Here is a 288,358-nt window from a genome sequence, read left to right on the forward strand (position 1 = left end):
ACGCCGCCAGCCCTGGCTGTTTCAGCGCCCCTCCTCTCTCACACACCCACTCCCGTCGGGAGCCTGGTGAAGGGCGGCGAATACGGGACGGGGTGGTGATGATAGAAAGGGGGGAGGCAGCCGACTCGTCACAATATATATAATCTCAGAGCCAGCAGTTTTTGGACAGAGTTTTTCAAAGTTTTTGATACTGAGGAATCCCAGAAGTGAATATACTTTTGGGAGTGACCCCTACTTACAATATGAAGGCAGCTATTTATTTTCATTTCAAGACTCATTTATACACTGTGAGAAGTATAGCACAACTTGTTTACAAAATTAAATAATTCACCTTCTGTAACATATTGTCAGTGCACTTAAGTCAAAACAAATATTACAAATATTTTTTTAATTTACTATACAATATTTAATTTATATTAAGATTTTTTTCTACACACAATTAGGTGTGATGAAAACCATTTTCACTGTTACATTATTGTTGTCTTATAAAAATATTATAAATATAACATTTTAAATGTTTTTTTTTCCATAAAGGTTTATTTTACATAACATTATATATACATATACATTTTACATAACATTATACATTTTTTTATAATTTAGTATTATAATAATATAGTAATCGGTAAAAAAAGTGTTATGTCACAAAATGTTACGTTTAAAAATAAATCATCTTAATTTAATGCGTTGACTTCTACAGTCAACCCATTTATTTTGCTTCTCAAATTTTTCGCAGATCCTTTAGCATCTTCTTGTGGTCCCTGGACCCAATTTGAAATACCTATATGGTTCTCTATGGTAAAACTCAATCATTTTCACTAATGTTTAGAATTAATTTCTAGAGCAAACTTACACTTCTAAAGAAGAACCATACAGTATATGCTGGGATTTACTTGCGGAAAATTAATCAAATCGAAATAAATGGTTGGCTTGACATTTCAGTGAAAAAGTGACATAAAAACAGAGTCATTACACCATTGAGGAAAATCTGACACTGAATATCTGAAAATCTGCTAAATGACAAAAGTAAAAAGTAAAGAGTGTAAAGACCATCAACTCTACCGTGCGACTCCACCGGGCAGGGACACCAGCAAGGGATAGAAGCTTTTTATTTTAGTTTTTTCATTTATATGTTTATTATTGAAATGTTGTTATATGCATGTGTCAATTTTAATTTCTTTATTTTCTTAAATATGTGGGTATATAGTATTTATAGAGTTGTAACTTTTAGTTTTAGTTACTTTTTCTTATTTGTAAGTCGCTTTGGACAAAAGCATCTGCTAAATGACAAAAGTAAGTAAGTAAGTAAGAATATCCTTCACTGAAAAAACAACATAAAATGTATAGTTGAATATGGGTTCCTTGAGCACAAAGCAAATGGTGTCATTATGTGTCATTACCAGTTATAGTCAGTGATTTGTTACTTTTTCATACCTGGCCTTAGGTCAGCTCTCAAACACTGTGCTGCGGATGCACTTTTGTGAGTGCGCTCCTTTTAAAAGTCATTACATTTGTGAGAAACCAAGATGGGTATGACACCGTGGCAAAAAATAGCTTTTGGAAATTGCCCCATCCATCATAATTACACCTATTGGGCAGCGCTAAGGAAGACATGGGGAAGTTAGCCCTTTTCCTGATCTGGTACGGATCTGGAGAATGGGAAGACTGAAATTGAACTGAAATCCTTTGGGGGTAATGGAGGGATTAGGAATGTTTGAAGTAGTCCCTGTTAAGGCGAGAACTGGATTTTACAATGGTTTTGGGATTTTTTATGATGTTTAATTTTTTAATCATCTGATGTTCTTGATTGATACCCTACCAACAATTTACGAGTTAATTGTCTCCCTCTCAAGCTTCTTTCAAGACAGTCTAACCATTATGTATTAAAGGCAGAAGCTATTTTGAAAAGTGTTAGTCAATTTAAAATGTTTTTATCTGAAATAGCTGAAACAGTGCCAGTGAATTGACTTAGCTTTGATACATTTATTTTACTTTATTTTATTTATTTATAAAGCACATTTTAAAAAAACCAAAAGGTTGACCAAAGTGCTGTACAGGAAATTGACAACACAACAACAATCAAAATATAAACAATATACAAAAACCACAGCACAATAAAACATGTTTTTTAACCCATCATACATTTTTCAAATAAACAAGATTTAAGCATAGATTTAAAATCATATAAAGAAGCTGCTGTTCGGATAGCTACAGGGAGATTGTTCCAAAGAGTTGGCACGACAACAGCAAAAGCTCGATCACCACAATGTTTCAGTCTGGACCTAGGAATGGATAGCATTTTTTGATGCTTCGACCTCAGTAACCTCACTGGTTTGTATGAAAGCAACAATTCAGTGAGATAAACTGGTCCAAGACTATTTAGTGATTTAAAAAACAAAATTTGTATTTTAAATTCAACTCTCAATTTTATCGGCAACCACTGCAATGAGATCAAAATAGGAGAAATATGGTCATATTTACTAGTTCCAGTCAGGAGCCTGCCTGCTGCATTTTGGACCAGTTGCAACCGCTCCATAGATGAACAATTTATCCCATAATAAAGAGAATTGCAATAGTCCAAACGAGTAATAACAAATGCATGAATTACTTTTTCAAAATTCTTTGTTGATAAGAACGATTTAAATTTAGCCAGACGAAAAAAACCTACGTTTTTTGCACAAGGAGTAACCCACCGATGCAAATAACCAAGGTTATGATTACTAGCATTAAAAGCATCACTGGGTCCAAACAGAATTACTTCGGTACCAGTGCTCAGACTCAAACGAAGGAACAATGAAGGAATTATGAAGGAACAAATATCAATACCAACACTATGTATAACTTGCTTTTAAAAACGAGCAGGCATAACCTCATGAGAGCTCCCTGTGGGTCTTACATGTTCAATTATATTTTTACAGTTAGAAAGAGTAACAGGGTCAAAAGAAGGCCAAATACCAGGGCTCCATGATGTCTCATCAGTATCAGGATTTAATTGAATCTGTGGTCTCATCCTATCTACTTTCTCAAGAAATGTTTTAAAAAATCGTTCACATAAAGCTCCAGACACATCAGAAAATACATTAACCACGGGGTTTAAAACAGAATCAATAGTAGAGAACAATATTTTGGGACAGTGGGAATTGTTAGTAATAATCTCAGATAAATATTTAGATTTAGCAGACTTGGCAGCTTTTTGAAATGCTGAGAGAGAGTCCCTCAAAAGTTCATAGGAAACCTGTAAGCGGTCCTTGCGCCATTTGCGTTCATATCTCCTACAAGTTTGAGTGAACGAACCGAATCATTCAGCCATGGTGCAGATCTTTTCTTTAGGCACTTTGCCTTAAGTGGAGCAATAGCATTTACAATATTAAGACAGGTGTCATTAAAACAACAGAGGAACTCGTCAGCATTTTGAGACTCAGAAGATGGATCCATCACATCCGAAAACTGAGTTTGCAAAGACGTGCTAGCAGGTCGGCCAGGAATCGCAGGACTGAATAAAACAGGTTTGTGATCAGAAAAACAATTGTCCCCAATCTCATTGTCAGAGATAGAGAGGCTGTGTGTGAGGACGAGGTCAAAAGTGTGTCCATGAATATGTGTAGGACCTTGTACCCACTGTATAAAATTTAATGAGTCAATAAGGTTGCAGAAGTCCCTGGGAAATGGCATATTAGGGCAGCAAATATGAATATTAAAATCACCCAGTAATAAAAAAATTCAAATTTAGTGACTACACTGCCCAAAAAGTCAGCAAATTCATTTAAAAACATGCCATTTGATTTCGGAGGTCTGTAAATTAACACAGAGTACAGAACCATTCAGTACTTCAAACTGAACTGAGAAAACACAGTGAATCACAACAGACATACATTTTTGAAAGCAGTTGCTCCACACCGGCATGCCAAATGAAGCAATTATTTAAGGCGCTGAGGGTAATCAATCAATTAACATGTAACAATTCACATTACCATTCAAAAACACTGTGGTGCCACACAAAAAGCGTAATTAGTGAGAAACATATGGTTGCATCCTGTATAACTTTGCTTGGCTGAGCTTACTGTATTCAATGCCTCCACAGAAAAAAGTATATGAAATGTTCATGCACACTTTTTTGGGGAGCCAAACACATTCAACTAAAACAAGACAGCATTTTCTTTTTAAGGAAATGTGAATATTTCATAATTGAATTTCACTTTTGCATTTGCCTTAATAATAGACTTCAAAATTCACTCCATTTTGAATTTAACATCTTGCTTTATCAATACAAACATGGAAGTGCACTACTGTGCAATTTAAAAGGAAGAAACACACTAAAACAATTACTTTACTGTCAAAACGTTATCGGAACAGATTTCCAGAAATGTAGCATTACATCACAGTGAATGGGTGGCATTAGAATGGTTGTGAATTGCTTGTGGATTATTGTGATGTTTTTATCAACTATTTGAACTCTCAATGTGACGGCACCCATTCACTGCAGAGGATCCATCGGTGAGCAAATGATGACATTTATTTACATTTACACATTTATGCATTTAGCAGACGCTTTTATCCAAAGCGACTTACATTGCATTCAAGTTACAGTTTCTACATTTTATCAGCTCTTGCTTTCCCTGGGAAAGATGAAATGCTAAATTTCTCCAAATCTGTTCAGATGAATACAAAAAAACCTCATCTATAGCTTGAGGGTGAGTATTTGCAACAAATTGTAATTTATTGGTGAACTATTACTTAAATTTTCTTTTCAGTTTATATAACTACATCTTATAGTTATATCTTTTTTAAAAAAAACATTTTTTAAACTTAATATTTGTTAAACAACAAATGACAATGCCATGCACTTTGTTCACTTGTCCTGCTTTGTAGTTTCAGTTTACTCCAGAACATACACTTAACATACACACTGCGTAAGAAAAACCAATGCATTCATGCTCCGACACCTGAATGTTTTCCAAGGCGGTCTATCCTATTAGGCAAAGTTAAGACAGTGTTCCTCTAGTTCAAACAGTAGGGCAATGTACTAGTAACAGCACATTCCCAGGGAATGCATGAACTGATACACTGTACAGTATACCTTGAATGCAACATCATGTTGCTTTGGATAAAAGTTGAGTGCTGCTAAATGTAAATGTAAATGTAACAGCAAGATATTGGGACTTAGGAAGTGCATGAACTTACATGCAAGGCAAAATATGTGGCCCTGGAGCACAAAACCAGTCTTAAGTCGCTGGGGTATATTTGTAGCAATAGCCAAAAATACATTGTATGGGTCAAAATTATTGATTTTCCTTTTATGCTAAAAATCATTAGGATATTAATTTGATTTTTTTGCACTCTCAGATTCCAGTTTTTCAAATAGTTGTATCTCGGCCAAATATTGTGCTATCCTAACAAAACATACATCAATGGAAATCTTATTTATTCAGCTTGAATGATAAAATTTTTAAAAAATTTACCCTTATGACTAGTTTTGTGGTCCAGGGTCACATATGTTTGGATGTAATTCCACATAAATACATAAATGCAGTGAGAACTCAAGCATAGCACCATAAAAATGACCCAAAAGAACCAAAACTTTTGCTAACATATTAAAATAATCATCTTGATACACATTCCACAAAGAGTGGCAAGTAAAAACAACTGAGGTTGACAACAAACAAAAATAGTAAACACAGCGAAAAATAGAACAAACAATATTCAACAATATATTCAGTGCACGCTGGGAAATCAAGTAGTACAATTTACAGTGATCAATTCATTATACGTAATACAATGACTTTAAATGTATCTGTGATTGAACTCAAGTTGAAACTCACTAAACGAATAAAGTTTACTAAAAATTCCAGAAATGTTGTGGTGAGTAAAACTATTACATTTTATTCACACTGGCATGCCTTCAACACATAACCAACATTTCCTAAAAATACTAATACATACACTCCTAATTATTAATGCATGAAAAAGAGTAAAAACTTGATGGCTTTAATTTGCAATACGGTTACCCGTAAAAAAAAGAAGCTATTTTTATGTCCTCCCACACACTCATAAGATTTCCAAATAAGCACATTTGTAAAGATAATCACACATTTCCCTTGTAAATGAGGCTAAATAAAAGAGATATAGAGATGGAGAGTGGTTGTTTTCCTATGTTGTTTGTGTTGGTTCACTAAGACTTAAATCAACCTTCAGATAAAAGTATAGCTGCCAAAAGAAAAAATCTTCTTACCTCGGGTGTGTCTGGATTGTGGACTGTTTTGTGTGTGTTTTGCTCCCCATGTGTTCTGTGACCCAGTTTCTCCCTCATGTTAATTGCTTAATTTGATCCCAGGTGTGTCTGCTTAGTCCCCTCGTTATCCTGTCTTTAAAAACCCCAGTCCTTTCAGTCAGTGTTTTGTCGGTCCTTGAATGCCTTCCTTGCCTGTACTCCTAGTAACCTTGTTGGAAATTAAAGATTCAAGATTCAAGAGTTTTATTCGTCACATACACAATTATACAGAGTATAACCAGCAGTGAAATGTAGGTCAGGTCCGCTCCAAGGACAGTGCAATTATAAAGTATACAAATATTAAGAGAAGAAAAGTAGAAAAAAATAAAATAAAATAAAAAGAATAAAATAAAAAGATAGATAAAAAATATAAATATAAATGTGCAGGTCAGTATGTTGTTGACTTAAATAGTACTAAGAGGAATGTGCAAAATAATGTGCAAAAAAGTTGTACAGGGTATATAATAGCAGCAATATGAGGTAGAGAAAAATTATGAATAGCTTATTGATATGGTGATATTTACATGGAGTCAAGTGATGTTATGACACAGAGTTAGAGTTTAGGAGCCTGATGGCCTGGGGGAAGAAGCTCCTCCTAAGTCTCTCAGTTTTTGCCATCAGGCTACGGAAGCGCTTACCAGAAGGAAGCAAAGTGAATAGCTGGTTACCAGGGTGATTTGAGTCCTTGATTATTTTGACAGCTCTATTTTTGCAGCGTTTGAGGTAGATGTCCTGCAGAGAGGGGAGAGCAGACCCTGAGATGCGCTCAGCTAAGCGCACAACTCTCTGTAGTGCTTTGCAGTCCTGATTGGAGCTGTTTCCATACCACACTGAGATGCACTGAGTCAATACACTTTCTATGGTCCCTGAATAGAAAGTTTTCAGGATTGCTGGTGAGACCCTGAATTTCCTCAGCTGTCGCAGATGGTACAGTCTTTGCCTGGCTTTCTTTACCTGAGTTTGGATGTGTGTAGTCCAAGTCAGGTTCTCGGAGATGTTTACACCGAGGTACTTGAAGCTACTCACCCTCTCCACAGGGGTCCCACTGATCATAAGAGGTGTGTAGGGCTGCTGCTGTCTCTTCCTGAAGTCCATGATCAGCTCTTTAGTTTTGCTCACATTCAGAGAGAGACAGTTGTCCTGGCACCATGATGTGAGTCTCTCTACCTCGTCCAAGTATGCGGTCTCATCGTTGTTGGAGATGAGGCCCAGAACCACAGTATCATCAGCGAATTTGACAATAGATGTGGAGCTGTGAGAGGACACGCAGTCATGCGTGTAGAGAGAGTAGAGCAGGGGACTCAGGACACAGCCCTGTGGGGCTCCTATGTTCAGAGTGATGGAGTTTGAGGTGAACTGGCCAACTTTCACCACTTGAGGTCTGCCGGTGAGGAAGTCTTGAATCCAGTCACAGAGTGAGGAGTTTAGGCCGAGGTCTGTGAGTTTAGATGCCAGTTTGATGGGGACTATAGTGTTGAAAGCTGAGCTATAGTCAATGAATAGCAGCCTTACATAATTTCCATTGTTGCTATCCAAGTGTGTGAGGGAAGAGTGGAGAACGTGAGAAATGGCATCGTCCGTGGATCTGTTTGGGCGATAGGCAAACTGAAGAGGGTCCAGAGTATCAGGGATGGAGGAGCAAATGTGGCTCTTTACAAGTCTCTCAAAAACCTTCATGACTATAGATGTGAGGGCAACTGGGCGATAGTCATTCAGGCAAGAGGGTTTATTGTTCTTTGGCACAGGGATAATGATGGATTTTTTGAATGAGGTGGGAACCACGGCGGTAGCAAGGGACTCATTAAAGATAGAAGTGAACAAACCAGCGAGCTGATCGGCGCAGGACCTCAGAACACGGCCGGTTATCCCATCAGGTCCGGCTGTTTTCCTGACGTTCACTCTCTTTAGCGCCCTCCGAACCTCATCCTCCGACACGGTGATTACAGGATCATCGCTGCTCTGCCTGCTGCTTCCAGACGCGCTGGTCGGCAGAAACGCGCCACCGCCGTTGCCATCGAAGCGGCCGTAGAAGATGTTTAACTCGTCGGCCAGCAACGGATCTGCTCTCACCTCCGCGGAGGATTTGTTTCCGAAGTCACAGATGGTCCTCAGTCCCTGCCACATCCGTCGAGAGTCGTTGAGCTGGAAATGAGACTCAATTCTCTCTCTGTATCTGTGTTTGGCGGCTCTTACTGCGCGTCGGAGAGCATAGCACGATGCTTTGTACTCGCTCGTATTCCCAGACAGAAGAGCCTCATTGTAAGCGGCGGTGCGTGTGTTAACCGCGGCACGGATTGTTCTGTCCACCCACGGTTTCTGATTGGAGAATGTCCTTATCGTTATTGTTTCTGTAGCTTGCTCGGTTAGCGTGTTTACGAAGCTTAATGCTACATCCGTGAACTCGCTGACGTCAGAAGAACTCGCCCGGAACATGTCCCAGTCGACGTCATCAAGCGCCGCCTGCAGCATAGTCTCTGAGTGGGAGGACCAGCGCGTCACTACTCTCTGCACCGGAGGTTCCTGAACGAGCCTTTGTTTGTATCTCGGTGTTAGAAAGATGGCGGCATGGTCCGATTTGCCAAAAGCCGGTAGTGAGCGGGCTTTGTAGGCATCCTTGAACTGAGTGTAGCAATGATCCAGTGTGTTTGGTCCTCTAGTTGGACAGGATACATGTTGGTAAAAGTTCGGCATGACCTGCTTGAGGTTGGCTTTGTTAAAGTCCCCCGCGATGATGAAGGCAGCGTCAGGATGTTTGTTAATGTGGCCGCTGAGCACATCGTGAAGTTTAGACAAAGCCAAGCCAGTGTCCGCCTGTGGTGGAATGTACACAGCAGTAACAATGATCGATGAAAACTCCCGGGGCAGATAAAATGGGCGGCAGATAATGGAAAGATGTTCCAGATGAGGCGAGCAGGAACGCGACAGAATGGAGATATTCCTGGGGTCACACCATTTCTTGTTGATCATGAAACATACTCCTCCACCCCTGGATTTACCGGCCTCTGCTGTTCTGTCCGTCCGAAAGACAGAGAAGTTATCACTCGGCATTACAGCAGTGTCCGGGACCGAGGACGAAAGCCACGTTTCTGACAAACAAAGGATGTTACAGTCCCTAATGTCCCGTTGGAAACTAATCCTGGCTCTAAGATTGTCCATCTTATTCTCCAAGGATTGGACATTAGCGAGGAGAATGCTTGGGAGAGGAGGACTGTGAGCCCTTTTCCTGAGTCTGACTCGAATTCCAGCGCGCTTCCCGCGGTGTTTCTTGATCCGTCGCCTCGGGGGGGTGTTGTTTATCTCCGCGTTCCGAAGAATCTCCAGAGGCCACGCAGGATTCGTGGATAAAGTGTCCTGAAACAGGTTGGTGTAGCGGTTTCCAATGTCCAAAAGTGTTTCTATGTTGTAGGTGATCAGTGCCGACGTGAGATGTGTAAAAAGAGAAAGTAAAACTAAGTAAAAAGGAAGGTAGAAGCAAATTCTCAGTGGAGCGAACCTCACGGCGTCCGAACACAGCGGCGCCATCTTGATTGTGACGTTAATTGTGACCTCTCCGTGTTTCCTCAGCTCCTTGTTCCGTGCTCTGTGTTCCCAGAGCAGCGTGACAGAAGGACCGACCAAAACAGATACCTCTACGTCTACTCTCCGTTTTGTTTTCCATTTTTTTCCCTCAGTGTTCTTTCCATTGTGTTTCCTAGATGCACCCCTTCCTACGCCCCGTATTCCTCCTCCTGCTGGAGCAGGGGGAGCGTTCGCGCGAGGACCATACCAGACTGTTTCTGGCCCTCGCGGACCCCCCCCCTGCTACCCGGACGATGCGTCCGAGGAAGGTCCTCGAGCGGAATTCGCCGCCTTCGTGGAGTAGACTCTGGTGAGAAACGGATTGCCCCTCACAGTCTCCCAAGAGGTTGATCTCGCCAGATCCACTCCAGACCCAGAGCCCAGCCCACCATCTCTCCGTGGTGCGGAGCATCAGCCCGAGCCCACCGATGCCGAGCAACTGAGCAGATGATCGCCCCGGAAGTTGAGCCCAACCCGTCAGACCAGGTGCGAGAGCCGGCATCAGTGTCCATTATGGGGGAGCAAGCCGTGGACGGTGTGGAGCTCTGCCCCCTGCACCGCGGCTGAGGGTGAGCTGAAGACAAATCTGGGACTGCTGGACAGAGAGGGGGTGTCCGATCCTCCAGTGCCTGCTCCTCTAAAATGCCCTCTAGTGCCTGCTCCTCTAAAATGCCCTCCTGTGCACGCTCCTCGAAAATGCCCACCCTCCCACCCTCTCCTGCCTCCTCCACCGCTGTCGTCGGGCAGCCCCCCGCTCGCCTTCAGCCCCCTATCAGTACGGTGAAAGCCCCGTGGGTCTGCCATCCTCCAGCGTCGCCGGGGCTGGAGTATCCCTCACCTCCGCCTCCAGCCTCCGAGGCCCGGACTCTGCCTCGGCCCGTAGACCCAGTGGCTCCACCTCGGCTCCTAGCTCCCTCCACCAACACCCCTTGATCCACCAGCTCCACCGGGCTCCCTCGTCCCTCCGGCTCCACCTTGGTCGGGCGTCGACCTGTCGTCGACTCAGGACTCCTCTCCTCTGGCTGCGCCTCGTCGCTCCGTCCCACTGGCTCCGTTGGGCTCCTTCCTCCCTTCAGCTCCACCTGGGTCCTCAGTCACTCCGGCTCCGCCGCGGATCTCCGGGTCTCCGCCTCTGCCTTGGTAGCCAGAGCCCTCGGCTCCACCCTGGCCCCCCGGATACTCGGCATCCCCCTGATTCGTTGGCTCTCCGGCTTCGTCTTGGGCTCCTCCACCACCTGCTCCACTGCCGTTGGTCACCCCCCTGGAGTAGGCGGCCATCGCTCCTCCCTCCGTCGGCTCCACCGTGGGCCATCTTCACGGCTGTGGCCTGGGTCCAGCTGAGAGCCTCCTGCTCTGGGTCCCTCCTGTCTCTTCCCTGGCTACTCCCTCCTTCGTCGCCTCCTTGTTCTGTCTGCCGGCCCCCTCCCGGGTGTCCGTCCTTCTTCTGAGCCTCCTCCTGAGTTCCCGCCTGTCCCTCCCCTTTGGATGTTACTACAGTGCGAGGACGCACCTTCCGGAAGGGGGGCGAAATGTCAGGATTGTGGACTGTTTTGTGTGTTTTGCTCCCCATGTGTTCTTTGACCCAGTTTCTCCCTCATGTTAATTGCTTAATTTGATCCCAGGTGTGTCTCCTTCCTCTTCTTCAAAATGGCGCCGCTGTGTTCGGACGCCGTTCGGGCCGCTCCGCTGTGATTTTGCTTTAACTTACTTTTTTACTTTCTCTTTTTACACATTTCACGTCGGCACTGATCACCTACAACATAGAAACACTTTTGGACATTGGAAACCGCTACACTAACCTGTTCCAGGACACTTTATCCAGGAATCCTTCATGACCTCTGGAGATTCTTCGGAACGCGGAAACGAACAATAACCCCCCGAGGCGATGGACCAAGAAACACCGCGGGAAACGCGCTGGAATTCGAGAGAGACTCAGGAAAAGGGCTCACTGTCCTCCTCTCCCGAGCATTCTACTCGCAAATGTCCAATCCTTGGAGAATAAGATGGACGATCTTAGAGCCAGGATTAGTTTCCAACGGGACATAAGGGACTGCAACATCCTTTTTTTGTCCGAAACGTGGCTTTCGTCCATGGTCCCGGACACTGCTGTAATGCCCAGTGAGAACTTCTCTGTTTTTCGGATGGACAGAACAGCAGAGGCCGGTAAATCTAGGGGTGGAGGTGTGTGTTTCATGATTAACAAGAAATGGTGTGATCCCAGGAATATCTCCATTCTGTCGCGTTCCTGCTCGCCTCATCTGGAACATCTTTCCATTATTTGCCGCCCATTTTATCTGCCCCGGGAGTTTTCATCGATCATAGTTACTGCTGTGTACATTCCACCACAGGCGGACACCGGCTTGGCTTTGTCTAAACTTCATGATGTGCTCAGCGGCTACATCAACAAACATCCTGACGCTGCCTTCATCATCGCGGGGGACTTTAACAAAGCCAACCTCAAGCAGGTCATGCCGAACTTTCATCAACATGTATCCTGTCCAACTAGAGGTCCAAACACACTGGATCACTGCTACACTCAGTTCAAGAATGCCTACAAAGCCCGCTCACTACCGGCTTTTGGCAAATCGGACCATGCCACCATTTTTTAACACCGGGATACAAACAAAGGCTCGTTCAGGAACCTCCGGTGCAGAGAGTAGTGACGCGCTGGTCCTCCCACTCAGAGGCTATGCTGCAGGCGGCTCTTGATGACGTCGACTGGGACATGTTCCGGGCGAGTTCTTCTGACGTCAGCGAGTTCACAGATGTAGCATTGAGCTTTGTAAACACGCTAACCGAGCAAGCTACAGAAACAATAACGATAAGGACATTCTCCAACCAGAAACCGTGGGTGGACAGAACAATCAGTGCTGCGGTTAACACACGCACTGCCGCTTACAATGAGGCTCTTCTGACCGGGAATATGAGCGAGTACAAAGCATCGTGCTATGCTCTCCGACGCACAGTAAGAGACGCTAAACACAGATACAGAGAGAGAATTGAGTCTCATTTCCAGCTCAATGACTCTCAACGGATGTGGCAGGGACTGAGGACCATCTGTGCCTTTGGAAACAAATCCTCCGCGGAGGTGAGAGCAGATCCGTTGCTGGCCGACGAGTTAAACACCTTCTTCGGCCGCTTCGATGGCAGCGGCGAGTCTCTGCCGCCCAGCACGTCAGGAAGCAGCAAGCAGAGCAGCGTTGATCCTGTAATCACCGTGTCAGAGGATGCGGTTCGGAGGGCGCTAAAGAAAGTGAACGTCAGGAAAGCAGCCGGACCTAATGGGATAACCGGCCATGTTCTGAGGTCCTGCGCCGATCAGCTCGCTGGTTTGTTCACTTACATCTTTAATGAGTCCCTTGCTACCTCCGTGGTTCCCACCGCATTTAAAAAATCTGTCATTATCCCTGTGCCAAAGAACAATAAACCCTCTTGCCTGAATGACTATCGCACAGTTGCCCTCACATCAATAGTCATGAAGGTTTTTGAGAGACTTGTAAAGAGCCACATCTGCTCCTCCATACCTGATACTTTGGACCCTCTCCAGTTTGCCCAAACAGATCTACGGACGATGCCATCTCTCACGTCCTCCACTCTTCCCTCACACACGTGGACAGCAACAATGGGAATTAAGTAAGGCTGCTATTCATTGACTATAGCTCAGCTTTCAACACTATAGTCCCCATCAAGCTGGCTTCTAAACTCACAGACCTCGGCCTAAACTCCTCACTCTGTGACTGGATTCAAGACTTCCTCACCGGCAGACCTCAAGTGGTGAAAGTTGGCCAGTTCACCTCAAACTCCATCACCCTCAACGTAGGAGCCCCACAGGGCTGTGTCCTGAGTCCCCTGCTCTACTCTCTCTACACGCATGACTGCGTGTCCTCTCACAGCTCCACATCTATTATCAAATTCGCTGATGATACTGTGGTTCTGGGCCTCATCTCCAACAACGATGAGACCGCATACTTGGATGAGGTAGAGAGACTCACATCTTGGTGCCAGGACAACTGTCTCTCTCTGAATGTGAGCAAAACTAAAGAGCTGATCATGGACCTCAGGAAGAGACAGCAGCAGCCCTACACTCCTCTTACGATCAGTGGGACCCCTATGGAGAGGGTGAGTAACTTCAAGTACCTCGGTGTAAACATCTCAGAGAACCTGACTTGGACTACACACATCCAAACACAGGTTAAGAAAGCCAGGCAAAGACTGTACCATCTGCGACAGCTGAGGAAATTCAGGGTCTCACCAGCAATCCTGAAAACTTTCTATTCAGGGACCATAGAAAGTGTATTGACTCAGTGCATCTCAGTGTGGTATGGAAACAGCTCCAATCAGGACTGCAAAGCACTACAGAGAGCTGTGCGCTTAGCTGAACGCATCTCAGGGTCTGCTCTCCCCTCTCTGCAGGACATCTACCTCAAACGCTGCAAGAATAGAGCTGTCAAAATAATTAAGGACTCAAATCACCCCGGTAACCGACTATTCACTTTGCTTCCATCTGGTAAGCGCTTCCGTAGTCTGATGGCAAAAACTGAGAGACTTAGGAGGAGCTTCTTCCCCCAGGCCATCAGGCTCCTTAACTCTAACTCCGTGTCATAACATCACTTGACTCCATGTAAATATCACCATATCAATAGCTATTCATAATTTTTCTCTACCTCATATTGCTGCTATTTAAATACCCTGGACAACTTTTTGCACATTCCTCTTAGTACTATTTAAGTCAACAACATACTGACCTGCACATTTATATTTATATTTTTTATCTTTTATTTTATTTTATTCTCTTATTTTTTCTACTTTTCTTTTTCTTAATATTTGTATACTTTATAATTGCACTGTCCTTGGAATGGACCTGACCTACATTTCACTGCTGGTTATACCCTGTATAATTGTGTATGTGACAAATAAAAATCTTGAATCTCCTTAGTTCCCTTGTTATTAAAGCCCCAGTCCTTTCAGTCAGTGTTTTGTCGGTCCTTGAATGTCTTCCCTGCCTGTACTCCTAGTAACCTTGTTGGAAATTAAAGACGTTAATTGTGACCTCTCCGTGTTTCCTCAGCTCCTCGTTCTGTGCTCCATGTTCCCAGAGCAGCGTGACAAGGTGCATACGATATATATTACACCATGCCTTACCTCAAATAACTGAGCCATTAACAAAGGTATCATGTATGGACTGTAATCCATAATTTGACAGCCCCGGTGGATTAATGAAAGCAATTGGCCTTGCTGTTTAAACCCTCATATGCTTTTACGCACTTATGCATTTTGCTGGTCAGGATGATATAATGAGTACTCAGTATGAACCATTAGACATCAAAGCACACAAGGTTTGCAACCTATGCTAAATTTCCAGTTGTGAGAAATGATTTGTTACAATAGTGCACCACTGAAATGAACCACTGATTACCCAACTACTACCGTTGGATTTGTTGTCATAGGTCAGTAAATATTGGAACATGAAACAGCCAAAGCAATTGCACAGGTTAATTGAAAGTTTACCGACATTGCCCTTTCTGCAATTTTATGACCACTTCTAGTTTTTAATCACCTCCAAAATCTGTTTTGGAGATGATATTGTTTTCACTCCAATATCATCTTCTCCCTAAGGATTATCAGAGTCCTTGAGAAATCCACTCTCACTAGAAGGGGATAACATAATTAGATCTGTCTGTCTAATGCATTCATGATATAGATGACGTGAGGCGTTACAACCATGTGCACATAATCACCGATCGTGCTCCTTGGGGCCTTTTTAAATGGTTTATTTTCTTTTGTGGTCTTGTTTTCTGCATTTTCCCATATGGCGGTATCTATTAGATGGCATTTGTGAGTCAATAGATCACTATAGATTTGAATGATTGCTGTGTGGCTCTCTTAGCCGCTGCTCCATCAAGTCACTTGAAACCGCTGGGCCTTGTTTCTAGGTTACATGGAATCAATATGCACTTCACACTACAGCTTTCCAGAACAGTTTGTTTGTCATCAGTTAGTTCGGTTGGTGTGAAAGCGGTATTTCAAACTATATTGTGGAATATGAAATGTTGGAACAGGCATGAACAGCAGTTCACCCTAAATTTTTAAAAAGTGAACTGCTACTGATTTTGTATAATTTGCATCTTTGCACACTCCTGGTTACACTTATGTATTATATTTCTCACAGCTCCTTGAGCCTGAATAAATTTGCATTCACTCTTTAATTTTATGCACTACCTCATATCACTGCAGATAGATTAATAATATAGTCCCAATATAATATAGACAATCTCTTTCTTTGCAGATTTGGCAACACTGGATTGGCACCCCTCCTGTTTTGTGTCAGCTTTTTCCTGAGGCATATATATTGACAAGCTAATGATCCAATTATGTGTCTGTCTCAAAAATTTGTGTCTGTCTTTTAAAAAAAAAACTCCAGGTTCTGTCAATCACTGAATTATCTTTTTATGGCTTTAAAGCAACAGTTCACCCAAAAATGAACATTTGCTGACATTATACTCACCGTTAGGCCATCTAAGATGTAGATGAGTTTGTTTCTTCATCAAAACAGATTTGGAGAAATTTAGCATTACATCACTTGTTCATCAATGCATCCTCTGCAGTGAATGGGTGCAATCAGAATGAGAGTAAAACATCACAATAATCCACAAGTAATCCACACTACTCCAGTCCAATCATTTCCAGTCCAATTACCCATAATCCAAATCTCCAATGAAAAAAATCCATCCCGTATTGTCCTCTCACATCAAAATCCACAGATAAATTATTCGGATTACTTGTGGATTATTGTGTTGCTTTAATCAGATGATTGAACTGTTTGAACGTTCATTTTGACGGCACCCATTCACTGCAGAGGATCAATTGGTGAGCAAATGATGTAATACTAAATTTCTCCAAATATATTGTGGTGGGAGGAGCAAACGACAGACACAGTGGGCGTGGCGTCAAGCATCGGAGAGGTTTTTATTAAACTAAATATTAAAATAAAGTGTCCAAAGGGGAAAAAGTGTCCAAAATAAACAGGGATCTGGTGTCCTCGTCGTGCTGCGGGGCTAGTGAAGGAGGGCAGTGTTCAGAAGGGAAGGGTCCAGGGAAGGGGCGGAGTCCGGTGGCCGCACGCGCTCCCCTCCTGGTCGGGGTGCGAGGGGCGGCGGCTTCTGCTCGCGGCTTCGTCCTCAGCTGGCCTCGGCACTTCTGGGGGACTCTACGGCCCGGCATCCTGGCCCGTCGGCCGTATCACGAATGCGGCGTCATCTGGACTGCGGGTCCGGCGGCTCGCATCTCTGGCGGCGGCCGGAAGTCCCTCAACGCTCCCTTCCTGGACCCACGAGGACACCAGCGTGCATGCACGGGGGAAGAGACAGGTGTCCCCGAGGAGAGGCGCGCTCGGCGCTTAAACAGCGGCGGTGATGAGGCTCTATTCACGTCAGGTGCGCCTCATCACACGCCGCCAGCCCTGCGTGTTCAGCACCCCTCCTCTCTCACACACCCACTCCCGTCGGGAGCCTGGTGAAGGGCGGCGAATACGGGACGGGGTGGTGATGATAGAAAGGGGGGAGGCAGCCGACTGGTCACAATATGAAGAAACAAACTCATCAACATCTTGGGTGGCCTAAGGACTTTTTAGCACATTTTCACTATTAGTTCATCTGTTCCTTTAATGTACTGACTAACATAATGATACTTTTAATTAGCTGTGCTAAATCAAAAACCACCTTAAGTGAACCTGAAGCCCAAATTTGAAATATTAAACTTCATCTTACACCAATTTTGGATATGAATTGTACCTCAAATCATGTGATTTTTAATGAAAGGTGTGCAATTAATTTTCTGTGTGATTGTACTCACAATTTTGATTTGAGTCAGTAAGAAACACCTTGCATCACCAGAAACCTGCCAGAACAGTATAGTAACAACTTAGCAACTACTTTGGCACTCAGAGTAATTCCCAGAAACATTTTGCTTAAGTAAGCAAGCACCATTCAAATTTTCTTCAGAGAATATACCAATCCAGTTGCTTCCTGAGCAGATAGCCTAACTGATAAAGTTTCATAATGTGATACTTTATTCTGAATATATAGCTAATGTGGATGAGTGTTTTATTTCAGCTAGATAACCTAATGGATTTAAAACTAACCAAGACTTTCACTTTTCAAAGATCCTGCAAATCGTCCATAGGTAGCAAACTGACCCAGCATCAACAGACTCAAACATTACAAAGGTCTGGATGAGTGGCAGCTTGGCATCACCCTCTCTCCATTTAAGATGACAGAGGCAACTCTACAGCCAGGGGAAATTATGCAAATGTTAACTTGTCATATCTGAATGTCAGTGCTGATACCTACTGTAGAATTTGAACATGATCATGCTATGAATCCAGATGGTACATTTTATTGCTGTTTAATGAATGTTCATGGCTTTATTTGGATTATTGATTATTTAAATCTCAATGTCTGGCATCCTAAATCCTGCAGTGATATTTTTTATGATTCACTCTCACTTTAGCAGAGAGGCAATATGATCGGCATACATTAGAATGACAGTTGCTTTATTTTACATTCAAGGTCTAGTAGCTATATAAAACCATCCAATCTGTTCCTTTAGTGAGCAGAATCAACATCCAATAATCAGCGTCCTAGCTAGTAATCTATATTTTTGCAATGTGCATTCAATTACATTCTTTTAGATTTTTCTGGGTCACTTTCATGGTAATGAATAAATGATCTGTCTCAAAGCAAACTCTTGTAAATGGAAACTGTGCTGTGTATTGCTAATAATAAGTCAGGCTCTGTTAAAATGCTACTGTTAGGCTTACATATATTACACAAATGCAGAGAACAGAACTGCAGTTATGCTGGCGGTGTATGAATCTAATTTCTAGTAATACAATGCACTAATGGAATTTACTTGTGTTCATTTAGTACAGCTTTTATCCAGAGTGATTTGTAAACAAGTGTGCTATTTAATACGATTCATTTAATACGTTTGATAACCACAGTTTATCAACTGCACACTCTTTTCATAAATCACTTACCGTGTAACAGGACATCTTTTCGGGTTGCGCTGCTGCATATAACTTTATAAACCTGCAGTCTTCTGATCTGAAGTCAGACGCCTTATCCATTAGGCCACGAGGTCTCTGTCAATCACAGGGAAAAGCGGCTTGGCCTTAATCTCAAGACTGCTTCAGAAGCTTTCAGAAGCAGAAGACTTCTTGTAGCCTAATTCTTTTACAATTATACACTGGAATAATTTTTATTGAAATATCAGATGACAGACATATGTAAAAGATTTTATTTTTTATTGCAATTTAAGGGGTTCCATTTCAGTTTGTTGCAAGATTCAGCTCAAAAACAAAGTATTATAACTTAAATATAATCTAATCATTAAATGAGGGAAATTTATTTCAAATTGTATTATTTTTAAGCACGTTTGCGCGTTTAGTAAAAAATATTCATCTTTACCTCGTGAATAAAATACACACCGTACAAATGCTCAGTTGTCGAACAAATGGCCAAAAACAGTCGGATCTTGATTCAACGATGAGTCGGTGACTTAAAAACTGCAAGTTACGTCGCTTTTGGGAAGCTCATCCCTAATCGATTTCTGAACGAATCATTCAAATCGCTTTATCGTTTAAAAAGATTCAACTCTACTACGATTTGATGATACTATCAATGGATGTTCCTAGATATAAATGGCAATTATGTGGTTCGAGTCCTGCCGGGTCGTCGTTTTAAGAGGATCTATCACCCACCGAATCTCGTTAGGAGAGTTTCACTCTGACGTAAGTAATCATACTCTGCTCACTATTCGTACTATGCCTTTCCGTACATCCAATTTCCCCCTGTCAGTATCTATTTCTCCTACTCATGCTGTAATTCTAAAGGTAGCACTCGAGAAAGAAACACCTTTCATCTTGACAACTAACAGCTTATTGTCTTGAGTATTTTAACTGTCAAGTGAGTATTAACCCACCAATGTAACTTGCAAGTATGCTACAAGTATGCTACAATTTTGTGGACATGAATACTGATAAATATAATTTTTTATAACAAATATTATTGATTATAACAAATATTGCATTTTAGTACATTAATTTTCCAATTAGTTGATTTGTTAACAAACTGTGGGATTTCTTGGTTTGCTTAGTAACTCTGTATAGCACATACCAGTAATCCATCTGAGTACAGTTGTTAGTTTTGGAGGTGTATTTGTGATGGTCTACACTGTAAAAAAAAAATAAAAAATTGAGCCAACTTAAAATTTCAAGGCAACCAGCTTCAGCAGAGGAGATTCTCAACTTTGTTGTATAAACTTAAAAGAACGCAAAGTTTTGTGAGGGAATGCAAACATCTTTGCGAGAGAACGCAAAGTTTTGCGAGGGAATGCAAACATCTTTGCGAGAGAACGCAAAGTTTTGCGAGAGAATTTGAAAAATATTTTTTTCCTCCCACCCCAAATTTTTTTCACCCACCCTGAAATCTTTCCACCACCATGAGCTCTTAGGGGCTCCGTAGGACTCCACCATAAATCTAAACAGCAGCATATATATCCTTGTCTCCTCAAATAAATAACCACTAATTGATGTCGTGGCTACGCAGTGTATTTGTAATCAATTTAATGCCTCTCTTTAAAGTAGAAAAACACCAACACAGCATTTTAGTGAACATTAGACTCACCAAAACACATTAGAGAGGGGAAGATTAACTTACTACAAATATATTTCACCTAACGTAACCTAATAGACCTACAGACTTACTGATGCAGTCAATAGCATGCAAAACACTCACATTAATGGGTTTGATCAGATTGAAAAATGCTGATAAGGGCTGTTTTGGTTACTGGAAACCATTTGTCTCTAGAATAATTTGAGAGCTATGATCATTGTGAAAATGTGTCTCATAATTGTGTTAAACAAGACGCCCTTACGGTGGCCGAGAGAGCTCAACGCACTGCAATTTCAGAAAACACATGCAAATAGAAAAAAACACCAGCAAATCAAGAAAACATCTTCATTTTGACAGCACATGCGCTGCAAATCCTCAAAACACATGCAAATTAAGAAACGCAGCGCTGCAAATCCTCACAACACATGCAAATTAAGAAACGCAGCGCTGCAAATCCTCACAACACATGCAAATTAAGAAACTCGGTGCTGCAAATCCTCACAACACATGCAAATTAAGAAACGCCGGCTGCAAATCCTCACAACACATGCAAATTAAGAAATGAGCTGCAAATCCTCACAACACATGCAAATTAAGAAACACGCGCTGCAAATCCCCACAACACATGCAAATTAAGAAATGAGCTGCATATCCTCACAACACATGCAAATTAAGAAACGCGGTGCTGCAAATCCTCACAACACATGCAAATTAAGAAACGAGATGCAAATCCTCACAACACATGCAAATTAAGAAACGAGCTGCAAATCCTCACAACAAATGCAAATTAAGAAACGCGCTGCAAATCCTCACAACACATGCAAATTAAGAAATGAGCTGCAAATCCTCACAACATATGCAAATTAAGAAATGATCTGAAAATCCTTACAACACATGGAAATTAAGAAACGCGGCGCTGCAAATCCTCACAACACATGCAAATTAAGAAATGAGCTGCAAATCCTCACAACACATGCAAATTAAGAAACGCGGCCCTGCAAATCCTCACAACACATGCAAATTATGAAATGAGCTGCAAATCCTCACAACACATGCAAATTAAGAAACGTGGCACTGCAAATCCTCACAACATATGCAAATTAAGAAACGTGGCGCTGCAAATCCTCACAACACATGCAAATTAAGAAACGTGCTGCAAATCCTCACAACACACGCAAATTAAGAAACGCGGCTCTGCAAATCCTCACAACACATGCAAATTAATAAACGCGCTGCAAATCCTCACAACACATGCAAATTAAGAAACGCGCTGCAAATCCTCACAACACATGCAAATTAAGAAACGCGCTGCAAATCCTCACAACACATGCAAATGTCCTTTCTTTAATTAGCCTACTAAAAGGGGCTGAATACATTTTAAAATATTATTCTTACTGTCATTTTTATTTTGACCTGGTTTTAACAATTAATGAAACATTGCAAATTTATTTTCATTAACCTTGAAATTATATTTAGTTGAGGATATTAAATTAAGTTAGCCATCTTATATAATAACGTTAATCGTGTAATTTGTCATTATTAAGCTAATAATATCCAAAAGACAAAGAAATCATGCAATCAGGGTGTTAAAATAAACAACAACAACAAAAAAACACTCACCTTTCAGTTCACCAACAACTCAACCAATAGCCACTGCACAATAAGCAAATCCCAGCTGGTCCGTTTGGGTCCCCTTGAAACATTTCCGTTGTGGTCCATGCAGCGCGTTTCTTAATTTGCACGTGTTGTGAGAATTTGCAGCGCGTTTCTTAATTTGCATGTGTTGTGAGGATTTGCAGCGCAGCGTTTCTTAATTTGCATGTGATGTGAGAATTTGCAGGCGTTTCTTAATTTGCATGTGTTGTGAGAATTTGCAGCGCGTTTCTTAATTTGCATGTGTTGTGAGGATTTGCAGCCCATGTGCTGTCAAAATGATGAAGATGTTTTCTTGATTTGCTGGTGTTTTTTTCTATTTGCATGTGTTTTCTAAAGTTGCAGCGCGTTGAGCTCTCTCGGCCACCGTACGCCCTCCATATAAAGGCTTCCAATTTTGTGAACGACAAAGGGCTTAAGTGAGATCCTCAGATTTGTCTCTGTACCTGACCTGGAGGGATTTATTAATGGATTTATATGTGTTTTTATGGCCTCTGGTGGTAAACTGGACCCCAGCAAAGAGATGTTCTGAAAAGAAAAATTCAGCAATACTGCACTTTCCTTATTTTTTATTTATTTTTTTTTATTTAAGATTTTATGAGACGGTTGGGGTTAGTAGAACAATTAAGCAGACTAAGGTTTACAATGCAGATTTCCTACATCATAAAAGACTGTAAAAAAGTTGCTGCACATTGCAGTTTTGGTTGTATTACTGTTATTTGTCTTCAGTAGCTTATTTTTTGTCCATTACAATATAGTTTAGAAAAGTTTGGTAGCCTTGGAAAAACTGTTATTACTAAGGGTGTTCAGGGAAAATGCCTACAACACAGTTTTGTACTTAATCTATCACTGTTACTATTGGCCAGTTAAGGATTTGTGTTATGGACGTGAGTGATACATAAATGGACATGGTGATTAATTGTGTGGCTTGTTGAGAAGAGGTGTGATATTACTTTCAAGTGGCCTGAATTTCACCTCGTTTGAAAAAAAAAAAGACTTGAATTGAAGAAAGAGACATATCTAGCCCACATTATGACCCTCAGAGGATTTTCTTTTTCCTGAAAATGTTATCACATTGGACAAAACCTACTGCTCACAACAACTAGTTTTGTTCAATCTTTTTATCAGCTTGTTTTTCTTTAATTAATAGGTTTTGCTTTTCTTTTTGGAAGTGATTGATCATAGGGATCTCTGATCTGAGCTTATGCATCTCAGTTTTTGAGTGAACATTGCTAAAAAAAAAAATATTATTTGAAAACTGTTTATATAATCTCAAATAAATGAGGCCTACAATCAGTAAGTTCCAAAATGAAAACAAGACCTGTTCTAACTGAAAATAAAAGTTGACTGAATCCAAAATTTGGTGATAGCAGCATAATGAGAGTTTCCCACTATCAACTTGCATAAAACATACCTGTCTGAGTGCCAAAAATACTATTTTTGCAAAGTTTGCATGGCTGTAATTCAAGATATATCAGTATCCTTTTAGATTTGGGTTCTTAACACGTTTCCTTTTGTATCATCATTTTAACACCCTGTATGGTTCAATCCCAGAAATACGGTGATCTAAATGTGGTTCAATTTGCAAGTTGTTGAATTCTACCCATTTTCAATGGACAAAATATTTTTCCCTTCCTCATTATTTATGTTTGTCTTTCTTCTGAAAAAAATATTAACAGAATACAACATTTTTAGCTGAGTAAGTTTCTGTAATTTGGTTGATTTGACACAGAATGACCCTTTTGTTATTTAGGTAAATGACATTTAGCTAAATGTGTGTCAGACTTTTTTCCCAGTGTCTTGTGTTTCCATGTGCTCCTAGTGTTTCCATGTCCTTATTTGGTTTTTCCTGTTTCCTGTTTTCATCATTAGTTTATTAGCCGTGTGTCTTTTATCATCTAGTTTACTCCACCTGTTTCTACTCTCCTTGATTATCTTCCCAGTGTTCTTATGCTACCTTCACGTGCTGTCGGAATTATGGTAAATACGAGTTTCCTAATCGGAAATTGGACGTGAACGGCCTCTCAAGTCCTATTTACTACTGGAAAATTCGGAAATAATTTTGATACCTGAGTTTCCGAGTTGGGCGGGTCATAAACTTTAAACATGCTGGAAGGGACAACCATTGCTGCTGTCAATGCTGTTCTCACAACAACTACATCCCTTTGTCTTGTCGCTAAAGTAGTGTATTTATAGGCTAGATGTGAATGATCATTCAAAGCATATTGTATGTTTTATAAGCAGTGAAATAAACATGTATTTAACCAAAATTCCAGAATTGTCAGCAAACTGCATGTAAAGCACGGTGAATGTTATGATTGTCAACCTATGGGATGCTACATTTTATTCTTTCCGACATTAAAGCACTTGAATACGACAAGCTTGTAATACTTCATAAGTGGGAAATAGGAAATTTATGATAGCACGTGAAGGCAGCATTAAACCCGGTGTTTCTCAGTCTTTAGTATTGTTTGTCTTTCCCCTGTGCTCCATGTTTCCTGATGTTCTCTTCATTAAAATTATTTTTTTTTTCAACACTGTCTTTATTGATTTTAGAAACTTTAACATGTAGTAAGAAAAATAATTCGAAAAAAATAAAAATAAAAAAATAAACAAAAAAGAAAGGGAGGGGGAGGGGATTAAAAATTACAAATGAATATAAATACATGCATATACAATATAAAGGTGTCAAAACAGTGGTACATTGATATCAGGTGATGCATGATATGCCAGATTACACAGAAAATAGATTCTTCCTTCAAGAATCCTATAAAGGGATTCCATACTTCCAAACTTTTCAGGTTTTCCCTTAACAATATATGTGAGTTTTTCCAAAACCAAGCAATGAGATAATTCTTATAACCATTGATTAAAATGAGGGCTTTCTGTGTTTTTCCAATGACGAGCTACTATACATTTTGCTTGTTATAGACAGAATATCAACAATTTCTTATCAGAGCTAGTAAAAGTGCACGTTACAGGGAAAATATTTAGTATACATAGTTTAGGACATTTGGGAAAATTTTGTTTCAATACCATGGATAACAAGTTTAAAACTTTTCCCCAAAAGCGTTCAACTTGGGGACACTTTCATAAACAATTATATAAAGTTCCTATCTATTGATTGCATTTTAAACTTTGATCTGGAATGTTGGGATTAAATTTGCGTAGTAATTCCGGAGTTATGTATACTCTCATAATCCATTTATATTGCAGAAGTTTGAACCTCGTATTAATTGTCTGGGTTTGGGTCTTTAGACCGACACTCTGTCATTCATCTTCTGTTATATTCTCACTTATATCTTGACACCATGCCAAACGTTTATTTCCTGTATTTTCCTTGCAATTAGCAGAGATTAGTCTATATATAAAAAAATAAATTTGCCAACCCGCATTGAAGTGGTTTAAAGTAATTTTTTTCTAAAGGGGACAGATCTGGCAAGAGAGGAGAATGATGCTGTGTCTTATTAATAAAATTCCTAATTTGAAGATATTTTTTAAAAATGTGTTGTAGGTAAATCAAACTTTTGTCTTAATTCCTGAAAACTGAGCATGGTTTCATTATTAAATAAATCTCTCACCTTACTCAAACCTTTTGATGCCCAAATTTTAAATCCAGCATCATGTGTCCCAGGTGTAAAGTTAGCGTTACCCCAAATAGGGGTAAATTGTGATAACTGTGGAACCTCTCCAAGGTGTTTCAAGACTTCATACCTTACCAAAATATTATTTTTAACATAGGGATTGGAAGTGGCTTTTTTCAATTTGGGCAGGGGTGCTGAGTACAAATACAGATACAAGGGCAATTGTCCGGATTTACAGGCCTCAATCCGTACCCAAGGGATAACATTTTCATTCGTGAACCAAAACATCGCTGCTCTTAGTTGAGCTGCCCAGTAGTACCATTTAAGATTAGGCAACTGCAACCCTCCCCGTTCATATGGTAAATATAAAAGAGAGAGCCTCAATCTGGGACATCGATTTGCCCAAATTAAATTAGAGAAAAAATTCCTCATATTACTGAAAACATTCTGTGGTGGAGGCAGGGGAATTGATTGAAATAAATACAAGAACTTGGGGAGTACATTCATTTTTAATATATTGATACGTCCAATTTGAGATATTGGTAAAAGTGACCATTTATTAATTGACTCAATGATTAACTTCGTTATGTAGTTATAAGTTCTGGAGGCTATATTATATAGATCTGGGGAGATATTAATGCTAAGATAATTAAAACATTCATGAGCATATTTAAATGGGGTTTGGATGGGGGGTGTTAGACGTTCCGATGCTTAAAAAATATAATCATAGATTTGGACTCATTTATGAATCTCATTTATGAATCTATAAAACATTTGGATCTCTGAAAAAGATCCAAATGTTTTAATTAGGCTCAATAATGTACTTAAATTGGATAGGAATAATATAATGTCATCTGCATATAAAGCTAATTTATTTTTAAGACCATCAATTGTAATCCCTGATATATCTTTATTTCTTCGTACTGCACTAGCCAAAGGTTAAATGGCTAATGTAAAAAGGAGCGGTAGCAGGGGGCATCCCTGGCACTTGCCTCGTGAAAACAGAAATAATTTAGAGATTATATTATTAGTCAATATTTCTGCTATGGGATTTGAATATAAAATTTTGATCCATTTTCTAAAACAAGGACCGAAACCAAAGTGGAAAAGGATATCAAAAAGATAACCCCACTCCACCCTATCAAAAGCCTTTTCGGCATCTAGGGAGAGTAAAGCAGTATCAGGGGCTTCTTTTTAAAAGTGTATGACATTTAACACGGTGCGTATATTATGAAAAGCTTGTCTACATTTTACAAAGCCGTTTTGATCAGGATCAATCAATGATGGTAAATATTTATCAAGTCTACTAGCTAAAACTTAAGCAATAATCTTAGTGTCTGAATTTAAACGACTAATGGGTCTGTAAGAACCATATTTTGTAGGATCTTTTCCCAGTTTAAGAATTAAGGTTATGAGAGCAGAATGCATGGAGAAAGGGATTTCTTCATTGTTAAATGATTCATTAAATTGACGATTTCATTAAAAGGAATGTTGATTGTTCTTCTCATCTCCTGCTTTCTCCTTGCGTAACATGACAATGTGTTAGTGATGCCAAATTATAATTTTCATTGCACAAAACGAACCCGGACAGATTGAGTATAATGACATTTACATGTATATTTAGTCATTTACTGTTCATCCTCACAACACATGCACAATAATAAACGCGCTGCAAATCCTCACAACACATGCAAATTAAGAAACGTGCTGCAAATCCTCACAACACACGCAAATTAAGAAACGCGGCTCTGCAAATCCTCACAACACATGCAAATTAATAAACGCGCTGCAAATCCTCACAACACATGCAAATTAAGAAACGCGCTGCAAATCCTCACAACACATGCAAATGTCCTTTCTTTAATTAGCCTACTAAAAGGGGCTGAATACATTTTAAAATATTATTCTTACTGTCATTTTTATTTTGACCTGGTTTTAACAATTAATGAAACATTACGAATTTATTTTCATTAACCTTGAAATTATATTTAGTAGGGATGGCTGACGTGAAACTGACGTTTCGACACTGTGTCGAGATCCCGAAGCGCAGATGTTTCGAAACACTGCTCCGAAGCGTGATTCGAAACACCCATGTCACGTGACTAAAGCGATTCGAAGCATCGGGGCGTGTCACAAGTGTTTCGATACATGGCATACCTGCCGATTCTGCATTTGATTGACAGGGTCGGGAACAAATCACATCTGTCTCAACCTAACTCCCACAAAGTATAAAAGTGGAGTTAACGCATCTTCACTTCTTGGGTTTTTGTGAGAGGATTTTTTCAAAGGCTGGAGAAATTCTATGTAGAAAAAGAAGTAGGCTAAGTCCATCAACAGCAGAACAATGAATATTTTTAAATAAAAATCTTTATATATATATAAAAAAAAAAAGTAAGACATTGTGGCTTGATGTATTTTATTGTCTATTTTTCATTACCAAAATAACACTTATTTATTCACAAAGAGTTCATTCAGATGTCAGACCGATGTTTCAACGCTTTACAAGAACAGAACAATAAAAACACATATTTTAATTGTTTATTATAATTTTGTGAAGATGACTTCCCCCAGGATTCGAACCCAAGGAGACAGCATTCCAGTCGAGCACACTAACCACTCCCCCAAATCACTTGATAGACCAACTAACACAACATACGTTATAATTCGTCAATTCGCTTAACTGTTTCTTTGTCGACACTGTTTCAGAGCAATACTTGAAAATGCCCACTAGGTATCACTGTAGAGACGGGTGTCGAAACGTTTCGAAGCCTCGACACATTTGCTTCAACTGCTTCAGTGTTTCACGAAGCCTCGCTCTCTGCCCACCACTAATATTTAGTTGAGGATATTCAATTAAGTTAGCCATCTCATATAATAACGTTAATTGTGTAATTTGTCATTATTAATCTAATAATATCCAAAAGACAAAGAAATCATGCAATCAGGGTGTTAAAATAAACAACAACAACAAAAAAAAAACACTCACCTTTCAGTTCACCAACAACTCAACCAATAGCCACTGGACAATAAGCAAATCCCAGCTGGTCCCTTTGGGTCCCCTTGAAACATTTCCGTTGTGGTCCATGCAGCGCGTTTCTTAATTTGCATGTGTTGTGAGGATTTGCAGCGCAGCGTTTCTTAATTTGCATGTGTTGTGAGGATTTGCAGCGCGTTTCTTAATTTGCATGTGTTGTGAGAATTTGCAGCGCGTTTCTTAATTTGCATGTGTTGTGAGGATTTGCAGCGCATGTGCTGTCAAAATGATGAAGATGTTTTCTTGATTTGCTGGTGTTTTTTTCTATTTGCATGTGTTTTCTAAAGTTGCAGCGCGTTAAGCTCTCTCGGCCACCGTACGCCCTCCATATAAAGGCTTCCAATTTTGTGAACGACAAAGGGCTTATGTGAGATCATCAGATTTGTCTCTGTACCTGACCAGGATGGATTTATTAATGGATTTATAGGTGTTTTTATGGCCTCTGGTGGTAAACTGGACCCCAGCAAAGAGATGTTCTGAAAAGAAAAATTCAGCAATACTGCACTTTCCTTATTTTTATTTATTTTTATTTTTTAAGATTTTATGAGACGGTTGGGGTTAGTAGAACAATTAAGCAGAATAAGGTTTACAATGCAGATTTCCTACACCATAAAATAAATACAATATAGTTTAGAAAAGTTTGGTAGCCTTGGAAAAACTGTTATTACTAAGGGTGTTCAGGGAAAATGCCTACAACACAGTTTTGTACTTAATCTATCACTGTTACTATTGGCCAGTTAGGGATTCGTGTTATGGACATGAGTGATACATAAATGGACATGGTGATTAATTGTGTGGCTTGTTGAGAAGAGGTGTGATATTACTTTCAAGTGGCCTGAATTTCACCTCGTTTGAAACAAAAAAGACTTGAATTGAAGAAAGAGACATATCTAGCCCTCATTCTGACCCTCAGAGGATTTTCTTTTTCCTGAAAATGTTATCACATTGGACAAAACCTACTGCTCACAACAACTAGTTTTGTTCAATATTTTTATCAGCTTGTTGTCCTTTAATTAATAGGTTTTTCAGTAATTCCTCATATTACTGAAACAATTCTGTGGTGGAGGCAGGGGAATTGATTAAAATAAATACAAGAACTTGGGGAGTACATTCATTTTTAATATATTGTTACGTCCAATTTGAGATATTGGCAAAAGTGACCATTTATTAATTGGCTCAATGATTAACTTAGTTATGTAGTTATAATTGCTGGAGGTATATTATATAGGTCTGGGGAGATATTAATGCTAAGATAATTAAAATATTCATGAGCATTTTTAAATGGGGTTTGGATGGGGGGTGTAAGACGTTCCGATGCTTTAAAAAATAGAATCATAGATTTGGACTCATTTATGAATCTCATTTATGAATCTATAAAACATTTGGATCTCTGAAAAAGATCCAAATGTTTTAATTAGGCTCAATAATGTACTTAAATTGGATAGGAATAATATAATGTCATCTGCATATGAAGCAAATTTATTTTTAAGACCATCAATTGTAATCCCTGATACATCTTTATTTCTTCGTACTGCACTAGCCAAAGGTTAAATGGCTAATGTAAAAAAGGAGCGGTGACAGGGGGCATCCCTGGCACTTGCCTCGTGAAAACAGAAATAATTTAGAGATTATATTATTAATATTATTAATATTATATATTTATATTATTTTATTAATATTATATATTAATATTATTTTATTTAATTTAGATTATATTATTAATATTATATTATTAGGATTTGTTTCCAAAGGCACAGATGGTCCTCAGTCCCTGCCACATCCGTCGAGAGTCATTGATCTGGAAATGAGACTCAATTCTCTCTCTGTATCTGTGTTTAGCGGCTCTTACTGCGCGTCGGAGAGCATAGCACGATGCTTTGTGCTTGCTCATATTCCCGGTCAGAAGAGCCTCATTGTAAGCGGCAGTGCGTGTGTTAACCGCAGCACGGATTGTACTGTCCACCCACGGTTTCTGGTTGGAGAATGTCCTTATCGTTATTGTTTCTGTAGCTTGCTCGGTTAGCGTGTTTACAAAGCTTAATGCTACATCCGTGAACTCGCTGATGTCAGATGAACTCGCCCGGAACATGTCCCAGTCGACGTCATCAAGAGCCGCCTGCAGCATAGCCTCTGAGTGGGAGGACCAGCGCGTCACTACTCTCTGCACCGGAGGATCCTGAACAAGCCTTTGTTTGTATCCCGGTGTTAGAAAAATGGCGGCATGGTCCGATTTGCCAAAAGCCGGTAGTGAGCGGGCTTTGTAGGCATTCTTGAACTGAGTGTAGCAGTGATCCAGTGTGTTTGGTCCTCTAGTTGGACAGGATACGTGTTGATGAAAGTTCTGCATGACCTGCTTGAGGTTGGCTTTGTTAAAGTCCCCTGCGATGATAAAGGCAGCGTCAGGATGTTTGTTGATGTAGCCGCTGAGCACATCGTGAAGCTTAGACAAGGTCAAGCCGGTGTCCGCCTGTGGTGGAATGTACACAGCAGTAACAATGATCGATGAAAACTCCCGGGGCAGATAAAATGGGAGGCAAATAATGGAAAGATGTTCCAGATGAGGCGAGCAGGAACGCGACAGAATGGAGATATTCCTGGGATCACACCATTTCTTGTTAATCATGAAACACACTCCTCCACCCTTGGATTTACCGGCCTCTGCTGTTCTGTCCGTCCGAAAAACAGAGAAGTTCTCACTTGGCATTACAGCAGTGTCTGGGACCATGGACGAAAGCCACGTTTCTGACAAACAAAGGATGTTGCAGTGCCTTATGTCCCGTTGGAAACTAATCCTGGCTCTAAGATCGTCCATCTTATTTTCCAAGGATTGGACATTTGCGAGCAGAATGCTCGGGAGAGGAGGACTTTGAGCCCTTTTCCTGAGTCTATCTCGAATGCCAGTGCGTTTCCCGCGGTGTTTCTTGATCCGGCGCCTCGGGGGGATATTGTTCGTCTCCGCGTTCCGAAGAATCTCCAGAGGCCATGAAGGATTCCTGGATAAAGTGTCCTGGAACAAATTGGTGTAGCGGTTTCCAATGTCCAAAAGTGTTTCTATGTTATAGGTGATCAGTGCCGACGTGGAATGTGTAAAAAGAGAAAGTAAAAGTAAGTAAAAAAAGTAAGTTAAAGCAAAATCTCAGCGGAGCGGCCTGAACGGTGTCCGAACACAGCGGCGCCATTTTGTTTTTGCCGATGGTCGTCTCTGCCGACCAGCGCATCAGGAAGCAGCAGGCAGAGCAGCGATGATCCTGTAATCACCATGCCGGAGGATGAGGTTCGGAGGGCGCTAAAGAAAGTGAACGTCAGGAAAGCAGCTGGACCTGGTGGGATAACCGGCCGTATTCTAAGGTCCTGCGCCGATCAGCTCGATGGTTTGTTCACGTCTATCTTTAATGAGTCCCTTGCTACCTCCGTGGTTCCCACCACATTTAAAAAATCTGTCATTATCCCTGTGCCAAAGAACAATAAACCCTCTTGCCTGAATGACTATCGCCCAGTTGCCCTCACATCAATAGTCATGAAGGTTTTTGAGAGACTTGTAAAGAGCCACTTCTGCTCCTCCATACCTGATACCTTGGACCCTCTTCAGTTTGCCTATCGCCCAAATAGATCCACTGACGATGCCATCTCTCACGTCCTCCACTCTTCCCTCACACACTTGGACAGCAACAATGGGAATTATGTAAGATTATGTAATTATGTTGAGCTATTCATTGACTATAACTCAGCTTTCAACACTATAGTCCCCATCAAGCTGGCTTCTAAACTCACAGACCTCGGCCTAAACTCCTCACTCTGTGACTGGAGTCAAGATTTCCTCACCAGCAGACCTCAAGTGGTGAAAGTTGGCCAGTTCACCTCAAACTCCATCACCCTCAACGTAGGAGCCCCACAGGGCTGTGTCCTGAGTCCCCTGCTCTACTCTCTCTACACGCATGACTGCGTATCCTCTCACAGCTCCACATCTATTATCAAATTCGCTGATGATACTGTGGTTATGGGCCTCATCTCCAACAACGATGAGACCGCATACTTGGATGAGGTAGAGAGACTCACATCATGGTGCCAGGACAACTGTCTCTCTCTGAATGTGAGCAAAACTAAAGAGCTGATCATGGACTTTAGGAAGAGACAGCAGCAGCCCTATACTCCTCTTATGATCAGTGGGACCCCTGTGGAGAGGGTGAGCAACTTCAAGTACCTCGGTGTAAACATCTCCGAGAACCTGACTTGGACTACACACATCCAAACACAGGTTAAGAAAGCCAGGCAAAGACTGCACCATCTGCGACAGCTGAGGAAATTCAGGGTCTCACCAGCAATCCTGAAAACTTTCTATTCAGGGACCATAGAAAGTGTATTGACTCAGTGCATCTCAGTGTGGTATGGAAACAGCTCCAATCAGGACTCCAAAGCACTACAGAGAGTTGTGCGCTTAGCTGAGCGCATCTCAGGGTCTGCTCTCCCCTCTCTGCAGGACATCTACCTCAAACGCTACAAAAGTAGAGCTGTTAAAATCATCAAGGACTCTAATCACCCTGGTAACCATCTATTCACTTTGCTTCCATCTGGTAAGCGCTTCCGTAGCCTGATGGCAAAAACTGAGAGACTTAGAAGGAGCTTCTTACCCCAGGCCATCAGGCTCCTAAACTCTAACTCTGTGTCATAACATCACATGACTCTATGTAAATACACTATATCAATAAGCTTCAGAATTTTTTCTACCTCAAATTGCTGCTATTTACATACCCTGTACAACTTTTTGCACATTCCTCTTATTATTATCTAAGTCAACAACATACTGACCTGCACATTTATATTTATATTTATATTTTTTTATCTTTATTTTATTTTATTTTTTTCTACTTTTCTTTTTCTTAATATTTCTATACTTTATAATTGCACTGTCCTTGGAGCAGACCTGACTTACATTTCACTGCTGGTTATACTCTGTATAATTGTGTATGTGACAAATAAAAATCTTGAATCTTGAATTATTAGTCAATATTTCTGCTATGGGATTTGAATATAAAATTGTGATACATTTTCTAAAACAAGGACCGAAACCAAAGTGGAAAAGGATATCACAAAGATAACCCCACTCCACCCTATCAAAAGCCTTTTCGGCATCCAGGGAGAGTAAAGCAGTATCAGGGGCTTCTTTTTAAAAGTGTATGACATTTAACACGGTGCGTATATTATGAAAAGCTTGTCTACCTTTTACAAAGCCGTTTTGATCAGGATCAATCAATGACGGTAAATATTTATCAAGTCTACTAGCTAAAACTTTAGCAATAATCTTAGTGTCTGAATTTAAACGACTAATGGGTCTGTAAGAACCATATTTTGTAGGATCTTTTCCCAGCTTAAGAATTAAAGTTATGAGAGCAGAATGCATGGAGAAAGGGATTTCTTCATTGTTAAATGATTCATTTCATTAAAAGGAATGTTGATTGTTCTTCTCATCTCCTGCTTTCTCCTTGCGTAACATAACAATGTGTTAGTGATGCCAAATTATAATTTTCATTGCACAAGACGAACCTGAACAGATTGAGTATAATGACATTTACATGTATATTTAATCATTTACTGTTCACTGCACTGTGTTATTCTTATTATTTATTTTTAGTGGCTGATGACGTCTTGTACAATTATGGGAAATACCTTACTTCTGCATTTAAAAATGATGGTGGATAATTCACACACTCCCTGTGGCTCTTTTTGTCTTTGGCATTAAATCAGCACTCACAGCTTCAAAAAATAAAAAGAAAAAAAGAAATCTACATCTGATAAAGTTAAGTTTGTGTCATGCTGGGGTATCGAGCTGTGATTGACTCTGCAAAATGTTCGCTGTACTTTTGTAGTCTACCATCTATCTTCCTCAAGATTTGGGATGAGCAAACAGTTTATACTGTCATCTTACTGTACTGTCATCTATCATCTCATGTCTTAACGTTGCAGACCAGCACAACTCAACCTTCACTGTCTCTTACATAATGACATGGCCATGAGTTTTCTTGCTGGAAAGGCTTTTGACAAACGAAAGCCCCATTGAAAGCAAGTCTTTAAGTCTATTTTTAATAATTACTTCATCACAATGCACTCAAAGGACACTTTGTTGTTTTATGAATTAATTTAGCACAGTGCATGCATGTAATATCATAATAATTTCCTCATCTCTACTCTTTAATACTCATAATAATTTCCTCATCATTCTTCGGTTAACACACGCACTGACGCTTACAATGAGGCTCTTCTGACCGGGAATATGAGCGAGTACAAAGTATCGTGCTATGATATCCGACGCGCAGTAAGAGCCGCTAAACACAGATACAGAGAGAGAATTGAGTCTCATTCCTCAGCTGAGGAAATTCAGGGTCTCACCAGCAATCCTGAAAACTTTCTATTCTTTCAGCTTTGCTGTAGCTCAAATAGTAGAGCATGTCACTAGCAACGCCAAGGTCATGGGTTCGATTCCCATTGAACGCAAGAGCTGATAAAATGTAAAAACTGTAACTTGAATGCAATGTAAGTCGCTTTGGATAAAAGCGTCTGCTAAATGCATTAATGTAAATGTAAATGTATTCAGGGACCATAGAAAGTGTATTGACTCTCAGTATGGTATGGAAACAGCTAAAATCAGGACTGCAAAGCACTACAGAGAGTTGTGCGCTTAGTTGAGCGCATCTCAGGGTCTGCTCTCCCCTCTCTGCAGGACATCTACCTCAAACGCTGCAAAAATAGAGCTGTCAAAATAATTAAGGACTCAAATCACCCTGGTAACCGTCTATTCACTTTGCTTCCATCTGGTAAGCGCTTCCGTAGCCTGATGGAAAAAACTGAGAAGGAGCTTCTTCCCCCAGGCCATCAGGCTCCTAAACTCTAACTCTGTGTCATAACATCACTTGACTCCATGTAAATATCACCATATCAATAGCTATTCATAATTTTTCTATACCTCATATTGCTGCTATTTAAATACACTGGACAACTTTTTGCACATTCCTCTTATTACTATTTAAGTCAACAACATACTGACCTGCACATTTATATTTATATTTTTTATCTTTTATTTTATTTTATTCTCTTATTTTTTCTACTTTTCTTTTTCTTAATATCTGTATTATAATTGCACTGTCCTTGGAGCGGACCTAACCTACATTTCACTGCTGGTTATACCCTGTATAATTTTGTATGTGTATCTTGAATCTCTTGAATCTTGAATCTTTGTGGTTTAGTTGGCTAATAAAATGTCATATAAAATGAAAGGTCTTTGAACAACCATAATGCCCTCACTAATAGATATGCAGCGCTTTACAAGTATAATCCACAGAGATAACTTTTAGTGCAGCTAATAGCTTACTGTAATTAAACACTAGGTGTGCACAAAAAAATGGATTGCTTTGCCTATCTATTTGTTCCTTCATCTTCAATAATTTACATTTAATCACGTCTTTCATGTATGTGCATTGTAAATAATGGCTGCCTTGATGGATATTCACACAAACTTGAGCCTCGGAGAGAATTAGAGTCCGATCTGTGTAATCATGTTTAATGCTTAGTGACCACATATCTATGAAATGTCATGTCTGGTGTTTGTGTAAATAAAATTAGGTGGTGAAAAAAAAAAAAAATCTGGCTCAGTTTTAAATTTTGCTCTATAGACTAGCATATAACAGCAGAATGCACTGTTTGCTGTTGTATAACAAACGCTGATGCTGTCCATCATACCAGGATCAGTTCAGAAGACATTTGATATGAATCTTTATTAAATAATGACCTTACCTGAAATTCAAACAATCTTTCTCGCAGCAGCCATAAGCCTTGTCTTTTTTATGAAATAACTGAGAATTACTGATTCTAGGCATTGCCTGTGGATCAAAGCTAATGAGCGAATTGAATAGAGAGAATTTGATTTGATTCTTCTACCTTTGTTGAAGCTCTGAATTATAATTGGATCACAGCTCTGCAATGCTAGTTGTCCTTAAATCCCCTCTGCGCATCAGAAAAATATTTAAATATGAAACATCTAAAATGATCACAAAACAAATGTCTATTTGAAATGTTTATCTATTTTATCTCTGTCATGTTGCTTAAAAAAGCACTGAAAATGAATAAGTTCAATCTGTAGTTTTAACAAAAGCCTGAATCTTTCAAAAGTCTGCCAGATGATGCAAAACTTTAGTTAAACATCACATTTGTGACCCTGGACCACAACACCAGTCATAAGGGTCATTTTTTTGAAATTGAGATTTATACATAATCTGAAAGCTGAATAAATAAGCTTTCCATTGATGTATAGTTTTTTAGGATAGGATATATTGGCCGAGATACAACTATTTGAAAATCTGGAATCTGAGGGTGCAAAAAAACGCCTTTAAAGTTGTCCCAATGAAGTTCTTAGCAATGCATATTACAAATAAAATATTACGTTTTCATATATTTATGGTAGGAAATTTACTAAATATCTTCATGGAACATGATCTTTACTTAATATCCTAATGATTTCGGCATAAAAGAAAAATCTATTATTTTGACCCATACAATGTCTTGTTGGCTATTGCTACAAATATACCAGTACTACTTATGACTGGTTTTGTGGTCCAGGGTCACATTTGTGTTTCATTGCAGAAGTAAGATTGTTGAACTTTCCTCTCCTGCAACCTATTCTTCATGCAATCCATAACTGAATTGCATTAAATGTTTGTTTTAGCTGGTTTGTCCTTTACTCGTTTACTTTTTGTGTGAAGCTGCTTTTATATTTGCCAAAAATATTATTTTTTTTATATTAAAAACGAACATGCAAGCCCAGCCCAGATGAGTAAAGTAATGCAACAGTAATGCAATACATCACTTTCCATAAAACGTAACTAAGTAACGCAATTAGTTACTTTTTTAGGGAGTACTGTAATATTGTAATGCATTAATGGTTCAAAATGATCTGTTTCTTTATTATTGTTCTTTTGTATCGTAATCTGTTTGAAACATTTATTTTCTTTATGCATTTTTGTGAATTGTTTTAGTGTATTTAAATGTTAAAGGTCCTTTTTTTTGTAGTTTGAAAAAGTTACTAAACGTTTCTGCTAAATAAAGCATTTACGTTTATTTAACATGGCAGTTTTATATTAGGAGACTCATTTCCAATAAGCAGAACCTCGATCCAAAATGATGCTCTTATTTGAAGTACAGTGGGTTAATTTGTTTTGCACGCATTAATTGCTTCATACAGTCGCCTACACACTGATGTCTTGTATTAAATTCAATGTAATGATTTCATATATATATTTAATATTTTCAAGGTATTACTATTGCACTGGAACAGGCTACGCAAAGAGGGCATATGAGAATGAAGGAAGTTGTAAAAATATTACAGTTGTCCTCTGTATCCTCAGCCGGTCATTAGATATTTAGCCGAGTAAGGTGTACCTGTGAATACAGAGATATGGTAATCTTTTCATGGTCTGCATGGCACATAAAGTATTTCTCCCAGCACAAAATGTGCTGCTTCTTTGACTGTATAGTGACAGAGGTTGATTTCTGTCCGGTCAGCACTTCAATCACATTTCCATTCAGTGCTTTGACACTTAAGAACTGCAGTTTGCCTTCAATCAGGCGTTTCCACCACGGATGTGACCTTAACCTGCATAAAGTAATGCTTTATACTCTGCAGGCTCTGTCTTGCATACGATGTTACCTCTATATGTCTGTCTGAAACTAAAAAAAGCATAGTGATACCAAACATGGAGATGCACTTCTTACGAAATTATATTCTCTGTTAATAAAGTTTACCAGATAATCAGGGTTCAGAGCTGGTCAAATAGCCATGCTGCATTACACAGCTAATATTTGTTGTATTTCTCAGCAAGTGAATCAAATTTTAGAGATGATTCACTTCTGGAGGCATCAAAAATGGACTGGAGTGGCTGCTTCCGCTCTTTTATGTCAGTTGATTGTATCTTCATGGCAAATGCAGAACTGAATAGTGTCCATGGAGGTGTCTTGAAGACAGTTTGTGAGTGTCAGGGGAAAAATCGGTAGCGCTCTGTGACTATAATTGTTGACTGTCAAGGCTTCTGATACACCTGTGAAATTAAACACAAGCCTGGGCCTCTGACTTATCCGCATGTACAAGCCAGAGCATTCGTTCAGTTAATGAACGACTAAAAATGAGTTCAGAATACATTTGTCGTACAAAGCAGTAAGTCCTTGATAATGATTGTGTGTGTGTGTGTGTATATATATATATATATATATATATATATATATATACAGAGCTGGGTAGATTACTTACAAATTGTAATCCGTTACTGATTCCAGATTACATGACAAAAATTGTAGTCCGTAACGTAATCCGTTACATTACACATTTTAGGTAATATAATCAGATTACTTTTAGATTACTTTTGATTTAACTCATTAATCACATTGATTTAAATAGCATTATCTTGTACCATAATGATGTAAAAAATGCAAAGATAAAAAAACTTGTTCCATTCATTGTAATTTACAATATAAAGTGCATGAAACATTATATTACATCAAGGTTTCCCAAACTAGGGTTTGTAAAGGAACTGCAGGGGGGTTGTGTGTTTAATGAAAAGCTGACAATTAATTAAATCATAAAAAAATAAAAAATAATAATTTTAAAACATACTCCCTTTTGAGGAAAGTCCCTTCACTCGGCGGCCATATTTGCAACGCCTTCTTAATCTTAATGAATGGGGAATCCTGAAATCTCAAAAACTGCTTGCTGAACTCACTATTAAATTACATATGTCAAATCAGCAACAAAAATCTGAAATTAATGGCCCAATGAATGTTGTTTCTTATGCTAAAATAGCATTTAAAAAGCTTATTTTTCAGGCTAGATCAGCCAATGCGCATGCGGAATAATAACCTGCTTATACTGTGCATGTGCATTAGCTGGTCTAGTCAGGTTTCTATGGGAAATTTGGCCCTTTCATTTAGAAGGTGGGACTATTCCTACATATTGCGCATTGCAGTTTCTTCCATTCATAAGTAGGCCTATAGGAGTGAACCGTCTTTGTATTTCTATAGTCTTTGTTTTAAATAAAACAATTACTAAAAAAGATGAAATATTTTTATTTACCTGCATGCCATGCGATCATTAATCAACATCAAATAAACCGTGAAGATGCAAATGTGATACTTAATTATTGAAATATTTATTTTAAAACCTTAAAGCAAATATATTCGGTGAATAAGGTATAGATGACAAAAAGTTTTGGAATGCCTGCATTACATGTAACTAAGAAATAATGTGAATATGTGCATTTTAATTAATTAATAACACATGGTTAAAAAAAACCTATGTGTTCATCAGTAGTTGATGCAATGTTGAAACACTTCTTAAACCTGAAATTATTTTTATCCAGTGGTCAAATGCTGTCTCTGTGTGAATGTCCACAAAACTGGACTATATATACATATATAATATGTATATAATCGCTAGGCTATTTTAGAAAGGAAAATGCAAAAGATGAAAAAGAGAAATTAGGGAGAATTAATCATTTATGAATAATTTATTGCAATTGTGTGAATAATATGTAATCATGTAATCCATAAAAATGTAACTGTAGTCTGATTACGAGTACTTTAAAATGTAATGTACTCTGATTACAAGTACTTAATTTTTGGAATCTGATTACGTAATCCAGATTACATGTAATCAGTTACTACCCAGCTCTGTATATATATGCACTGTGGAGCTTCTGTCACTGTGGAGCTTCTGTCACTACAACAAATTCCTTGTATGTGTAAACTTACTTGGCCAATAAAGCTCATTCTCATTCTCAAAAAACAAAAAAAAAAACAAGCAAAATTCGGTGGATAGATAATAGAAAAAGGTTAATTTTAAAGCCGGTGATGCAAATCGATTGGACTGTCCGCATCTTTAAATATTACTGAGTAAAAATACTTCTTTGGACCAGCAATAATAATAAAACTTTATTATTTACATTATTCAATATATTATTAATTAGGTGTTGCATTCAAAATCCACGACTCAAAAAATAGCATCAGTTTTTACTTAATCTTAGTTTATCTCTGCAATGTTTGCCATTTGGGAAAAATCACTGTATTTTTGGATTTTCTGCCAAATACATTGATTTTCCCAATGTTCCGTCAAACTGAGTTTTTTTTTCTCTGTAAAACAGAACAATATAGAGTAACCAGTAAAGCAACATTCTTGTGCCTATTAAATATGCTTCAGTGACGAGTCAAATACTTTGCTGCTCCAATATTTGACAATGACAAACATTTCAAATGCTCATTTATTCAGGACCATGAGTTATTTTTTCACCAGAAGGAATGAGAGATATCTAGAAGCTTGACTGCCAATCCTCACTTTTCTTTCTTCTTTCTTAGATCTTCACTGGAGAATCACACTGAACTTGCTAACAGGACTAATTATTGTTATTATGTAAGAGTATAGATGACTCTTGCATAAACAACTGTTACAACTGTGAAGCACAGTGAGGAAAGATACTACATTCAGCCTAATTTCAACTGGAAAAGGACATAATTAGCATACATGATGGTGTTGCACATCAGTTCTGAAGATTGCGGCTTTGAGGCTGCCATAGATAATTAACAAGACTACTATATCAAATTATGATAATATAACATTTTAAATAGGTCCAAAAATAATAGATAGACAAATTAGATACATATGTACTGTGTAACATATACTGTGAGAGTGCAGTAATTATTAATTATAATTATTATAATTATTAATTATAACTCAAATGTAATGCTCTGCCATATTATATGAAACCCATTTTTGTGCTCCAATATTTCTCAGCATGCACATTTGCTCACCCACATAATGCAGAAGCAATTATGATAACATTTCCACTTATGATCAAACTATACATAATTTGAAAAGCTTTGTTAGATGCTGCTTCTATTCAATGATTCAGTTGGTATAATTTGAATAGAGGAGACCAGGGCAAGTGGTCAAAAGGCTCTCAGCAACTATGAAGTATATGTATATGAATGAATATTACCAAAAAATAAAATAATAATAATAAATAAAAATAGAACATATATTAAATATGTATATAAATTATATTGTGTATATATTCAGTGTCAGTTTCCTCTCGGGACATAGGAGCGCGGAGACAAGGGGATTCCAATAATCCTTTATTTAGAGCCACAGACAGACGAGGAGCTTGGGGAGAGACGAACATATACGACGTTCAGACCGGACACAGGGGCTGGGAAACACAGGGCTTATAAACACTAGGAAATCAACAGAAACAGGTGAGGACTAAATCACACAGGGCTCGGGACTAATTAATGACAGGAACGAGGAGGGCCAAATAGAGACACGAGAGGAGAGGAAAACATCATTCACACATGGTCTCCAAGCTAACACAGATCCTCTCACCTTTATTACCCCTCTCACACACACGTCTCTCCTCTCACATATCTCTCGTCTTTCTTTACTGCTGTTGATCAGCAGCATCTTCACCCGCGCACTACTCTCTCTGCCATTGTGTGACACACACAATAACTGAGACGGCACTTTCATCCCACATTACTTCCCCTTACTGACAAAAAACACCTGCGCTTGATGTTCTTCAGACAGTTTTTTATTTCAAAACGTGTCTCACGGAACATGAAATAGGGATTGTAAATAACTACATTTATTCAGCTCTCTTTCTAATTTTTTTCCACACCATCTTCACTGCCAACAGCATCTTGATATTAGATATTATTTTAATAGGCATCATTTGGAAGATAAATATTAATAAAGGTAGTAAGAAGAACTAGATTTTTGTTTGATTTTGTTTTGCTTGCTAATGTAGAACTTGCCAACACAATGCAAGTCTATGGGATTTTAAATCTATGGAATTTTGGTGGCAGTTGGGATTGGTAATTTTTTTTTATTATTATTCATTTTGAAATAACTCAATCATTCAAGTCAAGTCAGCAATTGAGAAATATTATTACAATTTAAAATAAATGTATTCTATTTTTAGATGGCCAGTCTTCAGTGCCACATGATCCTTCAGAAATCATTCTAATATGCTGATTTCTTATTATTATCAATGCTGAAAACAGCTTAATATTTTTGTGGCGTTTTATTTCAGAATTGTTTGAGGACTAATGTCCATTTCGGGATATTTTAGATGGCTGGACGAACTTTAAAAAGGAGTTAGCATATACATCAGTTTGACACGCCATGCAGTTCCACTGATAAAAGCACACATTAAGATTATGAATATGCAAAATGACATGACCAGAAAACTTTGATTAGTGCTAATGTACCGGCGTGCATCTCTCTGGAGCATTGCACTGCTCTCCTTTCGGTGAGCTTGACGCCTGCCCTTTTGGCGAACCGCCTAGATTGCCCAACTCAAAGTCTCAGGCCCAAAGTTCAAATCCACCTTGGAACTACCCCATTATTTGATCCACCCCATTAATTTTTCTAAATTAATTATGACATAATGATCACAAAATCGTGCTGGCTTATGACTGAAAACTAGTTTTAATTCTCAGGGGGATCTTAAAGGAATAGGCCATGCCATTTTTCTATCTGACAAATCCTCATTGCATTGCCTTTTCAAGCTACGCAGCCTCCGGCTTCACAGCTCACATTTATAATATAACTTATAGTTCCCTTCCAGGAACTCGAGCTGCGTCAAAGCGCTAGGGGAACGCCCACAGCGTGACCGCGCTCTGAACCAGAGTGTAACCTGTCCAATGGAAGGGCGAGAAGTCATAGGCGGGTGACGTCACTGACCGGAAAGCATATAAGCACGTGCGGTGGAGCCGGCGTTTGCTTTTCGTCATTCAGCAACCGCCTCTCTGTCTGTGTGTACTGTCTTTGCATGTTGTGAGTCTTATTTAGTGTTGTTTGTCCTGGCACTTGAATAGGCTCCAGCAATATGTGCAAGCACTGGGGCGACAGCAGATCGCATTATGGGCTGTGTGTTCCTCCCTGCACACATTATATCACTGCTTGGGATACACGCAGTCTGTGTGTGGTCTGCTTGAGAGCAGAGCATGCAGATTCAGCTCTCGAGGGAGCTGACTGCCCGTTTTGTGAGCTTTTTTCATTGCTTACGCCTGCTCTCTGAAGGCTCTCTTTGAAAAAGAAAAAGAGAGGAGTGAGTTTTCACTAGCGTTGTAGGAAGACGGGCGAGCCCCATCCTCTTCCCTTCCCTAGACCTGTCTTCCTCCGAGGAGGTGGACGCGTCAATGAAATAGTGTTTGCACAAGCATATTATGAATGAGAACGGCACGCAGTCAGCTCTAAAAAAGAAGAAAGGGGGCTGATTGTGTTTCTCTCCGCTGTACATCTCGCATTCCCGCCGCTGCTGAGGCACGGCGGTGAGTGTGATTGCGGGGATCGCAGCGCGCGTTGCCGAGGTGACGCGTGCGTTATGTATTCTCATTCATATCAGAGCGATGCCCTGGGTGGAACAGACGCTCGCGGGCTATCTGTCCCCTTGCGTGACGCTGTCTGTGGTTGACCCTATCTGACATGAAGGAGAAGATAGGGTTTTCCTCATGGACGCCCCGCTTGCGCCTTCTGGCCTGTTCGGCGACGCCGTCAATTACGTCGTCAACAGGTACCAGGAGGCTCGTAGACAAGTGGCGGCGTTTCAGCGGTTTCTCCCTCACCTATCTCTAGCTCAGGGCGCCAGCCCCTCTTTAGAGAGGCGCAAAACAGAGCGTGGCTACTCGCACCCCACCGAGGTGGGGCCGTGGCGGCAAACGCTCTGGGTCGGGGACCTCTAAGGCTAAGCCGGATCTGCGGACCGTTCTTAAGTCTAAGGGGGTTCTCGGCCAAGAAGCCTACGGGCGTGGGAGATCAGTCTGCCAACCCTGCCAGAGTTCCAGGGCGCAGCTGACTCCAGCGAGCAATGTTCTCAGTTCTTCCGCCCCGAAGTGTAGTGGAGCTGAGAAGCTCGCCACCCCTGCGGGGGTCTCTAGAGCTTCTGGTTCGGCCGTCTCCTGCCGATTCTCCGCTTCAGGGCACCGAGCCAGCAGCTCTAGGCACGCCAGAGGCCAGTCTCGAGAGACTGGTTCCCTTAGGAGACCATCTGGCAGCGTGGAAACTACTGCCAATGTGTCTCTTTGGGTCCTGCCTTGCAGGGTCTGGTTCTTCAGCTTGATCTTCCTAGGAATGACGTGGGTCTGAGGACCGTTGTTCATTAGGAGGCTGAGGCTGAGGCAGTCCTGGTGCTGTGCCCAGGACTTACGAGGGCAGACCCCTCTGGGGCAGATCGGGTGTCCGTCTCCCCCAGTGCCCTCGGGAGAGCAGTCTGTCAACCCTTCCAGAGTTCCAGGGCGCAGCTGGCTCCAGCAAGCGATGTTCTCAGTTTCTTCCGCCCCGAAGTGTAGCGGAGCTGAGAAGCTCGCCACCCCTGCGGGGGTCTCTAGAGCTCCTGGTTCGGCCATCTCCTGCCGGTCCTCCGCTTCAGGGCACCGAGCCAGCAGCTCTGGGTACATCAGAGGCCAGTCTCGAGAGACTGGTTCCCTTAGTAGACCATTTAGGCAGCAGTTTGGCGCTCCGCCACCGCCTTTAAACGGGGTGATTCCCACGTGAGTGGGCCCCCAGCAGGCTCTGATCATGGAACAGGAAGTAGACACACTTTTGAGGAAGGGGGCCATCGAGGTGGTCCCTCCTCATGGAAGAGTGTCCGGGTTCTACAGCCGGTACTTCATTGTTACGAAGAAGGATGGTAGATCTGTGTCAGTTGAACCGCTCAGTCAGATGACTGAAGTTCAGGGTGCTTGCACTTATCAGTCGTGTCTCAGGCCAAGTCCGAGGACTGGTTTGTCACGATGGATTTAAGGACGCATATTTCACGTCTCCATCCTTCCCTCTCACGGGAAGTCCCTGAGGTTTGCTTTTAGGGGCAAAGCTTACCGATATCGGGTTCTTCCCATTGGCCCTGCACTCTTACCCTGCATTTTTACATCAACGATTGGTTGATTCTAGCTCGATCAGAGCAGGTGGCGATTCGGCATCGAGATGTTGTTCTCGCGCACATGAAGGGGTTGAGACTGAACGCCAAGAAAGTGTGCTTTCTCCAGTATAGAGAACCACTTATCTTTGCGTGGTGTGGGATTTGACCACGATGCAGGCACGTATGTCTCCTGCTCGGATCGAGTCGATCCTCAGAGGGCCAGTCACTCACTGTCAGAAACTGCTGGGGCTCATGGCAGCTGCGTCCAACGTGATTACTTTTGGCCTCCTGCACATGAGACCCCTACAGTGGTGGCTCAAGACCAAGGGGTTCTCCCCGAGGTTGCTGAGACCATCTTCCAATCCAGAGCTCCCTCTATGAGGAAACTGTATGCCCTGAAGTGAAAATATTTCACTTCTTGGTGTGGAGACCGCCACCTTGACCCAGTTAACTGCCCGTTTGGTACAGTGCTGGAGGTCCTGCAGGCCCGTTTCTCCGCAGGGGTAACTCACTCCACCCTGAAGGTTTACGCGGCGGCTTTATCGGCCTACCACGCCCTTCTTACAGTGGGTCGACACCCCCTGGTTACATGTTTCCTCCACGGTGCGCTGAGGCCTCCTGTACGACGTGTCCCTACGGGGACCTGGCTGTGGTTTTAGAAGCTCTCTGTAACCTCCATTCGAGCCTTTGAAGAGATTTTTGATCGCATTCTCACTTTGAGACTTCCTTCCTTTGGCGATATAAGAGCTGTCTCTTAAGAGAGTGGGGATTTGTAGGTCCTTCATGGCCCCTTCTTATCTCGTCTTTGCCCCTGGTCTGGCCAAAGCGTTTTTCTACCCTCGAGCGGGTTATTTCCTAGATCCCCTCTTCTATACCATGGCCTGTCGTGCTGCAGGCCCTCAGTCCTCCTCCCCTTGGGGAGCCCGACCAGAAGCTTAATTGTATGTGCCAAAAGTGTATGTCTGCCTGCTTCTAAGCAGACCCTTAGTCGGTGGATTGTGGATACTATTTCTCTTATGAATCCTCAGGAGTATGGCGGCCTCCAAGGCCTTTCTGGCAGGGGTTTCGATGCAGGATATCTGCAATGCTGAGGGTTGGTCCACGCCCCTCACCTTTGTTCGGTTCTATCACCTTGATCTTACGGCCACTCCCGGCTCTTCTGTTTTCTCGCCCTCGCTGTGCTCCTAGTGATACACACAGGGCAGGTATTTTGGAAGTCTGGTGGCGTGGGCATCTCGTTCCCTTAGCGCTTCGACGCAGCTCGAGTTCCTGGAAGGGAACGTATCGGTTACGTATGTAACCCCGGATCCCTGAAGGGAACAAGATGCTGCGTCTCGAGGCCATACTTCCTGTATCCCTGCGGGCGGTTGCTTCATTCCTGGAAGCAAACGCCGGCTCCACCGCACGTGCTTATATGCTTTCCGGTCAGTGACGTCACCCGCCTATGACGTCTCGCCCTTCCATTGGACAGGTTACACTCTGGTTCAGAGCGCGTTCACGCTGTGGGCGTTCCCCTAGCGCTTCGATGCAGCGTCTCGTTCCCTTCAGGGAACCGGGGTTACATACGTAACTGAGACGTTTTCAACTGTCCAAAGAGAGGAGAAAGCACTTCTCAGATCTTCTGTTGTTGATGTCAGAGGGCAGTGCGTTCAATCTTTGGTATTTTGGAAAATATTAATTTGTCTCTTGGCTATTATTAATGATGCATTATTTGGCTCAGTGTTTGTTCTGTATTTTAGGCTAGTAAGTCATATTTCTGTTCTTTTAGCATTTTTATAATTGTGCTATTCATCCTTTGTCATGTTAATGTAATATTTAAAGTTTTGCTTCAAGGACATTTCTAGTACTTATGTGTCTGTAATTCTGGTTCTGCCATTAGGGATGCACAGTATACAGTACATTGGTCATTGTCATAAATATTTGATATCAACTGAATTAGGCATACCCATTTCCCCTATTTTTGTGTTTAAAATTACTTTTAACGTTTAATAACAGTGTTAAATTGATAGTTCACTCAAAAATTAAAAATCAATTTTTCATACTGTACATTATAACTGAACAGACTAAACATACTGTACATTATATATACCCCACATCCTAGTACATCCCTACATCTTATTCTATTCTATTCTATTCTATTCTATTCTATTCTATTCCATTCTATTCTATTCTATTCTATTCTATTCTAATCTGTCTATAGCACAACTGTACATAACATTTATTTTATTTTTTCAATTTATTATTCAATTTATTTTTACTTTTGTTTATTTATATTTACATATGTGTATTTTTATTGTCTCTGTGTACTGGAAGCTTGTGACACTAAAACAAATTCCTTGTTTACGGCAGCATACTTAGCAATAAAGCTCTTTCTGACTTCTCACTTCTGATAATGTTGCAAAGTTTTAATTCATTTAAACATTAAAAAAATGTTTCATTTTTTTTCTTCAGTTTTTATACTTTAAATGTTTAATTAAATGTGTTCATTTCCATTTATTTGTAATAGTTTGTAAAATTTACTAGCAATTTCTATGTTAAAATTGTTCCAACACCATATTTTTCAGTGTATAATCATAAAAAAAGATCAGCATAACCCTGCCGGCCAGATTTTTTTATTTTGTTTGCAAACCTCTCAATCAATCAAAAGGTTCCTTTTTTAACTTAAACTTCCTTTTCTGTAAGAGTTTTCAAAGATTAAACAAACTTATTCATAAGGATTAAGGGTATGACAGATATAATTTGCAAAGGTTTCTGTGTTATATTGTTGGTCGTGAACATATCATTAATTTCATATTCTGACATCTAAGCCATCCACTTGAAACAAAATCAAAATGCATCCCATCATACTGTTAATTATGAACATAGGAACTCAGATGATGCAATTAAATGTCTGAATTGCTGATGATGTATGAAATGTCTGAATTTTACGATGGTATAATAATGAATAATGTGCTGTTGTTGGACAGCTTTTGAAGCTTTGAGAGTTTTTCTACCTTTCAACTCACTCTTTCCAACTTGTCCTTGAACTGTATTTTCAGACAAGATCAAACAACCATCACGATCCAGGATAAAGGTTTGTCTTGAGTGTCTTTGATGTGAGAACATATAATTAAACGAATGGCACCTTTCCTTGTGTAAGCATTGAATTAAAAAGAATATTCCTTACCTGGATTGCAAATTTAACCTGCCTCGGGGTGTTTTGGTCCTGTATTAATTTTTTGGAGGAAAAAAATCTAATTAAATCATAACCACATAATGTATGAATATTTATAAGTGTTTTGTTTTTATTTGTGGCAAGCTTATGGTTAATTTGGGGCAAAATGTTTCAGAGAAGTTGCCTTAGGGGTTTGCCAGAATATTTTTGTAAAAGAAAAAAACTACATATAGGCATGAACACATGGTGTCATTTCTGGGTGAAGCTGTATTTGTAACTGTTCATGTTCAATTAACTTCAGATTATCTTAAATGACACGTATCTAAAATCATTTGAAAACTGACACAGATGCTGTTTTCAAATGCCATTTGCCTCCTCCTGGGGATGCTTTAAATTGTGTTTCTCTTTCGACATCCTCACTGTGAGAAGGGCAACAAATTAAGTCTAACTTTTTCACTGTGACAAAGCTTGTAGCTGACCTTTAGTTGACATGAATGTTGCCAGGTGCTGATCCGCTGCAGTTCTGAGAAGTACCACAGCTTTCTATTTATTACCCTTAACCAGGCCTCCTTCTAACTAACAGTTTAGCCACTGACAGAATTTATGGCCTATGTACAAGACTGTTCAAAAGTAGTGTACTGTAATCATATAAAATTTATAGTTCCTCTTCAGGAACTTGAGCTGCGTCCGAGCTGTTGGAGGTGATGACTCGTGCTGTGGCCAAGTTATAAATCGACTGGCTGGCCGAGGAGCAAGCTGAGCCGCAGACTAGATGAATGCTTTCTGCGAGCGAAGCAATCACCTCCAACACGGAGCCTGCCGGTCTTCCCCGATCTCCACACCGAGGTGTCGAGATCGTGGGCAAGACCTTTTTTGGCCCGCATCTTCATCCCCACCTCAGATTACTATGGTAATGTGGTGGGGTTGAATGATTGCAGTTATAGAGCGATGCCTTGGGTGAACAGACGCTCTCGAGCTATCTATCCCCCGACGCTGCGTCGTCTCTAAATGCTACATCCTTGCCCTCCAAGAGCGGATGAGCGCAAGGCGATTAGCTCCGATGACATCATGATTTGGCTCTCCGCGCCACCAAGGAGACCGCCTGTGCTATTGGGCGGTCTATGGCAGCCCTGGTGGCAGCAGAGAGGCATCTGTGGTTGACCCTGTCCTACATCAGAGAGGCATCTGTGGTTGACCCTGTCCTACATCAGAGAGGAGGACAGGGTCTTCCTCCTGGACGCCCTGCTTGCGCCTTCTGGCCTGTACGGCGACGCCGTCGGTACCGTCGTCGACAGGCACCAGGAGGCCCGTACACAAGTGGCGGGGTTTCAGCGGTTCCTGCCTCGCCGCTCTTCAACTCAGGTGGCTGCTGGACGGGAGCAGCCACGTGCTAGCTCCTCGTAAACGAAGGCGCAAAAACAGAGCGTTGCCACTCGTGCTCTCCTCTGGACCGGGGCCTTCGAAGACGGACCTGTGGATCGTATTTCAGGCTAAGAAGTCCTCGGCCAAAAAGCCCTGATGCTCATGGCCCAGGGCTTTTGAGGGCAGCCCCCTCTGGGGAAGAGCGGTGTTCACCACAGTGCACGGTGCCCGTCTCTCCTCGGTGCCCTCAGGAGATTGGTCTGCCAACCCTGCCACGTACAGTGTTCCAGGGCGCAGCGATCTCCAGCGAGCACACATCTCAGTTTCTTCCACCCGGAGACGTAGCGGAGCTGAGATGCTCGCTACCTCTTTGGGGGTCTCTAGAGCAGCTAGTTCGGCCGTTCCCTGCCGGTGTGCCATTCCAGGGCACTAGCCGTTCTGATTATACCAGAGGCCAGTCTCGAGAGACTGGTTTCCTTAGTAGACTATTTGGCAGCATGGAAACTTCTGCCATATGTCTCCATGGGTCCTGCACACTGTACAGTTCGGTTCTCCTCCGCCTCGATTCAAAGTGATGAATCCCACTCTGGTGGGTCCCGAGCAGGCTCTGGTAATGGAATGAGAAGTACATACTCTCTTAAGGAAGGAGGCCATCGATGTGGCCCTCCTCACGAGAGAGTCCAGGTTCTACAGTCGATACTTCATAGTTTCAGAGAAGGATGGAGGGTTGCGTCCCATTTTAGATCTGCGTTCCATCAGCAGACTGAAGTTCAAGATGCTCACAAACATGTTGTGTTGCAGATCAGGTCAGAGGACTGGTTTGTCACGATCGATCTAAAAGACGCATACTTCCATGTCTCCATTCTTCCCACTCACAGGAAGTTCCTGAGGTTTGTTCCTTATCGGGTTCTTCCCTTCGGCCTAGCACTCTCACCCCGCACTTTTACGAAGTGTGTGGATGCCGCATTAGCTCTGTTGTGGCTACAAGGCATCTGCATACTCAATTACATTGACGATTGGTTGATTCTCGCTCAGTCAGAGCACATGGCGGCTCAACATCGAGATGTTGTTCTCGCTCACATGAAAGTGTTGGGGTTAAGACTGAACGCCAAGAAGAGTGTGCTTTCTCATTACAGAGAACCACTTATCTTGGTGTGGTGTGGGATTCGACCACGATGCAGGCCCGTATGTCCCCTGCTTGGATCGAGTCGATCCTCACGGTAGTCAGGAGAGTGAAAGAAGGCCAGTCACTCACTGTCAAGCAGTTTCAGAGACTGCTGGGTCTGATGGCAGCTACGTCCAACGTGATATCTATTGGCCTGCTGTACTTGAGACCCCCACAGTGGTGGCTCAAGACCAAGGGGTTCTCCCCGAGGGGAAACCCGTTTCGCATGATCTAGGTCACACGGCGGTGCCTACGTGCCTTAGGCATGTGGAGACAACCTTGGTTCTTGTCTAAGGGCCCGGTGTTGGGAGCTCTGTGTTTTCACGTAACGCTAGCAATTGACGTGTCCTTCACCGGTTGGGGTGCGGTCATGAGTGGCCACCCTTCCCGCGGTCTGTGGAGTGGTCGCCATCTCACGTGGCACATCAATTGGCTGGAGATGCTGGCTATGTTTCAGGCTCTGAAACACTTTCTCCCAGACCTAAGAGATCACCATGTGTGATCTCTTACGGTGGTCTCTTACATCAACCACCAAGGAGGTCTGCGGTCGCGCCACCTGTACAGTCTGGCGCACCAGATCCTTGAGTGGTCCCAGGGCAAACTCCTTTCGTTGAGAGCAGACATCCTGTCGAGACAGGGGCCGAGGTCCGGGGAATGGATGTTTCACCCGAGGTGGTGAAGCAGATTTGGAGAGTGTTTGGCCAGGCACAGGTGGACCTCTTTGCTGCTTAGGAGACAGCGTAATGTCCCCTCTGGTACTCTCTAACTCATCCAGCTCCATGGGGGCTGGATGCCATGGTACAGACGTGGCCGAGGCTTCGTCTGTACGTTTTCCCCACGATCGCTCTGCTCCCGGGAGTTCCTGATGCCCACTTCCCGTAACGGGGCAAGGGCTCTCTCCGCAACCTTCGTGAAGACACGGGGGGACAGGGAGAGCCCGTAGGGGAGGACCCTGTACTGCCATGCCCGCCCCACAAACGCGAACTGTAGGAACGGTCTATGTCGAGGAAGGATCGAGACATGAAAATAAGTAAAACCCCTGCCTCATCTCGGCTGGAGGGACCGGCTCGATTGCATCCTTTGCCAGGAGGACAGCAATCTTCTCGCGCAAGACAGGTGCATCTCGGAATACCACCGAAGTCTCGAGAATGCCACTGAACTTGGGAGGTCGCCTGGCGAACTGAATCGCATAGCTGAGTCGAATTGTGCAAATGAGCCAGCGAGACGGGCTGGGCAGCACAAGCCACGCCCCCAGATACCATGCAAGTGGCACCAAAGGAACAACCAACGTACCCGCAGTAGTGCAGCGAAAGGGAGTAAGGCCGGATGGAACAGAAGGTGGTGTGCGAATAAAGAGGTGGAAAGGCTTTGTGGAGATCAGCACTCTTCTCATCCACTCGGCTCCAAAGCAAAAATCTGATGAGTGGATGCACCTGTCGCCCTTTTATACTCGTATGCACGGGGAGTGGCTCAGGTATGCAAAAGCCACTAGCCAATTTCATTGGCGTTTTCTCTTATCAGAGGTGATCGGGGCTCCCAGGTAAATCCCCTAATGTCGTCACGACATAACTCGTAGTGACCGAGAGATAGGGAACTAGGGTTACATACGTAACCTAGAGACGATTTTTAAGATCCTCTTTATTGTACATAAAACCTGTAATAAGCAAAGACCAAACTATATTGTCAACTCTCATAAATTACATTCCATCAAGAACATTGTTTTTATTTATTGGAGGTTCTCAGCAACAGACAAAAAAAAACTAAGAAACCTTGGTAATTCAGCTTTTGTAAATTATGCCCCAAAGTTATGGAATAATTTACCAATTGATATTGATACAATTGATACAGTTCGCTAAATCAAGTTTATTATTGAATGAATGAATGAATGAATGAATGAATGATGCATTTATATAGCGCTTTATTGTGTATTGCTGTACACCCAAAGCGCTTTACAATCATGTGGGGGGGTCTCTCCTCTACCACCACCAGTGTGCATCCACTTGGATGATGCGACGGCAGCCACAGTACAACGGCGCCAGTGCGCTCACCACACACCAGCTACAGGTGGAGAGGAGAGAGAGTCATAGAGCCAATCAAGTGGATGGGGATTATTAGGAGGCCATGATAGACAAGGGCCAGTAGAGGGAATTTGACCAGGACCACCGAGTAGGGGTTATACCCCTACTCTTTACGAGAAGTGCCATGGGATTTTTAATGACCTCAGAGAGTCAGGACCTCGGTTTAACGTCTCATCCGAAAGACGGTGCTTTTTGACAGTATAGTGTCCCCGTCACTATACTGGGGCGTTAAGACCCACACAGACCACAGGGTGAGCACCCCCTGCTGGCCTCACTAACACCTCTTCCAACAGCAACCTAGTTTTCCCAGGAGGTCTCCCATCCAGGTACTGACCAGGCTCAACCCTGCTTAGCTTCAGTGGGCAACCGGTCTTGGGCTGCAGGGTGATATGGCTGTGGCTGCTATTATTATTATTATTATTATTATTATTATTATTATTATTCCATTAAAAAATAATACAGTAAAATTGTGAAATACTGTTACCATTTAAAACAATTGTTTTCCATTTGAATGTAATTTAAAACATCATTAATTTCTATTATGACAAAGCTGAATTTTCAGCACCATTACTTCATTTTCAGTGTCACATAATCCTTCAGAAATCATTCTAATATGCTGATTTGCTGCTCAAGAAACATTTCTTATTATAAATGTTGAAATGATACTTAATATTTGTGTGGAAGCCATACACTTTTTTTTCAGCATTCTTTGATGAATAGAAAGTTAAAAAACATTTATTCAAAATAGAAATCTTTTGGAACATTATAAAGGTTTTTAATGTCACTTTTGGTCAATTTAATGCATCCTTGTGGAATAAAAATAATATATTCTTTAAATTCATTCTTAAAATTTTACTGACCCTAAACATTTGAAAGGTAGATTATGTATTCTACTTGAAAGAAAGAAAGAAAGAGCAGATGCACATGCTCAAAAATACAATCTGCTTTCTACATGAATGCGTTATTTGTAAAATGAGTGTCATAAACAATAATATTTTAGCAAACACGGCACTGTCTTTCTCTCTGTAACACTGCAGTTGCATTGTTTCATCACAATTCATCTTGTGCCAACTGTACTTCAGTGAGTGCCGTCTGACTGAACAAAAGGGGTGTTATATAATTTCTTATCACAGACACTGGTACGGTGACCTGAAAATCTCTGTCGCTTTGTCTCTCTCCTCACTTTTGATGAATCCATTTTTAATTAAGGTTGACAGAGTAAAGGTCCCCTGATATATCGTCTTTCCCTCACTCACTAACTCTTTTGCTTTCTCTCGCTTTGCCAACAGCAGCATGAGAGCATTAGTTTCGGTTGTTTTATTAAACTGCTGCCGTGATGACGGGGGGTGACTAGCCCCCTTTGGTATAGTCTCGCTTGGCCATCTGATAAATATGGAGGCACTGATTAAACACTGCAAGATACAGTTCATGATCTAAGCACACTATGACAGAGACTCGTCTCCCATGGGCAACCTGCTGGGAAAGTGAGCGTTTGATGGAGTTCCTGGCAGAGAACTTCATAACAGCATGCCAAAGTTGCCTGACTCATGGGGATTTTGAATTCTGTAGAACAGCACCTCCCTCCAAACCAACCCAATCCACGCTTTTGATGTAATACAAGGCAAAGCGCTACTCTAATGGATGTTTGATGAAAGTGGGTTTCGCTTCCATTAAGTTATGAAGTTTTTTTTTTTTTTTTTTCCAGAGAGCACGTCTCATCTAAAATAGCGCCCTGTATCTTTTTTTGGCACCTGTGAATGAGATAAGAACAAAAGCCGATCCAACTTCTTAGGGCAAACAAAAGCTCACCTTTGAAATGAGTTCAACAAACCGAATCAACACATTCTGTGCACGTCGAGTGCTTCAACAACTCTGCGTCCACAGTGATGTTGTAATAATCTACCTGCGGAGTCAGTTTGATTCCTATTAGCAAATCACATATTTGCCTTGTGCTATACATGACACTTTCCATGAAGAGCGTACAAAATCAGGCTTCTTTTTCAAAGAGCTTTAGCCTTTAAAATGTATTGTTTGTTCATGTGATTTTTCTTTTCTCTATACATGGTTGTTCTTTTTTTCGGTAACCTTGGTGACATGTTTAAATAGTTGTGCTGCTGTACAGAAAGGTTCCCGTTAATGTCATTTCCTGGGGGTAACAAATTTATGGAATATTCCATTATTTGCAATCAGGGACATTTGTGCTTGTGTGCAAAAAAACAAAACAAATATCAATCAATAATAACGGCATAGTTTATTATTAAGCATTTGTATTTATTTGATTTTAATCATATATATAAAATGCATTTTGCTCAAATGTAGAACAAATCTCACTGTGAAAACAATTCAATTTATTCAGTTAAAAGGCATGAACATGGTTAAAATGTTCTGTGGACAAATAATTATTCAGCTAAAATGTGTAAGATTGAAAGATATTTGATTTATTAATGAAAACTATATGAATATTTAAAACAAATTCAGTTTAGTTCTATTACAGACAGGGTTTACAGATATATTTCCTGTGTCTTATCTGATTTATTTATGATTAAACATGCACCACATTAACCCTTAAGAACCCAAACAAATTTCTCCTTATAGGAAAATTATGGGGCATATAAAACAGACCAAATGGACCACTTATAACATGTTTCTGCAGTTGTTTTTGAAACACAACCCCTCATTGTGAAAGATCTGTAATGTTACATATATGACACATTGGGCGTTTACGATAAATTTTTCATGTTACATATATGTTTGCTTTTCCACAACATACATCAAAATGATTATTTGTCTGGGAAGATAAAGCAAAAACCTTTTCCAGAACTAATATAGTTTTTGTATTTTATTTGCTTTGCCACAACATATTTCAAAACCACATAACTGTGACCATTAAATCTTACAACAACTCTTTTGTAACATATCAGAATTCTACCTTTTCAGGTATATGGTTTAACCAGAAATTGATTTTTTTTTCACAACTCGAAACTGAGTAAAAATAAATAACTACCTCACACTGGAGGTCAACATGTTAAATGTGCACGTAGATTTGTTAAAATATGCTTTGAAATGAGCAGCAGAAAATATATAACACTAAAATAATTGAAACAGCTAAATTAATTGAGCAGCTCATTACCATTTTTCTTAAAGGGATAGTTCACCCAAAAATGAAAATTTGATGTTTATCTGCTTACTCCAAGGGCATCCAAGATGTAGGTGACTTTGTTTCTTAAGTATAAAACAAACTAAGATATTTAACTCAAACCGTTGCAGTCTGTCAGTCATACAATTGCAATCAATGGGACCCACAGCTTTGAGAGAAAAAAAAAGCATACACAGACAAAACCAAATTAAACCCTGTGGCTCATGACGATATCCGTGTGGCGGATCAGAGGTAAAAAAAAACAATATAAATACTGTTCAGTTTCTTGCACAGACCGATCATTTTGTGTCTTTAGACCTCAATGTATCGTCATGAGGTGCAGAAATGCACACATTGTCACATGACTGAACCTGGGTGTTCATTATATGTCACTTAGGGACTTCCTGAGTTGAAAATGAGGGAAAATGCTTTAAAAAGACCTTTGTGTTTGTGAAGTAGCCTATAAAAGTAGCCTATATCTAAATGGATACATTTTATATTAAATGTAAATGTAAAACAAGTATGAATATTTTTTATGAATTCTTGAATTTTAATTTAACAAAATATAAATTATTATATAAATATTTAAAAATAATTTAAAAACAATGTTTTTATGTGTTCAATACAGCTGAGAAATTCAAAACATTTTGAGACGAAGGGGTAGTAGTACAGATGTAACGTGTAGCTATTTTTCATGTTATGTTAATTTTATACTAATAACTCATCTTACATTATCTCTCTGAAGAATATAGAATTCATGTCTTTTAAATAATTTATGGTACATCGATTTGAATCTAATTTGTGTAAAATGCCACATACCAAAGAATACTTAAAAAACACATTGTCTGCTTGTTCAATCAACATTCAAATTACAGTTCAACTAACATCAAATCAATAAATGTCTCCATTATTAAAAGGGAAAGTCTTTGTTAGCTTTATGCCATGCATCCAAATCCATTACATGTTTATAAAGGAACATATAGCTGCCTTTTTACCCGAGGCTTAAAATCTGGAGCCATTACGGATGGAGAAGATCCGAAAGATTGATTAGATAACCACTCAGTCCAGAGAGGATGGCAGTTTAAAATGACAGCCAGTCCTCAAACAGGTTATTAGGAGGATAATGTGTAAGCCGTAAGACTGCCACATTAAATACAGAGGAACTAATATATGGCAGCATTTATGTTCACAGAAAGACAAAGGCTGTATATGTGTCTTACGATCTGCTTGGGTCTGACAGGTAATTATAAACTAAAAGGCAGGAGGGGAATTATCTCTCTTTGAAGATGCTATCGTGGAGTTTAATCACCCGTACTATAAAATGTTGTAGGATTTGTTTGTTAAAGAAGAATTCAAATTTTTAATGGTATAAAAGGTTGGCCAAATAGCTGTACTGTACACATGTAGCAAAACACAACATTCATTTCTCATTTACACTCTAGCACACCATATTACTTTTCTGAGGGCTTTCTTTGAACAGGAATCTAATAAGCATCACTAAAATATTTACACAAATGAAGGCACTCACTGCTCTTGGCATCCAGTTAGGGGGGATGTTGTCCTGAAACAACTGTAAACAAACTGTAATTAAATGTCCTAAATTGGACTGAATTCTGGGCTGAAATGTGCTGTTAAGTCATTGCTGTATGGTTCATTAGATAAGCATAGCACTTATAAGCATGACACCTAAATGTGGGCTAGTTTTGGCTGTTAACACCTCAAGCTCCTAATTACATTTTTTTCCGTTTATTTGTTTGTGAGGTCATTCACAGGACATCTTAAATGTTATCATCATAAAACACCCTCCTCTGGTATGTTTATTATATCAACAAATTTAATGATGAGATTATATTTTTCCTTATTTGCATTGCCATTTATCAAAAATGAGTTTTATGAGCCAAAGACTTTTAATAAGCGTTGCTTATAATACCTGGCCATCAAAAGCACGCTTTTTAAAGCAGCCTTGCAAACATAAACAAACCACGACGATTCTGTTGACGGCGTTTAAGTGTATGAAAAAAAATCTGTTCAGATTGTAAAAGTCATGTAATGTATTCCAGCCTTTAGTTAAATTTGTCTTTGGACGTTCAGAAATAGCAGACACGAAATGTGTGATGGGTAGGCTACCATGGTGTCAACCATCGCAATTTCGAGAGTTAGGGATTTATGTTCTGTTCACACACAAAACGGTAATTTAGGGGGTTCACTCCCATATTTAAATACAGTTGTCACTCATGAAACTTTACAGTGTGTACCTGGCCTGTAAGTGGTGGGATGCTATGATATGCTGACAGACTTTAATGCTGAAGTGAAAGTGAGCCCTGCCCTTTTTTCAGTAGTTTGACAGCTCCTCATAATTACCCTGGGCACTCTGTCGCCTCAGGTGTGGCTCAAAAAAAACCTGAAGTACTTACACTCCTATTTATTTCTCATCAGCAATGATGCTGTACATGACATTTGAACCTCTGGCCTTGTAAAGGTGATCACAATATTGCATTAACCACTATGAACCACAATAATTACTTTCAGCTTATTTATTATTATTATTATTATTATTATTACTATTAAATCCTAAATATAGTCAGTTTAAATTACACTGTAACCTTGCATGAAACATTTTCACCCCTTTTGAATTATGATCTGGAATTGTGCTTGAATGGATCAAAATAATGTCAGTTGATTGTTGTCAGGCCATAATAACAAAGGCATCTTTATTATTAAGCTATACCATGTGAGAAAATTATATTAAATCTGATTAAAATACAGAATGCACAAAAATCATATGTATTCCAGTGAATGTCACAAAGACAATGTCACATCTCAACTCAAAATTAAAAGGAAAAAAAAAATGCTTGCGTAAAGAAAATAAGATTTATTGATTTAAGATTTATTGATTGGATTATTGATCGATTGCATGGCATTGCAACATTATTTCTATGGCATTGAAGCACATTTCCCCCCAAATTCTTGTTACTGCAGTGATTTTTTATCCTTTTTTTTTTTTTGTCAGTGGTTTTTCTCATTAGTTTCTCATTACTGTAATATGGTAACTTTTAATGTATTACAGAAAAAGTACTGAAATGCAATTATTTAATGAAAAATAAATGAAAGAATCAAGTTATATTTATTTATTTATAGTATAATGAGAACTGGGGCAACATATGTTTAATTGACATAAAATTGTTTTTTATGATACAGATTTTTCATATTTATTTTTAGTATTGTTTATTTGATTGTATTTAGTACTCATAAGTATTTATGCATTGTGATATAATATAATATAATATAATATAATATAATATAATATAATATAATATAATATAATATAATCCCCAAATCAACAATAAATCGAGTGCTGGTCGCCGCTGCAGAAGCCTGTTTTTCAGAACACAAAAACGTCTTTGTGTAGAGTGTACTTCAATTGCTTGTGAGGCTTATTTTTGTACCTGGATGTTTTTGAATTGATTGCTCTGAATTACTTCTTGGAAGGCAGTAATGATGTAATGATCAGTGTGAGAAGGTGGTTTTGCCTGTCCTTTTCCTGGGATTTTAACAATAAAAAGCAGGCCATAACCAGGGATTCTTCCTGCTGAACAGGTGATGAGCTTTAGTCAAGCTGTGGTTTTCAGACCAGCATCAGGGGTGTGGATGGATTCGGTGGTGTTAAAAACAAGCCATCAAGGCTTGTGGCACGTTTCAGCATATTATCAAACATTGAGTATATCGATGATGCTAAGGCCGTTTTGCTGGTGCCAATTTTATGTCGTGCTTCTGCATTCATTTATGATCAGAGCGAGCAAGTACTGTCTTGTTATGTCTTTTAAAAATTATTTAAAATACATAAATTCTATATTCTTCAGAGAGATAATGTAAGATGAGTTATTAGTATAAAATTAACATAACATGAAAAATAGCTACACTTTACTTAAACAGACAGTTCACCCAAAAATGAAAATTCTGCCATCATTTACTCGCTCTCAAATTCTTCCAAACCAGTATGTATGATCACAAAAGAAGATATTCTGAAGAATGTTAGTAACCAAACAGTTGCTGATCCCCATTGACTTCCTATAGTATTTTTCCATACTGTGGAATTCAATGGGGACCAGCAACTGGAAAACAAAAGAAGAAGAAGAAGAAGAAAAAAATCAATACAAAACAAATTCAGATTCTAGGATGTCAAGATGCTGTAACTTGAAATGCAAGACAGTACTGACCACACCATTCAGTGAATGACCTCTCAGCTGTGAAAGCAAATTTTAGTGGGTCAAGTACTGCAATACTCGGAGGGCAACCCAGAATACATTTCCATAATTATTTATATGAAAATGTGCAGCGAAGGGTATTTTTACACTTGTTGTATTTCACTGATGTCATCGTGAATTTAAAAAAATGAGCCTCTTTGGGGTTTAAAATTTATTAAAATTTATTATGCATTTTCCTTATCGACTTGTTTGTGTTGCTTGCTGTGTGTTTACATATAGTCTGGATAAACGAGGAAAAAACAAATAATGTTACAATTATCCCTGTTCTCCTCTCCTTGCTCATAGAAAACAATTAGCATTCATCTGGCATACATTGACACATGCTTAATAGGATGTGTTGAACATTATGTATTAAACAAATGCATTTTAATGAATTATTTTGATGTACCCTATGACTTCATTATAAATAATGAGCTTGCAGGCTGCATGGAATTTCAAGATATCACTATACAAATAATAGCAACTAGAATCTATTACAGTGACTTTTGTTGAAGTAACTCAATGAAATCAGATTGATACAGTCACATGTGAATAAAGACTTTTAATTTGTATGGAAGCACAGAACATTTTTAGGTTAAAGGACAACAATTTGGACAATAATTCAGACTCTTAATCTATAAAAATAATCAAAAAATATCTTCACAGTAATGCACTGCAATGAAAGCCTGGTATTGTTATTATTAATATGATTATTATTTTAAATACTATTTATTTCCATATGTGTAAAAATAATAATAATGATTTTATGAAAAACACCCTTTTCCTGAGAACACACTTGAATTTGCAGTGTGCATTTATGAATTTATGAGTTTTTAATTTGCAGTTTGGATCTCGTTTGAATATATGTCAGAGTTTTATGAATTATGATGGAATTTACATTTTACTTTGAAGGTGTCTGAAACCTTATATAGCCTATCTTATGGCAACTTCCTCATGTGACAACTAGCTCCGATATTTCCTATTTGACAAATCAATTCCCAGTACAGTATGCATACTAAAACCATGACACAAAGTCAAGGACAGAAATCGACGGCAAATCACTAATGAAACTGGAATAAACGACAGTCATTTTATAGCTACAACTATCTTTTTTTTTTTCTAATTCTGCGCAGTGGTCTTACATACAAGCCTCTGTTGGTCGGGAGTCTGATTCTTCCTCCTCCTCCTCTTGCAGGTGTCAGTCTTAATTCTGCCCATTAGGTGGGACTTTATACTCGTCATCCGCAGCATCGCCGCTTTCAGCAGTACTTTCCTCCGGCTTGGACACTGAGAGCATCTCTATGATGGACTGTGGAACGGAAAGTCGAGGCGAGCTGTGTCTTTTGCACTTGTTCTTTTGATAAGGCGACCAGATCAACCTCTTATGATGTTCCCAGGCGCGCGCACTCTTATGTAGCCGACGCGTTTAGACATTTTAACACTCATATCTTCATCAGCGATCTTCATCATCACCATCCTCATCAGCCCTGTCGAGTCGTTTTGGACCCAAAAGTCATGGATGTATGGTTCTGTTCAGCGGTTCCAGTGTTCACCTGGAGGCTTATCTTTCTTTCAAGCATCTTCCAGGGTTATTGGAGCTCCATGCTCGATTGTCCACTAACATGCAACTGTTCGCCCATTGAGATCTATTGCAATAAGTCAGACAGTGGAAATTTATTTCCTTTACTTGCTCTACAAGATCCGGCGAGCAATGGCAGTAACAATAATGACATTGAAGAGCTCTTCAGGAACATCACGTCCATGTAAGTGGGCTTCTGTGCGTCCCTCTCTTACTGCGCAAAATGTTGATATATATAAATATATATTTCGCCGCGACTTCCTATAGTCAAACTTGGGTTCTATATCAAATATGCAACGTTATATCAACTTTTATGTTGCATTATATGCATTTCAAAACTAATTCGATGATTTAGAGATTTGGAATCTCAGTATAGACACCAAAAAATGATTTGCGTTTCAGCATATTATCAAACATTGAGTATATCGATGATGCTAAGGCCGTTTTGCTGGTGCCAATTTTATGTCCTGCTTCTGCATTCATTTATGATCAGAGCGAGCAAGAACCTGTTTGCGTTCTCATTGATTTAATCAGTGCAACCAAGTCTGTTGTTTTTTTCATGTTATTGAGTGAAACCTCCTTAAGGAAATGCTCATTTTGAAATCACTGCAAGCTTAGGCATTGGAATTAGTAGTTTATTGTCATTAATATTTAGGTCAAAACATAAATCCCGTTTTCGTGACATTTATATTATAGAAGTGATTGCAGGGATAATGTTACGCAGGTAATGAATGATTTGAAGAGAGCAGCTGTGCACCAACAGGTTACAGAGATTTCTTTCATTCAGCACTCTGGACAGCTCCTAAAAACCGAGGGATTAAATTTACAGTCTTGATCTGTTATAAAACTTACATATTCATATAAAATATGAGAGTGATCTATCTGTTTTTCTTGCTGTCACTCTATGTTTCCATCTGTCTGTTTGTCCATTTCATGGCTGGCTGTATACAATGGTATGACAGTGTTTTTTTTTAGTGAACACATGATTTATTTAGTTGCTGGCTCAGAAAATGGAGGGGATCTGTGTAAGTTTCAGCTTTTCAGGCAAAGTGTCTGTTCTTCGTGTGTGAAATTCGGTATCAGAGCTGGATTGTCTTCCTCACTGAAGATTTTTGAACCAAAATCTTTTAATTTTGAGTTCAGTTAAGTTTTATCAAGTTACCGAATGTGTCTTTGAACCAAAATCTCCTAATTTTATTACTGACTTTGAGTTTAGACTTTGAGACTGAATGGATTTATTTAGTATAATTCACATTTGTAATGCATCTATTGCAAAGCTTCTCTAGATTTAGGTTACCTAATGCATCTTTGATTTTAGTCTGGATTTAGGTTTTGTCTGTATTTAGTATTATAATATTACATATATAGTGCAACTGAAGCAAGCATGCATATGAAATGCATTTAAGTTTTATTTCATAAGAGAACAAGTTTTTGCAATGGCATTATGACTTACTACAAGCACATCATCAAGTTTGTATGAGGCCGGTTTTGTGTTAAGTAGGTCAGGACTGCCATTTGAGAATTAAGAAGAACATAAGGGTTTGGCTCTTTACTGGGAAGAAGCATAACTATAATGGCACTGACCCTGTCTCTTCCCTGCAGCCCCTGATATCCATGCAGTGCTGGATCCAAGTTGTCCTTTAAAGGAAATTTGTGCTAAAATTTGTTTGTCTCTCTTGTAATTGCTATAATAGGGATTTTTGTTGGGGAAGCTGATTGTAGATCAGTGTAAGCGAGCTACTCTGAGCCATCTGCGGGGGCCCCTCTTTTACTGAGGAATATAAATGAAGCACCTTCCAAGGCAACAATCAAAAGACGCATTGATAACCTGTGGGAGCAAAGGAGGTTCAAAAAGGAAGTGCTTGAAATCTGGAAATGAGGTTCGGGTTGAGCCGTTCGAGCTTTTGAAGTTTGTTTCTGTTGTGAAGGACCAGACTGGGTTGGATCCATTTGCAGCTTTTATTAAGAATGGTCAAACAGGCGGAGTCAAATACCAGCAAACAGAGCAATAGAGGCAAGGCAGAGACAGAGTCGAGAGTCAGACAGAGAGTCGAGGCAGGCAGCAAGAATCAGAGTCCAATAAGCAATCCGGGTCGGGGCAGGTAGCGAACAATCAGCAAGGTAAACAGTCCAAGGTTGAGAGGTACAAAACAAAACACGGGTAATAACGCTCAGTAGTGACAGCCAGGGCAAATCAAGACTTCGCAATGAGGTGCTGTGTGTGAATAGCTTATATGTGTGTGTGTTAATGAGGTGCAGGTGTGGAGTGTAATCAGTCCCAGGTATGAGGCATGATGGGAATTGTAGTCTGAGGTGGCGTGCAACAGTTAGTGTAGTGCAAGAGTTCATGTGGTGAGCGAGTGACCTCTGGTGGTGAGTAATGGAAGTTCATGGCCAGGATTCATGACAGTTTCTAAAGTGATTGCATTTTAATTAGCTTATGATGAATCATGGAAACAAACAATAGTCGTGTTCGACATACTGTACTGCACAGAGAGAAACTGCTAGAGAAGAGAAGGTAGCCAGAGGCTGGATAGTAGTTGTCTTCTGTATTTCATATATAAATAAAAACTTAAATCAATTCGCTAAATGGTGGAATTTCCAAAGAAATTCATAGTGTATTGAATAATAGTGATTTAATGACAATTATACAGGGGAATCTCAATAGACTTGTCAAAAACAGGTCTGGCTCATATTTCAAATCAGATCAAAAATCAAGAAGTTTATTAAATAAGTTTATTTGTATTTATTTATAAAAAATAAATGAATAAAATTATCATAATAATAAAATACATACAAATAAAGAAATAAATCTAATTCTCATTATTGTAATGAGAATCACAGCTGAGAATAACAAAAAACCCTCAAAAGTAAAACATCCACACACATTATGGTAATGAGAATTTTGAGGGAAATGTGCTTAATTCCCATGCACTTAATGTCACAATGCAAAATAAACAATCTTATTGGTTCGAAAAACAGGCTTAATTTGCTTTATGCAAAATGTGATTTTCCCTTTTCCTTTAATATTACATTGAAATGTAACTGTGCGAGATTTGCATGTACCAATTTTCTCTTGAACACTAAAATGGTCATGGCTCCTTGTTTAAAAAGTGATAATACACGTACAACAACATGCACTATTCCATCCATTCATATTAAATGAATGAAAATGAATGAATAAGATCCACTGCCATCATTTGTCTTGATTATTGTGCTAGATTGTGAGGTTTGAGCTAATTTCTCTATCCTAGACTGGTCTCTGAACATAGACGCTCACTAAATGGGTGATGGGAAAAAGTTTAGGAGAAGAGGCCAATGCCTTGGCGCTCTATAGAAACTGAGGATTTGCTTTTGAACAGAGCTTATAGAGCTCTTTAAAGTTTGCTATTTTTTAATCAGCAATTGTATCCCACAATGTAATGTAATAAAGAGTTGATTTACAATGCTGCTACATTAATTGGAAATGTGCCCCTGTCAAGCTCTGTCTGTGTGTTAATGGTGAGGTTTTTAGGTCAAAACGAACACTATTCTTTATAATTAGAGAGCCTTCCGATAGCTAAAGTTCATCTCTGAAGGAGCTGCAGTGCTTAATGCAGCATAATGCATACTTATGCTGTATGATATGGATATAGAGAGCAGATAGAAACCAGCCCCAGAGCTTCTTTTCAATTTGAGCCAGTTTAAACTGACATAACATTTTATTTGATCCAGCGCAAATTCGTGAGGCAAAACATGCCATAATTTTACTTGTCATTAGTTTTGAAAATGGCAATATGTTTACTTTAAAACCCTCCCTGTAATGAAAATCAAGTTTTTAATATTGTTTAATATCTAGTGGGGTTTTTTTAATGCTTAAAGACAAACTATGTGCAAATTCTTTAGGCAACACCATTTTTCCTTAAAACTGCAGTGCACCAAAGACAGTCTCAGAATTGTGATTTGAAACAGCTCCCGTTTCCTATTGTCACAAACATGTGACCAATTCCACCTACTTGCAATTTGGGGCTTTTCATATCATTAGCAAAGTGCTTCTACCTAAGGATGTCGATTTTTCAAAGAAACGGGACATGGTTTGTGAACATTAGCAACACATATACTGTTTGTCATAGTTTGTCAAGCTAAAGGCTAATGATAACAATACCATTACGTTTCTTCCTGTATAATTCACTCTTCCTTTTACTCGCTGAAATCAGTTTCTGGTTCAAACATATTTGGATGAATTAATCCAATATTGGCATTTGCTATTGTGTAGCATTTACTATTTCAGTTGAATGACTGAAATTGGATCTGGTAGTCCAAGTTAGGGACTAATTGAAATATTCATGACCCCTTGTATACTAAATGCGGTAATATTCAAGGCATTTTAATGACAAAACATTAAAATATGTCAATTTGATAATCAAATATGATAAAATAAATGACTGCAGGGGGACTTTAAAATTAATTAGACATAAAATGAATTGTTCTGAACACAAATGTTTAATTATATTTTCTCTAAAGAAACAGTTTAAATAATTTCCATCATAGATTCCCTTCTATGTCCTGTTTTGTCCCACGTCTCAAGAATCAGTGCAAGATGAGGGTAGAGAGTAATTTTTTTTTACATTTTTAAAATTAAATGAGCAAAATATCTCATTAAAAAGATCCCATCATGAAAAAATAATATGGTAGCTGTAGAAAATAAAATGGGAGGCACACATCTCACATTAGTGATTTCTACTGTTGGTGTCTGTTTCTCAAGGCGGTAAAAAACAAATCTACATACAGTATAGTTTAATGGCAGCAGCAGCAGTATGACAGCAGCACGACACCCCAATGACACTCTTTTGAAGTGAAGTGACATACTGCCAAGTATGGTGACCCATACTCGGAATTCGTGCTCTGCATTTAACCCATCCAATGTGCGCACACACAGCAGTGAACACACACACACACCGTGAACACACACCCGGAGCAGTGGGCAGCCATTTATGCTATGGCGCCCGGGGAGCAGTTGGGGGTTCGGTCCCTTGCTCAAGGGAACCTCAGTCGTGGTATTGAGGGTGGAGAGAGCGCTGGACATTCACTCCCCCCACCTACAATCCCTGCCGGCCCGAGACTCGAACCCGCAACCTTTGGATTACAAGTCCAACTCTCTAACCATTAGGCCATGACTTCCCTTGTCGCTGCTGCACAGACTTCGCATGCCACCACAAGACTCGACCTGAAGACGGCATTATTCCGCCATGAAATATTGAACACTTTGAATGCATGAACAAAATTCCTTTGATCCTCCTTTTCTAGGTCACATAAAATCCTACATGCCACAAATTCCTTACCAACACAACTATTTTTAGAGCCAATTTAATTCACATTTTCTCTCTTTAAAAGCCTAATTTGTGCACACAATGCTAGTAATGATTGCATTTTAAGCTAATAGGGTAAAAACCTATGTTGCGAAGTTTTGGATGCGGTCCACAAGACACTATATTACAAAATGCATCACAGTCCTACCTGCTGCTTAACATGCTTGAATAGATTCCAGCTGCCGTTTGACAGAACCTCAGACATATAGGTTCATATAATATCATGAAATGAAATCTGTCAGACATTTATGCGTGCCTTCTTTCCTTCAAGAATAGAAGCTGAATAGATATGGAGATTGAAATTGAAATATGCCAGGAAGATTTTAAATGGAAAATGTCCTATCCTATTAAAAGTATGTACGGTTCTTGTCATGTGTGAGATTCTCCAAGGGCTTGAAATATGTGAGAAATAGATGTATGAATGTGTCTCAGAATCCGATTTGACATATATTACATGAAAAGACTGCTGTCACTGTCTTTGATTTTTTATTAAACGTCTCCGTTATTATAATCCAGCTTTAGCCACCGTACTTACATTACTTGTCTCTGTTATGTGTCTGTATACATACTGAATGTGTTTTAAACCCTGTTCACTTCACCTTTAAAGCAGCATCCTAAATATAACAGACACTTGTAAGTGAGTAATTTGAAACACTTTACAAAACCAGTAACTTTTACAAATAGCTCTCCTCACACAAAGTACACAGGAGACTGAAAATAAATAGAATATATTGTAATTCTCTCTCTCTCTCTCTCTCTCTCTCTCTCTCTCTCTCTCTCTCTCTATATATATATATATATATTAATGTTTGTGGTTGTGGTTGTGGGTGTGTAAATTGCAATATTTTGCATTGCATTCATTGGGAAGGACTCAAGTGACGTGGCCTCAGAAGTTAAAAATAAAGCATCTTGGGAGGCATTATAATTATCTATCAACCTGTTGGAACAGACTTTGTGTCAGTAGCATGTCTAGGTAGGCAGCTCACTAGATTTACAGAGTCATTATGGATCTTTATATGGAATTTCACAGTTTTTTCTGTTTTGATGATGGATTTCAAAATGTTTTATATTTTATTTTCATTTGCAACCAATTATAGAACTTCCCTGGTTGGCTACATGCTTGGTACAGTTTTTTCATCATTATTTTACAGTTGACAATGGGACCATTAATGTTAAAAACCTTTGAAATTAGTCATTTAGTTGTTGATTACAGAAGCTTTGCATGTGTTTCCCCTCGATTCAGCTCAAAAGGATCAGTGTAAGCAGGCATAATGAAAAGGATCAGATCTTACAGAAAGCTGTTTTTATGTGTCCCACAGGGACCACAATGGAAACGCAACACTTCCAAGCCACTATTTCGCAGTTGGGCTCCATGATTTCTCACAATGCAGATCTGTCCTTACTTTATTTGAATCAGAATGTAGTTAGTTAGCACTTGTTGTATGCGTGGGGAACTAGAGGAAGTTAGTGTACACTTGTGTGTGAACACACACTATGCTTGCTGTCCCAGCCGGTGGGCTGCAAATTATGATCAACAGCATGTATGTACCCAGACCCCAGATGGGACGTGCTTTAAACACACTTTATTTTCACACCCGAAAGTTTCCCAGATTTGCATGCTGTATGGCGATTTGGGCTTCTTGCCAGTACAAAAGAGAACAGTGATCCAGTATTTTATTTAAAAGCTTCTAATACAACAATGGGCTGCTAGAATGCTCATCTGGGGATATGCCATGTATTGCTCAACTCAAGACAAGACATATTGAGTACACAAAAGAAAGAGCTACATGATATAGTACTAGAAGGCTTGTTGACAGGCGTACCTACTCCACCCTGCTGCTGATGTTTTGCACCATGGAATCAAGCAAGCCATCGACAGCAGTATTTTATTTTTTATTTGGTGGCCAGTGAAAATTTAAGGGTGACGCCCATTCAATAAAGACTGCAGCATCAGTGCTCAGTTCAAAGCTTCAGTGGTAAATTTAAAATATTTACATGTAATCTGTCAATGAGTCATTATGAAACACGAAATTATTTTAAAATGGTAGATTAGTCTCTACACTTAAAAATAAAGGTGCTTAAAAGGTTCTTCACAGCGATGCCATAGAAGAACCATTCAGTTAAAGGTTCTTTAAAGAACCATCTCTTTCTTAGCTTTTTATAATCTGAATAACCTTCTTTCGCCACAAAGAACATTTTGTGAAACACAAAGGTTCTTCAGATGTTAAAGGTTCTTTATGGAACCATCTAGACAAAAAAAAGTTTCTTCTAATCTATGGCATTGTGAAGCACCTTTAGTTTTAAGAGAATATTGTTTGTTATCGCTAAAGGCCATTTTTTTCTATTTCTGATAAACCAACAATGAAGCTGAAGCTGTTTTTGAACTAATTGTTTGAATGAATGATTCAATGACTCACTCATAAAGAAACTCGCTTGGTTTGTTTAGAAGCAATGGTGTTGATATCTGACTAATCAGATTAATTTATCATACTTTAAATATCCAAAAACGACATTTTCATTCACTTTTCATTAATAAACATTAATAAACAGAAATGTACTAAGAAATTGTTCTACATGATTTGTCTGCTCTCATTAAATACATTTCTAATGAGAGAGAATTTGTAAATGCAGTGAAGTGATGCTAGTGGTGCAGTAGGTCACGTGACAGTGACAACATGATGAATGTAGTAGGCCTGCGTCCAGATACACTCATACAATATAGAATTTTATTTTTTTTGTCAACTGTTTATTAAGTTTTATTTTGTGGAACAGTAGTAAAACAAAACAGCTGTAGAAATTTAAAACCCAATCCCCAACCCATCCCACCCCTTGGTAGACTAAATAATAATAATAATAAAAAATAATAAACACATTAATTAATATTAATAGATAAACAAATAACAATAAAATACTTTTTACAAAGATTTTAGAAAAGAAGACAACATTAAAAGCAGAATGCCATGAATTTACAGTTTTCACGTTAGATCCATGAATACGAGAAGTAGAGAGTTCCATCGAGATAATGTCCAACAAATACACAGTCCAGGTTCGTCTGTCCATTGTGTGAGGAGGATTCCAATGGTTGACAAGCTATTTTTTTGCTGCTGTGAGAGCAGCTAACAGCAAAGATCTTTGTTGGATGGACAAGGTGAAGTCCCAAAATTCATTCATGAAAAAATGGCGCGGAGTCAAAAAAAGGTGAGAGAGAGGGGCACTCCCCCAAAAAAGAAAAAACGTGCCTAAAACAGAGATTACACTTAGGAGAAGACGACAGAGTCATATAAAAACGTTTCATTGGAGTCAAGTAAACCCTATGCAGCAATTTCCAATTAATCATTTGGTGATTAGGGTTTTTAAACAATTACAAACATACCCCATATCTGATCGGAAAATAAAACATGCAAATCCTCATGACTGAAGCAGAGGAGGCAGATTCCTCAGAAGGAAGGATTAGTTTGTGCAAAGGGTGAACAGGCAGTTGAGAGTTCCAAGTCACCCCATATGCCTGTGAATGCGCAAATACATAAAGGAGGTGCCTGGCTGATTATATTGAGTTTTAAGATTCTGGAAGGATTTTAAACCACTATCATCATAGATATCTCCCAGAGTGTTTACTTTATTATGAGTCCATTGCGGACAATGAAATGGAGTACTGCCTGACAAAAGGTTATTATTGTGGAAAATAGGCGAATGCCTATGCCATTTTGTAACTAGTTGTAAACGTCTTTCAACATCCCTCCATTTGAAGAGGAGATGGGTTACAATGGGACCAAACCGAGATTTACACTGCCTAAGCGGAACTCGCGAAAAAACAAGATGCTTAAATTTATATGGATAAACAATAGATTCTTCAATTGCTCTCCAAGACACAGAAGCGTCAGGATCAAACCAAACTGCTAAAGGGTGGAGGGAAAAGGCTTGAGCATACAGTCTAAAATTAGGGAAAGAAAGACCTCATGTAATCTACATCGTTGTAAGGTAGTCAGTTTAATACGAGGGCGTTTCCCATCCCATATATACTGTGAAACACATGCATCTAGTTTATTCCAGTAGCCAACCGGTGGAGCGAGAGGCATCATGTAAGAAAAGAAATGAATACGTGGGAGAACATTCATTTTAATCACCGATATATGGGCCTGAAAAGAAGTAGGAAGACGAGACCAATTTTCCAAATCTGAGGATACTTTGGCTAGAATACCATTATAGTTTTTTGAGATGATTTCCTGCAGGGAAGGAGAAACATCTATCCTCAAGTGCTTAAAGTTTTGAACCAATGGAATAGATATAGAAAGGGACATGGAATCAATTTTAGAATTGAGGGGAAGTAAACATGACTTACTCCAATTAATTTTAAACCCAGAGAGAGATCCAAAATGGTCAAAAAAAATTAAACACATGAGGAATAGAATGTGACAGCTTCTCCAAAAACAAAATATCATCAGCAAACAAAGAAATATGATGATGAGTATTCCGAATATGTATGGGAGAAATAGTTTCAGATTGTCAGACTGCTTGAGCTAAGGGTTCCAAGGATAGGGCAAATAACAGAGGAGAAAGCGGGCAACCCTGACGAGTACCTCAATGTATAAAGAATGGGTTAGAGCGAACAGCACCTGTGAGAACAGTGGCTGCTGGATTGGCATACAGAACTTTTATCATATTTATGAAACTCGATCCCAGACCCAGATGCTGTAAAACCTCCCATAAATAGTTCCATTCTAGCTGGTCGTAAGATTTAATCGCATCTAGAGATAATACTGTGCAAGGGGAGGACAAACTATTCTTTGAATTAATAATATGATATAACCTGCGTAAGTTATCCGAAGCTGAGCGAGATTGAATGAATCCTGTTTGGTCATGATGAACTAGCCTATTCATAAATTTCTTTAGACGACGAGATGGTACTTTAGCATATAACTTAACATCAGTCCCTATCAAAGAAAGTGGCCCGTAACTGGAACAGGAAGTCTGATCTTTATCTTTTTTTAACAAGAGAGAAATAACAGCTATATTAATAGATGGGTGAAATGAGCCTTGAGTAACTGAAAAATGTATCATATCTAACACGAGGGGGCCTAAATCCGACCAAAAAGTAGTATACAATTCGATTGGAATGCCATCTATGCCTGCTGACTCCAGCTCCTGAAGAGAGATCGGTTCAGCCTGGTATTCCAAATCCGAATCTGACAGCCTAGGTAAATCAAGGTTGACAGAAAAGATGCAAAAGAGTCAGGATCACCATCAGCAGAAGTAGTATAGAGTTTAGAGTAAAAAGAGTGAAAGGCGATATTAATGTCTTTTGGGTCTGTCATAATGAGCCCAGATTGGGATTTCACTGTTGAAATGTTAGCAAACTTTTCACTGTTGCGTAATCTTAGGGCTAAAAGGTGGCTTGGTCTAATCCCTTGAAAATAATAATTCAGCCTGGATCTTTGGATCAGGAATTCTGGCCTGGATCTCAGAAATGAATTGAGTTTGGACCTAACCGCCATGATTTTACTGAGTGTATTGTCTGAGAAACAACGCTGTCAGATTCTGGAGCTGTGATTCCAGTTCAACTATCTTTTTGTGTCGGTTTTTCTGAAGGAAAGAGGCATATGAAATTGAGTTATTCCTTATAAATCCTTTAACTGCATTCCAAAGTGTTCGAGGATCATCCACTGAACCTTGGTTAGTTTCAATAAATTAAAATGTATTAAACTAACACAATATCAATCTTTCTTCTTCGCAAAAAATCCAGAAAACCTGTACGTTTGTGAGGGCCCTTTAGGCCATTAATATTACAACTCAGAATATTAAGGTCGGTCATAGGTATCAAGCAGAATTACTGCATAATAAGACAAAATACAAGTTTGAAATTAAAACCAGTTGAGACTACCATTAAACCATCCCCCACCTTCCCCATTACCATTCAAAAAAACGAACACATTCCCATGAGCTATGGCAGATCAAACCAAGAACAAACATTGATCTGCCAGCACCCCTTAATAAGGTCTGTGGCATCAACAAAAACCTGCATATTACTGTAGCACCAACATTTGGCCCGAGGTAGTATTTCTATTTAAACAAAAAAAAAATGGATGCCAGCGTCTCTCATGTCCTTCCTAATTGGTGCAAATGCACTTCTTCTTTTTGGGTGACCGGAGAAAAATCTGGAAAGAAAGACAGCGTTGCTCTGTCAGAAGTTTTCACCAGGGCATGAAATCTGGCGGCCCGCAAAATGAGCTCCCTGTCCGTGTACTGCAGTAGTTTAAAGATGAAAACCCGTGGTTTAGCGTGATCCGAGGAGAGCCTTGTATACACGCGATGCGCTCGCTCCACTTCAATCACTTTGGCTGCCAGAGACGGGAGCCACGTCGGAACCTTCAGGGAACCCAACCAGATTGTTGCACCTATTGCGATCCTGTAAGTCCACAACCTGTTGCTCGAGCGCGGCAACACGTCTATCGTGATCTGCGACGACTTTGTTTTGTTCTCTTATCTCCCCTGTAAGAAGATCCAGTTTAGAGCATAGCGACTGAATAACTGACATGTGAGAAGCGAACTCGTTCCGCATCGATTCTTAGAATGTCCTCAAAGTGTGTAACAGTGTTCGCCATCTTGTCCATCATATCGCTTGAGTTCGGTGACTTGGATTTCTTCTTAATCGGAGAAGCCGACCGAGACAACTCCTGATGTTTACAGCTGCATGCCATCAGGTAAAGCACCACCAATGAATAAAACTTAAAACAAAACGAAAATAAAATCAGCAAAAAGAGGCCAAACGTACAGAGCTCTACTCAAGTGCAACTAGGTTCATGAGCACGTCACGTGACTCCATTTAGAACATACTTTTTAAATGGTTGCAAAATAATTACAAAAGAAGTAACTATTCAGATGCAATTTCATTTGATTTGCCTCTGAATGAATATTTACTGAACAGCTCAAAGAGTCACTTGTCGCCACCTACTGGTTTATGAATGTAAACTGCGGAAGGAATCACTAAAAAGTTCACCACTGATGCAGATACTGAAACTCTGTTGTAATTTATTTTTTTCATTTAGAACTAATGTTTAGTAACAGATACACACTTTTACAATTAGCATTTACAGTTAAAACTATCCTCCGGTTTCACAGACAAGGCTAAAGCCTAGTCCTAGACTAAAATGTAAGTCTGAGCTATTTCAACTGAAAGAAACGTGCACTGACTGATCTTAAAATATAATAGTGGCTTTGTTTTGTCTCAAGATGTACACCAGTAGATGTTTTTTAAGGCACATTTATAAAAATAACTTAAATGTCCTAATTGAACTATGGCCTAATCCTGGCTTAAGCCAAGCCCTGTCTATGAAACCGGGCCTATGTGTTTTGTAATAAGAAAAATATAAGTTGTCAGTTTTAAAGCCATACTCTAATTACTACAAAAATAATAATAAGAAGAAATAAGTACATAAAAAATGTATCTTCTCTCATGCTTGTACTCATTTATGCTAAATTAGCTGGACACATTTTTACAATTAAAGTTTTGTATTTGTACATTACAAATTCCAGGCTGTTGGGTCCCTAGGAAGTTCTTTGCGTCCTTTGTTGAAGTTTGGATCTGGTGAAACATGAAGCAATATTAGTAATGTAATTCAGTGCAATAAGGCAATGCTCATTATGCATATTACACCCCAGCACATACACACACACACACACACACACACACAGAGTCTTAATCTCCCCCTTACAAATACTCAACATAATAGACTAAATATGCCAAGAAAACTTATAAAACTCATTTACCCCTAAACAATAATTATTTCAGCCCAGTTTGTGACTCTAATCTTGTTTCCTAGTGAGGGCACCACAGCAGACAGTCTCTCCTGTCAGTTCAAAGACAGTGGAAACAGGCTCTGCCTCTTTGTTTCTGTCTCTTCTATGCTGTGCTCACTGTGTCACACTCTGTGCTTCCCAATGACTTCCTGTCCTGTCAGCCTCTTCCTCACCTTGCCTTCCTCTGCCTCAAAGTAAGCTACAGACTTCTTGTATACAGCTGTATACAGTACAGGTACACTAATGTTCAAAAGGTTTGGTGTCAGTAAGATTTTTTTTAACAGAAATTAATTCTTTAATTCAGACAGGATGCATTAAATGGATCGAGATAACCATTGTTTTCTTTAAAGTATTAAGAAACACAAACATTTTCAACATTTATAATAGTAAGAAATGCTTCTTGCATAGCAAATCATCATTAGAATGACTTCTGAAGGATGATGTGACACTGAAGACTGGAATATGTGACAAAATATGTGACCCTGGACCACAAAACCAGTCTTAAGTAGCACGGTATATCTGTAGCAATAGCCAACAATACATTGTATGGGTTAAAATGATTGATTTTTCTTTTTTGCCAAAAATCATTAGGATATTAAGTAAAGATCATGTTCCAAGATATTTTGTAAATTTCTTACCATAAATATATCAAAACTTAATTTTTGATTAGTTTTTGCTAAGAAATTAATTTGGACAACTTTAAAGGGGATTTTCTCAATATTTAGATTTTTTTGCACCTTCAGATTCCAGATTTTCAAATAGATGTACAGGTCCTTTTCAAAAAATTAGCATATTGTGATAAAGTTCATTATTTTCTGTAATGTACTGATAAACATTAGACTTTCATATATTTTAGATTCATTACAACACAACTGAAGTAGTTCAAGCCTTTTATTGTTTTAATATTGATGATTTTGGCATACAGCTCATGAAAACCCAAAATTCCTATCTCAAAAAATTAGCATATTTCATCCGACCAATAAAAGAAAAGTGTTTTTAATACAAAAAAAAGTCAACCTTCAAATAATTATGTTCATTTATGCACTCAATACTTGGTCGGGAATCCTTTTGCAGAAATGACTGCTTCAATGCGGCGTGGCATGGAGGCAATCAGCCTGTGGCACTGCTGAGGTGTTATGGAGGCCCAGGATGCTTCGATAGCGGCCTTAAGCTCATCCAGAGTGTTGGGTCTTGCGTCTCTCAACTTTCTCTTCACAATATCCCACAGATTCTCTATGGGGTTCAGGTCAGGAGAGTTGGCAGGCCAAATGAGCACAGTAATACCATGGTCAGTAAACCATTTACCAGTGGTTTTGGCACTGTGAGCAGGTGCCAGGTCGTGCTGAAAAATGAAATCTTCATCTCCATAAAGCTTTTCAGCAGATGGAAGCATGAAGTGCTCCAAAATCTCCTGATAGCTAGCTGCATTGACCCTGCCCTTGATAAAACACAGTGGACCAACACCAGCATCACTGACTGTGGGTACTTGACACTGGACTTCAGGCATTTTGGCATTTCCCTCTCCCCAGTCTTCCTCCAGACTCTGGCACCTTGATTTCCGAATGACATGCAAAATTTGCTTTCATCCGAAAAAAGTACTTTGGACCACTGAGCAACAGTCCAGTGCTGCTTCTCTGTAGCCCAGGTCAGGCGCTTCTGCCGCTGTTTCTGGTTCAAAAGTGGCTTGACCTGGGGAATGCGGCACCTGTAGCCCATTTCCTGCACACGCCTGTACACGGTGGCTCTGGATGTTTCTACTCCAGACTCAGTCCACTGCTTCCGCAGGTCCCCCAAGGTCTGGAATCGGTCCTTCTCCACAATCTTCCTCAGGGTCCGGTCACCTCTTCTCGTTGTGCTGCGTTTTCTGCCACACTTTTTCCTTCCCACAGACTTCCCACTGAGGTGCCTTGATACAGCACTCTGGGAACAGCCTATTCGTTCAGAAATTTCTTTCTGTGTCTTACCCTCTTGCTTGAGGGTGTCAATGATGGCCTTCTGGACAGCAGTCAGGTCGGCAGTCTTACCCATGATTGCGGTTTTGAGTAATGAACCAGGCTGGGAGTTTTTAAAAACCTCAGGAATCTTTTGCAGGTGTTTAGAGTTAATTAGTTGATTCAGATGATTAGGTTAATAGCTCGTTTAGAGAACCTTTTCATGATATGCTAATTTTTTTAGATTTTCATGAGCTGTATGCCAAAATCATCAATATTAAAACAATAAAAGGCTTGAACTACTTCAGTTGTGTTGTAATGAATCTAAAATATATGAAAGTCTAATGTTTATCAGTACATTACAGAAAATAATGAACTTTATCACAATATGCTAATTTTTTGAAAAGGACCTGTATATCGACCTAATACTGTCCTATCCTAACAAACCATAAACCAATGGAAAGCTTATTTATTCAGCTTTTAGATGATGTATAAATCTCAATTTCTGAAAATTTACCCTTATGGCTGGTTTTGTGGCCCAGGGTCACATATATAGAATTCAGCTTTGCCATCACAGAAATCAATTGCATTTAAAAATATTAAATACAAAACAATATAATAACTTTTTGCAGTAATACTGATTTTAATGTATTTTTTGATAAAAAAAATGCAGCCTTGGTGAGCAGACTTATTTGTCTAAACATTAAGTCTCACCATCAACATAAACATTAAGTCTTGAACGGTAGTGTATTATATATATGCTGTTAACAACATCCAAAAACATAATGGCAGGTGTTTTACATATATAATGTGAAAAATCTTCATTTGAACTCCTCAGCCAGACATGCTGAAGAGTCGATGACCATCACTGTATTTTCTTGATATATTCCTCTCACCAGAGAGCAAAATTTGGGCCTGTTTTTCCATGATAAGTGTGGGAAATCAGAATCACCTGCTATTCTGTGTTAAGGAAGTCATCTCATGCAGGTTTTCCAAACAAGTGCTCGCTGCAGCCTTTGGAATGGCAAGTGACATTGGCATTGGGGGCGTCCATGCTGCTATTGCTGCTATTGCTGCTCTGCCTAATGGTCTTCTCATGGGACCTAATTATGCTCATTTTCATTTTGGCTGAAGCTCAGGTGTGGATGGAGGGTAGAGATGTGCAGAATGTAGATACAGCTCAGAAGGGGTTTTGTTGTGCCTATATTTAGACTGCCAGTTCTGGCCATGGACCATGAAGCTGCGATGTTAATCTGAGGCACACTGATACACAGCCTAAATGCATGTCTGCCTAGACATGGTTAGTTTGGGGAAGTAAAGTCTTGCATTAGCTTCGATAATATGCCAGCAGAATCAGAAATACTTAATATGGAGGAAATCTCCACTGAGCTTTTTTCAAAAGCTGTATAACCTTGTTTTTTATTCCATGGAAAACAAAATGAAAAAGTATTTTTAACAGTGAGTAAAGAGTAAACAGAATTCTATTTTTGGGTGAATTACCTGTTTAAAGGAATAGTAAAAACAAAAATTAAAATCGCTGAAAATGTACTTACCCTTAGCCATCCAAGATGTAGACGAGTTTGTTCCTTCATCAGAACAGATTTGGAGAAATTATCATTACATCACTTGCTCACCAATGGATCCTCAAGTAAATGGGTGCTTTCAGAATGAGAGTCCAAACGCCTGATAAATAATTCCACACAACTCTAGTCTGTCAATTAATGTCTTGTAAAGTGAAAAATTGTGTTTGTGAAAAATAAATTCATCATTAATACATCTTCAACTTTAAACTAGTGTTTCAGTCTAAAATACGAGTCCTCAATCCACAGTTTTGCTTTCTCCAGAAGAAACGTTGTCATAGCTGAATGAGGTGAGAGATATGCACAGATCAAACATATTCTGGCCAGAAGTGATGGATTAAGTTAAAATGCCTTAATTATAGGTTTTTCTTACAAATAGACATTAATTGATTTACTTGAGTTGTGTGGATTACTTCTGGATTATTGTGATGTTTTTATCAACTCTCATTCTGACGGCACCCATTCACTGCAGATGATCCATTGGTGAACATGTGATGTAATGCTACATTTCTCCAAATCTGTTCTGATGAAGAAACAAACTCATCTATATCTTGAATGGTCCGAGGGAGAGTACATTTTCAGAAAATGTTCACTTTCTGGTAAACTATTCCTTTAATGATGGAGCTTTTATCATGAAGTCAGGGGTCAGCCAGATCTTATTTATGATCTCATTTATGTTTTCTTTAAAATTGACCATGTCCTTTAAGATTTTTTCAGGTGTAAAAATCTGTTCTAAATAAATTACATACATTTTTCTGATATGAAGATGTCAAGAATGTTGAAAGGCATTGCTGATAGGTGTAGTGAATAGGGAGACATTTGCACGTTTTGAAAGGTCACTGCTATATGGCGACAATGTAATTGCCCTGTGTATGTACTAGAGGTGAGACATTATCATGATTTTACCTCTATTGAACACCTTTTCCTGAGGAAGTCAGACCAATTGATCAGAAAGCTCAATATTTCAATACTTTTAGAAGTCTAAAGTGAGCAAAGCGGTCAATACACATTTCACTCATTTCCAGTTTTCGATTCTCAACAGCAGTATCTCATTTAGTCCTCGCTGTCTCACAATGTATCTGCTTAACCAGTGTTGGGGAAGCTCATTTCAAAAAGTGTATCAAATCATAATTTTAAGTATTTAAACTATAGGCTTGTTAGGTCCTAAAGTTATGTTTTATAGCTAAAATATACTCACCAAAGCTACAATTTAATCAAAGTCATATTTTTATTTCATCTCAATTTACTTGAACACGTATATGTATACTACATGGAACAAAACACCCTCATTTATGTTAGTAAGCCTACATAATATAAGGAGTTAAGTCATTTCAGTGAGCCATCTTTGTGAAGCTGTTCATTTAACTGTCCAAATGAACCGATTCACTAGAATGAAAGCTCCATATCAGAGAACACTTGAGTGTTTACTTTGTTCATTTTCTTCAGTTTGACGCATTGTGGCCCATTTGTGCACCTGTTACAAACATCAGGCGTTTATCCCACCAGTCACAGAGATGTGTATAGAAAAATAATTGGTGTAAACTTTTATATATCCTTTGCCATTCCAACTATAAATATGATATATTTTTATATTTATGTTTATGCAAGTGGTGGTTCATCTTGTCACCAGTACCCAGCAGGACAACCATAAAGGGTTATGCACTTTTTGTTTTACCCCGCTACATCTCTGCGGTGCCTCTGTTGCATCTCTTTTCTGTGAAAGCTCAAAAAGTTTCCTTATGCAATTTCATTTTGCATGTAAAAAAAAACTTTTTTAACATTAACTGCAAGTGTTCAGTTTTATTGATGTTTTGACATTGCACTGTTTGCACTGTTGTTTTTACTTTTTTAAAAGTTAATTTTGTAATGTTCTATTATTTATTTCTAGAAAGCAGTATTTTCCCCCCATGATAACAATACATTGGGGGGTGGGGTGTGGGGGGGGGGGGGGGGGGAATTCACATACAGAATTAATCTGCGGAAGGAACTTTGCTTTGTTGACCATCCTGAGCGCCAGACAGTAGCAAACACCTAGTAAGTATCCAAAACACCCTGGAAGCATGCTGACAACCAGTCTGAGAGCCTTAGGAAGCACATAGCATGGCCTGGCAACCCTCTATAAAACCCTAGCACTTGGATGGACAAACCCCACTCACAACAGAGTGAGTGGTAAGAGTAAGTGGAACTGCTTGTAATTACAGATGTTCTTCATTTAGAAAAAATATCCTGCATACTATCCTGCATACTCTAACTGCCATGTAGTAAATGCTAACAAACGTCAGAAGTACTGTCTCACATAAAGCCACATATATTTCCAGCGTTTAAAATGCAAATCAGCATCCAGGCACCTACGAATGATGCATAGCTTGCTAGCGATGAAGGTGAGGCATGTTGTATTTATACACTGGAAATGTAAATCCTGGATTGAAACCTGAAATCAGCAACAGAAGGAGGTCAGCTCTAATTTCATGTTGTACACCTGTCCCTGTGTAATTACATTTATTCAGATGTTAGGTGGGTGTAGAAGGAACGCCAGTGAAGAATCGGTGAAGAGTAAACAGTATGTTTACCAACTCTAGCAGTCATCTTGAAATGTATTGTACGTTTCTACAGATATGGTTGCTTGCTGTTATAGTTTTTGAAATCATTTCATTGGTTGAATTCATAATTGTGCTTGCCAGCGTTCATTATTCTTGGAATGGAAGTGCAAGATAATGGAAAGAGTTGGTTTCCGTCTTTTTATGGTTCTTTGCTCAAAGCCTGACTCTGAGATGAAAAGGAAAGTGTCGATCAATGCCTGAAGAGCACACCTGAGACAGTCTGTTTTATTAAATGTTCTTCCATTAAGCTCTATGTAGTTGTGCTGTAGATCATTTAAACAAAGCCATTAATCATGCCCAAGCATGTGTTTTGGGAACAATGGAGAGACTAGAGAGAAAATTATGGAGAAAACAGCCATGAACTTGCACACAGCCTGAGAGAGGCTTTTCATCAGATGCTGAAATGAAATGTGCTCAGAGCATTTGACTGATATTTAAATGATTTACATGGTTTAGGATGTGCAGCTGTATAAACAGGGTTGCTCCAATGCATGTGGATCACAACAAAACCATCTGGACTCAGTTATAGATTTTTGTGCATCCTGCAAGCGATATCTGATTATTGAAAAATAAATAAATAAATAAATTTGCATCCATCAAGTGATGTCCGATTAGCATATTATATCACTTAACTAAAAGGTATAATTTTTTAAGTATTAAAAACTTGGGGACTGATATATATATATATATATATATATATATATATATATATATATATATATATATATATATATATATATATATATATATATATAAATTAGATTAGATTAATGTCAAACACATAGACTTTGTCCATTAATTACCACAATTCTGGATCGCCACAGGATGACCAATGTAAAATCTGGGTCCTCTGGTTTCTGATCCTCGACTGGTTTTAGGCATGGTTCAGTGGTGGGCTGAAGCCGATCCTCAGTTAAAGTTCTTTGGGGAAATTATTGACCTGAAGACGCTGTATAAAACCAATGGGCAGTAAAGGAGCAAGGCCTCTGCTGTATTACATTAATTGCAGTGCGACTCATTTGTAAAGTGTCACTCTCTCCATTGCTGTAAACAGAAACATTAAATCTACCTGATGTACTGTGCTGGACTGTGCTTCTTGGGGCTGGTGGCATTGTTAGGTGTGTGTGGATCTAGAAGCGTGTTTGCTTCTTTGTGTGGTTGTGTTCTGTCAGCGGCACATCTGTGATTTCTCCTGCTTGAAACACTTCTCTCCAGATTGTGTTTGTTTTAGCTGGCAGATAAGAAGCCTGTGGAATAGGAAATAAAGGCAGTGCCGCCGCATGCCCTGGCAATAGCTGAATTTAAATGCAAGCATGTTTTCAAGCAGATTCTGACACTGATAATGGTGTTTCAGTGACACAGTATTGGAGAGCAGGGATAAGTGTCATAATTTAAAATATTTTCACTTGGATATTTGGATTTATTCAGAAAGGATTTAGCATCAATGTGATTGAACCCAATTGACACCCCTTGACATTTTTACCACAATTTTGTTTAGCATTTAAATGTCTTTTTTAAAATTCTGTATATTTTTAAGTGTTCATATCTACTGATGTTTTTACATTAAGGGTGACAAAGAAAAAACCCAGAATTTTTTAATCTCATGTACACATGTTTTTCTTGCATGGTTGGGAATTTATAATGTGCTCATTTATGTTTATCAGCATATATTGTGCATGTATTATTGCTAATATTTAGGGTAAGTTGTTTGAACAAACCTCTACCATAAGTTTTAAACTTTTGCACATTATTCATTCTGCACCGTTAGTGCTAGTGAATGATACGTCAAATGGTGTGGCTTGTTCAGGAGAGGTGTTACTTTTCCAAGAAATCGGACTGCAATTTCTCCTGGTGGACAATAAATGGGAGAGAAAAAAATCCTACAGACTGTCACTAAAGGAGGAACTTTTTCTTTTCACTTGGATTTATTCAGAACATGTATAGCCTAAAGCACTGAAAATTTACTTCCAACTATTTTTCTAAAAGTTTATCTGTCGTTACTCAATTAAATCATTCACCATTGAAATAAAATACTCAAAGGACCGAGTTATATTTATAAAACAAATGTTGTCTAAATGTAAAGGAAATTTAGAAATCTCTATAATGTGAATGAATATATTTATGTGGGAAGTCGTGGCCTAATGGTTAGAGAGTCAGACTCGTAATCGAAAGGTTGCGAGTTCGAGTCCCCGGCCGGCAGGGATTGTAGGTGGGGGGAGTGAATGTCCAGCGCTCTCTCCACCCTCAATACCACGACTGAGGTGCCCTTGAGCAAGGCACCGAACCCCCAACTGCTCCCCGGGCGCTGCAGCATAAAATGGCTGCCCACTGCTCCGGGTGTGTGTTCACGGTGTGTGTGTGTTCACTGCTCTGTGTGTGTGCACTATGGATGGGTTAAATGCAGAGCACAAATTCCGAGTATGGGTCACCATACTTGGCTGAATTGGCTGAACTGAGCTGTCACTTCACTTTATAATATACACTACTTTACGAAAGCTTGAAAGAAGTCTCTTATGCTCAAGGCTGCATTTATTTGATAAAAATACAGTAAAAACAGAAATATTGTGAAATATTATTACAATTAAAAATAACAATTTTCTATTTGAATGTATTTTAAAATGAAATTTATTCCTGTGATGCAAATCCGAATTTTCAGCATCTTCAGCATCTTACTCCAGTCTTCAGTGTAACATGATCCTTCAGAAATCATTCTAACATGCTGATTGGCAGCTCAAGAAACATTTATTTAATTATCAATGTTGAAAATGGAATCAGAATCAGAATCAGAATCAGAATGAGCTTTATTCGCCAAGTATGTTTAGACATACAAGGAATTTGTTGTAGAGTGAGGAAGAAATACAGCATGACATGAGGAAAGCGGGGAGAAAAAAAATAATTCACAGACTATGCTCCTTTGGGAGTACAGTGTGAGAACAGGAAAAACACCCCAGCAACAAAAAGCACATAGTCAATCAACAACATAGCCACACGACTGCAACAGGGGAGGTAATCCAGTTCCGGCAAGCAGCCATTCTCGGCGCCGGTCGGACCCTCTTGTCAGGTTGGTGGTACAAAGCGGCGAAGGCGAGGGGAGGTGAATGCATATCTGTATATATGTGCGTATGTGTGTGTGTGGAAGGGGGGAGGAACGCAAGAGCGTCTCACTGCAGTGCTCTTCCCGGGGTTGTTTTTGTGACCTTGTCCGACGACCTTGTCCGAGGCCAGTGCTGGTGTGAGGGAGCCGAAAGAAGATAAGATTGTGATTGTTTGATCTTGGGGCGAGTAGCCGTATTCCAATTTTCACGGCTACTCTCTTTGTCCATTCTGGTCTCCAAATCCATAAATTTTCCTTTGATGGGCAGCCTTGAGAGACCAGTTGATCAAATCCATGATTTTTCAGTTTGGAGAGCAGTGCAGAGAGAGTCTCTCAAGTATTAGACAATAGACGAGATGAGACGAGAGAGCAAAGCAGGGAAGGGAAGGTAAGGGGAGGAGAGGGAGAGAAAAATGTGACCGCCTTCGTTGAGAGCCAAACGAGTTATGTTAAATGGTTGTGCTGCTTAAAGTCGTGACGTATTGTCAAGTATGGTGACCCATACTCGAAATTGGTGCTCTGCGTTTAACCCATCCAAGTGCACACACACAGCAGTGAGTAGTGAACAAATGCACACACACACACACACACACACACACACACACACACCGTGAACACACACCCGGAGCAGTGGGCTGCAGCGCCCAGGGAGCAGTTGGGGGTTCGGTGCCTTGCTCAAGGGCACCTCAGTCGTGGTATTGAGGGTGGAGAGAGCGCTGGACATTCCCTCCCCCCACCTACAATCCCTGCCGGCCGGGGACTCGAACTCGCAACCTTTCGATTACGAGTCCGACTCTCTAACCATTAGGCCACGACTTCCTTAAATACAAAAAAATTTTTTTGATCAGGATATGATGAATAAATCCAAAAGAACAGCCTTTATTTGATATATATATATATATATATAGTTATTTTATTTATTTCTTTTTTTTTGTAAAAATATAAGAATCTTTTGTGTCATATTTGATCACTTGATCAACTGACTGAACAAAAGTATAATTTTTTATCTTTATTTTAATGATCCCACAGTGCAAATCATTTTGGGAAGAGACAGAGGTTTAAATGAAGCTTGCCCATGATATGGCTATAACGAGTGCACTCTGTATTATATTACGGATCGTACATACACTGAGTGCTACAGTGATCCCTGCTCTCCAATATACAAGTCGACTCTGGTTGTTCTACACAGTATAGATGATAATTATTTTGTGCTCCCCACATGTTCTATGCATTTGACCTTACAGGCTAGGGAGAAACAAATTGTTTTGTTACTTATTTCACGTGTTTTTATGTGGTTTGCACATAATCACACCCTTAGGACATCTGCCTAACCAACACATCAACGCCTCAGAGAGGAATATTTCACAAGCACTCGCTGAACTATGATACATTTTTCAAAACTCCAGGGACCTTCCATTGAGTTCCTGCCCCAGCCATCAAACGGAAAAACACATATCCCCTGCTTGAATAAATTGGGGGTAATGGTGCTGTTTTCAATATTTTCTCTCTTTCCTTTGCAGACACATAGAGAACTGGACAGGATTGCAGATTCTTAAGGATGTCGACATGGAACTGTACATGGGACTCCAGAGACTGTGAGTATGAAAAAGACGATCCTATAATGGTGATTATATGTGTTTTACACTAAAGCCTGGTGTACGCTGAATGATTTAGGCTGTCGAACGATTCCTTTAATCTCAGGGTAAAGCATTACTGACATTTGCTTAAGGGATTGCTCGTGTTTGTGTGATATAATTTCAGTTTTGTTTGTCAATGAGGATGTCAAAATGTGAGATGATTGATCGCACATTCAACGCTGTCAATCGTGACTAAAGTCTATCACACAGTCTGACAGCTGATTTCACACAGTCTCCAGTGGCATTTACCCAAGAGGTTTCGTAACAATTGCAAAAAGTGATGGTAATATCACAAAGTGTGCAGTGGGTTAATACATTTATATTGTGATAATATTCATTTTGTTATTGTGAAAGCTTTATTATCTTTAATATGTTGATAATAGATATATTTATAATAGATTTTTATATACTCTTCTATTCAAAAGTTCGGGCTTGGTGAGATATTTCTCTTATGATAGTCAAGAATACAATCAAAAGCAGTATATTGTGAAATATTATAAAAATTTAGAACTGTCTTTTATTTTAATACATTTTATTTTGTGACCATTGCAACAGTTTTCTCTGTCACATTACCCTTCAGAAATCGTTCTTATATGCTGATTTGGTACTCAAGAAACATTTATTATTTTTTTCATTATTATTATTGGTTGAAATTGGTTGTATGTAATGTAGAATTTTTTTTTTTTTTTTTTAAATTCAGGATTCTTTGATGAACAAAGTTTAAAGAAGATTATTTATTTGAAATAGAAATCCCTTCTAACATTAAAAATAATTACTTAACCATTTACTCTCATTTTTAATTAATTTAATGCTTTCTTGCTGAAATATATATATATATATATATATATATATATATATATATTGTGATGGGGTGGAAGAATCACACGACAAGGAGAGCTCAAATAAATACCCCGGAGGGTGGATTTATTAACAATAAAAAGGTGCTGAGTGAAGAGTGACTCGCTGAGGTAATGCAGTGCTCTCAGTGTATGATTTCCTCGGGTGCGATGAGTCGGCGCTGTGCTCGTGTCAGGTCTGGGTCGGTCACACGCTGGTATCTGAAATCAGTCAGAGATAGCACGTTAGTTCTCAGCTTCATAGAGACCAGTCTCACCATGTATCAGCCTCATGTGGCTTAAATGGCCGCGGGCAAATGGGCCACATGTGTGGCCGATCCAGCCGTGATGAGCGAGTGCAGGTGTCTTATCTTACTGACCCCAAAACACGTAGTTAAAAAAACATGTAAAAAAATCTGCTTTGCACCTTTCCTAAGAACTTATGTTACTTATATTAGAATAATTTTAACTTATTGTGACATTTTTATAACAATGATTCACTGTGCCAAATGCTGCCATTACCAATCATTTTAGAGAACAATTTAATTTCTCCAAAAATTCTCAGAGTGGGTTTATTAGGTACCAATATCAAACTGGTAATTTTTTGAGAATAGTAACTTTGAATGCAATTGAATAAAATAACAAGTTGCCCATCTGTTCTTCATTTCAGAAAATATAATCAGCTTTAACATCAGTGAAACATAGTTAAAAGATTTCAAGTTAAAAGTATATATATATATATATATATATATATATATATATAAGGCATATAGATGAAAAGGTTTAGTGGGAGGAAACAGACTAGACCATCTGCTGTGGATACAGACCTCCCACAGAGTTTCATCACTCCCGCTTATAAGCTTCCCTTCACCTCTGTCAAGCCCTCCCATCTTTCTCACCCCATCCTCTCTTCATCGTATCCTCAAGACAGTGTTTCCCCCTCCACTCCCCTTGATCCCTCAGTAAGGAAGTCAAGTGGACTATTCCAGCTTCCCATTAGCATTTTTCTCATTAACATTGCTCTCTCTTCTGCTGATGGTGGGCTCTCCTGGTCCATCCCATGGCTGGAAACAGCTCTGACCTCTAGGCCTCTAAATTACTCTCTGAGGTTCCACTAAAGGTCATCAGCTTCCGCACATGTTGAGCTCTGCGCTTCACAACTTTTTTAAGCACAAACACTGAAGATAGCAATGTTACATAACCAAACACATGAATGCAGGACCTGTCTGTGGCGGTTTGGTGTGGAATAATTTAGTTGAGTCATACAACATCTCAGTCCACCTCTGGGGTTTTGATGGGTAAGCTGGTAGTTTTGTGCACTGATATTATGTTGATTTAACAATGATGAGTTGCTGTACAAACTTTTTTTCCAGTGTTCTAACCTAAGACTATGTCTGTCCACCCAGACATCTGACCATCTATCCATCCATCTGTCTGTCTGTCAATTTATCCCTCTATGTATCTGTTCATCCATCTATCCAACCGTCTGTCTATTCGCTAGTCTATCTATCTATCTATCTATCTATCTATCTATCTATCTATCTATCTATCTATCTATCTATCTATCTATCTATCTATCTATCTATCTATCTATCTATCTATCTATCTATCTATCTTATTATGTTTATCCATCTGTCCAATCATCTATCCATGTATATTTCTCCATCCATCTATTCAACCGTCTTTCCATCTGTCTGTCTATTCATCCATCTATCCACACATTCACATACAATATCTATCAATCGTCCATCCATCTAAACCAAGTCTTAAAGGAATAGTTCACTTGAAGATGAAAATTCTGTCACCATTTACTTGTTTCAAACCTATATGACCTCAGTTATTCTGTAGAGTACACAAATGTATTTATTTTGTTGTTTGGAAATACTCTTTGTACCCAAAATATTTATTTTGTGTTCCACGGTAGTAAGGCGTCATGCTGTTTTGGAAGGACATGAGTGTAAGTAAATGATGACAGTATTTTATTTTTGGCTGAACTATCCTTTTAACCTTGTATAGATCTTGAGGTATTCAAAGCACATAAGGCTTGAACAACATTTGAAGTGCTAGGTGTTTTGAGTATTTTTAAAAATTCAGCCAAACATTGCCAAACTTTTCTAGTTCAAACACTGGTAGAGACCACCGACCTGCTCGTAGGGAGTTCACTAGCGCACACTGAAGCACCATCGCAGCAGCTCCAGAATGAAATATCTGCCTACACTCGTAATCCCACCCCCACAAGTTCACACGTGTCACGTGAAGGACCATCAGGAGAGTTTTATAATAAGGCCCCTTGCATTTGTTTTCAGGCTTTTAAGAGCTGAATGGTTAAGAGGAGAAATGGTATAAACACAGCCAGCATCCTCCTTACATCTTCTGCATAACAGAGACGGATAATTGTATTCCTAGAAATTGTTATAGCTATAGAGCCATCATCATAATAAAACAAATTCTGTACTGATTACTGTTCACCGGATAAGGGTGTTGTGAGTGTAATCACTTTTTGCATTAAATTCCTGTAATGAAAATGATGCAGTCATTGCCAATTAATGCCACTGAGACTGTGCACAGAGTGTTTAGGATGCACAATTCTGCTGTGAAATTGGGGAGCCTGATGATACCATTATTTTAATGACACTCTCTGAAGAGATGGTAAAGATGGTGAACTGAGATTGCTTCTGCAGTTTATCATCATAAACGGTGTATATCAAGCCGCAAGGCTCTAATGAACTGTTGGCTTCCTCTGGTTTGAATGATCGACTTGCAATGCCAGGTGCAAGTGACCAACAACAGGGCCCTCAGTCAAAATTACTGGATGAACCGTGCTGTGTGGAGGCTGAAATAAATGTTGGTGGTCTCACCTTGAGAAATTAATTTGCCCTCATTATTGCTGGATTGATGCTGCTCTTTTGTGGCCAGCCAATGACACCTGTTATTCACTGATTTTTGAGAGGAACTGTGCATTTTTCATATGTGACCCGTTCTATCAAAATGAGTCGGAATGTGCACGGCCTCATTTTGAGCTACAGGCAAAAAAAGTGCAAAAGGTCAATTTTGTTTGAATTTGAGGTTTTCACAAAAAAAGAGTATATTAAGCTCTCGTCTAGCGATCTCAGTGCTACAAATAAGAATTAAACATCTACAAGTATCTATATTTGTATGTTTTCTGAGAGGAGTACCTTTTCTCCACTCTCTCCTTGTGCTGACCAAAAATAATCAATATATAATCAATTTATTTGGAATGAACACACTTTTGCATTGAGTGATTTTTACATTTTACTATTTTTTTCTTACTTGAATGTTTATTTTTAGATTTCAAATTTTAAAAAGTAATACACTATACACTTGTTTCTTTTATTTCTTTTATTTTTTTTTTGCATCGGTTCTTATTTATAACAACAAAGATAAAATAAAAACAAAATAGCTACAGTATATTGTGATAATTAATCTAGTAATGATTATTAAGAAAAGAAGTGGGGGACAAGATGTAATGTTGCGTAGTGATTTTGCTTTGGCACCTTCAGAAAACTTTAAATCAGTTTTTCTCTCAATTTACTTTGCTGACTCCATCGACTTCAAACAGGTTTGGCTCAGTCATTTTTTGTGCGATTCCAACAAATGATACATCAGTTTGAAGGTCTTTTAATGGAGAATATGACAATAAAAATAACTCATTTTTGATCATTGTGACTCCTTTTGCCAGCACAGGTCACATATGATAGTCTCTCTTTCTCTTTTCAGGACAATAATAAACTGCAGTTTACGGACAATCCAGGCTCGTGCATTTGCACAGAACCCTCACCTGCGCTACATGTGAGTAAAATGTCTTTAAAGTATGTTTTTGTCATTAACTGAATTAATCATTCTTGTTTGCTTACATGCACTTGGAAACAGTGGCTAATGTTGGGCAATTTACATTTAGTGCTCTGATTATACTTGTCAATAATAGCTGGTGTAATGATACAGTGGACAGAAAGAGTCAGTAAATGAGTCAAAAGATTAATCCCAGCTTCTAGTCTTCTAATGTTCTTGATCATTAAGGTAGTTCAATCAGTAATCAACTTGTTTCGTTTTTAATGTTTTCAATCTCCCAGAAATGTAATGCCTATCCACCAATCATAACCATAAAATCAGAGGGCAATTACTGGTTAGACACAGGAAATCAAACAAGATAAACTGAATCAAACAAGATAAACTGGGAACGCTTCGTAAGGTAGCTGGGCTAAACAATACTCAGCAGTGAAACAGAGAAAGTCCAAGGCTTATAAAGTGTGTGTGAGATTGGGTGATAGTTCACAGCTGTGAGTGATTAGTGAGTGCAATGGATGGTGGGAAATGGAGTCCAATGTGCTGTGTAGTGTGAAAGTCCATGTGGTGAGCGGGTGACCTCTGGTGGTGAACAAATGGAAATTCATAGCCCAGATTCGTGACAACTACGTTAGCTGCATTTTTAATATTTAATATTAATTTTAATAAAATATTCGAGCTCGAGGATAGAGGTTTCTAGATTTAAATCTAGATTTAAATTAAAAGAGACATGACCTGACGTTTTATTCGTATCCAAAATGAGGAGATATGAATATCAGGAAAGCTGAACACTCTCGTGCAGTGCATGTTTCATTCAAACTCGAAGCCAGAGGGTGCTCTCGCGCAGAAACTTATGACGTGCAGGAAATCCCTAATATGGACAAACTCACAGGGCTATGGCTGTAGCTGAGCTGAATAAAAAGCAGAAACGTTTTTACTGATGAAACGTGAAGACAATAAACACACGATTGCGAAAATATATGGTTTATGTGTGTTTTTCAAGTTATCTTCAGGTAATAAATAAATAAACTATATGAAAAATGCAGTACTGATTGACATATTATTTAATATAGAAACTATAAAATATATTTCCTGAATTATTCTGTGATTAAAATGGGAAAAGGGTGTTCGTAGTAGCCTTTATAAACCAATCATAAAATTGTCATTAGGAAAACATTGAACAAAAATATTGTAGCCCCTTGCTGCAGCTAACTGTGCTTCCACAGGCTACACACAGCAATATAAACAACAGCTGTGCATGATCTCTTCACGCCGTTCTCATAAAATAATAATAATTAAATAATACAAGTTTACAAGCACACCGCTAATCTTACCGGCAGCCGCAGACGTTATTGAAGACATCCTCAAGGTGTCTAAACATGAGGGATCGTCCCGGATGAGATCGTCAGGTGAAAGGTCATCATGTGGGTAATTCTATTTATGGCTAAATTATTATTAATTAATTTGACTAATAGTTAGATTGGGCAGGCCTTCACAAAAGGGCGTTTAATAAAAAAAAAAAAAAAAAAAAATCAAGGTGAAAAGGGGTAGGTGCTCAAGCACCCACCGCACCAGAGAGAAGTCTGTCATTTCACTGGAAAATCGAGTTATGATATTTTAATTAAAAATAACAAAAATTAAAACATGCATGAATGAATCATTCACAATAAGACAGATAACGTGCATGTAGAAAATAGATAGGGCGAATTTTAATTTTAATGCCAACTTTAAACAGTTTCCTGCTGATCACTTTTTACTTCTGAAATGTGGGTGCCAGTTGGAGGGTTTATCTCTTTTAGAAACCATAGCTTTTACTATTCAAGTTGGCTAACCTTTCTTTGTACCGTTGCACAACTAATGGGTAGACATTCTTTTTACCATAGCTTGGAGAAATCATCGTGATACTCTCATTAATAAATTTTTTACCCTTCATGCCAGTAAGCAAAATGTCTACCTGTGACCTTTGATGTCTGTCAGAGGCTCACAAGCAGAGCAACGCATGATTTTCGAGAGTATGCGATAATGGTCTCAGTTATAGGCAAATGAACAGGCAAAGCACTGAATGCGCTAAAAAGTAAAAGATCTTGTGTGCACTTGAGGCACGGACAGAGCAGATGGACATGCCAATTGCGGACTCATTAAGAAATACGGTCAGGAACTTCAGTAACAAAGATGATGACTGCTTGTGTCTTAATAAATTGTGGCTCTCAGAGGATTAAAGTGGCCACTTTTGAAGCTGTAATGGCCGATGGAAATAAAATACATTCAGTAACGGGCAGCATTTTCAAAAGACAAAACACTGATTAAGGCCATGTGGAGTAAAGGCCATTGCACACTGAGTCTGAAATTCTTGTTCGAAATTTTCGCACGTTAAAAAATAAATGTGAATTCACGTTGTGTCAATCATGTTTACAGTACTGCCGCTCCCTATATGCAGAGTACGCAGTTTGAGTAGGGCACCAACTCCCAGGGGGGCACCAGTCGCACAAAAAAACAAAACAAAACAAAAAACCTTTCATTCTATATTAATATTAACACGTACACATACATAAATAAAAATATAAACATATGGCATTTTATGGTGAACACAGTAGGCCTTAGGCACACGTGACATGCCATTCGCGCATCCGTGCCAACTCGCACCTCATGTTTGCGGCTGACTGCAAATGATCGTAATTGATGGACAGCTATGCCCATGAAAAGACATCAGCAATCCTGCGCCGAGAAAAGAAAAAGAAAAAAAGATGAAGCCCGTGCATCACTTTCAGGTACATTTCAAATTCAAATTCAAATTTTATTTGTCACATACATATACATACATAGTACGACATGTAGTGAAATGTATTGTACGACTGTCCAACAAATTGTCCAACAAAATTAAGAAAAACCTCAAGTTTACAAAAATACAAATAGAAAAAGTACAGTAAACATATATATAGATATAAACTAGCAATAAAATAAAATAACAAATAGATATGAGAATAAAAATAGATATGAAGAATAAAAATAGAATATGATTCTATATAGATTCTATAAAAAGTAAAGTGTATGTCAGTGATAAAGTGTCCATGTGCTGTGCAGTGCAGTAAAGTGTATAAGTGAGTAAAGGAATACTAAAGACAAATGGTATGTAAGTCCCACTCATTTATCCTTACGTGACCTTCTACAAATTAGTGCAGATTGTAATGAAAATGTGCAAAGTGGAAGTGTGGGGTGATGTGATTAGAGTGGAGAGAGGTTAAGACTCCGAATGGCCTGCGGGAAGAAGCTCCTCATTCTCTCTGTGTTCGCCTTATAATCCTGTGAAACGTTTTTGGCTGTTGGCGTTAACGTGTTTTGAAGTCTAATACTTCACCACCACCAGCACATCTAATATTCTCTCTTGAGTTGCCAGGTTCCTTTACGAAAATTAGCCATGCTTTTTACTACGAATAAAACCAAAAATCATGGTTCTTGTAGTCATGGTAACCACAAATTAACCATGATTTTGTTCCTTCAAACAATAATTTACAAAGAAGTATTAAGATATATGTGGTTATAAAGACAGACCTAAGCCAACAACAGCCTTTAAAATGCATTATATAAAACAATGAGGCAATAATGATTGGTTAATTGATAATTATATGCTTTCATTGAATGACACTGTTAAAACACATACTGTAATTCAAAATAAACAATTTATGTACATTACATATTATTACAAATGCACCCTTGTTTAATATTGACCACACATTTAATTCTAATATACATATTTAATTTTTTTATTTTTGGCCACCTTTTTGCAATATATGACATAGCCTCTATAATTTCTTCAATTACAGCCCTTACAAAATTGAACCATGGTTTTATCATAGTAAAACTGCTTAATTTTCTTTTGGGTGATTTCTGAATGCTTGAGACTATAAAATCAATCAGACAACTGTATTAATAAAATAATAGCCATAGGTAACTGTCTAGCTACAGTTGTAATTAGTAAATAATACAATTTAATTTTAATTTATTTCTTTATTTACTTTTATATTTTATTAAAGTTCTATTTTGACCCTTATAGTAGTTTTTGCTTCCATAATATTTGAGGGAGGGGGCACAATAATACAATTCTGCTCAGGGCATCCATTTGGCCAGCAGCGGCCCTGCATGTTTACACACTGCCTCTGAAAATTTTGTCCGTCATAAAAAATTCAAATCAGGTTTGATTTTGTGCGTTTTAGCATCCGTAGCAAGCATTTTGATAGGAAAGCATGGCAAATATGAAAAAGAAAAATCAAAAATTTCGGAGTCAGTGTGCAAGGACCCTAAAGATGTTAGACCTCCTTGACCATCTCCGAAAAGTTTGAGTTTCTCTTGATTACAAAACATACAGTATTCAGTGGATGAGTAAATCGTTCTTTCTCTGTCTCTCTCTCTCCATCTATATAATGAAAAATAAAGGTTTCAAAAGGGGGGTTCTCAGCAATGCCACAGAAGAACCAATTTTGATTTCCACAAAGAAACTTACAGTAAACAGTTCTTAAAATATTTTTTTTTCTTAGTCTGAAGAACATTTTAATAATCTAAAGAATGTTTTTCCACTATTAAGAACCTTTTATACCTTTATGTTAGAAGTTCTTCATGGAACCATCAATACTAATGTGAAATAACAGGTAATGTGAGATAGATAAAAAATTATATTTTGCATGAAGAAAATTAAGCCTATTTTAGTACTGCATTTACATTTAGCAGACACTTTTATCCAAAGCAACTTACATTGCATTCAAGTTACAGTTTTTACATTTCATCAGCTCTTGCTTTCCCTGAGAATCGAACCCATGACCTTGGCTTTGCTAGTGCCATGCTCTACTATTTGAGCTACAGGAAAGAACTGATCAAATATTTATTTTTTATGAAGCAATTGGCAGTCCCTTAATTTTTCTCTTATGACCTTTCCTGAAAGAATTTGCAATAACATATAATATATAAATAATTTATTTCAATTTTATTTTTTATTTTTTTGACTGATAGCACGCTCCTCAATCTCAACCGAGTTTCCATCACAATGAATTCCCCAGCTCCCAAAGAAACCCACTTGTTAATTCCACACAGTGACTTGAATGAACCTTTTGGTTTTTATGCGTCCTAAACGTCCTATGTTTCAAATGACTGAGCGCAGTCTGGGTGGCCAGACGTTGTGTCTCCACAGCCCACATATCAACAGGAGCCTAATAAATTTGAAGGACCATTATAGGGAAGGAGGAAAGGTCATATCCTCTTGGGAGGGCGGAAAGTCTCTCCCCCATTAAGTGTTTCTCCTCTATGTGATTCTCCTTTCCCAAAATGTCACTTTCTTCACCGAACCCCCTCCTCAGACATCCCATTCAATTAGGGCCATATATTATGTGTTCATTTGAACATGACTCAGATCAGCACAAGAATTTTTCTAACAAAATGACTTCACTGTAGGGCTGAGTGATCTTATGTGTGAAATACAGCTAGACATATTGTAATATTATAATAGTCTAAATGCTTTTTGTTGCTCATATTTTTCATATTTCATCATACTATACGTACAGTCTAGTACATACTGTCCTTTTTTGCAAATATGGGTTATGTGAAGTATACATCTTGATTTGTGATACAATGGCATTGCTATGCAGTACAGGGAACCGTATTTGTGAATATTAATATTTTAGCTTGTTTTTTGTTTTTTGAAGTTGTTTTATCTTTTTTAATGCATAAAATATTATTTAAATAAGTGTTTGTTAATGCTTCATTCATGTGGAAATAGAAATTGAATTTAGAAAAATGTATTGCATATATTCACTGAATCTGAAATGATTTATTCTCAGTTCAAGTTACTTTCACTTTAGCTATAAACATGCATTTTAAGTTTGGAATTAATACGTTGGCTATACAGTTCTCGCTGAACTAATTATCATGCATTGCACGTACTGTCATGTAAAGCACTCTGGAACCAATAACACAAATGCCAAGTAAATAAAGTCAGACAAAGAACAGTTGTAGATGCAGTTAATTGGACTGATAGATGCATTAGCTGCCTTAGAAAGATGATTAGCCTACATATTCTAAATATAACATGCATTATGGAATATTAAAAGTCAAACAAAGAAGTGGTTTAGATTGCAAGGACAGCAAAGGAAACCAAAAATAACTCAATCCCATTTCCAGATTTTGATCCTGATGAATTTGTAGAGAATTAAAAATGTGGCTTATACATTAATAGTGGATATAAAAAGAAGTATATTGTGTCATTTTTATTATTTTATTCATGATAGACTGTAATAGCTATTCATGGTAGGACTACTAGTAGGCTGAAGAAAATTAATGGCAATTAGAAAAGCTATGTCATATAACAATTTTATTTAGCTTTATATGATTATATGTGTGACTATAAATAAAATGACCTCAAAATCAGTACTTTCAAGTATAGTTATTTTTAGAATAAAACCCCTGAGATCCCGCACTGATCTTAAGAGCTTCTGCCCAGTGAAGCCTGATTTATTTTTGTGGTCTTACTGATTTGTTGTTTCTTCTGGCAGATCACTTTACTCCATCCCAACACTTATGTGGATTCACCAGATAATGACATAACTGCTTTTTTTTGCCCTAAATGTTTTAGTCAGACTAGTCAGACTCCATCTGGTAGATGCAGCATGTATTGTTCATCGAGATAACGGTGGCGGTAAAATGGTCGATTCTTATTGCATTTATTTACAGTTAGTGTCCATGCATTTTACAGTGAATTTCTCAAATGTGAGCTGCTATTTTCTCAAACAACGCAGCCGTGAATGATATAAAGTGATATCATGGAGGGTTTTCTTTAAAATTTATGGACACTTAGGGCTCCATCATTAGTTCAAGACTGAAAGCTGTAATGGCCGTGAACATTGTTTCTTTCCAGTAACTGGTGTATCACCTGACTCCCAGAAGTCACGTATCACATGCTGATCGGATTGGAAGCGGCGATTTTGCAGCTCTTGCCATTTTTGTGCAAAATGTGCGTGAGATGGCCAGTGAACAGACTGTAAGCTGCCCACAGATTTGGATGTAGCGAAGTAGGAAGATTTTAGAGGCTGTGAAAGCTTTCTAAGCATCCCTGTAAGATATGCAGAACACACAGCATTTAGCCTTTACGGGTGATAAGCTAATAGCTGTGGTTGGGTACAGAAGAGGAATTCAGAGGGGTCTGTCCACTAACGTGATACTCTGCTTGGATTAATTACTGCTTTTGCTAAAGGTTGAATGTTACACCCTTTTGTTTGTTACACTGCTTGGTAAGCACTCTGTCTTTCTTTGTGGTTTCAAAACATTAAAAGGCGTAATTCAGTATCATACATTTTTTCAAAGATTCAGTTTGCATTGTTAAGGCCCTTAACATCTTTAAAAGTAAAAAAAAAAATGGGCCATCAAAAGATTAAAATCATTAATGTCATTCATTTTCCTTCTTATCTTGTATTTAAAGTGTCAAGAGTTGTCTGACTTCATTTTTGTTAAATGTCCCATCTGCGTTTAATTCCATGAATAAATTATCTGTTAAGAAGTACTTCATCACTTACTGATAATTGGCAGAATGTCTTGGGATCTTGTGCATCTTACATGGCGCTTCTTCATGAAAAGAAATTAAATGTTTTACTGTGACTATATAGAACAGTTTTAAAATATTGAATCATTAGTCTGAGAATCGATTTATACTGTATTTTATTATTGATGGTCTGCCCTGTTTGTCCTTTATCATTTGGGACACCAGCTGAAAAGTGCATTCTGCCATGTTTTGCACCTAAATGTGGTTGTCAATCAGCAGCAGCACAAACTTTCTTTTCATTTATTCTGAAGAATATTTATTTTTGCTCATGATGTGAACATATCATCTGGGTTATATGTAGTTTTTCATGAGACAGCCCTTAAAGGAATTGTTCCCCCAAAATAAAAAAAAATATTGAAAATGTATTAACCCTCAGACCGTCCAAGAAGTAGATGAGTTTGTTTCTTTATCAAAACAGATTTGGAGAAATTTAGCATTACATCACTTGCTCACCAATGGATCATCTGCAGTGAATGGGTACCGTCAGAATGAGAGTGCAAACAGCTCAAGATTTCTGTCTTTTAAATAACATTAGGAAGTATTGATCCACCCCAGCTCATGTGCCTCGCTCAGTCAGCAGCTTGGATTTTGACAGACAGTTACGGGCTCTGGGCCTGACACCATGTGTACACAGGTATAGACAGCCTCTCCAAGCCGCTGTCACTCATTCCAGTCCGAAGCGTTTTATCACAGCTGCAAGCTCAAGCTCATCACTGTCGGCTCAAACTCCGGGGGATTGTGGGAAGATGTCTTCCATTCACACCCTGTCCACTCACCGTTGGGGTCATCTTGTTTTAGCCTGCTTTCTCAACAACATCTGATAGTTGATTCTGCAGCACAGAACAGGATGTGTTTCATCCCAAATGATGAAAAAAAGAAAGTTTGTTGTTACTCAACAATGTTCAGTCTCAGTTGTGCGGCCTGTTTAACATAACTGCAGAAAAATGTGAACAAAAACTGAACTCATGGTGACATTTATTCAAGTTGTTGTTTCTGAGATGTTTCAGGCTGTGAGCTAAGTTGTTTACATGACTGGTTCAGTGTTGCAAATTTGCACATATAATTACATTCTTATTTCCATTTTTGTTTTTTCCCGCAGTAACTGTGAGTTCCCTTCCAGGAACTCGAGCTGCGTCGATCGACGCTACGGGAACGCCTTCAGCGTGACCGCGCTCTGAACTAGAGTGTAATCTGTCCAATGAAAGGGCGAGACGTCATAGGCGGGTGACGTCACCGACCGGAAAGCATAAAAGCACGTGCGGCGGAGCCGGCGTTTGCTTTTTGTCATTCAGCAATCGCCTCTCTGTCTGTGTGTATTGTCCTTGCCTGTTGTGAGTCTTATTTAGTGTTGTCTGTCTCTAAAAAGATCACGTTATAAGCTCCATTTCATCATGGCAAAAAGTGCTCAAAAAATAAAGCACTTGGGCGACAGCAGATCGCATTTCAGACTGTGTGTTCACCCTTGCAGGCGTTATATCACTGCAGGGGATACTCACGATCTGTGTGTGGCCTGCTTGGGAGCAAGTCACGCTGAGTCGGCTCTCGAGGGAGCTCTTCCCATACCTGTACCTGGGGCAGGGTTGGGTAACCAGGAAATAAAGTAGCAGAGCAATGGCTAGCCTGCATGAATCGAAAAAAATTAGATTCTGGCAACCCCATTTCAGAGGAAAGCTGTACATAACTACAAAATGTGCCTTCTCTATACAGGTCTTGAAAAAATCTTATACCTTTTGCATGCCATTGCTTAAAAATAGGATCAGTAAGAGATGAAGGAAACATATGATTCTTCAGTAACGGCATTAATGTTGAAGCAGAGGTAAATTTAAAGTGTTGTCTGAATTGACACCAGATCCGAACTGCAGCTACAACTACTGAGCTATGCGTTAGGGAAGAGGAGGAGACATTGAAAGATAGAGGAGAAGTAAGCAAAGCCAAGAGAGAAGTTGATGTACATGAGTTGGCCTCCAATCTGCACCAAGGTGCAGTGGACGAACTGAACCAAAATGTTAACTTATGAATGTTCACTGACCAGTAATAAAATATAAAATTGGGTAGCGAAAGCCCACCACTCAGGTGACATCTATGAAGCAGTGATTTTCGAATTCTGGGAGATTTACCACCCCACAAAAAGTGAGTAATAATCTGATCGAGAGATTTGAAAAAATGCTTAGGTAAATAGAAAGGAACACACTGAAAAACAAAAAGAAACTTGGGCAAAATATTCATTTTCACTACGTTAATACGACCAATCAATGATAAGGGTAAACTGCTCCATCTCTGAAAATCAGACTTAGATTGCTCCAACAAAGGAAGAAAATTCTGATTGCATCAGACCCATAGCCAATGAATTAACAGGGAAGCATTCGCTTTTATTATAATTTATTTTATAACCAGAGAATGAGCCGAATTTTTCTAATTTGGATAAAATAATTGGAAAGCTGGAAATTGGGTTAGAAATATATAATAGTAAATCATCTGCGTACAAGGACAACTTAATTTCAATACCTGACCGCACCACACCATGAAGCAGAGGGGAGGACCTCAAAGCTATTGATAAAGGTTCTATGACCAGGGCAAAAAGTAAAGGGGAAAGTGGGCACCCCTGTCGTGTGCCCCATCCCAACCGAAAATAGCTGGACCTAATATTATTGGTATGCACACTCGCCTGAGGGGAATCATATAAAAGATGTATCCATTTAATGAAATTGTCCCCAATCCCAAATTTTTTAAGCACTGCAAACATGTACCCCACTCCACGATCAAATGCCTTTTCAGCGTCAAATGAAATCACAACTTCAGGTGTTTTTGAGGAGTGTTTCGAATAAATTACATTTAAGAGTGTACGAACGTTAAAAAATAATTGTTTCCCTTTAATAAAACCAGTTTGTTCCTCCGATATAATTTTTGGAAGTATGTTTTCAAGGCGAGAAGCTAATACGTTGGCCAGTATCTTGGCATCTACATTTTGCAATGAAAGAGGCCTATAGGAACTACATAATTTAGGATTCTTATCTTTTTTTAAAAGGAGAATTATGGATGCTTGTGCAAGTGTCTCTGGTAGGAAACCACGCTCTAAGGACTCCATGTACACTGATAAAAGTAGGGGGGTCAATTTACTCTGAACTTTCTTAAAAGATTCAACCGGAAAACCGTCAGGTCCTGGAGCTTTATTGTGGCGGATAGTTTTAATTGCCTGAATAATTTCTTTAATGTCTAAAGGGGCATCAAGAGTTGTGGTGGCATCATCTGAATCAATTGTGGTGACGTTTAAATTATGTAAAAAAGAAGTCATACCTTGTGAATCAGATGGAGCTTCAGATGTATATAGAGTAGCATAAAAAGATTTGAAACTGGAATTAATCTCTTCAGGATCAGATATCAAATTACCAATTGGGTCCTGAATCTGTGGAATCAAACGACTAGCTGCCTGATGTCTTAACTGATGCGCTAAGAGACGACTAGCTTTATCACCATGTTCGTAATAAGTACTACGAGAATGCAATAAAAGCCACTCTGCATCATTTGTCAGAATAAGGTCTAATTCAGCCTGCAGGTCAAGACGCTGTTTAATCTGGATTTGTGAGGGGGAACTGGCCAGCTGCTGATCAATATTAAATATGTCAGAAGTAAGTTGACGTATCTTTGTAGTACAAAGTCTATTTAAATGTGCAGAATAAGAAATAATCTGGTGTAAGGGTATTACATATAATATTAATACGTAATTTAAAGAAATAGTTTAATTTAGCTCAAAGGGAATCATTTATGATTTTATAGGGATTTGAACAGAATCAGTGTCACGGCGATTCACTGAACGAGCCGTATGACAAACTCTGCACTGGATATTAAAATCCCAAATATAGTGAAAACACTATTAAATAGCACAGTAACGAAATCGACAGATTAAGGCATTAACTTGTGAGCAGAAAACACAAGATACTTCTCTTTTCAATATAAATCAGATTTTATTTATATAAACCTAAGACATAAACTAATCCAACACATGAACACAAGCATTCACACATTCACACGTTGCAGAAAGAGAGAAAGTGAGGAAAGGATGAGTTTAAGAGAATGGAAATGTGAAATCCCAAGTTCACAGCAATATGTTCAATTGCATAGACCTGAACAACCATCAATCACTTATTTAACCCTCGCTTTGAGTTTCTCAATGAGGCTAAAATTTATATTAACTGCACCTGATTCAGTTAGAATTTGGAGGTGTAGCTTGCGTGCTTTGCCTTGTAATGGGGTTGTGTCCTCGTTGCAGACAGGGGGTTCCCGAAGTGTCTGATTGGCTGGAAGTTCAGTAGTCTTTGAAGTGACGTCTTTGGGCGTTGGCTTGCTGGAAGTTGAAGCGAGTGCAGTCGAAGCTGGACTTTGTATCAAACTTACATTAACACACGAAACTCCACGGAAAGAAAAGAAACTAAAGTAAAATAATAAAAATAAAATGATGTAACGAGACTAAGTTGTTTTCCTTCTCATTATGGCACATGAGGCCAGAGCATGCTCAAAGGGCAGCACGCGGTGAGAGGGACGAGAGATAGAGAGCAGGGGTAAGAGCATAAAGAGTAAAAGAGAGAGTGAGGAGAAAGCGGACAAGAGTTTTAAACTCAGCTTTCAGACCGTCCCATCTGGATGTCTTGACCAATTAGATAGGCTATTATCTTAGCTAGGGTGTGTTCTTTACATCATAAATCAGCTTGTTATCAGTCACATGGTCCGAATTTTACAGGCTTTGGCAAAGTATACCTTTTTGAACATGATTTCATAATAAGACTATGATGCATTTGACAAATAATTGATTGGAAGAAACATTCACAGCATGAATTTTCAAACTCATACATACTAAATATGCAATATTTCCCTTTAAGGCTATTCAATAATGATTAAAAGCAAGACATACACAATGAGTGATTAAAACTAGGATATTAAAATCATATGTGGGTTTCTGCATAAAAATGTCCTTTTAGGATGATTTTATGGGCATATGAAAAAGAAAGTCTGTGTAGTTCTATGGAGAACGAAGGCATGTTCTTTAGACAAAGGAATGTTGGTTGGACTGTCTTCTATGTGGAGACACGCCCAAGAGAGAGTCTGTAGCTTGTGAATACAATCGTGGAACACGTGATGGCCATCTCCTCTTTGACAATCAGTCTTGATTATTTGCAACAAATTTGACAGTCTCCTTCTTGAATTGGAATTATCAATAAGTGTTATTTGTCTCAGTGTTGCAAGCTGTTTGGTGAAAGAGGCTTGCTAGTTGGGATTGCTTGCTTCCAACTAGATTTATGACGTCCTGTTCCTTAAGGCCTCTCTGCATTCCAGCTCCTCAGGTTTCAGTGTTCTGATGCATCTTAAAATTGTCTGATTCAGTCTCTGATATCCTACACTGGCCACTAAGATAAGCTTTGAGTGTTTCCCACAATAGTGAATAAGAGACCTCACCAACCTGATTGGTAGTCACGAAATCATCAATGGAGGCTGAAATAAAATCAACAAATTTTTCATCAGACAAAAGGAGAGAGTTTAACCTCCATGGTGATGAATATCGTGGCTGTACAGACAACTGCATATCAATAGTAAGAGGGGCATGATCAGAAATAACAATAGGGTGGTACAGGACTGATTTTACTTTAGGAATTAGGGAGCTGTCTATAAAAAAATAATCAATGCGAGAATATGTATGATGGGTTTGCGAAAAAAAAGAAAATACCTTATCTTGAGGGTTATAAAATCTCCAAGGGTCAATGCAACAGTTTCTGGTCATAAACTCTGTTATTGACCTAGACATAGATGAAGATCACTGTTTGGGACCTGGATCGATCCATAACTGGGTCAATTACACAATTGAGATCTCCAGCAAAGATAAGTAAATGAGTATTCAGTGAAGGAAGGATCCCAAATAATTTATTAGTAAAACCTGGATCATCAAAGTTAGGTGTGTATACATTAACAAGAAGCACTGGGGTTTGGCAGATTGTGCCAACAACAATAAAATATCTACCATTTTTGTCAGCTATTACTTTAGCAGAAGAGAACTGAACCCTCTTATTAATTAATATTGCAACCCCTCTAGCTCTTGAATTGAAGCTAGAATGAAAAACATCACCAATCCAGGGACACGTAAGCTTCAGATGATCTTGATTTCTAAAGTGTGTCTCCTGTAGAAAAACAACATCAGTATTCAACCTTTTCAAATGGGAGAATATCTTTGATCTTTTGATGGGGTTACCCATTCCTTTAATATTCCAAGAAAGAAATCTTAAATTAGCCATTTACTTTACTATAAACCACTCTGCTTGGAGGAAAATGCATACATGCACCTCCTGTTGAGAGGGAAGAAAGGAGAGAAGGGAAAAAAACCCCCCAAAAAAACAGTGGGAAGGAAAAACCAAAGAACAACCAGAACACCCACCTCCCCACCCCCCATTAGCACATCCAATATCCACATCCCCAAACGTTTCGAACTCGTGCCAACTCCAACTGGAGCCATAACATAGTTACTGCTCACGATTAGAAACCCTCAAACAAAAGCTTGAGACCTGAAGAATATCCCATTGAGTAATATTAATAACGAAAATGCACAGATATTCAAATATTACAACAGAAAGCCTGCTTTGACCAATAACAGCACATATACAGTATATAAGGAAAATACGAACCCAGTTTGAGTTCTAATCACATTGAACAAATTTAGAATTTGTACCTGTGTGGAACACTTCAACAGTCTCAGAAAAAGTGTGCAATCAAAACCTCATTACTATTTGTCAAGTCCAGTGACTAATAGTAATGAATTAAATTAAAGGATTAACTTACTTTGGTGACAAGATCACACTTAGCTACTCTCAAGTCAATTCATTCGTTCTGTGGAGGCTTGATGGTGTTGACATAAACTCTAGCCAATTCCGGCGAGCTAAACTGTTTTTCCACACCGATGTAAGTGACACGCAATCTCGCTGGATGGAGAAATCCAAACTTCACTCCAGGAATAGAGCGAAGTTGCTGATGGACATCATTAAAGGCTGATCGGGCTTGTGCAATTTTTGCAGTGAGATCAGAGAAGATGGATATTCTCGTATCCCCAACTCTGAACTGTTTCATCTCACGTGCGCGCCGTAGAACCTCAACACAGTCCGAGTGGTAATGAAGTCTTGCCACAATAGCTCGTGGATGCTCCCCTGGACTAGGCTTCGACTGCAACGTGCGATGAAATCTGTCAATTATAATATCCTTATCAATATTGAGTGCCTCCTTAAGTAGCTTTGAAACCACCACGGTAATAGGAAGTTGGTCTTCCGGAACTCCAATAATCGTAATATTATTCCGACGAGACCTAGCTTCCAAATCTTCACACTTTTCTTCCAATTAACCACGGTAGCCGAAAGAGAGTCAACCTTTTCCTGTAGCACCGTGATATCATCTGAACAGGTGGAAAGAGACTGTTCCATATCCCTCACCGTACTTTTCAGTGTCAACATGTCAGATTGCATCGAGACCATGGTGTTAGAAAATTCCGCCTTCACGGCTTGAAGCTCACTTTTGACGGTTGATAAGTCGTCGCCTAACATGGATAGTAATTCAGTGCGAAATATTTCTGCCAGTTCACTGCGTAGCGATGAGAGTATTTCAGCTTTAAGCGACTGAGTGTCAGCTGAAGACGTATCGAGCTCACTTTGCTCATCCCTCCCGGCTGTGTCACGCTCATCCGAGGATGTACTTGCTGCAGCAGGCAGCTGTTGCGATGACTGTGCGTTACTACCTTTATTGGCTTTAGTTTTCATCTTCATTACACAGGATTAGTTTACAGAACAACACCGATTGATACAATTATCTGCAGGCACTCGATATTAAGTACAGATGTGCATAAACGCAGAAAATAATGGAATTCTGCAGGACCCTTTCGTGAACACGTCTTACTCCATAGTTCGCCTAACCGGAAGTCGGAAGGCTCTCTTTTGCAAGGAAGCCTTCGGCAGCGTTCCCCGCGGTGCTGGTCCCTCTACCGTCGAGGCGGAGCAGCGGCTGCACTCGTGGGGTTCGCAGATGGATCTGCTAGTGGGAGGCGAGACGGGCCATGCCCTATCTCCTTCCCCACCTATCAGACCCAGCGGCCGCTCCCCGGCGTCGGAAGCCCGCTCCGCGGTTTCTTTCCCCCCAGGGCGCGGCTCCGAGGAGGTTGAGATGGAGAGCGTCGATGAGGTTTCGCACCCTCAGTCGCCCCAGTATGAGGAGTTAGTGGAGGTGATAACTTGCGCGGCGTACAAATTGAATATAAGTTGGCCCGCCGAGACTTCAGTCGAACCGCACAGAAGTAAATTATATGAGAGATTTCTGCGCGTCAGGCCGTCACCTCCACTTCGGAGCCTGCTGTTTTTTCCCGATCTCCACACCGAGGTGTCGAGATCGTGGGATAATCCTTTCTCGGCACGTCTCTTCATCCCCGCCTCTGGTAATTATGGTCATGTGGCGGGGCTGAGTGAGAACGGCAATAGAGCGATGCCCCGAGTGGAACAGACGCTCGCGAGCTATCTGTCCCCTCGCGCAGCGTCGTCTCTAAAGGCTCCGACCTTGCCTACTAAGCCGCTGCGTACAACTTCAGCGCTGGTGGGCAAGGGGTATGCAGCTGCGTGTCAGGCTGGCGCGTGTCTGCACACTATGGCGGTGTTGCAGGCGTACCAGGCTGATCTGCTCAAAGAGCTAGATGAGGGGGTCCCACTTTATATTAAGTGGCCTTAACGACTATGTACTTACATTTAAATTAATCATTTAGTACAATGCACTTATTGTGTACATACATGTTTTTACATTGTATTTATATTTGAAAAATACCTGCATGTAATTACATCTGTAATTAATTTCTGTAATTACATTTATAATTACACTGTTGACCGATCCCTTACACCTTAACCCACCCTTAAACCTACCCTTACCACCAAACCTGTCCCTAACCTTACCCGTATCCACCTCAATAGCAGCAAAAGTGTTTTGCAATAAAATATAACCACAGTAAGTACATTGTACTTATTTTTTGATGTAAGTACATAGTTGTTAAGGCCACTTAATGTAAAGTGGGACCGATGAGGGAGAGGAGCTCAGACTTGAAGATATTACTGAGCTCCGTAGAACCGCTGATCTGTCCCTCCGCGCCACCAAAGACACCGCCCGTGCCATCGGCAGGTCTATGGCAGCGCTGGTGGCTGTGGAGAGACATTTATGGTTGACCTTGTCCGACCTACAAGATAAGGACAAAGTCCTCCTTATGGACGCCCCGCTTGCGCCTTCTGGCCTGTTCGGCGACACCGTCAATTCTGTCGTCGACAGGTACCAGGAGGCCCGTAGACAAGCGATGGCGTTTCAGCGGTTTCTCCCTCGCCGATCTCTAGCGCGGAGGACTGCTGGGCAGGAGCAGTCCTCGTCGCGTACCAGCTCCTCGTACATGGAGGCACAGAAACAGAGCGTTGCTACCCGTGCCCCACCAAGGTGGGATCGGGGTGACAAACGTTCTGGGTCGGGGACCTCTAAGGCTAAGCCGGATCTGTGGACCGTACTTAAGTCGAAGAGGTCCTCGGCCAAGAAGCCCTGACGACCATGGCTCCGGGCTTACGAGGGCAGACCCCTCTGGGGCGGAGCGGGTGTCCGTTCCACCCCAGTGCCCCCGGGAGACCAGTCTGCTAAACCTTCAGGGCGCAGCTGGCTCCAGCGAGCAATTTTTTCAGTCTCTTCCGCCCCGAAGTGTAGCAGAGCTGAAAAGCTTGCCACCCCTGCGGGGGTCTCTAGAGCTCCTGGTGCCAGCAGCTCTAAATACATCAGAGGCCAGTCTCGAGAGACTGGTTCCCTTAGTAGACCATCTGGCAGCGTGGAAACTACTGCCAGATGTATCTCAGTGGGTCCTGCGTACTGTAGAGAAAGGCTATCGTATTCAGTTTGGCGCTCCGCCGCCGCCTTTCAACGGGGTGATTCCCACGTGCGTGGGCCCCCAGCAGGCTCTGATTATGGAACAGGAGGTAGACACGCTCTTGAGGAAGGAGGACATCGAGGTGGCCCCTCCTCACGAAAGAGAGTCCGGGTTCTACAGCCGGTACTTCATTGTTCCAAAGAAGGATGGGGGGTTGCGTCCAATTTTAGATCTGCGTCAGTTGAACCGTTCAGTCATGCGACTGAAGTTCAGGATGCTTACACTCAAACAGGTCGGGTCTCAGATCAAGTCCGAGGACTGGTTTGTCACGATAGATCTAAAAGACGCATATTTCCACGTCTCCATCCTTCCCACTCACAGGAAGTTCCTGAGGTTTGCTTTTGGGGGCAAAGCTTACCAGTATCGGGTCCTTCCTTTCGGCCTGGCACTCTCACCCTGCATTTTCACGAAGTGTGTGGATGCTGCTCTGGCTCCTTTGCGACTCCAGGGCATCCGCATACTCAATTATATCGACGATTGGTTGATTCTAGTTTAATCAGAGCTACTGGCGGCTCGGCATCGAGATGTCGTTCTCGCACACATGGAAGTGCTGGGGTTGAGGCTGAACGCCAAGAAAAGAGTGCTTTCTCCGGTTCAGAGAACCACTTATCTGGGTGTAGTGTGGGATTCGACCACGATGCAGGCACGTATGTCTCCTGCTCGGATCGAGTCAATTCTCACCTCAGTCAAGAGAGTGAAAGAAGGCCAGTCACTGTGAAGCAGTTTCAGAGACTGCTGGGGCTCATGGCAGCTGCGTCCAACGTGATACCTTTTGGCCTGCTGTACATGAGGCCCCTACAGTGGTGGCTCAAGACCAAGGGGTTCCCCCCGAGGGGAAACCTGCTTCGCATTATCAAGGTCACACGGCGATGCCTACGTGCCTTAGACATGTGGAGCCAAGCTTGGTTCTTGTCTCAGGGCCCGGTGCTGGGAGCTCCTTGTCGCCGCGTAATGCTAGCGACAGATGCATCCCTCACCGATTGGGGAGCGGTCATGAGTCCTGAGACCCTGCCCACGGTCTGTGGAGCGGTTGCCACCTAATGTGGCATATCAATTGTTTGGAAATGTTGGCCGTGTTTCGTGCACTCAAGCACTTTCTCCCAGACCTAAGAGATCACCATGTGTTGGTGCGCACCGACAGCACAGCGGTGGTCTCTTATATCAACCACCAGGGAGGTCTGCGTTCGCCCCCCTTATACAAGCTGGCGCATCAGATCCTTGTGTGGCCCCAGGGCAAATTTCGCTCACTGAGAGCCATCTATATCCCTGGGTATCTCAATGTGGGAGCAGACATCCTGTTGAGGCAGGGGCCGAGGCCCGGGGAATGGATGCTTCACCCCGAGGTGGTGAAGCAGATATGGAGAATATTTGGCCAGGCTCAGGTGGACCTTTTTGCGACTCAGGATACAGCGCAATGTCCCCTCTGGTTTTCTCTAGTTCCTCCAGCTCCTCTGGGACTGGATGCTATGGTACAGGCTTGGCCGAGGCTTCGCCTGTACGCTTTTCCCCCGATCGCTCTGCTCCCGGGAGTTCTGGCGAGAGTGCACCAGGACGAGGTCAGCCTACTGTTAGTAGCACCGTTCTGGCCGGGCCGAGTATGGTTCTCGGATCTGATTTCTCTCCTCGATGGCTCTCCGTGGGAGATTCCCATCAGGAGAGATCTCCCCTCACAAGCGGGGGGCACTATCTTCCACCCCCGCCCGGAGTTGTGGAAGCTGCGGGTATGGCCTCTGAGGGGGCGCAGCTCGTAGCTTCCGGTCTCTCAACTGAGGTTGCTGAGACCATCCTCCAGTCCAGAGCTCCCTCTACGAGGAAACTGTATGCCCTGAAGTGGAGATCTTGAAGTGGAGCCCGGTTGGTACAGTGCTGGAGTTCCTGCAGGCCCGTTTCTCCACAGGGGTTACTCACTCCACTCTGAATGTTTACGTGGTGGCCTTTTCGGCCTACCACGCCCTTCTCGGTGGCTTTACAGTGGGTCGACACCCCCTGGTTACACGTTTCCTCCGCGGTGCGCTGAGGCTGAGGCCTCCAGTACGATCCCGGGACCTGGGACCTGGGACCTGGCTGTGGTTTTAGAAGCTCTCTGTAAGCCTCCATTTGAACCCATTGAAGATATCTCTGATCGCCTTCTCACTTTAAAGACTACCTTTCTCTTGGCGATTTCTTCTCTGAAGAGAGTTGGGGATTTACAGGCCCTTTCTGTGGCCCCTTCATTTCTCGACTTTGCGCCCGGTCTGGCCAAAGCCTTCCTCTACCCTCGAGCGGGTTATGTCCCTAAAGTCCCTTCCTCTAGACCACAGCTCGAGTACTGGATGCATACGTCCACAGAGTTGCCCTGTGGAGAAGGACGGACCAACTGCTGGTTTGATTCGGTCCTCCTAAGCGGGGTCTGCCTGCTTCTAAGCAGACCCTTAGCAGGTGGATTGTGGATGCAATTTCTCTTGCTTTTGAGTCCTCCGGTCTCCCCACGCCTATGGGGGTTAAGGCTCACTCTACCCGGGGTATGGTGCCCTCTAAGGCCTTTCTAGCAGGTGTTCCTATGCAGGACATCTGCAATGCTGCGGGTTGGTCCACGCCCCTCACCTTTGTTGGATTCTATGGCCTTGATCTGCGGGTCACTCCAGGCTCTTCTGTTCTATCGCCCTTGTAGTGCTCCTGAGGGATACACACAGGGCAGGGACTTGGAAGTCTGGTGGCGTGGGCATCTCGTTCCCGTAGCGTCGATCGACGCAGCTCGAGTTCCTGGAAGGGAACGTCTCAGGTTACGTATGTAACCCCGGTTCCCTGCAGGGAACGAGACGCTGCGTCTCGAGGCCATACTCCCTGCATCCCTGCAGGCGCTTGCTTCATTTCTGGAAGCAAACGCCGGCTCCGCCGCATGTGCTTTTATGCTTTCCAGTTGGTGACGTCACCCGCCTATGACGTCTCTCCCTTTCATTGGACAAATTACACTCTAGTTCAGAGCGCGGTCACGCTGAAGGCGTTCCCGTAGCGTCGATCGACGCAGCGTCTCGTTCCCTTCAGGGAACCGGGGTTACATACGTAACCTGAGACGTTTCTCTGCGTATAAGAAACAATCACGCTTTTATCGAATTACAGGCTGCAGCTGCATTCGTGTTCACTGTTTCTGAATTATTTCACTTCCTGAACATGTAAGCTGAAATTTGAGAAATAAATGAAAAAGTTAAGTCTAAAACTGATATTTAAATATAAATGTGAAGCTGAAGCAATACGCATGGATCATTATGACATTCAGGCTCGCTGGTTACACTTTAATATTTCGATTTTCCACCCTTTAATTATTAAAATTAATCATAATTAATTAATAAAATGAATGAATTTGCACATATAGTAAGTACTGGACATTTATTTGCAGCATGCAGTACTGTAGAAGCGCAGGTTTCATGCACAATATTATGCTCACGCGGTGCATGTATCTGACTGATCTAATTTAAACCCACAGAGGCCTAACAGGCCAGAGCTCTCCTGTCAGGTTAGGCCTCCAGACAGTAGGACAGTGGTGTTGCAAATCTCACAGTTTTTTTAGTTTTTTTTTGCCATATCGGTCAGCTTGGCAGAGATAATGGCAATAACTAAAAGAGGAAACTATGTGGGCAGTGTGATTTCATTTCATATCCCACCACTATTCAATCCATCCTTTATAGTCCACAGCTGACTTCTAGATTTTTTTTTGTGCCAGACAGTAAGTCACGACAAGCCATGTGAAGCCTTTACAGTGATTTTTCCTTGGGTGACCATACATCCTCTTTTTCCTAAACATGTTCTGGCCAGAATAAATTGCCTAAAATGTTCAGGCTTTGACTTTTTTCCTGTTGACATGCTCTTTATAGTCCTACATTATAGTCCTACATTATATGTACTGTATGTGTATTTGCATCGCTTTGACTGTTCTCTTTGGATCCCACCTTCTTGCATGCCACAATTGGTCAATTATGTAAAATGTCTGCATGCTATTGGTCAAACTACTTTTCAGTCATTACCTTTGGCAGGTATGAAAACAAAGCCAAAACTGGGTCATTTCTGGCAATTTAGAAATCCAGGTCTGGACATGTCTGGGAAAAAGAGGACATGGTCACTCTAATTTTACCATTTTACTATTTTACCTAATTCTACCATGATTAAGCATTAACTGTGATGAAATCACTTAATATTAATATTAACATTTATTTTTCAAAGTAATTGATGACCGTAGAACATTAGCATAATTGTATGTTGTTTACAGGTGCCAAGCAACATAGCATACCATATATATTGTAGCGGGAGGAGCAAACGACAGACACAGTGGGCGTGGCGTCAGGCCTCGGAGAGGTTTTTATTAAACAATAATCAAAATAAAGTGTCCAAGGGGAAAAAGTGTCCAAAACGGGCTTGTGAAGGAGGGCAGTGTTCAGGAAGGAAGGGTCAGGTAAGGGGCGGAGTCTGGTGGCCGCATGCGCTCCCCTCTCGGGACTGGGGAGCGTGGGTCGGCGGCTTCTTCTGAGCGGCATCATCCATCCTTTGCCCGCGGCGCTTCAGGGGGATAGAACGGCCTGGCATCCTAGCCCGTCAGCCGTCAAACGGGTGCGGAATTCCATCCATACTCTACGGGTCAGGCAGCTCACGTCTCCGGTGGTGCAGGAATCCCTCAACGCTCCCTTCCTGGACCCACGAGGACACCAGCGTGCATGCACGGGGAAGAGACCGGTCTCTCGAGGAGAGGCGCGCTTGGCATTTAAACAGCGGCGGTGATGAGGCTCTATTCCCATCAGGTGCGCCTCATCACACGCCGCCAGCCCTGGCTGTTCAGTGCCCCTCATCTCTCACACACCCACTCCCGTCGGGAGCCTGGTGAAGGGCGGCGAATACAGGACGGGGTGGTGATGATAATAAGGGGGGAGGCAGCCGACTCGTCACAATATATATATATATATATATATATATATATATATATATATATATATATATATATATATACACACACACACACACACACACACACACACACACACACACACACACACATATATATATATATGTATACAGTTATTTTTAAAGAAATTTGTGCTTTTATTAATTTGATTAGTGATGCATTAAATTAATGGAAAGAGCCAGTAAAGACATGTATAAGGTTACAAGAAAATTCTAATTCAGATAAATTCAGTTTCTGAATAGGAAAAATAGCTACTTTTTAAAGAATTCTGAAATCATCACAATTCAGGATCATCACCAGAACACAACTGTTTTAAACATTGATAATAATAAGAAATGTGTCTTGAGCAGCAAGTCAGCATATTAGAATGATTTCTGAAGGATCATGTGACATTGAATACTGGAGTAATGATGCTGAAAATTCAGCTTTGCATCACAGGAATAAATTACATTTTAAAATATATTCAAATAGAAAACAGTGGAACAGTTCAATTGTAATAATATTTCACAATATGACTGTTTTTATTGTATTTTTGATCAAATAAGCTGGCTTGATGAGCATAAGATTATAGTGTTAGGTATCTCTTTCCATACTTCTTTTTGAATGATATAGTGCATCCAATTATGTGAGAAAACCCAAACCTCTAGCTGATCGACCAGATCAAGGAAGCCCACTGATTGAGTTTTGCAGGGGCGTGCAGCTTTGCTCCAAACACCGTAACCCTGTGCCAGTTCAACATTGCCATCTGCCCCTGTCTCTCAACTCATCAGAGCAGCTGAAGGTGGCGGGCCCAGGTGCCAGGGCACGGCGGCTCCGTGGATGACAGCTTTGAGCTGCTGTGAGGTGCCGGCATTCTGCCAGGCCTGGGCACAGTGACAGTTCAGCATTCATTAGTGCCCCTCACACCACTGTCATTCATGAGACCCTCTAGTATCTGTCCTGACAAGCTTTACCCTTATCGGTGCATTTGAAGGTATAAAATAGGGTTGTCACAGTATAGACCAGGCTATGGTAGAAAAGAGTCAACTGCCAGATACTGTTCAAAAGTTTGGAATTGATTATGATTTTTTAAATGTTTTTGAATGAAGTTTCTTAATGCTCATCAAGGCTGCATTTATTTGATCAAAATACTGTAAAAACAGTAATATTGTAAAATATTATTACAGTTTAAAATAGCAGTTTTATATTTAATTTATTCCTGTGATGCAAAGCTGAATTTTCAGCATCATGACTTAAGTCAGTGTGATTAGTGCCAGTTAATTTAATGCATCCTTGGTGTAAAAACAAAATAAAAAATAAATAAATACAGAGCAGGACATATTCCAAACAGGAACAACATTTTGAAGTGAATTTTTTTTCCTGCTAATATAACTACTGTGATGTGTGCTTTTACAGTGATATAAAATGAAAGCTTTTAGTCCAGAGTGTGGGAGCAATCTATAACATGTACCAGTCCTTGTTAGCATGGCTCATGAATATTAATTAGGTGGCATTGGCCCAATAGTCATAAATAATTTTCTGAAAAGCTGCTTACAGTGCAAAAAAAAAAAAAAAACACTTTTTTTAATCAGTACATACAAATAATAGTGACCTGCATCGATGTTGCTTAAGAAAATTATTATTATTATTTGCATTGTGGATGTGGAGAGAGATTTTCAGAGGTTTCTGTTTGATCTTAAAGCTTCAGTGTTTTCGTTTGCACTTTGGCTAAGCAAAACTAAGCTCTTAAATTATAATGACCATTGCACAAAAAGTTGGAGGGGCAAAAACCTATTTACGGCCAGTTATAAAAGCTGCTACATGCAGCCTTGGTCTTACCGTCCACCGCTAGCACCAAAAAAGCAGAACAAATTTTAGCAAAGTGTTGATTCCTTTATAGGCCTTTGGGGAAAGTGAACAGGTGACTTTTATAGACAATGCTTTTGCTACTGGTGATGGCTGATGAGACTCCGGATGGATTTGTGAGTGTAATAGGAGAGCTATTGAAGGAGACAGCAGTGAGGTAGTTTCACCTGCTAGGTGCAGAGACCATCCAGAGGAATTTAAATACAGGCGATGCTTTATTTGGCTGCAGTAGCAGCAGATCTTTCATGTCCCAAGTGTTTTTGTTCCCCATCCCTCCTTTCCCCCCCACCTGAGCTTATTTACATTTACATTTAATCATTTGGCAGACGCTTTTATCCAAAGCGACTTACAATTGGGGAATACAAAAAGCGATTCATCTTGAAGAGGCAATCAGACAGAGAAAGTGCTCGTAACACCAAATCTCAGTCATTGATCAAATAAGTACAAGCTAGTAAGGGGAGAGAAAGATAGAGGGAAAGAGGTTTTTTTTTTTTTTTTGAGTTTAGGATGAAGTGAAGTACTGCCGAAAGAGATGAGTTTTCAGTTGTTGCTTGAAGATTGACAGGGATCCGGCGTTCCGGATAGGGGTGGGAAGATTATTCCACCAGCCAGGAATGGTGAACGAGAATGTTCTGGAGAGTGATTTTGAGCCTCTCTGTGATGGTACCACAAGGCGTCGCTCACTAGTAGATCTCAGACTTCTGGAGGGGATGTAGGTTCGTAATAGTGAGTGGAAGTAGGAGGGTGCTGAGCCTGTGGTAGTTCTGTATGCAAGCATCAGTGTCTTGAACTTGATGCGAGCTGCCACTGGTAGCCAGTGCAAGGAGATTAAGAGAGGTGTAACATGCGCTCTTTTGGGCTCGTTGAAGATCAGTCGTGCTGCTGCATTCTGAATCATTTGAAGAGGTTTGATTGTGTATGATGGCAGACCAGCCAGAAGAGCACTGCAGTAGTCCAGTCTAGAAACGACAAGGGCCTGGACAAGAAGTTGTGCAGCATGCTCTGTCAGAAAGGGCCTGATATTTCTGATGTTGATGCTTATATTTCCTCTCTTTTCAAGCATCCCCTGCCAGGATTATGCCTGAAAGCATGATGTCCCATCTCATGAATCTATTTCCTCTACTCATTGTGCAATCACTGAAACCAGCGCCATCAAAGACAATCAAAGGGGACAGTATTTGAAAAGCCATTTGCCCAGCAGTGTGCCTCGTGCAATGCAATCCTCTCAGTTTTCTTGTTTGGAAACTTGCAATATGTTACATTTAAAGTACCTTTTTTATTTTCCCTTTTTTTGGTGCCACAGAGCTTGCAAACGGTAATGAGATGAGTCGGTTATTTCATGAATGTATACAAAGCACCGATGCATATTACTGATTCGGCCTTTTAAAAAAGGCTTTTTTGACAGCAAAGAGCAATTGAACAGCAGTTACACCAAACAAGGCATTAATGGAGCCATTTTAAACAATTATTGCACTTGCATGCCTTTCTATGCAACTTCTCAGTAATTAACGTGAGCGTGTTGACGTGAAAATAACACATTCTGTTACAGCACCCACTTGTGTCTTGGAAAATATTTCTATTGTGGTTCCTGTTGTTACGTATAAGGGTTGAAAACATTTATTGCTTTGAGTGTCTTAATATTAGTGAGTTTGGTGAGCCATTGTGATAATTAGGGATGCACCATTCAAGATATTTCATGGCCGATTCCAACTGCTGAAATTTTGCAAGCAAATGGGACAATTCCGATACTGACTGCATTTTTTTCTTTGTTAAAGCAAGAAACAAGAAAGAATGAAAGAGTACATGAACAATATGTTTATTTGTTCTAAGCTGAACTGTGTTTAAACAAAATATCTGTAACGATTTGAAATGAAAGGCAACTATCATTTGCATTTTAGTCACAATCCAGATTAATCAGGATCAGCCATAATAAAACAATGTTTGGAGCAAAAATTCTGAATACTATTCACCAACAGTATGAATATTTTGAATTCTCTTCTGCTCGCCACACCAGAATTTATTTGATCGAAAATATAGCAAAAGCAGTAATATTGTTAAATATTTATATATTTTTATATATATATTTATTTATTTTAGTTAGATGTCACTTTGATGTTTTGTGTTTTGGAATACTGTATGAAGTCTTTGAAACTCATTTACTGCCAAATTTTCCAAAGTTTTGCCACGAAAGAAATGCTGTTCACCCCATACTGACATAGACAGTAAAGAGGATCTTTAACTATTTCCGATCATCATAAATTTAAGATGGGAGTGGCCAAACGTTTTAGGGCTCGTAAGCTGTGTTTTAAATTTAAAGCAGAGGTATCTGCAGTTATGAATAATAGACGGCAGCATGACTCAGCCTCGTGAAGAGAGAGAGAGGCAGAGGAAACAGAACAGGGTGGGTGGCATGCTGCATCTCTGACAACACAGCTCTTAAAAGTTAGCTTTAGCCAAGCCAAAAACAGACACTGGCAGAACTCCATCCCAGCCCTTGAACCAGAGCTGAGCAATTAAACTCCCGTTTTTTTTTCTCAAGCATGTCATTCCAGGGATTTAATTTTTTTTTTTTTTTTTTTAAGTTAAATATTCAGCCAGTCTTTAAATGTGCACAGCTTAACTCCGTTTATGACTCAATGTGTGCTTACACAGTAACCTTTTTGTGATGGATTGATTGATTTGAGGAGCTTTGTACAGAGCTTTCTTTCTTTGTATTGCCTGCTAGATGTTATAAGGTTGCTTTCTGAGGAAACAGAGCTTGTCAATTAATCATAAATTGTGCATAGCTGTAAAAGGTAGCCTATGTACTGTATAACTCAGCTTCCATGCAAGTTATATTGCATCTCTCATGATGGAAATAATTTAATAAGTGCATAACTAATTAATATTGGTCACTTTATTTTAAGATCCAGTTCCCACTATTAACAAATCATTAACTATGACTTTACCTCAATAAACTACTAATTTGCTGTTTATTAATAGTTAGTAAGGTTGTTAATTTTAGGTATTGAGTAGAATTAGGGATGTAGAATATGGTCCTGCAGAATATGTGCTTCATAAGTACTAATAAGCAGCCAATATGTTAATAATATGCAAGATAATAAGCAATTAGTTAATTGGTCCCTATACTAAAGTGTTACCAAAATATTATTAAAACTATTATATAATAATAGTTCACCCCCACTTAACACAGCAACACACTAGGAACTCTGACTCTGTGACACCCCCCCCCCCCAGCCCCCCCACACCCATAGCCCCCCCCCCCCCCCACCGACCAAACTGTGACCGGCACCTGTCACTTGTGCAGCATTGGCTGATCACTACCCATCCAACATTGACTGCAAATTACCTCTTCGGATAGTCTGACAAAAATCTATCCGAACAGTCACTTCGACTTGTCACTTTAACAGACTGATAAGCTCTTCTTGCACTACACTCATAACAAAATAAAACAAAACAAATCTGCACAGTTTTGTTTTTGTACATTCAACTGGTTTGCACTCCATCTATTCTGCCATGTGCCTTATGCACTTTATCTATCTCTCTTTTTTTATTTTTCTACAATGTCCGCAGACTGATAAGCTCTTTTGCACTACAAATATATCTACACAGTGTTGTTTTTATTTAACTGGGTTTGCACTCTATCTGCCATGCGCCTTATGCCACTTTATCGATCTAATTCTTATTTTTTTCTACAATATCCTCATTTGTATATTTGTATAGTTGTATGTATATATGTTTAAACTGTAATTATCTGTATCTGAACGTGTTTAATGTTAACTGTATGCACCAAGGGTCTGAGAGTAATGCAATTTCAATTCTCTGTATGTATGTGCTGTACATGTGGAAGAATTAGGGTACATATTAACTTGAACTTGAATAAAATTATTAAATGGGCATATAAATAATACAAAAAAACAACAACAAAAACAACAACAACAACAACTGTATTCTAACTTGGTTACTAATAGGACACACTATTATCTAGTTGCTTATTAACATTATTAGCATACTGACTGTTCATTAATACTTATAAACCACATATTCATGCCTTTTTCTGCATGACCTGAAAAAAATTACACATTTATATTCAACATGTGTGCATACATAGCATCACGTGGTATACAATTTATATTAAAAATATATAATTTATAACATATACATAATTTATTTGAACAAATTGTAGAAAAATTGTAGTTCACAGTCATGGCCTCAGCAGAGTAGTCCACACCCACATGTGACAATGTGTGGTTCATGTTATTAGCACCGAATCACTGGCCTGCCTCTCAATCTCTGATTAAAGAGCAGTATTTAATTCATACTCTCACTGACCCAGACGTAAAGAGTTGCTTCAGAAGCGAGTAGCAGAATGCCTGTGAGTGCATTATGATGATTCATAAACCTCCTCTGTATATCATTGTTGTGAGGTTATATACAATCTCATTTTCCTCTGAATTCTATTGTAGAAGTATATCCTTAGATGTATTTTACAATGATAAAGTATAATGCTGTACAGCTTTTAAAAGACTGTATAGTGCGTTGATTACCATATTCATGTCACATGATATTTACCTGATACTCAGCGGTACATGATCATGGTATTACAATGGTACTATTTATATTTTACATTTGAATTTGCATCTGTTGATAACTATGTGAAAGTCTGAGATCAAAGCTTTTCTGTGAAACGGACAGAAAAATGTATTTTGAATATGTTTGGGAGTGCAGAATTGGAAAATGCAAATGTTCTTTAGGCATGATTATTTCCGTCTCTCTCCTAGACTGCTACATTTTTCAGTTTTTCAATAAATTCAGTGTGGCTCCTGCACAACTGGTGCCAAATTAATTTATTTCTTAATTCATTAACTACCATCTGCCCCGTTCAATTTGCACTGACATTTTTTTTCACAGTGCTGAAAGATGACCTTTTAAAAGATCAGCTCCTGAAATATGCAGGTGGCTCTGCACAAAACACCAAAACATTTCGATTTACATTGAAGGCAGAATCTTTAGTAGAATCTCTTATCTGATGAGACTTGCAAAAGTGTTTCAGTTCCTTTTAAGAAAATTGTTGCTGTGGTCTACCAACAACAGGGGAGAAAAAGTGTTCATTTGTTTCAAGTTGTGCTGCTTAATATTTTGTGGAATATTTTTTTCAGGATTCTTTGAGTATAAATTTTAAAATAACAGCATTTATTTGAATTTTGGAATATGTTAAAGTCTTTATGGTCAATTTTGTTCAATTTAATGCATCCTTGCTGAATAAAGGAATTAATTTCTTTTGAAATAAAAAGTAATCTGTTCCAAATACTAAATAGGAGGTGACAAGATTATGCAGCCTTAAGAAACATAATTTTAATTCAATCTAATTATATGGCAGCAGTGTTTGATCATTCAGGATAAAGCAATCCCAGAATGCATCGCGTCAAATGTACATTCTAAAATGTACTGTATTTCATTTAATACTAAAAACAGTGTACACTTAACCACCTGGCTACGTCACCTGACCAACTGCATTGTTGGGCTTTTTGAACTTGATCCAGGCATCAATAGCAGGTTCATAGCAAAGGAAATACATATGAATATCTGGCCTGGTTTAGGATCAGCTGGGCTGCAGCATTCACCATGTGCTGCAGACATTTTATTGCTCATACTGGGCCATCAGCCAACAGTGAGTTGCAGTAATGAAGATGAGACCAGTGTAAGGGCTGTACTGTTGTAAATCTCCTGTCCAACAGATAGGAATAGAGATCTAGTGCTTTGAATTCACAGGTTTGTCATTATCTTAAAGGGATCATATGATGAGCAATCACATTTTCTTTGATCTTTTGAAATAAATGAGTTTGATGTACTTTGAAAATGTACTGTAACTTTCACAACTCAAAACTTCTTTCCCAGAAACACTGCTTATTGAAATGAGCCTACAAAATCAACTCTTCTGAACTTCCACAACTTTCTGATGACCTACAGATGCATTAAAGGAATCGTTCACTTAAAAAAAAATGAAGATTTGCTGGCAATTTAGGGCATCCAAGATGTAGATGAGTTTGTTTCTTCATCAAAACAGGTTTGGAGAAATTTAGCTTAACAACCCGGATTCTGGAAATGTTGAGACATTTTTTAAATTTGAATAAAATGAAAACTAAAAGACTTTCAAATAACATGAGCCAATATTTTATTCACAATAGAACATAGAGGACATAACAAATGTTTAAACGGAGAAATGTTACACTTTTATCCACCAAATGAGCTCATTTCAAATTTGGTGCCTGCTACAGGTCCCAAAAAAGTTGGTACGGGAGCAACAAAGGGCTGAAAAAGCAAGAAATTTTAAAAAGATTCAGCTGGAAGAACATCTAGCAACTAATTAAGTTAATTGACATCAAGTCTGTAATAAGATTTGCTAATAAAGGTATGTCGAGGCAGTCACTTAGAAGTAAAGATGGACAGAGCCTCTACAATCTGTGAAAGAGTGCGTAAAAAGATTGTTTAATACAATTAATACAAGGGTAATACAAGGGGTCATCGGATGCAAAATTCACTTTACAAGTTGTTTTAACATAAATTTGTGTTGGAAGTGTGTGTATCCACCCAGTGTTTTTTTTAAATCGTCTCGGTTATGTATGTAACCCTCGTTCCCTGATGGAGGGAACGGAGACGTTATGTCATGACGACATTAGGGGATTCACCTGGGAGCCCCAATCACCTCTGATAAGAGAAAACGCCAATTAAATTGGCTAGTGGATTTTGCACACCTGAGCCACTCCCGTACATACAGGTATAAAATGGCAACAGGTGCAACCACTCGTCAGGTTTTCCGCTGAGCAGCCGAGAACGTGTCCCTGGCAACCAGCGATGATTCAGGAATGTGGCATGGGGACATAACGTCTCCGTTCCCTCCATCAGGGAACTAGGGTTACATATGTAACCGAGACGTTCCCTATCTGTCGGTCACTACGAATTATGTCGTGACGACATTAGGGGTCTATGGAAAGCGCCACAACCTGAACCCCGTCACGACCTTGTGGCATGCAGATGTTGACAAGCTAGCGCGTGACAGACAAATGCCATGCGAAGATCGCAACCTTCCCATCGCCCCAGCGCAAATTCGCTAACCTCGGTGCCCGTAGGGACCACTGAGTACATTGCTGCAGGGGATGGCCAAGCCGCTGTTCCTTTCCCCAAGAAGTCGGAAGGGATTTCGACCTTCCATGAAAGATAGCTTAAAATCTTTCCTATTTGTTGTTACAGCTTGGCAGTAACAACAGGGAAGCGCACCTTCCGAAGAAGGGCGCTACGGAGGCCACATCCTGCCCGAAGGGAGGTAACATGTGGAGACACTGATATGGACTGGCCCAGGCCTGGGGCAGTACTACATACGACTGGGCCCTGGGGCAGATCCTACCTAGGAGTAGGGAGAAGGGCTGCCAACAGGGCCTGACAGAGAGCTCTGTCAAAGGGAAGACACGGGTTTACCGAGAGGGAAACCGTACCGTGGACGAATACACGTGTGGGATTACTCGAAGGGAATCAGGTCACACGGACACCTAGCCGAGTACAGGGGCTGACCGGAGACCCGGGCAAGCTAACACCAGTACTGGGCCTGGCGTCAGACTGCTCCGCCCATTCTGACTGCCGGGGGTGCTGGAGGAACTCCACCAGGGACGAACTGAACTGGAGGAGAAAGCAGGCGCTCGTATCCCCTGGTGAGGGGGAATGGCGCAGCAAGCGTGACACCAGCCAGCTCTTCCCGCCGCTTACCTGTTACCCAACACACGGGAAGAAACTGACTCAACGCGGAGACTGTAAAATCTTGCGAAGGTGTTCGGTGTCGCCCAGCCCGCAGCTCTACAGATATCTGCCAGAGAGGCGCCGTGCGCCGGCGCATAGGAGGAGGCAACACTTCGTGTGGAGTGAGCCCTTATCCCGAGGGGGCACGGCTCATCTTGGGATTGATACGCCAAGGCGATGGCATCCACTAACCAGTGGGCCAACCTCTGCTTGGAGACAGCCTTCCCTTTCTGCTGACCTCCGTAGCAGACAAAGAGCTGCTCAGAGTTTCTGAAGCTCCGGGTGCCGTCCACATATATGCGTAGAGCTCTTACGGGACACAGCAACGCCAAGGCTGGGTCTGAGGGCAGTGCTTGCAGGTTCACCACCTGATCGCGGAAGGGCGTGGTGGGAACCTTAGGCACGTATCCAGACTGGGGTCTCAGGACAACGTGAGAGTAGTCCGGCCCGAACACAAGGCACTCTTCGCTTACCGAAAATGCTTGGAGGTCCCCGACCCTCTTGATGGAAGTGAGCGCGGTCTTAAGAGACAGGAACTTCAGCTCAGCTGAATCCAGCAGCTCGAAGGGATCCCTCTGAAGTCCAGCCAGGACGATAGAGAGATCCCAGGGGGCCACCAAGGGTGACCTAGGAGGATTTAACCTCCTGGCACCCCTCAGGAACCTCACGATAAGATCGTGCTTTCCCAGGGACCGGCCGTCCACTGCATCGTGATGGGCTGCAGTAGCAGCCACATACACTTTCAAGGTGGAGGGCGACAGCCTGCGCTCCAACCTCTCTTGCAGGAAAGAAAGCACTACTCCAATCGTGCATCTTCGGGGGTCCTCTCAACGAGAGGAACACCAGTTTGCGAACAGACTCCACTTCAGTGCATAGGCTTGCCTAGTTGAAGGAGCTCTAGCCTGAGTGATGGGGTCCACCACAGCCTGTGGCAGGCCACTCAAGTCTGCCGCATCCCGTCCAGGAGCCACACATGGAGGTTCCACAGGTCTGGACGCGGGTGCCATACGGTGCCGAGCCCCTGAGAAAGAACTTCCTCAGAGGGATGCGCCAAGGAGGGGCTGTCGCGAGGAGCATGAGTTCCGGAAACCAGGTCCGGGTGGGCCAAAACGGCGCAATCAGCAGGACCTGCTCCTCGTCCTCCCTGACCTTGCACAGGGTCTGTGCAAGCAGGCTTCGCCATTCTCCAGGGAATGTGAGCTGTCGTGAGAGCGTGTCGGCCGGCTCACCCGGAATGTGGATGGCACCCAGCGATTTAAGCTGCGTCTGACTCCAGAGGAGGAGATGGCGGGCGAGCTGTGACATGCGGCGTGATCGTACACCTCCCTGACGGTTGATGTGCGGATGAGTCAGCGAGACGGGTTGGGTAGCACAAGCCACGCCCCCAGACACCGTGCAAGTGGCACCAAAGGAACAATCGACGTGCCCGCAGTGGTGCAGCGATGGGGAGTAAGGCTGGATGGAACAGAAGGCGGTGCGTTCTGACTCATCCTCGCAGAACTGGGGGGACTGGCTAGAGGTGTGTGGGGAGGCACTGCGTCCCCGAACTGCACTCTCTTGGCCACTGGCAAGATGGGTTGCAGGCGAGAGTGAGGAGGCAGCGCGTCACACACTGTCAGCCAACCTGAGAACCCGGAGAAATAGGAAAACTGCCCTTTTAGAATATGTGGGTACCGCTGGCCCTTGAGCGGAAAAGTGAACAGTGGAAAAGTGTTCTATTGTCAGACAAGTCTAAATTTGACATTCCTGTTGGAAATCATGGACGCCGTGTCCTCCGGACTGAAGAGGAGGGAGACCTTCCAGCATGTTATCAATGTTCAGTTCAAAAGCCTGCATCTCTGGTATGGGGGTGCATAAGTTCTTACGTTATGGGCAGCTTGCATGTTTTGGAAGGCTCTATGAATGCTGAAAGGTATATAAAGGTTTTAGAGCAACATATGCTCCCCTCTAGATGACGTCTATTTCAGGGAAGGCCTTGTGTGTTTCACCAGGACAATGCAAAACCACATACTGCAGCTATTATTCGTAGTAGAAGAGTCCGGGTGCTGAATTGGCCTGCCTGCAGTCCAGATCTTTCACCTATAGAGAACATTTGGTGCATCATTAAATGAAAAATAGGTCAAAGATGACCACAAACTCTTCAGCAGCTGGAAACCTATATCAGGCAAGAATGAGATCAAATTCCAACACCAAAACTCCAGAAACTCATAACCTCGATGCCCAGACGTCTTCAAACTGTTTTGAAAAGAAGAAGAAATGCTACACCATGGTAAACATGCCCCCGTCCCAACTATTTTGAGGAATCAAATTTGAAATGAGCTCATTTTGTGTATGAAATTGTAAAATTTCTCAGTTTAACCCTTTCAGTGGTGAGTTTAAAGTATTCTAGCGGTCCCCTCCAGAGTGAGTTTTTTAAGGCGACCATTATTTAAGAAAATTTTCTCTTACTGTTTTTTCTTACAATGCACGAAACCACAGTTTGAATTTGGCAGTTATGCGACGTCACCGAACGTTCTAAATCCCATATGTGGGACCGTACTCCCAGGGGCACAGAAATAAAAATCCCATATGTGGGACCGTACCGCTCAAAAGGTTAAAATTTGTTATGCTATCTATGTTCTGTGAATAAAATATTGGCTCATGTGATTTGAAATCCTTTTAGTTTTCATTTTATTCAAATTTAAAAAACGTTGTTGTTCAAATCGGTTGTACATCACTTGCTCACCAATGGATCCTCTGCAGTGAATGGGTGCCGTTAGAATGAGAGCTATACAGCTGATAAAAAAATAAAAAATCACAATAATCCACCAGTAATCCACACCACTCCAGTCCATCATTTAACATCTTGTGAAGTGAAAAACTGCATGTTTGGTAGAAACAAATCTATCATTAATGCATTAAAACATTACTTCCATCTAAAATTCAAGCCCTCTGTTCATAATATTGCTTTCTCTAGTGAAATCTCACCTGAATCAGAAGAGAAATATGCACAGATCAAGCACAGTTTATAAGCAAGAACAGTCCAAAACATTCCTAAACGAGCAACTCAAGTTATTTTTAACAAAGTGCCTGATCATTTCTGTCTGACTATTCATTTATGCGGCATATTTCAGCTCTATGTGTGCATGGTTTTTGGATTTAGGATAAGATGGTTAAAAAATATTTGGACCCCACAACAAAAAGCAAAGTGTTTCTTAAAGGAGAGACAATGACAATGACAATTTATTTATATAGCACAATTAATTTAAACTTCTGTCGACCAATGTGCTTTCCAGTAAGTCATTAAAAACAGAAAAACACACAACAAACAAACAGTAAAGTTATAAAATCATACAACTAGCCCATCAGCCATACGCTTTATAAAATAAAAATGTATTTAGCCTGGACTTAAAAATATTAACAGAAGAAGCTTGTCTAATGGAGAGTGGCAAGGCGTTCCAAAGCCTGGGGGCAGCAATACAAAAAGCACGATCTCCCCTGCACTTAAGCCTCAACCTAGGGGCAGACAATAGATCCTGGTTGGAAGACCGAAGGGATCTAATGGGTTGATACTCAGTCAGTAACTCACAGAGATAGGTAGGGGCCAAACCATTTCGAGATTTATAAACAAGGAGCAAAATTTTAAAATCCATTCTAAAACAAACAGGCAACCAATGTAGTGAGCGTAAAATAGGAGTAATATGCTCCCTCTTTTTAACCCCACTCAAGAGTCGAGCCGCAGCGTTTTGAACAAGCTGCAAACGGGATAAAGCTGTCTGGCTAATCCCAAACTAAAGTGACTTGCAGCAGTCCAGCCTAGATAAAATAAAAGTGTGAATTACTTTTTCAAAGAAAAAGAAAGAAAAGTCTTTGCTTTAGAAAGCAAACGCAGCTGAAAAAAGCAAGCTTTCAATACTAAATTTATTTGATGGTCAAACTTTAAGCCATCATCAAAAATAAAACCCAGGTTTTTTACCCATGATTTCAGACACAGAGACATCTCACCCAAATCCAGTTTTGGGCAATCTAAAAATTCAGACGGGCTAAATACAATAATTTTCAGTTTTCTTTTCATTAAAAATTGAAAAAATTAATGAAAGTCAAGCCTTCACATCCGCCAAACATGCCATAAGAGACTCAAAACCCACAGAATTTTGTTTAACAGGCGGATAAACCTGAGTGTCATCCGCATAACAGTGAAATGACAGTCCATGTTTTCTAAAAATTGAGCCAAGAGGGAGCATATAGAGAGAAAAAAGCAAAGGAGCCAAAATTGAACCTTGGGGAACCCCACAGGGCAAAAAAACATTACTCGAGTAATGTTCACCCATCTTGACTGAAAAACTCCTATTTGCAAAATATGATTTAAACCAATCTAGAGACCTCTTAAACCAATGCAATGGGCAAAAATGACTTGAATCTCAATTTAAACTTGGGCTATTCTTGGACAAATTAGATAAGTCTGTAAGTCTACAAAGAAGCTTTTTTTTTTTCTCCTCAGATGTTGTGACTCTATAAAGATAATAATTAAAATAAATAAATGACAGAGATAATTTCTCTCACAAACGAAAACCTTTTTATTTTTATTTTTTTACAAAAAAATCTTGCCTGAAATATTATTTTATAAATGATCCCTTGCTAACTTGTAATGAATATTTTTTTAAAGTTGATTTTTAGGAGAAAATAGTACACTCTTAAAAATAAAGGTGCTTAAAAGGTTCTACACATCGATGCCATAGAAGAACCATTTTTGGTTCCACAAAGAACAATTCAGTCAATGGTTCTTTAAAGAACCATCTCTTTCTTACCTTTTTATAATCTGAAGAACCTTCTTTCACCAAAAAGAACCTTTTGTGAAACAGAAAGGTTCTACAGATGTTAAAGGTTCATTATGGAACCACTTAGACAAAAACAGTTCTTCTATGGCATCGTGAAGCACCTTTATTTTTAAGAGTTTATAATCAGTATAATCAGAGCTGGGTAGATTAGTTACTAATTTTAATCCTTTACTGATTCTGATTGTAGTATCACTTTTTATTTATTTTTTTCATTTATATGTTTATTATTGAAATGTTGTTATATGCATGTGTCAATTTGATTTAATTTCTTTATTTTCTTAAATATGTGGGTAGATAGTATTTATAGAGTTGTAACTTTTTAGTTTTAGTTACTTTTTCTTATTTGTAAGTCGCTTTGGACAAAAGCGTCTGCTAAATGACAAAAGTAAGTAAAGTAAGTAAGTAAATTACGTGACCAAAAATTTTAGTTAGTTTCATAAATTTCATAATCCATTACATTACACATTTTACTTAAAAATCAGACTACTTTTTGATTACTTTTGACCTAAATTGTTTATCACATTGATTTAAATAAGATAATATTGTACCACATTGATTTAAAAATGAAAAGAAAAAGAAAATATATTCCATTTGTTGTTGACATGTTGACATGCATTAAACATTAATTATGCCAAGGTTTACCAAACTGGGGTTTGTAAAGGAACTGCAGGGGGTTTATGAGTTTACTGAAAAGCTAATTTATTTAAAAGATTAAAAAGAAGAATTAGGGAGAAACAATAAATTATGAATAATTTATCTCTATTGAATGAATATGTAATCATGTAATCAATAAAACAGTAACTGTAGTCTGATTCCGAGTATTTTAAAATGTAATTTAATCTAATTACAAGTACTTAATTTTTGGAATTATGTAATCCAGATTACATGTAATCAGTTACTGCTCTGAGTATCATCATAATGATCCTGTGTTGCCATGTCAGGGTGTTTTTTGATAGCACAACAGAGATACTGAAAAACATTTTACAAACATTTTAAGAGAAAAAGTGCACTTTAATATGCTTCACCTTTAACCCTCTGGGGCCTGAGGTGATTTTGGGGCCCTTGAGATGTTTTGACATGCCCTGATATTTGTGCTTATTTCAGCTACTTATAACATACTATTGACCAACATGTATTTTTTTTGTATTCAGCACAAACTGTGCTACAATAATATGTGACCAAGATGGATGTACATGTTTGCATTTTTTTGAAAAAAAAATATTATGCGTGGTGGTTAGTAAGTTTTGGGGAAAAAAATGGTCTTGTAGGCTAGAATATTTACTTCACAATTATGTGAAAATCATCCTGCTTAATCATTCACAGAAAATAATATATTGATTTAAATTTTTAAAGACATGTTTTGTGATTGAAAGCCAATATGCGAGGGAGTAACACTCACAAAGATTTGCAATTACATAGATTGACTTATGCAACACATTTTACTCTGCACACTCAAAAACACACACGCGTACACTCTGACTGACTCCATCAGTCAGAGTGTACGCGTGTGTGTTTTTGAGTGTGTGTTGTGTGTGTTGACATTTTAAAGCACACAGCGGACACAAAACCCCTACCCCTGCATCAGGCCGCATCAGAGAGCTTGTTGCTATGGCGACTGTCTTAGGCAGCCAGCAGTGCTTGTTATAAAAATTATAAGAGTTTCTAATGACCCTGAGAATACGCCAGTCCTCTAGTCAAAATAGCTTCTTATAAGACATGCATCTGTCACTCCAGCCATCTTACAGCTGTGTGTTTCTCTAAAGAGCAGATATCTAGAGAAAAAAATGCTATGTGGTTGCTAGGTAGTTGATTAATAGTCCAAGTCAAAAGAGCCCACCAACAAGTGGTTTTGGTCTTTCTTTCAGTCTAATTTTGTGGATTTTTTTCTATGTAATCATGCACTTGGGCAAAAATTTTATGTCTGGTCTTTGACACAACTTTCCTCAACAAGCTGAATAATTTGAGTTATCCGTATCACAAATAAGATGAGTTACATGATAAATATAAAAATAGTAATATTGTGAATTATTATTTAAAATAGCTTTAAAATATATACTAAACACTGAAATAACTGTTTTCTATTTTAATGTATTTTAAATGCATACTGTAAAAAAATGGACAGAGTGTTCTTTAAAATAAAATAATTTTCTGCATTGATTTTTTTGTATATGATAGCAAAGTTTAATTTTCAGCATCATCATGTCATTCTTCAGTGCCACGTGATCCTTCAGAAATTAATCTAATATGCTGATTTGTTTTTATAACTTTTTAATAAATCAATGTTGAAAACCATTGTACTGCTTAATATTTTTGTGAAAACGGTGATTCTCTTTTTCAGAATGGTTTGATCAATAGAAAGCTAAATAATAACAGCATTTATTTGAAAAATAAATCTTTTGTAAGATTATAAAAGTCTTTACTGTCACTTTTGATCAATTTAATGCATCCTTGTTGATTAAAAGTATTAATTCATTTAAAAATATCTTGACCCCAAAATTTTGAACCATAATATTGATGGTCATTTTATTGGTGCTAATTTTATAGGAAAGTAGAACCTTTTGAAATACTGAGCCAGATGCTTTGTGAAGGATAAAACATTATCTTTTCACTGAATTTACTGATAAACCTATAGAGACAGAGCAACACATGTCATAATCTGAAAACCACGCCTACTGTGGGGGAAAACAATCCAACCATCTCCATTTACTTTGCATTGCGGGAAGCTGCCTCCTTTCTGACTTATAACAAAAAACAGAACAATGCCTAAAAGCTGCTATGTGACAAGATGTACAGTAAGCAAGATAAAAACCAGAACCACGTTTTTATAAGCTGTCGACCCCAAAAAACGAGCGTTTAAGGACACCTGAGATGATATGAACCGGAGAGGAGGAGATATATTGTGAAACCAAAATGTATTGGTCTATGTCAGTGCCCCTTTTCCTTACCTTCCTTTTGTTTGAGAAACAATCTAACTGAATGGCCCAGTGTGAAATACCCTGACATCTACAACTATTTGTATCCTTAAACACTCGTTTTTTGGGGTCGCCAGCTTATAATAACTTAGTTCTGTTTTGTTTTTTTAGCTTGTTTACTGTACATCTCACATAGCAGCTTTCAGGGCATTGTTCTGTTTTTTGTTATATGTCAGGCTATAAGTTTTTTCTGAGTGCTTCCTTAAATGTATTATTTGATATATTTGAGATAGACAGGAACAGATCTACTAAAAGGTTTCAGACCATGGACCATTTATAACCATATTTTGCACTGAAATCTAAAACAAATGCATTGATAAAAATGATTATATTACCATTTTGCCCAAATATTGATACTTAATATGATTTAAGTCGAATGACAGACCCATTCTATGACGTCCATTCTATTTTTCCTCCATATCACGGCTGTCCATCTTTCTTTATAACCAGTGGATTTATCTAATGCCCCCCACCACATATCATGCCTTTGGCTTTGTTGGTTAAAAGCCATTTACAAGTCCCAGACCACCTCTTTGTATTGAATTTGTTGGCTTTTAAAACCTGCAGTCTTTCATTGCGTCTACTGAATTTGTAGACGGCGAACTGCTCAAGTTCTCTTTATTGATTTGGCTGAGCGGCCCCTGCAGCTGCTCCTTTTCTCTCAGCTCCTCTTGGCAGTGATGGAGGCTCTCTCTGATTTCCTGTTGCATAAAGTCCTTCTCTCTCATGTTAACTCTTTCGTTAATGTTGTGTTTCACAGAACGTGTTCACTGAATTACACTTTTTCTTGCTCTTTATATTCGCATCTAATTATTTTTTGCATATGCACACTTTTAAAATGTACAGTATTTGACTAATTTTGCACTCATCGATGTATCCACATTTGAAAGTTTAGGGTCGGTAATACATTTTCCGTGTTTTTGAAAGTCTCTTTTGCTCATCAAGGCTGCATTTATTTGACCAAAAATACAGTAAAAACATAAATATTGTGAAATATTATTACAATTAAAAGTAGCTGTTTTCTATTTTAATATATTTTAAAATATAATTTATTCCTGTGATGCAAAGATGAATTTTCAGCATCATTACGCCAGTCTTCAGTGTCACATGATCCTTCACAAACCATTCTTATATGCTGATTTGCTGCTCAAGAAACATTTATTATTATTAGCAATGTTGAAAACAGTTACGTAACATTTTTTGGAAACTGCGATTCATATTTGTAAGGATTATTTGATGAACAGAATGTTCAAAAGAACAGCATTTATTTGAAATAAATGTTAACTATGGCCACTTTCGATCAATTGAATGCATCTTTGCTGAATAAAAGTATTAATTTCTTACAAAACGAAACATCTTACTGACATCTTTACTTTTGAACAGTAAAATAGTTTACTTCATCCATTTCTTTTGGGACTACAAGAATCATTTGAGTTTCTTCAACTGAAAGAAAGTTCCCAGCATGCTTTGCGTAGGGCTGAATCAGGAGAATAAATGTGCAAATGAAGTGCTTTTTGCGCTAATCTTTAATAAAAATGTACAAATTTGCTTAATCTTTCTCTCTTTTTCAGCCGACGTCACAAATCTCACAGGAAATATCACATTTTAGGAGTAATGTTAACTTATGTTATGTTGATTGCATTGCTTCCTGTGTTCACAGCTAAATCATAAATTGCTGTTCCTCTTTCTTCTTGTCTCCTTGCACAGAAACCTGTCCAAGAACCCTCTGACGACACTCTCTTGGCAGCTTTTTCAGCACCTTCAGCTGGTCGAACTGTAAGTTCATCCTGCAATAGTTAATAGTATTTCCAAAAGTGAGATAACTGCATGCATTCAATTGCCAAATCGCAGTTTAAAAAACACACCAAGCAATAATTCCTCAAAACTCCCTCTGTGTAGATTTTCTATATGATAAGCGCCTGCTAAATTGGACGCTGAAATCCAGGCTTGATGCTCGATCGCATTGCTGTGTTCATTAGAAGTGTTTTCAGCACTTGACTGTCAACTAATTTGTTTATGCTCCCCCTGCTCCCATCCTCCGACAGACTTGTGTCTCTGTCAAAGCAAAACATCTCCGGTGATGAAGCAGAGACACTTTTTCCATGTCTGCGAACAGTCAAGTCGCTCGTGCTGGTTAATTAAGAAATGGCAGTGAAATGTATTGGTCTTGTCTGCTGGGAGCCTGACCTCATTTTCTTGTTTGTCATGAATAGTTGAGCAATATGCATGCACATAAAGTGATGAGTTTGTTTATTGATTGTGAGTGATGATGTGGAGTCTTAAATGACAAAACAATTCAATTATTTTAAATTTGACATGTCCCGTCCTCGTTCTTTGTTGTGGATGAACACAACTTGCAGAGCTGCTGACATATGTCCTGCTTAATTTTTTATTATGCACATTTTTGGCTGGGGGATTTTGTGACTGTGCACATTGCTGTCTTTTCCTGTCCTCCCTATTGTGGATATTGTGGATGATATGAACAACACATGTCATTTGTCCAAATCTGTCCTCCAGGAAATGAGTTTTTACCAGAATCTGATTTGTGTTAAATGTTATGGTGAATTAGATATATTTACCAGGTGGGTGCTGTAGAGATAATTTCAGTACAGTTCAGTGCTAAAATGCAAGATAATTTAGTACTGAATTTAATAAGTGTTCAACTGCACCTCTAAAATGTGCCATTATGTGGCAATATCAAAAGATCAATCTGGCTCAAGTACTGTTTTGTGTGATTCTTTGATTTTAGGCCGTTACTGGAATAACTCTGTAAGGAATAAGCTGTAAATATCAGGAAAATTATAATAATCAGACCTGGGAAAGTTGGAGAAATTAATGAATGTCACAAACATTTTTATAATGAATGTAAATCTGTCTGGTTACTCATGTTAGTTTGTTTGTTATTGTTTTTAATGAGTGAAATCTACAGTAAATTATGTTAAGAAGCTTTATCTATTTATGATAAATAATTGTGAAGTGAATTCATTAGATAATAAGAAGGTTTGGGAACTTAGCTTAAAGGGGTGGTTGATTGCGATTTCACTCTTTTAAAGTTAGTTAGTGTGTAATGTTGCTATTTGAGCATAAACAATATCGGCAAAGTTGCAGCGCTGAATGTTCAATGTAAACTGAGATATCATCTTTTAAAATTTTGGTAGTTTAAAGCCTACAAAAACGGCTCTTAGGGACTACAACGAGCTACTTCCCGGGTCTGTTATATCATGAACCCAGATAAACCCCGCCCCCAGGAACACACAACGAAGGGAGCAAGGCCATGCTGTGCTGCATTAGAGAAGAGGAAGAGAAAACTAGGGGTGCACGTAAAAATCTATTCATATATGAATCGCAATTCTGTCTTCTAATGATTCTAATGGACACACAACTTTCAAAATCAATGTTCTAAAGCAGCAGTTCTGCATTTCGCTCTCTTGTTCTCTCTCTTTCTTTCTCTCATTCAGATCATCAGCTCAGTGAATCCGTACATTAAAAGCTAACACAAGCAGTAGCATTTACAAATAAAAGCATGTCTAAAAGTATGAGACGACAACAACAAACAAACAAACATTCTATTAAAAGCCATGCTTGCACAGGTTCTGCGCGATCCTCTTCAATAATATCCTCTGCATCTCAATCGGGCTTAAATTTATATGAAATATAGACGATGCTATTGTTTACAATACAAGCGGAACACATGCCACTAAGCTGAGGGGCGGGATGTTTAGACACACACTAGAGGCAGTTTAACCAATCGTGTATTTCTGAGGGAGGGGCTTCATAAAAGCAGGAAATGATCAGCGAGTTTATCAGAGAAGGGACAGAGAGGTGTGGAATAACGGTAAATTACAGGTACATCTAAAAAAATTAGAATATCGTGAAAAAGTTCATTTTTTCTTGTAACTTATTTCAAAAAGTGAAACTTTCATATATTTTAGATTCATTACATGTAAAGTAAAACATTTCAAAAGTTTTTTGTTTTAATTTTGATGATTAGACCTTACAGCTCATGAAAGTCAAAAATCAGTATCTCAAAATATTAGAATATTTACATTTGAGTTTCAATTAATGACCATCCCTACATTATAAATTCTGGGTATCTCTTGTTCTTTGAAACCACAATAATGGAGAAGACTGCTGACTTGGCAATGGTCCAGAAGACGAACATTGATGCCCTCCACAAAGAGGGTAAGTCACAGAGGGTCATTACTGAAAGGTGTGGCTGTTTACAGAGTGCTGTATCAAAGCATATTAAATGCAAAGTTGACTGGAAGAATTTGGGTAGGAAAAGGTGCACAAGCAACAGGGATGACCGCAAGCTTGAGAATACTGTCAAGCAAAGCTGATTCAAGCACTTGAGAGAGCTTCAAAAGGAGTGGACTGAAGTTGGAGTCAGTGCATCAAGAGTCACCACGCTCAGACGTCTTCAGGAAAAGGGCTACCAAGCCACTTCTGAAACAGAGACAACGTCAGAAGCGTCTTACCTGGGCGGTGGAGAAAAAGAACTGGACTGTTCCTCAGTGGTCCAAAGTCCTCTTTTCAGATGAAAGTAAATTTTGCATTTCATTTGGAAATCAAGGACCCAGAGTCTGGAGGAAGAGTGGAGAGGCACAGAATCCATGTTGCTTGAAGTCCAGTGTGAAGTTTCCACAGTCAGTGATGATTTGGGCTGCCATGTCATCTGCTGGTGTTGGTCCACTGTGTTTTCTGAAGTCCACAGTCAACGCAGCCATCTACCAGGAAATGTTAGAGCACTTCATGCTTCCTTCTGCTGACAAGCTTTATGGAGATGCTGATTTCATTTTCCAGCAGGACTTGGCGCCTGCCCACACTGCCAAAGGTACCAAAAGCTGGTTCAATGACCATGGTGTTACTGTGCTTGATTGGCCAGCAAACTCGCCTGACCTGAACCCCATAGAGAATCTATGGGGTATTATCAAGAGGAAGATGAGACACCAGACCCAACAATGCAGATGACCTGAAGGCCGCTATCAAAGCAACCTGGGCTTCCATTACACCTGAGCAGTGTCACAGGCCGATTGCCTCCATGCCACACCGCATTGATGCAGTAATTCATGCAAAAGGAGGCCCAACCAAGTATTGAGTGCATAGAAATTAACATGCTTTTCAGAAGCCTGACATTTCTGTTTAAAAATATCCTTTTTTTATTGATTTTATGTAATTTTCTGAGACACTGAATGTTGGGTTTTCATAATCTGTAAGCTATAATCATCAAAATTTCAAGAAATAAAGGCTTGAAATATTTCACTCTATGTGTAATGAATCTATATAATATGTGAGTTTCACTTTCTGAAATGAGTGACAATAAATATTGACCTTTTTCATGATATTAAATTTTTTTTTAGATGTACCTGTATATGAAAAATTATGCATTTTTTTAAAACGAAGCATTAACACGTTAGACTGCACCCCATAAACACAATCAAGACTAGAAAAAAAGAGTCAACCACCCCAAGTTATATCACTATTGTAGTGCACATAATACCTTTATTGTAGATGATGAAATAAACAACACATGTCATTTGTCTAAATTTGTCCTCCAGGAAAATTGTTTTTAAAAATCTGATTTCTTTTCACCATTTTGGTGAATTAGGCATATTTACCAGGTTGGTGCTTTAGAAATAAGCAAAGTTTAGTGGTAAATTCAACTGCACCTCTATGTGCCATTAGGAGCCAATATCAAAAGACAATCCAGTAGACTCAATAGCTCAATGGCTCAATAGTGTTTTGTGTGATTCTTTAATTTAGGGCCACTTGCAGAAATAGCTCTGTAAGGAATAATGTGTATATGTCATGGAAATTATAATATTCAGACCTGGAAAAGTTGTGGAAATTAATGAAATCTTGAAGTCATGGAAAGTTCTATAGTCAATATAAATCTTTGTAGTTATTCCAGTTAGCAATTTTGGTATTGTTTTTTTAATTAAAAACTCTAGTAAATTATGCTAAGAATCTTTGGGCAGATTTACTAACAGCTTGCACTAGCGCAAACCCTCTTTTGACAATAAAACTATAGTTTATACAGTATACTGTCTGGATTTACTAAAGGCATGCTGTGAAAGGGCTTTGGACACAGTTATTTTTGCAACTGACCTTTTTTGCATCTGCATTTGTAGGAGTTTTCCTTTCAGATGCAAAATTAATGGGAATTATCTTGAATAATTGGAATAAACGTGATTTAATAAGATTTGCGCTAGTCAGTTTATTGGTATTTGTGCCATTCTTAAACACCATTATAAAACTGATTTTTAGACAGTTTTGTATTTTCACAATTTTCCGTGTGACCAGCACCAAGATATCTGTTTTTTTGTCAGCAGAAAGCCTGGCTATCAAATAATTTCTTAAAATTAAATGAAAGTAAAACTGAGCTTATGTGGTTTGGAGGACCTGCTATGAGTGATCTCCCTAATTTAGCAGAGTTGTCCCCGTATTGTAAACCGGTGGTTAGAGATCTTGGGGTAATGTTGGATTCCTCCTTAAAGTTCGAGAAACAGATAAACTCTGTTAAAGGTGAAATCTGCATTTTTTTTTAATTTAAGACTTCTGGCTAAGGTAAAACCATTCCTATCTTGTAAGGATTTGGAGATGTTGATCCATGCTTTTGTGTTCTCGAGACTTGACTATTGTAACTCACTTTACATTGGCGTCTCTCAAACATCTTTAAGTCGGCTGCAAATAGTACAAAATGCTGCAGACAGACTTTTAAACTTTTAATTTTTGTTTTTAAGAGCCTAAATGGATTAGCCCCACCATATTTATCTGAGCTCCTTCAGGTCTATAAGCCCCTTAGGTCCTTAAGGTCTGCAGAGAAAGGGGTTCTGTTTGTTCGGAGGACGAAATACAAGAGAAGGGGTGATAGGGCCTTTGCAGTAGTTGCCCCTAAGTTATGGAACAACCTACCGCTCCACATTATATCTGCTCCCACATTAGGCTATTTTAAAAGCCGGTTAAAAATGCACTTCCTCAGTATAGCCTCTATGAGTGAAGAGGGATGAGGGTGCAAGGTTTTTGTTTATCCATGGTTCTGTGTTGCTGTTTTATAATGTGATTTGTGTTTTTTTTTTTTTTTAATAATGCCTGTACAGCACTTTGGTGCAACTCTCTGTTGTTTGAATAGTGCTATAGAAATAAATAAACTAAAGAACTAACTAAAGAAGTCCACCAGATGACACAAACCTTTCATCCAGTGGACTTTTGACATCTTCTAGGGCTTTTATGAAAACTACAGATCATACTTCTGCATTTTTGTATCCCTGCTCATGAATAGACTGATCAAGCCCGGTGCATTATAGGTTTTGAAGTTTTCCTACCTTTTCTCACCACAGCCCTTTTTCTGCTATATCTAGTCATGCAGCACTTATTTACAAAAAAATAATTGTGTTTCTACAGCATAGACAGCCAACTTGTAGTGTACATAATACCGTTACATCAAAAATTTACAAACAACGACAGTACCGACAGCCAGAAAAAGTTTAGCGATATAAAATTAAACAGGACAAATGCAGCTTTTATGTTTGCGATGTTAAAGGGACAGTTGCTAGACAATAATTCTAGACAATGAAGGGATAATTCAGCCCAAAATGAAAACTCTGTCATCATTTGCTCACCCTCATGTTGTTTCAAACCCATATAACTTATTTTCTTCTGTGAAGCATAAAATAAGACATTTAAAAAATAATAATTCTCCATACAATGGAAGTTAAAGGGCTCCAATGTTGTTTGGACCCCAACGTTCTTCAAAATATATATTTTTTGTGTCCCGCAGCAGAAAGAAAGTCATTTGGAACAACAAGAGCGTGAGTAAATGAAGACAGATTTTTGTTTTATTTTTTGGTTGGACTATTTCTTTAAGTGTCTAAAAATATGTGCATGATTTGTCAGTTTAAAATGATGTTTCAGAGTTCAATCAGAGCATGTAACCAATCGTAATGCTCTTGCTGTCCTGTATTATCTGAAAGTGACTTGGTGATACATTCACCACTGGCATGACGTGTCATCAAAATGATTGATCATATGGTTAAACTGCACTTAAAAATGAGAATGGAAGAATGCATTGCAATAAATCCTACGAAGTCATTGTCTTCAAGGACACTTAGTACACAAACATTTGCAGACATACTTCATCAGCATAAGGTCTGTGTGTCTCTTCTGTCTGGGTGAGTGACCACTTCCTTTTTTTTCAAAGAAAGTGACATCAAGATGGGCTGGGGGTTTCAGATCATAGCTAAGATTTTCAGCCTGTTGTTTTGACAATATTAAATATGACTCTTTGGTTAAAATTATAGTTCATTTTATTGAAATAAATAAATAAATAAAAAAGCATGTATGATAGAAAATATTAATTTACTTGTTTTTTCACTCACAAGAGACATCCTTTCAGCATTACAGACAATTAGATTCAAAATGTTTGATGCAAAAAGTAAAACAGACAAATTTTCACTAATTTAGCAATAAGAAAATAAATATTTATCAAAATGTGTGTGTGTGCCATTTCAGATGAAATGGATGTATGGCTGAATGGAGGAAAGAAAAAGCAAAAAGCATAGGAAAGAACAACTGGAAAATCTACATTTATTTCCACTAAATATACTTTGTAAACAAACCAATTTGAACTTCACTGAACAAATTCCATGTATTATGGAGATAAATGGTGTAGATTGGTATCAGTTATGTTGCTGTGGTGCTGTAGTAATGGTGTAATCTTCAAAGCTAGATGAGATTCACGGGCATTATTGATTTTCAGACCCAGTGAATCCATCCTAACAGTCATTGCAATATAATATTAGCCTGAGGGTTTGGAAAAATAATTGAGAATTTAGACTTTATCCATTTGGACAGCGATTCTCAACTGGTGGGTCACAGGTCTGTTCTGATGGGGTCATGAATAGCATGAAAATACTAAAATGTAGAAAACAAATAGTAAACCACAACATCAAATAAAAAAATAAATAAAAAATTGTTTACTTTTAAACTGGGTCTTAATGTCCAATGTAAAATCTGGATTCTGAAACGAAACCAGACCCACTCCTTTAAAGCACCACAATGTTTTGTTTTATTCTTCAAAAAGAAAATTATCCCATTACATTCTAAAGAGTTTCTATGCATCTTACAATTTAATTTCGCAATAGCTTTCAGGTGCATACGCACAAATAAACCTCATCAGCGTGCATAATCATGTTATGGGCTGTCAATCACTGTTGATGATAGTCAGGCCCCCCCGTTGGCCGCCGCTGGGTTATTCCTGGCAGCGTAAATGATGTCTGAGATTAAACTCAAAGCACGTGTAATTACTTAGATCTTTTTTGTTGCTGTTGATAGACTCTCTCGTAACTTCTTAGTTTACTTCATGAACAAACTCTGGTTACACTTTATTTCGATAGTCCACTTTAGACATGCTACTAACTATAAGTAACTTTGTAACTACATGTCAACTACATATCAACTAATTCTCATTAACTTGCAACTACATGTCTACTAACTCTCAGAGTAGACTGTTAGGGTAGGTTTAGGGTTAGTAGAAGAAGTTGACATATACTTGCAGAGTTTCTGATAGTTAGTATATTGTATGTTGTGGACCCATAAAAATAAAGTGTTAGAAGATATTAAACAGACAGTCTACTAATACTCTAATGACTGCTAGTTGACATGTAGTTGCAAAGTTACTTACGGTTAGTAGAATGTCTAAAGTGGACTATCGAAATAAAGTGTTACCCAAACTCCTTCACATTTCTGTCAGAATTACATTCAAACCATTTTGGTCACTCTGCCTGTCAGCTTATTCCACGTTACAGATGCGTTTGTTCTTGCGGGTGACCTGACTCCTGGAGGTTTGCAGAAAGGGATTTGCAAAATAATGAAGGGATCTGAAAACATACAGTAGCGTATTTTCTAACCCGAACATACAGATTAATGGACTAAAGTTTCACGCTGAGATCAAAGCCTGTGGGTAATGATATACAGTGCATCACGTTGTGAGCGCCTCATCTTTTTTTCCATTCAGCCACTGTTTTTCACAAAGTGAAATGTTGTATTGTTCCAGTAATCGATGTCCACTCACCAAGTACAGCTTTGTATGTTATCACATTGTTATTTGTCAGCATAATATGCACTTCATGTAAGAGTTCATTAGTTTTCGAAAATATGTTTTGTACATATAAATAATATTTCTTATATAATGTAACATCATCCTTGACACGACAGAATGTTTCTATGCAAATCAAATAATGATTCACTCAGGATTGGAATGATATTTTCATTACCAAGTTTGGGGTCGGTAAGATTCTTTTCAAATGTTTTTGAAAGATGTCTCTTATGATCACCAAGGCTGCATTTACTTGAGAAATATTGTGAATTATTATTAAAATTTTAAATAACTGTTTTCTATTTGAATTTAGTTTACAATGCTATTTATTCCTGTGATGCAAAGCTGAATTTTCAGTATAATTTCTCCAGTCTTCAGTGTCACATGATCCTTCAGAAATCATTCTAATATGCTGATTTACTGCTCGAGAAACATTTCATAATATTATTATTAATGTTTAAAACAATTGCCTTGTTTAATAATTTTGTGGAAACCCTGATACATTTTTTCAGGATTCTTTTATGAATAGAAAGTTCAAAAGTAACAGTATTTGCTTAAAATAATGTTTTTTTGTAATAATATAAAAGTAAAAAAAAAAAAAAAATATATATATATATATATATATATATTGACACCAAGTGTTGATCAGTAGTATTTATATATACTTTGTTGCATGAAATTATATTTTGTAATTGTATTGTAATTCTAAGTGTCTTTGTTTTTCAGTAAAAAACATGTTTGCACTGACCCATACTCGGAATTCATGCTCTGCATTTAACCCATCCAAAGTGCACACACACAGCAGTGAACACACACCCAGAGCAGTGGGCAGCCATTTATGGTGCGGCACCCTGGGAGCAGTTGGGTGCCTTGCTCAAGGGCACCTCAGTCATGGTATTGAGGGTGGAGAGTGCGCTGTACATTCACTTCCCCCACCTACAATCCCTGCCGGCCCGAGACTCGAAGCCGCAACCTTGGATTACGAGTCCAACTCCGTAACCATTAGGCCACGACTTCCCCTAGAAGTACTAGAAGTAGTAGAAGTACTAGAAGTAGTAACACAAGTACTAGAATGCAAATGCTCCTAGCTATGCAATTTCGATTTCACACGTAGTTGCTTTCTGAAATGTTTCTGTACATAATTCATAATTCTGAAAAAGTATGTGTTGTGTTCTGAGGCATTAATGTAAACTGCTCTCTGTAGGCACTAAAGCAAGCAGCTGTCTGCTGCAGTCACTTCTCTCTTTTCACAATCTTGCAGTTAAGTTCAGCTGTCAACTTATTATAGCTAGCTATCTGAATAATAAGGCATCTGTTTTAATGTCACAGACACAGAGAGGAACTCTATTACCTACATTAGGACTGAGATTTGTCACAGGACAGTGCGCTTACAATGTGATGGCCAAGCATATTTCCATACTTGCATATGTTTCTGGTCTAAAATAAATTAAATATCTGGAAGCTATTAAGATGTGCTTTCAGAGAATGTATCTTGAGGGTTTTTTTTTTACTTATTTTTTGCATAAACATATAATTTATAATCTGTTTTAGTAACTGAATCTAGAATTTCGCTGCTGGGAATGGGAATTGTGTGCTTTGTGCACTTGCCAGTTTTACAGCTTTGAAATGCAAATAGCCATTTTAATGCTGTTTATGTTATGCATCATGTATGTGACGTAAAAAGACGCAGTTGAAAAAATGTTAATGTGTGCAATGCATGTCATGCGATAGTAAATACAGTCAATTAGCAGAGGCTTTTTTTCAAAACAGGCTACACTTACCAGGGCTTGACACTCACGTTTTTCCCAAGCTGAAAAACCTTTAGGAAAAAAAAAAAATTAGGAGTGTGTTTTTCCTTAATAAAAGAACATATGGAAAAATATTTAATAATTATTATAATACAATACCTGTATTCCTATAGTTTAGGAATCTTTTTTTTTTTTTTTTGTAACCAGAATACCAGTATTACACAGGAAAACTATTTCCCATAATGCAAGATTTTTAATTATACATGAGCCTAAAATGCACGAGTACTCTTATTTTGAAATGTATATGCTTTACTATTACAGGCTGCTCGTTCAAAAACATGAGAGCGATCAAATATACACTCTTACAACAATTTACAATATATTACAATATAAACACCATAAACTAAACATTGTCGTAATTCATGTATTAAATGTGCATAAATGCACGGTATTCACTGATTGAGAGATGCTCTGAAACCACGAGCCTGTAGAATGCGTAACAGCACCACGTTTAGACTTTGAACATGCAGCTCTTATTTTTTTTATGAAACGTAGCCTGAGAAAGTTTAATAATCACATTAAACTGTATTGTGATTTTCCGTCGACAAATTTAAGACCTTAATGATAATTAGGATTTACCGTATGTTATTGTATTTATAAGATCTTTACGTTTTTTTTAAACAACTGCAGGGACTTGTTTTATTCGCACAGATGCTCCTACTGTAAATATATTTTACAGTTCTCACACCTCTATTTTTAGTGGCAAATGTGAATGTAATGCTTGCACCGTTGAGCCCTGCAGCCTGTGGTTATGAGTCTTTCTCAAGCTCATGATGGTGATTGCTCATGGATCTCCCCATGTGGGAAACCAACAAGCTCTCTCTTTCAACAAACGCAGGCAAAGTTTGATTGATTTTGCATGGCCAGCTCAGAGTTAACACTGCATGAAAATGCTGGAGTTTGGGGATTGTATAACTGTTGGCTGTGTGTTGTTGACACAGGAGGCTGGAGGGGGTCGTCTTTGACTGCGGCTGTAAGATCCGATGGATTCAGCTCTGGCAGCTGCGAGGTGAGGCCGGCCTGCACACCCAGCACCTCTACTGCAAGAACGGCGCAAGCAAGATTCGTCTGAGATCAATGAGCATTGCCCAGTGTGGTAAGACATCTTTCTTCATAAATAATACAGCTGTAGGCCAAGCACGCACTAGGTATTGTTATATAAGATTAGATTATTTGCATGATGCAATATTTATCTCACATTATGATGCAGTATTGGGCAGAGTGAGGTAAGATCTGTCAGTTGTATTGCTCTCTTAATGAAAGAAACATTTTATTTATTTTTTCTTATTCTTTCTTCCTTTTTTTTTTTTTTTTTTTTTTTGCTCATGCTACCAAAAACATACAGATGAGAATTGCACATTTTATGCCAAAAATATGCTAATAATAATAATAGTAATAATAATAATAATTAATTAATTAATAACGTATCCATTATCCATATCTAAAAAAGGAGAGTAAACGAGGAAGAACTGAAACAGGTGAGGAGTAATTAAACACAGGTGAGACTCATGGGACTAAATGAGAATAGGAACAGGAAAAACCATACATGGGCATATGAGGGAGGGAAACCCATGGCGGATCAGAGAGCTCGGGAGGCCATGGCGGGGCGGCCCGTCCCCTCCGGCCAGAGCCGTATAGCCCCTACCAAAAAATACTTGGGGAGAATCCCAGGTCTAGAGGCCCTCCCTGGGCTGGATTCGGGGAATGGAGCCCTCTCTGGGCTTAACTTTGGGGCTGGAGCCGACACTGGAGCAAACTCTGGGGCTGGAGCCGACCCTAGAGTGGACTTAGAGGCAAGATGATGAGATCCAAGATGGCGGCGCTGTCAGATGCAGCGGCTACTCCGGGTCCCAAAGACTGTGCTTTTATGTATTTTAATGTCATCTGTTCGTCTCCAAATAGTGTCAGTTTACCGCTAAGTCATAAGGAAATCACTCCAAAACTCATCTATGATCGCCAAAGTCATTTGGATATCGGCAACGCATACAAACAACAACTCTCGCCGGTGGCTACTGAGAAGCTACGAGACCTTTGTTTACTGTTAGAGCCGGACCTCGAGACCGTGGCCTTGCCTACTGACGCTACCCGCACTAGGCAGCGTCACAAGCGGTATGTGAGAGGACGGAAGCGCGGTAAGCACGGAGGTATACTAGCTAGGCTAAGAGCTAACCCCACAAGAGCGGCTCTTCCAACACTCATGCTCTCAAACGTTCGCTCTCTGGAAAACAAACTGGACTTAATTCAACTCAGTCGGTCTACACAGCATGAGGCAAGGGATTGTTGTGTGTTTGTTTTCACCAAAACATGGCTAAACGACAACATCCCGGACTCCGCCATTCAGCTGCATGGGCTAACCAGCTTCCGAGCGGATAGAGATTCATCACTATCTGGTAAGACCCGCGGCGGTGGCTTGTGTGTGTATATCAACAAAGACTGGTGTAACAATGCTGCGGTAATATCAAAACACTGTTCATCGCTGGCGGAGTTTATGTTTGTGAAGTGTCGACCGTTCTATCTGCCGCGGGAGTTCACGGTCATTGTTATCATCACGGTCTACATACCCCCATGTGCAAACGCTAAAGACGCGCTTCGTGAACTGTATAGCGCCATCAGTGAACAACAAACAAATAACCCCGACGGCTTTTTCATCATAGCCGGTGACTTCAACCATGCAAACCTAAAGACAGTTTTACCAAAGTTCTACCAACATGTGAACTTTGCAACAAGGGGAAACAACACACTGGAGTTTGTTTATACAACAGAGAAAAATGCATACAAAGCTGAACCCCGCCCCCACCTCGGGTACCCGGACCACATCACTGTTATGCTAATCCCAGCATATAGACCACTTCTCAAACTCGCCAAACCGGTTCAAAAGCAGATCACAGTATGGCCAGACAATGCCACCTCAGCACTGCAGAACTGCTTCCAGGACACAGACTGGAACATGTTTAAAGAGCTAGCCACCTACAACAACCACACAGACCTGCAGGAGTACACTGAAACTGTGACTGCTTACATCAAAAAATGCATAGATGATGTGACAGTCACCAAGACCATTACCATACGTGCCAACCAGAAGCCATGGATGACAGCAGAGGTTTGTGGGCTGCTAAAGACCAGAGATGAAGCATTCAGATCAGGAGACAAAGCAGCCCTCAAAACAGCAAGAGCCAATCTGTCTCATGGCATCAAGAAGGCAAAACAACAATATGCTAAAAAATTAACAACAACTTCACAGACAGTAAAGACACTCGGTCCCTGTGGCAAGCCATTCAGACCATCACTGACTTCAAGCCCCCACCACAGGCCAGTGAGGATGACACATCCTTACCAGATGCATTCAACCACTTCTACTCACGATTTGCGATACAGAACGACACACCTGCACAGAAACTACTCACATCTCCAAATGACTAGGTACTCTGTCTCTCTCCAACCGACGTAAGAAAGACCCTGTCCTGGATTAACCCACGAAAGGCTGCGGGCCCTGACAACATACCTGGACGTGTACTGAGAGACTGTGCTGCACAGCTGATGGATGTTCTAACAGACATCTTCAACACCTCGCTGAGCCAGGCAGTCGTCCCCACGTGTCTCAAATCCACCTCCATAATTCCAGTACCAAAGAAGTCACCCGTGTCCTGTCTGAATGACTACCGTCCCATAGCACTGACCCCAATCATGATGAAGTGCTTTGAGAGGTTAGTCATGCATCACATCAAGTCCAGTCTGCCAAACACACTGGACCCATTCCAGTTTGTATACCGTCCAAACCGTTCCACGGATGATGCAATATCCACCACTCTCCACCTAGCTCTTACTCACCTGGAACAGAAAGACTCTTATGTAAGAATGCTGTTCATCGACTTCAGCTCAGCATTCAACACTATAATCCCACAACAGCTCATCCACAAACTAAACTTGCTGGGCCTTAACACCCCCCTCTGTAATTGGATCCTGGACTTTTTAACTGCAAGACCTCAGTCAGTCCGTGTCGGCCGCAACTGCTCCAGCACTACCACACTGAGCACAGGTGCCCCACAAGGCTGTGTGCTCAGCCCGCTGCTCTTCACGCAGCTGACCCACGACTGCACTGCCAAGTCCAGCTCCAACCACATCATCAAGTTTGCTGATGACACAACTGTGGTAGGCCTCATCAGCAACAATGATGAAACGCTCTACAGAGAGGAAGCGGCACAGCTGGCGAAATGGTGTGGTGCTAACAACCTGTCCCTCAATGTGGAGAAGACAAAAGAGGTTGTGATGGACTTCAGGAGAAACACCGTTGACCACCCCCCACTGACCATCGATGGCTCAACCGTAGAGAGAGTCGGCAGCACTAAATTCCTGGGGGTGCACATCTCAGAGGATCTCACCTGGACCACCAACTTCACGTCACTCAACAAGAAGGGACAACAGCGCCTCCACTTTCTCCGCCGGCTGAAAAGGACAAGTCTCCCACCACCCATCCTCACCACTTTCTACAGGGGCACCAACAACGGACAGTGAACACTGCCGCAAAGATCATCGGTGCCCCTCTCCCCTCCATCCTGGACATTTTCCTTGCACGATGCTCCAGCAAGGCCTCCAGCATCGTGAAAGACCACACCCACCCCTCCCACAACCTCTTCCAGCTCCTACCATCAGGTAGATGGTACCGGAGTATCAAAGCTCGCTCTGTCAGATTGCTCAACAGCTTTTTTCCCCAGGCTGTGAGAGCTCTTAACTCCAATCTCCCTGTCCCCCTCTGACCCCCCACTCACGAAATTCATTAATACAGTTGACAACTTTTCCTAAGTGCAATTCTGAGTGTGCTACACACAGGTGAGTGGGCTATACAAACCACCTGTAGTAACGCACTCATCCCACTATATGCACACTAGACACTTTCTATGAAAAAAATGTTTACTTGAGCATTGCACTACAAAATAATGTTTACTTGAGCACTGTACTACAAATCTTTTTGCACTATGCGCTGCTTCCCACAAAATCTCTCTTTAATCTGCACAACAATTTAATGTATGAAATATATATACAATTTTTATTTTTATTTCTATCTTTTTGCACAATTTCATGTACAGTATATATGTAAAGTTCTTGTACAGTTTCAGTTAGTGTATGTCTAGGCAACTAGGTATAGTAGTTATAGTATTTATAGTATATGTATAGTCAGATGCTCTTTTTTTTCTCTTATACTTGCATTGTTGTATGTTTATCTTATGTTTAACTAGTGTGTAGCACCGTGGTCCTGCGAAACACGACATTTCGTTCCACTATATGTCCACACATGTAGCAGAATGACAATAAAGCTCAACTTGAACTTGAACTTGAAAGTTGAGGGCTGCGAACAGTCTTTTCCTCCTCATCCTCTTCATTTTATTAGGGTTGAATATGACAGCCGGTGGGCTTGACTGGGAAACGGCCAGCGGACTTGATGGCAGGCTGGTTCTGGCTAGGAGCCGGACACTCCAGACACCGGAGGATCCATTCCCTCCAGCATAATCCGTTGGTGTCTGGGAGGTGCACGGGGCGATGGTAGTTGGCCCCTTGCCAGAACAGAGAGTTGATGGTCATCTAATGCCGTCGCCGCGGTGAGCCAGCAGAACTCCCAGACATACTCAACAAAGAGGAGATCCCTACGGGCTAGGGCAATGAAGCACGCAGCAGTTTCCATGCTGCGGAGAGAAACAAATAGAAACACAAAAGACTTTTCAAAAAACAGAAAACAAACACGGGGAGAGGGGGCGCTGCTTACTTTTCTGTTTTGGTCCGGTATTCTGTCAAGGTTCGCCTACTGTGGCAGAGGCGTAAATGAGGAAGAACTGAAACAGGTGAGGAGTAATTAAACACAGGTGGGACTCATGGGACTAAACGAGAAAAGGAACAGCAAAAACCGTACATGGGCATATGAGGGAGGGAAACACAAGACACAGGAAACACAGGCCTGACAATTTTATAGAGTGTTATTTATAAAGATCAATATATATAGATTGACAAATTTATATAGATCAATTATTTATAAAGCATTACAGTATTTCTTGATATTTTACATTAAATTAAAAAGAAAACAGATATAAAAATATCAGTTTCAATAATTAAATGCTTTTGTCATTTATATAATTCATTTATTGTATATATTTCTTAAAAATGATTTAGTTAGCTGCCAAAGTAAGGATTACATGTTTTTTGTTTGTTTGTTTTTTGTTTTTTAATCTTTATTTCAGTTACCAAAAATTATTTTTAAAGGGTTACTCCACCCCAAAATGAAAATTTTGTCATTAATCACTTACCCCCATGTCGTTTCAAACCCGTAAAAGCTTTGTTCGTCTTCAGAACACAATTTAAGATATTTTGGATGAAAACCGGGAGGCTTGTGACTGTCTCATTGACTGCCAAACAAATAACACTGTCTAAACCCAGAAACTTATGAAAGGCACCGTCAAAATAGTCTATCTGCCATCAGTGGTTCAACCGTAATTTTACGAAGCTACAAGAATACTTTTTGTACACAAAGAAAACAAAAATAACGACTTTATTCAACAATTCGTCTCTTCTGCATCAACGTAGCATCATTCTGGAGAATATCCACTGGACGCAAGTAGCCTACGCTGTACTGTGTCAGGCGTACCACACAGCGTACGCTGCTTGCGTCCAGCGGATATTCTCCAAAATGGCGCTACGCTGATGCAGAGGAGACGTGTACAAAAAGACTTTATAAATTTACGGTTGAACCACTGATGGCAGATGGACTATTTCGACGATGTCTTTCATACATTTGAGTCACAAGCCTCCCGGTTCTCATTCAAAATATCTTAAAGTGTGAAATAAACGAACAAAGCTTTTACAGGTTTGGAACGACATGGGGGTAAGTGATTAATGACACATTTTTTATTTTGGGGTGGAGTAACCCTTTAATGGTTTGGTTGTAGTTACAACACTGATATAGTCATATATCATACTATATCAGGTGTGGCGAACTCCGGTCCTGGAGAGCTGCAGCCCTGCAGAGTTCAGCTCCAACCCTAATTAAAACTCACCTGCATGTAGCTTTCTAGTAACTCCCTCAGACCTTGATTAGCTTGTTCGGGTGTGTTTGATTAGGGTTGAAGCAAAACTCTGCTGGGCTGCAGCTCTCCAGGACCGACGTTCGCCACCCCTGTACTATATAGTGATATAGTTGATCAGTTTCTGGAAAATTGAAACAAAAAACAGATATTTATAATGTGTATATATAATAGTACATCAAAAATTATTGACTTTTTTTTTTTACAACTAATGACCATGCTAGCCATACTTTACACCAAGTGTTATGGTATGAGCAAACAAAAAGACTGAAATACTGAAAATTCAGAAAGTTTACACCAAATACCATTCCAATTAATTAATTATGGCCTTACAGTGGTAAAAATGTCTGTTTTAGGAAGTATTTTGGCAGAAACTATGGTTACTATGGTAAATTCTTGTAAGAATGTGTTTAAGCAATGTACATACTAATCATTGTTGTGATCTAGACCTGCCAGATATCAGTGTTGCTCACAGTAACCTGACTGTGCTGGAGGGCGGTAACGTAACGCTCAGCTGTAACGGCTCCGGGTTTCCGGTACCTGAGGTGGACTGGACCGTGAATGGCCTTCACTCCATCAATACGCACCAGGTGAGCGACATTCATCTCACACCAAACACACCGTTTAACCTTATTTTCAGTCTAACCATAGCATAATGTTTCTGTTCTGCCCTCCAGTCAAATGTCTACTGGCCCAACATCCACTCCATCAACCTGACACTGGTCAACGTGAGCAGAGACGACAATGGGTTTGTTCTGACCTGCATCTCTGAGAATGTGGTCGGGATGACCAATGTGTCCCTTCAGCTGGCTGTGCTATGTACGTATATAGTGTTTATTACAGGTTTTCATGTCTCATACTTAATGGTGTTTGTCATTGCTCATACAGCAGTGATACATGATCCAATTATGCGGCTTTAGCAAAAAAAAACTAATTCCTAGGAATAAAATTCTTTAGATCTCTAAAGATTCTAAAGACAAAACTTTGAATAAGAATTTGAATTCCTAAAAAAAATATTCTTAAAAATAATTGTAAGTAACCTGTTAAAGTTAGGATAGCTTCACACTTGTCATTCATTTTCATTTCACAGAAAAAAATGAGAGGTCAAGGTACCAGCAGAGTTTTCAGAATCTGCAGCAGCACAGCAAAAATATTATATATTTCTGCCAAGTTAAGAGCTTGTGAACTGTATACAAAGAGTATGTGTTCTTCAAATATATAGAAAAACATGACTGTTGTGCAGGGCTGGAGTGGGACTAATTTTCAGCCCTGGAGTTTCATACCTTAGACCAGCCCACTTTTTTTTTTAGTATTTTTTTTTTTTTTTTGTACCGGTCTTTTCAGTGCTGCCTTTGCGCTTTCTATTAGCCACTTTTACCTATTATTTTTTTACTCGCATGTCTCTATTTATTTTTATTTTTTTAGCAAGATGCTGCTGTCAGGGGAATCATAAGATAATTATGTCGTCATTGCCAATTAACTTCAGAAATGGAAAATAAGGGACAATTGTGATTCTTTAGCTTTTATTCTTTAAGAAAATAGTGTTTATTCTTTAAGAAAATGAGGGACAGAACAAGGGATACTCCAAATATTTGTACTGTACCATAATACCTACAGTGGTGTCAAAAAGTGTTGGCCCCCTTCCTGATTATTTTTTTTTTTTTGCATGTTTGTCACACTTTAATGTTTCAGATCATCAAACAAATTTAAATATTAATCAAAGATAACAAAAGTAAACACAACATGCAGTTTTTGAATGAAGTTTTTTATTATGAAGGGAAAACAAAATCCAAACCCACATGGCCCTGTGTGAAAAAAGAAATAGACTTGCCCCCTAAACCTAATAACTGGTTGGGCCACCCTTAGCAGCAACAACTGCAATCAAGCGTTTGCGATAACTTGCAATGAGTCTGTTATAGCGCTGTGGAGGAATTTTGGCCCACTCATCTTGGCAGAATTGTTGTAATTCAGCCACATGAGGGTTTTCGAGCATGAACCGCCCTTTTAAGGTCATGCCACAGCATCTCAATAGGATTCAGGTCAGGACTTTGACTTGGCCACTCCAAAGTCTTCATTTTGTTTTTCTTCAGCCATTCAGAGGTGGATTTGCTGGTGTGTTTTGGATCATTGTCCTGCTGCAGAACCCAAGTTTGCTTCAGCTCGAGGTGACGAACAGATAGCCTCATTGTTCTTCAGGATTTTTTGGTAGACAGCTGAATTCATGGTTCCATTTATCACAGCATGTCTTCCAGGTCCTGAAGCAGCAAAACAGCCCCAGACCATCACACTACCACCACCATATTTTACTGTTGGTATGATGTTCTTTTTCTGAAATGCTGTGGACTTTTTCGATGGAAAGCTTATAAGGAATGTATTTGCTACATTTGCGTAAGCAGTACACATCAAAACATGCAGAATAAAAAAGCAGTACATACCATTATCATTGTAATAACGAGTCACAAATGCGTCAACTACTGAAATCCCAGTTTAGTTAGAGAGGTAAGGGTCCACAGAACAACATCCCAGCGAGCACTTTTAGTCCAACAAAACAATAATGTTGTAATAAGGATGAATATTCCTTTGTTTACATTTCATTTCTTCAGGAGAGTTATTGTTCGCGTCCGTTATGGAATAAATTACACTCAAAAACAGCGTCTTGGTGGTAAAAAAACAACACGGTGTTGTAGCATACAGTTTTACAAACAGAATGAGACCGTCCACGGAAAAAAAAGTCTCAGAAAAGCGGAATATAGATTATTTGAATTTGGCGCTCTCTCCTGAGTGACGCACGCTGTGACGCAGCTGTCATCTGAGCGGGGCGTAACTTAGTGATCTGCCTTTTCTATAAAAAACTGTTTTTTTTCTTCTACATTTTTTATATGTGTGTGTGTGTATTGTGTGGGGAATGTGGCCGTATCTGCATGATTATCATATGTATGGGCGCACATCAGTGTGTTTATTACCTACTCTATGACGGCTATCATTGTGATTCAATGATCAGCTATTATTGATTATATGGCCCATCTGTATGATTATCATCTGTATGGACGCACATCAGCGTGTGATTACTGACTCTATGACCATGTCTGCCAATATCACTTCATGTCTGGCAATCAGAATATATACATACATACTATATACAAATAATTTTTTTTCTATTTTTTTTCCTTTTTTATTACTCAAATAATTATTTTTGTATTTTTTAATGCTCAAATAAATCACTTATATGATGTCTAAAATGCTGTCTATTATTTTATAATTGAAAAACTATGCAGGAATATGTATAATGACTAAAATAGTTTGTATAATTCTGCAGTCCATTTGGTGGTTATTTTTCCTCAAACAGGGGGGTGGGGGGACTATAAATAGTTTCAGAAAAAATATTGCAGGAATCTCATTTTTCATGGTATCTTCTTCAAATTTGAAATATGAACTCATGAGACATGTGGCTTTCAATCCATTACTTTTCTGGATTGCTCCAGGACTTATTTCATGTATTTGTATATGAAATAAAAAACATTCAGTGTGGAAAAATATTTTTCAAGGCACGTCAGTATCTATAACTTTTTATCTTTTTGAGCATTATCAACTCTGGATGATGGATAGTAAAGCCTAGAGTGTCTTCTTTCCAAAGATACCTAATTTGTTTGTGTAGCACACTTTGTCAGGAACTGTTACCGTTTTAATTTAGGTAGGTTATTTTAACCTGTCAGGCCCAAAATGGGGGGCGAAGGTTAACAGGTTAACGATGATAGACTAATAATGAACTAATGAGAAGAACTGGAACAAAACCAAATATGGGCAAACAGGAACCAAACAGAAACCAAACCGTAACATCTGCCTGCAGTTAAAGAGTTCTCAGAAATAATCACAGTGGTTTTGTATAACCTATTTATGTACAATTAGTACATAACAGATCAGACTGAATCATACAATGCTAATTTTTAAGGTTTATGAAACTCAAACTACTATTTGGTATGATAATGTATTTTACTTTCAGTTTTAAGGTTTTGGTGTTTTTTAAAAATCCTTATTCAGATGTCACCTTAAAAATACTTTTACTGATGTTGCAAATTTTAACGCATATAACACCCTACTCTCTTATGAAGAAATAACTGTACGGACACGTTTAAAATAGAACAAGGTACTAAATGAATTGATACAGCAATTAACAGCTCTGAACCTGTAAGTCTTTGTGTTAATTTAATCAGAGAGTGCGCGTGTGTTTAGGGAAGGCGTAAGGTTGTGATGCATACATAAAAATAGACCTGCACTGCACCGTGTTAAACTGGGTTAAACAGGTATAAGATGAGAATTAGCCAGAGGCAGGATTGAATCCGAAACATCACTGCAATTTTTCTACATTTTAATAGGAATGGAGAACTTTCGCTGATGGCATTAATGTTTTAGTACTCGGATATGATCTGACACTCAGGCATCATTATGCTCATTAAACAGCACATGATTTTAAGACAGTGTGTAGATGAAAAGCGTTACATTTTATCACTCTGCTGACTAATGACTTTGACGTTAAATTGAAATGACATTGGCAAGATATACAGGCGCTGAGTGGAAAAACTGTCAAGTTTGGTTTTGATAACCAAGTACATGGTCTTGTCTCTATTAAGTAAGAGTGAGTAATGATTTCTGATGGCTTATACAACCTTTATATAGCTAATTATATTATATTTAGGTATATATATATATATATATATATATATATATATATATATATATATATATATATAAATAAAATGTGTGTATGACATCTGAATGAATAAAATACAATGATTTAATTTAGAAAATTGATATATGACAAATTAATTAAATTATATTTGATATATAAAATAAAGTTTAAAATATACATATAAATATACATAGTACACACATTTATTACTGTATGTAAACACAAACTTTTATTTTGGATGCAATCAATCGCAATTACATTAAATATCTTATTGTATTTTTTTAATGGTAACCACCGTATGCCAGCTCTTGGCTATAATGTCAGAACAGACAGATGTGATTTCTTCACCTGACAGCATGGACAATCAGCCCTAAAGATCGGATTTGGAACCATCACAACTGGGTGCAGAGTCAACAAAGCCAAAAGGTTTTGCTCTGTTCCACTGAGCCGCATTATTAATGCTAATGAAAAGTGCACCAGTTGGATTTTAGCATTCTGATAAAATGCTCTGGAATATGAGAAGCACATATGAAATGCACATCCCTCCCATTCTCTTTCTCTCTCCTGGTGGGATTGCAGCAGGACTCTCTAAATGACAGGCCTCATGCAGCAGTGAGAGCAGACAAGCCGAGAGCAAGGGTGCTGCTGCATGCTGATTCTAAAACACATGTCATCTGTTTAGGCGGGATGTGTGCCGAGCTGCTCTACAGGAGGGATATATCTCTCGTCTAGTCTCATCAGTCAGCCAAGCACAAATCACTTCGGCGAGAGAAGGCAGCTGACAATAATGATGCCTTCTCATTTGAATGACAAACAAATGCGCAATGTCGGACAAGACGTTTGCATGCGATTTACCTTGGAATAGTGTACAATAATATACGGTCTGTGACAGCAAGATTACGATCTGTCCCTCCGTCAATTTCTGCTCTGTCCGTTTTTCAGCAGAGACCCAATTTATGACCATATAGTGCATATTAACATAACAGTGGGCCTTCTTTTGACTTGACAATAATTTCATTGTTAAGAAATCTTTGCATTTCACAATGAATAAGTCTTTGAGCCTTTAACTTACATTAAAGGAATGAAAATTTATCATCATTTACTCACTCTTCTTGTTGTCTGTCACCGTTGTCAGTCTCACGATGTCTGTGTTACTTTCTTTTATCTGTGAAACATAAAATGAGATGTTAGCCTGAATGTCTGAGATTCAGTTCTCCATACAAGGAAAGGGAATAGAGATTTGTATTTCCAAGCACATTAGGGCGCCATTCACACTGCACCTAATTCTGATCTGTTTAAATCTGACATTTAGGACTATTTGTACACATTGTCATTTTGCAGGTAATGAAATTAGATCTGTTTCTTACCATAGTGTTGATTCCAGGAACATAAGAGTCGTTGTGGGAAGAGACAGAAATCTCATGCTCAATATATATATTTGTACTATTTCTTTATATTTTATTTTATTATTATCCAAACAATAAACTAGGTTTTACCCATTTGCCAGCAAGAATATTTTAATCATTAAGAATATTTTAATATTTAGTATTATCTCATTTTGTTTGATGATGGAACATTATCTCACCCATATTTATTTTCACAGAAGTTATACCAGTAAGCATTTTAAATGCAATTGTCTGTGAAACCATGTATATAAAAATCTATTTAATTTGATGCGGACACCAAGATATGATGTCTCGTCTTTTACACACACAATAGAAATATATTTTTATATATATTTGTATGTTATACATTTGAACTATTATTCAACAGTTTAGGTTTGGTAAGATTCGATAAATGGCAAAAAACCTAAATTAATTACGTCTATTTCATGGTAGATTGGATGCCTTGTTTGTAAGTAACAGCTTACCATGGGAAATCTGTGTTCTTCACTGATGAAAATTTGCTGTCAGCCATTCTTTCCTGTATCTCTTAAATAAAAGCTTCCATCTTCCTATAAACCTTCAGTTTTCTTTCCTCCTAACAGTTCCGCCAGTAATCCTGAAACTGGACGAGCCGGAGCGGCGGCATCACACCTGCATTGAGTTCACTGTGAGGGGCTTTCCCCATCCCACACTGCGCTGGTTGCACAAGGGCCACGATATCCTGCAGAGCGGATATATCCGCATGGAGATGGAGTACTACCAAGATTACTTGGAAGGCTGCTTGACTTTTCAGAACCCAACGCATTACGACAATGGAAACTACACCCTAGTAGCCTCTAACTCTCTCGGGTCAGTCACCAAAACGGTCTACGGCTATTTCCTTGAGCCGCCGTTCATTGAAGATTATGGTAAGTTATTTAACAGCTTATTTACTCTTGTAGCCTGAGGGATGAATTTATTGATATTTATTGGAATGACTCTAAAATGTAAAATATTATTTTTATATATATATATATATATATATATATATATATATATATATATATATATATATATATATATATATATATATATATATATATATACACCTCGATGTGCGTGTCTGGTTATATATACAAAAGCTCTATGATACTACATATTATATATGAAGTTTGAGGTCAGTACGATTATTTTAATGTTCTTGAAAGAAGCCTCTTATGCTCACCAAGGCTGCATTTATTTGTTTAAAAATACAGTAAAAATCATAATATTATGAAATATTTTTATAGTTTAAATTAACTGTTTTCTATTTCAATATATTTTAAAATGTAATTTATTCCTGAGATGCAAAGCTGAATTTTCAGCATCATTACTAGTCTTCAATGTCACATGATCCTTCAGAAATCATTCTAATAAACTGATTTGCTGCTCTAGAAAGGTGCCATAGAATGCATTGATACAATATTTTAAATTGTTCTCTGATATCTGCATAGAACGGTACGTGGCTTAGGTAAGGGCAAAAATTCTCCAGAAACGGTTTTATATGTGCATTTACAGCACTAGGATTTCTCCCTAGAATTAAATAGTTATTACCTTATTTTGAAGGGTCATGAATAATAATGTTGAGCTCTGCTCTGATTGGCTGTTTCACAGTGCAGCTCATTTCAGTAGCTCACAGGGAAAATATATATTTCGATACTTTCTCTCGCAGTTATATCATCGGGTAATTATACTGTATATAAAATGCAGGCATCAGGGAGCCGCTATTAATATGTGGGGCATTGAAACTGCTTTCAAATGCACGATCGCTTTTTACTTTCACTTTCACTTTTGAGATTCGCGATCGCACGAACTCTGTTTATACTATGGAGCGGCAGTACTTACCACACATTTTACAAGATCAGATACTTGTCAGTGGTGCTCAGGATCTGTAAATCATTCGCCATCATCCTCAGTCATCTCTCCTCACTCTGTTTATGTGGTTAGTGAAATAATATGTACTGCAATGTAACAGACTCCCGCTAGCAAGGAGCTAACCATGTCCCTTTAGTGGCTGGCGTTGTTTTTTTAGAACGCGTTACTTGCTTTCCGTGTCTTTCTGAATACAGACACCAACCCACCCCTGCACTTCACATCCCCTGCACAGCCTGGAACATAACATTTATTTCCATGATCTGCCATTTTTGCTGTTATCCTCGCTTGTTTCTTCACAATACCTGCAGAACTTCTGATGGTTCGGCTTGCGGCTGGCCTAGAACATGGGCGGTTATATGCAAATGTCGGGGGCGTAACTATTAGTGATCCCCACTGTAACGTCACAGTCGGTGTTATGTTCCGATTCGCCTATTTTTCAGTGGTCTTTTGCATTCACGAGATTTACATAATAAGGAGGAAACAATGGTGTTTGAGGCTCACTGTATGTCATGTACAGAACTCTTATTATTCAACTATGCCAAGGTAAATACAGTTTTCCATTCTATGGCACCTTTAATATTATCTTTGTTACAGTTGTGCTGCTTAATATTCTGTGTAAACCATGATACATTTTGTTTTTCAGGATTCTTTGAATACAATGTTAAAAAGAAAAGCATTTATTTTAAATATTTGATTCATAATTTTAAAACGTCCTTGCTGTATAAAAGTATTAATTTTCAAAAACAAAAAGTCTTACTGACCTCAAACCTTTGAATGCTAGTGTATCCTTTACACATTTTTATAATTTAAAATGTTTTCCATTTTTAATCTAATAGAATTTTCTTTTTTTCCTCTTACGCTGCTCTTTTAGGAATAATTGAGTACAGTAAGTGCCTCTCTCTTTTTGACCAAAAAAATACAGACACAAAAGTAACATATAACAAGTCACATATCATGTCCTTGTTCTGCTTGTTGAAATGAAAACAAATATGTTGCTTCATATACACTATAGTCTATGATAAGATGTTCAACATTGAAGAATTTAATAAAACAACACAATCTTTAAAGCAAAACTTCATAATAATAGCTCCTCTCAAGTGCACCAAGAACACACAGAGCATAGCACACTTGCATCATCCCATACTTGAAATGTTCCTCAGTATCTGTAAAAGAGGACACCCATAATGACTCTGTACAGAGGTAGATTGAAAAATAGATTGAAACCTTATGAATTGCAGCACGTGTTTGGCACGTATACGAGCTCTATGCATTAAGAGTTCAGGATGGTGTAACTGTTTTCGAGTTCAGCGGAGGATGGCTCGTGCTTTGGGTGCGTGATGCAACAATATGTGAGCCCTGCTTCACCTCTGCCATTATGACTCAAATAAATGGCAATTCTTCTCTGACACCTTTGAACAAGCCACACACAGGTTCAGACAAAAGCCTCCCCAACCAAAACAGTTTACACTGTGGCTCTCAGGCAGCATCATAAATGTACAAGTCATGAAGTGAAACTGAAAATAGACATATCTAGTAAGGAACAGAAAGAATTCAATATATAGGGCAGAGCTGAGCTAGTTCTCATGGGGAACGTTGTCACAGGGCTCTATAGTTGAGTCAAAATAAGATTTATTTTTTAAAATTCTGATATAATGAAATTGGTCATCACACTAGCATACATTAGGACTAGAGTATTTTTATATACAGTACATGCAAATTTCATGTTAGGGCCGGTTGTCTTAAATTTGTTGTCGGTTAGTGGTTGACACATGATTTAATATGTTGTTATTTTATACAATTTATTACTTAGAATATCTATTGGGGGGGGGGAAGCAATGGTTTATTTTTTATTAACTTATTTATTTGTTTGTTTGGCTAGATTTTTTCCCTCTGAGAAATAAAGGTGACAATGTTGTTTATCTTTGTTGTAGCCAAGGATGAACATTAAGTAAATATTAAAAGTTCTAAAATTAAAAAAAAGTGTGACAACTAGATTACTTTTATATTTTATTTTACGTTTCAGAGAATTTGTTATGTGCTGGTTTTTATGTTTTAGGGTTTCTTATATTTTTATTTAGCTTTCATTTGTTATTATTTTTATTTATTTATTTTCATTTTTAGTTTAAAACTTTTTCAGTTGGTTTCCAGATGCGACATTTCTCATTTTTATTCATAGTTTTTATGTTTTTAATTTAATAATTATATTTCAGCAGTATTGCAATTAACAAAAATAGTTTTATTAGTTTTAGTTATCAACAACAACACTCATCGTTTGGCCTCCGTTTGGCCTCTATTTCTTGTAGCTCCAACACCTGAAGATGAGGCGAAGAATCCTGAAGAAGATTCATTTGGCGTAAGATATTCTTTCTGTCTAAAAATCAAAAGGCTGAAGTTTTTCTTTAAATTCAATTGACTGCTTTATTGCTTTTTTTCCTGTAGATGTCGATTGCTGTTGGTCTGGCTGCCTTTGGCTGTGTCTTCCTCATTGTGATTTTCGTCCTCATCAACAAATACAGCAGACGCAACAAATTTGGGATAAAAGGTATGACTAGAGTATTTTGCCGCATTTTCTTAATGTCAAAATGAAGGCAACGTCTTGCTCCATATTTTCAGGAAAGTCAATGGATATCTGGCTGGATGGGAATTGCTTTGTGAAAAATGGTCTCTTTACGACAGGTGGTTGGATGGGAGTAAATACATTTTGATAAAAGACAGCAAGACAACAAACATTTGTGTCTTAATGCGTATTTAATTATAAAGGGTCCAATTTTGCTCTCGTGTTAACTTTAGATATTTTATTCCCAGCGAAAAAAGCAAAACTACCTTTATTGTAACTACCTTGTCCTTAACTACCTTATCCTAAAAACTACCTTATCCTTTCTTGAAGCAACACAATAGATTTCCTCAGTCTTTCAGCTGTCAATCATCTCGCGGGATTCGGTAACATAATAGAAGTTCTCGGCTTTGGTTTTAGGCTATGTTAGAGCCTGCTTTTAAACAGTGGTCTGACACATCATGAGTCAGATAGGGTTTGGTTTGTGCTGCGTGGGTTTGTGTGAATAGAATTTGAGTTGAATGCATCCTCCAGTCTCAGACCTTGGGGAGGCAGTTGGCAGAAATGCCTGCGAGTCTTTCTTTGGTTAACCTGACTATCTACCTCTGCTAATATTAAGGTTTATATCACTGTGGAGCCAGTGCTTTCAGAGATACAGTTTTATATTCAAACCTACATTTGTAGTAGAGGTGGGCAGTACTACAAAAAAACATATGACGTTATGAGTAATTTTAGATCACGGCAACTGTATATATATATCACATAAGAGTTACTTTTGCTGAGATTCAATGGATGAGATTGTTTCGATTTAAACGACCTTGAGTTAATACCGTTTTTTGGACAAACCAGTAATTAAATACTTAAAGCTGCAGTCTGTAACTTTTGGCACTCTAGCAGTTAATAAAAGAACTGTGTGCATCTTGTGGAAGAACATTGTAGCCGGAGCTACTTCTCTCTGTTTATGTCTATGACGAATCACGCAGGTACTGGGTTACTCTGTAGCGGTAACTACCCGAACCAGTATAAAATAGTCTGAATATAAACACTTATTATAGGTGTACCGTAGTGATTCAAGACAAGCCAAAAACAAGGTTTAGAAAATGGATTCATGAACAAAAAATTTTGAACACAAAAAAGTTACGGACTGCAACTTTAACAAATGAAAGTTACTTTTATTTTTAACTCAAGTGTTACATAATGTAAAGCTGGTGTTGCTTGATGCCAATGTTATCAATGATACTATTGACCATATAACATATTAACGTTATAAATATTATCACCCACAGTTCACCCATTTACTCACCTTCAGGTCATTTCAAACCTGTCGGCAATTTTTTTTGAAGGATTCGTTATTTGTTTGGCATCAGTGCAAAGAAACAGTAAAAGTAATATTATAAAGTATAGTTCGGACTCTAAATTCTGATTGGATGAGCCGTATTTAAAGTTACTGTAAAGAGCCGATACATTATGATTTTTTTAATATTTTGAAAGAATCTTTTATGGTAGGCTGTATTTATTTTATCAAAAATACAGTAAATCTTTAATATTGTGATATATGACTACAATTTAAAATAACTGTTTTATTTTAATATATTTGAAAATTTAATTTATTCCTGTGTTGCAAAGCTGAATTTTCAGCATCATTACTCCAGTCTTCAGTGTCACATGATCCTTCACAAATCATTCTAATATGCTGATTTGCTGTTAAAGAAACATTTACTATTATTATCAATGATTATTATCATTATTATAAAACAGCTGTGCTGCTTGATATTTTTGTGGAAATCATGATACATGTTTTTAAGAATTCTTTTTTTTAACATTTTGAAAGTCTTTACTGCACTTGTGATCAATTTAATGCATCCTTGTTGAATAAAGCATCAATTTCTTTCAAAGTAAAAAAAAAAAAAAATAACATTGAACTAACCCCAAACTTTTGAATGGTTGTGTATGCAAAAGTGTTGCTGATATATTTTTTTATATATTTTATCTTAATGGACAATGTGTCTAGTCTGAGGTTTCAACAAAATGAAATTAATCAGAATTATTAATTTTCCGAATTATTTGCTAAATAGAAAGTTCAATTTAAAAAATATATTTAATATATATATATATTTTTGCATCCTTGCTATATAAAAGTATTATTTCTTTCAGTAAAAAATCTTACTGATTGTAAAACTTTGGGTAAAAATCAATAGAAGGAAATATCGTTAGCATATTCATAATTTAACCTTATTATCAAGTGTTCCCTTTAATTTTCTTGAGAAGTTGTGAAGTTTGGCAACTTTAGACAACTAAACACCACCTCATATTTCAGTCCATTATAAGTTCTTCCTAGTTATGATATGAGCAATGATAATTGTGAAATTGTAAATATAAAATGTTACAATTTCAAGTTATAAATGTAATAATTTTAAACACAATAATGGTAAATGTAAAATGGTTAAATAAAAATAACTGTAATTTCTAGTTTGAATTGTAATTTCCTTTATGATAAATCAAATTGTAAATTATTGGATCCAAGACATTACATTTTTATGAATTGCTTCTATTAACCTTTGTGTGCTTCTAGTTATAAATTTAATTAACATTGGAAATTATTGCTGAAAGGTCCAAACTGTTTGACATTTTCAAATTTCAAAGCTAAACATTTTGCAAAAACTCCAAATAAAAAGTGCTTATACTCCATCACAGTTATTTACCTGAGACTGCCATCTTATCCCAGTATTGCCCTCATTTCACTCAGTCTCTGAATAATGACCATGTGTCCGAGGCAACATGGCAAAGAGGAAACAAATGACTGAAAATTATCTTTTGTTTCCCATCCCCATTGCAGACCTCGCATCCATCTTTGCTTTTCAAAGACTGCTCTCCAAAATGAACATAAACACACTGAGTTTATGCATATCCCCCCTTGACCCAACACCCCTTGCTCTTTTCTCATATATGTGTCATAAGATGAAAACACTCTCTCACTTTGTTGTGAAAGTCAGAAAATATGAGCTCCGTTCACTCCGAGAGGAACGGCTCATTATGTCTCACGATCGCCGGCAAGGTTGAAGAGTCATAAAAGGATTGACACTCAAAGCATGACGTCAATACGAGCCCTTTTCAGCACGCTGGCCTTCCCACAATACACCACTTGTACTGTTTTTCTCTTCAAATCAGCTGGAGGTCTTAGGCAGCCATTACCTCAGATTGAGCTGTATTGGATTTTTGCCTCGCTCAACCATTCTGGAGCCTTTTTTCGCAGTTGGAATTTGATCACAGACTATTTTAGGACAGGCAGTAAAATCTGATTTTGTGTACGTGTGTGTGTGTGTTGCTCGTTTTCTGTGTTTGGACCTTTAGTTTGCTATTAAGTCATCAAATCATGAACAGAAGTTGAGAAGTTGAGCTGATTTAACCAAGTCGGTGAGTGCATTTCTGCTAATGTTAAAGCTTCATAATCTGCCTCCGTCTTCATTTTGGTGTTTGGTTGTAATTGTGGGTAAAAATCTAAAGAGAGAACTTATGTTTGCATATTTTTATTTTAAGCTAATTTTCAAGTTTTCTTGAGCACATGTATTCTGTCTTGTATACTTATATTAGTCTGCAATAATAAATGGATTAGTCAGACAGTCATTTTTTCTTAAGGTGAAAGCATAAACTTTTGTATAGTTAGTTTCTGTAACATGACTATATTCCAACATTTTAGCAAGGAAGAAAAGCATTGTTATACAGATTTTGGCCTTACTGTACTTAGTAGTGCTCAAAAATGAAGTTTTTTTTTGCTTAATTTCTCCTTTTCTTATAAGATACTAATTGACAATCTTTGTGTTAGTCAAACTACAGCCATAAAAAAACACATAGTATTTGACGAAAACTGATACTTGTATAAAGCCACTACTGTTCAAATAAGGCCAAAATGCCTAATTATTTTTAGTGCAAGGAGGGGCTTGATCAAATCCTGTCTCATCTTTTATGCAAACGTGCATTAATTCGAAAATGAAGCTTTTGGATTTGCTTGCATAATTTCCTAATTCTGTGGAGGGAAACTTATTTTAATCAGTTCCTGTCCGCTATCAATCAAAATGCCAATATGATAAGATAATTGATTTGCATTATCGAGAAGAAAGTACACAGGAAATGTTGATTTCAAGCATTTCTCTTTGCAACATATCCGCAGGGGATATTTAATAAGTTTTATTAAATTCAGTCCCATATTATGCATTAATTTCCTGCCAGGAGAGGATGTTTTCAGAGAGCCTCAGGCTTGTGTCTTATCCTATGGTCATTATATTATCTGAATTATAATAAGCCATTTTGTCCGGCCTCGGATCTGTAATATAATCAGTTTGCTTCTTCCCTGCATGATATAAAAGTGACATTACATATATATTGGGTCTCACACATGCATAGTGTATACTTGTGTGCTGTGTTTATTCAAAAATCTTGATACATAAAATTTAAATGTACTTTTTGTATATTTATTAAAAATGAATATTTAAATTTTATGTATATTTAATTTTAGATTATTTTTTTGAAATTGAACAATAAAACTACCCTACAATAAGTATTTTTTTATAAATTATTTATATGAAATATAAAGCTATATTTCATTAAAAAAAAACTATGTAAAAGCTTGCTTTGTGCATACAATTTCTTCATGTACTCTAAAGTTTTTATAGAGAGTAAGGGTATATTTGCAGACTGTGAGGTTTGCGCTCATATGTAGATGTTTCGGTCGGGTATTACGATAATTACTAACTGTGGGTATGCGCTACTGCATTTAGAATTCATCAGGATGTTGTGCTCTAAGGCTTCTGTTTTTAATAAATAATACATCCCAAAAAAAACAAATAATAATACTAAAGTTAAAATATACTGTCTGCCTCACTTTCCTGGAACACTGCAGTGCAAACCAAGAAGCTTTGAAGTTTGTATTCACTTTATTGAGCCAAGAGCTCATTCTGTGATGTTTACATCCTGAATTGGTTAAATATATTTTCATTATTTGAATGTGCGGGTCATCGTTCAACAAACCTGAATGTTGGAGCAGTATGCAGTAAAAGACTAAATGTCTGCATGTGTTTGAATTGAAGTGCAATGTAATTATTTGAGGATACACCTGTTGTGAATCTGGAATAAGTTTTGAGTCAGAATATTTTCTCTGGACCATTCAAATACAATACAATCTGTAATTCATTAATTCAATAATTAAGAAATATTATTACTATTCTAAGTAACTGTTTTCTGAATATATTAATATATATATGAATATATTTTAAAATGTAATTTATTCCTGTAATGCAAAGCTGAATTTTCAGCATCGTTACACCAGTTGCAGTGTCACATGATCCTTCAGAAATCATTCTAATATGAATGACACTTGGAAAAAAGGCTGCAACTTTATCATCGCAAACCCTACAGTGACTCTGAACATGTTGTCAATTTTACTTCCAGCCAACTTGAGTCTGCATGCTTGACAGATAAATTGAACATTCTAAACATATTAATTTTACATAATTTTTTGCTAATATGTAAGTACACATTCTTAAATGCACTTATTCTTATATGCTGACTTGCTGCTTAAGAAATATTGATTATTATTGAATGTTGAAAACAGCTGTTCTGCTCAATAATTTTGTGAAAACTATTTTTTCAGATTTGGTATAAAGTTTAAAAGAACAGAAATCATTTAACATAAAAGTCTTTTGTAACATAATAAGAAATATTTATTGTCACGTTTAAACAGCTGAACGCATCCTTTCTGAATACGTTTAATTTCTTTAAAAAATTATATAAAAAACAAACACTTAATACCCCCAAACTTTTCAACGATAGTGCACATTCTAATCTATAGTATGCTTGGTCATACCAGACATATGAAATAGCATGAGATCTGCTTTTTGCCAAATATTAGGGAGGAAGTTTCCCTATGAGATATGACTCATGATGGTAACATCACTAACCGCACGTGACAGGGTTTATTTTAGCTTCACTGTGAAAACCCTCCCCTTTGCCTCCCTCCACGCTCTTTGCCCTGATAGCGCACCTGCCTATTAAGATCCTATCATTGATGTCACAAAGGCTTAAACCTTCCTCGGCTACATTACTGCAGTAAGCCAAGGGCTGTTTAGCACACATCATCAAACCCAAAGATTTCACGGCTGACTGACTCACCTTGCCCCAGCCAATGTAGCAGTCACTGGAGCCACACATAGAACAACTGCTGACATGTGAAGACATCCGCCTACATGTCTGCAGCAACCCGGACATGCAGTTTCTTTGACAGACGGCCATGTACAAAGACACTGAAGCCGTCGCTGATATGGAACAATGACCGTTTTCTGATGTCAAAATCACAGCAAGGAATGGGCGCTTTTTTTCCTCCTCCTCCAAAGTGGAACAGGGTCATTCAGCTTCATTTTTCAATTTTGAAAAGCACTTCACTCCGTTATGATTGGGGTTTAAAAGGATACTTTCCCCATTAAATTAATGCACTGTGCGGTTTCAAAAATATTCCTGCCCTACCAGCGACCAATCGAGTGTCTGTAATCACATCGTTTTCGTAATACAAATGAACATATACTCCTCTTGAGATAGAAAACACCTCTGTTCCAAAAAATCCTTGCTCATCTCATATTTTATCATCGTTTCAGGTTCATTTGTTGCTTAAGTGCTCCCCAGCTCTTACACAGTGCCAGTATGAACCCATTATGCCTGACTGTAGCAGTATTTGGTATTATAAGTGGTGTTTGCTAAAGCATTTGAACAAACCTGAAAAGTATTAAACTTTGATGCATTACTCATCCTGCACTGTTTGCATTACAGAAATGAATGACACCTCTACACTATGCGATTTTTGCCCCGATTTCCCCCCGATTTTACAGTCTGAACAAGTTGACGCTAGTTGAGGAAAGTCAGAGCCAGTCTGCAGATTACAGCAGACAGATTCCACAGAAAATCGCGTAGTGTATGATGGTCACAGACACCGGTTTTTTAGCTTCAGACTTTGATTCTATCCAGTGAGAGGATATCAAACATGTTTGATATTTTCAGCCGATTTTAGAACACACATTGTTTTCATTTGTCATGCTTCTCCTAGCAACAAGGCACACGTTTCTGCGTAAGTTTGTTGTGATCGGAACAGCTTTAAAGTCTGGTAGTGTCTGATCTTCAGCCGCGTAGTGTGTGATGCCCAGTTTTCCGTCCACTGTTCCATCCATCCAGTTGTCCATCTGTCCATCTATCTATCTATTTGTCCATCTATCCATCTGTCCATCCATCCATTTATCTAACCATCTATTCATTCCTCTATCCATTTGGTCATCCATCCATATGTATGTACATCTGTCTGTCCATCTATCCAAACATCCAGTCCCTCCATACATTCATCTATCCATCCATCCAATCTATCCATTCATTCAGTCCATACATCCAACTATTTTTCCATCCATCCATCCATCCAATCATCCATCCATCATACATACATACATCCGTCCGTCCGTCCGTCCGTCCATCCATGAAATTTGTCATTCGTCAAATTTTAATTGCAATTGTGTGTACTATTTGCTACCTCAGTTAAAATTCAACTGAAATTAAGGAGTTTAGAAGGCATTCTTAATTCAATTCGGAAATACAGTACAGTGGTATATATAAATATAAATATATATATATATATATATTTATTTATATATACCACTGTAGTGTATTTCCGGCATGAAATATATATATGAATATATATATATACAGTATATAGGGTGACTTTTACCATCTGTCTAAGGACTGCAGGTGAAAAATAGCCTTCTGGCTAATTCTGGCATATTGACAGAAATGTTTAATAATATGCATTGTCCCTGTAATAAATAAATAAATATATATATTGTTTTGTTTTTCTTTTCAGTATGGTCTCTTTTTATAGCAACCCGTGGATGAACTATGCTTCTCTGTGACTGAGCTGCTTTTTCCAACATAAGTACTACATAGTAAAAACACTTAACCTCTCAGTGCTGTTCACCAGACAGATACTGCCCATCTCAACTCTATTATATAGGGAATAGGGACTTTGATAAATGCTGTTCTCTCCCTCTTAAGACTGTATGAAATGGAGATGAAGGTGTGTGTCATGCAGAAATGAGGGGTCATTATCGGCCCCCTAAAGGCAGTGCACTAAATCAATTTCATGCCAGTGAAATGGCTCAGTCTCTCTTGCCGTAACACCATTAAACATGATAGAAGCTGACGTGGTCTGGATGTGCTTTGATAATGATTGGGGTGAGCACATGTAGATTATACAAAAACAGTTTGTGTGCAGTTAATTGTGAACTGGTGAGATGAAAATGTTCTAGAACATTCAGTCCAGGGTCAGAATTCTCATTACAGATGTGTTTGGTTTATTTTGGGCTTGTGTTTGTAGATCATTTTAGGTGAGGAGCAGAAATCTTCAGCTAAAACTTGGCCCAGAAGAGAAACTTTAGATTAGACAAGTGCATATGCACCAGAATGAGATACAAATGTCTGGTTATTATGCATGTTGTTTTAAAAAGTTTGACTATGTAATGTTTTATCATATAATAATAGCTCATTCTGACTTTGAAACGGCTATCCATTTTAAACACAGTCACCTTAAATCAATGGCTCTATCCTGGTATGTAACGCCCCCTTTTCATGATTAAACAAAATACTTTTAGGTGCAGTACAGCACAAATTGATCTGCAAAATGCAGTGGATTTTAAATCGGTAAAGATGCTAAAACATATATTGTTAACTGTTATTACAGTAAAAATAGTAATATTGTGAAATATTATTAAAATTTAAAGTAACTTTTCTGTTTTATATATTTTAAAAATAATAATTTTATTCCTGTAAATAAAGCTGAATGTTTAGCTGCAATTACACCAGTTACATGTCACATGATCCTTTAGAAATCAGATTTTCTGCTCAAAAACATTAAACAAAAATGTCAGTATTTTGTAGCACCTTTTTCCATTTAAGTATTTACGTGCATTTATCCTGAGTCTGATTATCCACGCTCTGTATCCTAGTTTTCCAAAAACTGTCTGTCTGACCTGTACAATACACTTTTGAAAACACGGGGGCATTTTGTGCATTAACTTTACCGTAACTGTCATCTATAATAGGCAATTTCTGTGATCGTCATGGTGTGTTGTCACGTTTGTCACAGGAGAGGAGGATGCAATAGTGAAGAGTGCTGCAGGGATGGAGAAATCATTTCTTTTCCACACCGAATCAAGACTGTGTTTCCCCCTCACCAGTGTTCTGCATCTATCGATAGATCACTTAATTTAATAGAGGCTCCACAATGCTCATAACGTCAATGATGTGAGCTGTCGCGGTGCAGAATCAGAGTCTGCGTTAGTGTACACATCTCAAGCCTTTGTGTTTCGTGAAGGAAATACCAGCGCTTGCTTGGCAGCAAAAAGTATATGCAGTATATGGATAAACAGATTGATAAATAGACAAATATGTGACGAAAACAAGACCAAGTGCAGTTCAGAATGCAGATATTACAATGTCATCACTGTTGGTTACACTTTCAAACTTTGTACTTTACTTTCTTAAAAAGTATATGGTTTATACTAATTAAATATAGACAGCACACCTGAGGCTAAAATTATAAGTTATATATATAATTATATGTTTGAATAGAGTATGTATGTTAACATGGTTCAGGCTGACCTAACAAAAGTTTCAAACAAAGGAAAATAAATAGTGTTTCATTGCAAGCAGTGTAATTATACAATGCCACTTTGATGTCTTTGCCACTTTTTGTCTGGACTTTTTTGCACTTAAATGATAGTCAGCAAAAAAAAAAAAAAAAAAAAGTAAAATTAACATGTTTTGTGTTGTATGGAAGCCCTAAGGGGTCATGCATTGTTATTGTTCTTTTGTCTTTTTCACAAACAAAACATTTAATATTTCTGTCAAACATCATTCTATAACAGGGGTGGGCAATTCATTTTCCCAAGGGCCCCCATGAGAAATTTGGGCGGTTGCAGAGGGCCAGACCAATACACTTAACTAAGTTCTGCCCAATATATTTTATATCTCTCTATAAATGGAACATTACAATAATACAATGAAAATGCGGAGCACACAATTATTCCAGAAGCTAATGAACATTCACAAAAACCGTTTTGAAAATGTGCATTTTTTTGCAGTGTTTTAAAAACTACCATCACAGCAATTTACCATTACCAAGTATTTCAAAGATTATTGATGTGACATTTGCAGTCAAAACCTGAAACACAAATTCTCATTGATTACCAATAGCTATATTGGATCATCTCTTTGTATTTTTCTAAACCACTGAAAATAGAGTCCAGATATCAGTAAAGTATCAGTCTATAAACGATGAGTAAAATAGGATAGGCTACACATGCGTTACGGACTTGACAAAAAAAGTTTTTGGGAGACAACGTAGGCCTATTTGTAGACTTTCTGTGCTTTACAATGCACAGCCCAGAAGCAACAATATCTGCTGAATGGCAAGGGTTGGCTATTCACAACATAAAATATAGCCTACATAGGCTATGTTCTTTTATTTAAATAAATTAGTTTTTGTGTTTCAGAGGAAAAATCAATATTACGGATGGACATCTCTCCGTTATGAATGTGAGAGTTCTGAAAGCAGAATTTATTCGACAATGAAACCGCGTAGCTAAAATGCTTTAAAAACTTTAACAGACGTCTTGCTGGTATTTAATAGGGCTGCCCCCAACAACTTGGGGAAGGTGCAGGTGATTGTCTTCAGAATAATTTTTTGTTATTCTGGTTGAAAGTCTCTTCACATCCTGATAGCAATCATTAAGTGGTCTAAATGTATTTATCTGTAATTATATATTCTGTGTAAGGTGTAGGACCAAGAAAAGTTCATCCAATCAAAAGGCTCGGTCCGAGCGTTTTAATTGGCTTTCCTACCTGTCTATTATCTACCTGTCTTTGCATACCTCTGCACACCCTGTTCGCGTAGACAGGATACGTCATCAGTGTGTTCACGCACGCTGTGCAGACAGAGCGAGAATAGCAGGCAAATATCTCGCTTAGATAACACACCTGATTCACAAAACCAGGTCGTTAGAAGAGAGCTCCGTGCATGAACTGTGATCCGATTGACATGATCCCTACACAGTGTTCATTGATCCCTACTCCCTGAACAGGGAAATCGGTTGAAGTTTATTTCACTTTGGAACATTCATTCACGGATTTGTGCTGCGCAGCGTCTTCACACAGAGACGAAACTTACTAGAGAAGTTTGAAGTGTGACATAATATACCTCTGTAAATAAATGCAATTTAAATTCATGTCTCAAAACTTTTATGCCCTTCGTATGGAACATATATGCTCGCTTTTAACTGGAATCATGGAGGAATATCTGGTGATGTTCATTTCGCAGGGCACTTATGACTTACGGTCGAACAGAACAACCATCGGAAGTGATAAGATATGCATATGAAATGTGCAGAGTGGGGAGGGCTCTTTGAGCATATGTGCGTTCAGGGGGCGTGGCTTTGGACGGCGATTGCAGGGAGGGTGGGACGTTCGCTTTCAGTGCTATCAGGCTAAAGTTAGCGTTTTCCGAGATCTCCTATTGCACCTTTAACTAGTCGTTCATTTAAGTCATTATTAACTAATCGCATGTTTATATTAAAGCTAATAATCCAATGAGCTTCAATTCCGCGCTCAAGCACGTGTATAAAGGTTACCACCAAGCACAAAAAGTCGCCTAATGATTATGTGTTGGGAAAAAAAGAGATTAACTTTCTATAGATATAGCCTATTTCACATGTCTGTGAGACAGCCGTACGCTAAGTTTCGGTTCTTTTTTCTGATGCGCTCCAGCTTCAGAGATGCCAGAAAGCGCGTCCTGCTTTCATTATTTTACAAAAGCAACGTTTTGTTGTTTTTATGAGTTTACAGAAATAAAATCAGTTTTGAACTGATTTTAAGTTGTTTCATTGTCAGGAAACAAAGCTGTTGCCTTGAAAATAAAAGCAGTGCGGTTGTATTGCGTAATTACACCTAGGCCTATTTGCGATTGACTTTTATTTCATGATTCACGAATTACCTCATGCGGGCCGGTCAAGGATAGCGAGAGGGCCGGATGTGGCCCTGGAGCCGTACGATGCCCAGGTCTGCTCTATAAGCATACAGACTCAAGCTGGCTGGAAATAAAATTAAAGTTGTAGCCTTCTTTTTAAAGTGTCATTCATATTAGAATGATTTCTGAAGGATCATGAGACTTTGAAGACTGGAGTAATGATGCTGAAAATTCAGCTTTGCACCAAAGGAATACATTTTAAAATATATTAAAATAGAAAAGAGTTATTTAGAATTATAATAATATTGCACAATATTATAGTTTTTAATGCATTTTGATCAAATAAATACAACCTTTGTGAGCATAAGAGATTTTTTTAAAAAACATCTTTAAAAATCTTACCAACCCAAAATTTTTGAATGGAAGTGTATATGTGCTGCATTTCAAAATGGTTTTTGTACCTTCAAACCACTTCAAGTTTGGATAAACAACTTTTGTTATGTACTGTTCAAATCTACAGAAAATGAAGTCTGAATATTGACAAAATAAGGTGAAAAAATCTAATAATGCAGGGATTGCCGTAATGTCCTGCATTAATTAATGACTGTAAAATTAGTCAGCACCCATAAGGCCGAAGTTTAGATGAGCGTTTGCTTCTAAAAGGCTTCTGTGTCACAGCTTTTGTAACTTAATTTGTCTTAGTGCTGCTTTTCTGCTCCAGTGGGAACAAATGCAGCCAATTTTTACTCATTGAGCGTGATAATTAGCAACAATTGTAAAAGTAATTTCCCAGATTAAGAAACCTCAACAGAGCAAAGCATGTCTATTAGCTTAAAGCCGGGTGTACACTGTATGATTCTTGCCATGATTTTGTCGTCTGAGACTAAATTTGCAGGTCGCATAGTGTGACATGCTCACCAACGGCTGATTAGCTGCCTTTGTGCTGAATCTTGTACAATCTAAGAAGCGTTAATCATAAAGGATGGTAAAAAATTACACAGTGCGTACTTGGTTTAAAATGAAAATTAGGCATATGGTGACTCTTCTTGGAATAGGAGTTCATTGAGATGTCAGTTAAAGGAGTTGAGAATTTGCTGAAAATGTACTCACCTTCAAGCCATCAAAATGTAGATGAGTTTGTTTCTTCATCGGAACAGATTTGGAGAAATGTATCATTCCATCACTTGCTCACCAATGGATCCTCTGCAGTGAATGGGTGCCTTCAGAATGAGAGTCCAAACAGCTGATAAAAACATCACAATAATCCACAAATATGAGTCCTCTATCCATAATTTTTGGTGATCTACTCATTTAAGGCCGTCTGACCAACAGGTCACTGAGAAGTGAATAAAGAAAGTAAATTATATTGTAACTCCATCAGGAAGACATAAATGTTAAATGTATTGCTTCCATAGATGATTTTGTGCAGGCTAAAGGCAAGAAAGTTGCTGGTTTGAGCCCTAGATGATCAGATCCATGAAGTATGACCATTGTGCTTTTGAGTAAGGCACTTAACCTTAGTTGCTCCAAGGGAATTGTTGCTGTGGTAAATATAATGTAGGTCGCTTTGGATAAAAGTATCCACTAAATGAAAATAAATCTCTAAATCTGTAATTTTTCAGTCACCAGGGTTAAATTACGATCCCATCTGACAGGACAATTTGCACAATTTATGGCGTATTGTGATAATATTGCATTGTGGGATCCTTGGCAACTCCCAAATCGAATGTTTTCCTTATTTTCTTTTCAGAATATTTAGGATCTCTGTTGAAGGCATGTGAGGAGTCAAGTATCTCAGACATTAGTCAAAGACACAGTCATCCATCCAGCTGATCTGCTAGAGAAACACTTGTAGCCTTTCACTGTACATCTCAAAACCACCATCTGCCATGTTCTGATACCAGCGTCATTCCTCAGAGAACACGTCATGTTCACTGTAGATGAGTGGGCGAATGCAAATCAGTCTTATTTCCAGCGCTCTAGTGTTTGTTAAACAGCACAAAAATCACTGCGCTCTCAGAATCACACACCCCGAAAATAGTGTATAATCGTTTTAATCCCAGATGTGGGAGGAAGTTGCTCTTCACAGTTTGCTTTTGAAAAATGTCAGCACGCACGGTGTGTTTGCGAACGTGAAGCACTCATCTTCCTCTTATGTTGATCAAACAAATATTTTTTACTGTCAGCCTTGTTTTCTTCTTTTGCCCTTGGCCTTTAGCAGTGTGAATGCTAACAGTTAAAAGGAACAATTAAATACTACATTAGTGAAGTGACATACTGCCAAGTATGGTGACCCATACTCGGAATTCGTGCTCTGCATTTAACCCATCCAACGTGCACACACACAGCAGTGAACACACACACACCGTGAACACACACACACCGTGAACACACACCTGGAGCAGTGGGCAGCCATTTATGCTGTGGCGCCTGGGGAGCAGTTGGGGGTTCGGTGCCTTGCTCAAGGGCACCTCAGTCGTGGTATTGAGGGTGGAGAGAGCGCTGGAAATTCACTCCCCCACCTACAATCCCTGCCGGCCCGAGACTCGAACCCCGCAACCTTTGAATTACGAGTCCGACTCTCTAACCATTAGGCCATACATTATGTGACATACTATCAATATCTATAGAGAGAGGGGGAGAGAGAGAGAGAATAAAAAAATGTTTTCTATATATACAGGTACATCTAAAAAAAATTAATATTATGAAAAAGGTCAATATTTATTGTCACTCATTTCAGAAAGTGAAACCCATATATTATATAGATTCATTACACATAGAGTGAAATAATTCAAGCCTTTATTTCTTGAAATTTTGATGATTATGGCTTATAGATAATGAAAACCCAAAATTTTGTGTCTCAGAAAATTTGAATATTACATAAATTCAATAAAAATTATTTTAAACAGAAATGTCAGGCTGAAAAGTATGTTCATTTCTATGCACTCAATACTTTTGCATGAATTACTGCATCAATGTGGCGTGGCATGGAGGCAATCAGCCTGTGACACTGCTCAGGTGTAATGGAAGCCCAGGTTGCTTTAATAGCAGCCTTCAGGTCATCTGCATTGTTGGGTCTGGTGTCTCTCATCTTCCTCTTGACAATAGCCCATAGATTCTCTATGGGGTTCAGGTCAGGCGAGTTTGCTGGCCAACCAAGCACAGTAACACCATGGTCATTGAACCAGCTTTTTGTACCTTTGGCAGTGTTGGCAGGTGTCAAGTCTTGCTGGAAAATGAAATCAGCATCTCCATAAAGCTTGTCAGCAGAAGGAAGCATGAAGTGCTCTAACATTTCCTGGTAGATGGCTGCGTTGACTGTGGACTTCAGAAAACACAGTGGACCAACACCAGCAGATGACATGGTAGCTGACTGTGGAAACTTCACACTGGACTTCAAGCAACATGGATTCTGTGCCTCTCCACTCTTTCTCCAGACTCTGGGACCTTGATTTCCAAATGAAATGCAAAATTTACTCTCATCTGAAAAAAAGGACTTTGGACCACTGAGCAACAGTCCAGTTCTTTTTTTCCACAGCCCAGGTAAGACTATTCTGATATTGTCTCTGGTTCAGAAGTGGCTTGGTAGCCCTTTTCCTGAAGACGTCTGAGCGTGGTGACTCTTGATGCACTGACTCCAGCTTTAGTCCACTCCTTGTGAATCTCTCCCAAGTGCTTGAATCAGCTTTGCTTGACAGTATTCTCAAGCTTGCGGTCATCCCTGTTGCTTGTGCACCTTTTCCTACCCAAATTCTTCCTTCCAGTCAACTTTGCATTTAATATGCTTTGATACAGCACTCTGTAAACAGCCACACCTTTCAGTAATGACCCTCTGTGACTGACCCTCTTTGTGGAGGGTGTCAATGTTCGTCTTCTAGATCATTGCCAAGTCCGCAGTCTTCTCCATTATTGTGGTTTCAAAGAACAAGAGATACCCAGAATTTATACTGTAGAGATGGTCATTAATTGAAACTCAAATGTAAATATTCTAATATTTTGAGATACTGATTTTTGACTTTCATGAGCTGTAATCTCTAATCATCAAAATTAAAACAAAAAAAAACTTTTGAAATGTTTTACTTTACATGCAATGAATCTAAAATATATGAAAGTTTCACTTTTTGAAATGTTACAAGAAAAAATGAACTTTTTCACGATATTCTAATTTTTTGAGATGTACCTGTAAAAAAAAAAAAAAAAATATGTATATATATATATATATATATATATATATATATATATATATATATATATATATATACACACACAAACACACACACACACACACATATACATACATACCTATGTATAAATAAACTTTGGATTAACTGCAGTTATGCATATAATTATTAGGACTGTCAATTTAACACATTATGCCATCTGCCTCTAAAATTCAAGGTATGAAGACAGAAAAATGGCCCTTTATGGGTTTTGGTCTTATATTTATATCATATGATATACTTTAGCAATATCACATGAGCAAAAGTGCCATTTTCCCGAATATGTGATACCGATTTTATACAACAGTCCACTAAACCAAGTCTATTTACACTAAGTGCAAATGTTGGCAACGTGTGACTGGGATAGTCAACCCTGAAAAAAGATGCACCTTTTGCATTGGTTTCAGTGGTGGTAAGACGTGCATTTTGACCTTTTCAAATCTCATATCGCATCGGAAAGGCATTTATTTTCAATAAAAATGAAGGAAATAATCAAAAAGTTGAAAATAAAGTATCGTGTAGGGTTAGGGTAGGTGTAGGGAGGGCTTTGTCATAATAAAGTGGCATCCATTTAATAATTTGAATTAAAACTATAATTTACACTCAATATTTTATTATTGTGTACTGTTTTATAATGTACAGCAGTACTGAGGTGCAGACAATGGCCACTATTTGCAATAAGTAGTATATAAATGGCAGAAACTCTTGCTATTTTAACATAGTGTAAATAGAATCTATAGCTATTTGCACTTAGTGTAAATAGCATATTGTTAAAAATACTGCTATTTTCACTGAGTGTAAATATAATCCATTGCTATTTGCATTTAGTGCAACTAGACGCTGCCAAAATTTATATCCTGTTACATTTAGACACAATATTGTCTGTTTTCCCTCAATTTCACCAATAAAAACAGAACAGAAATGTTGTGTCATTCGAAGCTGTTTCTGTCATTCTGTCACCGATGGAGTTTTGGTTCCTTGCTGCTATCGCCTCTGACTTGCTTAGTTGGGGATACTTCATTTCCAGCGATATCGTCAACCTGATTGCACAGACACTATTTAAACTGAACTGAGCTGGCTGATGACATCACTGAATTCAATAATGAAATTATTTGAGTGTTTAATCTTGTCATTTTACATTATTGACACACTATTTTCCTATTTTGATATTCTGCAGTTGCTTTGACACAATTTGTATTGTTAAAAGCGCTATATAAATAAAGGTGACTTGTTTCATTATAGAATGAATCCAAATTTTTTGAACGAAATCGATTGACCTGTTCATAAACACAGTCACTTGCTTCTTCTTGGATAAATTAGCTGTTTGAACAAATCGGTCGAATAAATGAGTGAATGATTTGCTCGTTAAGACAGTGACTTTAGTTTCATATTTAGAGTTTCATTTAATTTTTTTTTTTTTCATTTCATAATTCAAAATTCAAAATGTGCTATATAAATAAAATTGAACGGAATTGAACTGAACATTGTTAGCTTAGAAGCATACACTCAAACTCAACTATGAGTGTCTTAATTAAGAAATGCTATTTGTTTGCCATGACAGTGAAGAGGGTTGATACCTATGTAGAGCACTTCAAACCAGTCAATTATGTCCATGACGTTAGTATGCTGTCTTAGAATGTAACAGCCTAATTAGACAACAGAGAGCACAACCGCTCACTAGGGTTTGGAAAAGAGCTATTGTAAATCTGTCTCACTGCTGCAATAAGAGAGATGTGTCAAGAGCTCTTCTGAGCGGAAGTGATATATTCAGGTGATTATATACAGTACAGCTGTGTTTTCTAATTGGCAGGATTTAATGGACAGCGTGGTCCACTCAAACATCAGTTTGAAATTGATTTCAAAGATAATGGTAATCATATATACATCAAACATATATTATGTATTACTTGTGCCAATTGGTCTTCACGTTGAGTGACAATCTAATTACCCCCTCTGGGACATGGGATTTCTGGAAATCACTTACAGAAAAACCATGAATCATGTTGCATCCTCAAGAACTTGATGAATCAGACCAGTGCTGGTTAGTGTCTATAGAATGGCAGCAACCTTAAGGGGCACAAAAAGCTACCCACTTATGTCAATCACAGGCATTAGCAGAGTGTCTTTCTGAGGACTAATACAGCAATCACAGATGGACAAGTGTGAGATATGGATATTTCTTTGATTCACACATAACAAAACGATTTCAAGGGCAGCATCGGAAAATCAAAAAAGGGTTGGAACTTCATAAAACACTGCTATCGTTCAGCAGCACACTGATTGCTGGAGGATATTCTGCCTCATGTAAGAAATAAACTGAAAGGGTTATGGACAGAATTTATTGAAATCCTAACAAGAACTGTCTGCTTTCTCTCAAACAGTGATAAGCCTGCAGCATTCAGTGCTGCAAAGCCCCCTCATTGAGTATTTATATGACATCTGAAAGAGCAGGAATTAAGAAAACATAGTGTTATTGTTTGATAACTATAGAAATCATTTAAATGCATCGAATGCTCTCTCTTTGACTAAAGTATAACATTGAAGTTTGTCATTAGTGCTGTTTAGAATATAAGTGCCACTTTGCATTAATGTGTTCTTCATGTCGTGAAGAATATACATACTTTTTCTTGATGCTTTGGAACTAAACAGTTTGATGTACCAATAAATTAGTAAACCTGGCTATGAAAGAAACCATGACTAACATATTCAAAGGCATTTATTCCCAAAATCAAAAGGAGAATCGAGAAAAAAATATTAAATATATAAAATTATGCTAAACGTTTGCGCCAATAGCCTCGAGGGCAGAGCAATGACATGTAGTACTGTTGCGCTTAGGGTGTCACAATTTCAAGTCGGGCTTGTGGAACTTTGCCGTTTGTCTTTTGTCTAAATACTGTCCTGTCCTAATAAAAAGACAAATATGGCAAAATTGTAACGTTGCAAAGAACATTACAATAAATAATAAATATAATAAATAAATTTTAATATATTAATATTAAAACTGTAATATTGCAATAAATAAATGATTGTGCTGTCAATCGATTTAATTTCCTCTTTTTTTCTTTTGTTCTTTGATTAACAGACATCACAGCAGCTGGGCTATTAGGTTTTTTGGGTGCTATTTCTTTAAGAGCTGCCGCTACTAAACGCGATGTGGATCTGACATGCATCGTCTTTTCTCACAACCTTTTATATAGGCTATAATTGCGCTTTAATATGAAATGATATACAGTATGACATACAGTTAAATATTTTAACATTATTTTACTATTGCGTGTTAACAGGCTAATTATCACAGCACTAATAAATAATAAGAAAATCAATAAAATGGACCCACCTCATTAGTCTAATGCATTTGAATGTTCTCATTACTGTAATAAAAAAAAGTAATCAGCACAAATTACATTTATTGCAAAAGGTTCTCAGGGGGAAAAATAAAATGCTAATATATTTAATATATTTATTTCTCCCAGTCAAAACTCTGGTAATCCACTATAAATAGCTACATGAATCGAAATTAAATATTTCTCATATTTGCCCTGTGTTCTAGACACTGCAACAGGGTCACAGACATGACATGCAAACAAAAATGCTTTTATTTTTAACAAGCCTTGAATTATTAAATTAAGCGTTTTGCACATTCTCTCATTTTGTCCTCGATTTGAGCTTGTTTGTTCCTGTGAACTTGTTGCTTTGTTCTTGGGATGGGATTAACACAGCTGCATTATGATTTAACAGCTACAAAATATTTTCCAAGGTCCCCTATATGTGTGTGTTTTGTTTGTCTTTAATGAACCGCTTGGACTACCCGTGGAATTCTATCTAGAATTAACTGGAGAGCTAAAAAGAAATGCTGATTTGATACATGTTACGTAACCATCTGCGGCACGACTTGAGGAGAATCAGACAATAATTACATTCTTGCCTCCAGCTCTGTGTCTGATTGAGTCCATTATGCTAACCCAGATTCTGGGTGACAGCGGCTCACCACTGTAATTATCAGTGCTGCACATTTAAGATTAGCTGGTGTGTATTTCAGCTTTCTGTTTGCCACGGTATTTGCAGATGCATTTCCTTGACTTGTCTAGTTGTGATTGAACCCACGCTAGTGCTTTGGTCTTGGGAGATTCAGGAGATTGTAATTGTCTGTAGTTATTGATGTGATTTCCTTCCCTTCAGGCCTCATAGAACAAAACTTGACACCCTACATTCATTTGCAACCCAGGCTCATTTGAAATACGTGCCTCAAAAATACATTTCTACAGCACCGTTATTATCCACCTTACTGCACGTTTCGCGGGAGTTTCAAAGTGAAACGTCCAGCGAGTGGCGCAAAAACAATGAGCCTTTGTTGTTCATTTGTCTATAAATTCATTTGGATTCCCATGAAAGCATACAAACTATTTACAAAAACTTGCACATAGCCTAACATTTATCACAGTGGGAGTTTTTTTTTTCTCTCTCTCTCTCTCTCTCTCTCTCTCTCTCTCTCTCTCTCTCTCTCTCAAAATTAGTTTACAAGGAATGAAATATCTATTTTGGGACTTTGTGTTTTTTGTAATAGATGGAAACTTGCACATAATAATTACACTGTCATATATATCTTTATAATATAATATCTTTAAAAATAAAATACAGAAACAAAATACTGATATTTTGTTTACTTTTTATGTTTATTTAATTTGTAACAAAATACATGTTACCAACCATTGGCAGGGATGTCAAAATGTTCATTTACGATAATGTATTTGCTGTAAACCCTTGTTGTAATCAGTTTTTGGCTTTCTTGACTTCATTATTGACTGGTGATTGTGTTCTTGACTAATTGAATAACCTGTATGGGATTAGCTAAAATAAAAAAGGCTTTGTTTTTATTGCCAGGTTTTTTCGACAGTCAGTTTCTCATAGAAATTTACATTTATTACCATAATAGCCAAAAATAAACCGCACACTCAAGTTAATACAACCCATAAAATGAGATTGATTATCGATACATCTTAACCATTAACAAAAGGTATGGTTATGTTTAGAATGCAGTTCTTATACTGCACAGTATACACTGTATAATGCTTTCTATTTGGTAAAAATAGTATGTGAAACAGAATGCGTGTTGCACATGTATGTTTCAAACAGTAGTATACAACATTTATCACATAACCATGTTGAATTTAGCAAGTGACATCAAAATTATATTTCAGGAATAAAAACTATTTTGGTTTGACTTATTTTTATTTATTTATTTAATTAAATAATGAATCAATAAGGCTGTGGTTACTATGTTTTGTATTTGTAGGCCAGTGTAATAGTACTGTATGTTATTGAGATCAATGTCACGTCACTAAATCAGTGGTAAATGTCATGTCTATAATGAAAAAAAAATTATAATAATAATAGTAATTTACACAGAGATATATGGAATCTTGTTTCCACTATGGGGAAAATGAAATTGAATGAAGTTATTTGTGGCTTTTTATCTCAGAATTGACTTTTTCATTTATATCCCAATTTATAATTTTTATGTGAGATAAAATCCAGAATTATAACTTATAAAGTCAGAATTGTGAGAGTCTCAAAATTCAGAGAGAAAAACAACAACAACAAAAAAAAAGAGTAAGAAATGTAAGATATAAACTCAAAATTCTGAGGGCGGAAAAAACAGAATTACAAGATATAAAGTCAGACTCGTGAGATATAAACTCAAAATCCTGGAAAAAAAGTCAGAATTGTGAAATTAAAACTCACAATTGACAGAAAAAAAATAAGCTCTCAACTGTGAGGAAAAAAGTCAAAATTGTGAGATAAAAATCTGCAATTTAAGAAATATAAACTCAACATTCAAAGAAAAATAAAAGAGTCAGAAATGTAAGATGTCAACTCCAAATTCTGAGGTGGGAAAAAAAAGATATAAAGTAGAATTGTGAGATATAAAATCAAGCTCACAATCACCAGAAATATAAATAAGCTCACAATTGGGAGAAAAAAGTTAGAAGTGTGCGATAAGAAGTCACAGTTACATTTTTAAAAAGTTAAAAATTCGGAATGAAAAAAAATAAAAATCAATACAAAAATTCTGAGTATCTCTCACAATTCTAACTTTATTTTTTCTCAGAATTGGAAAATTACTTTTTTATTATTTGTATTCTGTGGCAGAAATAAGTTACCATAGATATCTATACAACCTTAAAAAGTTTGCGTTGTTAGACCATTTGCAGCAATTGCAATGAATATGTTTGCAACATTTAGTCTACATGCAGCCTGTAGCGTCCTCTCATTTGAGTGCAGTATGAAGTGCAGCGCTAGCACTTAAACAGTCCAAATCTATTATGTGTGTGTCTGGGCCTGCCGCTGTGGGTTTTGAATGTGGCTCATTGAACAGAGTTTTCTTTGCACTGTTGGATCAGTGAAGTCATGGGGCCGCGCAGTAGCCTGATCGATAGCAGTCTTACTGTCAGTATCTGAATGATCGCATGTTTCTGTGCGCTCCCTGCGACTCTTTAATAAAAGATAAATATTTAATGGCCCCTGCTCAATCGTGGCCCACCATCAACTGCCCAGGATGATGCAACGTTATAAATTTTGATCACACCTCCCTCTGTTTAAATGGCTGGAGTGTGACTGATGAAAGCAGCTCTTTATTTTTTCATTGCACTTCAGTTCAGGAGATTGTGTGCAAGTGTAGACTAGGAATCAAGCTGGGCCATTGCTTGTATTGTGCTTGCTTTGCTGTTCTAATGTACTGTATATGGAGCCTTGGTAAAACTGTGAATTACACGTTGAGTTGTAGTTGTTTTCTTGTTCAGTTGTCCACATGTCCACTATGATTATGTTTTTTAGTCAATTCAATACAGTTGCAGAATTTTCTTGGCTTTTGAGTTCACGTTTATTTATGTTTTTATTGATTTATTATTTATTTATTTATTGGTTTATTTATAAATTTTTTGTTATTTTATTTTAATTTATTTTTATTTTGCGTAAGTCCGTTTTGATAAATATAGGTAACTAACTGTTACAAACACATCTGGGTCATTTAAAATCAAAATCAAAGAAAAATTCTAATTTACTTTTGAAGAAATTAAGCCTTATTTTTCTTAGTGGCCTTAATATTGTGTTGCGCGGGACCAGACGGAGTTAGATCCATTTGCAGCTCTTTATTCGGGATAGTCAAACAAGCAGGGTCAATCAACAGCAAACTGAGCAATGTAGGCGAGGCAGAGACAGAGTTGTGAATACAGGCAGAAGATCGGGGCAGGCAGCAAGAATCAGAATCCGAATTACAATCCAGGTCAGGGCAGGCAGCAAACAATCAATAACGGTAAACAGTCCAAGGTCAAAACTCACAGAAAACAAACACGGGAAATAACGCTCAGAAATGACAGCCGGGGCAAATCAAGACTTCGCGAAGAGTCTGTGTGTGTGAGCAGCTTATAAGCGTGTGTGTAAATGAGGTGCAGGTGTAAGTGCAATCAGTCCCAGGTATGAGGCCTTATGGGAAATGGAGTTCATGGAAAAACTAATACTCAGGCGATTGCTCCCTCTGGTGGTGCGAGGGAGGCGGTACAGGAACCTCCTCTGTAACAGAGCCCTCCCCCTGCGAGCGGCTCCTGAAGCGAGGAGGCAGCCGACGCCGGGGTCTTCCTCGAGGTCGGGGGGCCGGCTTCTCCGGGTGCGTGCGGTGAAACTCCTCAGTGAGAGTGGGGTCGAGAATGTCATCTGCATTGACCCATGAACGCTCCTCCGGGCCGAATCCCTCCCAGTCGACCAAGTACTGTAGTGTACCCCCCCGGCGTCTGGAATTGAGCAACTCGTGCACACGGTACGCCTCCTCGCCGTCAATCAGGATAGGCGGGGGGGTCTGGGATACGGTTCCTTCCTCCGGCACTCCGCTCGGACCACCAGCGGGTTTAAGCAGGGAAACATGGAAAGTAGGAGAAACACGATAATTAGCAGGCAGATCCAAACGGAATGATACTGGGGTAATTTGTCTAATAATTTTGAATGGACCGACATACCTGGGACTGAGTTTCCTGCAGGGTAATCTGAGGCGGAGGTCTCTGGTGGATAGCCAGACCCACTGACCAGGGGTGTATGCCGGAGCAGGGCGTCGATGGCGGTTGGCTTGATGTTCTTGTCGTCTGACTGCATGGAGCAGATGGGTGTGAGCCCGATCCCAGACGGCCTCGCTATTCTGTAGCCACTCCGTTACTGAAGGCAGGTCGGTGGGTTCCCCTGACCAGGGGAATAGCGGTGGTTGGTAACCCAGGATGCATTTAAATGGAGTCATTCCTGTGGCAGGTTTGGTGAGGGAGTTCTGGGCATACTCCGCCCAGAACAAATATCTGCTCCAATCAGTTTGGTTCCGTTGACAGTATGATCTCAGAAATCGGATAACTTCTTGATTAAGTCGTTCAGTTTGTCCGTTGGATTCTGGGTGATATCCGGATGTGAGGCTGACATTGACGTTGAGATGCTTGAAGAAGGCTGTCCAGACTCGGGAGGTAAATTGTGGTCCTCGATCAGACACAATATCTTCAGGGAGGCCGTAGAATCTGAATACTTGATTGCAAAGAAGTTCGGCGGTCTCTAAGGATGTGGGCAGTTTGGGCAGGGCAATAAGGCGGCAGGCTTTGGAGAAACGGTCTATGATGGTGAGTATGGTTGTGTTACCTTGTGAGTTGGGCAGGTCCGTGATGAAGTCGATAGCAATGTGTGACCAAGGTCGTTGTGGTGTGGGTAATGGAGTCAGAAGGCCGGCTGGTAATTGTCTGGGAGTTTTGGATGTGTTGCAGGTGGTGCAGTTGCGAACGAATGTGACAGTGTCCTTTAACTGGGTGGGCCACCAGAAGCGGTTTCGTAGGAGTTGTGTTGTGGCCGTGATTCCGGGGTGACCTGAGCTGGGTGTTGTGTGTACCTGGGTGAGGAGTTGTTTGCGGAGGGTCTCGGGAACATAGGTGAGGTTGGCTGGAAATTCGGTTGGAGGTGTCTCTTGACTGTTCAGCTGGTTGATTTCTGTCATGATGTCCCATTGAACGGGGGCTACGAGCAGGCTCTCGGGGATGATGTTCTCAGTAAGGGTGGTAGGAATCGATTCTTCCGTTTGGCGGGATAGTGCGTCGGCTTTCGTGTTCTTAGATCCTGGACGGTAGGTTACAGAGAAGTTAAATCGAGTGAAGAACAGCGCCCATCTGGCCTGACGTGGGTTCAAACGTTTGGCTGAACGGAGGTATTCTAGGTTTTTGTGATCGGTGAGTACAATGAAGGGATGTGTGGATCCCTCTAACCAATGTCGCCACTCTTCAAGAGCCAATTTCATTGCCAGGAGCTCACGATTGCCCACATCATAATTGCGTTCGGCCTCAGACAATTTTCGAGAGAAGAAGGCGCACGGATACATCTTGGCCGGTTCTCCATGACGTTGCGACAAGACTGCCCCTACCCCTGTGCTAGAAGCGTCGACCTCGACGATAAACTGCCGTTCAGGATCTGGGTGTCGCAAGATGGGTGCTGAAGTAAATCTGGCTTTAAGTTCGTCGAAGGCCTGACGTGATTCTGTGGTCCAACTCAGACGGGTTGTGTGGCGTTTTGTCATGGTGGTTAAAGGTGAGGCGATGGTACTGAAGTTCCTGATGAATCGGCGGTAGAAATTGGCGAATCCTAAGAAGCGTTGGAGCTCTTTCACAGTTTGAGGTAGAGGCCAATCCAGAACAGCACTAACCTTTTTGTCTTCCATGGCTACTCCCTGCTGACTGATCACGTAGCCCAGGAATGATGTACTGGTCTGGTGAAATTCACATTTCTCAGCTTTGGCATATAGTTGATACTGGATCAGACGACTTAGCACTGACCGGACATGACGAACATGTTCTTCCAGGGTGTTTGAGTAGATTAGAATATCATCGATGTATACTATCACCCACTTGTTAAGCATGTCCCGGAAAACATCATTTACGAAGGACTGGAAGACAGATGGACTGTTGGCTAGGCCGAAGGGCATAACGAGGTATTCATAGTGCCCACTAGTGGTCGAGAAGGCTGTTTTCCATTCATCCCCCTCACGAATGCGGATGAGATTATAGGCATTGCGGAGATCTAGCTTTGTATAAAATTTGGCTCGGTTGAGCTGTTCTAATGCAGCTGGTACCAGTGGTAGCGGGTAACGGAATTTCACAGTGATCTCATTCAGGCCACGATAGTCAATACAGGGTCGCAATCCCCCATCCTTCTTTTTCACGAAGAAGAATCCCGCTGAAGCTGGTGAAGATGAAGGCCTGATGAAGCCCTTGGCTAATTCTTCCTCAATGTAGCGTTTCATTGCTTCAGACTCGGGTTGTGACAGGGGAAAAATTCTTCCCTTTGGGGGTGTGGTACCAGGCATAAGGTCAATCGCACAGTCTACAGAGCGGTGTTCGGGCAATTGAGAGGCTTTTCTTTTGCTAAAGGCCTCGGTTAGATCAGAGTACTCGGTTGGCAAGTTTAGTTTATCAATATCTGGAGCAGATGAGTCAGAAATCTTACTTTGGATTCTTGAGACTTTGGACAAGCAGCGATCTTGACAAGAGGGGTCCCACTGAATGATCTGATTCTCTCTCCAGGAGATGTGAGGGTTATGGGTGCGCAGCCAGGGTAGTCCTAGGATGATGGAGTGTGTGGATGAATTGATGACATAGAAGCGGATGGTTTCTGTATGCAAAGTTCCAATGAGAAGTGTAGCCTCCTCAGTGATCTGAAGGATCCTCCCCTCGCCGATTGGTCGTCCGTCTAGCGCCTCCACTGCCAAGGGGGAGTTACAGGGGGTTAGTTTCAGTTGGCACTGAGTAGCAAACTCACTCGAAATAAAATTTCCTGCTGCCCCAGAATCTACGAGTGCAGATGTCTTGAATACTTTGTTCTGAGTGGTTAACTGAGCTGGTAAATTAAAGCAAGATGAGGAGTGGGTGTTTTTGGATGGTTGACTCACCGGTTGAGATCTTGATGAGGGGCGCACGGGGCAAGAGTTCCTCATATGTCCCGGTTGACCACAGTAAAGACAGAGGTGATTCTGCATTCGGCGTTCACGTTCCTCAGGCGTGATGTGGGTAGTTCCGAGCTGCATTGGTTCCTGATCCATGACCGTCTCGTGAGAGACACGGACTGGGGCTCGTGTAGAGCGTCGTGAGCGGAGCAAATTATCTATTCGTATGGTGAGATCAATGAATTCGTTCAAGTTCTTACCCACATCACGACAGGCCAGTTCAGACTGTAATTCGGTCCTTAATCCTCTTCTGAATAGCAGTTTCAGTGTGTCTTCGACCCAGGTGGTTTGAGCTGCGAGTGTGCGGAATGAGAGGGCGTATTCAGCCGCCGAGTTCCTTCCTTGAGTTAAGGTTAACAATTGCTCACCAGCATCTCCTCTCTCCGTGAAATGTTCGAAGACCTCCCGAAACTGTTGAAGGAAAGCCTCGAATGTGGGAAAAGTGGAACCATCCGTTCGCCAAACTGCTGTTGCCCACTCTAACGCTCTCCCGGTTAATAGCGAACAAACAAAAGCTATGCGGCTAGATTCAGTGGGATATAATAGCGGTTGTTGATTGACAAACAGAGAGCACTGTAACAGGAAGCCCTTACACTTAGTCGGTGTACCGTCAAACCGCTCCGGGAAGGCAAGGCGCGGGCTGACCGGAGAAGGTAGTGACGGTGTGGGGTTGCTGTGTGCTGATGGCTGGGCTGCCATGGTGCTGGTTGTCGATGGACGGAAGCTTTGCAATGCTTGAACTAGCTCCTCTGTCAGGGTCGTCAATCGATTCAGCTGGTATTGTTGTGATGCCAGCTGAGATGCTTGAGCAGATAATTCATTGGAGAGTTGCACAAGGGCCGCTGGATCACTATCCGGCGAAGTCTTCTGTTGCGCGGGACCAGACGGAGTTAGATCCATTTGCAGCTCTTTATTCGGGATAGTCAAACAAGCAGGGTCAATCAACAGCAAACTGAGCAATGTAGGCGAGGCAGAGACAGAGTTGTGAATACAGGCAGAAGATCGGGGCAGGCAGCAAGAATCAGAATCCGAATTACAATCCAGGTCAGGGCAGGCAGCAAACAATCAATAACGGTAAACAGTCCAAGGTCAAAACTCACAGAAAACAAACACGGGAAATAACGCTCAGAAATGACAGCCGGGGCAAATCAAGACTTCGCGAAGAGTCTGTGTGTGTGAGCAGCTTATAAGCGTGTGTGTAAATGAGGTGCAGGTGTAAGTGCAATCAGTCCCAGGTATGAGGCCTTATGGGAAATGGAGTTCATGGAAAAACTAATACTCAGGCGATTGCTCCCTCTGGTGGTGCGAGGGAGGCGGTACAGGAACCTCCTCTGTAACATATTGTTTTTTTATGACAAATAAGCACATTTTCTCTAATTTCTGTACTATTCAGTTGCATATTCCTATTGATATGCAATCATTACTCATGTATAGTATGTAGTATTCATGGTAGTATTTTTATACTGGTTTTATTAAATTTATGCTAATTTCATGATGAGTAGTAATGAGAATCTGCTCAGTTAGCACATAGAATAATTGTAATAAATAAATACTCTCATCCAGATCTAATGAGAATGTTTAACTAAATTAAACAATTAAAATCTAAAAAATACAATAAAATAATATAAAAATGATTATGCAAATAAATAAATAAATAAATTAATACAGCATCTGGATCTAATGGGAATATGTTTAAATAAATGAAACAATTAAAAGCTAAAAAATACAATAAAATAAAATAAAAAATAAGTAAGTAAGCAAATATATAAATAAATGAATACAACATCCAGATCTAACGGGAATATGTTTAGGGTAAATGCGTTAAATTTTAATGAAAATTAATTATGTCACAAAAGTCTTAAAATATAAATTTCTTAATTCAATAAATACATATTTAAATACATTTATTAATTATTCAGGGTAAAATTACCATGGCATTTTGTGAGATACAGCCTAACGTCAGTGGCTCAAGACAAAATAAGCTAGTATGATGCGTTTGGTAGGTTGAGCATTCTTGTAGAATAAAATATGCTCAAGCTTTTCTCACAGAGATTTTTATACAATCGTAAACAAAATAAATGATCGGCCCAATGGAAGAGTCATAAATTTCCTATAGCCTGCTTTGTGAAGGACCATCAATAACGGTGGTCTGTAGCCCTCAGAGTGATATTTGACTGGGAACACCAAGTGTTACACTCAAATGTTTAATATTGAACTCTCAGATTTACTTTGTGCCCACAAGCATCATTTCTCACTAGGACCCTAAATGTCAAACTCAAAAGACATGTGGTTCTGTTCATGAGGTGTACTTTTACCTACGTGTTCTGCCACCATATGATCTACTGAGTAGAGGCTTCACCAGTTCAGAGAACTGCAGAAGATTCCAAAACTGTATCATACTGACATTTGAATCTTTAATCTTTACATTAAAAACATGTAGTAGATGCTCTTATCCAGAATACACATAAGAAACTGTTGTGGTCAAACATGCAATTTAAAAACATAGGGACTAAAGCTAAAACCTTATGCCTTATTCAAAGCCTAATAAATTCAACAGGAATAAACAAGCCATGTCACTTGTGCACGACACTTTCAGTCTTGCCTGTGGCTCTGCTGTTATGGCAAGATTCACACACCTTGCACCTAGGGTTGTATTTGCAGGGGTTACACCTACAAGTCTGGGCAATGCTCCATAACCCTGAGACAGTCAAGGTGAGAGAAAAAAATATTTTCAGGTCTCTTCAACTGCTATTGACACAAGAGTTGGTGAGATTTATTGATTCAATGAAAAACTATTATTTCTGATGTTAGCCTTCAAAATTCACTGGATTTGACAAACTGACCTACCAAGACAGCATTTGAAAGCGTCTTGGGCACAAAGACTTCTTTGACAAAACCAAAATGGATCTTGACTAGCTACATGAAAATTAGTCCAAGATGGCTTGTGAAGATAAATATGTAATATAAATATACACTCACCGCCACTTTATTAGGTACTCCTGTTCAATTGCTTGGTAACACAAATTGCTAATCAGCCAATCACATGGCTGCAACTCAATGCATTTAGGCTTCTACATGTGGTGAAGACGACTTACTGAAGTTCAAACCGAGCATCAGAATGGGGAAGAAAGGGGATTTAAGTGACTTTGAACGTGGAATGGTTGTTGGTGTCAGACGGGCTGGTCTGAGTATTTCAAAAACTGCTGATCTACTGGGATTTTCACGCACAACCATTTCTAGGGTTTACAGAGAATGGTCCGAAAAAGAGAAAATATCCAGTGAGCGGCAGTTGTGTGGACGAAAATGCCTTGTTGATGTCAGAGGTCAGAGGAGAATGGGCAGACTGGTTAGAAATGATAGCAAGGCAACAGTAACTCAAATAACCACTCGTTACAACCAAGGTATGCAGAATACCCTGAAGCAGATGGGCTACAGCAGCAGAAGACCACACCGGGTGCCGCTCCTGTCAGCTAAGAACAGGAAACGGAGGCTACAATTCGCCAGAGGTGTCAAGTAACGAAGTACAAATACTTTGTTACCTTACTTAAGAAGAAATTTTGGGTATCTATACTTTACTGGAGTAATTATTTTTCAGCCGACTTTTTACTTCTACTCCTTACATTTTCACGCAATTATCTGTACTTTCTACTCCTTACATTTTAAAAATAGCCTCGTTACTCCTATTTCATTTCGGCTCGTTTTCATTCTGGCTTGTCATCGTCATGGGCGTTGCTAGGCCATTTTTAGGGGGGCTTTAGCTAAATCTAATAATACCTTAAATGTTGCTAGCATATATTTTATGGTAACCACAGGTGCTGTTTAATCTTCACAGACTTTTTGACACTTATATGTTTTGTTTAACAAGATAATCTTCACAAATTAACACAACTTTAAGGAATTTGGATCTTAATTACAATAGCTAGAGGTAAAATGCTATAAACTACAGCAGATAAATTACTTCAGTGTCACCACCACCAAGCTCTAAACTTTTTAAATCTTCAATTAAAATCAACAATTTATGAAGTTTGAGTTGAAATAGTTTGCTAAAGCTTGATTATAAACATAAGGCTGTAAGAGCAGAGTTATATGAATTTATCTGTCCTCAACAAGCTTTGTAGCTCAATTTAATCACTTGCTACCTTTTTTAAGAAACATAAAAACTTTAAATCACGAGTGGAGTATTACTGATATATTCAATAAAACTGAAATGAAAATACCATGATCTTATTTCAGACATTTAACAAAAAACCTATTTGAAAAAAACCCACTGGCATCAGGACGATGGAACCAGCAAGGCAGCTCACTAGGTTTTGCAACAGAGGTATAGAGATTTTCATTAGAAAATCTGGGTATTCAGACAAATGGGAATGATTTTCACATTAGGATAACAGAATTTCACATCAAACATTAACCGAAAAGAGCTCAGCTTGGAATGAATTCAGTGATAAAATGCTCATTAGGTGGGCTTACAGATCTGTCTGAAGCTTTGAAGTCTGAAGCTTTCAAACAGATTTTAGACATTTGAGGAGACGGCATTCAGTACTTCTGTCACTCTGTGTTGATCATTTGTTTGGTTGGCCATGTTTAAACTGGTCCCCTGAGTGTGCTTGTGAACAAATGACTGTTTTGAAGAGTCCTGTTTTGAGGTGGGCTTGTTGAAAATTATATGTTTACCAGCAGAAACGCCCTCCTTCCTTCCCAATTCCTCAATTCAGCTCAACGGCTTTCCCTCAGGTGGCAAATTTAGATGAGTTTAAACCACTGTCAATTTCACATTGAATAAATAAGTAAACTTAATGAAAGAGTTTTTGACGTCTTTGTAGTCTTGTGAAGGTGTAATGTTGTGAAATGAGCTGACAGTTGTTAAGTCATCTCGTTTAGCAAGTGTTTAAAGTCTAATGTCTCCTTTGGCTCTTTACAAAGATGGTAATCAGTGTTTGATTTGGATCAAAGCCATCTCTTTCATTGTTAACAATTGTTTATTGAGTTTTATTTTGTGGAACAGTAATACAAAACAAAAAGGAGCTGAACAAATTCAAAACCCACCCCAACCCATCCCACCCCTTTGTAGACTTAAAAAATAAATAAATAAACAAAATAAAACAAACACTAATAATAAACACATATTAATTAATATTAATAGATAAACAAATAACAATAAAATAATTTTTACAAAGATTTTAGAAAAGAAGACATTAAAAGCTGAATGCCATGAATTTACAGTTTTCACGTTAGATCCATGTATACGAGAAGAGTTCCATCGAGATAATATCCAACAAATACACAGTCCAGGTTCGTCTGTCCATTGTGTGAGGAGGATTCCAATGGTTGACAAGCTATTTTTTTGCTGCTGTGAGAGCAGCTAACAGTAAAGATATTTGTTGGACGGACAAGGTGAAGTCCCAAAAGACATTCTTGAAAAAATGAGTCAAACATATCTCAGTACCCAACAAATATGATAGGTTCTGTGAGACCTGAGTCCAAAAAGGTGAGAGAGAGGGGCACTCCCAAAAAAAATGCAAAAACGTGCCTAAAACTCCTTGGGAACAGAGCTTACACTTAGGAGAAGACGAAAGATTCATTTAAAAACGTTTCATTGGAGTCAAGTAAACCCTATGCAGCAATTTCCAATGAATCATTTGGTGATTAGGGTTTTTAGAAGACAATTTAAACATACCCCATACCTGATCGGAAAATAAAACATGCAAATCCTCATTAAGATCCTTAGCCCAAACAGTAGTAATAGATAAAGGTTTGTATGAATGCTCAAGAAGAAGGAGATAGATGACTGAAGCAGAGGAGGCAGATTCCTCAGAAGGAAGGATTAGTTTGTGCAAAGGGTGAACAGGCAGTTGAGAGTTCCAAGGCACCCCATATGCCTGTGAATGCGCAAATACATAAAGGAGGTGCCTGGCTGATTATATTGAGTTTTAAGATTCTGGAAGGATTTGAAACCACTATCATCATAGATATCTCCCAGAGTGTTTACTTTATTATGAGTCCATTGCGGACAATGAAATGGAGTACTGCCTGACAAAAGGTTATTATTGTGGAAAATAGGCGAATGCCTATGCCATTTTGTAACTAGTTGTAAACGTCTTTCAACATCCCTCCATTTGAAGAGGAGATGGGTTACAATGGGACCAAACCGAGATTTACACTGCCTAAGCGGAACTCGCGAAAAAACAAGATGCTTAAATTTATATGGATAAACAATAGATTCTTCAATTGCTCTCCAAGACACAGAAGCGTCAGGATCAAACCAAACTGCTAAAGGGTGGAGGGAAAAGGCTTGTGTTACGGGGTTGACGAGACGTGAGACGTGCGGATCCATTCGCAAGGCTTTATTATAAAACATGGTCAAGACAGGCAGGGTCAGGAGACAGCAAACAGGTATGGCAGAGGCAAGACAGAGCAATCCGTGGAACAAGCGAGGGTCGACGATCGGCGTACAATATCCAGACAGGGCAAGGCAGAGAGATAATCCAATAAACACGGGCAGGGTCAGACACGGCAAGATAAACAAGGCAAGACTCGGAAAACTAGGACTAGAAAACGCTTCGTAAGGTAGACGGGCTAACAATACTCGGCGGTGAGCAAGAGCAAGTCCCAGGCTTAAATAGAGTGATGGTGATTGTGAAATGGTGATCAGGTGTGTGTGATGAGTGAATGGTGACAGCTGATCTGTGCAATGCATAGTGGGAAATGGAGTCCAATGTGTTGTGTAGTGTGAAAAGTCCATGTGGTGAACGGGTGACCTCTGGTGGTGAATGAGTGGAAGTGCATGGCCAGGATTCGTGACATAGCCCCCCCCCAAGGAGCGGCTTCCAGACGCTCCTAAACAATCCAGGAGGGCGGTGGCGCGGAGGCGGAGCAGGGGGAGGGACGGAGGGCCAGGTCCCTGAGGAAGAACCGGCAGAGCAGGAAACCAGGGCGGAGCCAGAGGCCAGGTCAGGACCGACAGCGCAGAGGCCCACCAGGGCGGAGCAGACAGGACCGGAGCCCACCAGGGCGGAGCAGACGACCACCAGACCCGAGCAGAAGACCACCACGGCGGGGCAGACGACCACCAGACCAGAGCAGAGGACCACCACGGCGGAGCAGATGACCACCAGACCCGAGCAGAAGACCACCACGGTGGGGCAGACGACCACCAGACCCGGGCAGAAGACCTCCATGGCGGAGCAGACGACCACCAGACCCGAGCTAGAGCCCACCAGGGCGGAGTAGACGGACCAGGAGCCCACCAGACCGGAGTAGAAGACCACCACGGTGGAGCAGACGACCACCAGACCCGAGCAGAAGACCACCATGGCGGGGCAGAGGACCACCAGACCTGAGCAGAAGACCCTCGCCAGGAAGCAGACTGGGCAGGAAACCATGGCAGAGTCTGAGATCTGGGGGAAACAGAGACAGACAACACAGGGAGAGCAGAGACAGACAATACAGGGAGAGCATTCATGATCTCAGGGGGCGTGGCAGGGCAGAACGAGGATTCATAGACTGCGTTTATAGCCGTGACAGGACAAGGCGTGAGCTCACAGACGGCATCTTTAGCCGTGACAGGACAGGGCGAGAGCTCACAGACGGCCTCTTTAGCCGTGACAGGACAGGGCGAGAGCTCACAGACGGCCTCTTCGGCCGTGACAGGACAGACAGTGAGTTCAGGGGCGGCCTTCATGACCGTGACAGGGCAGACAGTGAGTTCAGGAACGGCCTCCATGGCCGTGACAGGGCAGACAGTGAGTTCAGGAACGGCCTCCATGGCCGTGACGGGGCAGACAGTGAGTTCAGGAACGGCCTCCATGGCCATGACGGGGCAGACAGTGAGTTCAAGAACGGCCTCCATGGCCATGACAGGGCAGACCATGAGGTCAGGAACGGCCTCCATGGCCATGACAGGGCAGACCATGAGGTCAGGAACGGCCTCCGTGTCCGTGACAAGGCAGACCGTGAGTTCAGGAACAGCCTCCGTGGCCGTGACAGGGTAGACAGTGACGTCAGGAACGGCCTCCGTGGCCGTGACAGGGCAGACAGTGAGTTCAGGGACGGGTGCCACCACTTCGGGAGGTTCTGCAGCGGAAGCCGCCACCTCTGGAGGCACTGGAGCAGACTCGTGGACAGGAGAGGCCTCAGGAGCACAGTGTGCAGCCCATACACTCAAAATGGCAACCGCCATAATGGGAAGCACTGAGGTCAGGGGAACAGTCTCTGTAACAGCCAGGGTTGAGGCCCTGGGAATGCCAGCTACTCGCACTGACATCAGTGGTGGGTCCATCACACTGGATATCAGACAGGGAACTTGAAGGACTGACCTTAAATCCTTGGGTGTGACAGACTCTGGCTTGACAGCGACGACGTGAGCAGACTCTGGCTTGACAGCGACGACGTGAGCAGACTCTGGCTTGACAGCGACGACGTGAGCAGACTCTGGCTTGACAGCGACGACGTGAGCAGACTCTGGCTTGACAGCGACGACGTGAGCAGACTCTGGCTTGACAGCGACGACGTGAGCAGACTCTGGCTTGACAGCGACGACGTGAGCAGACTCTGGCTTGACAGCGACGACGTGAGCAGACTCTGGCTTGACAGCGACGACGTGAGCAGACTCTGGCTTGACAGGCATGACGTGAGCAGACTCTGGCTTGACAGGCATGACGTGAGCAGACTCTGGCTTGGCAGGCATGACGTGAGCAGACTCTGGCTTGGCAGGCATGACGTGAAGGGGTGTTGTTGTTGCCGCCATTTTGTGAGTGAGTGCGGTGTTGCATTCCTCCGCGACACCCACAGTGAACGGAGAGCCCACACACAGCAAGGCATAGTCCATAAATTGACTGAGAGATGAACGGGGACCCTCGCGGATTAACTGAGTCTTGAGCGGCTGATTAATGCCCTCACAGAAAAAGTCTATGAGTGCGTAGTCCGGCAGATCAGAAAAATAGGCAAGGTCTAAATACTCCTGAATATAATCCTCGAGCGGTCGCGAGCCCTGCTCGAGGGTTAATAACAGCCGTGCAGAGTCCATACCTGGCCAATGTTCTCTTGAAAAGCCGCTGGATCCTTGTGTGGCCGAGTATTCTGTTACGGGGTTGACGAGACGTGAGACGTGCGGATCCATTCGCAAGGCTTTATTATAAAACATGGTCAAGACAGGCAGGGTCAGGAGACAGCAAACAGGTATGGCAGAGGCAAGACAGAGCAATCCGTGGAACAAGCGAGGGTCGACGATCGGCGTACAATATCCAGACAGGGCAAGGCAGAGAGATAATCCAATAAACACGGGCAGGGTCAGACACGGCAAGATAAACAAGGCAAGACTCGGAAAACTAGGACTAGAAAACGCTTCGTAAGGTAGACGGGCTAACAATACTCGGCGGTGAGCAAGAGCAAGTCCCAGGCTTAAATAGAGTGATGGTGATTGTGAAATGGTGATCAGGTGTGTGTGATGAGTGAATGGTGACAGCTGATCTGTGCAATGCATAGTGGGAAATGGAGTCCAATGTGTTGTGTAGTGTGAAAAGTCCATGTGGTGAACGGGTGACCTCTGGTGGTGAATGAGTGGAAGTGCATGGCCAGGATTCGTGACAGCTTGAGCATACAGTCTAAAATTAGGGAAAGAAAGACCTCCATGTAATCTACATCGTTGTAAGGTAGTCAGTTTAATACGAGGACGTTTCCCATCCCATATATACTGTGAAACATATGCATCTAGTTTCTCCGACGAGACCAATTTTCCAAATCTGAGGATAATTTGGCTAGAATACCATTATAGTTTTTTGAGATGATTTTCTGCAGGGAAGGAGAAACATCTATCCTCAAGTGCTTAAAGTTTTGAACCAATGGAATAGATATAGAAAGGGACATGTAATCAATTTTAGAATTGAGGGGAAGTAAACATGACTTACTCCAATTAATTTTAAACCCAGAGAGAGATCCAAAATGGTCAAAAAAATTCAACACATGAGGAATAGAATGTGGCGGCTTCTCCAAAAACAACAAGATATCATCAGCAAACAAAGAAATATGATGATGAGTATTTCGTATATTTATGGGAGAAATTGTTTCAGATTGTCGGACCGCTTGAGCTAAGGGTTCCAAGGATAGGGCAAATAACAGAGGAGAAAGCGGGCAACCCTGACGAGTACCTCAATGTATAAAGAATGGGTTAGAGCGAACAGCACCTGTGAGAACAGTTGCTGCTGGATTGGAATACAGAACTTTTATCATATTTATGAAACTCGATCCCAGACCCAGATGCTGTAGAACCGCCCATACATAGTTCCATTCTAGCTGGTCGTAAGATTTCATCGCATCTAGAGATAATACTGCGCAAGGGGAGGACAAACTATTATTTGAATTAATAATATGATATAACCTGCGTAAGTTATCCGAAGCTGAGCGAGATTCTCCTGAATCCTGTTTGGTCATGATGAACTAGCCTATTCATAAATTTCTATAGACGACGAGATAGTACTTTAGCATATAACAGTCACAACAAAGACTGTAAAACAACAGTCCCTATCAAAGAAAGTGGCCGGTAACTGGAACAGGAAGTCGGATCTTTATCTTTTTTTAACAAGAGAGAAATAACAGCTATATTAACAGATGGGTGAAATGAGCCTTGATTAACTGAAAAAATTATCATATCTAACATGAGGGGGCCTAAATCCGACCAAAAAGTAGTATACAATTCGATTGGAATGCCATCTATGCCTGGGGATTTCCCCTTGTTCACAGATCGAATTGCTGACTCCAGCTCCTGAAGAGAGATCGGTTCAGCCAGGTATTCCGAATCTGAATCTGACAGCCTGGTAAATCAAGGTTGGACAGAAACTATGCAAAAGAATCAGGGTCACCATCATCAGAAGTAGTATAGAGGTTAGAGTAAATGAGCACCCTGTCCATGTACCGCAGCATTTTAAAGATGAAAACCCGTGGGTTTAGCGCGATCTGAGGAGAGCCTTGTATACACGCGATGCTCTCGCTCCACTTCAATCTCTTTGCCTTCCAGAGACGGGAGCCACGTCGGTAGCGATCTTTTCAAAAAGCCCATAGGGTCGTCCTTTTCGGAACCTTCATACAATCCAACCAGATGCAGATTGCTGCGCCTATTCCGATCCTGCAAGTCCACAACCTGTTGCTTGAGTGCGGCAACGCGTCTATCGTGGTCTGCGACGACTTTCTTTTGTTCTCTCATCTCCCCTGTAAGAAGATCCAGTTTAGAGCATAACAACTGAACAAATTACATGTGAGAAGCGAACTCGTTCCGCATCGCTGTCAACTCGGTTCTTAGAATGTCCTCAAAGTGTGTGACAGTGTTCGCCATCTTGACCATCATATCGCTTGAGCCGACGGTAGGGCTGTAGTCAAGTCCACCTTTGGCGAGTCCAAGACAAGTCCAAGACCAGGACTATCGAGTCCGAGTCAAGACCGAGTCCAAAGAGGTTCGAGTCCAAGTCAAGTCCAAGTCTAAGAGGTTCGAGTCCAAGTCAAGTCCAAGTCCAAATGAGACAGTCAAAACAAAGAAAGAAAATAAAAGCATCTTCTTCAAAACCACATACTTAACTATTGATCATTTATGTGAGACGAAAGACAGCATATCTTCTATTCTAAGATAATCATTTTGCATTATTATTTGTAATGATTTAAAAGCATGTGCAGCAACACTGTAGGATCAAATTAGGCTATTTTATTTACTTTAGGTTTAGCAATTTCACTAAAGTCACATAAACTGAAGTGCAACTTCACATTTTCAGCACTTTTATTAAAGTGTAACAATCACATTCCGGGCTGCCAATGGAAAATATTACAACGAACAAGCAACATAAGTCTAAAAAATAAATCATCATGTTCCCATTCTTGAACCTGTTACTTGTTCTAAAGCAGGGTGTCCAAACTCAGTCCTAGAGGGCCGGTGTCCTGCAGAATTTAGGGTTGGAGCTGAATTCTGCAGGACACCAGCCCTCCAGGACCAAGTTTTAAGACCCCTGTCCTAAAGAAACCATAGTACAATGTAACCCTCCCAAGCAAGGCTGCATATAAACACCTTCAGCTCTGTGTGTCTTTGTGTGGCCGCGCATGCATTCGTTTGCTGTTTACGTTAGGCCATATAATATAGGTGCAATATATATCCCCCGGGGATAGGGGGATATAGACAGAATTACAGGTGTTAAGCTGAGGTCATTTTTAATAGTAGAAATAAAAATAATTTAGTTCAGTTAGAGAACAGACAATTGAAGATTGAAAAATTAAAGAAATAAAAAATTGGAAGGTTTTTTATTTGTTTCTAGGCTGGACCATGTGGCAAAAAAAAATTAAAAATAAATACATTTTCATAGAATATTTGACCAATTCTCGATTTTGTACAATTTAAACTAGTCAACTTGAAAATATAACTACAACATGATTCAAGCAACTTATTTTTATTAAACCTCTAGTTAAAGAAAATTATATTCTAAGTGCACCACACACATGAAGTTGCCATCATGATATAAATGTTAAACAAATCACTAAATATCTTTGCAAAAAAAAAGATGCATGCAAAAAAGATGCATGAACTACAACTACATCTTGTACAAACTTTTCTTATGCATATTATATGTTCAGAAATAATACAAGAAAAATGCTTAAAAAATTCTCAAGTAATTCAAATTCAAAATGACTGAAGGTATAACACCTAGAGTGCTATTATTAACTATGAATGCTCTGTAAAAACAATGAACAGTGGTTTTCAGCCTGTCACCCTGATGCAAACATGAAATATCAGACATACAATAGTAGTTCTTCACAGGTTTTTTTATTTTATTACGCTGCTTTTCCATTGTTTTTTCTGTGTAAACATGGACGCGTTTGATTGTTGTGCTCGAGTCTCTTGCAGTGTCTCATGCATGAAACGGCTTTCTAAAAACGCGGCGCTCTATTTATTAAAAGATGTTTAACTCCAATCTTTTTCCTATTCCACTGCCCGCGTCGCATCTTTGTCAACACAAGAGAGTGGTTAATCATGTGCGCTGATATGCGGTGAAAGTAAAATGCGCTGGACTCGGTCGAGACCAACTAGAACATTTGGCTAGTCCAATGACCAAGTCCGAGACAAGTCCGAGTCCAAATACCAACTAGTCCAAGTCAAGTCCGAGACGACAGAAAAACGTCTCGAGACCGGACTCGAGTACTACAGCCCTAGCCGACGGAGACAACTCCTGCTGTTTACGACTGCATGTCATCAGGTAAAGCACCACCAATTAATAAAACTTAAAACAAAACGAAAAAAATCAGCAAAAAGAGGCCAAATGTACGGAGCACGACTCAAGTACGACTCAAGTGCGACTAGGTTCATGAGCACGTCACGTGACTCTCTCGGATCAAAGCCATCTTTGTTTTTTTTCAATGCTTCAAAATTACACTCAGTCTGGTGTAGGTTTATCATTACTTTGTGCTTGCTCTACAGGCCCAGTGGCAGTCATCAGCGGGGAAGAAGACTCTGCAAGCCCTCTTCATCATGTCAACCATGGTATCGTCACACCCTGCTCTCTCAACGCGGGACCTGACGCCGTCGTAATCGGCATGAGTCGCATTCCTGTCATCGAGAACCTGCAGTACTTTCGACATGGACACAACTACAACAAGCCGACCACTTGTGAGTACAACCACATTTGCAGAAATTCTACACAGTTTGTAATGGACTGAACTGTAACTAGTTGTTAATGATGTATTTAAATGCTTATCAGATTTGTGTCTCTTTTCTGCATGTGCGGTGCAAGAACCAGGTAAGATTTGACTCATTTGTGTAACCAGATCTTGCTATAAAAATAGCAAATAAGAACAAGGCCTTAATAAACTTAAATCTAAATGTGTTATCTTGGAAATAAGCCACATAGCAAAATATTGCGACCTGGGCCTGCCTACTTTATTAACTCCATGAACTGGGTTGTTTTATGAGCCGAACCCAAACAACAAACCCGAAGGGAATTAAAAAGTGTTGCTTATAATAAGTGGATATGGCAACCCTTCAAGAGCACATTCTGTCAAGCAACCTTCCAAACATAAACAAAACATGACGGCTCTGTCGTCGACGGTTTAATTAAAATCTCTCAGCATAATGAGACTGTAATATTACCAAAAATAAGATGCCAAAATGTTGCTATGGTTACCATTTCAAATAAATGCTGTTCTTTTGAATTTTCTATTCAAATGTTTCAGTTTCCACTATTAAGCTGCACAACTGTTTTCAACATTGATATGAATTGTTTCACTAAATCAGCATATTAGAATGATTTCTGAAGGATTGTGTGACACTGCAGACTGGAGTAGTGATGCTGAAAATTCATTTAAATTTACATTTTAAAATAATTTAAAAATTGTAATGAACATACACCACCTTTTTTGCTCATTATACTGTTTCACACAGGAACACTTACGTAAACGGAAGTAAAATGTTTATGAATACCATTGAATTTAACTCTAGTGACACTTTAGCGACTCTAGGTGGTGCTTCTAAGGGAAGCCGCATGAATATTACATATAAAATAAAATAAAAAAAAATAAAATACATCTTCATGGACACATATCACATATTTCAGAAATAATTTTTTAAATGGTGATGGAAATATCCTCTGTGGTCGCTACTCTAGACATTTTAACTAGCCTACAGTATATCCTCATCATAGCACAGTATATGGGTCACTATGAAGACGTGTGAATAAGCACAATAGTGTTAAAAATAGATGACTTTTGGATACCCGTAGCTTGCACTTATTGCAGAATGCATGGAAACAAATGCCAACTCCATTGTTTGTATAAATGGCCAAGAATGTAAATGCAGAGCTCTTGCTAAGATTTATAAGATCATTTATATATTTATTTGCTATTTTTGGGGTCCATTGTGACTAAAGCCTTCCAAATGACTTTACTGGAGCAAATGGTGTCTTAGTTTAGACCTTTAATGTAATTAAGTGGAACAGTATACTTGTGACTTTACATAAGTGTTTGTGTTAGCCAGTTTTAGAGGCTAAAAGGGGCACTGATTGATTTATAGCACAAAGTATAGTATATATTGGAGACACAGACTTGTACACGTCAACACACACAGTCTATTTATATTCCAAGCACAAAACAGTGGTCTATTCACAGGGTGAACTGACAGCTATGAAGAAGAATCCAAAGGCAGAGGACAATCACATTTTTCCCTCATGGATAAATTAACTCTTTATGCATAATGAATAGCATACAATCTTTATGGCTGTAGATACATAACCATCATTGCTTGCCCACATCTGATGAGTGTGTGATATTTAAATGACAGTTAAGTTAAATGACAGCTGCTTAAGAGAGGGTATATTTTTACTTCTATTTGGCTCTGGGCTACTAGAAAGCACTTTATGAGCAAGCTGTAGTAAGCTGAATCATTTATATAAAGATACACCTTATAAAAATGGTCCAAGGTTCAGCTTATGATTTTTTTTTATAGATAGAACATAAACTAGTAGAACGAGGAGTGTGGGTTGGGTATCAGACCAGTTAAGTTTATTCTTAAAGCAAGAGGAGATCTGTCAGTCAAATTAAGCAGATTTTTTTCTTACTCCATATGACAAATATTTGCAACAAGACTTCATATGTTATTTTGCATGTAATTTTGCATCTACAGAAAATGTATCTTGATTTAAGAATATTTAGAAGTTTACATTGGAAAACAAGATAAAAATACTAATAAAGAACATCACTTCATTGCAGCGTGATTCAAAAGTAAGTAAAAGTTATTTCCGTATGCCATTTGGGAGCAGAGCTATTTAAGCCTTAAGCTTTTGTTGTAAAATGAATTGAGTGAAATGAATGACTAATGGATATTTTATTTTAAAGTGTTAAGTATTGCTAATACAACACATTGTGCTCCCTAGACATTTACATTTAGAAAACATATTGATATTGTGTTCCCTTCAATTTATTCCTTAAACTTTCTCTAATTGGTCTTAAAAGGTCTTTGACAAAATCTTAAATTGACCTCCATAAAACCTGCAGAAACCCTGAAAAACACTGTCATTATTGTATTTGTAATATCTAAAATAAGGCTTTTTTAAATATTTAAACATATTTAGATTTTATTTACACAAGTAATACTTTATACTGCAAAATTTAAACTACAATTCATAAAAAAAAAATGCATTAGTGTGTTATTTTACTGTAATACATTAATCAGAATCTAATGGTAACTCAAAAGTAAAATCTGAACGCATTATGGTAATCTGTAAGAAAATGGCTTTAATTTTCATTAATGTCACAATTGAAGAAAAAAAATCAATTTGATCCTAAAATAAGTTTAATTCTTTAAATATGCTAAATGTGAAATTTCCATATAAGAGTTTAATTTATACGCCAATTTTGACAAGTAAAAAATATAACTTTGATCACGTTTTATCTGTAGACTGCTGCAGTAGGTGTATTTGAAAGGAAGCTGTTGCACGGATTCAAGTAAGCGAGTCCCTTGAGCCATGACATGCTGACTTTTCAAGAATCCATAAGATGACTGACTCACACAAGCTATTCTGCAATTACAATTGAGTTGTGCTGCATTTACTTTCCTTTTCAGCCCAAGATGAGTTCGTATCTGAACTACACAGCATCTCAGTTGGTGGTTAGCACCAACTACAGTTTAGCTTCATATCCAAGAATCTAGATATAAAAATATATAGATATAAAGTAATATACTTTGCTTTTTGCCGCATAGATCACAAAACATACATTTATTTCAGAAGAGCAGGGAAATTGTTTCTCTCTCTCTCTCTCTCTCTCTCTCTCTCTCTCTCTCTGTGAGATGGCTCTTTAATTTATTACATTATTAATCATGAAAAATTAGCAGCTGGGATTTCTGGCATAAGTCATGGGAAATACAGTGGCTGGATCACATGCGATAGACTGAGGATCATTATTCAGGTAACCGTATTCCTAGAGGACGTGAGTGCACTAGCATGTACAATGAGCTCCGGTGAGTACAAAGGCTATAAATATGCGATCCTGACTGTGCATTTCAAATATGGATGATCTTGAGCAGGGCTGTGTCTGGCACATTTATCAGATTGTCAGATTATGTCCCTCCAATAAAACAAAATGTCATAAATGATCCATCATCCATAAACAAATAACAAATAAATAAATGTATTTATTTATTTATTTTTTAAGAAGTATCTTATGTTTTATATTGTTAACACATTTCTACACTGATAATTACAAGAACCATTATTAATAACGTAGCTCCAAATCAGTATATTAGAATGATTTCCGAAGGATCATGTGACACTGAAGCCTGCAGTAATGATGCTGAAAATCCAGCTTTGCATCACAGGAATAAATTACATTTTAAAATATATTCATATAGACAATAGATATTTTAAGTTTTAAAATATTTTTAAAACATTACTATTTTCAGATGCATTTGTCACTTGCGTAATAATATAAAAAAACATACTAGTTTACAGCTACAGCTTAAAAAAGTCACACGAATGTGTAGCAAGAGCCAAACTGCAATTATATATCTTAGAAATGAAAACAATGACTTTCCATTTTAAATAACCCATCTTAAAGTTACAGTTGAGAAAAGCAATTATTTTATCGCACTCCTGCAATATCCGTTCATTTCTCTCACTTCATCAGGTTAGTGACAATGACTGCTGATATTTGTATCCAGCAGTGACCGTGTTTTGTGTCCTGTTCACATTGAACTCCATCTATTGGTGCTGCTCATAATTGGACTACCATCTCATCAAACCATCTCAATGAAGGTGGACACAGACACAAACCAGATGCTTGATAACAACCAATCAGCCATATTTGCGAATAGGTATTTTTTGGGGAACAATCATTTTCTGCATGATTAATTTTGGAGTATTTTCAGTTCATTTTATATCTACTGCCCTAGATTAGTGAAAAATTAATCAAATAAAATAGCATTTTATTTTTTATTATTTATACATTCCTTTTCTAGTTTGAAGTTTGTGAATTTCAGTACATTTTAATTAGGTCTATACTTTCTTAATTTCAAATTAGCTTTTTTATTATTATTATTATTTCTATCTGAAAACTACACATTACATTTGGGAATTTCTTTAAATTTCAGTTCAGTTTAATTATACTTTCTTAAATTCAAATTAGCATCTTATTTTTTTATTTATACATAACTTTTCTAGCTGAAAATGACACTTATTGAATTTATAGATTTATTTGAATTCATTTCATATTGATTCTACTTCCTCAAATTCAAATTTGCAATTTATTTATATAAATATATATATTTTCTAATTCAAAATGACATTACATCTGTGCATTTATTTGAATTTTGGTTAATTTTAATTCTACTTAAGATGCAGAAAATTTTAATTTGTTATTTTTATTAATTTAAATGTCAAAAGGCATTCAGTTCAGTTCTGAATATTGTACAAACTGGCCTAGTTCACCCTTCGCCAGAACAAGCCAAATTGTTGAATATGTAAATGTGGACAGTCAAATGTGTTCAAGTCTATAATGATACAGTGATGCTTTCGGAATAATCTTGTTTTGCATTTTAAATGAATGGTCTGCATGAACTGGAGGAATTCCTTTCTTGATTGCTTCAGTAAGAATGAACAGCATTATTTTTAATCATAGATGTGTGCTACCGTAAACGCACCTGCCTGTGCTCTCCTAATTTCAGCCTTCAGGAGCTGATACAGGTTCAGCCAGGGTGAGGAATAAATAAATGAGGGTGAGTCTCAGGATAGTGCCTTTCTAATTCAAAGTCTTTCCACAAACGGATTGTGGTAAATAGGCAGCGGGGGGAGTCGGGCTTGACCGGTTGGGTGGGAAGCTGAAGGTTAAGTTAATCCATCCCAGACCCTTACGGCAGGTGCACAATACATTTACATTTATGCATTTAGCAGACGCTTTCATCCAAAGCGACTTACATTGTATTCAAGTTACAGTTTTTACATTTTATCAGCTCTTGCTTTCCCTGGGAGCAAGAGCACATGTAATTGTTCATTCAGAGGACGGGGCAAACCCGTTGGACCACTTAATGGAACAACAGGTGAATATAAACAAGGTTTTGGGGACAGGGCGGTGCTCTAGCCTTGACCTGATCCTGCTTCAATCGCTAGAGCCGTGCTGCTCGAGTCTCTGAGCGTCAGTGATGATTGTAGCACTTGATACTGGACGTCTGTCAGGGGCTTGAGTATCTCTGGTCAGTAAGATTTGTTGCCTTTATGGCAAGGTGCCATACTCGCCTTAAGATTTTTTATTAACAGTTTAGTAAGTGTTTTTAATAAAATATTTAATTTATTGAAAAACTGTCAATAAAAAAAGAGCTTGAAGCAAGATTAAATTCAGTATAACTTCTTTCTATAAGGGCAACAATATATGTGGTTTTATAATTACAGTTATTATATATAAAGATATGATTCATTATAATGTGGATTATAATTGTTTAAATAAACAATTAACTTGAAACCTAAACATTTCATAAATTTACTATCCAGGAAAAAAAGATAAAAATGCATTGCAATGTAAATTATGAATACTGTGATAAATTAACTTGAAACCAGTTTTGAAATGTTTTATAAAAACAAAAACATTTTTCTTGATAGTTAAACATTTATTGGAGCCCTTATGGCAAGGTGTGCTAAATATAACCTTGCTTCAAGCTGTTTTATTGACAATTTGTGAACATGTTTTATAAAAGTATTTGTAAAAAATATTTTAATGCATTAAATATTTATTCCATACTAATTGTAAAATGACATTTATTGTATACCACATTTGAATACTAATCTAGTAATGCAACAATAGCATCTATTTTTTTTTATCTTTAGAATGTGACTAATGTACTTGTTGATCATATGCTTTGATGCATCATGTTCTTGAAAGGTATAACATTATGCATGCATTTATAAGTATTAGAATTATTGTGTATTATAAATGATTAAATTGTATTAACTCTGGTTATAGCTAAAGGCTATAAAAACACATTCAACTTATTACAAAGTGCATTAAAAGGCATTATATGAATACTTTTATAATGCATTATATAAACAGACACACACACATATCACTTCAATTAGCATTGCCATTTTTTCTTAAATGTATTTCTGCATGGATCTACACTGCTGTCACTGGGTTGCTACCTTTTATTTCTTCATAACTTATTTCTACATAACTGTTTACCTTTATTAATTAAATGTTTGATAGAATCCAAAGAGTCGATGTGCTTATTTAAAGTTCAAGATTAGATAAAGGAAAATAGAGGCTGTTATGTTTGTGTAGAGTCATATTTTGTTGCCTTTTTTTCTAGCCTTGTTTTGTGGTAAAGCATTTTTGCTTTTAAGCTACACAAATAATTGGAAATGACAATGAACATTGATGGCAAAGCATTACAAGTCCCAGGTGAGTTTGCAACAGATGGCAAAAAGAGACCTTTTACAATTGACTATCATTTGCATCATACTCGTTTTGTTTTGAAAAAGAGAACTCAGAGGAGACAAAAAGCACGCTGAAAATATCCAGCTGTGACTGTGAGCAGCAATTCTAGAACACCATCTGCACGGGAACTGACCTTTTACACAATGCGAACAACTCACTATTGAAGCCTTTATTTACACTTGTACACATAGGCCTATGCGTAAACAACACGCACAACAGGCGCATACAGATAACCTGTCACTCATATTTCATTTGGCTCGCTTTTCCGCACTCATTTATTTCCACCTATTCCTGAGGGACATTGTCTGATGATATTATTTGGATAATTGCATACCTGGACCTTTTTCATTATTGTATTTTCATATATTATGGAAGTTGGTGAGATTCACTGACAGTGATTATTGTTTTTATTCATTAAAATAAATAAATAAATAATTCCAAACCAATATGCTATTTTCTGTGGAAAACAAGGCATGCTGTAAAACAATTCATAGTTATCACATCTACAAAAAATATTCCAATTCTTCTGCCACATGATGTATTGATATTGTCATCTAAACCCTTTAAAAATCAGTTAGAATTTATTAAATTAAATAAATCTAAAATAAAAGTTTAATATTAGATGAAAAATAAAATTAGAAATGTTGCCTTGGCTGTTTTAATATCACTCAGATACTATTATATTTTTATTACTATTTCAATTTTTTTAATCTTACATTTTCTGTTTTCATTTAAGTTTTAGTGTTCATTTTTAATGTCTATACAGTTTTTATACATTTTTATTTCAGTTTAATTCATTTTAGTTTATTATATTAATACTATGGACAACTAATTAAAAACTAAATTAACACTGACTATTCCTTTAAAACAGAACCATTTTACAATCCAATCTCATTTTGCGGCATCACTGTGAACTGATGACCTTGTCATACAAAACACTAAAAATGTAATAACCGTTATTGTTTTCTCTTTCTGCATTTCTCTTTCAGATGTGCAGCATATTAAACGGAGGGACATTGTTCTGAAGAGAGAGCTGGGAGAGGGAGCTTTCGGAAAGGTGTTTCTGGCTGAATGTTACAACCTCAGCTTTACCAAAGATAAGATGCTGGTGGCTGTGAAGGTGAGACATGTTTTTGCAGTTAAAAGCACCTTCTTCTGGCTTTGCTTTTCTTTTACTTTTCTAAGAATAGATGCACTTCTTCTGTGCACCTGTACTTTATAGGCTTTACTTTTAACTAGGTTTACAATTTTTGTTGCACCAACATTTCACAATCCAGTCAATTTCCAACAGAGCGTCAACCTACTGTACATCGTTCTTGTTGAATCCAAAATAACTGAATGCAGTTCTGTGTTCGTACTGGTTCTTAATAGAATGGCAGAAGGTGTGTGTGTGTGTGTGTATAGTGCCAAAATCTTCTTTACTTTATCACAAACTATTTTGTGTCCAATGTAAAATATGGGTGCTTTTGAAAAACCAGTTAAGAATTGGTCTAGAACTACTTTCCAAGGCCAATAACATAATTTAACCATTGGAAAGCACTCTCCACATATTGGTTTTCCACTTGATGTCGAATGTAAAATATGGGTCCTTTTTTTCAAAACCAGTTGGGAACAGGTCTATAACGACTTCTTAAGGCCAATATTGTCACTTAACCATTGGAAAGTGCTCTCCACATCTGAATTTCCTCCTGTAATCCAATGTACCTCCTCACCAAAGCGATTGAAACTATTACATCAGAAAGATAACTGAAGATGCTGTGAAAAAACTCCAGTGTCATGAGGATATTTTATGAACCTGGGGTTGTCAGGCCAGCTCCCACAGCAGGACGCTGCAACAGAAAGACAGAGCGTCAGGACTGTGTTGAGTGGCATGGAGCTAACACTTCCCCTGACGGAAATGAGCGCTTCACCATCTGTGTCGTATACGCCATTATCTGTCGATGCCTCCCTCTGCCTGTGTCTGAGAGATCAGGGGAATTCTGTAATTAAAATCAAATTGCATCATGTGCCATTCAGGCTAAGTTATCATTTAATTGGTAGGAGCAGGACTCACAATGAAAAGGCTAGAATGCGCTTTGGAGTGCCTGGGAAGATTAAATGGTTGTGTGTTTGTTATGCAATAAATTGTAAGGATCCCTATCTTACACAGTTGCCTGGGATTGAGAGAGGTACAGTAAAACGTTATCACATTTCTTATGTGCATGGTAAAAAATGAGCATTGTAAAAAATGGTAAAAAATTAGCATTTCCCAGAATGTGAGATGTAATTTTTCAGATGGGAAATGTTATACATTTTATGTTAGATTAAGCTGTGTCAGAAAAGTCGTGGGAAGTCATGGCCTAATAGTTAGCGAGTCGGACTTGTAACTCGAAGGTTGTGGGTTGGAGTCTCAGGTCCGGCAGGGATTGTAGGTGGGGGGAGTGAATAACACTCTCTCCACCCTCAATACCACGACTAAGGTGAGACCCTTGAGCAAGGCTCAACCCCCAACTGCTCCCCGGGCGCCGCAGCATTGGCTGCCCACTGCTCCAGGTGTGTGTTCACTACTGTGTACACTTGGATGGGTTAAATGCAGAGCACAAATTCTAAGTATGGGTCACCATACTTGGCCACATGTCACTTAAAAAAAAATACAATTACAAGTACTCTTGCAGACTGTCAAAAATTGTTATAATACATTCTTCAACCATTCAGTAAAGCCATGAAATTGCTTTGTCTGTCCTGATAACCACATAACTGCATGACATCAGGATGCATGAATGAATGTTGCAACTTTCAGTTCTGAGATAACTTTTTTTTAACAAATTATTCATAATTATTTATGTTAATACAGCAGAAATAAAATTAAATATTTATATTAGATAAACTAAAACACAAGGAAAATAGAAATGTTGCCTTAGTAACTAATTGAAATAAAGTTAAGTTTAATCTGAAGTACTAAAATTACTAAAACTAAAACTTAAATAAAAATGAAGCTACATATAAAAATTTTCAAAACAAATAAAAATGACAAAAGCACATAAAATACTAAAACTTAAAGTAAAAATTTAAATGAATGATATACTGAAAAAATTATCATCAAATTTCTTGTGTGCCTGCTGAATATTTTCTGTAAAAGCAAATTTATCTTGGTCTAAAAATGTGTCAGACAACTTGGTATATATGTATGAATGAATGAAAGAATAAACATAAAAAATAAAATAAAATGTAATATTTTTATAAAAATAAAAAATATTTACTATAATGGTAACTGCTTTGAGCAAATGCAAATATAAATACTGCAAAATGTTGAAAATTTAAATCCAAATAATATGCTGCCAAATAAGACATTGCATTCTGATTTATTACCTGTTTATGTTCATTGTTTTATTTGAAAACGCCCCAATTACCTTAGCCTTTAATATGACACAGTTCATGCAAGTTGCGTCTTTTCACCACTTTTTGTTTTGAGAATTCATGCTATGGCCTTTTGTTGTACCTTTTTGTCTCATTTCAATTTATGCCAAACATCCTGAAATGCAATTAGGCATATTAGTTTAACCTCCATCTCATTTCTCCTTGCTTAGAGGACGACTTCAGTAAAAACGTGGCATCTCGCTCTCCACCGTGCATTTGTTCTTGTCTGTACATCTCCTACCTAGAGTGAACATGCTTTTTGTTTCTCAGACTCTCAAAGATCCCACCCTGACTGCCAGAAAAGACTTTCAACGGGAGGCTGAGCTCCTCACCAACCTCCAGCACGAGCACATTGTGAAGTTCTACGGCGTGTGTGTGGACGGTGATCCTCTCATCATGGTGTTTGAGTACATGAAGCATGGAGACCTCAATAAGTTTCTGAGGTATTTTTTATTGGGATTTCAGTGGAATTATACAGCACAGGCTCATTTGAAAAACATGCCTCCAAAAATGTACCTATAAATCTATTCACTGCAGTTTTCAGCTTAAAGGAATACTAGAAATGGTAAAACGCCAAGATGGTAAAACGCCAACTTTTATTATTTTTATAATAAATTAATTTATTTTATAATAAATTATTACAAATTATCATTATGAGGGCAGGTTATTGATTAAGACAAGATTTTATGACCTCAAAATGCTTATACTATAGCACATGATTTGGAAACTAATACATTTTGATGTTTGCATCACATAAGCTCCATATGTATGGCTTTTTTAAGTAGTAAACTTGCTTAGTAGCCCACTTGGTACAGTACTGCACTTGCAGGTCAGCCCTGCGAAAACACAAGTCACAATAAAACAGGTCAACGACTGGTAGAAGCAAGCTAAAATTGCACGGCTGATTTAACAAATGTGTTTTTATCTCATGTTTACTTTTGATAAGACTATCGGTTAGGTTTAGGGTAGGATTTAATGTACTGTAGGTGGTGCATTATTTTCAAAAGTGACAGAATATTAACCTTTCAGTTGCACTGGACATTGTCACCTACAGCAGCCAAACTTATAAAATGTTGCCAGACACACTTCTATAATCTGGACATTTCACTAGAAAGTATTGCAAAACATGCAAGAAGTGTTATTTTGCATAAATGTTGCCACAGGCACGTATTTTCAATGAGTCTGTGCTGGAATTATAGGACTTGCATATTATGCACTCCCTAAGCAAAGGCGGTATGAAATTGTAGGTAGTGAAATTATTCTAGCTCCTAAAATGCCTAATTTTGGCCAAAATTAATTATGTAATTTTATCATTTAATACGGTGGATAGAGCCAACCCAAAGGAGAATTTTATTGCTCACAGGTAGCTCAGTAAACTTAATTGGTTCTCTTATTTTTATTGAGGAAGCAACTTTGTCTAAAATATTTCTTAAAATCCTTTAGGATAAATAAAAATTGACACACAGAAGTGTGCTTAACCCTCTGGGGCCTGAGGTGATTTTGGGGCCCTTGAGATGTTTTGACATGCCCTGATATTTATGCTTATTTCAGCTACTTATACTATTGACCAACATGTATTTTTTTTTTTTTGTATTCAACACAAACTGTGCTACAATAATATGTGACCAAGATGGATGTACATGTTTGCATTTTTTAGAAAAAAAATATTATGCGTGGTTAGTAAGTTTTGGGGAAAAAAATGTAACTGAAATAAGGCCATAATCAACAAATCGTCCTGAATAAGACTTTTGAGTAATCAGTCTTGTAGGCTAGAATATTTACTTCACAATTATGTGAAATTCATTCTGCTTAATTATTCACAGAAAACAATATATTAATTAAAATTTTTAAAGACATGTTTTGTGATTGAAAGCCAATATGCGAGGGAGTGATAATGGGCTTGAATATTAAGTGATTTTCACCTGAGAGACTCAGGTGCTCATGTAGGCATTTAATATTAAAACAGCTCACTAAGTTTTGAGACACAAGATTCTATTTCAAAATAGCAGCTCATGTTTGAACTTCATTGTATACACATTGCAAGGTGGATTGAGGCCATGTGAATTGTAATTTGCAGGGGAGAACTGTGAAAATATAAAGGCATATAGAGTACTGGAGTGAGATGATTGTCTTGTGGGAGCAAAGTAATGGGTGATGATAATAAATTATTATTTTGTATAGTGAGATAATTTTTTCTTACACTTACGCAGATGGCCGGACTTGCATTTCAAGAAAAAAAAAAATGATGAAATTCTTTTTAGAAAAGCTGCAATGAGACAAATCTGGTTGATTTTCATGGACAGCAAAATGATTTTGGCAGCAGACTCTAGTTAAGCTTCATGCAGATGATATGTGTGTTGAATTAAAGAGATTTAGAGAACTTAAGGTAAAGCATATTAGACAAGTCAGAGTACATAATTTGAATAGTGTACTGCTTATAGTTTTTCAGCAGCTTTGGTTAGGATTTTTTCTCCATTCATTTACTCCATAGACATTTCAAAAGATAGTCTTCAGTTATAAACTAACCAACAGCTGAATCCCAACTTATGGTTTGGTTTGGTTCTTGACTCACAAGCTTTGATTGTAAGTGAAAGTAAAAACATAAATTAGGTAAAAAAAAAACATCAAAGTACTCACTGCTTCCACAAAATATGTGCCTCTATATGCATTTCTGCAATAGCGTAATTGCGTATAACTTACTGCACGTTTCATGGCATTTTCAAAGTAAAATGTCCAGAGAGTGGTGCTGAAACATGTTCAATTCGTGACCGTGGCATGTTTTTATTACGTTGATACAGGCACGTATTGCTGAGTTTGAGTACGTCTTGCAAATTGAAATATCCGGGGAGTGTCGCTAAAGGTTAATGTTCTATCTTGTAGGAAATATCCCCTACACCAAACCCAACTCTAAACTTACCTGATAGTGTTAACAAATGCAAAAGCGATATTAAAACGCATTTGTTGATATAGTCGTGCTATTTTAACTTCCTTATATGGATTTGAGCTGTTTTGTCAAACCATAGTTTTACGGGGTTTGTACCGAAGCTCTTCATCACTCAAGTGCAACGCCGTTGCACGTAAGCTACTGAGCAAACTTGGTGAATTAGAAAACTCATACATATGAAGCTGTATATGTGACGACAACGTTCAAAAGTATCAATTTTGAAGTCATAACAGTTTTCTGCAATTGTGCGAAAATTACCCTTTATATATCAAACTCTGTAGCTGTAAATCATACTTTGTGTGAAAAGGAATAAAAGTTGTCTGAGTTTTACTGCCTCTAGTGTTCATTTTAACTGGAAACTGCAGTGATTTCTACATTTAGGTACGGTTTTTCAGTTTTGCAGGAATGTATATAGAGGCACGTATTTCCAGTGAGCCTAGGTTGAAAATACGCATGTTACACAGCATAACCGTTTTCAACATTAACGTTTTAAAAATCTGTTTTAATGGTAACTGGTTGGTAAATCTCTCTTCAAATTATGGGTATTGTAGTTCCTCACTGGGAATTTGGCAATTAAATAAATATTTTCCAAAATGACGTAAAAATCACTCTGACTTAAGTTGCTTCACCAGAATTACCTCTTGAGAAATCAAATCTTTTAAATAGTATTGTTACAAATCAAGTTCTTTATTGAGAAAATGAATGGGACTCTTTTTTTTTATTCAGGACCCAGCCTGTTGCATTCTAAAGCAGCGCTACCACTGGGATTGTTAGCTCTCTGTTTGTTAGCTCTTCAAAATACAGTTGAAGAGCACGCTGCTGAAGAGGCACTGACCAGGAGAGATGCACAAATTACAGTCGAGCCCTTTTGAGCAGCCACCTCATGCAAATGCTGCCGCAATCAGACAAAAATATTTTTTTCCTGAGTGAAGAGAAGATCAAAAAAGTTAACTGAATAGGTGATTTTATTTCGCCAGGCAGTTGAAGTCAAAGCACATCTTTCTTTGCCTTGACTTACTTACTTCAAATTAGACAGCTTTACAGGATTAGAGGGGGAATTATTTTATGGGGCAATAAGGCAGTGTGTTTGAACACTTCGACCCTGTGCCCTTTTACATTGATCTATAATCAATTTTCCCTGCTCGGTTCCTAAACGCAAGTAATTGCAAACCTGGAAGAATTGCAAACCAGTGAAGGACAATTACTGCCAAGACTAACAAGTGTAACCAACACGCCTTTCTGCCCACATTTCAGAGCCCATGGTCCGGACGCCATGATTCTTGAGGATGGCCAACCGATGCAGTCTAACGGGGAACTTGGTCTCTCGCAGATGCTTCATATCGCTACACAGATAGCGGCAGGCATGGTCTACCTGTCCTCCCAGCATTTTGTGCACCGTGACCTGGCCACCCGCAACTGCCTTGTGGGTAATGGCCTGCTCGTGAAAATTGGAGACTTCGGGATGTCCAGAGACATCTACAGCTCAGATTACTATCGAGTAAGTATCACAATAGCTTAAGTATAATTAATAATAAAAAAAATTGCAGTCAAAAACCATCATTGTAGGTACATTTCTTACATCTGAACTTCTAAACAAAATTATAGGAATGTTCTGGGTTATTGTCAGTATTTGTGGCACAGAGAATAATGTATATTTTATTTTTAAGTAAAAAAAAAAAAAAAAACACAACACCCACAGTAAGGCAATATCTATTGAAGTAAAACGGACCATGTTTGTGAATGAAAACATTTATTCACCCTAATGATATTTAAAAACCTGTGTAACCTTTTTTTTTTCTTTGAAATGAAAGTCACTGGGCTCCAATTTTATTATGAAACCTATTGACTTTACCTAATTCAGTGTTCCCAGTCAAAAATTACAAGCCTTTTAAAAACTGCTTGTAAATCTCTCATTTTGCTATATTAATCACAAATCTTAGTTATTAAGTTATTTTCCATTTACAAACACAGTCCATAAATATTCCAAATATTAATTCATTTATTTGTGCTAACAATAGCAGCCTATTAGATCAAGTTAAATGTCAAGGACAGCTAAATATTTCACTGAGAAATTGGATTGTGGAGTGAGTCTTTGTATTCGAGCCAGTCGTAAATTGAAGGCCAGAAACATCTTTGTCAGACGCACATACACACACTTACACACAGTCTGCAATATTGACAAAGCAGAGAGATTACAAAATTATTAGCACATTGGACACGTTCACTGTGTTAAGTGATTATAAATAGAGGATCCTGCCAAGCACGTAATCCACACATGGCGAGTCATATTGACGTTTGTTGTCCTCTGGGGCTCGAGTGTCTGGCCACAGGAAGGGAGTGTGACTGGAAGAGAGATTGAGATACTGTCATCAGTGACCAATTCAACCGCCTTCGTCAAGACGTTATAAGTGGCACATCGACGTCCTCTCACCTAATAGCCTGCCGAGTATCTTTTTGCATGAGATATTTTTGATAACTCTGTTTAGAGCCTCCAATGGTTGTACAGAAAATGGATTCAAGGAAAAGCACAGCACAGGCTCGATCCCTCAAACACACTGTGGATTGTCTTAGATGTCGTCTTGGGTTTTCTCCACCACAAATAGCTGATTACATGCTATAAGCAAGTGAAATGTACAGGTCACCCTGTCATTTTGTTTTTTAACACCCTGTAAATAAACCACTCATGACATTAAATGTCATCACATAAACAAGATTTTCTTTCTAAACTCTCTAAAGGTCTGTTTTTACTTGAAATTTAAAGTGTTTTAAATGGTTGGAGAAATCCGTTATCGGTCATGGATGCATGAATCTGCTTCCTCTGTTACTAAGTATAAAAGCGTAAATAGTGGAGCTGTAATCCATTCTCCACCATGCTGCTATGCTCTTCATACCCATAATCCAATCTAGCCCTCTACCACTGAGCCACAGACTAGCCAGTAATCCAGTTTACAAACTACCAAAATAAAGCAAAAAACATGTTGCCTTCTTCCTGAAACCCACACCATGCTGACGGAATGGAAATATGGTCAATCAGCAGAGAGATTCTTCATTTTCTGCTTTCAAACTTTTATTGTCTAATGGCCTTATCAATTTTCAAACCGCAAAGCTAATTGCTCCAGTCTCAACCACAAAGCCCAAGGTGATACAGTGAATAGTGGTTTGAATGATTGCTTAAACAATTTTAGTTGCTCGTCTTAATTTGAAAGTAATTTACATTATTAAAGAGCCGGTATGGGTGTGAGTCTCCTGTGAGTCTATTATTAAGATCACTGTTACTCAGCTTGTTTAAATGAGCAATTAGCAATTCGTAGTATATCCAGTAACTCTAATACCATTTGAACTACAAATTAAGGTGAGACACATGTAGGTCACCATGTACTATAACATACAGCACAACGATGGATGGATGGATGGATGGCTTTTCTCAGTAATAAAAATCAGTTATATGAATTTCCTTTTTTAAATTTCTTAATCCTACTTATAATGCATCAATACATCAATTCACATTTTAATTTAACAGTCAACAATCATGCAATACACTTTTTTCAGGTTTTTATAGATCAAACTTGCTGATTACAAGAGCTGACAGAACATATTGATACATTTCATACAAAAAAAAAAGTAATATCACAAATGAGATGGTTTCACAGAAGGGGTACTGCAGTGAACTGATATGAGAAGCATCTGCAATGTATAATACAGCTTTTTATTTCCCTGCATCCCTCCCTAGGATACTGAATTAGAGAGTTTTCAGCCTTCTTTTGTTAAAAGAGAACATATTAGAGTTTATATGAGAAACAGGGCAATGATTACTTTGTAGTTACTGTATAACGGGATGTTTTTTCATGCAGTACATTGTAAATGTTTTAAATATGTAATGTATACATGTCCGTATTGTGTCAGAATGAGTAGTGTGTGCTAAGCAAGTCCATGTCCAACCACAGTACACAAGTGTGATTTCACACATCATTGTTTTATGAAGCGTGTCAGTACACAATTCAAAATGTATTGCTATCATGTCTCGCTGCAAAAAAATCAATAGTTTGAAGACATTAGGAAATTCCTGTTTGCCTCTTCATTTCGCATCCTCTCCCAACTATCACTTGCAATATGAGCAGCTAAAGTACAGTTTACAGAACACAGGCTGAAAAGGTTTTCAATAAGATATTGACTATATGCAGCAGGCAGTAGTCACAGGAACTTGGTTCATTTCTAACGTGGAGGTAGACATCCATTAGTCTGCTCTCTGCCAGTCGGATGTAGGATCAATGTAACGGCACACAACAGGGAATAGTAATTACAAAGAGAACTTCACGCTGAGTTGGAAGGGCTCCAGCAACAAACGGCAGTCCCGTGGACATTTCATGCCGGCACAACATGATGAATGAAGTGGAATTGACGTGAATAAGAAATAGATTTGCGAATAATCCATTTTAATTGATCTGATTACATGCACAATTAATACATGATTGTTTAGTCAATTTGGCTCAACTAGTGGAGGAGCAAATCAATAGTATTATTTAAGTGAATAAAATTCATATTTGTATTTGTTTTATTTATTTGTTACATCACCTCACTCACAGCGTTTTACAGAGTGGATCAGGATAATCAATGTGTTATGTATTGTTTTTAAGTCTAATTCTAATATATAAGAGTCCCATCAAGAGTCCCACATGTGCTGTGAAGAACAACTTTATATATGTTGCCTTCATTAAGGACCTCTCCGATGGTCTGTTATCTATGGATGAAGTAGACGTTAATGTTAAAAGAACAGCTCCCTAGTGGTTGGGAAGCATGTAATCTTTTTAAATCACAAAGTTGTATGTTGTATGTATGTTGTATGTTTATGTTTATTTCATTCATGGATATTTTTTTTTTTCCCACAAAACTTACTTCATCATCCTCATTCATATAATTTATAAAACCATGATGAAAAGGAGGCAGGATGAAGAATATCTTATATTTCCTGCCCCCTCAAAAAAAAACAAAAAAAAACACCAAAAAAGTCATTTCCAAAAACTCAACATATCAAGTCCCCATCAATACATGACGATAACAAATGAACAAACTAGAAACCAAAAACGTCAACCCGACACAGATTCCAAAGCAAAAGCAAACCATGATAACAACCATCATCATCATCATCAATTTATATAAGTATTCATCCAAAGCAAAAGCAAACCATAATCACAACCATCATCATCATAATCATCAATTTCTATAAATGGTCATATAAATCCATTGTTTTCTCTTTAAATCCTTTTTTAAACTGAAATATATTTTTACATTGCTTTAGTTCATTTAGCAGAGAATTCCAAACTTTCACTCCCACCACTGAAGTACACTTTTGTTTTGCTGTTGTCCTTACAATTGGATACTTAAAATGTCCCTTTCTTCTTCCTTCATTTTCTATAAGGATAAACAAGTGTTGAAGGTTTGTGGGCAATATTTTATCTTTTGCTTTAAACATAACAATAAGTGTCCGTAATTCAACCAATTCTTTAAATTTTAACAGTTTAGAGCCAAAAAATAAAGCATTTGTATGCTCTCTATAATCTGTTTTAAATATAATTCGTATGACTCTCTTTTGTAATAGGAAGAGTGACTTTGTGTTGCTTTGATATGTGTTTCCCCACACCTCCACACAGTAGCTAATATAAGGCAACACCAGTGCACAATACAAAGTTCTCAATGCCTTATAATCTAACACGTTTTACCTTATTTAATACAAAAATACTCTTAGATATCTTTTTTTGTATGTATGAGATATGTGGTTTCCAAGTCAACCCTTCATCTAGTAGCACACCCAAAAACCTAATTTCCCTAACTTTCATTATTTTTGTTCCTGCTATTGATAATACAATACTTTCATATTTTTTTTTATTACCAAAAATCATAAACTTTGTTTTCTTTAGATTTAATGACAATCTATTTATGTCAAACCATTCCTTCACTTCAACCATTTCTTGTTCCATACTAAGTACCAATTCATTTAAATCATTTCCTGAGAGGTAAATGTTTGTGTCATCTGCAAATAGAACAAAATTCAATAACTTGGATACATCGCAAATATCATTAATGTACAGTATAAATAATTTTGGTCCTAAAACTGAACCTTGCGGTATACCACATTGAATTTGCATATTATTAGATTTGTTATTATTATACTGAACATAATGTTGTCTTTTGTTCAAATAACTACTTAACCAGTCAATACTATTCCTCTCACACCATATAATTGTAACTTTAATAACAAGATTGAATGATCAATTGTATCAAATGCTTTCTTTAAGTCGATAAACACACCTATTGTGTGTTTCTTATTATCAGTTGCATTTACTATGTCCTCAACTATATTCATGGTCGCAGAAGCTGTAGATCTACCTAAACGGAATCCATACTGGCTCTCATTTAACAACTGTTTTTTTTCAATAAATTCATCTAATCTTTGCACAAAAACTTTTTCAAGGACTTTAGAAAATTGAGATAATAACGAAATTGGTCTATAATTTGTAAACATATGCTTATCACCGTCTTTGTATAGTGGGACCACCTTTGCTACCTTCATCCTATTAGGGAAGATCCCTGTTTGAAATGAAAGATTAAATATATAAATTAAAGGTTTAACAATACAATCAATGGTTTTTTTCACAATAATCATATCTAACCCATCCGTATCTGTAGATGTCTTGTTTTTTAGTGCATTTACTATAGAAATAATTTTATTTTCACTAACATCTCCAAGAAACATTGATTGAAGGACTCTACTCCCCCTTATCCCTCCATTCTGTGACCCTGGATTATGTTTTTCAATATTCTCTGCTAGCTTGGGTCCCACATTTACAAAAAAGGAGTTAAATTCATTTACTACTTCGTTTAAGTTTTCAATTTTCTTATAATCCTCGTTTATAAAATAATTTGGTATACTGTCCTGACCTGATGTACTTTTCCCAATCAGCTTATTCAAAATATTCCATGTTCCTTTAATATCAGTTTTGTTTTTTTCCAATAAGCTCCCAAAATAATCTTTTTTTCGCTTGCCTCATTATTGTGGTTAATTTATTTTTATATAGCTTATACTTCATTTCTGCTTCTTTTGACCTAAATTTGATCAAATCTCTATAAAGTTTATTCTTTTTTTTGCATGCATTCTGTAATCCCCTGGTAATCCAAGGGTTTTTGCTAAAGCTGTCCTTATATCTACATTGCACATATGGACAATGCCTTTCATATAATGTAATATATTTATCTAAAAAAGCTTCATATGCTACATTTACTTCCCCGACATACACCTCTTTCCAGTCTTGCTCACTCAATTCATTTCTAAATCTACAAATTGCTTCATCTGTCCTTTTTCTAACATATTTAATCCTACAGCCAGCTTCCTTCTCATTGGGTATTTGACAATCCAAAACACAAAAAACTGGTAAATGGTCGCTTATATCATTGATCACCAAACCACTCTTTATTTTACTTTCTAAAACATTTATGAAAATATGGTCGATCAATGTAGAACATGTTGTTGTTATCCGAGTTGGCTCGGTGATCAATGGAAACAACCCTCTACTGTATAGCATCTCCAAAAAATCACTAGCTGCAACTTGTCTGTTCACACTCAACAAATCGATGTTTATGTCCCCACACAAAATATAAATTTTCTTCTCATTCAGTTGACAACACCTTTTCTAGCTGTTCATTAAATGTTTCAATTTTTGACCCAGGTGTTCTGTAAATACATGTAACAACAACATTCCTCTTCTTTTCCATATCAATCTCCACTGTAATACATTCAAATAAATCATTAATGGCTGTTGTCATACATTCTACAATTCTACATTTCAAATCGATATTCACAAATAAGGCAACACCCCCTCCCCTCTTATCTCTTCTACTGCAATAATGCAATTCATAACCTTCCATACAAAAATCTACATCTCGAGCTTCATTAACCCATGTTTCTGACAGTGCTATGACTGAAAATTGATGTTTTAAAGACCTTAAGTATTCCTGGATCTTGGTAAAGTTTGCATACAAACTCCTACAATTAAAATGTATTACTGAAAATTTACTGTCCAGGCTAACAGTATCATTAAACTTTTCTTCTGTATAGTAATCACACATAGAATTAATTGTGTTAAAGCAGTGATTTTCTGGATCAATATTGCATTCAAAATCATATAACTTGTATTCTATGTATTTAGCTCTTAACAACGTGTAGCCCCTTGTAGGGCCAGAGAAATCAATCTCAGTCATAATTTTCTATAAGCAAACAAATAAACAAATAATAATACCCTACAAATATTATTTTTACAACTGCTGTGTTTAACCAACAAGTACCGCCATATGAAGAACAAAATAAATATCCACAATAAATCCAAAACAAAATACAAAGTCGCTGCAATAAGAAGTCCCAATGGTAAAAAAAAAAAAAAAAAAAAAGTAGGTTTACAAAAAAACAGCAGTAGCAAAGGCAGTGTAATATTAACAGCTCATAAAATTTGAGCCTGCGTCTCCAGGAAAACATTGTTAATCCAGATCGATGAATAAAAAAAAAAAATAAATAGAAAAAAAATAACCCTACTATATACAGTCATAGTCAAAGTAGCGAGGTGTTTCCTACCTTGATCCCATAGGTACACCAAACTCCCTTCAAAACTAATTAAACATAGGCCAAGAAAAAAACCTTTCGAGCGCCGCTCAAGAAAAGTAAAAAATAAAATATACATCCCGCCAAAAACTTGACTAATCCTTTGGTCTTCACCTGGCCCAAAGTTCCTATATTCCCAAAAAGCATGTTTGCCATTATCTTCATTTATAGTGGTCCAGATCCTTCAGCTCCCTAATCATCAACACTTTCTCCGCTTCAGGCGAAGGGCCATTCAATCTTATCAACACCTTGCAATCTCTGGTCCAGGTAGCTTTTATTTTGCGTTCCTTCCATAGCTGCCGAGCAACTCGTGCAATCTCGGCACTTTTAGATGTTAGGTGTTCATTGATGTACACCGCCGTGCCTTTAAGCTTTTTCCCCTGCACCAGAAGTTCCGTTTTGTGTTTACGACTCACAAAACGCATCATAATTCTGGGCTTGGTTGCACGGTCCTTTCTTGGTAGAATGTGACAAGCTGTGATGTTGCTCTTGTCCAGATGGATGTTCCTACTTTGAAGAAAGGAAGTTACTTGCGTTTCGAGGGATTCTTGGTCCTTCGAATTTAGACTTTTCTCGTCATCTCTCTTAGTTACCGCGGCAGCATACGTCCTCGGTTTAACATCAAGGCCGCTTATTATTACATCTTCTTTGCGTGTGAACAGTTCCATTTCTTCGATTCTACGTTCCATTTCATCCATCTTCAACACTTTATTTTCAAGTGTAACAATCCTCAGATCTTTTGCGGCCACACTTTCTCTGAGTTCTCTGATTTCTGCCAAAAGGTTCGTTATCTCAGTTTGCTTTGCTACAACATCTCTTATATCTTGCGTCAATTTCTTCAGTGTTTCGTTCATTTCTTTTATTGTTTCTTCCATCATTACTTTCTTCGGAGGCATTATAGACTCCGAATACCAAAATACTTTTAATTTAACTTACCAATTAAGATATATATCAATAGAAACAACAAACAATGCGGAAGAGCCGCGAGGCACTCTCCATCATCATGACTTCCGGTTCCGAAGTCGTAATGTTATGACATTATTACATTTTTATGCATTTTAGGACACACCAAAATCAAACATAAAAAATTATTTGATACATAGGGTTTGAATGACAGCTTCTTCCCTCCAAGTGCCATTTGATACAATTTGGCACATTATAAATACAAAATTTGCCAAAAGGTAAAATTAATAATAAAATAAAATGCACTCAATTTTTAAATGTATGAAGTAAATCAAAATTATGTATTTTATTTAAACATGATGCATATTGCAGAGTGTTAAAAGACAGATGCATATTGCAGAGTGTTAAAAGACGTGTGTTTGCATACACCTCTGTTCAGTAGTTTGGGGCTAGGTAGGATTGTGACACTCCCTATGCTGGTGTCAAGCAAGATCAAAACTGTTCCATTGTATCTAGTCAGTTTATCGAGAGTTTTCATAACCATTTAGAGCTCAACTAGTAGATTAGTTAGCTTGTTTATATAGAGGGAAGAGAGGGAAAAGAGAGGGAAATGTCATCCATACCACGTAAGTTGTTTGTGAGCAATGCTTGATGTGTAATCTTTCTTGTAGGTGGGAGGTCACACCATGCTGCCCATACGCTGGATGCCTCCGGAGAGCATCATGTACAGGAAGTTCTCCACCGAGAGCGATGTATGGAGCTTCGGAGTCGTTATGTGGGAGATCTTCACCTATGGGAAACAGCCATGGTTTCAGTTATCCAATAATGAGGTATATTTTCGCAAAAAGAGTTGGAGCCATTGTTGGAACATCAGTGTGAATATGACAATTTTAGAATGCGAGTGTGATCTCTACAGGCGAGGTGTAATGCTGTCAGAGATCAGGTTAGAAGCTTACATCTTTCCACACATAAATTTCGACTGGAAAACCAGGAATCATATGTGCACTGACATGAGGGCTGTTAAAAAAGGTAGAAAAAGTCCAAAGACTGAATACACAGAAAAGTTCCAAGGCAGAATTGTATATTCCTTTTTTTGTGGATTTCTCAGTCCCATTTTGCATTATGACAATATCACATTTGTATACATATAACACATTTGTAATATATATATATATATATATATATATATATATAATATAATATAAAGTAATCATATCTTATTTATTTAAATATTTTATACCTGTTATTTTAAAATATTTTTATAATATGTTAAAGAATTTCAAAAAAATTGTTTAGTTCATTTAAAAATACTTTTAAACAATACACTATGAAAAGTGTGGGGCCAGTAATTTTTTATTTTTTTGGAAAAAAAGAAACTGATACTTTTATTCAGCAAGGATTCATTAAATTGATCAGAAAAATGACTGCAAAGATATATATAATGTTCAAAAACACACAAACGCACAAGAATCCTTGGAGGAAAGAAATTATCTCCATAAACATTAAGTAGCACAACCTTTTCCATTTCATAAATTACATTAAAATATATTTTATTTAATAAAAAAAATAATCATTAAAACAATTTAAAATATAGTAACATTTCAAAATCTTACTCTCATTTTTGATCAAATAGATGCAGCCTTATTTTTTACCGACTCCAAACTTTTGAGTGGTAGTGTATATGTGTGCAATGTATTTTTATGCTTAATATTTTAGATTAGAATGCTAATACTAATCAATTGGGAGTTTACTGTGAGTGAATTTTGGGAATGGGACAAACAGAGACTCAAAATCTCACCATTATTTTAACCAACGATGCTGTATCAGGTTGGTCATAGTGTGCAACATGACTTATATTTGAGTGAAATAGCATAAAAAAGTAAACACGCCAACTCTAAATCAATTGCACACATTTGCTCATTTCTGTCTCTCTCATTTTTTGCAGGTCATTGAATGCATTACCCAAGGTCGGGTTCTAGACAGGCCTCTCCTATGTCCTAAGGAGGTGTACGACCTCATGTTAGGCTGCTGGCAAAGAGAGCTGCAACAACGACTGAACATCAAAGACATTCAGAAAGTCCTTTACGCTCTGGGAAAAGCCACACCTGTCTACTTGGACATCCTCGGCTAAGACTGGTGCGACGTCTCTCACCAGAATCCAACACAATCCAGGAATAACCAAACAAGCCCTTTTCCCCGCGTCGGCGCTCCACTGTAAAAACACCAACACATCGGAGATGGACTTTAAGTGCCTGCAACACTTTTTTTCAATACACTGGGTATACAGAAAAAAGTAAAAAAAAAAATATTTAAAAACAAACTTTTACATTTTGTTTACAGTATATATTGTACAGAATTATTCTATAAAGACAAAAAAAAATTAAATAGTGATGGCGATAGCAGAATGTTGCCTTCTGTGTGGCAAATCTTCATACACACATATATGAATATATTTTTATTTATTTTCTTTCATTTTGAAGGTAAAGTATGGGTGCCTGTCATGTTTAGTGCTGTTGATATATTATCTTTTCAAGATGGCTGCTCTTTAGTTCTGTTCTGCTTTATCAGCTGGGATTTTGTGAGGAAAGCCTTATGTTTCGATTCTTTTGCCGATGCTGCAGTCAGCATCCTTTTCTCTTATTCTTTTCTTCCTGCAACTTTGATTTGATGATCTATAGCTCTCGAGCGGACAACTTGGAACCTTTAGAATACTAAAGCGTTGATACATTTTCATTGTACGTGATTGTATATACTGTAAATTTATATTCTTGTCAACTTGTTAACTTATTTTAATTTTTTTTATGTGTGTTTTGATTTCTTTTTCAACACAAGCGTTATTTTGTGTGTACTCTTAAGAAAGGGTCAGCCAGGAGAGAACATAAATATCACACAGTATCTTAAAATGAGCACTTGGCGGCTCATTAATAATACAGGGTCTCTAATACTGTATGAGGGTAACGCATCACGGCCGAGTTCAGTCTGTGACCATGCTGCCGTACTTTTCTGATCACCAAAACTGAATATGGTAAAACTAGAACTAAACTGCAGGTTCGATGTCACCGAGATCCTAAAATGGCACCTGTTTGAATCGATGTTTCGCAGTCTTCATAGCGTTTGATATATATCAATGTCATCGCATCTAAAGTTAATGATTTCATGTTGTTGTCTGTAGCTAAACAGTTCTATGTTATTCCAGGGGCCGTTTCTCTGAGATGTTTGTCTATATGACACCAAATCTTTTTGACGTCAGGATTTCGATGTCAACGGATTCTCTTGCCTCTTTGCAGTACCACAGATATTTGCAAACAACATATTAAAATGTATGTTTAGATTAAGTATTAAATAAATATCAGAACCTTGACAAATCAAGTCTTTCCTGTTCGTTGTGTTTGGGCTGTCCATTGTTGGTAATGTGGTGGCTTCCGCCTTTTCTATGAATAATCTCTCTCAAATCTTTGGGTTTTGATGCCAGAAAATAGACTTTATTAAAACAAGAAAATAAAGCCGAGAAGCCTCCTGCAGGGAGTCAATCCGTTTTGCAGTTCTTTAAACTGTTTTTCGCTTGCAAATGACTGTTCACAGGCTTGCAGTGCTTTTGACCGTATTTTGGCGAGAAAACCGTGCCAAAAGTGTAAGCGCGGAAAAATGGAAGTCATAAGAATGCAGATCATATTTATTTTGCGCTAGCATGAAGCTGCAGTTTCACAATACATGAATTACACTTACAAGTAAAAGTAAAATGCTGCAAATCATTTTTTCTTGCGCTTGAAACGCGATATACAACTTTACAAAGCGTCTCTTGCGCATGCAAATTTAATTTACGCTTACAGTCTTATGTACACTTTCACAAATCTTACCCTGTGCATGCAAATATTTATGACGTCAATTTACCTTCATAGCCTGCTTGTTGTTGAATTCAAATTATATCATCCAATTGATGTTGAGGTTCTATAAGTACTACAGGTGCTAATACTGGTACCAGACATCCTGAAGCTGTTTTAGCTTCTAAATCTGCTGCATTGTTTGACATAATCATATCCCTTCTTATGTGCCTGACATTTGATTACTGCTAGTCTTTTTGGTAGCATCATAGCAGAAATTAATTGACCTATATGTTCTCCATGTTGGATGGGAGCCCCATCACTCTTTTTGAAACCTCTTTGCTTCCACACCGCTCCAAATAGATGACATACTCCATGAGCATATGCAGAATCTGTGAAAATATTAGCTGTTTGTCCTTTCGCTAACTGACATGCAGCTGTGAGAGCTTTTAATTCTGCTAATTGAGCAGAACAAGGTTGTACACAATGTTGTGATATCACAGGTACAAATTCTGCTTTGTCTCTCTTTACCACCGAATATCCTGTATGATATCCTTCATGGTCTCTAAAGCTAGAACCATCTACGAAGTAAGTGACTTCTGCTTCAGGGATGGGTGTTGATTCAAGATCTGGTCGTAATCTTGTAAATGCTAATGAATCATGCACACAATCATGGGAATTTCCTTCAAAAGCCAAAGGAATTCATTCAGCCGGATTAACTGTTTGGCATCTTTTAATAGTCACATCTGGATATGTGAGTATGGCTGAATAGGATTCAAGCTTGGGTCAGAACAAATTTCCCTTGTTCTACTAATTTCACAATTTTGTGATGAGTATAAATAGTTACTGGATACCCCATGGTTATTGTGGATGCTTTTTCATAAGCATAACATACTGCTGCCAGGCCCTGTTGGTAACATGGTGGGAAACCCTGTGCTACATTATCTAACTTTGTGCTGTAATAAGCTATAGGCTGTTTTTTACTCCCACTACAAGTCTCTTGCATCAATACAGCTGATGCATATCCATCAGCTCTGTTTGCTACATACAAATGAACATTTTTAGAATAGTCTGCCATTCCCAATGTTGTAGTTCCTTTTTTATAGTCTCAAATGCTATTAAGGCATCTGTGTTCCATTTTAACGGATTACTTAAATGTTGCAATCCTGCTTGTGTCATGATTTCTCTCATTGGCCCTGTTTTTACTGCATAGTCTTCTATCCAGTCGGCACTAAAGCCAGTCATTCCTAAGAAAGTCATCATTTGTCCTACTGTTTGAGGCTGTTTTTTTTTTTTTTTTTTTGATTCTTTATTTATTACAGATTTTTGATTTACAACTTTTTACAGCAGTGCCCTAGATCTGCCCATATATAAAAAAAGAAAAAAAAAAAAAGTGATAAATAAAATTACATAAATATATGTCATCTCAGGATTTCGAGAGGTCTGATAAATTGTCAATAAGGTCTAACCAAAATTGTATTGTCTTTCTGGTGGCACCATGTATTTTGGCCGTGGTACACTCCAAACGGGCAATGTCCAGCAAGTATGACATCCACGTCAATCTAACTGGGATAGATGGATCCAGCCACAGTTTTAAAATAACCTTTTTAGCAGCAGTAAGAGCAGCAGACAGAATCCTTTTTTGATTGACAGACAACGATAGCGATGAATCATCCAGCAAAAGAAAAAGCAGTGGGTCCTTTTGGATCTGAGTCTTCAGAAGATCCGACAATAAGTCCTGTACCAAGGACCAGAGCGAGGCAATTCGGGGACAGTCCCAGAACATATGTATATATGTACCTTGACTAGAGCTATTACACAGGTGACAGAAGGAGTCAGACTTTCTTTTCATTTTATATAATAAACAAGGAGTGGCATATGCCTTATAGATTAATTTATAATGGATCATTTGGTGAGCTGGGTTTTTAGAGGTAGCAAAACAATTTCCCCAGACGTTGTCCCAATCGTATGTCGTACTACAAGTGATGTATAAATTATATTCACAATACCTCTGGAAGCCATACTAGAATCTATCCAATTTACCATAGGATGAGGAGATATTTTAATCGACCAGGGTACTCCGTAAGCTTTCAGTGCAGATCTTAATCTTAAGTACAGAAAAAAGGAAAATCCTGGGAGCGAGAACTCATCCTTTAGGGTCTGAAAGGACTTAAGCCCATAATCGTTGTACAGGTCTTTTAAAGTGTAGATACCACATTCAGCCCAGCATTTGGAAACGAACGGTTTGTTGCCAGTACAAAGATTATTATTATGCCAAATGGGGGTAGAGTCACTGTAAGAATCTGAAGCTCCCATAATCTTCTCTGCTGCTTTCCAGGTTTTGATAGAATGGCATATAATTGGACCAAACTTTTCCAAAACTTTCTTAAATATTTCCGTAAAGGGTAAATCCTGTAGACGCAAATGGGTAAATAATATTAGTTTCTAAAGCCCGCCATGGGACAGGGGAGTCAACATCTAGCCATGTCCTAAGTGGTCTCATCTGGTATGATAAATAATAGGACCAAAAATCTGGTAGGGATAAGCCACCATGAGGTTTTAGCCGGTGCATCGATTTAAAACGAATTCTAGGCCGTTTATTATTCCACAAGAATTTGGATACTACAGTATTGATCTCATTAAAATAGCCAGTAGGTGGTGTTAGAAGTAACACTGAAAATAAAAAGCTTAGCCTCGGAAGTATATTCATCTTAATGGTGGCTATCCTTCCATGAAGAGCCAAACAGTGGAGACCAACACAGAAGATCGCTCTTAATCTTATCCAGAAGAGACTGATAGTTCCACTTGGAAATGCGAGATAATGAAGAAAAAACTCTGATTCCAAGATAATTAAACTGGTCACTGACAGGAATTGTAGTGGGTAAATTCTGAATTTCTGATTTAGCAGCTAAATTAAGGGGCATAATTATGGATTTGTTCCAATTAATCTTGTAACGAGACAGTTTACCAAATATATCAAATAATTTTAAGCATTCCTTAACAGAGTCTGTAATGTTTGATATATACAACAAAACGTCATCAGCGTAGAGTGATATTTTATGGGATGTATTCATACAACTTATTGGAACTATTGCGGAACATTGTCTGATTGCTTGGGCCAAAGGCTCTAATGACAAATTAAAAAGCAAGGGTGACAGGGGACAGCCTTGACGAGTGCCCCTGCCAAGATAAAAGGAAGGGGAGATAGAAGAACCAGTGATTACTCTGGCTGAGCACTTAGAATAAATAGTTTTGACTGCTTGTATAAAAAAGGAGCCAAACTCAAAATATTCTAATACAGACCACAAAAAGCTCCACTCAATTCTGTCGAATGCTTTCTCTGCCAGAGAAAGGATTGCAGAGGAAGCTGTATATGAGTCTGCTTGTTGAATAATATGCAGAAACCTACGTATATTGTCTGCAGCAAATCTCCCCCTTAGAAAACCTGATTGATCATAGGTAATCAAGTCTCCTATACATCGATCCAATCTTAAGGCCATGACCTTTGCCAACAGCTAATTGGCCTGTAACTAGAGCATTCAAGTGGATCCTTAAGAGAGAGAGTAGTATACTTTGTGTCATGATTATTGATTTATTACCCTCATAAAAATTCCACCCCCTCCCATAACTGGACACCTGTTTGGACACCTGTTTTGTACACCCCCCAGCCCCCACCGTCTAAGCGGCCATCTTATTGACCTTATAGTGAACTTAAGAATTTATGACAATGTGTTTGTGTGTATGTGTGTGTGTGGGTCCGATGTTATGTGGTTTAAACTTTAAATGGTGAATTTGTGTTAAATGGGGTAAAGGGAAGTTTTTATTAAAGTGTTTTCACATACATATCAAGAAAAAACATCAAACATGTACGTAAAACGTACAAAGACTGTTTATTTCCCTACAAGTGGAGACTAGTGTTGTTAAAACAGGAAAAACGTAGAAAATAAAACAAAAAGCATTGACGTTAGTTAAACAATGCGCTAGTTTTTCCTATCTTAAAACTAGTTCGTTTGACAAAGTTAAATAGAAGAAGTGAGCGCGTTCGTTTATCAAAACCTATTTTGTGGTTTTTAAAAAGTTGTGAGTTTATAACAGATACGAAGTTAAATAATATAGAATCGTTTTTATCTTACGATGGTACGCCTGTTTTTTCCCCTACAAGTGGAGACTAGTGTTGTTAAAACAGTTTTAGGAAAAACTAAAACAAACAAAAAAGCATTAGATACACTATTTTTCCTATCATTAGAATTTAAAACTAGTTCGTTTGACAAAGTTAAATAAATAGAAGAGTTGCGAACGCGTTAGTTAAAACAATAAGATATTTATCAAAATCTATGTCTTGCTTTTTAAAAAAAAAGTTTGACTTTATAACAGATACAAAGTTAAATAATATAGAGACGACTTCTCTTACCGTGGTGTGAAATAAAAAATATCAGACCGTTAAACAACAGTATAAGATAGCTGTAAAAATCTTCTGACATTACAATTGAAAACCTAGCTTTTGTCCCAACTTAGAAAAGTTAAACAAATGTCTATCTTACGCAGTGTCCGTTTACACAACCTCACGCTTCTGTGTCAAACTCAGAATGAGCTCGCGGGCCGCTGTCAGGCCACACCTACATCACCGCCCTAATGTGGGTGTAGCGATAGCTCCCCTTTTGTAACGCTGTGTTTAAAAACCGGTGTTGAGGATAACTTATCTTCACCTAGACGTAAAATACGTACGTAGGTTTTGCGAATTTGGAAAAACAGAAAATTATTCTACAATGGCTGAGGCATCAATACCTAAAACCCCCGAGAAGCCCGTCGTGGATGCTATGGATGATCTCACTCTAGCACCTAGGAAGATGAAACATGGTCCGTGTTTGACCAATTTCCTCCACGAACCTTTGGATGACGTTAAGCGTGAGTTTCATTTATCCGGTAATCGCATATGCGGTTACAACTTTGACAAGACCAACAGGGAGGTCAGGCTGAGCACCGTGGACGCCGATGAAAGATTCACGTACGACACCAACGATGACCCCGAACTGTTTTTCACAGTAAAAGACTGGTGTTTATTTTACAACCATGTTTGGCGTGATTTAAAAGACGTATGCGATGACCCTCTATTCATAGGGGAATGGAACGGTGTTACGCCTGGAATGCGTTACAGAGTGTTAGGGGATCAAGTTAATAAACACAGCAATGATTACATCTACATACTTTGTAGCGATACCACAGAAGGTCTGCCCGAACGTGTTTGGCCGATATCTGAAGAGGATCATCTCAAATACTATAGCATTAAATTCTTGTTTCAATGGAAAGACGTGCCTGCATTAGAAGACATATTCGGAAAGATTGACAAATTGTTTAAGTGGTGCGACGCGTTTGACAGATACAACAACATAAAAGTGAAATTGTTTCACCCTGAATGGTGTGTGACCAGTCGGAGAGGCGCTCACGTAGCACCGCCCACATTCTATAACCATTAAATACAGACCTCCCCAACAGGACTCAGAGGTAATAAACTTCGATCGCTAACGGTGTCCCAAGAAAACGTTTCAACCGCACCTAGTTCTGTAGGCGATGACAATGCGTGTGCCGCATGGACGTCTACGGATAACATCGTCTGGTTGGACAAATTTTGTAAAGAACTGGGTTACCATAACCTCGCATTCTTGGCGAAGTACGGACCGTGTCAATCTACGGCGGACGATGCTACAAGCTCTGATACCGTCTCGGACAACGTCGACGGATGTATCGGTGTAACCGGCCATAAAATCATTAAAGCTGTTGTCGGGATCATTCTGGAACATCTGGTAGACAGACAGTTAAAGAAAGATTGTTATGGCTGTACGACGGATCATCCATCGCAAACGCAACATTCATGTCTCTATGAGGCTCCTGCGTACTATTTTCTCGGCTGTTTTGAAGAACTAAGGGATAAAGTGTGTAAACCTGACCTAAAACACATTCTGGCCCGAACATTGAAACTGTTTGGTTTATCCCCACACCTCCAAAGGATTCAGGGTGTTGTCGATGCTGTTCTGTGCGAGCTCAGGGATGAAATGTTCATAGTCGGAGGATTGGCTGAACTCAGGACAATGCTTGTGAACGAAACCTGTGAACAGGCTGTTTACGACGCTGTTGACAACTGGAAGAAAAGTGCTCCGGCAGGTACCGACTAACTGGGAACATGGGAAACCTCTGCAACACAGCCTGTCTGACAAAACTCTTATTTAAACGACACATTAAGAGAGAAATAATAAATTTATTGTATAAGATTATCGATGATGAGACTGATTGTTATGTGGATAATAAACGTTTAATAAAATTAAAAAATCAAATGAGCATTGTACGGTGTATGTCGGGTGAGTGGAACATTATGCTGCGTCAATGTATTGCAAAGGGTTACGATATCCACACGACTGTTAAAAACATTCTTGAAAATATGTCTGAATATGAACAAAGTCTTAAAATTGGTAACATTTTGTATCTTTGTACTTATGTAACCGATGTGTGTGTGATGACCTTGTCAAGAAAAGAAGCAACGGATGTGTGTGAAATTATCGATGTATTAACTGAATATATGATTGAGAAAAATATTGTAATGTGTGTGAAATTCCTTCAATATCTAGATGTTGTGTAACCAATCATATTTAATGTTTGATTATGACTTCTACAACTGTTGTAAATAAAAATCCTTGACACTAACAGCGTTTGTCATTATTTTCTGAAAAACACGGGAGTAAGATGTCTGAATTAATGAAAAAAGTGTACTACAATCCTTCAGATCCAGGATCTTTGGGGGGTAAAGCACGGTTAAAACGCGGAGTGTTACAGGAATACGGAGTAGCTCTGAAGGATAAAGAAGTGACGGATTGGTTAGCATCTCAGGACGCCTATACGTTACACAGAACCGCACCTGTCAAATACAAGCGCAATAGGGTAGTGGTGTACGGAAAAGATGCGCAGTTTCAAGCAGACCTGGTTGATATGTCTGCTTATTCGAAAGAAAACGATAATATAAAATTTTTACTAACGTGTATAGATATCTTTAGTAAGTACGCATGGGCTCGTCCGCTGAAAAATAAGACAGGGAAGGAGGTTACCAAAGCGTTCGAATCTATACTCAAAGAAAACCGCATACCGCAAAAATTAAAAACTGATAAAGGCACCGAATTTTTTAACAAACATTTCCAACAATTGATGAAAAAGCATAACATACATCATTTTGCTACGGCGAGTGACGTTAAGGCGTCTGTGATTGAACGTTTTAATCGAACGCTTCGCGGAAGAATGTCACGATTTTTAACAGCTGTCAATTCAAAGCGTTATTATGACATCTTACAAGATCTTATAGATGGGTATAACGCGAGTTATCACAAAAATATTAAAATGCGACCTCTGGACGTTCATAAAGAAAACGAAGCGGAGGTGTTTAATAATCTGTACGGAAGCATGCGTAAAGATGCACCTGTCTTTAGGTATAAAATCGGCGATGTGGTTAGAGTGTCTAAAGTCAGAAATGTGTTTTCTAAGGGGTATGCGCAGAATTACACGGAAGAGTTTTTCACTATAGCAGCCTGTATACCCCGCACACCACCGGTGTACAGGCTACAGGACTATGACGGTGATATTATCGAAGGATGTTTTTATGAAAAAGAAATACAAAAAATTATTGTGAATCAAGATAAATCGTTTAAAATAGAAAAGATTTTAGATCGAAAAAAGAGAGGAAAACAGGTGTTCTGTCTCGTGAAATGGTGGGGATGGCCGACTAAATTTTCGTCGTGGTTGGCAGAACGGGACATCTTGGACATACGGAAAAATCCTTAAAGTAACAACGAGACGATCATGAGCATCATTCGTGATAATCTATATCATGAGCGAAGGCGGATTTTACGTTACGCTTCCTTGCAACGCGTCAATGGACGTGTATCCTGACAACCGTATTTCTAATTACAAAACAAGACTTGCCAGAAGTATGGACCTCAAAGGCCATTGGGAGGTGGGGTTGATCGAATTTTATTATCCTATATCCTGGTATACGTTTAATGAGGAGGATGCGGCGTTTGTTATCAACACGACACCCGGTATACTGGGGTATGATGAGGATCATCACGAAGAGACTGAGGGCATGATTATCTATATTAAAGAAAAAAACCTTCAAAACATATCTAAAGTGTGTAATACCTTAAAACCGGGATATTATGAGGATGTGTTGTTTCTGGTTAGAGAAATAAATGCGAATCTACCTTCTAGAGTGACCCTCGGTTACGATCACGTCAAAAACAGGATATTTCTAAAAGCACCGACGACCACATCTTTGATATTTTATGGAAAGTTGGTTATTATTTTAGGTTTAAAACCTGCCACATCTCTAGGTTCTGTAAATCAACCTCGCAAAGATCGTACTGATGACGCACCTGTCGTGACGTACGCCCCGCATCAGGCCGACATAAGAGGAGGGTTTTATAGTATGTATATATACACAGACATGATTGAATATCAATCAGTCGGTGATTCGTATGTACCGCTACTGAGAACTGTACATATAGAGGGTGCGGCTAACGACATCATTAGTGTTAGATTCGATAAGCCGCATTACGCACCTGTGAATAAGTCTAATATTACAGACATTTGCATCGAAGTCAAAGACGATCAGAACAAACACGTCCGTTTCACTTACGGTAAAGTTGTGGCTAAACTCCACTTTAGACCTGTGAAATAGTTGTTTTTTGTTTTGTTTAACGAAACTATACGACTATGGATCCCGAACGCTATATCGCTTACTACCGTAACCAAACGGGTAACGGATTACCCGGCTACGCCGGTGGGTCTGTCATGTACGGTTCCGGTATAGGCGGTATTTTCAAAGCACTTTTCAGAACAGCGCTACCTCTGTTGAAAAGAGGTTTTAGTATAGCAAAACCGCATCTAAAAGCCGCTGCGAGAAATATAGCTAGCGACGTAGTAACCACAGCTCTATCGAGATCGTATAACGATAATAACAACGACGTCCAAAACGGTAACGGATTAATGGTTATGTCACGCGGGTCTTTTAAACCGCCCGGAGTGCGAATGCGTAGGGGGAGTGGCCGGGTGAAGAAGGGTAAATCCGCTAGTAAGAAACGTACGGTCGCAAAACGCTCAAGACGTTCCCGTGCGAAACGTGTAAAGAAAACTGTCCGGCGCAAAAGACCGCTCAATACTATTTTCTAAACCATGTCTCTATTTCACAACATGTCGGAGGAGTGTATTAAATCCGAGTTGGATTTATTTACCGTACCTATGACTCAGATGTCTATCGAAAAAAATACATACGTCGAAATACCACCGCTATCCGCAATAACGGACTCATCGCCGCTAGAATTTTTTATTGCGGGGACAGGCGAAGATTACGTCGATCTAAATAACACTCTGTTATATACACGGATCAAAATAACCAGGCCGGACGGCAGCGATATTGCAGACGGTGCGCCCGTCGGGTTAATAAATTACCCCGGCGCCTGTATATTCTCGCAGGTGGACGTTTCTCTAGGCGATCGTCTGATAACGCAGAGCTCTAGCACTTATCCTTATAGGTGTTTGATCGAAGCGTTGATAAATTTCGGAAAAGATACCCTCGAAAGCGTCTTTTCAGCAGGATTGTTTTACAGAGATACAGCGGGTCACATGGACGCTACAGACCCTGCTGGAGAGAATGCGGGTTTAATGAAGCGAGCCGCGTTTACCAACGCTAGCAACGTTGTAGAGTTACTAGCACCCATCCATAGCGACATATTCTTTCAAGAAAAATGAATGTTGAACGGTGTAGATATAAAAATACGGATGACGCGAGGTAAAGACGAGTTCTGTCTGATGCGTGATGACGGTACCGCTTATAAACTCAATATTATATCAGCATCTCTTTTTGTGAAAAAAGTTTCGGTTTCGCCGGGTGTACGGCTAGGACACGCGCAAGCTCTTTTATCGACCACCGCTAAATACCCTATAGAACGTGTGTGTCTGAAGAATTTCTCTATCCCTGTAGGATCTCGCGTGTCTAATCAAGAAAATCTTTTTCTCGGAACGCTGCCGAAATCCATCATTTTAGCAATGACGGAAAATTCAGCTTTTTCAGGTGCATACGACAAAAACCCCTTTGCTTTTAAACATTTTAATCTGGAATTTTTGGCTTTATATCGTGACGGTGTCCAAATCCCATCCAAACCCCTGCAACCGGAGTATGAGAGAGGATCTGCCGTGAGGGACTTTTATCAACTGGTATTATCTACCGGTAGACATCTTAAAAATCATCCTCTGGCGATAGATCGTCAGGATTTTCTCAATGGATACACCCTCTACGGGTTTAATTTGGCGCCCGATGAAGTTTGTTGAATCACGTCTCTCTAATCAGATCGGGAAACATTAGACTGGAAGCCCGATTCAGACAACCTCTCAGACAATCCATAACCATCATCGTATATGCGATTTTTGATTCGATCGTCGAAATATCCAATCGAAGACAGGTGCTGGTCGATTATTACTGAGACGTTGAAATGAATACGGTTCAACTAACGGCAGTCATGGATAAAATCGCACACAACATGTATTTTTTAGGAGTGCTTCCGTCCGATCACCTCCCCAAATCAGCTTTAAAGAATTTACCTGCCATGCTTATTTTTAACACGGATCCGTCCACAGAACCGGGTCAACACTGGGTAGCCATCTACATAAACAACGATCGCATTAGCTGTTTTTTTGACAGCTTCGGTGGAAACCCTAAAGATCAGCGTTTTCCAAAGACCGTCCAAGACTTTTTAAAAAACAATTCTATTTGCGTACGATACTCTAACAAACAGGTTCAAAACATTGCATCAGACAGAACTCGTCTTTACCTCGCGTCATCCGTATTTTTATATCTACACCGTTCAACATTAATTTTTCTTGAAAGAATATGTCGCTATGGATGGGTGCTAGTAACTCTACAACGTTGCTAGCGTTGTTAAACGCGGCTCGCTTCATTAAACCCGCATTCTCTCCAGCAGGGTCTGTAGCGTCCATGTGACCCGCTGTATCTCTGTAAAACAATCCTGCTGAAAAGACGCTTTCGAGGGTATCTTTTCCGAAATTTATCAACGCTTCGATCAAACACCTATAAGGATAAGTGCTAGAGCTCTGCGTTATCAGACGATCGCCTAGAGAAACGTCCACCTGCGAGAATATACAGGCGCCGGGGTAATTTATTAACCCGACGGGCGCACCGTCTGCAATATCGCTGCCGTCCGGCCTGGTTATTTTGATCCGTGTATATAACAGAGTGTTATTTAGATCGACGTAATCTTCGCCTGTCCCCACAATAAAAAATTCTAGCGGCGATGAGTCCGTTATCGCGGATAGCGGTGGTATTTCGACGTATGTACTTTTTTCGATAGACGTCTGAGTCATAGGTACGGTAAATAAATCCAACTCGGATTTAATACACTCCTCCGACATGTTGTGAAATAGAGACATGGTTTAGAAAATAGTATTGAGCGGTCTTTTGCGCCGGACAGTTTTCTTTACACGTTTCGCACGGGAACGTCTTGAGCGTTTTGCGACCGTACGTTTCTTACTAGCGGATTTACCCTTCTTCACCCGGCCACTCCCCCTACGCATTCGCACTCCGGGCGGTTTAAAAGACCCGCGTGACATAACCATTAATCCGTTACCGTTTTGGACGTCGTTGTTATTATCGTTATACGATCTCGATAGAGCTGTGGTTACTACGTCGCTAGCTATATTTCTCGCAGCGGCTTTTAGATGCGGTTTTACTATACTAAAACCTCTTTTCAACAGAGGTAGCGCTGTTCTGAAAAGTGCTTTGAAAATACCGCCTATACCGGAACCGTACATGACAGACCCACCGGCGTAGCCGGGTAATCCGTTACCCGCTTGGTTACGGTAGTAAGCGATATAGCGTTCGGGATCCATAGTCGTATAGTTTCGTTAAACAAAACAAAAAACAACTATTTCACAGGTCTAAAGTGGAGTTTAGCCACAACTTTACCGTAAGTGAAACGGACGTGTTTGTTCTGATCGTCTTTGACTTCGATGCAAATGTCTGTAATATTAGACTTATTCACAGGTGCGTAATGCGGCTTATCGAATCTAACACTAATGATGTCGTTAGCCGCACCCTCTATATGTACAGTTCTCAGTAGCGGTACATACGAATCACCGACTGATTGATATTCAATCATGTCTGTGTATATATACATACTATAAAACCCTCCTCTTATGTCGGCCTGATGCGGGGCGTACGTCACGACAGGTGCGTCATCAGTACGATCTTTGCGAGGTTGACAGAACCTAGAGATGTGGCAGGTTTTAAACCTAAAATAATAACCAACTTTCCATAAAATATCAAAGATGTGGTCGTCGGTGCTTTTAGAAATATCCTGTTTTTGACGTGATCGTAACCGAGGGTCACTCTAGAAGGTAGATTCGCATTTATTTCTCTAACCAGAAACAACACATCCTCATAATATCCCGGTTTTAAGGTATTACACACTTTAGATATGTTTTGAAGGTTTTTTTCTTTAATATAGATAATCATGCCCTCAGTCTCTTCGTGACGATCCTCATCATACCCCAGTATACCGGGTGTCGTGTTGATAACAAACGCCGCATCCTCCTCATTAAACGTATACCAGGATATAGGATAATAAAATTCGATCAACCCCACCTCCCAATGGCCTTTGAGGTCCATACTTCTGGCAAGTCTTGTTTTGTAATTAGAAATACGGTTGTCAGGATACACGTCCATTGACGCGTTGCAAGGAAGCGTAACGTAAAATCCGCCTTCGCTCATGATATAGATTATCACGAATGATGCTCATGATCGTCTCGTTGTTACTTTAAGGATTTTTCCGTATGTCCAAGATGTCCCGTTCTGCCAACCACGACGAAAATTTAGTCGGCCATCCCCACCATTTCACGAGACAGAACACCTGTTTTCCTCTCTTTTTTCGATCTAAAATCTTTTCTATTTTAAACGATTTATCTTGATTCACAATAATTTTTTGTATTTCTTTTTCATAAAAACATCCTTCGATAATATCACCGTCATAGTCTTGTAGCCTGTACACCGGTGGTGTGCGGGGTATACAGGCTGCTATAGTGAAAAACTCTTCCGTGTAATTCTGCGCATACCCCTTAGAAAACACATTTCTGACTTTAGACACTCTAACCACATCGCCGATTTTATACCTAAAGACAGGTGCATCTTTACGCATGCTTCCGTACAGATTATTAAACACCTCCGCTTCGTTTTCTTTATGAACGTCCAGAGGTCGCATTTTAATACTTTTGTGATAACTCGCGTTATACCCATCTATAAGATCTTGTAAGATGTCATAATAACGCTTTGAATTGACAGCTGTTAAAAATCGTGACATTCTTCCGCGAAGCGTTCGATTAAAACGTTCAATCACAGACGCCTTAACGTCACTCGCCGTAGCAAAATGATGTATGTTATGCTTTTTCATCAATTGTTGGAAATGTTTGTTAAAAAATTCGGTGCCTTTATCAGTTTGTAATTTTTGCGGTATGCGGTTTTCTTTGAGTATAGATTCGAACGCTTTGGTAACCTCCTTCCCCGTCTTATTTTTCAGCGGACGAGCCCATGCGTACTTACTAAAGATATCTATACACGTTAGTAAAAATTTTATATTATCGTTTTCTTTCGAATAAGCAGACATATCAACCAGGTCTGCTTGAAACTGCGCATCTTTTCCGTACACCACTACCCTATTGCGCTTGTATTTGACAGGTGCGGTTCTGTGTAACGTATAGGCGTCCTGAGATGCTAACCAATCCGTCACTTCTTTATCCTTCAGAGCTACTCCGTATTCCTGTAACACTCCGCGTTTTAACCGTGCTTTACCCCCCAAAGATCCTGGATCTGAAGGATTGTAGTACACTTTTTTCATTAATTCAGACATCTTACTCCCGTGTTTTTCAGAAAATAATGACAAACGCTGTTAGTGTCAAGGATTTTTATTTACAACAGTTGTAGAAGTCATAATCAAACATTAAATATGATTGGTTACACAACATCTAGATATTGAAGGAATTTCACACACATTACAATATTTTTCTCAATCATATATTCAGTTAATACATCGATAATTTCACACACATCCGTTGCTTCTTTTCTTGACAAGGTCATCACACACACATCGGTTACATAAGTACAAAGACACAAAATGTTACCAATTTTAAGACTTTCTTCATATTCAGACATATTTTCAAGAATGTTTTTAACAGTCGTGTGGATATCGTAACCCTTTGCAATACATTGACGCAGCATAATGTTCCACTCACCCGACATACACCGTACAATGCTCATTTGATTTTTTAATTTCATTAAACGTTTATTATCCACATAACAATCAGTCTCATCATCGATAATCTTATACAATAAATTTATTATTTCTCTCTTAATGTGTCGTTTAAATAAGAGTTTTGTCAGACAGGCTGTGTTGCAGAGGTTTCCCATGTTCCCAGTTAGTCGGAACCTGCCGGGGCACTTTTCTTCCAGTTGTCAACAGCGTCGTAAACAGCCTGTTCACAGGTTTCGTTCACAAGCGTTGTCCTGAGTTCAGCCAATCCTCCGACTATGAACATTTCATCCCTGAGCTCGCACAGAACAGCATCGACAACACCCTGAATCCTTTGGAGGTGTGGGGATAAACCAAACAGTTTCAATGTTCGGGCCAGAATGTGTTTTAGGTCAGGTTTACACACTTTATCCCTTAGTTCTTCAAAACAGCCGAGAAAATAGTACGCAGGAGCCTCATAGAGACATGAATGTTGCGTTTGCGATGGATGATCCGTCGTACAGCCATAACAATCTTTCTTTAACTGTCTGTCTACCAGATGTTCCAGAATGATCCCGACAACAGCTTTAATGATTTTATGGCCGGTTACACCGATACATCCGTCGACGTTGTCCGAGACGGTATCAGAGCTTGTAGCATCGTCCGCCGTAGATTGACACGGTCCGTACTTCGCCAAGAATGCGAGGTTATGGTAACCCAGTTCTTTACAAAATTTGTCCAACCAGACGATGTTATCCGTAGACGTCCATGCGGCACACGCATTGTCATCGCCTACAGAACTAGGTGCGGTTGAAACGTTTTCTTGAGACATGTTGCCACCGTTAGCGATCGAAGTTTATTACCTCTGAGTCCTGTTGGGGAGGTCTGTATTTAATGGTTATAGAATGTGGGCGGTGCTACGTGAGCGCCTCTCCGACTGGTCACACACCATTCAGGGTGAAACAATTTCACTTTTATGTTGTTGTATCTGTCAAACGCGTCGCACCACTTAAACAATTTGTCAATCTTTCCGAATATGTCTTCTAATGCAGGCACGTCTTTCCATTGAAACAAGAATTTAATGCTATAGTATTTGAGATGATCCTCTTCAGATATCGGCCAAACACGTTCGGGCAGACCTTCTGTGGTATCGCTACAAAGTATGTAGATGTAATCATTGCTGTGTTTATTAACTTGATCCCCTAACACTCTGTAACGCATTCCAGGCGTAACACCGTTCCATTCCCCTATGAATAGAGGGTCATCGCATCCGTCTTTTAAATCACGCCAAACGTGGTTGTAAAATAAACACCAGTCTTTTACTGTGAAAAACAGTTCGGGGTCATCGTTGGTGTCGTACGTGAATCTTTCATCGGCGTCCACGGTGCTCAGCCTGACCTCCCTGTTGGTCTTGTCAAAGTTGTAACCGCATATGCGATTACCGGATAAATGAAACTCACGCTTAACGTCATCCAAAGGTTCGTGGAGGAAATTGGTCAAACACGGACCATGTTTCATCTTCCTAGGTGCTAGAGTGAGATCATCCATAGCATCCACGACGGGCTTCTCGGGGGTTTTAGGTATTGATGCCTCAGCCATTGTAGAATAATTTTCTGTTTTTCCAAATTCGCAAAACCTACGTACGTATTTTACGTCTAGGTGAAGATAAGTTATCCTCAACACCGGTTTTTAAACACAGCGTTACAACAGGGGAGCTATCGCTACACCCACATTAGGGCGGTGATGTAGGTGTGGCCTGACAGCGGCCCGCGAGCTCATTCTGAGTTTGACACAGAAGCGTGAGGTTGTGTAAACGGACACTGCGTAAGATAGACATTTGTTTAACTTTTCTAAGTTGGGACAAAAGCTAGGTTTTCAATTGTAATGTCAGAAGATTTTTACAGCTATCTTATACTGTTGTTTAACGGTCTGATATTTTTTATTTCACACCACGGTAAGAGAAGTCGTCTCTATATTATTTAACTTTGTATCTGTTATAAAGTCAAACTTTTTTTTTTAAAAAGCAAGACATAGATTTTGATAAATATCTTATTGTTTTAACTAACGCATTCGCAACTCTTCTATTTATTTAACTTTGTCAAACGAACTAGTTTTAAATTCTAATGATAGGAAAAATAGTGTATCTAATGCTTTTTTGTTTGTTTTAGTTTTTCCTAAAACTGTTTTAACAACACTAGTCTCCACTTGTAGGGGAAAAAACAGGCGTACCATCGTAAGATAAAAACGATTCTATATTATTTAACTTCGTATCTGTTATAAACTCACAACTTTTTAAAAACCACAAAATAGGTTTTGATAAACGAACGCGCTCACTTCTTCTATTTAACTTTGTCAAACGAACTAGTTTTAAGATAGGAAAAACTAGCGCATTGTTTAACTAACGTCAATGCTTTTTGTTTTATTTTCTACGTTTTTCCTGTTTTAACAACACTAGTCTCCACTTGTAGGGAAATAAACAGTCTTTGTACGTTTTACGTACATGTTTGATGTTTTTTCTTGATATGTATGTGAAAACACTTTAATAAAAACTTCCCTTTACCCCATTTAACACAAATTCACCATTTAAAGTTTAAACCACATAACATCGGACCCACACACACACATACACACAAACACATTGTCATAAATTCTTAAGTTCACTATAAAGTCAATAAGATGGCCGCTTAGACGGTGGGGGCTGGGGGGTGTACAAAACAGGTGTCCAGTTATGGGAGGGGGGTGGAATTTTTATGAGGGTAATAAATCAATAATCATGACACAAAGTATACTACTCTCTCTCTTCCTTACCTTTCTTCAGTAGCAAAGTTATTAAAGCTGTAGTTTGGTCCCTATGTAAAGACCCTTTTTCTAATGCAAAGTTAAGAGAATTAAGAATCAAAAGGCGCTATTATGTCCCATAATGTCTTCAGTAACTCTGGGGGAATCCCATCTAGCCCAGGAGCTTTATTACTACTCATGCAATCCAAGGCGGATTTTAATTCCTTGATTGTCAAAGGGCTTTCCAATATGTTGCGCTGAGAGTCATTTAATTTGGGTAGATTTAACTGTTTAAGGAATAAATCAAAGTTTGTTGGGTCAGAGTTGGATTCTGAAGTGTACAAAAGTTGGTAGTAGTTTCCAAATACCCTATTTACATCCTTAGGTTGAGTGTATACGGATCCCTCATGTCTAATAGCTGATATACTAGTCTTAGATTCATTATCTTTCAACCTCAAAGCCAACAGCTTGGATGACCGTTCTCCATGGAAATAATATGATTGTCTAGTACGATGTATGATGAATTCAGCTCTATGTAAATATATGGATTTTAATTCCGATTTAAGGACATTTACTATTTTGGTTTTGGTCTTACAAAAGTTATTTTTTAATTCCTTTTCTAGTAGATCAATTTGTTTTTCTAATTCAAATTTACGGCTCTCCCTACGCTTTTTATTAAAGGATGAAAAACTTATACATTTACCTCTAATAAAACATTTAGTGGTTTCCCATAATACTTGGGGGTCAGAGGCTGAATCTCTGTTAATCTGTAAAAACTCCATCAAAGAGCTGCGTAACTCAGACACAAATGTACAGTCCTGTAACAAGGAGGTATTAAATCTCCATCGGTTGCGTTTAGTGCCCAATGATGCGTGGGTTAAAGATGTAATTATCGGAGAATGATCAGATAAAAGAATTGGTAGAATATTAACTTTACTAATATAGGGAATCAGTGAAGGGGACATAAGTAGATAATCAATCCTTGAATAACTCTTATAACGAGCTCAAAAGAATGTATAATCCCTAGCCCCATCATTTTGTAAACGCCAAACGTTGCGTATATTAGAGTGTCGCAAAAAGGAATTAAAACATCCAGAGATCACTGAATCAGACTTAGAGACATGAGATCTATCCAACTGGGGATCCAACACCGCATTAAAATCGCCCCCTAACACCACAAGACAGTCCTCTAAACTCACAACTAAACTTAGTAATTCTTGAAAAAATGAGTTCTCACCCTCGGTGGGTGCATATATAGGCATAAAAGCATAATTAGTATTATTTAAGAAAACAACAGCATAAGTGATTCGGCCTTCTGTATCTCCACCGGTTCTTATAATTGAAAAACCACTATTACATTTAATAACTATCAGCACCCCTTTAGTTTTGTTAACAGCCGAAGAGGCAGATATAACTTTAAAATATCTATTTTGAAAGCGATGCATGTCCACTGATTTCAAATGTGACTCTTGTATAAGGGCAATAGAGACCTTTTTGCTTCTTAGGTAATCTAAGCATTTGGTTCGCTTAACAGGGCTGTTTAACCCATTAACGTTCCATGACAAAATATTTATAGCCATATATTAAAAAGGGAAAAGCAACTCACACCAACCACTAAGACGGGAGGACCATAAAGTAATCCACCAGAAAGATAACGGTGATCAGAGCATATGCATATGCATCTGGACATACAAATATTACGCAAACTAATACATAGGCATACACTAGACCAATTAAACTTATGTGGGCAGTCCTGGGCATAGAACAAAACAACAAAAATAAGAACAATGACAAAAACAAAATGGGCAGTAAACAAAGAGTTAGAACACACTCTTCTATCTGCCCTCAAAGTAACAGCCTTTGGATACGCGGCCACCCTAGCCGTCCGGCTAGTCCGTCAACATCTGACTCGGTCATTTTTAGGATGAAGAGACTGTCAAATTTTCTCAGTAAAGTCCTCCATAGGAACTGCAGATTCATCCTCGTTCACCTCGGATTCGCCGATGCCATCGCTTTCCTTTTAGATGCCGTGTGGGTGCTATAGTCTGGGAAAAAAAGCAGCGGCGCTCCCATATGAAGAATTTGTCCAGCGGATCGGGCTCCATTCAGGATTGCATTCCAGTCTCGATAACGCAGCATCTTGAAGATGAATGTACGAGGGGTTGATTTCGAACGTTTGCCGCTGTAAATGCGGTGGGCTCTTTCGATCTCCATTTCTTTGCCAGCAAGAGAGGGAATCCATTTAGGAAGATGATTCTGTATAAATCCCAGAGGGTCATCTCCTCCTACTCCTTCTTTCAGCCCTAGTAGACGGATATTGGACTGGCGACTTTTATCTTCAATTCTCGCCAACTTTTCCTGAAGAGAGTACACTGCTAGCTTGACCTCCACGGTGTCTTTTTTTGTGTGACGAAGAGCTGTTTGCATGTTGTCAAAGTTGTTTCTTATCAGACGAACATCATCTTCCAGAACTCCAAGCCTATCCGCAATTGGAGCGAATTCTTCCTTAAACAGTTCCCTAACGAGACTAAGGTGCATCTTTAACTCGTCGGCAACAATGGCGCGAAGTTCCCCTTCAGGAACATAATTAGGATCTTTAACTTGCTTTTTCTCTGGCGAGGCCAGTGTCAATTGACGTTTTGCCATCTTCATTCGTAGCTCCTTTAGAAAACAATCAAAAGCCAACCGAATACTGATAGTTTTACTGAGAAAAAAACAGATTAAGGGTACCGAGTCAGGGAGCAGTCGAACTACACTGCCATTGCCATCGGTGGGTCACATGATCTCCCAAAGCACTGTATCTTTGATAAATAGAGCCGGAGCGGTGTGCCACAAAGGTTGTTTGGATAACAGAGCAACATCTGATTCCCGTAGATTTTCTCTGTAGCTCACTCTCTGCGCTGTCAGAGGCGGTAAGATGAGAGGATGGTACACTTCAGCTGGCAGAGGCCTCTCACCTTGAAACTCGAATGGTCAATGTGCAGCGCTGTCATTAGGAAACATTAGGTGCACTCTTTCACATACACACGCAGTTTCCGCTCCTAAGTCACTTTCATTGTAGCTACTGTGGCAAGATGTGCCTACTTTGATGGGGTTAAAATAAGGACTTGGAGCTAAAGCACTTTTTCGTGTTCTTTCTTTAAATGATACAGGCACGAAGACAATTCTGCTAATAAAAATGCCACTTTTCTATTTCCATCTGAGCATGAATAGTAATACGGGGAGCTGCAAATGCATTTTGGCAGTGGAGGTGAGCTAACTTGGCCTTTTAGTACAGAGGTGTGGGGTGACTAAAGGTAACTGCAGTCTAGAGAAGACATAAAAGTGCTTTGATCATGCATTGCATCACCTTGATAATGCATTGTGCATGCATTGCATCATTTTGATCATGTTGATATCAAACAGTCATATAACCTGTCAGAGCCATGACCTAGTGGTTAGAGTATGTTCTCATGCTATAGATTGAATGAAAAAAATAATCCAAAATGAATTTATTGCCACACAAGCAAGGCCGATAGAATACATTTCCATGACTTTCACATGATGTCATCATAAAGCAGTGCCATGAGTTTATTATAGAGACAATCTCCAGGGATCAGAGTTTGGCTGATTACTGTACAATGGTCCTGCTGGAAAATGCCACGACTACACTATCTGGGGCAAAAGCAGATTTTTTCCATTTGAAGCAGCATGCTGAATATATAGCAAGTATTTAATTATATCATAGTAAATGTTTTGATAAGGCCTAATTTTTTTTAGAGGGCTCTTAACAGTTAAATGTTTTTCCCAGTCTGCTGTCTTTCACATCACTGCTCACTAAAGTTGCTAGTGAAGGGGTGCCATCTGTCAATGTTTGTCATGATGTGACTAGTTACATGGCATAATTATGTTGCATCCTTGCTGATGTTTCCAATTGATGTGTAGAATTGATGAAATAGAATTTCTTTGTTTTGCATTGCAATTTGTTATTCATAAATTCATAACAAACATACTGTATAATCATAACATAAATATACTGTATATAGTATATAGTATATATACACACACACACACACATATATATATATATATATATATAATATGTGTGTGTGTGTGTGTGTGTGTGTGTATATTTATATATATGTATATATTTAGTATGAATGAGCTGACTGGGTCATTAATGAGTCACTAAGAAGATTTGTTCAAAAACACAGTTCATTCTATAAACGCAACACTACTGTTGCTCGGAGAAGCGCAATGGCTCCTATGGCCTTGTTTGGAGATATTTTCATTGAAAGAGCAAGAACAGACAAATTAACTTCCAATATCATGTCTAAAATGTAATTTATGTCATATTAACTTCTTGTTTATTGAATTGTCATATTTAAGCAATAGTCACATTCGCAATCGTGCTTTCTCTCTTCCAAAAGTTTGCCACCCCCTATACTGTTTCTGTCAATTAAAATATTAAAAGCTTAGAAACAAAAATATAAATATATAATCTCTTACTACAACCAATTCACTGTTTCAGAAGCTGAATTTTCTTATGCAAAAGCACTTGTTTTAGTGCAAATGTGTTGCCATGTGATGACATAACACCTCAAACACGCTGCATTATGCCTGATATTGATGCTTTATTGCCATGTGTTGCCCATCAGTATTCAGAAGAGCACACCTGACTGACTCTTTTAATTAGACCTGTGCTTGAATCCTAGTGCTTCCTTTGCACAGTCAATATCAGCCTTCAGTTACCACCCAATCGGTCACCCCAGCCACCTTACACTGTAACTAATTGACTAAATGCCTTCATGCCAAACAGGTACCCAACCAATTGACCTGTGGTGGATTCATCAGTGATTACATTTTTCCCACCAATTTCACACCGAGATGAGCACAAGATTAATGAAAGTATATTTGTTGGCTTAATGCTATTTGAGGATTGGTCATGTCGTGTTCCTGTGTCAAAGAGGCAAGAGAGTAAAATCTTCATGTGCTACAAGAGAGAGAACACCATAAATGAAGACCATTTCTAGATGGGATGTGTGAGCATTTCTGTATACGCATTTTTGATTACTCTTACAAGTGATATTTTAGTCAAAAAGAGCAAGGACGTTATGAAAGTTGGAGAGGATGAGTAAAAGATTAATTGATGTTTAGTCTAATCTGATACTTCATTACATCTTAGTCCATCTGATGACTGCAGTAATTCTTGTCCCATTCAGAATTGTGAAGAACAAAAAGTTTGAAATCCATCAACCCCTTTCACATATTTGATTGTACTGATTGCACTGATATCACAATTGATATCAGAAAAGTCGCACTGACCATAACTACAAGTTCTTGGACTTATTTTTCACAATGCACTTAAGCCTGGTTTATCCACATTCTAAACCCTTCTTTTAACCCTGGGTAAATAAATGTAGAGTTATTAGCTCTAGTTTTACCCAGGAGTAATGAAATATTTAGCTTTTCACATTTTGAATAGTTAACGCTGGGTCATTTTAAACCCCAGGTTAATGGACTTCACACTGCTCATAGGATTAATAGTTAATTCTGGCTATTCATATGCTAACGTTTCACACTGTATAAGCCTATGTTTGGCACCACAATAAGGCTTTTCACACAATACGCTTAACCCCAACCAAAACATTGCTTTTAACTCCAGTTCATTTAGAAGCGGGGTTTGTGCAAATTTTTACCCAGGGTAAGGAAAACCTGCTCTGGAGCAAGTTAGCACAGCTTTTGCAATGTTAACCCCACAATTGCATACAGTGTTTAACTGATACGGCTAGATAGCCAATATCATGGAATAATCAGGTGAATATTCACGTGTTTTGGACAGTCATGGAAAGACAGTAGGTTGTATAAACAGTCGTTTCAGCCCTTGAGGAGAAATACAGATGTACAATGGTGATGGAAAACACATGAACTGAAGTAAAGAGATTCTTACCTTTATAGTCCACCAAAAACAACAAAAAAAAACATACAAAATTTAGCACAGTCTGTAAGATTAAGATATAATACAAGGATGTGCAATGCCAGAGTCGTTATGTGAACAGGTCGCATGCTTCATCTAATCAGTGACACAGCAAATAAGAACATTATCCTAGGGTAGGAACGTACAGTGTGAAATGTCAGCGTATGGATAGCCAGCATTAATTGTTAACCCAAAGTAAAATATGAGCAGTGTGGAACATAAAGCAAGATAACCCAGGATATCCTTAGCCAGTGTTTACAATAACCCATGGTTAACTATTTCACGTGTAAAGCCCTGTTTAAAAAATAAATAAAATAAATAAAAATCAACCTGTTTATACAAACTCACCAATCCGCAGTGAACACTCCTCATCCTCACCAAAATGTTCCTGAAAAGATGAAATACAAAAAATGAAATCTCCATCTGCACCTGAGACTTATCACTCTTTCTTCCTAACATTTTTCACATTTTCTCTTTAAAATGTGCATTTTATCATGTGTGTGTCCATAAATTAAAAAAGCTAACATTTTCATCACTTGGAATTTGTTTTTGTCCCTGCAAAACTGCATATAGCTTTAACATCTGAGTTCACTCAAACGTTCACTCAAACGTCATGTTGGCGGAGAAATAAATTAAAAGAACCAAAGTAAGATTTTCTCAAAGCACAAATGGATAAAACATATTTTGATAAATGTGTTTAATCTTGAAATACTCCACGGCTGAATGAAAAAATTCTGAACTGAACTAAGCATTCTGAAGGACTTTACAGCATTAAAAAGTGAAGGTGATTCTGAGAAATTCGTAATCGGTCAATAATCTAACCAACCAATCAATCTAGTCTGCCTATCTATGAGAATGAAATTGAATAAAAAATACAGATAATAATACATGTTGGTTCAGATCGGTCAGATATGGTCTGAGTGACAATACATACAGGTACACAAAGAGCACCTTGCACCGTTAACCGTTAATGGTCCTTCAGCCTGTATGTCTTCAATAAATTATACTAAAGTGGTTGTGTCGCTCAGAATACATGGGCATCTCTCTCATGTGGGTTAAATATATAATTCAAAGCAGATGCACCACAGAGTACATAGTGGGAAAAATAAGTTTTGTGAACTTCATTTCTGTTTTTCAAAATTGCTGTTTTTTAAAAAACTGGGGCAAATCCTGCGGTGTGGTTGTGTAACGGCATGATGTTAGCAGCAAAAATGTTTCATCAAAAGCTGGGTGGGTATTTCTGCATGCTCTCAAACTTTACAATTCGATAGACACCTCTTGAAGAAAATGATTATCAAAGGTTGATGTTAACCAATTATTATGATAATGTGTCTTAAGGGAGTTACTCTAGCAGTATATGCAGGATTCACCTTTCTCGTCGTCTTCATCGGGCCAGAAAACGGATACAGTGGCAATACAATATACTAAAGGTCAGACTAAAGATCAAGCCTTTCAAGATTCTAGTTGCCAGAGCACATCCCTAATTAATAACTGCATAATCACATTGACAAAGGAATGTAAATTTAAATCAATTTACAGTGCATTAATTGCAGGTACAGTTCATGGGGTTAAGTGACTGGCTGAAGGGCGTACAGTGTAAATATGATTGAATTTCCTACACTTATTAACCTTAACCTGCTCAATAAAACCCAGACTCTTAACCATCATTAACCTATGATTTAAGACAAAACTTACAGCAAAAGTGGGGCTAAAGCGACACAAATAACAACAATGGAAAATCTAATAAGATTTTTAATGATCTGACCTTACCTTTCTCCTGCCTGTAATAATTGTGCTTCTTACACAAATCTATTAGCCCCTACTGTGACACAGAGTCATATGGACTGCAATTACAGTACAGTTGTATAAAATCCCTGTTGAACTCTTATTTGAAATACTCAGTGACATCATGTGTGGGCGGAGTCAAGGACGTGCCCAGACAGTTCGGTCCACAGAATGTTCTGCAGCTACATCGAAACCGATCATAGTTTGTTAGATGTGTGTGCGTTCTTGAAAACGTAAGTTTATATTGATATCCATTGTTTGGAAATATGTAAATGTGTGTGTGTAGACGTATGTATACATATTTGATGTTATATTGTTGGTTTACCACGATATTTATGCATGTTCTGAGAGTTCGATTAGTGAAGTGAAGTGACATACTGCCAAGTATGGTGACCCAGACTCAGAATTCGTGCTCTGCATTTAACCCATCCAACGTGCACACACACAGCAGTGAACACACACACACCGTGAACACACACCCGGAGCAGTGGTCAGCCATTTATGCTGCGGCGCCCGGGGAGCAGTTGGGGGTTCGGTGCCTTGCTCAAGGGCACCTCAGTCGTGGTATTGAGGGTGGAGAGAGCGCTGGACATTCACTCCCCCCACCTACAATCCCCGCCGGCCCGAGACTCGAACCCGCAACCTTTGGATTACGAGTCCGACTCTCTAACCATTAGGCCACGATCGATAGATCTGTACAAATACACGGTTAAGACCTATGTTTACTGCAAATATATGATACTGATGGATCTCTAGGATATTTGTATTATCAAATTAGTATTTACAATCGGTACATATTGTTTACATGATGTACAACGGGTAATCCTATTTGGTTGCATTTAGCATTATATTAGGTGGTACTGTCTGTTCAATTACTGGTGCAAGAGTTCCACCTAGCGGCCATTAGTAAAACTACGCTTTGTAATTTCAATTCCCACTGTTGCTTTATTTCTTGTAATATATTCACGAGCATTGTGTGTTGTTTGGAAAGTTTATTTAATTTATTCATTGTTATTCTTTATTTCAGAAACCACACACATACACACAAACACACCTACCCAGATATCACACGCACGTCTGCAAGATGTCTGTTAAAGATCTCTTGATCTGGAAAGCATCTGCTGCCTACAAACATCTGGCAGACGTCTTTCAGATGTCAGTTTTATATACATTCTAAATCATAAACATCTTAAAGGCATCTAATAGACGTCTATTTGACATCTAAAAGGAAACGTCCTATAGACGTATTGTAGATGAGCAAACACTCTAACAAATACGTCTTCCAGATGTAAGTGCAGATGTCAAATAGACGTCTCCGAGATGTACGTGTGCTATCAGGGTACATGTAACAAACTGATTGTGGAATAAATCACAGCTTGAGACCTGAAACTGTCGTGGATCTTTGCCTATCAACCTTCTGACCGAGGTTGAGGACTAGATGTTGGAAAGCCAGTGCATCTTCGCACATACATCTAACAAAGTGGTCCTTCGAGCCGGATACAACATCTTATCCTCATGGCAGCATCTCGGGATTACATTGAAGAACTCCAGAGTCTCCGTCCAGGCAGGATTCGACGGATTCCTGGGCATCTGGAGGACTTTGTACTTACTTCCCAACCACGGCAGCTCGTTCCTCCCCCATTGCAAGGGGATTTACACATATGCGGATCAGTGAGACGGTCTCTGCTCCAGCCGATGAGTATCGAACTTCTACACCTGAAAGACTTTGGACTGAGCAGTACACTGAGACTACAAGGTTACGTAGAGTGGAGGAGCGTGTTTGGAATGTTCAAGAGCAAATCAGAGAACTACAAAGCACATTACAAATGTCACTCGATCAAGGCAAAGGTTCACTACGCATGCATCAGGGCTTGAGCTACTCCCAAGCTACGGGTGCCGAACATCAGAAGTCAGTCCCTCACTCAGGCAGTCAACAGCAGTTCATCCAGCATCGTAGTGCCAGCTTGCCTTTTCTCTATGCAGACCCGAAACCAGTTTACCGAAGCTCTGAAACCAATGAACTGGCGAAGTACGCTTCTCAAATTATACCTGCACACTCATCAACCACAGCCTTAACTCAGCCACACAGTCAGCTTCCAGTCCAGATGCCACCAGGGTTACTACCTCAGGCTCAACAGCCCTTGTCCCGTCCAGCCTCTGTCCCTGTCACCAAGCATCATGTAGAGCAACGTGAGCCTCGCCCAGAGTCTGCTCCGGCAGGTATGATGTATCCACCTTATATTTATCAACGGCCTGGTGATCTTCAGCAGAGTTTCCAACCCCAAGTCCAGTCCTCTCTACCACAACACATCCTTCCTATGACATCACCTACGCCTACGGTGTACCAAACGGTACCTAGCCATCCACCAGTTCATGCACACACTACAACTGTGCCAAGCAATACTGTGAATCCTAATTACGTGCAATCACAGTTTGTGCAGTCATTACCGCCATTTGCTAAAGCACAGCCTTTGATGTCGCAGTATGCAGAACCTCTCCCATTGCAATCTGTAAATTATTCAGACCCATACTCACAGGGCTATCAACCTGTCAGGCCCCCAGATGCAATACCTCAGCCACAGTCGTATTCTGTACCATTCTATTCTACTGTTCAGCCAACAGTTCAAGTTCCAAACATGGTGGAGATGGCTATCGCTTCCTCTTATGGAATACCCAAACCTAAGCTAATCAATTTCACCACTGGGAAGGAGAGTGATTTTGCTCTGTTAAAGAAGGGACTTGATGGTGTCCTTGGCCCACATCTTCATTTGACAGAGGACTATAAATTTCAAGTGTTACTTGATCATCTCAAATTACCAGCTGCCTATCAGATAGCTAAGCGATATATGTATGATCCCAGGCCTTATACTCGAGCCATGCACGCTTTGCAACAGCGCTATGGCCAGCCCGACAGCTGATACAGGGAGAAATCGGCAACATTCTCCGTACATCTCCATTGAAACCAGGGGATGCTCAAGGGTTTGAGGACTTTGCTTTATCATTTAACTCTCTTGTTGGTCTCAACACATTGGAAGGGTCCTCCAGAACTGAGCTTATGTGTGGCTCACGTCGACAGATTGCTCACCAAGCTCCCATTGTCTTATAGAGATAGCTTTGTTGAGTACTGCATGGCCAAAGGCATTCTCCAGAATGGGACTGACAGAACCTACACTCTTCCTGAGTTAGCAGAGTGGCTCGAGAAAAAAAAAAAAAAAAAAATCACAAGCACTTCAGATATCGAGGAGAGCAGCTGAGCTGTATAATTCAGATAGACCTCACATTGAAAAGAGAGAGCAGAAACCCCTAAAGCCACCAAAGGTACAGTCCACAATCTACTATGGCATGGATAATGCAACAGAAAGGCCCTCCGCTTCAGCTACTTTGCCATTGCAGACAAACAAAGAACAGATAAAGGTCAAGAAACGGGAAAGCTTTAAACCATACTGCCCTTTCTGCAAATGCCAGCAGCATTACCACAACTCTTGCCCTGAATTTGGCAAATTAAACATTGCACAAAGAACAGCATGGATAAAGGACAACAACCGATGCTGGAAGTGTGGTAGAGGACATGAGCCTGTAAACTGTACTCTTGTACAATTGCGGTGAACAGCACTTATCAGTTCTCCATGAGACTGCAACCAACATCAACAAGAGCATTCTTACTGTCAATACAGTACCCCACACTCTCTACCTTGATCAGATTACTCACTCTGGCAGAGTCATGTTGAAAGTGGTTCAGGTTAGACTTCATAGCAAAGGGAGATGGCTGGGCCATCCAGGGTCCAACCACATTCCTAGACCAGCCATTGGGGACGTCCTGTTTGAACATCTAGCTGTTTCTCTCTCCCACACATATTTCCCTTTCAGCCTGTGAAAGATATGACACGATCCAAGCAGGACAGAGATGCTCTTACAATGCTGGAAGCAAAAACAAAGAGAGTTGAAATAGATGGAGTCTCTCGCTATGCAACTCCTCTTCTTCGCAAAAAGAATGCAACGGTCTTGCATGCAGGTCCAGAATCAGTTATGGCTCTCCTAAGGGCCACTGAACGCCGCTTGAATAGAAAATCAGAACTGGCAGAGGTCTACAATAAAGAAATCCACAAACTCGAACATGCAGGATATGCAATGAAACTCACTCCTGAAGAGGCTAAATGTACAGATGAATCATGGTTTATTCCTCACCATCTTGTACATCATAATAATAAAGCCTGGGTTGTATTCAACTGCTCTTATCAGTTCCGCCAAGCTTCTCTGAATGACCAATTATTCCCAGGACCTACGCTGGGTCCATCCTTGCTGGGAGTTCTCCTCAGATTCCGACAATACCCTGTGGCCATCAGTGGAGACATTCGTTCAATGTTTCACCAAGTGCGCCTCCTTCCAGAGGATCAGCATTTGCTACGCTTCTTGTGGAGAGATCTGGAAAAGGAGAGGAATCCTGACATCTATGAATGGCGCGTTCTTCCGTTTGGCACCACATGTAGTCCATGCTGTGCCATCTACGCCCTCCAGCGCCATGTCATGGACCATCGCGGAGGCAATGAAGAGGTAGTAGACTCAGTGTTAAAATCCTTCTATGTGGATAATTGTTTGCAGTCCCTTTCCTCAACCGATGTAGCCAAACAGCTCATAGACAAAATGAGAAAGTTACTATCAGCTGTAGGGTCCGAAATAAGGCAGTGGGCCAGTAACTACCCAGAGGTAATCACTCATCTACCAACTGAGGCACGATCGGAAAGCTGCGAGCTGTAGCTGACTGTAAACAAAGACCCACAAGAGTCTACGCTCGGGCTCTCTTGGCACTGCACGTCTGATAAGCTTGGCTATCAAAATCGTCTGCTATCAACTGAGGAGCCCACCATGCAAAATATTTATAGAGTGCTAGCCTCTCAATATGACCCTCTTGGTTATATTTTGCCTTATACCACCCGAGCTAAGATTCTTGTTCAAGCTCTGTGGATCAGCAAAAGAGGGTGGGATGACTGCATTGGAGAGGAGATGCTCGACAAATGGCAAGAGTGGACCAATGAACTGCAGTATCTTCCCATGGTAACCATGCCAAGGTGTTATTTCCCAATCTGACCAGAACCTGACAAAGACCAAATCAAATTGCATGTGTTCTGTGATGCCTCTGAGCGAGCTTATGGTTCAGTGGCATACCTGCGTCTCCAAGACGAGGACGGAAGGATTCATACCTCATTTGTTATGGCCAGATCCCGTGTTGCACCCAAAAAGCAACTATCAATGCCCCGACTGGAATTATGTGGTGCCCTTACTGGAGCCCAACTGGCTAAGCTCCTCTCCACTGAACTTACTCTACACGTCCATAACACCATTCTCTGGACAGACTCCACCAAAGTTCTCACATGGATCAAATCGGAATCCTGTCATTATAAGGTGTTCGTTGGCACACGGATTACTGAAATACAGGAGTTGACCAATTCCGATAACTGGAGATATGTGGACTCGGAACTAAATCCTGCTGATGATATTACAAGAGGCAAATCTCTCTATGAGCTCTCTCGCGTTTGTCAGTGGAACCAGGGCCCTCACTTCCTTCAGCAATCACCAGAACACTGGCCAACACAACCTACCTTATCTTCCACCGATGAGAATGAGTTAAGAAAGTCATTCTTCTGTGCTCATGTGGCTGGCCTTCAGTCCTCACTGCCAGATCCAGAGCAGCACGCCACATGGGTAGACTTAGTTCAAGCTACCTACCAGTCTGTACACGGCGCAGCAGCACCCCCAATGTCAGCTGCACAGCGCATTGATACTGAACTGCTTCTTCTGAGACAAGCCCAGAAGGATAGCTTCCCTGATGAAGTCTATGCACTTCAGAATGGCAAAGTCATACATACTAGCAGTAGGTTAAATACTCTGTCACCTGAATATGATCAAGCCTTGGGAATTATTAGAGTCGGAGGTCGTCTTCGTAAGGCTGAGAAACTTGAAGTTGATACCTTACATCCTATTGTACTGGCACCTGATCACCCCATCACTAAACTCATTATACAAGACTACGACAGCCAACTACTTCATCCTGGTCCCGAACATGTCTTTGCGGAGTTGCGAAGAACCTACTGGATTATCCGAGGCAGACAAACCATAAAGAAATATCAACGCCAGTGCAGAGAATGCAGGAAATGGTGCAGTAATCCAGTCAACCCCAAAATGGCTGATCTCCCTGCTGCTCGTCTCCGTTTATACCAGCCTCCTTTCTGGTCAACTGAAGTTGATTGCTTCAGACCATTTACAGTAAAGATAGGCAGAAGACATGAAAAACGCTGGGGAATCATTCTCAAGTGTCTCACCACAAGGTGTACTCACTTGGACCTTCTGCATAGTATGGACTCTGACTCCTTTCTCATGGCCTTACGTCGCTTCATTGCAAGACGAGGCAAACCCTTCGAATTAATCTCTGACAGGGCACAAATTTCAGAGGCGGGAATCGAGAACTCCAGTTTAACCCTCCACATGCACCTCATTTCAGTGGAGCCTGGGAGTGTGAAATCCGCTCTGTTAAATCCTGCCTTCAAGTGGTACTGAAGGATCAGATTGTGTCTGACGAAGTTCTGTCTACTGTTCTTGTTGAGGTATCATCAGAGATATCTGACATAGACCCAGTCACTCCAAATCTCTTGCTGATGGGGCGACGGGATGCCTCCCTCCCTCAAGTGGTTTATGGCACAGGAGAACTGCTTGGAAAGAGGAAATGCCAAATCATAGCTGACCAGTTCTGGAAACAGTTCATTCAAAATTACTTGCCAAATTTACAACCCTGTGCCAAATGGCGAGAATCTACACCAAATCTATCAGTGGGGCAGGTAGTTATGGTTATGAACTCTCAATTGCCACGAGCTATCTGGCCAGTAGGCAGAGTAAAACGAGTTGTTCCCAGTGGTGATGGAGCAGTTCGAGTGGCGGAAGTAACTATTGGGAACCGAGTCTACAGTCATCCTGTTTCGAAACTAATTGTGTTACCAGAGGTGCCCACTAACACCAGTGATACATTACTTCAGAAAACAGGGACCTTTATTTGATTCTAATTTGCTATACAAATTAGGGGGCGGCTGTATAAAATCCCTGTTGAACTCTTATTTGAAGTACTCAAGGACGTGCCCAGACAGGTTCGGTCCACAGAATGTTCTGCAGCTACATCGAAACCGATCATAGTTTGTTAGATGTGTGTGCGTTCTTGAAAACGTAAGTTTATATTGATATCCATTGTTTAGAAATATGTAAATGTGTGTGTGTAGACTTATGTATACATATTTGATGTTATATTGTTGGTTTACCATGATATTTATGCACGTTCTGAGAGTTCGATCGATAGATCTGTAAAAATACATGGTTAAGACCTATGTTTACTGCAAATATATGATACTGATGGATCTCTAGGATATTTGTATTATCAAATTTGTATTTACAATCGGTACATATTGTTTACATGATGTACAACGGGTAATCCTACTTGGTTGCGTTTAGCATTATATTGCGTTGTACTGTCTGTTCAATTACTGGTGCAAGAGTTCCTCCTAGCGGCCATTAGTAAAACTACGCTTTGTAATTTCAATTCCCACTTCAGTGTTGCTTTATTTCTTGTAATATATTCACGAGCATTGTGTGTTGTTTGGAAAGTTTATTTAATTTATTCATTGTTATTCTTTATTTCAGAAACCACACACACACACACACAAACACACCTACACGTAACAAACTGATTGTGGAATAAATCACTGCTTGAGACCTGAAACTGTCGTGGATCTTTGCCTATCAACCTTCTGACCAAGGTTGAGGACTAGAAAGCCAGTGCATCTTCGCACATACATCTAACAACAGTTCTTCTGTTTGCTTTTTTCTGAAGTATCACTCTCTTTGTAAGGGAAGAATCATCAGAATATTTAATTTTGTGCTCCACAGAAGTAAAGTCATACTTACATGAGTGAGACTAATAATCTTCATTTTTTTGGCTGAACTATCTTTTAAGTTCTGCATTCCAATCGTTCATGAAAGACAGACTCCATACCCTCAAACAGACTGTGATTTTACAGTACACTGAATCTGCTAAATAAGTCCCAGTGTGTCTTGTTAGCTGTGCAGCACACCTGGAGACATTATCACAGTGATGAAGGGTTAGCGGAGCACTGCAGAGCCCCACTATGTGGCGACCTCATTGCAATGATTATAATAAAACCGCACATTTTATGCAACCGCTGGTTATGTGGTCTGGCAAAGTTACAATATGTATCCTCCATTTTTGTCATTAAGTGATGAAGTAGGTTCAAACATTCACTGATGCTCCAGAAGGAAACACGATGCATTAGGGCCGGGGGGGTGAACACTTTTTGAATTTGAAGATCAAGGTAAATTGTACTTAATTTGTTTTCCGGGAAAACAAGCAAGTATCATCTGTTGCTTCCGAAGGGCAGTACTAAAATGATTAAAAAAAAATATATATATATATATATATATATATTTTTCAACAAAATATGATCCTGTTCAAAAGTTGTCAACCCCCAGCTCTTAATACATCATGTTTCCTTCTGGAGCATCAGTGAATGTTTCAAACTTTTTTAATAGTTGTGTTTGAGTCCCTCAATTGTCCTCAGTGTGAAAATATAGATCTCAAAATCATACCGTCATTGCTGGAAAGGGTTCAAACATGCTGGAAAACCTGCAGGACATGGAGGATTTTCCTGAAGAACGGTGCTCAGTTTAACTGTTCAGAACAAACAACCCTGATAGGGATCTCCGAGATGTCTATTTGATGTCTGCATTTACATCTGCAAGACGTATTATTTAGGGTGTTTGCTCATCTGCAATACGTCTATAGGACGTTTCCTTTTAGATGTCAAATAGATGTCTATTAGATGTCTTTAAGATGTTTATGATTTAGAATACATGTAAAACTGACATCTGAAAGACGTCTGCCAGACGTTTGTAGACAGCAGATGCTTTCCAGATCAAGAGATCTTTAACAGACATCTTGCAGACGTACGTGTGCTATCTGGGAAGGGACTCAGCAACAACCATCACAAAACAAAAAAACAGTCGTAGATCATCCAGGTAACCACACACAGTATTAAAAACCAAAAGGTTCCCAAACTTTTGAATGGGGTTATTTTAATAATTTAAGCAATTTTTTGTCTTGTGGATTATATGTCAACATCTTTTATGTAAAATATCTACCCACTGTCAATTTACCCAATAGTGTTCTGCCACTCCGGGTTCCCAATTGCTGGCAAACACGGTGTATTGCAGTCATGGAAGCCAGAAAACAGACTGGGTCAGAGATGGCAAATTCTACCCGACCTAAAAAGCCTCTGCATTCATCTAAAAAGCTCAGAGGAATATTAAAATGTGTATTAATATCCTCAATCTGTCAACATGAGTAAACATCAAGTCCGAGGAGACGACTCTGAATTTTGGACTGCAGTACCCATTTTAACCACTAGATGTCATATTACATATTACATGCATAACATTACATTGCATGACATACAAACAATATTACATACTTACGGCAGCCCAGTAGTGCACAGCACAGCGAACTCTCCACAACACAACAGAAACAAGCCGAAACACAACAAAATTAGCACAAAACAACAGAGACAAGCCACAACACAACAAAAACAATTTGCAACACAATGAAAACAAGCCACAACACAACAAAATTGGCACAACACAACAGAAACAAGCTGCAACACAATGAATGAGCACAACACAAAGAAAACCCAGATACAACACAATGGAAACAAAACACAATGAAATTAGCACAACACAATGGAAACAAGCTGCATCAACAAAATTAGCAAAGCACAACGGAAACAAGCCGCAACACAACAGAAACAAGCTGCAACACAATGTAAATAAGTCGCAACACAATGGAAACAAGCCGCAACACAATGAAATTAGCACAACAGAAACAAGCCACAACAACAAAATTAGCACAGCACAACGGAAACAAGCCACAACACCAAGGAATTAGCACAACACAACGGAAACAAACCACAAAACAGCTAAATGTACACAACACAACAAAATTTTATCTATGTGTTGTGTTGTGCCGATTTTGTTGTGTTGTGCACTACTGGGCCACTGTACATTCTACACCTTTAATTACTCACCCTTCAGATGACACTTTTTATTATGCATTGTGAAAGCGTGAGCTGTATTTTAATTACTAAAAACAACCTGGTCTCATAAAAATACGTACCTCTGTGCACTTTCTGTGCGACACAGTTTTACGTACCTTACTGCACGTTTCGCCGCAGTTTCAAAGAGAAATGTCCACTGAGTGGCGCTAAAACGCAGGTTAAATACGTAACCCTGGCACGTTTTTATTATGTTGATATAGGTATGTATTGCTGTGTTTTTATTATGCTGCTACAGGTACGTACTGCGGCAGTTCAGAATTTAAATATCCGGGGTCTGTCCCTAAAAGTTAATGCTCTATCATGTTGGAAATATGCCCTACACCAAACCCAACCCTAAACCTACCCGATAGCAATAACAAATGCAAAACTGGTATAAAAGCGTATTTGTTGATGTAACCGTCCCATTTCAACTTCTTTTTATGCAGATTTGAACTGTTTTGTCGAACTGCAGTTACACGGGATTCGAACCGGAGCTCCTCGCCTTCTAAGTACGGCTCCGTACTCCGTGAGCTACCGAACAAACTTGCTGTCTATGAAAACCCATAGATACGAGGCTGGATATGTGCGATGCTAACATTCAAAAGCATCAGTTTTCAAATCTTTAAATCAAATCAAATCACTTTTATTGTCACATCACCACAGCACATGTGCCTTCGTGAGTGAAATTCTTGAGAGCGTGCTCCAGACAGTGCAGAAACAATTTACATATAGACATTACCATACATACGTACAGACTTATACAGATGACAATGTGTAATATACACATACATATACTCAGTACACACAGTGTACTATTTGACAGACATACAGTTACCGATACACATTATACACAGTATGTAGTACACATTCTACGTTATATACACACAGTAATATGCGAAGATGCAGCAGATTATATATAAACCGGATGTGCAAATGTCATGGATGTGCATTGGATGGTATCCAGTGCTGGCAAAAAGATTGTTGTATTTGTGCAGTAGTGTACTGGTAGTCCAGTTTGAACTGTATGGAATTAAAGTGCAGTGCGTGGTATATTGTAAAGTGGGAGTGTGCTGTAGGGTGTATTAGTTTTGACTGTTCATTAGCCTGATAGCCTGAGGAAAAAAGCTATCCCTCAGTCGGCTAGTGCGGGATCGGATGCTGCGGAGACGTCTTCCTGAGGGCAGCAGAGAGAGCAGTCTGTGGGACGGGTGGCTGGAGTCATTGATGATCCTCCGGGCTTTCTTTATACACCGCCTGGTGTAGATGTCCTGGAGGGAGGGAAGCTCACCTCCAACAATGTGACGGGCAGTTCGCACGACCCTTTGCAGAGCTTTGCGGTTGCCAGCAGTGCTGTTTCCAAACCAGGCGGTGATGCAGCCGGTCAGGATGCTCTCCACAGTGCAGGTGTAGAATGATCTGAGGATGCTGGGGCTCATTCCAAACTTCCTCAGCCGTCTCAGGAAGAAGAGGCGTTGGTGTGTCTTCTTCAGCACTGCATCTGTGTGAGCGGACCATGTGAGATCCTCAGTGATGTGAACACCGAGGAATTTGAAGCTGTTTACTCGCTCCACAGGTGTCATGTCGATGGTGATGGGTGTGTGTTCTCTGCTCTGTCTCCTGAAATCCACCACCAGCTCCTTGGTCTTGTCGATGTTGAGTGAGAGGTGGTTCTCTTGACACCATTTAGTCAGGGTTCTCACCTCCTCTCTGTAGGCCGTCTCATCGTTGTCAGTGATCAGGCCTATCACCGTTGTGTCGTCAGCAAATTTGACGATGACGTTGGAGCTGTGTGTTGCTGTACAGTCATGTGTGTACAGGGAGTACATGAGTGGGCTGAGGACGCAGCCCTGAGGAGCACCAGTGTTGAGGGTCAGCGGGGATGAAGTGTTGTTGCCCATTCTGACCACCTGACATCTGCCTGTCAGGAAGTCCAGGATCCAGCTGCACAGAGATCCGTTTAGTCCCAGAGTCTGGAGCTTCTCAACCAGTGTGGCAGGCACTATGGTATTGAATGCTGAGCTGTAGTCCACAAACAGCATTCTCACATAGGTGTTCTTATTTTCCAGGTGGGAGAGAGCAGTGTGCAGGGTGAAGGCAATAGCATCATCTGTGGAACGGTTTCTGCGATATGCAAATTGTAGGGGATCTCAAAGCACTTGCTGAAGATGGGTGTCAGAGCAATGGGCCTCCAGTCATTCAAGCATGTGATTTTATTTTTCTTTGGTATGGGCACAATGGTGGATTTTTTGAAGCATGCGGGAACCACAGACAGAGAGAGGGAAAGGTTAAAAATGTCTGTGAAAACCCCGGCCAGTTGGAATGCGCATGCTCGGAGCACACGGCCTGGGATGCCATCGGGACCCACAGCCTTGCGGATGTTCACCCGTCGGAAGGATCGGGTTACATCTGCGACAGAAAAGGAAAGTGCGCTCGCCTCTTCTGCTACAGCCGCGGGAGCGTGCTCTGTGTGGGCGGTGTTGTGAGCCTCGAAACGAGCATAAAAGTGATTAAGTTCGTCCGGTACAGAGGCGGCAATGTTCACAGTAGCTGGTTTATTCCCTCTGAAATCTGTGATGTTATTGATACCCTGCCACATGCTTCTTGCGTTGTTGGTTTTGAATTGTTCTTCAACTTTGTTTTTATATTGTCGTTTGGCAGCTTTGATTGATTTCCTGAGATCGTAACTGGCTTGTTTGTGATCGTCAGAGTTTCCGGATTTAAAGGCAGATGTCCGCGCTGACAAGGCTGCTCGAACATCGCTGTTAATCCATGGTTTTTGGTTTTGGTACACGATCACCACGCGTGTTGATGGTGATGTGTTGAAAGTATTTTGGAGCTATTGTTCTGAAGTTGGCTTTGTTGAAGTCCCCCGTAACAATAAACGCCGCGTCTGGGTACGCGGTTTCCTGCTCGCTTATATTCCCATACAGTTCCTTGAGTGCCTGGTCTGTGTTGGCTTGAGGGGGAATGTAAACAGCTGTGATTATGATCGCTGTAAATTCCCTCGGTAGCCAGAATGGTCGACACATAAGCATATGAAATTCCAGATCAGGGGAGCAGGAGGATTTAATAGAGTGTAGGTTCCTTTCATCACACCACGAGTTGTTGATAAAGAAACAGACGCCCCCACCTCTGCTTTTCCCTGTGAGCTCTTTCGTTCTGTCCGAGCGGTGCACGGAGAACCCCGTAAGCTCGATGGCTGAGTCTGGAACCACTGCAGACATCCAGGTTTCTGTGAGGCAAATAATGCAGCAGTCCCTTGTTTCCCGTTGGTATGAGATGCGTGCCCGCAGTTCACAGAGTTTGTTGTCCAGTGACTGAACGTTAGCCAGCAAAATAGTTGGGAGAGGAGGTCGGAGGGGACGGTGTCTGAGTCTGACAAGGACGCCGGCTCTCTTCCCCCTTTTCCAGCGGCGTTTCCTCGGTCGCGATCGTGCAGCCCAGACAAAGGGCTCTGATGCGGTGTCTGTAAACAAGGCGCCGGCGTTCAGGAACTCAAAGTCCGGTTTGCGTTGCGCGACGAAGGAACCAATGTTTAAAAGCGTGTGTCTATCGTAGACAGTTATACTGACAACATCTAACACGTGAAACAACAAAATAACAAATAAAACATAAGAAACATAAGAAAAACTGCAGAGTTTTCTTGGAGCTCGCAACACGGCTGCCATGCTCGGCGCCATCTTGGTTATGGTTTAAATAAATAAATCTTTATTAGCATATTAATATTGTTTTGAAGTCGTAACATGATATTCTTAAAGTAATTGTGCAAAAAATACACTTTATTAATCAAAACTCTGTAAATTTGTGTGAAAAGGAGTAAAAGGTGTCGGAGTTTTACTGCCTCTAGTGTTTGTTTCTTTAGGAAACTAAAACTGCAGTAATATGTAGTTATTGGTACGTATTGCGTGTCTCGCTAAAAAGTGCACCCAGGTATGTAAATGCCATGAGACTACGTTGACTAAAAATGTGGGCCACGTCCTTCAGTAGCCTATAGTACTACAATCAGTTTTATAGAAAACGTCTCAGGTTACGCATGTAACCATGGTTCCCCGAAGGGAACGAGACGCTGCATCCGAAAACGCTTAGGGAACACCTTCAGCGTGACCGCGCTCTGAATCACATGTGTAATCTGTCCAATGGAAGGGCAAGACGTCACGAGCGGGTAACGTAATCGACCAGGAAGCATAAAAGCATGTGCGGCGGAGCTGGCATCAGCTTCTAGGAATGAAGCAAGCTCTGGCAGGGATGCCGGAGGTGTGGCCATGAGACGCAGCATCTCGTTCCCTTCGGGTAACCATGGTTACATGCGTAACATGTCGAGGTCATAGAACCTCACGAAAGTGAGGGGCGTGGACCACCCAGCAGCGTTGCAGATGTCCTGCATAGACACACCTGCTAGGAAGGCCTTGGAGGCCGCCACACCTCGGGTTGAGTGAGCTCTGACTCCCATCGGCGAGGGGAGCTGAGAGGACTCATAGGCAGTGTTAATCGCATCCACTATCCACCTACTGAGGGTCTGCTTTGAAGCAGGAAGAACCCTCTTAGGAGGACCATAGCACACAAGCAGTTGGTCCGCCTTTCTCCACAGGGCAGCTCTGTGGATGCACGTGCCCAGTGCTCGCACTGGACACATACAATTAAGCTTCTGCTGGTCTGGCTCCCTGAAGGGAGGAGGACAGAAGGCCTGAAGTACGATGGGCTGTGGTGTAACAGAGGGAACTTTAGGTACATACCCCGCTCGAGGGTAGAGAAAAACTTTGGCCATGCCAGGCGCAAAGTCAAAATAGGCAGGTGCCACTGAAAGGGCCTGAAGATCACCAACTCTCTTTAGAGAGGAAATAGCCAGAAAGAAGGCAGTCTTAATAGTGAGGAGTCTGTCAGATATCTCCTCGAAGGGAGCCTTGCAAAGAGCCTCTAGTACCACAGCCAGGTCCCACGTGGGGACACGTGAACGTACTGGCGGCTTCAGTCTCAGCGCACCGCGGAGGAAACGTGTAACAAGGTGGTGTCTACCCACTGACTGACCACCAACAGGAGCATGGTAGGCCGCAATAGCCGCCACGCAAACTTTAATGGTGGAGTGGGTTAACCCTGTGGAGGAACAGGCCTGCACGAACTCCAGAACTGTACCAATTGGGCAGTTAACTGGGTCGAGCTGGCGGTCTCTGCACCATGAAGTGAAGAGTGTCCACTTCAGGGCGTACGGTTTCCTCGTAGAGGGAGCTCTGGATAGGAGGATGGTCTCAACAACCTCAGTTGAGAGACCGGAAGCTATGAGCTGTGCCCCCTCAGTGGCTACACCACAGCTTCCACAGCTCCGGGTGAGGGTGGACGATTGTGCCCCCTGCCTGTGAGAGGAGATCTCCCCTGACGGGAATCTCCCATGGAGTGCCGTCGAGGAGGGAAATCAGGTCCGAGAACCATACTCAGCCCGGCCAGAACGGCGCTACCAGTAGTAGACTGACCTCGTCCCGGCGCACTCTCGCCAGAACTCCCGGGAGCAGAGCAATAGAGGGAAAAGACCCAGCAGTCTCTGAAACTGCTTGACAGTGAGTGACTGGCCTTCTTTCACTCTCTCGACTCGATCCGAGCAGGGCACATGCATGCCTGCATTGTGGTCCGATCCCACACCACGCCGAGATAAGTGGTTCTCTGTACTGGAGAAAGCACATTTTTCTTGGCGTTCAGTCTCAACCCCAGCTTTTTCAAGTGCGCATGAACAACACCTCGATGTTGAATTGCCAGCTGCTCCGATTGAGCTAGAATGAACCAATCGTTGATGTAAAAGTGTGGGGTGAGAGTGCAAGGCCAACAGGAAGAACCCGATATTGGTAATCTTTGCCCCTAAAAGCAAACCTCAGGGACTTCCTGTGACTGGGAAGGATGGAGACATGGAAGTATGCGTCCTTTAGATCTATCGTGACAAACCAGTCCTCGGATTTGATCTGAGATACTTACCTGTTTGAGTTTTATGCCTCTTGAGCTTCAGTCTGCTGACTGAGCGGTTCAACTGATGCAGATCTAAAATGGGACGCAACCCTCCATCCTTCTTGGGAACTATGAAGTACCGGCTGTAGAACCTGGACTCTCTTTCGTGAGGAGGGACCACCTCGATGGCCTCCTTCCTCAAGAGAGTACTCTACTTCTCGTTCCATTACCAGAGCCTGCTCAGGGCCCACCAGAGTGGGATTCACCCCGTTGAACTGAGGCGGAGGAGAACCAAACTGGATTCTGTAGCCTCTCTCTACAGTATGCAGGACCCATGGAGACACATTTGGCAGTAGCCACGCAGCCAAATAGTCTACTAAGGGAACCAGTCTCTAGAGACTGGCCTCTGGTGTACCCAGAGCGGCTAGCTCGGTGTCCTGGAACAGCACACCAGCAGGAGACGGCCGAACTAGCTGCTCTAGAGACCCCCGAAGGGGTGGCGAGCATCTCAGCTCTGCTACGTTTCTGGTCAGAAGAAACTGAGATGAGTGCTCGCTGGAGATTGATGCGCCCTGGAACACCGTACGTGGCAAGGTTGGCAGACCGATCTCCTGAGGGCACTGAGGAGAAATGGGCACCGTGTACCGCGGTGTACGCTGATCTTCCCCAGAGGGGCCTGCCCTCATGAGTCCTGGACCATAGCATCAGGACTGCCTCAGCTGAAGTCTCCTATTGAGACGACGGTCCTCAGACCCGCATCATTTATGGAAGACTAGACTGATACGGGGAAGTCGTGGCCTAATGGTTAGCGAGCTGGACTTGTAATTCAAAGGTTGCGGGTTCGAGTCTCCGGCCGGCAGGGATTGTAGGTGGGGGGAGTGAATGTCCAGCGCTCTCTCCACCCTCAATACCACGACTGAGGTGCCCTTGAGCAAGGCACCGAACCCCCAACTGCTCCCCGGGCGCTGCAACATAAAATGGCTGCCCACTGCTCCGGGTGTGTGTTCACGGTGTGTGTGTGTTCACTGCTGTGTGTGTGCACGTTGGATGGGTTAAATGCAGAGCACGAATTCCGAGTATGGGTCACCATACTTGGCTGAATGTCACTTCACTGATAGAACCAGAGCCTGCTCAGGCAGGACCCAATGAGACACGCTTAGCAGGGGCTCCCTCACCGCCAGGTGCTTACTAAGGGAACAGTCTCTCGAGACTGGCCTCTGGTGTGCTTAGAGCTGCTAGCTCGGTGCCCTGAAGCAGAAGACTGGCAGGGGACAGCCGCTCTAGCTGATTTAAAGACCCCCAAAGGGGCGCCGAGCCTCTCAGTTCCGCTACGTTTCCGGGCGGAAGTAACTGAGAGAAGCGCTCACTGTAGACCACTGCGACCTGGAACACTGGCAGGGTTGGCAGACTGATCTCCTGAGGGCACTGAAGAGAGACGGGCACCGTGTAATGCGATGTACGCCGCTCTTCCCCAGAGGGGCCGGCCCTCAGAAGTCCTGGGTCATAGGCAGAAGGGCGTTTTTAGCAAAAGACTATCCAGCGAGAATGACGATCCGCAGATCCGCCTTCTGCTAGAAGCCTTTGGCCCGGGAGCGCAACTCTGACGCCAATATTATGGGGAGTGCGAGAAGCGATGCTCCCTAAATGAGGAGCTGGAACACGGTTGGGGCTGCTCTGCCCAGCAGCCCCTGCTGATCACCTCAACCTCCTCAGAGGAAGAGAGGTAAAGCATCGTGCTCTCACTCGAGAAAAGTCCCAAGAGGCTCCTATCCTAGCTGACAGCGCGAATATAATGATTTCGTCATTCATAATATGCTTGTGCAAACACTGCAGCTTTACATAGCTCATCGACGTCCTTCACGTCCACCTCGGAGGAGGAAGACAGGCGGAGCGTCGAGCCCTCTCTCTGGGGAGAAGAAACCGCGGGGTGGGCTTCCGAACACAGAGAGCAGGCGCTGGATCTGATGGGAAAGGAAGAAGATAGGGGCTCGTCCGTCTTCATTCCCTCCATCAGATCCATGTGCTATTCTCACGAGCGCAGCCGCCTTTTTTTCTTGTTCTTCGGCAAAAAGCAGGACCGGCACCGCGAGGAACGCTAGTGAAAGCTCACAAAGAGAGCCTTCCGAGAGCAAGCAGACGCAGTGACAAACGCTCACAAAGCTATTTGACTATGCGTGCTCTGCTCTGCTCTCAAGCAGACCACATACACGGACTGTGTGTATCCCCAGCAGAGATATAACGTTTACAGCCTGTAATGCGATCTTCTCTTGCCCAAGTGCTTGCACACACTGTGGTGCTTATTTCAAGTGATTGTGCTTAGGGACAAACAACACTAAATAAGACTCACAACACAGATCGACAGACACACACACACACACAGAGTAGCGATTGCTGAATGACAAAAAAGCTGATGCCGGCTCCACCGCACGTGATTTTATGCTTCATGGTCGATTATGTCACCCGCCCGTGACGCCTCACCCTTCTATTGGACAGATTACACATGTGATTCAGAGCGCGGTCACGCTGAAGGCGTTCCCTAAGCGTTTTCGGATGAAGCTCGAGTTCCTGAAGGGGAACCACCTTAAAACTTTAAATGTGCTTTCTACTCAGATAAGAAACAAAAACTTAACTGTGGCATGAGGTCACGACTGTTCCCAAAATCCCAAAAAGTGTGAAAAGCAGGTTTAGAGTGCTGCTGTCTAAATGTAAATGATAAATGCTTAATGAGATGTCAATTTACTGCAACAATGCGGTATGCATTTTGAAGTCAACCCTTTAGCAAAATCACCCTTCTGACTGGAGTAACATTTTCATTATATATGTCTGTCCTTTAGACAAGGCAATTTTTTGCAATACCTTTCCCCCTCAGGCCCTGGAGATGACAGGGCCTTCAACTGGTCGTAGGCAATTCTAAAATAAATGTGCCAGAATCCTCAACTCTGACTCAGCTGCCATTCTGATCAATAAAACAATGCCACAGGGTTAGCTAGACACCTGTTTATGTAACTCTACCACAAGATCTACCACACGAGGAATCCCTTGAGCTGCCTCCTGCTGCTCATGCTTACTTTTGTCTTCTCTCTTTAAAAAAAAAAAAGGTTCTTAATTTTATGTTATTAAATAGTTTTCCCAACTCTGATTTGCCATTAGTTATCCAAACAAATACTTTTGCCCTAGACTCATGGCATTATTTGAGCTAATGTCTCCACAGCTGGAAGACAGATAGACAGAAAGACATATCTTTTAACTCTAAAGTTACACTAAGCTCTGATGAAAAGTAACCAACATATTAATATACAGTTTCAGATACCATCTCTATTTCTCAAATGCCATGAATTCAGTATGAACTCAAACATTCCTCAACGTTTTTTTTCCCCCGATATCAGATTATCTGAACTATGTCCTTCAAATGCATTTTTACAGCTTTATACTTAGCTCTATTCAGACAGGACTAGTTTTCCCAGAGGAGGTCAGGTAAATATATCTTTCACAGACTTACCTTTTGATTTTTGAAATCAAAAACACAACCTCAGTAAAACTTAAAAAGCAAAATTACCTATTGAGTTTTGCCAAACTCCTCTATGAGTTTATCAATATTATCCTGCCCACATAGGAATAACTGTGATTGCAGTATATTATTCTTTCATCATGCATCTCATAATTTATTTTGACCTTTGTTGAATACTGCAACTAAACCTTCCTTGTGGATTTTGACCTGTATTCCAGCTTTCTGTGCAACAGTTGGTGGTCCAGTACTGGCATCCCATTTGAAGTAAAAATGTAATATAATGAGCTCCCTAGCAACATTGGGTATGATTTGTACCTTACCTTCACTATTCACACATAAATATATAACATGCATAAATCTTATTTTACCAAAACCTTTATTAATCTTTATTTAAAAAAAAAATAAAAATCTGTTAATAATTACAACCTAAACACCATTTGAAAAATGAAACCCATCCAAATAGTGCTTTAGATTGGGCTGTCTGAAGATCATTTCCAAATGATCCTGTCCAAAAGCTCTTTCTTTCTCTCTCTCTCTTTCTTTCTCTCTCTCTCTCTCTCTCTCTCTCACCCACTTCAATCAGGGTGATCAGGCTATCACCCATCTCTCTTAAGCAGCCATAAGGCCTTATTGTCGCTTACTCTGTGTCTCTTGCTCCAGTTCTCCCACCCTCTGCCCCTTTCTGAGCTGATATTGTTTGATGTAGTATGATAAATCATAGTATTCCACAATCGGGTGTAAAGCGATTCGAGTCACAATCAGAAGGTGTGTAATCCATAATGTGTGCCACACACTGTCTCACGGGGGTCAGATGTGCAGCTAGAGAGAGCTGAAAACTTCATTGCTGAAGTCTGCACTTAGACTAGCAGTCATTGCAGCGCAAACACGTCGTCGGATCACCACAACATCAGTTTTTGTGTAGTACTATTCTAATACGTTCAATATAACCACCATCATATCATATTATTTCCAATCTATAAGATAAAATAATTTTTGAGCATTCAGTGCATAAACAAATATGTATTTTCACCAGCATTATGGCTGTCAGTGTAACAAATTATTTTAGTAAATAATGTTAAAAAAGATTAATAATAACTGACACAAAACAATGTTGATTATATAACCACCATTACATCATTTTTCATTTCAACCTATAAAATACAAAAATTATGCATTTTGTGCATAAATATGTATTTTCAACAGTGTTATGGTTATCAGTTGACCAAATTATGTTTAAATGATATTCAAATTAAGTAGCATTTTTTAAAAGATAATTAATAAAATAATCATGCAAAACACTCAATATATTGACCACCATTACACAATTTTCAACCTATAAGATACGATAATCATTGAGCATTTAGTGCATTGTATTTTAGAAAATAATGTAAAGTAAGTGATTAAAAATGTACACTCAATGTTGATATGATTAATTGCAACAAGTTTGATTAATTTATCAGCATATCATGCAATGTATTCAATTATATATTGTAAATAATGATTAAGTTTTATAATTCTTTATCAAAATGCTCATTTACTATTCATCTGAAAATACTTATTTTTTATAACATTGTGGTTTAAAAGACAATGGTAACACTTTACAATAAGGTTCATTAGTTAACAACATTAGTAAACATGAACTCAGAATACTTCTACACCATTCATCAATCTTAGTTAATGTTAATTTCAGCATTTACTAATGCATTATTAAAATCACAAGTTGTGTTTGTTAGCATTAGCTAATGCACTGTGAACTAACATGAATAAACAATGAACAACTGCATTTCCATTAACTAACAAGTTTAATAAATAGAGTAATAAATGCTTTGTGCATTGTTTATGTTATTACATTAATGTTAACAAGTGACACCTTATTATAAAGTGTTACCTAGACACTTAATATTTTATAATATCTCTTTGATAGCACTGAAATTGTTGGATGAGAACAAAAGGTGAATTACATAAAGCTTGATAATCACAATTACCTTTTATAGAACTGCATTATAGTTGAAATTGAAGATGTTTCATAATTAACTAATGAAACATTCATTATGAAACCAAGATGGCGGCGCGAACACATCGCGAGGCTCAGCGTCTTACCAGATTTAGGAAAATAGTGTTAATTTACCTGGTTATTTCACTCGTGTTCGCGCGATTCAGCTATGCGAACTACAGCTATACTAAACAGTCACTTTTGGACATCAACAAACAGTGTTCCAACATAGTTTTAGATCATCCTTTCGACTTCAGCGAACTCCCGCCGGAGCTACTGAGATCACCGCGGACAAGCGGATCACTCGTACCAGCCGGAAGTGCTCGGCGTCGGCGTCGAGACCGTAAACAAAGACGGGGAAAGCGTGGAGGGCTGCGTGCTAAGCTAAGGCTAAACCCACATCGACCAGCTCTGCCCAGCATCTTCCTTGCCAATGTACGGTCGCTGATGAACAAGATGGACGAACTAAAGATCTGGACCCTCACACAGAAATGGCTTATGGACTGTAATGTTATGTTCTTCACTGAAACATGGCTCTGCAACGATGTCCCAAACAGCGTGGTGCATATGGATGGACGCTCTCTCTTCAGGGCTGACAGAGTAGCAGCAACCTCTGGTAAAAACAAGGGTGGTGGAGTATGCATTTATGTAAATAAATCATGGTGTAAAGACTCTGTCATTGTTGATACCTACTGCTCTGCTGAGCTGGAGTTCCTGATTATCAAGTGCAGGCCATTCTATCTACCACGTGAGTTTACTTGCATTGTTGCTGCTGCAGTTTATGTACCTCCGGATGCTAATGCTAACGTGGCTATGAAAGAACTTTGTGCTGCTATTAGCAAATTACAAACCCTGCACCCGATGGAGCCTTTATCGTTGCTGGGGACTTCAATCACTGCACTTTTAGATCTGTTCTCCCTAAATTTCATCAAAATGTCTCCTGCACTACAAGGGGACATAAAACATTGGACCACGTTTATACTAATGTGAGTGATGCCTACAAAGTCACACCCCTCCCCCACCTGGGTCAGTCTGATCACCTCTCTTTGTTCCTGCTCCCCAAGTATACCCCAGTCATCAAATGTGTGAAACCTACAATAAGGACTGTTAAAATCTGGCTGGAAGGTGCTGACTCCACTCTTCAACATCAATTCCAGCACACAGACTGGAGTGAGTTTGCTGCCCAGGCCACCACAAACTCTCAGATTAACATTGACATTTATACCAACTCTGTCATGGAGCACATCAACAGCTGTGTGAGCAGAGTGACCACACACAAAAAAATTAAAATTTTCCCCAATCAGAAGCCCTGGATGAACAGAGAGGTTCGCCTCCTGCTCAAAGCAAGAGATGCAGCCTTCAGGTCTGGAGACCAGGAGGCTTACAGCTCAGCCAGAGCCAACCTGAGGAAGGGTATCTGCCAGGCCAAACTCACACACAAACAGAAGATTGAAGATCACTTCAATTCTTCAGACGCCCGCCGTATGTGGCAAGGCATACAATCTATCACAGATTACAAACCACCTAACTCTGTGCCCCCCTCCAGCTCTGCCTCCCTCCCAGACGAGCTCAATCACTTTTATGCTCGTTTTGATCAAAATAATAAGGAGATCTCACTCAAAGCTGAGCATCAACCCAGTGAACTGCCTCTCACACTCTCCACATCAGATGTCTACTCCACTCTGCGTAAGGTGAATGCACGGAAGGCAGCTGGCCCTGACAGAATACCTGGTCGTGTGCTTAAAGCCTGTGCGGAGCAGCTAGCTGAGGTCTTCACGGACATTTTCAATCTGTCCCTGGCCCAAACAACTGTCCCCACTATCTTCAAAACCTCCACCATCGTACCAGTACCGAAACATTCCACTGCCTCGGTCCCTAACGACTTCCGTCCTGTTGCACTCACCCCCATCATTGCCAAGTGTTTTGAGAAACTGGTTGCATCCCACCTAAAATCCTGTCTCCCTGCTACACTAGACCCATTCCAATTTGCCTATCACCACAATAGGTCAACAGAGGACGCCATCTCAACAGCACTTCACTCTGCCCTCACCCACCTGGACAGTCAAAACACACATGTGAGAATGCTGTTCATAGACTTCAGTTCTGCATTTAATACAGTAATCCCCTCCAAGCTGATCTCCAAGCTCAGCCAGCTTGGAATCAGCACACCCATCTGCAATTGGATTCTAGATTTTCTGACTAACAGACCTCAGTCCGTTAAGTTAGATAACCTCTCCTCCTCCATCATCACCCTGAACACCGGCGTGCCACAGGGCTGCGTACTGAGCCCTCTCCTGTACTCCCTCTTCACCCATGACTGTGTTCCTGTTTATGGCTCCAACACCATAATTAAATTTGCAGATGACACCACGGTGGTAGGTCTGATCAAGGATGACGATGAATCAGCCTACAGGGATGAGGTGCAGCACCTGGCTGTGTGGTGTGCCACCAATAATCTACAACTAAACACCCAGAAGACAAAGGAGATCATTGAGAACTTCAGGCGGACTAGGAGTCATGCACACACACCCATCTACATCAACGGAGCTGTAGTGGAGCGTGTGTCGAGTTTCAAGTTCCTTGGCATCCACATCTCTGATGACCTCACCTGGTCCCATAACACCTCCACTCTGGTCAAAAAGGCACAGCAGCGCCTTTACTTCTTAAGGAGCCTTAAGAAAGTTCACCTGAATCCCAGGATCCTTGTGGAATTCTACCGCTGTACCATTGAGAGCATACTCACGAACTGCATCTCAGTATGGTACAGCAATTGCTCCGCATCTGACCGCAAAGCACTCCAGCGGGTGGCGAAAACTGCTCAACCGATCACCGGCACCCAGTTAACTTCCATTGAGAACATTTATCATAAGCGCTGTCTGGGCAGGGCAAGAAACATCATCAAGGATGCCTCTCACCCTAACCATGGACTTTTCACCCTCCTTCCATCCGGCAGGCGTTACAGGTGCCTACGCTCTCGCACTAGTAGGCTCAGGAAGAGCTTCTTCCCCGAGGCTGTGACACTTCTGAACGCCACACCAACAATCTAACCTGCACCTGCTTATTACTGCACTGGTCACAGTACTTTACACACATGCATTTGCACTACTCATATTTTGCACAGACTGCACATTGTTAAAGTTATTACACTATAAACTGTATAAAGTTGTTACTATACAAAGCACAGTAAACTATTTCTATAAAATATTGCACTACTGCTATTTTGCATAGAATACATTGTTCTATCAATATTTTGCACACTCATCCAGCTGTATTTATTTATTACCTGTTCTCACGTTTCTGCTGTTCATAATGTGTATATATAATCCTACATTGCTCTGTTCATAATGTACATACAATCCCTACATTGCATTCCTATTTATATTCTGTATATACTCTGCTCAATACTGTATATAGCAATTCCACTGTACATTCTGTAAATCATATCTTCATTTACTCTGCACTTATATGTATATAAAACACTATATTCTTGCACTTCTGGTTAGATGCTAACTGCATTTCATTAGCTCTGTACTTGTACTCTGCATAAATGACAATAAAGTTGAATCTAATCTAATCTAAACTTCATAATTGATGCATGAAACTGAACTGAATAAACATTGAACTAAACTGAGATGACTATTGTCATTCTAGAGCTTACAGCTGAAATTGCATTTGTTTCATAATTGATCGAACTGTTATTTTCTTGTTTATTACTGTGGAGCTGCTATGAAACAATATCTGTTGTATAAAGCGCTATGTAAATGTGATTTGACATTCATTTTTGTATAGGCCACAACCAATAGGCACATTGCTATTTGAATTTTTAAGGCTACTGTTTTTACCGTTTAAACATGGTAAACTACTGCAATAATAAATCAAATCTAATAATAGATTTGAAAAAGAAGCGCTAACATTTACCTTCAACCTGCACGTTCCAGTCAAAAAGCCTCCTCAAAAGTGACGGTGTTTCACGATGGGCGTTCCTTCACAATCCACTGCAAACTCTCATTCAAGTACATGTATTCTGGTATATGAAATACATTTTCTAATCATCTCCCAGTGGATAAAAAATCGTCTCGGTTACGTATGTAACCCTCGTTCCCTGAAGGAGGGAATGGACCAAAGGGACTTGGGCGGACCAAAGGGGTCTGAGTGTGCGATGCACGCTTACCTGGTTCCGGGGTTTGGCAGAGGGTGCGTGAGTAGGGCCTTTGATGACGCTCTCAAACCGCCCACTGCTGTCAGCTGACGAAAGAGGAGGATGAGTGCGGTCCAGAGTTGGTCCGTCCGTGACTCTCCATGCCCTCTTGGGACCCAGAGGCAGAGACAACTGCTTCTTGTCGAGATTTTTGAAACAGGAGAATCTCCACCCGGATCTCCACCCTGAGCCGAGAACTGCTGGGCCATGTTCCTGACTGCGTCACCGAAGAGGCCAGTCTGGGACACAGGGCCCTTGAGGAACCGATACTTTGGTCGGCGTCCCCATGTCGACCAGACACAGCCAGGGGTGAACGTCCTGGACCACAAGTGTGGACATCGTACGACCCAGAGACCGTGTCATGACCTTCGTCACTCGTAGCGCGAGGTCAGAAGCGGTATAAAGCTCTCAGAGCTTCCGGATCGTGACCACCCCCGTGCATGTCCCTCAGTGCTTTCAGCCTGAGGAACCTGCAGTAACGCCGTAGCGTAAGGTGGAGGAAACTTCTCCACAGGCCACATAAGCACCGCCGGACAGACCAGACGAGTACCTACAGGCCCGGAAGAGGAGGCACGGTTCACCCCGCCGAGTGGAGACGGTATTAGGACACAACTGCATCGCAACCGACCGCTCCACCAGGGGGACACGCGTATACCCCCTAGCTGCGCCACCACAGAGGGTGGTGAGTGGGAGGAGCTAGCAGGGTGGTTTCAGGCAGTAAAAGGTGCCGTCCACGACCTGGTAAGCTTCCCATGCACCTCCGGGAAGAGAGGCACTGGGGCAGGGCGCTGAGAACCAGCGCAAGCTACCCCGAGAAACCAATCGTCCAACCTCGAGGGCTCGGGACACGGTGGGATCTCCACTCGAGCCCTACCCTCTCAGTGGCCCGGGAAAGCATAGCCGTGATTTCTGGATCCGACTCAGGCACTGCTACTGCCGGAGAAGCAGCACAGCCGAATATTCTTCCCCAGAAAGCTCCGGCTCCCCTCCGATGCAGCGGTCGACATCCGGTCATCGGGAGGCGCGCCAGGGTAACTGCTGTTGCACCCCTTGTAGAGGGCCCAGCACGTTCCACTGACAGCTCAACTGGTTTTGGAGCGCAAGAGGAGCGATGGTCCCTCGAGGGTTGGTTCCCTGGAGGGTTTGCCACCACTATAATCCTCAGACAACCCATGTCACCGCCTGAAGTAGTCCCCGTCTGTCTGCAGCCAGAACGAGAGCCAGATCGAGGCAGAGGCAACAGAGCTCCATTCCTTTGTCGAGGTATCGGAGCCTGGCCCGCAACTCCAAGATGATCATCTTCCCACCATGAGAAGAAGCCTCATCCACGAATGCCACCTCAGCATGCTTACTGCCCAGGCACGTGAGACAGCGATCATGACCATCACCCGGCACCAGGTAATGACCGCATCCAGAAACACACGGGTGACACGTTGTCTGAAGCAAGACCCAACTCGTCTTTACAAAGACGTAACGTCGAGTTTGCCAGATGCAACGTCGTCTTTAAAAAGACGCACCCGTGAATGCTCTTTTAGAGAAATCACTCTTTCAGTGTGCTGAAGCGCACAGGGGAGATGGCCGCTTGCAACACAATCAGGGGGTAGCGCAACCTGATGTGTGCAATCCACTCGACACAGGAAGAACCACCGCCGCTGAAACGCCGTACCGCCAGCACGAGAGTCTCCCAAAGAGCGTGCTTAACTTGTTGAATTCACTCGTCAGCAGAGGTCAGAAGCAGAACAATGTAACCGCTCGGCTCCGAAGCGAAAAGCTGAATATGCACTGCACCTGCTGCCTACTTATACTCACGCTGTGATTAGCGGCAGCTGGATGCAATAATCGTTTAGTTACACTCGAAGTGGATTGGTCTCTCTAAGCGAGATCCCAATTCGTCGGTCACCGATGTGACTCGGAGTTACCGACTGATAGGGAACACTCATTTCTCACTGATTCCCTATTTCACTTGGAAACATGTCACATTATGGAAGTTAAATGGGTTGCAAAGGTCAAGTTGACTTGAAAATGAACGGCTAAGAAATGGCATAACGCTGAGGAGAGGAAATCACAAATTAATTCACAAGTTAAATAAACCTTTCTGGAATGAAGAGCTTAAAAATTTGTGGAAGTTAATGCGTAAAGCAGAGCATATTTATCTGAAATGTAAAGGTGGAAAAGAACTAAAACAACAATGCAGAGCTGAATTTAAATTGAGACAAAATCAGTTTGACAAAAGGTTAAGATATTTTAAAAGACAGTATAATAAGGGTTGTATTTTACAGCTAGAGGATATGCATGCTTCCAACCCGCAACGATTTTGGGATTAGATTAGAAAACTCGGGCCCAAAAGATATAATAAAATACCATTTGAAATATATGACAATAAGGGTCGAATAGTCTCAGATGTCTCACAGGTATTGCAAGAATGGGAAAAGTGTTTTTTCAGATTTGTTTTCGGGTAACCAAGAAATGGATTGTTTTGATTCAGTTTTTCTAAATGAAATCTGTCTTCTTAATTGCAAGTTAGAAAGAGAAGCATCTCACCCCTCTGATCATGAAAATGTGCTAAATGCAGATATTAATGAGGAGGAGGTGCAGAAAGCTATTGATGCCCTGAAAGTGGGAAAGGCTTCTGGTATTGATATGTTGACAAATGAAATACTGAAATGTCCGTTATTTAAAGATCTCCTTTCTATCTTATTCAAATTCTGTTTTGAAAATGGGCTCATTCCCTCTATGTGGTACAAGTCGATTATTAGTCCAATACCGAAATCTATAAAAAAATGATATCAGAGTACCAGCTAATTACCGGGGAATTGTCTTATTGAGTACAACATACAAATTATATACATCTATTCTTAATAACAGGCTCATGGCCTACCTGGAAGAAAATTATTGTTTAGTAGAGGAGCAGAACGGTTTCAGAAAGGCAAGAGCCTGTGTGGATCATGTATTTTCTATCACTACTGTAGTTAGAAATAGATTAATGCAAGACAAACCATCATTTGTTTGTTACATTGATTTTCAAAAAGCTTTTGACTCTGTAAACAGAGATTTATTATTTTACTGTCTTTCGGGAGTAGGGCTAGAGGGAACGTTTTACTGGGCCTTACAATCATTGTATAAAGACCCTCAAGTTTGTGTTAAAGTTAATGAGTATTATTCAGAGTGGTTCCCTACACCACAAGGGGTTAAACAGGGGGACTGTCTCTCCCCTACCCTGTTTGCCATATTTATTAATAATTTAGCACAGGAAATAAAAGCTCTTGGACTGGGTATAAATTATGATGGGGATAACACACTAGACATATTACTTTATGCGGATGACATAATCTTGGTCGCGGAAAATGAAGAACATCTTCAGAAGATGTTAAAGTGTGCCGAAAAATGGTGTGGGAAGTGGAGACTTAGAGTCAACCATAGTAAAACACAGATTATGCATTTTAGAAAATCTGAGCATAGAAGAAGCAAGTTTCAGTTTTATTTTTGGGGCCACAAATTGGATTATGTTGAACATTATAAATATCTGGGCTTTATTTTGGACGAGTATTTGAATTACAAGCATGGTATATGTATATTGGCCGAATCAGCTAGTAGAGCGCTTGGGGGTGTAATAGCAAAAACGAAACAGTTGGGAAACTTGGGATATGCTACCTATTCCAAATTATTTCAGGCCTGCGTTTGTCCTGTCATGGACTATATGGCAGGAATATGGGGCTCAAAAATAAATGTGAGAGGAGAGATGGTACAAAATAGAGCAATACGTTATTTCCTAGGAGTCCACAAATTTACCCCTATTTATCTTAGCAATAACGGGAGATATGGGTTGGGAACCAAGCGAAGTAAGGTGGAAAGGTAGTATGATGACTTTATGGAATAGATTGGTGAAAATGCCTGAGAACCGAGTTGCTAAGAAAATATTTAACTGGGACGTGTTTGTAAAGGGTGCATGGGCATGTGAAGTACAGGACATATTTACACAAATTGGAGCTCCTGGCCTTTTTCAAAATATAAACAGTATATATACTTGCTGCAAAGGAAGTTTTATTAGATACACATAAAAGTAAATGGTCACAAGATATACTCCTTAAACCAAAATTAAGAACATATAGAATAATAAAGAGTTGTTTTGGAAATGAAAAATATGTATGTGCTCCCCTATCAAAAAAACAGAGATCATTGTTACGCTCAGCTCCGTTCTGGAGTTTTGCCCCTGCACCTGGAAACAGGACGTCATAGGGGAGTGCCAGAGGAAGAAAGAATCTGTGATTATTGTAATATTGATATAGAGAATGAGTTTCATTTTGTGTTTTACTGCCCTTTATACCATGAGATGCGGCTGAAGTTGTTTAAAAAGTGTAAAACTACAGATTTGATGTGGTTGAATGATAGACTAAAGTGGTTTTTTGATTATAAGGTATTCGCCCTTGCTGATTATCTAGAAAAAGCCTGGGCAAAGAGAACAAAAAGTACATTTAGGTGAAACACTAAATGTGTAATTCTTTATTTTATTTTTTCACTTTTATGTGCCTCTTTATTTATTTATGCATGTGTTAACCTACTGTGAAGTATGTTACCATCTACGGGAAGTGAATGTTATAATTTGAAGTGGTTTGTGGTGTCTTATAATCCCGAAAGGGATGGGTCCTATTTGGACATGACAATAATAAAATTTATTAATTCATTCATTCATTCAGTGACTTGTTTAATCACATATTATCTGATGTCATGCTGGTTCAGATTGCTGTCAGATAGTGCCATAGAGTGTGTTTACTAACACTCAAGGAAGTCAAGTCAATTTCATTTCTATGGTGCTTTTCACAATACACATCGTTTCAAAGCAGCTTTACAGAAAATCAATTTCTATTTAAATATCTTTATATCTTCTTGCCAAAAAAAAGAAAAAGTTGCATGTTATCACTTTACTGGTTATGTAACATGGTTTCCTCTCATAAATCTCTTTCATTTTATAGTCTCTTGCAACTTATGAGTCTTACTTAATACTGACAAGACAATGAAATGCTGTTTTCTTTAGAAATATGATGTTTCATTAGAGTTTAATACAAGTAGCACTCATGCTCTATTGACTGTCATGTACATTTGCATGCTTGGAGACAAGAAAAGCAAAACATGCAACAATAAATGTTGCGAGCGTGCATGGTTGCATTGTCTGCTACTCATCTGTATGACTTCATGCTACACAGTCTGCCCCCTCTTTGGCAAGATCCATCAAAATAAAGCGCCAGCATCTCTTTTGACATCTAGAAATGAAGGTAATGTTCTGCTTGTGCCTCCCTTGGAAACGCATGGCATGGTATTATGGGTGATTTGTCATTGTTGGCAGGTGTTTTATGCAGCAGTGGACCCATAGAGCACCATGTTCTCTGACACATGCCAGGCAGAGCTGCAACGCTCAAGTTGTTCTTGGTCTCTTGTTCTGTGCCAAACCATTTCAAGCACAGTTTCAGGAAATTCTCTCAATGCAATGGCCCCAGAAAATGGTGCCAAGAGAGATGGGAATGTGTCTGTGGTAGGTTGATCCTTCATGCTTCTGTTGTCTCTTTTGGAGTGAAGAATTCATTTAAATCTTACTGCAGATACTCGACCTGCTCACAAACAATGGCAGAGAAAAGATTTCAGTTTCTTGTAGCGTGTAACGTGTTTAGCGTGTCACACTAGTGTAACGTTCAGTATGGGCCAATTGATCAGAAGAAAGATGCTACTGGAGAGAGGAAGACAGCACAACAGGTGAGTGAACAATCAATAAAAAGTCTTGTTTTCTGATTCAGTTTGATTTTGTATTAGGAGGAAAATGTACTCTTTAGCCTTTTGCTCAAAATGTGTGAATCACATAGGTAAACAATTAAAGTACAATAAATGATAATATTCACACTCTTGTTGGGTCTTTTTACAGATACGTGGACTCAGTTTTGGACAGCAGTTCTGAACACTTTCGACTCAATTGGAAACAGATTTGCATACACGTTATGAATAATAAAATAATAAAATAAAACCCTTGCAAAAATTCAACTGTCAGATTCCTTGTAACACAACAAAATTAAAGAAAACAATACACAATGCTTTCACACAAAATATTGTGATCAATAACTTGAATACCTCAAAAAATATGATGAAATAGACAATCAGTTTGATTCAATATACAGAATGATGTTCTGAATTTTCACTTTCAGTTGCAAATAAATCACTTTCTCCTCAAAACTTAATGATCTGTCCAATGTGAATCAGAGGCTCAAGATTTGACAAATTAATTCAGTCAACCGGAGTTCATGAATTAAATAGATGAGTTCAGAGAACTGTTGATTCTTTTAGAACAATTCAGGATCACAATTAATGTCTTTCGTTGAGAAATCAAAAAGGAAAAATAGGAAAAACAAGATGATCTCAATGAGTCCGAGTCCCGTTTGTCCAAAAGTAAAAGAAAGAATCCTCCTACCAGTTTGATGGTTCAAAACACAGTTCGACAGAGAAAACGGTTCCGTGGGTGGCTCGCCATATACAAACTGCACCTCGTGCGTCCAGCACGAATCAGGGAACTCATCACAGAAGAACTTGAATCTCACAAAAAAACCCAGCCTTGTAAAAAAAAACAAGGCAGAACAACAATTAATCGTCAATTCAAACAATTTCACCATCAAATCACACGTATGCACTTCAAATAACACATTAACGTACTCGGTTACTATCGTAACCTCAGTTCCCTGAGATACGGAACGAGTACTGCGTCTTGCTAAAGACGCTATGTGAAAAAGCCTTTTTTCTCCTTTACTGAAGCCTTATTCAATCACGCAATGAAACTGCACGATCATTGTTTCGTGCAGTGTGTTAAAAACGAACCAATGTGTCGGCAGCGGAGCTGCACGAGCCTATGGCGACGGAGCCCGCCAGATCCCGCCAGAATGGGCGGGGTTATCTGGCTATATAATCGGCCGTCTGGCCATAGGATCCTCAGGTTTACTTCGACTGAAGCGACGACTGAGTCGTGCAGCTACCTGGCACGGCAAAGTACGCAGTACTCGTTCCGTATCTCAGGGAACCGAGGTTACGATAGTAACCGAGTACGTTCCCTATCGATACTCCACTCGTACTGCGTCTTGCTAAAGACGCTATGGGAACACAATTCAATCACGCCGTGCTATGGTAGAGGAACGACTGTGTAAAATACCTCCATAAGCATTCCATGCTCAGAGGGAAGTATAATAGTATACTCGGGCTAAAGCGAGCTGAGCTCGTAGGGGTCACGCTCGGCCCGGGTCATTCCATGTATTCCTCGCATACTCAGCACTTTCAGGGCTGAGATATGTAAGGAACCCATCAGAGAGCTTGAGTGCCCGTGCAGTCAAGAGTTCTCCGTTAGGGTTGTTCCCACAACGTAAGTCATACTCATCTAAGCAGATAGGACCCTGGCCTGCAAGGCCGGTACATCCAGCTTATAAAACCTTGCAAATGTGGACGGCGAGGCCCAGCCGGCCGCCACACAAATGTCTGTAATAGACACACCGCTAGACCAGGCCCGTGACGAGGCAATGCCTCTAGTCGAATGGGCTCGTACTCCAATGGGGCATTGAAGTCCCAAGGAAGAGTAAGCCAGCGTAACGGCTGTGTAAGTACAAACTCCAGTACCCCAGATACACACCTGTGTAAACACACTGGCAGATCAAAGACTGTTATGCAGAGTGAAAAACGCGGGGCTATGCCGGCGTGAAAAATCACTCAAGCCTTTTTTTTTTTTTTTATATCTGTCTCCTTCTCCGAGGTGACTAGGAGAAGAGAAACGCGAGAGGCGGGGCCGCCCAGTGCAGCATGTTTTACAACGTGCACAGAAGGATTGAGCCGCTAATCCACACGCGCTGGCAGATCAAAGCGCTGTATTCAGAGTGAAACACACGGGGCTATGCCGGCGCGAAAAATCACTCAAACCTGATTGCTCAGCCTCACTCGCTGTTCCTGTCTCCGAGGTGACTGGGAGAAGAGAAGGGGGGAGGCGGGGCCTGCTACATAGAGGACCGCGAGCAAATCAGGGCAAAGCCCGGCTTTCGGTGAAAGCAGGCTGCCTGTGTGAGCGCAGTCTCAGTGACGCACACACATAGCTTTCCACTCCGGTCCGCCAAAGAGAATAGAGCCGCCCAATGAAGGAGGAGCTCTGATTCTCACGTGTGAACACCGGCGGATCAGAGCGCTGCAGGAAGCTCCGTGGCTCTGATGTTTCATTCTCCGAGCTTTGCTGAGAGAGGGGAAACGGGAGGGCGGAGCTGCCTCCACAGAGACGGACAGCGAGCGGGAAGAGCGAGACTCATACTCGAACGAGCTGTCTCAGTAAGCGCGCAGTCAGTGCGTGGGCGAGACCCAGACAGGCGGCGCGCGCTCACTGCTCTTTTGCATCGTGCAGGATTCCCTGCACGAGCCACACTCGCTTTGCAACAACGCCGATAAATATGCATTTTTATAGCACTCACCGGATGGCGGCAGCGAACAGACCGGGGCTTCTGCGGGGCTGGAGCGCGGTGAAAGCGGCATCTCAGCTGGCAGGAGGTCTCTGGCTCAGCTGCGAGGCGTGTCAACGGCGAGGCGGCTTCTTGGGATCAGCGAAGGCGAGATGTCGTCGCTGAAGGAGAAGAAATCTGAGGATCCTATGGCCAGACGGCCGATTATATAGCCAGATAACCCCGCCCATTCTAGCGGGATCTGGCGGGCTCCGTCGCCATAGGCTCGTGCAGCTCCGCTGCCAACACATTGGTTCGTTTTTAACACACTGCACGAACCAATGATCATGCAGTTTCACTGCGTGATTGAATAAGGCTTCAGTAAAGGAGAAAAAAGGCTTTTTCCCATAGCGTCTTTAGCAAGACGCAGTACGAGTGGAGTATCGATAGGGAACTTAATGCTTTAACACTTAAATATCATACTTTATGATACTTCATTAGCTCATTAGCATTTTCACACGTACGTTAGCTTTAGCCCATGTGCTATCCACTTCGGCTCGCACGGCCTATATAAAATACAATCGATTCTCTATCAGATTCGCTGCACTTTTTTGCATAAATGTCAAGTTAATGTTTGACTTTAACGTTTTAACTCACCAAGGCAATGAATTTATTTATTTTCAAACAAGGATGTTCATTTGTGGCACATTGATGCTCCGTGGGTCTGCATCGATCCGTTTCACAAGCCTCCGCTTCTTACTCCGGCAACAGCTCCTTCATATTATAGCATCAGATCAGAAATCCTGTTTTTCTGTTGTATCCGATCACTTTTCTCTGAATTGATCACTTACATGGAGGGATTTTGAAGATCGCTCCGTGTAGCTGCCTCGTCTCACTCGCTCTCTCTCTCTAGCAAAACCGAGAACTTTCTCTCAGGTGCTCAGCAAGTAGCAGATAGGCGGGGCTTGGTTCACTGCTGCTACTAGTTCTTAAAGAGCCCATCGCCACATTTAATCAGTGATTTCTTTCTGATTCTTCCTTAACTTGCATATTGGTTTTTTCTTCTTTTATTTTATTAGTAGCCTGGGTTACCCGGGTTACATTCTCATTTTGAAAATCAAAAGATATTTAGAAACCAATTGTGTTAGTAATTTTTCATAATTTTTTAGCTTATCAGTTCTAGGTAACATTAAAGGAATAGTTCACTGCAAAATGAAAATCTTGTAAAAATTTACTCACCCTCAGGCCATTCAAGATGTAGATTATGAGATTTTTACTGAACAAAGCAACATTACAGAAAGAGGACTCGTATTTCAACTGGAAGCAACAGTTTGAATCTTCACAGTGAATTTATTGCAAACACATAGCTTTTCACTTCACAAGATCTTAATTGATGGATTGGAGTTGTGTGGATTACTGTAATGTTTTTATAATCTGT

At 39.5% G+C, this 288,358-nt stretch overlaps 1 protein-coding gene across 1 annotated transcript; it reads left to right on the forward strand.

Moving 5' to 3' along the window:
- Positions 1 to 62,370: 62,370 nt before the first annotated feature.
- ntrk3b (neurotrophic tyrosine kinase, receptor, type 3b) lies at positions 62,371 to 226,174 on the forward strand (the record flags this gene model as incomplete). The annotated part of the gene is made up of 16 exons (XM_079400952.1): positions 62,371 to 62,618; positions 86,302 to 86,376; positions 90,993 to 91,064; positions 132,658 to 132,726; positions 143,796 to 143,950; positions 150,369 to 150,511; positions 150,599 to 150,740; positions 156,596 to 156,901; positions 160,190 to 160,239; positions 160,326 to 160,428; positions 201,162 to 201,350; positions 209,143 to 209,273; positions 211,820 to 211,992; positions 215,748 to 215,991; positions 224,715 to 224,873; positions 225,989 to 226,174. The coding sequence occupies 16 exons, from the start codon at positions 62,371 to 62,373 to the stop codon at positions 226,172 to 226,174; spliced, it is 2,445 nt and encodes an 814-aa protein (XP_079257078.1).
- Between the last annotated feature and the right edge of the window lie 62,184 nt (positions 226,175 to 288,358).

The sequence above is a fragment of the Barbus barbus genome (genome assembly GCF_936440315.1).
Source record: "Barbus barbus genome assembly, chromosome: 1".
In the NCBI taxonomy this organism is placed as follows: Eukaryota; Metazoa; Chordata; class Actinopteri; order Cypriniformes; family Cyprinidae; genus Barbus; species Barbus barbus.